We start from the raw sequence: 288358 nt of genomic DNA on the forward strand, positions 1-288358 counted from the left end.
GGTATGCCTGTTCAAATACTCATATTGTACTGCCATTATTTGGTTATGCAATGCAAATATTTAACGTCTGTAAATTAATATATACGAATACCTAATTATTAATTAATTCAAAATCGAAATGAATTATTATTTCAAATTTTATTGTTATTATCATCGTACTAAAGGCCGGTCCGGACCGGCCAAGTGATTTAGTAGAGTGGCGAGTGATTTAGTGAATTAGTAACTGAAAAATGTCCGAACACAGTGCAATAGTGAGTGACGTGTCAAAATGAACAGGGCAACGAGAGCGACGGATATTTAAAAACGGACACCATTTGCGCGACACGAGAGTGGTGCTGTCTGTCAGATAAACTTGTAACATCAAAAATAGTTCAAATGACACTATACAAAAATGGCGTTGTTGAATTGAATCGATTTATGCTTCAAATTCCTATTGATGAATACTAATTTATTTAAGTAATTATTAACAAATTATCCACACTACTTACCGATGTGACATAATATCCTTCATATTGAGTGTACAAAATAAACGGAATAATAAATGAATATAACTTATATGATAATGTGTACCTCTTTACCTATCCTCAATAACAACAAGCTTTCTGTGAAATATTGCCATTTATCTACGGATCTATCTACACACGTTCGCGACGGTTTGTCGCATTGAAGTATTATAATTATAAGTTATATTATTTCGAGTAGTATCTTCGTTCCAACGCTGTGCCATCCCTACGGCAGTCGTGGACTAACTAACTCGCCTATTCAGACTTGTTTCGTGGCTTGTTTAGTATATAGTGAGTGGTGGTGGGGGACGCTACTCGGCCGAAATAATAGAATAAAATGGATCGACTGGACTGGCGATTTTACTAAACTACCCGACTAAATTTGTCTGTTCAGACACGGTTTTTTACCAAATCACTCGCTACGCAACTTAATCACTGGAACAGTCCGAACAGGCCTTTGAGCGGGTCTTGGTATATTTGAATAGGTACGTAGATTCTAACCTGCCAAAAAAAGTGTACTTAGATTGGCGCTAACGCCACCAATACATTGATTTTTTTTATTATAATATATACATATGTGGCTGTCATCGGATTCCTGATCTCAATTATAATATTATTTATGAAATATTCATTTTCACGTAGAATCAGTCAGTTTTACTTAATGTGATTTCGTTATATTATTATGAGATAGCCGATCCGCAATTTATTGCATAATCATTTCAACATATTATTCAATAGTGCGCTGGTCAATAAATGTATTGAACATATCACTCGATTATAAATTCCTGTTAAAAACACATCGCACTGAATTGTCATTATATTTATTATATGGCATCGATTGTACCCTTATAATTATTGAAACAGTAAATAAATTCTCGCCTTCTCCATCATCACGAACAACTACTACCGTCTTTCATTTGCAACACCTATCCATGGCCGAAGTGGAATACTTACATATTATATATTATTATTTATGCCTATAACACTACGACAGGCCAAGAAGCCCAATGATAGTAGTCTAGTGAAACAGGTGTATATTAGTAATATAAGTGAAACAATCACAAACATCCAGGCTTTGAGAAAAAAACACATAAATATATTGTGACTTCACCGGATCGAGCCCGGAGCTCCCAGATGAAAGGCCAGCGCCTTACGCACTGTATTACAACGAGAGCCTATGTCTTGTAAGTCCAACGACTCTCCCTATTTATCGATGTTAACATAAAAAAACGACTGCTTTGAAGACAACATCATTTATGCGCTGCACATGTCCTGCCAATAGAAGTCGCCTAATCGAGATAAATTTATATGTTCTCATTCTTCTACAATATATACAATTCTTGAATGATACAATTATTTCGCCACACTTCGTCAAACAAAGTTGGACGTCAAACGGTGAGACGGTCAAAGTGGTCGAAATGGAAAATTTTACGAACCAGAGCACTCAATATTTTTTTTTAAATATTAAAATAATTTAAATACATTATTATTATATTAACATTATTATACCAACATTATTAAAATAATAGCATGTTTAAGTTTTGTGATATACCTAGCCTACTTTGCGCAGACGGTAAAATTAAGTTTTCCACGAGACGGAGTCCTATTTGTCGCACTTGGGTCACCCCTACCTACTTCTACTATTCTCCGTCTCTCGTCCTGATCTACAATGTAGGTCCAATTGATGAGATCGTCAACCCAGCAATTTTTATGGCGACTCAGTGGTTGCTTATCGCCTATTCTATTGGATACCACTGTATGACTGCATTCATTTCGTAGTTACCCGCACCAAACCGCAATATGTACAGCACATTTCCATTTCATCAACTTAACGACTTTTAACGCATCGCGTACTCTTGTTTCTTTCCTTTTTAGTTGGTTTATTTTGTGATTTTTTCCCGCATTCTGCCCAACATGCACCTTTTCACTAACAAATTTTAGAATAAATATTTTCTTTGTGAAACTATTTATGCATGTTCACTCGGTGAGTAAAACAAACACCAATACGATTTTATTAGGGCTAAGAAATCAGAAAATTATAAATTTCTATGCTAAGCTATATTCGTACTATATTTTGCCTACTACACCATTCCGGTACAGACACGATTGCGATGTTAGATATGTTTAATGTAAAACAATTTCATAAACGTTGTACAAAACGTCATAAATGAGGACATTTTATTTCTCATTGCTTGAATGTATTTTTTTGTATAAAAATAATATTAACGGCCCACGCGCGCCACGAATGTCAAAATGGAGATTGTATGGTATTTTCAGAGAAAAAACCAAGACATTCCTTAAACGTCGTAGATAATATATTTAAATAATTTTGAAGCCTTATTATCCTTTATTACTTTACTTTTTTGAAATACGCCATTTTTATTGGCATTTCATTCCAGCAAAAAAAATGGCGTATTTCAAAAAAATACTACCTTATTCTTAGGTAAATTTTTATTATAAAGCAATCATTATTCGTAGGATATTTATCACATTTGAATGGTCAAAGACATAGCTTATAATTAATTTCTTTAGAATTATCTTCAAAATAATGTATTAATCGTGCCCATTTTTTGAATAATAAAATGCTAAATTCTTGTAAAATTTGGAATCACAGAGATTATAAATATAATTTTTAATCGTAAATATTTCAGTTTATAATGTTAACATAAATTTTACTAATAGTTTTATAAATGCGAATAAAAATTAATAAACCTAAAAAATCTTAACATCACTGCATATGGATGTACTGAAATATGACTATATTCTAAAACATTAGATCGTGAGGTTCAAAAGAATACTATTTTATATAATAAAAATACTTTACATAGTCATCAAATGCTTAAAATAACTATAAAGGATAAAAAGGCATCAAAATTACATAAATATATTATTATCTACAACGTTTAAGGAATTTCCAGGCTTATGCTCTGAAAATACCATAAAATCTCCATTTTGACTGTGAACCTACATATACGATTTTTTTTAATTTTTACAATATATAGTAAAAATAAGCATACATTATCAGTAGGTATTAAATAATTACTTATTTAAAATATTTAGATATTCTCTTCTGAGTCGTTTCCTCATGGCAGAGAATCGTTACCACACTGAAATTCAGTCAACTTTTGAGCGACCAAGACTTTCCACCCCTCTCAATAATTCTCTGATTCTCTCAGGTCAGAGTGGAGGTAAGCTTTCCTACTTGGTCGTTCTAGTTCGTCGTCGCTCTTCATCTGCTACGCCTTCCCTGGAGGCTACCCAAAACACCTTGTTTTTGTGTTAACTATAATATAGTTAGTGGTAATGGGAATGGGACGATTTGGCACCGCGAACTGGCCTCCGCCAATTGGCCTCCGGTAATTGGCCGCCGGTACAATCGAACGCCGGCCCAATTGGACGCCGACCCAATTGGACTCCGGGAGGATTAGACGCCGCACAGTTGAATTAAATGCGCAAAGGAATAGACGTACGTTACGATTTGTTGGAGTAAATAAGCAAGTCAGTTTAATATGCTTCTATCTTCTCAGTTGTTGTACCTTATACATTTCGCGCTTGACACATTTTTAATATAGATTGAGAATAATTATTATGCTTTATGATGTTTATTAAAAGAAAATAATTCTTCGCTCGCTAAAACTTAAAGATGTGCATAATCAATTAATTTATTGTCTATACATGGGTACTTACTTATATTTACAACAAATATTCAAAATAATGTTAGATGTTAGAATAAAAATTACATTATATTTTAGCGTTTTATCGACTTAATATTATAATAAAGCTTAAACATGTATATTATTATGCATAAATGCGTATTTTAAGATAATATAAAATTATAAACAAAATATTAAGTAAGTTATCTGCTAAGTATAAATATTTCAGTAGTTTGATTGATAAACTACTTAGGTACTGGGTGCCAGACGAAATCCCCAACGCTGAAATCCCGAATGGCCGGAATCCCGAAAGCCGAAATCCCGAAAAATAAAAAAAATACAAACATCAATAATTACGCAATTTTTGCAAGAGAGACAAAAACCCATTTTTTGTGGAAATATAAAAAAATGTAAAATACAAACATCAATAATTGCGCAATCGTGAGCGCAATTTTTGTAAGAGAGACAAATCCCATTTTTGCGGATAATGGGTTTTCCCGATTGCGCAATTGATTCTGTGTATCCTGCAAAAATTGCGCAATTCGCGATTGCGCAATTATTGAAGTTTGTATTTTACATTTTTTTATATTTCCACAAAAAATGGGTTTTGTGTCTCTTGCAAAAATTGCGCAATTATTGATGTTTGTATTTTTTTTTATTTTTCGGGATTTCGGCCTTTGGGATTTCGGCCTTCGGGATTTCGTCCGGCACCCAGTACCTAAGTAGTTTATCAATCAAACTACTGAAACATTTATACTTAGCAGATAACTTACTTAATATTTTGTTTGTAATTTCATACTATCTTAAAATACGCATTTATGCATAATAATATACATCGCACCCCCAGTAAAATACTGTCGTAAGTCTGAAATGGGCGTTTTCGAGTTATGGATGTGGTTGGATTCGTATTTTTTTTTGCTATTTTAATAAAATACTATCGTATCTCAAACTCAAATAGTGTCGGAGAGAAAGCACTTAATACAGTACATTACTTTCCGAAAACTGTTGAATAGATAATAAAATAGTGTTGTAACTAAGTTACGACAGTATTTTACAAGAAGCTTTCTAAAAAACTAAAACAATACTTTTCAAAAAAATACTGTTGTAACTCTGTTACTACAGGAAAATCTTGAGATACAGCGTAATTTTCTCACTAATTGCATGGATATTATTGTTCTAAAGTATTCAAACAAAAAAAACTGGAAGCAGCAGAGGCAACAATTTTGTTATCAACAATTAAATGGAAGTAAAATACAAGAAGTATGCAAAAAATACTTTATCAACACATTTGGGGTGAGTGAAAGGTACTGCTCCACTGCATGGAAAACAAGAGATCTTCTTTCCGGAACGCCAATTCCAGAACAAAGAGATCACAAAAATCACAAAAAAATAGTGATGTTTAAAAAAATGATATAAGAGCTCACATTAAGTCTTTCCCAGTGATCGAGTAACATTATTTGCGTGCACAGACGTCCAAATTGTATTTAGATGGTAAATTAACAATTGCTGAAATGTATCGGTTATACAAAAAACAACAAGCTGACAGCAATATGCCATTTGGAAAAGAACACTATTATACGCATCTATATTTAATGACGAATTTAATATTGGCTTCTTTAAGCCTAAAAAAAGATTTGTGCGTTGAATGCGACCTATACAATAATTCTTCACCACCAGATGAAAAAAAACAACTTCAAAAAAAATATGAGACACATCAACCTGGAAAAAAGAGGCAAGGGATGAAAAGATCAAAGACGTAGCAGAGTCCCGAACTAATGGCCAAAATAGCGTCATTAATGTAGCTGTATATGATTTGCAGGCTGTTTTACCGCTTCCTTGCGGAAATGTGTCAACTTTCTATTATAAACGAAAGTTTGGCAATGTACAATCGTACAGTCTATAATATCACTGAAAATATTGCAAACTGATACATGTGGGACGAGAGTCAAGCTGCATGAGGATCCAATAAAATTGGTAGCTGTGTACTCGATTACAATGCATGTAAAAAATATCACCACAATGAGCATTTTATTTTTTACAGTGACAATTGTGCCGGGCAGAATAAAAATAAATACATTGCTGCAATGTATTTATATGCCACCGGGAATTCACAAAAAAATACAACGATCTCTCATAAGTTTTTGGTCACCGGGCATAAACAAAATGAAGGCGATATCGTCCATTCTACAATTGAGCAGCAGAAGACCAGGGCTCTAAAAAGTGGACCAATATTTGTGCCCAGCCAAATGATTACCATTGTACAAACAAGTAAGAAAACAGGACAACCATACATAGTTAAACCCATGACGACAAATAATTTTCTCAACATGAAAAAACTAGCAGATGAAATCGGTAAAAATTACAACACGGATGAAAATGGAGAAAAAGTTTTGTGGCAGAAGATTAAAGTTATAAAAGTAGACAGAGACTATCCATACATTATTTTTTTTAAAACCAGTTATCATGAAGAATGTAGGAAATTGAATGTTCGACAACAGCAAATAGGCAAACCGTTACCAATGGATGGTCTCAATATATCCAAAGCATATCAAGAGTGGCCAAAAATAACGACAATTAAAAAGAAGGATTTGCTTTCCTCTGCACCGCTAAACATCGTGAATTTTATTATGATTTTTTGCTTCTCTTCCAAGTGATGTTTAAAAATTAAAAATCGTATGTAAAAAATTTATTTTCCCATTAAATTAAATAATTAAGTATTTTTTTGTTGTTTTGAACTAATAATTGTATTTTTCTTTTTTTTTCAATAAATCTTTAAAGATTGTACCATAACTTAATATTTTGAAAACCTTCCTTTACAGTGCCCAACAAATTAGTTGAAATTATTAGAGTGATGGTAGGGAAAATTTACATAGAAAGTATTGAGTTGATTCAAATTTTACCATGAAATTGTCAAATATCCTAATAAAATACAGTCGTAACTCAGAAATATTCAAATATCTCCGTTTGTATATGTTTAAGAGAAAAATGATGAATACAGTTGAAAATAGATCATGTTTTTCCATAAAAATGAGTAATAATTTTTACATTTAGACTTTTCCTGTATTTACAAAGAATATTTGAAACTTCAAATGGCTCTCCTGCAAAATGCCAATTTTTGACTTACTACAGTATTTTACTGGGGGTGCGACATTTTTAAGCTTTATTATAATATTAAGTCGATAAAACGCTGAAATATAATGTAATTTTCATTCTAACATCTAATATTATTTTGAATATTTGTTGTAAATATAAATAAGTACCCATGTATAGACAATAAATTAATTGATTAAGCACATCTTTAAGTTTTAACGAGGGAAGAATTATTTTCTTTTAATAAACACCATAAGGCATAATAATTGATCTCAATTTATATTAAAAATTTGTCAAGCGCGAAATGTATAAGGTACAACTACTGAGAAGATAGAACCATATTAAACTGACTTGCTTATTTACTCTACCAAATCGTAACGTACGTCTATTCCTTTGCGCATTTAATTCAACTGTACGGCGTCCAATCCTCCCGGAGGCCAATTGGGTCGGCGTCCAATTGGGCCGGCGTCCGATTGTACCGGCGGCCAATTACCGGAGGCCAATCGGCGGAGGCCAGTTCGCGGTGCCAAATCGTCCTAGACCCGTGATAATTATTCAAGGTGAATTTAGTAGAAAATATGGTTAACTATGCTGTGTCTTATTTTTGTAACCGTACTAGCACCGTAGAAGCAACATTATGGTACTTATAACGTTTCACAGTTAAGTAAATAAGAAATAAGTAAAAAACAATAAAAGTGAGGTTCTACTGTGCGTTATATACAAGAATATATAGCTTCATGTACTGAACAATAGACACTGTGATTATTATTATTACTCTGATCTAGATTAGATACATCTGAAGTAAGTTTTTTAGAGACTTTGTTTTATACAACAATGCAAATATTATTAGATTTCTCCAGTTAATATTACCGCAATTATAAATAAAGTTATGTGTTTAGTCAATAGAGAAACTATTTTGTAACAAGATTAGATATTATCGAAGTATATTCTCGAGTTTATATTTTATGGCTTCACATTGTTCGACTTTGTTGCAGAACAAAAGAGAAAGCCAGGCTACTGTAGTTAAAGATAATATTTTATAATCTTATTTCACAGAAAGGTATGATTATTTCAATAATTGTATCAATCCAGAATAAATCATGGCTGCAAATATTAAGATTTACGTAGATTATAAAAATGATCTGCAATCCCCGGCGATAAAAATATGTATAACTATAAAATTCATCATATCATATAGTTTCTAAATCTTAATTTTTCGTCTCCTAAATTGAATCTAATCGCAGATTCTATTATTATTTTCGATTAAAGACAAACCAATATTCATCAAAATTCTTGAGTTTCATTACTGTCAAGCACGACATTACTGTCAGATAAGTAGCTTAAGTCATGCCGCTGTAGGTGCTAGATGTATTCAACGCATTAATTAACTAAAATTAATAACTGAAATAGTCATAGCAAATTAGAATAATTTAGGTATGAGTGATTAAATTTCTAAGTGTGATTAAAATAAAATATAAATAATTAAGAAGATAAAAAGAACTTTTTATATACAACGTTTTTAAATTTTCTCTTGAATTATTATGCTCAATATGCTCAAACTTTTACTTGATATGAAGTAAATAAAAAACAAACAAACAAACAAATATAGAATACTGAAATGTCATATTGATTTCTATAGTAACGCACGTATATATTAACAATTTAGTTGCTAGGACCCCAGATCCCTAGCAACCAATAATAGTGGATTGGATTACGGATTTCTTCCGAAATAACTTTTCATACAAAACAGAATTAACTGAAAATGAATTCAAATCTGCTTAAAGGTGGCTAAAAGTATTAAAAGAATGCATTGGCATCGTGTTCTGATATATTCTAAAAGTTTCAAATGTCTAGCTAGTCGGGAAGTTAGTTAAAAATCGAATGCAAAATTTGTACCGGATAAACAACCACCTGACAAATAAGAATACGAGCTAATAAAAACGTTGTAAAAATAAAATAAAAATCACATTCTACAAATAAAAACCCTTCGCGGGATTTGAACTCGCGCCCAATAAGAGGTGAAAACTTTATCATCTTGTCGTAGTGTACAGAATAGAGTTGAGTACGGGATGAACGGCTATGACAATATTCTGCAGTTTTTTTGATATATTGTTCGTAGCGGACCGGATAATCTGGAGAGGCTGAAGGTTTTGAATGGCTTCCAATAAAGGCAAAGCATATGAGAAGATTCTGCGCTGTGGAGCAACCAAGATAAAGAGTATACTGAAGATAGCCTTTACTATAAGAGAAACCGAGGAACGTAAGAGTCTTGGTGGCACATAAAATTTTTGCCAAAATCATCAGTTATTCAAAGATAAAAATAGTATTAGACGCATACGTATAATGTTGAAATTTTCTATCAAAATACCACCTGATTCAACAAACCACAAAAATAGTAGTATGAAAAGCTAGTTCCCGGAAATTTTTAAATTCATATTTACGGTAATATTTCCTTGAATCTAGTCGATATTGAAAATTCGTAAATGCGCTGGCTATGAACCTATATTGGAAATGTATTTATAATCGCTTCTGTTAATCTCTTTTTGTCTTTAAATATTCAGAGAAAATATCGATTTGTGTGAATTAGTAATTATATAAAATTTTCCTTTTGGAACGGAAAACAAGCCAAATTTATGCAACTATTTTAAATAATTTAATAGAGTATTTATGATACAAAGATAAATTATTTGTTGTGCTACTGGCATTGTATTCTATTCACGGAAAATTGACATGTAGGTATATGTTGATTCTATAGTTAATAGTACATCGTTTATTGTATGCTTACATACTTACTCTATATTATAGATCATTTGAATAAACGATCATCCTCCAGGAATCTTTATTCTCTCTTGCTCTCTCCAATTGATCTCGCTTAACTTATCTACGTTTTTATTGACATTATCCGCCCATCTCCTTTGGGAATGGTCCAGCGGCCAGGCTCCTGAAAGGTTTCATTCGTAAACTTTATGGAGAGTTCTAAATCCATGGCATCTAACAACGTGACTGGCTTTTCTGAGTCTTTACATCCTCTATTGGGCTTAAATTATTCACAAAACATTTGCACTCGTAGTATGCGCCACCTTTGGCTTTTTTAACTGACCAAAGCAATTTTGTTTTCGAATACTTGGATAGATTTTTCTTGCTCTTCTGATAGGCTACAGGTTTTACATATATTCAAAGCATTATTGGTTTCCCTGTCATTGGACAGTAGATTGGACCTCAATAGATACTTCAGTCCGAAGAACGCTGCATCTCCACTCTACAATCTGCGGGCGAGTTCAAGGTTCATTTCGTTTTTTTTTTAATTGGCTCTCAATTAACTGAAAACAGCGGTGCCTTCAAATGTCGAGTTACGTAACAAAATATTTCCTGGATATCTATTCTTTCTCGACACCCTCTAATTTTTAGCCGATCCTACACGGTCTTTGTAGTCCAGTGCATAAGACGTTAGCCTTTCACCCGGGGGTCCAGGTTTAATGTCTGGTGAGGTCACAGTTAGTTTATGTAACTTTATCAAAGTCTGGGTGTTTTTCACGTATATTACTAATTTAAATTACTGTTTCACTACACTACTGTCATTGGGCCCCATGTCCTTTTGTATTCTTAAAAAGAAAAAATAATGACTTTATATTTGAAAATTATCATATTTAACCTGTATTTACTCAATTTAAATTATAAGATTAGACAATATATCTACATATATTAAAGGTTACTTATCCAATTTTTGTCATGTTTCCAATTTTACTGATATTTTATTTTAATGTTCATTTGATCGCGCAGCACTCTCAGTATTTATTTTAGTCTCAACTGTCATTCACCATCGATTGATAGAAATTTAATAATCGTTCAAAAAAAAAATTGGCTACAATTTTAGTATGATCAATTTTAAATATACTGATTTATAAGACAGTGAATAAAATACCAGATAAAAACGAGAAAATTATACCTGTCTTAATATTATAATATATTACTGTCTATGATCTCAATTTATGTCAAATTATCTATGGTACTGCCAATACTGATCAAAAACAAAATATTCAATTATTCGTCAATTCAATACATTATTCCATCATTCCACCCTTCACATAATCAGTATTTCAGTCAATATTAATACTGATTGTGTGGGGGTAGCTTTAACCTTAAGATGTATTCATATAACGACATTCTACAGAGGAGTTAAATACCCTGTATAATATATTATGTGCTTCTGCACTTTTTTACATATTGTATGATTACTACAATATTCATAAATAGATCTTCAAGGTAATGTTTACTTTATTGTCTGCCATCTGGAAAAATTTTTGGAGCTATACTAATACCAATCGCCAAAATTCCTACGTCATAAAATACGGCGTCTTACTCTTCCTCGTATACCGCTCTTTCCTTGATTAATGATCTAAAGAAAACTGTACGATTTTCCTTGAATAATGTGGCCGAGTTACTGTGGTTTCTTAATTGTCATATTACGCATAATTGCTCAGTTATTTACTATTAATTTTGATAAACTAATTTTAGTCACTTTGTGAGTCCAAGGGATTTTGTGGACACATCTCGAAGGCATTAGCGCATGATGAATAAATAAATCTACTGATACGTCTTCGCCATATATTTTATCGGACAACGACAATTATTTTGGTATTTTTCTCCTTATCCATCACTGTTCTAAATATGAATAGAGTGCTCAGACCAAACCAGTCAATGAGACTCTTGAACCAGGACGTTTTTTTAATTCATATATTAACTTAGTAGGTACCCATTCAAAATATAATAAGGATACTATAATCCATATTATGACTAATTATGTAAAACTAAGTTTTTTTTCAATACTAACAGTGAACAGGTAATAATATTATAGTAATTGAATAAACTTTTAAAACTAACCGCGCGATAAATAAATTATCCGCGTACATTGAATATACACAAATTAAATCATTTTGGTTTTTACATCATTATCAAGAATTTAAAAATAGACATAGGGACAATATTAATTCATAGCTATTTCCGTTTCTACGTCATTATAGTTTCTGCGATCGATCAAAATAGTCATCAATAAACTTTATATCTGATTAGGTAATTATTTTTCAGTTTATGTATCTACGTGCTTACACTATTATGCAAATTATTTGTTGAATACTATTCTATATTTTCCTTTATTTTACCTGGCATGTGATAATGATTATTTACGGAACTAAAATCCCTCTGATCGTGTCAGTACTCTGTCCTTTTTGATTACAATTCAATTTTGATTACATTACAATGTTCGCAACAGAGTTTCTATCACAAATGCATGCTGGGGATCCGCAAGAATTTACAAAAACCTTACAAAAAAGTAGTACCTACTCGGTGATTGTTTGACAAACAAGCTAGATTTAGATACTCAAGGTATACACTAGATCTGATACTGCAGCTTATTAAACCTTAAATACATAATCCCCCCCCCCTCGACCATGTCCGATCCTAATAGGATCATATGGGCCTCCACAGAGTAGAGGTTTGTATTAACAGATTTTGTTTTTTACGAGAAATGGATGTCAGCAGCTTGCTCAATCTATTAGGTTAGCAACCCTATTATTAACATATTACTTTTCTAATCGATCACATGTATTGTTTAATATTATTATATTTTAAATTAACAGTGGTACCTGTGAATAAAAGATATATTTTTTGTCAGCATACTTTTTCAATTGCAGAGAACTGCTAGTTTTTAAATAAAATCTCATTTACACAAAAAAATTAAAGACTAATACAATTTATTGTTGCTGAAAGGCAACACCATGCAGTTAGGGGTTAATAGCTTGGATCAATTAGTTTTTCGTTGATGGCTATTATTATTAAACAATAAAAAAAGACACTTACAGTATTAAACAAATCAGGGTTTAAATTAAAATGGTTGTCATTTATTTTTACCCCTGTTATGTAGCATGTCACTGTCAGTAATTATACCTAGTCCTAACAGAAATACATCGGTTTGATGGACAGTAAACATTGTAAACAAACTGTTCAAAAGTTAGAATATTCACAATATTTTTGTTTTCTGATGCGGGTGGAAAACAATGTTCGTATGCAGTTTTTGGTACTGTTCGGTTATGAAGAATACAGAGGAAAACACATTTTGAAAATACCCGATATATTGAATTATTTGGGTTAGTTTAGGTTAGGTTAGGTTATGTTAACGGTTAACCTAACAAATAATCCAGTTTATCGGCTATTTTCAAAATGTGTTTGCCGCTGTATTCCTGATAACCATACAGTACCCAGTTTTTAGTATGGACTAGGTTTTAGGGATCCCGCGAGATTTTTAATAATATTTCCAGGGATTTTCTAAGTTGGTTTTCTAAATGGTTGTTTCATAAAATAAAAAAAATCCACTGTTTAACTAATACTTGAATATAACGAAATAGTATTAAAATAATATCGATACATAATTATTTACAATTTATTTATTATTTGTTTTATTGATACTAGGTTCTATGTACATATGTTTATTAATAAAATAACAAAGAAAAAATTATAAATATTCACAACACCTGATACTAAACTTTCTATAATCTCGTTAGTAAATATCTGATCATGATCAATAACAATGTTGGTTATATGATGTCCTGAATTCGAATCACTTTAGATAAGACATTATCGTCAACACTACAACCCAATATGGATCTTGACCACCTTTAAGAAACGTCTTCATTACGTTGAAATCGGCCGCAAGCTTAATCCACCATCGTAGCTTCGGTGTTGTTGTGCATCTTTCTCCATATACCAACAATTGCAGTCTAGGTCTTCCCACCTTCGTTTTCCATTCAAGACTGTTGAAGAGTAGCCTATTTGGTGGTTAGGTATCTTCCATTCTTAAAACATTTGTGAGAGATAACGAAAGTATTGTACATCACGTATAGTTTGTGATTGTCCCTTACTCGCCATGAGCCAATTCATGGAATTCGCTCCAAGGACCATTCTAGGTATCTTTCTCTCCAGATAACGTTAGAAATAATTCGCTCTCTATCGATATGAGCACGCGTTCAGATAGTGGAAATGTGTGAGTTCAAATGACACTCGGTCCAAGCCATTTTTTCTAGATTTTTTTCTAAAGATTATATTTCTCAGGTTGTCCGGAAATTTGTACATAATATGCAGTTAGCCGTATATATTTCACCATTAGATGTTGTAAAGGTAATAAATAGCCGTATAGTTTTGTAATCAAATTCATGTCTAAATAAAAACACTGGAATACAAGGCGAAAATAGGTAGCTAGGTGAATTAGGAATACTGTCATATCGTATAATTTATATAAAATTCTGGTAGGTGGTTGTAAGTATCAAGTTGTACCTATCAAATATCTCGTAATAGTGGCAGGATTATTATCAGATATTTGGCACCAATCAATATCAAATTAATGTTCGGCACAGTTCGGTTATGAGGAATACAGCGGAAAGCACATTTTGAAAATAGCCGATATACTGAATTATTTGTTAGGTTAACCTAACCAAACCTAACCCAAACTAACAAAGAATCCAGTATATTGGGTATTTTCAAAAGGTGGTTTCCGCTGTATTCCTCATAACTCAACTGTTTTTATTGAATCTAATAAAATTGGAACATCACCGTCTGAATTGGTCCACGAACAACGCGTTATATTTTTATATCGTTGCTATAAAACAGTTCACATATTATTAACTATTTACATGAAGCTATTTTCTATATCAATAACATTTTATAATATTATTCTTACCAATATAGACTTTCATGGAATAATAACTTGTCGAATAGAAAATAATAAATATCTTTCAATTAATCTATGTCAATGCTTGTGTTGCTGTGTTGTAAAAATTATTGTTTCTATGATTGTTGTGTTTACCTCGCTTGACATAATTTTAATAGCTTTTTGAAGAATAGTTTGCTGATAAGCAAAGTGTGTGCACATTCGATTGCGTACACGATTGATTAGATAACAATAATCCAAGTCAGATAATTTATGGAAATATTAGATAATTATTATAATGTAGTTATTATTATATTACAATATTATTACAGAAAAATATTTTCAAGTTATTAGTAATAATTTCATTGTACCTAATGATATTTAAATTAAAACCTATACATATATAATATACTGATAAATAAAAAATAAGCGTGTCTGTGATTTCGAAATATTTGCCTGGTGACATTAAATTTAAGCGCAAAATAATATGTTATTTTTTTTATTTGTTGCGTAATAGTTGAAACACTACTGGATGACTGTTGATGACACTTGCAGATTACATTGTTAGTGAAAATTTAGTAATGTTTATATTGATATCTTAAATTTTCCCGAAATTAAAAGACTTTTCCATACTAAGGCACCTGCCTTCATCATGAATCGTGGCCAGCTTTGCCAACTTAGCGTTTTTCTTACCAGATCTAATATTTTTGAATAGGCATCTAATTTTCAAATATTGCATCTGGCATATGGCGTTAAATCTACCATTTTTCAATACATCAAACAGCTTAAAACTTTTAATAATAATGCCAGAATATTAGACCAGATTTCCATAAAAGTAAACGTGCTGGCCTTTTGTACTATTAAGTTAACATCCAAAATAATAACTAAATTTCTTACCTGAATTCATTTTCAATTCTATTTTATTATTTGCAAAATCCGAAATTATTTTTCGATATCTGTGTTGTTAAAAATAGGTAAATAATAATTGCAGAATAAATGCTAGTTTCTGGACACTTTTTGATTTTTGAGAAAATCTAACATTTTTTCTGTCATCTGGCTTATTTTATTATCCTGTCTGGCATATTATTGTGAATGACAGTTCGCAATATTAATCGTGGTACGAGGAAAGTAATCATATTGAAGCGGTGATGTTGTGAGGTAAGGTGCGGGTATACAGACACGTGCCTACTATCAAACTGTAAGCAATCGTGTGGGCTATATATATGTGTGTGTATTCCAGTAGTTGACGTTGGGTAGTAAGGACTCTTGTATCATTCTTCACACTGTCCTCTCATGCAATCTGTCATCTGGTTTCTCTGCTGACTTCCTTCCTCTAAGTACTTATTGCTTAGTGTCTAAATAAAACACGGTTCTTGTCAATTTACAAAAAGCCAGCAGTAAACATTTTTTTAAAATACCCGATAAACTGGATTATTTGTTAGGTTAGATTAGGTTAACTTAGGTTTTCATTTTTGAATTCATGATCCAAAATCAGTTATAAAAATTGAATTAATGTTCATATTGAATTTAATAAAATTGGAGACCGTTTAGTTTACGGTCATCTCTTTCCGATAAGATAGCTCACGGTTAACTGTGTTACGGTAAAATGTTTTACGTACAATTTACATGCAACCGTCATTTGGACCTTTACCAAGTTACTTGTTTAGCCGCATTTATAGCGCCTTAGATTACGGCTGTGGAAAAACCAGGGTTGGATATAAATAGCAGACGGAGAAGGGCTAACTTTAAAATAGTGTACCTTCTTTCACCTAGGTTAATTAAAAGTTTGATTACTCACTACTACTAAGAAAATATATTGTATCCAGTGCATTATATTATAAAATTAGTATGTGACTGTCTCATGGGAGCATAAATTATATAGATAGATGTTTGATTGAAATTCCGATCAAAGTCTGGTCGGCTAATTCCGATCGATCCGTGAATGAATGCAATGTGCTCGCACACAAATAGCCTGAACCACGTGATCCAGTGTGGTGTGGCACAATAAAGTGGGCTTCCAGTGCCGGTTTTGTGACTACTGTGTTACTACATATTTCAATGCCGCGGGTTGTGTGTGCGCCAACGCAGAACGGACATGCTGAGGCAGGTGTTTTCAAAGCAATGCTACTTTAATAATAAAATTGAATAAATAATATTTAAAAAAATTCAATATTTAATGATTCGTATTTCAATCCAGCTATTGGTAAATAAATACATTTATAAAAAAATTCTGAATTTGTAATACGACAGACATTATCAATTTACGCGACATTATCAAATGTTTCACCAGGGCTACGCCAAGGGTGGCTGCCGCCCCAGGTGCTAGCCGAAAACTCTCCCCCTCCCTCCATCCCACAAATAAAAAAAACTATTTTATTAGTGAAAATATAAGAGAAATCAACAAAATATTTATATTATTACTAACATTTTACTTAGATATTACACAATTTATAAAAAAATTATTCAATGGGAAGACATATGATTGCGCCGCAGGCTCTTTTTTTTACTATTCGTGAAACAAACTTGTCGATTTTCGTTATTTTCGGAGATTTTAAATGATTTAATAAAAATTTTAGTGGGAAATTTTTGAAAATGACCTGAATTCAATATTATTTTAAAATGAATAATATACAGAAATATGAAAATATATACAGAATACAGTATTAAAGTAAGTATTTACTAAAAACTACTGTATTGTACATACGTGTTCTTACTTATGGGTATACATAATAATGGATTGTGGGTGTTAATACTATATCAACCATACCCTATTAAAATACCTTATAAGCAATGCTCAAATTCTCTATCAGACACCTAAAAATAATTAGAACCAAGGTTAAAACCATTATATTACAAAATAAGAAATTATTCCGACTCTTGAAAATGTAAACCGCCTAGAAGTTTCGCATTCCATATACTATAAAAAATTTGCCCGACGTTGAAATGCTCTAGGCGACATTTAGGCGTAAAGCCCACTTAACGCAGTAAGTGGGGCTCTCACGCAAAATTTTACAAGTGGCGCGTAAATCATCGAAAATACAACGTAATCAAATACGCCAGCGCACACTGGATTTGACGACGCATTATGCGCGCCCGCCCCATAAGTCATCGTTTTTTGGCTTCTCGGCGATACAAATGAACGAAAATACAACGTAGTCTATTCATTGAACGCGGCGAGCAAAATCACGCTCTGGAAGCGTCGTCGATCGACGGGCGAGAAGCCATTATTTAATAACAGAGAACTCATTGTTTAATTTTATTGCGTGTCCGATATTTCGCTGGTAGAATAATATCATCATGAATATTAATTACAAGCCCCGAAATAATATAATATTTTTATTGCTTTGTTATGAGAGACGCTGATAATAATAATTATTTTGTGCTTCTTGGGGCCCCTTATTACATAGGTGAAGGGTAATGCGCGGGTGGGAGGGGGCCTACTCAGTAGTGAGCGCATCAAGCGCTTTTTTGGTGGGCTTTATGCCTTAGGATTATTAACTATTAAAAACCGTCTAAGAGAGACACAGCATTTTATTTTCAAAATATTTGTCAGTGCAAATGCACCCCAAACCACAAAAGCTGGTGGTGAACGACGTCGCCCGCGCAATTTTTTCGCCAAAAGAGAGTTTGCTACAACGCACATACAATAATAATATCTAAACATTGTTACAAACTACTATATACAAATTGTTAAAGTGAGTGATATATTTACTAATCAAATGTTAAACATCTCGTTTTTATTGGCCCAGGGCCCTCTAACAACCTCTTACGAAAGTATAATAAGTGTGGAGTTTAATTAATTCTCCGAGCTTTATAAAATATCACCGTAATGTTATTGTGTTGATAAAAATAATTTAACTCTACGTAGAGATATCAATTTTCATGTCCCGTGTTTTTAGCATGAACACGCTTTACTCATGATCTCCAAAGAAAAATCGTTACAAAAATTTAGCGGTGCGGCAAGCTATGCTCTCCTAGCTATGCTCGTGGCTAGCCTATTTTATTTTCATTTTATCGTACTACAGTAAACAGTTATCTGCATACTACGCGACGTACTGTTCGTTTGCGGGGGTCTATTTTTTTATTTTTTTTTCACTAGTTCGTTTACAGTGTAACATAATGTTCGTCTTTAGAAAAGTAAAATTGTTTCGATCTTTTGGATTCGGTTAATTTCACAAATAAATTTTCTTTCGAATTTAGAAAAGCCAGCATTCTGAGATTCAGTAGACAGAAAATCAGATATTCGGAAACCAACACGCTAAACCATGTTTTATGTTTAATAATTTTAACCATCAGGGTTTAAATAACCATCATCTGAGGAGCCCAGGGGGGCAAAGCCCAAATGCCAAGTTTTTTTCACTTTTTATTGGTAATAATGTTGTCTTGTATGATCAATGCTTTTGCAAATGCAGCTGCTCTACTGAAATCCAACATAAATGAAAGATTTACGAGCATCCCAATACTACATCCAGGATCCAATACCTGACATTATCAGTGTGTATGCAACAAATTGTTTAGAATAGTCGTTTAAATACCTACTACATATTAAAAAGTAATATTTTATATATCTGATAGTATGTACGAGTATCAACACTTGTAAAGCTGAATAATTATTAATTATTATACAATTTAATATCCATAACTTCATTAATGCATCAAGTTTAACTGATATTTATTTTTTTATTCATTATAGTTTCAAATACCCAGCAAACATTATATTATTTGATGTCGATTATTTATTATTATTGTATTGCCGTTGAACTCCCCTGACTGACAGCGCGCGAACTAAAATAAACCTAGAGGCGAATTTAACTTTGTACTTTGCAGTTGGCGCTTGACGGGCACGGCGCGGCGTTAACAAAACTAAGTTCTTTTCCCGTATTTTCACTCAGTTTTCTTTCGAATACGACGCGCCTCAGTCGTACGACACGACGCTGCCGACGCCGGGTCTAAGCAACTTTGCTGTCATAACACAGACGCCTCACAAACTCGACGCCCAAAATTACTATAACAGTTTCACTCAGTAAACTGTATCAGCGAAAGTTAAAAAGTGAATCTTGTTAATCGTTAAATAATTAAAATACGTAAGTTGTAAAATAATAATTACAATATTAATTAAATCTAAGTTTATAAAAATATTTTACTATTCTGTAATTAGTTACTTCTCTTAGTTTAATACGTAAGATGAAATTAGTCTTACACTACAGAAATATTATTGTATTACAATGATACGAGTAATATTATTCATAAATTCAATAGGTGCCTTTATACTGTGAATGTGTACAGCATTTAAACTTTAAATAAATACTTTAAATTAACATTATATGACAAAATTCATACTTAATAAATTAAATGTTCTCTAATCATGCAATATGCAAGATACTAGCATTTATCTAATCTATACAAAGTATTCACTATTGTTTTATAAATACAAATAAACAATAAAACAAAATTGACACATTATCACATACTCGTAGAATTTACTTTACACAGGTATCGGAAGAATTTATAAATTGAATTGATCAGTATTGAGACAGTATAGTTGTCTCACTTTAATGTCTATGTCAGTAGAATTTTGTTTTATCTTTGGGTGTATTTAGATACGAGTCTAGGAAGATGTTATGCCGTCTGTCTATGTTTCTTCAACCGGTTTAGTGATCGCTATTCACAACATCGTGGAGACCTCGGCATTACAGTAATATTTTTTAGTGTGGGAGATTCGTGAGTCCGCTTGCCTATTTTATATTTGTATGAAGTGACGTTGTTTGTGGGCAGATAGGAGTTATACGACTACCTTGACAGTGTTCGCGTGTTTGTCTTATTTCATATATTATAACTACTTTTAATTTAAATAATATAGCCCTAAATAAACCAAAATACTATTAATTATTATCTTATAATATATTTAGATAAATTTATCAATAATATTTTGATTAATCTAGTGAATTGGTGATTTAATATTGAAGTTTGTGACAGTGTTATATTAGAAAAAGCCAACGAACGCGCCTGAACTTCGTTGTGTGGTAAGTTGAAATTAATGTTAAATGTTTGACGTAATCTTCTTGTAAAAACCCGTATGCCATGTATTACATTATTATGTAATGTAATGACCAGTATGCTGCTTAATTATACACAATTATTAACTTATTCCCCTATCTATGCGATACAACATTCTCAATTGAAAAGGTTTATCAATTAATAGCGATTCCCAACCAGCGTTCTGCGAAACGTTAGAGTTTTGCTAGAATGTCAATGAAGATTGCCATCATTTTTGAAAGAAGTAAAACAAACAATATTAAGATTTCTACGTGACAAGGCAATTATTGTTTTTGTTTTTTTATTTTAAAAAAAGGTATAGTTAAAGGTATATTAATCGTAACCAATGATAAAGGAGTAACGTTAAAATGTTTGCCAACAGCTGTTTATTCCTGTAAACTTAATATGACATAATCAGGGCCGGTCCCGGAATTTTTGACGCCTGGAAAACTGATATTTTGGTGACTCTCCCTCTCTCCCTTCCCCCATCTGGCCGCTTCTCATCACCTCCCTTCGTCATTAATATTTTAAATTTTTAAGTGACCCATTTAAGAAAAAGCTCACACGATTAAATTTAAAACACCTCCTTGTATTCATATATAGCTTCATTGTAATATATGTAATTTATATTGTCTCAATTATTTTGTTTATGGAATAGAAACAGTAAATTACGATCACTTTCTGTTTGACCAATTTTTCATAGTTGGGCGGAGAATGGTATGTTAGTCTGATCTCTCAGATTTAGTAGGATGTAAATAAATGATAGGATTATTGTACAAAAAAAAATATTTTGCAAAAAATGGCGCCCCTTTAAGTTCGGTGCGTCGGGCGGTCGCCCAGATTGCCTTACTCGCGGGCCGATCCTGGATATATAATGCAGTTGGAATTTCCCCGAAATTGTAGGAAATATTTTCCTGTGTATATTTGTCCATAAAATGTTGAATTCCACTGGAACAAGCCTAAGGTACGAGTATATTTTGAGGTCAGCCCAATTAATATGTAACAATTCTATTGCTGTATCTTAATTCTAGGTTATATTATTATTATTTTAAAGATTTATATTATATCTGTATTATACCAGTACCTATTTTAGAAAAAAATCTATATGTACCTGCTCAATTCATTAGGATGTATTTTTTTTTGTGGTTTTACCGAGGCTTTGACTGCGACTCGCTGTCATATCGCCTCTTCTCTTCTAGAAGTGGATCCGTCGATCAGGTGATCACTCCTATTCTGTTAAATAACTTTACAATTTTGTCCAGCTCTTCCGTCTTACCCACCGCCAGGACACCCTTCAATTCATCGACATTCTCATAGATATTCGCAATTCGCAGCTGTACTCTGTGAAGTTCATATTTAGGGCATTGTAGTGCTATATTATGTACAATGTCCTCTAAAACATGACATTCATCGCAGAGCTGCGATTTGCTTCTTCCCATGAGGACATCAAATTTTTTGCCCACTGTGTGCCCTGTTCTTAGCCTCAGTATTAACTTAAGCTCATTCCTCGTCAAAGGTGACTCTACAAACCAGGGCACCTCTCGTGGTGATGGTAGAATAGACTTACTCCATTTCCCCTTTTCTAATGATGCCCTATGGTGAAAATCTATCCACATACTTTGGCCCATTTTCTTTATAGCCTCATTCCAGTCCAGGTTTTCTGGTATCCACTGATATGGTACCCCTGAATGACCAGCTTCTTTTGCCAGATCATCCGACCTTTCATTGCCCTCAATACCCATGTGATTAGGATGTCTTATAGTTGGAATATTATATACCTATGTTTGCTGTCCCGCTTTGACAAATCAAAAGAATTTGACGTGATAATATATAATATCAACATTATTGTCAATACGATGTAACACTTTAAATTCATTAGTGACATTATAATTTTAACGGTTGACATCTTTGATATGTACCTATAGTATTCTTGAGCCGGGTATTCGATAGCGAGCCGTAGCTGTGACCGTTGCAGATACATTAACTTGTATAGACGCCAAATAATTAATTCGCAAGCCTAATAAATAATTATTTCGCATTTAGAATTGGTTATAGTATATCAGGAATGGTTACAGTTACGACTCGCCAATGAGTACCTGACTTTGGGTTATCAATTAAGAAAAAACAAGTTTGTAGGGAACTCATAGTGTTTGATTTACTAATTTATGAATATAATATATGTCACAAATACATTGATACATACGTCAAAAGAGAGGAAAATATCTTCTATTTAGCTATCTGACTTCTTATGAGTATGCCGTATAGACTATTATAGTTTGGAAATTTGTCTATAAATAAATATAAATTATCTTTTAAATTTGCATACATGACACAATCGTCTCTTATATTGATAAAAATGATTATTCATGCGAATGCTAATGAATGAAATTAAGTTCGATAATTAGTATCACAGTCGTATCTTTCAGCTGAATATGCTCGCACTCAATTCTGCCCATCAGCTGTTGCCCTTGAAAATGTATTCAGGTTCACGCGTCTTGGAAATGTGAGCAAATTAATGGATCTTGTAGAAAATACTGGTCCCATTACGTATTGTGACAGCAAAGAACCAGTTTTATATATTGATACAATAAAAATATTACCATACTATAATCACAATGGTTGCAATAAAAATGGTAATGAACTATAAAAAAAATATCTGCAAAATATTGAATTCAAATATTTTTTAAATAATAATTCTTACGACTTAATTGGGTCATCGAGTCACAAAACCCGCTCTAGTGACTTTCTCTACTAGAAAAACAAAAAACAACTTTTTATTTCATACATACTACGTCAATTATATAATTGTATTATCATTTTAACTGACATAAAACATGTCAAGTACCCCAAAGAGCAAGCATTGCAAGAAAATGTCATGCAATTTATAAAAAGAGTGTTTTAAAAATACCCAAAGTGGTTGTGAAAATTGTTTTTCAATTTGTGTTTGGAGTTATAGTATTGACCCAATAAGTTGAGTAAGTGGCCAACATCCATTTCTCGTAAAAAAATCTGTTATTACAACCTCTAGAGGTGGTCATCAATATGATCCTCTCACGATCGAACATGGTGAACTAAGTAAGTAATTTAATCTTGAATCCGTACCTGAAGATCCCCATCCCCCTTCCATTGTGCGCGCGACTGATCAACGATATTGCATCGCTATCTCTCACTCAGCACCTAACCGACTACGTCTTTGTTCTACCAAAACTATCGAAGAGACTTCACATAATAAATCACATAAATATATTGTAACCTCACCGGAAATCGAACCCAGAGTCCCCATATGAAAGACCAGCGCCTTATGGAACTAGAGCCATCTATGCATGTTTATAATATAGTCAATGCTATACAGCAGTGGTCCCCAACCCCCGGTCCGCGGATCGGTACCGGTCCGTGGATCAAATAGTACCGGGCCGCCCAAGGAACATTAAATTATTTCCATTTTATTTACTGTGGTGGATTTCTCTCGGGTTTGTGAGACTTTCCATGGATGAGAGGTTAACCGGGAGCTGAGAGACGTCACCTAAAGCCCCTATTGCCAATTCCGACATCCTATCTGTGTGAAGTGGGGTTTTCTGCAATGACAGCAACCAAAACAAAACAACAGAATAAACTGGACATAAGCAACACACTTCGGGTGTCATTGTCTCCTATTACCACCAGATGGAACCGTCTCGTTGCAAAGAAATAAGCTCAGGGTTCTCATTGATTTAGCGTTCTAGTGAGTTTATATTATTTTTTAGTGTAACTATATTTTATTTTGAAGGCATGTTTAAATACAATTAAATTAAAATTATTAAATCAAAACCATCTAAAATATAAACAATCAACGTCCCCCCCCCCCCCCGGAACGCGGTAAAATTATCGAACGTTGACCGGTCCGCGGCGATAAAAAGGTTGGAGACCACTGTATACAGTATACACAGTACTTAATAATGAATCACAAAATTACCTGATATTAATTACCAAAATAAATTACTATTTATTTATTCACACGGACAAAGAAAATACATAATCTTAACCACAACATTAATTTATAATCATAGAATAACAAGCATGAAAAATGGCTTTATGTATATTTTTTTGAGTAATTCTAATTATTATTTTTTTGAAGGAATATAGGTACATACGTAATGAAAATAAAAATATTAAGCTGGGTAATTCCAATTATTATTAAGCAGATGAGTTATCGCAGTATCAAAGTTCGGTCTCAGTGTAATGTTGTTACTAAAATATATAATATTATCAATAATGAAAATTAATTAGGTATACTAATAATATGCACAGTAAATTTTATTATACCGCGTATACATTACGTTTGCGAACCAGTGGCGCTCCGCGATCGTTCCTAGTAAATACGTTCACGTGGTCGAGCGTGTACAATTTGCGAACCACAGAATGCGTTCTGAACGCTGTCACTTTTATCGCGAACACAAAGGTGAGCGTAGTGCGTTTATGGATGCCAGTAAACCAGAACATGACGTCTATACCTCGTGTTAGTGTAACAGATTGTAACAATAATTCGTAATGAAGTGGTCAGAAGAAAATTTTTTAGCTCTCATCGATAGATATCAAAACAATAAGGTATGGTGAGATCCTCTAGATGCTAATACATACCTTTGTCTTTCAATATACATATAATAGCTTTACAAGCATCTACGAACCTATTCTATACACAAGGCTACTAACGGCGTCTTTCGAGGGTAGTTTATCATATTTATACATTGAGGTATCATAATTGTTACAATAAGTTAGCCGTATAAACTGGCAAAGCTGTGTATCTTGCCCCAAAAGTTAACAGCTAATAGAGGTGCAGTTAAAACACAGAACTTTTTGTCAGTTCAGATGGTTAACTTATTGTAACAATTAACCCCATCAATACATAGATATAATAAACTACCTTTGATATCCGCCGATAGCAGCCTCGTGTACATAATAGATGCGCTGGGACAAATTTTAAACAAGTATTGCAGACTTGTAAAACTATCACCGGTGGCTACAAATTGTAAGGTTAAAGTCAGCTTAACTTGAGCCTTTATAAATTTTGTATCTTTTATTTGGATTGATGGTGCTAGTGGTGCTACCAAACTGAGCAGAAGTTCAAATTTTTACGAAGACATTTGCATATAATTTTGTAATTCTTGAGATTTTAGGTCCAATAGTAGATCATCATTATCCCTGTTTTTGTGGAAATTGGTTCGCCAAAACCGAGGAGGCCTTTGATAATCTTCTACCAAAATATGAATATGATAGAACCTCTTACCACTAATTCAGACGACATGTTCGACTATACATTCAGATAAACATTGCGGAGCACCCGCGTGTTTGCAAAGCACGTCTCCATTTGAGCGATTATAGGTTCGCGGTACGCTACTGGTTTGCGAGCGTAGTGCATACGCATCTACACATTTATGTAGAAAAATAGTCAATGAGACAAATTTAATAATTATTGAAAATATTACAATAATTAATAATTATCTTTTGCTATTTCATCAATATTTATAATAATAAATGAATGTAAGTAGTACTCATTAGGTCATTAGTAATACTATGTATAATATCTGCTCTATCATATTGATATCATATTGACTAGATAATAAATAACTATACTACGAACCCGTGAGATAAAATAATTAATAATAATGTAATTATTCAACTATTGTTTACTTCTAATATCTTCCAATGAAAATAATATTTTATTATTTACTAGAATGCCATAATAATTATAAAATAAACTATTTTTTATAAAAAAGTAAATATATACTATATATGTGTTGCAAGTACAGAGTTACTTTTCGTTTTTCTCTACATTTTCATAATAATCATCGTCGGCAATGTATCACAACAACTACTGTAATTCTCATCGTCGCGGTAATCGATTCCAACCAAGGGACACAAAAGGACGGAAATAGATTTCCTTCTGGTTGAGGCTGAAACAAGTTTTAACCCTCGAGAAATAATAATATGGAATAAACTTAAAAACTTGAATACTTTTCTATAATAACCTCTGTATATATATTAATGTTTGCCACGTAAACAAAACGCGTATTCAATATTGGTAATATTTGAGAATATTTCGAAGGCTTTGTATTTCATATGCTTTGTGACCCGATCGTCATTAAGTTAAATCTTGCTTCATTAATTATTTCTCATTTTGTTATTGTTGACATTTCTGTAGCCGCGTGAGCATAGAGCAATTTACGTGGTTGGCCGGTCAAATCTAAATCAAAGTAATCCACCTTATCAAGTAGTTCTGTGCAACGATACCTATTTGGAGTCTGTGTCCACGTAAATCTTTCTAATATTCTCCCACATCATTTTTGTAAAAGTAGTATGCACTACCAGATTTTCGCGTCCAACATTTTTGATTAAATCCACAAATTGTATATATTCTTCACCAACTCATTTCTTACAGGACCAATATCATCACATAATTTTATTTAAGTTTATACATCTTTTGGTTAGGTAGGTACTTAGGCATAATAATTTGACGAGTTCATTTATCTATATATTTAAATCCATTAGTTACAGGTTGGAGTCCCGCTGAATCAAATTAAGATAGTGTTTAGGCAAGAAATAAGTATGTTATGAACTGTGAACATTTGTATTGCCTTGTGGCATAAATAGTAGCTAGTTCCGTTTATTTTTCTGCATAAGAAATAATGATAAACCGATGTGTATGTATGTTGATGAAAACACATGTTTCTACTGCGATTAACTGAAATAGAATTTACAGAGAATTAGTGTCGGTATAATAAATTCTGAAAATTATCGAAATATCTTTGGCACAGCTGTTTTTTTAATAGTCTGTTCACACTCAATTTATTAGAAATAAAACTTGACAACATTAATTTGAATAATATACCGTTCCATACTGACCAGGATTAACATACACTGAAATAGTTTACAAGAGTTCATTTTAAGACGTCATGTAAACTTTGTCATTTAAAAATAATTTGGCACATAGGTACCTATTACATTATATTTAAATTGACCGTCTTGTTGAAGAAGAAAAAGATATACCTACAGATACCTATATAACATATTTATTTTTATTCATGAGCAGTCCACATTTTTTACTCTAATTAGCTTTAAAGCACTAAAACCAAAATTCATAAAATGTGACTAACCGCTATAGGTATGTCATTTGTCCGTTTATAGGCTGTTTAATAGATAACTCTAGTGTTAAGAGCGTACTTCAGTGAAACGGCAAATAATTTTCAACAGTAGGTGCGACGAAATTTCTCACTAGTCGCCAATCGGAGACAGAGAGTCGAGGTGTCCGTACGTTGATTTGTTTTGTCATGGCGTCGGATGAAAATATTCTTAAATCATGTAAAGATAACTAAAAAACTTTACGTACCTAGGTATGTACTTAAAAAAGAAAATAAGTCAATGAATATACTATTATTATTAGTAATATAACAATAAACAACATTAAATGGACGCATGTTGGATTTTTATGAAAAATTATATTTCGTTCGGCACGCGTCATTTGCACAATCCGCGCATCGCCTAGCCACGATCTTTTTAGACCATGCCTCAACTGAAATATAGCCTTAAGGCTATACTGCATTATGGCAACTTGCGCAAGAAACGCGATTCAGACTGTAACATATAAACATCTGAAAACTGTCACTTTAAAAAAATCAATTAAATAAACACTTTGTTTACTTGTTTCCGACAAAGGAAAATTATTTTGAGTAATATATTATATACGAAATACTAGTGGTATTATGTATGTCTTATTATTTTATCAGCTGGTTGCAATAACTTTTCATGATTATATTTTAAATTTTTGTAATCAATATGTAACTGTTTGTTTCCTTAATAAATAAATAAATAAAAAATAAACAAATGTAACATTTACTTATGTAAACAGACGCCATCTCACTTTCATACGAAACATCTTTGCCGTGTCAATATAAAATATGTGATATCCAGAGAACTCAGAAATAATGGGAACTGAAATACCTAACCTAACCTAACCTAACGGGTGTGGAGAAACAGGCAACCGATTTTGAGTGTGGAAGAATATGGGATAAACTTACTTGAAGCGTATCGTTTGCTTAGAAACTTTGCCATTGTACAATTCAACAATTTTAATATTTATCGAGAAATGAAAATTTAAAAAAAAAATGCAGCAATTTTGACAGCGGATGCAACGTTGCTTTATTATCTCGTTACGTTTGCAACACTGGAAATAAAATTTGATGTATGCATATCATTTTCACACTATTTCGACTTAACGCAGTATCTAAAAATATTATGCATATGTAATTTCTAAAATATTTTTTTATATCTCGCCAAATATATGTACATAGAAATAGCTTATTACAAGAGCTCAGTGGTCATAGCCATCTGACATTTTGTAATGATTAAGCACTCTGTAACGAATATCTGTCAAGAAAGACGAGCGTCTCACCTTCATTTTTTTCTATCCAGTGTCAATCATTATTTTTATTTTAATAGCTAAGCTTCGAGTCTTACGTAATATTAGTAGAACCGGAATAAGGAATTTAGTTAAAGAAGTTATAACTATAAAAAAATCGTCTATATCACATAGTGTCAATACGCTACCAAAAGAAAACCTCTTCTAAATTCTTATAGTTCTTGTTACCCTTGTTTTGCTGCCACGCAATAACGCAGGGTTTGAGCTTAATTTATATTATAACGTCGATTTTCTGCTGCATTGATGAAAGACTCTTGGGTAACTAATGTATGACAAAATTTATTATCATGCGTTATCCGTTCAATAAATAATAAGTTTAACCCATTGTGTCATCAAAATATATTGCATATGATACTCTTGTCTCCTTTTTATCATTAGTTTATTTTGAGGTCTATCCATGACAGTGGCGAAGAGTGGAGTTGGCTGTTAATATTCGACATACATAGTGCACACTAAACTTTATTAGTCATACTTATTTGTTTTTAATGAACTGAGAATACTATTTCTAGATGGTGCTGGTTAGTTTTTAAAAATCAATAAATCCAACCTAATCCAAGCCATAGTAGCTACAGTAGATAGATCTAGATCTAGGTAGATTAGACAGATGTCCCCATTTGGGGATGTCTCTGTAAATCTGGAGAAGCCCTAATTGGTAGCAAGTCGGCAAATAGTAAGGGTTGATTACGAAAATAAATAATAATAAACCGGCAACGTTGTACATGGTTGGTGGCAAAATTTCATTGGCAACGCCGCATTGGTATCGCTTCATAAGCGGCCGTTTTTTTGGCGCGACAGAACGCTGCAAACAGCCAAATCGTAAACATATACATTTCGTCCTCCGAAAAAAAAATATATAAAATGTAGTAACATAGTAGATATTAACGCAAATAAAACTCGTCGTTTCTGATCACAATTTCGGTGTGTTATTTGTCCACCTCTAAGTCCCAAATCCAGACGAAAAAAGATAAAAGTGACAGCATCTTTTCACTTTCGCAAATGGAAGGAAATGACACAAAGTTTAATTAATATTTCAAAATTGACAAGCACTATATTATACTATACAATTAACTAGTCTTAGTTCAATGAAAACAAATACCTACATTTGACTGACAAAGTTTTGTGTGCACTATATTTACGTCGGATCTTAACAACCTATATCCGCCTTATATACCTACCAATTTGATTTTAACTGATGAAAAAACATTGGATGGATTTATGTGTAATGGAGATAACTTTTTAAGATAATATTTTTCACCAAATGAAGCTTGAAGAAGAAGTTTTAGCCAATTTAAATAGAGAAGTTTTGTAATGTGTCGGCAGTAACTTGTTATTTTAAAAGGGGGACGTAGGTGATATGCTTTCGCCCTCCGTAATAAAGCTCCAACTTTGGCCCTACAGCAGGCTAGAGCTGTCCTTGGATATTTAATGTAGAAGAGGCTAAATTTATTATTCAGAACATTCGGGTATCACTCCTTCCACGGTCTGGTTGAGCCTCGCACGTCTACCCGCGGACATGAATAATTTAACGTTATTTGCTTACCTCAATAAATTTTGTATATTGGAATACGTCAAGTGACTGAATAAACTAAGGCGACGCTACCAAATATCGTGTTTTCACTCTATAATAACCGGTATTCTCAAAATGTTTGCCGTCCACCTCACCAATGTGGTACTGCCACTCCACTCTCTCTATCTTCTTTAGGAGTGCCGAAGGTAATAGGTATCAATATGTAGGTGTAAAAATAGACATCCTATTGAATAACCACCGTGTTAATTTTATTTAAGTGCTAAAGAGTCAAGCCACAAGGGTGTGGCTTACTTGTGTGTGGCATTAGATGGCTCTCGTAGTCCAATGTATAAGACACCGGTTTCTCATACCAGGGGTATTGGACTTAATTCTCGGTGAGGTCATACTTATCTCTTAACCCAATATATTTCACTGATATAATTGTTGCTTCATAGCCTTTTGAAGTGTTAATAAAAATATGACACAGTGAAATCTTAATTAAGTATTGACTATGTAAAGACAGTTAGAATGAGAGAGCATCGATATACAAGATATTTTTCTTCCGATAATGGCATTATACCAGTGGTTCTTAACCTTATTGGAGGTACTGACCCCCACCAGTTTCATATGTGCATTCACCGAACCCTTCTTAATTGGAAAAATAAAATATGATTTTTTTCAAATTCAAAATATTGGTAAGTATATATTTTACTGGTGCACAAAATGAACCGTGCATCAAGAACACTGTGTTCAAAGAACAAAACCATTAAAACATGATTTTCACACAAAAACAAAAATATAATAATGAATATTTACCGCAAATCAGTGTGACTTCTGCTGTTGCCTTTCAGAGACCAGTTCAGAAATGCGCGGCTTCACCTTGGCAAGTGCCACTGTCATATAATTTTCGCAACAGATTCTGTTCCTTTTCTTCGTTTTTATGTCCAGCATCCTCGAAAAGGATTGCTCGCAAAAATATGTTGTAACAAACGGTATGAAAATCTCCAGAGCTTTTTTAGCAATATCAGGGTATGTTACCATTTGTTGACACCAACACGTTGAGAGCGTTGTTGTTCTGAAGAACGTGTGTTTGGTCCGAGTGTAGCTCCACTGAACTATACCGGGTAGCAGATGAAAAGATAAAGATCGCCCTGATGATGGCCGACCTCCTCTATGGAATGGCACGATAAGAAGAAGAATAGTGACTATCAGTTTTCTTGGCCGATTTGTTCGCCTTAGTATGCCTTCATTGTTGATTTGTGAAGGTCTGTACATTCAGTATTCTCCAATTCAACACAAAAACAAATATCCCAATATCATTATTTCGATAATAGATGATTTTTTTATGAAAATGAAACTTTAATTGGCTGAAAAACATAGTTCAGGCAGTAATTTGAAATCTATGGACCACTGAATTTAGTAATATGCTTCAATACACTGAAAAAATGTAAAATAATATTGTAAGACTCTTAGCGATGAGTCTGCCATACCTAATACTAAAGACGATAAAAAGTATATCTGTATTTTAAATGTTTTTACGTTTAAATTTAAAAAAAAATACTAGTTCATTGGCTGGTTCTGGAGAAGCAAAAAATTAGCTGAATTTTCGTACCGCATCACTGCGTTGACTACAGAACGTGACAGACAGATATTTATTTTTGTTTATTTTTCCACGTCTTATTTGAAAATGATAATAATTTACATTCAACTGAGCCCACTTATCAAATCTTCAATAGTATCATTAATTTATCATTAACTCACGTCAACTATTTTTTGTAGATATAATATAATATTCTTTTCCCATAAAACAGACAATTTTATTTTAGGAAACCAAATAAAATCTTTGTAAAAGATTATAGGCTCACTCCCACATATTATGTAATTACTTTTTTTATGCCTATTTTATAAAAAAAGATAATATATTATTTTTATGTGTTCGAATAAATAATTAAAATATTAGCTTGTATTTTTTTACAATCATTGACACGAGTTTATTTAGCTTGACTATGTTACAATCTATTGTATGCAAATTTTTGATTGGACAGGTAGGTACCTAGTTGTAAGCAATTATTCAGGAAATGTGATTACCATTGACTGAAATCATGACTCCAACAAGAAATATAATATGTAAAAAAATACTGGTAAGTAAGTACTTTAAATACACTTGAGTATATTATTAATTGATACTGTATATTAAGAGTCCTGATTAGCGTGGGGTATTTCCCGAGAAAATCGCAATCTCGAGATTCGGGATTTCCCGAAATGATGAAATTGTAAATTCTCGAGATTAGGGATTTCTAGAAAAGTATTCTCGAGATTTCTCGAGATATCGGGAAATTTAAAAAAAAGTGTAAAAATCCTAAAATCATTGTAAAACAGACAAATTCCAAAAACATATGATTTTTTTTAATTTAAGTAAGAAGACAAACAAATAGAAGTACGAAAACAAAAATATGTAATTCAAAACATTATTTAAATAGATTTTCAAGAAATATAGACTGTATATTGCTGCATCTGACAATCGCCTACGCTTTTGAAACACCAAATTCCCCGATGTTGCAAAAATTGCGCTCATTTTGAGTAGACGTTGGCTTAATTGTGTTAAATGCATTGATCAGTCTTTGAATTTTTGTGTTTTCTGTTCATTTTTTTCATATAGTAAATCGTTTTTTCAATTAATATTTGAAAATAAAAAAATCCCGAATCCCGATAAAAGATTCTCGAAATTCGGGATTTCCCGAATTGTTAAAAATTTCAATTCTTGAGATTCGGGATGGAAAATCTCGAAAATTTCTCGAGAATTCCCGTCGGGAAATTCCCGAAACCCAACTCTAGTCCTGATTGTATAACAATACAAGGCGAGAGCTAGTTATTGTTTATTATTATTATACGCTTGCGCGAATCCACAACAGTTTGTTGATAATTAATATGAAAGATATTCTGGATGAAACAACCAAATAGTGTTAATTTGCCATGTCAGTAATGCACTTATAATATATTATAGGTAATGTGATACTCGGGCTTAAAATAATTTGCGGGGAATAGCATGTGGTTGCGTTTTTCATAGTGGACTGTAATTTCGTGACAGAATGATTATATTGGTAGATGGGGGGTGGCGATTACACGTATAATGTTCAACGGTCTGGGTGAAGCTGATCCCTGGAGCATGCTCTCACGTCCTCGTAGGCACTCGCACGGTACACTTTTGATGAAGGATATGATAAATGAGGAGACACCCTGTGCCGGTAACGTGGACACAGGTTATTTGATTAACGAAGTTTGCACAGACACTCGAATAGAGTTATGGTCTCCACGACGCGTCGTTTGCACTGCGACGTGCGACGGTTGCACTGTACACACTCATGGTATACATTTAACTTTTTGAATCCGTATGTATGCTTGCAATTAATCGTTAAACGATGCTCTAGCTTTAGCAAGCCTAGGCGCGCCCGCTGTCTTGATTAACTGCCTGTTATTTAGTCACGGTCGACCGATAACTCGTAACTGGTGGTCGCCTGGACTTGCGACAATAACTGGGTATTTGAGGTAGGAGGGATGAAAGCGACCATAAATGGCCCAACCAGCAGGAAACTAGACACAATCTCGAATAGAGGGGTAAGTAATTGACAACCAGTACTTTATTTTCAAACAAACACATTTATTTTGGTACCTACTAATTAATTACACATTTAACAAAGTACATTCACAATATGCTAATTAAACAATAGCCGGGGTTTGTGGAATTGTTTTTTTTTATTGAAAGGGGTTCGAGAAAATACATTATAATTGCCTGTTCGTCTTCAGAAGAGGGTGACGGTCAACTAACCCTTTTTCATGTAGGTACCTATCTCGAACAATGTCTGAAATCGAAAACTAAGTTATTTTGTTTTCGGTGCGCTTAAAACGCAGGAATTTAAAATAAAATCAAACCGGCATTGTTTTGGTCAATTGATCACAATTACAATAATACCTACATTGATTCGCATGTGTCATCGATCTATTATTACGATGTTAAAAGTAGGTACTGAGTTGTCATCATTGAATCATTTGGAAAATGTATTGACCCTTTTCGTATTTTGTTTCCTTATTATACAATAATTGTTTTCCTTGTTTACTTAATTGCTATTTATGTACATCACGGATTCCCAACCCATGGGTTGGTGCCATCGATCTATGCATAATATCGTAACAAAATTAATTTTAACAAAGTTGGTGTTTGAATAACAGACGGAATATAAAATATTTATTTAATATGTAAGTATTGTGATATTTGGAGAATGGCAGGAAACTAATGGTTTGAGTGATATGTAATTAGCCCGACTTCTAGCTGAGTTCATATCGCGGTAGCATAACCTTTCTTTAATATCTATTTCAGTGTATGTTGTCTTTTTATATTATAAAAATATAAAATAAAAATTCTGAATTTAGTAAAATACTGAAAATAGTAGGTAGGTACTACAAATATTGCTATCCTAGGACCTTTTTCAGTTATCTACCACAGCTTACCTATTTGAGCAGCCACGCTTCGCCACTGCTTAATGATTGGATCTTCATATTATGTAAATATAAACAAAATGAAAGAAATTAATTATGTCGATCAGTAATCGATAATATAAATTCTATTGGATTTTATTAAAAATACTTTTTGTTTTTATTTTTATTTCATAATACCATAATATACCTTCTTCACACTATGTTTTGTCACATATTCTTAGACAATCTACCTTACAGAAAATAATCAAATTGTATTTATTTATGGCTATATTTTGAGTACATGGGTATTATATTGTATCAGTAGGTCTATTCCATACTTATCTACCGCTAAAGTGATAAAGTGATAAATATTACCAAACTTAGGGTAGGTTTGTATCAATGTATTAGCACGTATTGTAACAATTACAATAAGTTGATTGTATTGTTGTAATAAGTGCTATATTTTAATAGCACCTCTCTTGCTGCTGTTAAAATATAGCACTTATTGCAACAATTATAACCAACGTATTGTAATTGTTACAATAAGTGCTAATACTTTGACACAAACCTACCCTAAGTTTGATAATATTTATCACTTTATCACTTTAGCGGTCGATAAGTATATTATAGATCCACTGATACAATATAATACCTATGTACTCAAAATATAGCCATAAATGAATAAATACAATTTGATTATTTTCTGTAAGGTTGATGGTCTAAGAATATGTGACAAAATATAGTGGGAAGAAGGTATATTATGGTCTTATGAAATAAAAATAAAAACACAATTTAGCCAACCAAGGTTTTCTACAATATAATATTATAAAGTCATTATTCAAAATGATATGTCAAAAAACGCAAGTTATTAGCGACATTTTTAACAAGCATGTTTTCATGAAATCACTTATAATTGTTATAGCCAGGCGTACATAGAAAATAGTTTGGGGTGGGGTCCATAAAATAAAATATCGATAATAAATTATTATTGATTTTTAAGGCGGCCGTGGGGTGGCGTTAACAAATTCTAGCGGGTACCACTGACTTCGAGTAATAAACGAGTCGATAAACGAGTGGTTATCGAATACTCTTGACCTCACTGTCATAATTATTATTAGTGCCATGAGTCTTCCAGTGGCCACAGACTTTGAATCTCGTAGAATGCTGAGAGAAGTGTGGCCAACCCGTTGGGAAGGTTGTTCAGTTATTGGAAAAGCGCATGGCCTAACGGTCAAAGTTATTAGGATCGTTAGTCTCCAATTGTGCCATCCGCGCTGTTTTGTCCTTTAGACATGGCGCATCAGAATGTCAGTGGTTTGTAGCAAATCATGAGTGCCACGGATCTTCCAGTGGTGATAGATCTTGCGTATCGTAGAATGCCGAGATGAGTGGGGCCAAGCAACTGTTCAAGGCTGTAAAAACAGCCAAATTATCAAGGTCACGATCCTCAGTCATGAGTTGATAACATGCCGAAGTGGAAGACATTATATTCCATTTATTGAAATAAAGTTTGTATACAGCTCCAAAGCACCCCCCCCCCCACCCCCTACTATTTGTGTTGTACGCCTGGTTATGACAGTTGTGATTCCCAACTAGGGTTCCGCGGGAATTCGCAAAAGCTGGCGAAAAAAGTATTACTTGAAACCTTTGTATTATCAATAGTGTATTTTTTTTTAATGCGATCTATGTTTAAACAGTAAACTATTTTTATTTGTTAAATAGCATTATTTGCTAGCTCAGATTAAGTAAAATAAATAGACGTAAAGTTTATGTACAAATAATTACAATATAAAAAGAACTTTTTTATATACCACGTTTTTAAATATTCTGTTGAATCATATAAACTTGACAATTCTATGTATTAATAATTTAGGACAAATAAGGCAATTGTCAACAAATCATTTTTTTGCTATTTTGCAACAAACAAACAAATATAGAATACTGAAATGTCATTTTGATTTTCATAGTAACGCACGTATATATTAATAATTTAATTGCTAGGATCACCCCCTTAGCAACCAATAATAGTGGATTGGATTACGGATTTCTTCCGAAATAACTTTTCATACAAAACAGAATTAACTGAAAATGAATCCAATTCTACTTAAAGATGGCTAAATGTATTAAAAGACTGCATTGGCATCGTGTTGTGATATATTCTAAAAGTTTCAAATGTCTAGCTAGTCGGGAAGTTAGTTAAAAATCGATTGCAAGATTTGTACTTGATAATCAACCACCGGACAAACAAGAATACGAACTAAGAAAATCGTGGTAAAATACCATGGAATATTTGCCAATTCCGAAAACCAACACATGATTCTACTTCTATTATATTTATATATCGGATAATAACGTAAAACGATTCTTTCTAGCAGTCAGCGTGAATGACAATATACTAATAATAACCTCATTTTATATCGATCTATATTCAGGGCTCGAAATGGACCGGAGCGCCGTTCCAGTTCGTGAAATCGGTAAAATTATCGCTCCGTCTCGTGGAACACATAATTTGACCATCTGAGCTTGATAGGCCATATAAAGAAAACTAACACACTTCTTTTTTGTAAAAATTGATAACTATGTTTAATAATATCTTCAGAAAGTTCCGAGCGCTCCAGTTCGTAAACTTTTCCATTTCGAGCGCTGTCTATATTCCAGACTTGTCTACTAGGTAAGGATTCGTTGAGATTTTATTAAATGTTTCAACGGTTTCTTAATTCAAAAAAGCTTAGGAACCACTGACTTATAAGTATATTAAGTCGTATATGAAATAGTATTGTAAGAAGGAGAAATGGGAAAAAAATCCTGCATTTGATTATTACGTGTCAAATTTATTCCCATTAAGATCATTATTCTCAAAATAGCGAAGTAATTTATGTATTATAAATTATAACTCTTGTATAAGCTAGGCAATCATGTTGCATGCTTTCACAAAGTATGAGTGAAATTATTTCATTTGAAAAGCTTATTGGACGACATACCATACAACACGATTTATTTTTTGGTAAACAAATTCTGGGTATTCATATTTTTGTAATAATAACTATTTATTTTCTTCAACGAATAAGACACATTCTATATATTATGTATTGAACATTTGAAAATATTTATTGCAAATGCACACTAGAAAAAATCTTTTTGTAGAAAAAAAATACGACACCCGACGGGACTTGAACCTGGATCCGCTGGATTCGCGCCAGTGTGCTTTCCATTAAACGCAATACGACAACCATTTCATGTGAAAATCACTAGTTTAAATCGTCGTAATTAAGTAGAATGTCAGTAGCTTAATTGTTAAAGCACACTGGCCCAAATCTAGTGGATTGTGTCGGGTGTCATATTTTTTTCTACATAAAGATTATTTCTAGTATGTATATGCATGATATGTTATGATAAATTATGTATATTCACTTTTATGCTATTGTAGCCGCATTTTTATATTATTTTCAAGTGCCATTTTTTTTTTTTAAATAAATTGAGATTCATAATAAAGTTATTGATATTAAATTTAGTAAGATGTATATTTATTGGTAATATTATATTAATATAATACGGCATATGCTGAAGAAGAAATCCGGATAGCAAATTACTTAAGGGCCCACATGCTAAGCGTAGGTCAAAATGGAACTTTTATGGTATTTTCAGAGCATAACCCTGGAATCAGTGTCTTTAGAATTATCTTCAAATGTGTTAAGCGTGCCCATTTTTGAATAATAAAATGCCTAATTCTTGTCAAATTTTGGATCAAAAGATTATAAAATATATTTTTTTATCGTAAATATGTCACTATATAATGTTAACAATAATTTTACTAAAGGTTTTGTAAATGCGTTTAAAAATTAATAAATCTAAAAATCTTTACAATACTTCACATAGCCGTACTGAAATATGACTATATTCTAAAACATTAGAGCGAGAGGTTTAAAAGAATACTATTTTGAGTATTTTGTGTAATAAAAATACTTTAAGCAGTCATCAAATATTTAAAATAAATATAAAAGATAATAAGGCTTCAAAATTATATAAATATAATATCTACAACGATTAAGAAATGTCCAGGGTTATGCTCTGAATGTGGGCCGTTAAGCTGATGTATCAAGGAAATATAATTATTGGCCATACTAATTGAATGTTATAATACGAGTATTATATGATAATAATATAACCTAGAGATACCAAAAACTTCCTAACTTGTAACAATTAAGCGATTTTAAATTACGATAAAATCCATACTATATCACCGTATTTTAGATATTGGAGAAGTTAATGACACCTCACCACCTATCATTCTCCAGTTTCCTTCAAATATACCTACTGGTCAGAGAGCCATCTCAATTAGATATTAGTGCATTTAATAATATTAAAAAATTCTACGTGGTCTGCCTGTCCGGCATTTTTTAAAATAAAGCAGATGTTTACAGAACCATAAATTCGGAAATAGATATGTAATGTAAACAAACTGTAAAAAAATATACGTAATATGTAAAAAAAAAAAACTAAGTTCTCAACTTAATGCTGCATTATTTTTAGTTCCTTACTGATGCATAAGTGTGTGGGTAACAGTAATGAATTAATGTTCTTGTCATTATTCTTTACCCAGCTCTTGTAGTCACTAATATAAAATGTAAATAGTAAAAAAAAAACATGAAAATATCCCTCATACTATGCAAGAATAAGTTGTTAGCCTTATTACGTTTTCCAAGATTGTTTATCACCACACGTGCGAAGAATGTTTACATCACGCGACGCAACTTTTCGGCTGTAATCAAACTTTCAGGCTCTATTTCAGGGATCACCAACGACATTTTTTAGAAGATTTTTCACGTTTTTTAATCATACTTATATCACAAAAAATCTTTTTAGATTTTTAGCTTTGCTTAGTATAATCTTTTAACTGTAGTTATTTCTTAACCCCGCCGTTGCTGTAATGTTACTTTTGGTGATGCAGCCTTTTTTATTGAAAATATTCGACTTAATATGCAATTAGTCATCTTCATATTTCACCTATTCCTAGAATCATCAATATTACATTATTTAAAATAAAATGTTATCATTTTCAAAATCAAAGTCACTATCGAGTGAATACTTTTCTACTGTATTATTATCTACAGTAATATCACGTTTTTTTAACTGAAGGTAACATCATCGGAACGGATCGTAAAAGAAGGCGAATAGTCAGAAAGAGCTCTTTCTGACTATTCGTCCTCAGCACTTAAAATATCGGGCCCCACGTTGGGCGCCAGAAATATACACCCTTCTAGCTGAATCCTGAGTAAGGTACATACAAGTCCTTCGTTATGGAATTTGAGTTGAGGGAGGCTTAGTGTATACGTCCTTCTCAGGGCTATTATACAGTAAAAAAATACACATGGCCTAAAATGTCCTCCGTAGCGAAGTTTGAAGTTAGCGACGTAAAGAATATTCGGTTTTCTATCCATTCATCACTTCAGATCACTGAAATCGTTTGGACACAGTATTATACTCAGATAATATTCCACGTGGTCATAATATCGCTCTTATTAATTATTTTATTATACAGTGTATTCATATAAGTACAGTAAACACTTCATATAAGTGAAAATTTTCTTTGAGAGTTTTCAATCCACCTAAGCTTCTGGAGGGTAAAGAAAGACTTTTCTACCTTTATTTTAAATTCTATCTATTTTTTATTGCTTTCGGAGTTGCGACTCCTTATGTAGGTAGTTACCTACTATTCGTTGCTTCTTTGAATCCTTCGAATCCCACGGACTGATAAGTACAGATTTCTGTGCGTCGTGCTTCTTTAAAACAAACCGTCAGGGTTAGGCTCTTCCATATTAGTTTTTGGATTCAAAAGATTTAAAGGAAAGTTACGCATGGAGTCAAAATAAATTACGATTTAGTTTTATATGTGTTTTCAATCTGGAAATTTAGGTATTAATTTCAGGCCGTAAATTTGGTACTTCTGTCATGTCCGTACAAGAAATGCGCCTAGTCTCTTTGTGTAAAGCGGACAGACCATCACGTCATCTTCCGCAGTTTAAAAGATCATAGGCGAATCCCCACATCTTCATATTGTTTTTGGTTCTAGTCACTAACTTATCAATCAAATTTTAGATACTGTTATAATTATTATTATTGTCTACTTATAACCCGTTAGTATCACTGTTGTTGTAGAGTGCACCATTTTTTTCTGCTACCTACGCATTGTATACATTACCCAATAGGTAATCTTCGCCGATAATACAATAATTGTTAGCCTCCGAAGGTGATATAATACTAAAGATTGGGGAGGTGAAGTACTTACAACAAAATAAAATGGTGCGTCTAAGAAATGTTGCCAACTTCTAAGTGGTGTTGTTGGAATAAATAAACTCTAGCAGAATGCCGCGGCGCCGCGACGCGATCGATAGGCAGTTTCTCCGTAGACAGTAGGCGCCGTTTCGGATATTATTATCTGAGACAATCGCAAATAGAAAACTCGGAAAAGCCATAATTTTCTAATGAAAATAGATGCTAATAGCACTTGTAACTTTTAAACGCTTGCAACTTATTTCAAAATAATGTTTACAATTTTGTTAACTACCAAAATAAATTAGAAGATATATTATTATAACGTAGCTTTATTTTACTCGTAATATTATTTTGTATTTATTTTTGTGCCATATCCGCTACCGGATGTTGGCGATAATTTTAGCGAGCTTCTCCCTGTCTGCCACTACTCAAACCATAGACAAATAAAAATATATTTTATGTAGTTTACTAAAAACTCATTTTCAATTGAACTGGCGTTTATGTGGTGCAACTCCAATATGATGTTTATTTTGAAAATAACTTTATTTCAAAAAAAACTAATAACAGCTTACCTACTTCCTATACGAAAGGATTAAGGGGGAGACGAATTTTTATTATCAATTTAATATAAAATAATCCCTTTGTTAATACAATGGGGAAAATAAAATATAGGTAAGTATATCTTTTTATTTCATTGAGAATGCGACAACTATGAAAAAACAACTAAAAATAAGGGTGCGGCTGTTCATTATTTTGTATTGTTCCAAGCAGTTTCTTGAAACAAAATTATAAATTTAATGTTATTTAATAAGTTTTCTTGTGACTCTCCTCTCATACAGTTTTGTCTATTAATAATCATAGTTTCAATGTTTTTTTTCAATTTAAAAAATCAATTCAATTCAAATGTACCTACGACTTTTATCTTTATATGTACTTATGTATAATCGCAGTCTTGATGTGCCTACGTATATAAAAATATATTTAACAAAATGATGTAAAAAATTCTGTGTAATTAAAAAAATATTTTTATTGATAACGTAAATAATCCAATGTAAAACATACTTTTGTTTAAATCTGAATATGGCCAATATAATCGATTTTGAGATAAGTATCCCAATCAATTCCTGATTACTATACATACATAATATATCACCGAGGAGATGTTTATAAAATTGTAAAACCTCATTTAATATCAAAATACCAATGTTGCATTAATAAATTAAAGAATGTCTTGTAACTGCAAAGAAACAGTTGGATAACTGAAATAACCACAGAACAGATAATAAATAGAATAAAAATACCAACACAGTAAATTTTGACGCAGGGTTTTGAATGTATCAGTGTCCTACGAAAATGAACCACGCATTATTATAGACGTGCCATAGTGTGTGTAATACACCAAAACTAAATGACCGTCGTATGCATAAACTGATACCAGTGTTGTCAGTATTCGACGTATGACGTATTCTTGACGCGTGTTTAAATTTATCCCGTATTCTTCCTTGCCCGAGATCGGTTGCCTGCTTCTTCTCACCCATTAGTTATTCAGTTCCCATTATTGTTGAGTTCACTGAAAATAACTCACTGTAATGTTATACTTACCTACAAAAAATCTTACTATTATAAACCTCAGAAAAAAAACTAACGATTTGATATTTTATATGAAACAAACATAAAAAATCAATTATCTTTTTTGACTTTTTGACACAATTTTTCTGTCCGGAATTTTCATGTCCAGCATAATCACCGAAGCATCAACAATCAATATAGATTTGAATTATTTTTTCCAATTGAATTTTCTAAGTAAAAAAATATATTCACTAATTGTTATTTTTATATATTCACTTAATTTAATATACATATCTTATTAAAATCTGTGTGATATCAAGTATGTACCCGAAATGATAAAATATTACTATTCATATTTTTCACAGTTTTCTATGTTGCTGAAATGTATGCAGGAAAATAGTTGTGTCAACCTGTCGTTTGGAATCCGTTATGGTACTGTACCTACCTATTTGAGGAAGAAAACTACCACGAGAAAAATACTTCATTCAGTAATAAATTGAGGTAGGTAGGTAGGTAACTATTTTACGATTCTAAAAATCTAGAAAATTTGATACTAACAACATTCAGAGTATTGCGAGTAGATGGCAGGACACTGTCAAAAATGTCAACTTGAATAAATTAATTATTCAATCAAAAATAGTATATTTTTATAATAACATTATTTATATTTTAAATTTTATAATTATTTATTATTTAGAGGAAAATCCGTTAAAATAATCTCGACATTTTTTTTAAATGTAGAATGGTTGTTTTATTATTTTTCTGTGACATGTAAATCGCCGAAATAATGTGATATCTGATGGTATGTCAGATTTCTATCCAACGAAAAATAGCATCGTTTTTTTGTGCCAATGCTGCGAGTTTCAACAATCTACCGTTAGATGGCTCTATTGTGTTCGCAAGCCGCTGGGTGCCATTTTGTTATTATCGCGTGTCGCAATAAAGCCATTGTTTTAGTACTTTTCGCTGATAATTGTAGATGGCAGTGCGCGGACACGATTTTACTATTGTTTTTTTTTACCGTTATTATTGGTTTTTTACAAGGAAGCTGTTATTTCAATCGCATTTATCATTTTAGATTATATCAATATGATTTTAAGTTTTTTTCTGTGTGATATTTATAGTCGTCTGTTGATAGTGTATTTCATATTTTTTTATATTATTTATTATTTTGCAACACCAATAATAAACATATTATTTTATAAGACCGTTTTTATAGTTTTGTCTAATAGCCACGTGTGCAATCGGAAATGAATATTAAAATCGAAAAGCTATGTTTTTGATTCCTATTACCTGTATACCTACCAATAAAATGGTTACGGAACTCGATGGAAATTAATTATGTACATAGGAAGTGGCTTTAGGTATACATGTTTCACCTTTCGGCATCTTCAGGTGTGCACATAAGGAGGGGGGGGGGGGTTCTGGGGTTCATACCACTCTTTCAGCCATTAAAATTTCTATTGTTAATTATCAAAGTTATGGTTTTATTAAATAAGATAAAAACTATATATTATTTTAAAAAAGATTACAACGAACAACAATATTGAACGTGTATAATTATTGAAAAATAAATAACAAATATCTACCTAAGGTACTAGCCAATATTTAAGTTTGTATCCCATTCTTAACAAATACCTACAAATAAAATATAGTAGGTACTATGCCATCCCAATGCAAAAGGCAGTCTTAGAAAGTCGCCCTCTTTCATTTTTAGTAACAAATAATATCCAAATGTAAATGTACTTACTTAATAATTTTACTACTTATGTAATTATTGGCCATCTTACTGAACATTCATGAACATCGAGGATTAGAGTATTTCCACGAAACCTATTCTCAAATAGAGGTGGTTTTAGTTAAGTGAAGATCTATGATGCTGACAGGTTTGAAGGCCCTCTGAAGCGCCATTCGGTATGACAATACAACAATAGTGATGTTACCAGGGTTTCTTTTTCTTTCGATTATTTTTTTAAACTACGATAGGATTATAGATTTTTTTGACAAAGCGACCGAATCGTCTGATCACGGAAAACTGCAACCGCTCTTAAGGGGCCACATGCTCGGCGTAGGTCAAAATGGAGCTTTTATGGTATTTTCAGAGCATAACCCTGGACATTCCTTAAACGTTATAGATAATCTATTTATATCATTTTGAAGCCTTATTATCCTTTATATTTATTTTAAACATTTGATGACTGAATAAAATATTTTTATTACATAAAATAGTATTATTTTAAACCTCTCATTCTAATGTTTTAGAATATAGTCATATTTCAGTACATCCATGTGCAGTGGTGTTAAGATTTTTTAGATTTATTAATTTACAAAACCATTAGTAAAATTAATGTTAACATTTTTTTTATATATATAGAATTATTAATAACCATGTCCTTGGTTTTTCGTACAAGGTGGTTGTTAGTAATTTTGAACAATCACAAACACCCAGGCTTTGAGAAAAACACATAAATATTGTGTATCCTGACCGGGATTATCCCAAATTTGTCAAGAATTAGGTATTTTATTATTAAGAAAATGGGCACGATTAACACATTTGAAGATAATTTTAAAGATATTGATTACAGGCGATGTCTTTGACCATTAAAATGTGATAAACATCCTACGTATAATGATTGCTTTATAATAATAAATTATTGACCTAAGAATAAGGTAGTATTTTTTTGAAATACGCCATTTCTATTGGCATTTCCCAGTGGTTAACCTACAACATACGGCCGTAGCCATAAATTGACAAACGATAAATGAAGTAGGGAGTAAGATCATGGTAACGCGCGTATTTGAACATGTAATGTTTTTAAAAAAATATTTTTTTTCGGTTATTTTGTTCCTTCGTAGCCGCCAATTATAAATGTGCCGTACCCTAGCGACGCATGACCTGCCTACCTCCACGGAATTTCACTAATTAGGTATTAAACAAAATAAAAATATTCTGAATACGTACCTGTTGGAAAATACCGTAATGACGATAGTCTGACAGTTTTTATTAATATTACCTAAAAAGGAAATGATCACTAACATCCGTAAAACGACCTAAATTTTAAAATGATTAATGACATAACAATATAGTTCTTATCGATTACGTTTAGTTAGAAGCGAACCGTCATGCTGACTAAGGTGTTAATACGAAAGCAAACATTATAAACCACGAAATACCACACAATATTGCGTATATGCGAGTATAACCTTGTCGATAACTCGTATAAGAAAATCTTGCAAGTCACTGTGATAATAATAATCCGTGTAACGTTTAAGGATGTTTCCGTTTTGATAAAGGTTTGGCAGGAACTTAGGTACAATATTATTAACTACTTAGGTACTACTCAAGTAATAGGTTCATAATACAGGAGTTTAAAATCAGGTGGGCTCAGGCTGGTCTAGTTTCGGGTTCAAGTCTTGTACCGGGTTTTTAATATTTATTAATTTAGTATTTATTTTTCAATAACATAAAAATAGAAATAAAAATAGTACTGGAAAATGGGCGTCGGTTTTTAGGAAATAACTCTGGTCAGTATCTAGAGCAGTGGATTGGTACGGAATTTCAGTCCTAGGTGCACTTCAGATTGAAAGACTTAGTTTACCTGTTGGAAGATACCCAGTGTCAATAAGATTTGTAATCTATTCGATTTGGTTTAGTATTTTATCAAAAATTTTCCAAATACATTTGAGGAAATTTATTAAACTTTATTTAAATGATAAAGTTATCCATGAAATAATATATAATAATAAAATTTAAGTGTTAAACGCACGAAAATTTTATCTCAGTTTTTAAAATTGTTAGTACCTGCATACTTAAGTTTATCTATGAATTAAAACAAAATATTTTTAATGCTTTTAGATACGCATTAATTTTTAAAAACACTTAGGTACAAGCACAATGTAAATAATAACGAGGAGTATAATGTGTATATTATATCTCAATGTAAATAAGAAGTAAAATATATTGAGCTCAAATTATACTGACAGACTCTCAAACGATCGTCTGCCGATCATGAAATGTCATTTTGGATCGTTCCCATAATCGTGACCAAAATAGAATAATTCATATTTTTTGCCCATAATAGGTACAATCGCCGATCGGTGATGGCTGGGCCGACGATTACTGAAAGCACACTGTAATCTGTGACAGTTAGTCACAGATATTAGATTGAATTGTGATCTAAAAAATGCAATTATTCTCCAGTGAACGATCCAAAGTGACATTTCATGATCAATCAATTATTTGGCCTTTACAGTGTGCATAATGTTGTATTATATCGCTAGGTGTCTTCAGTAATTCGAAAGTAGGTATATACTTCGCCATTTTTTAACAGATCTGATATAGTATTTTTTGAACTGATCCAGAAATAGTATTAAAATAAATGGATTTGAAAATATGTCATTGCCAAAGTCCGAAATTCAATTTTATGTATTAACATCATTACATTACAAATATAAATTTAAAACGTTCACAAAACGACACAAAAAATTAAAGAAAATAAATAGATACCTAAGTACCATAATTAACAAGATTCAAACAACAAACAGTGTAATAGTACTTCTATTTTAGTAGTACTCGTATTCTTACCCAAGTAGAATTTATAAATAATATCCAAAAACTTCTTCGAAGGTTTCTTTAATCGAACATAACAATTAATTTTTATAAGAAATTTTATTTCAAACAATTATTTTTCATTGTAGGATTAATCTCACGGTTTTGCTCTCTTGGCATATAATAGTGTTTTTGTAAGTAGGATACTGCGACTTCTTTATCGTGACATACAGGTCACCGTGGTCGTTTCTGAAACTAAAACTGTTATACTACCGCCAGCATGCAAAAAGCGCGAGTTCTAATACTGTCATCGCTCACAGCGCCATGGTGTAGATGTCAATATATACAATATTATAGAGACGCACAGTAGACTAGCGGCAGATTGATCATCACATACTACACCAAATACAGTTTTTAAGTTAAGGTATGTATGAGTATTCGGGTGCTCATAAGAAGGAAGAGAGACGACATTATTGTAATTGAACCGTATAATTACAACACCTATACCAACTACAACCCTATGCATCATATTGAATTATAGATCATGATATATATATACACAATAATCTATTATGGAGCATTGCTAGGTAATATTATATTATTATGTTTGATGGTGATAATATGTCATCATTAGAAACATCTGTCCCCGTAACATTTATTGTATGACATTATTTCCGTTTCTATTTCGCCATAAATAAAATAAAAATCTTCATTAATCGAATTCGCGTAACAGAAATAATGACCCTTTGTCATTTCCAATCGGAAGCAAACAGACGTACTTAACCTTTAAGACAAATCCTAAGAGGAAACAACAGAGGTGTTGTTTTCTCGATGAGCGTATTTCCCGTACGCAATGGTTCACTGCATCTGCTGTTATGTTACCGTTTTTGTGGGGTGACCGTATTTTCATTTAAAATCATTCTTACTGACGCTCGTTATTAGTTTATATTTATATTTTAAACTATCCATTGCCAAGGACTACGACTACGAAATACATAAATAATACTGAAGAAGACTGATATAAATAATGAAGAAATAGACCGACACGATTTTTTTTTTCAATTAATTAAAACTTATTAAATTCACAAATAAATTATAATCTAGGCAACACACTTTCAACCCTTACCTACCTTACGACCGCTGCCATCTGATAACTTTGATGAATTGTTATGTGCATTATTTTTCTGCATTATTGCATCATTGAATCTTAACTTCAAAACCAGAAATATCGCGATAATACCAATAATGTAGTCTATGAGCAAGTTTACTCAATATTAGTCCACTAGTTTTTAATTTATAATGGAACAGACAGACGACAATTAAAAAAAAACCATTTTGTGCTTGGTCGTGACTTAATATTTAGCCACACTCCTCAATGTTATTATTAGTATATATATATATATATATGTCATATAATAGTTGTTAGCACGTCCGCAAGGTAGAACTAGATGCTGCTGGATCGATTAAATGTATAAGTTCTGCAAAAATACGTGACAACGTAACGCACAGGCTCGAGAGAAGTGGATTCAGATTGGAAAGGCCTTCACCCAGCAGTGGATAGATTCAGGCTTATGATGACGATATAGTTGGGCTGTATTACACAATAAATGTGATTTGACGAATGATAATGCTTATTTAAACGTAATACGTAATTTATATTTTTTATTTCAAAGTATTACAATAAATAAATTTGAAGAGCATTATTATATCGATTAGAATAGAACAAACATTTTTGTAAATGTGTCTGTACTACTTCATCAGTGTTCGTCTTGATAATATAACCCCTCCTTTATAGAAATATTCCATCCATTCAATCCCGCAATCTCGTTCCCATTCCCCATATCTGTACGGAGCCTGAATGCGTTTTGTTAGTACCTACACATTTAATAAATTATTAAGTATTATGAATCAGTAAAATAATATAAAAATAGGAGTATAAAAACGGTCGTGTTGGAGTTGTAAAATCACGAACATCGTTATTTATATACAATAATATTATGTTCCTTTGGAAAATAATATTCCTAAGTAGTATGATTACGTGGTCACAGTATTTTGATACGCCGAAATCTCTTGCAGCGTCGATATGTGGGTCGAGCATAGTGTCGTGACGTCACACATATGACGTAGCTGATGCCAGCCTGACGTCGCGTCAAGAGCGTTTATCAAAATGCGATACCAACCTGTTTGCCGTGGCCCGTGACACTTCACGGCACAGCTACTGATATACGATAAAACTAAACGGAGATTCTCAAAATTTCAACCTTTCAGGCTGGTCGGGGCAACACGGACGTAACTGTTAAGCAACCAATATAATGTATTTATTATTTAGTAATCATTTTTGGACAGCTTTTGAATGAAATGTTTTTGTTTCGAGTGCAAGATTAGAGTATTTTTACTTAGTAATATTTTATATATGACTATTAGTCTTTGATCACACGAACACAACATAGCACTGAGACACATATTTGATTATTTGGTAGTCGTGTCATGACTGTTGATTACGTCACAATTCTGCAATAAAAAATATGTGATTATATTTCGATTATAAATACCTAGTTAAATATTATATATACTTAAACACAAACGAAAAAACAATCGATCTGGTATTACTTTAATTTATTTAATATTTTCATGAAAACTGATATTTCGTTTAAAATACTTCCAGTACCATTAATTTTCATATTTTGTTCTATTTATTTGGCGTTTGCTATACAAAAAAAAATGTTGTTAAACCCCCTACAATTTTTTGCGTTTCATTTTTCTCATGCCTCGTGCTTGTGCGCTGGGCATCCTTGTGTTTGAATTCTTTATTAAATTGAATAATATCATCGTTAAAACTTAACATACCTACCTCATCTTGATCAGAATCTTCCGTCATTGCAGCCACGACGGAATCACTTTGGAACGGTATTAGTGTCATTTGAGAGTAACGATTCAAACACCTAAATAAGTCGCCTGGACTGCCAGAAGAATCTAACACCACTCTACTAGGCGTTACCATAAGTTGCAGACCAGGTGTTTATTTCAAGGACGGTTCGCGCACCAATCCACCGGAGATAGTTGTATACGGAAATGGAAGAATACATATTATACAATACACAGTTTGCACCACCTTCCTTTTAAACTGCACAGTTTGGATTGGTGTCCAACATTGCAACATTACAATACTAGATACTAATTGTAATGGCCTGTGAACAATGTATATATTGTATTAATTTCACCCGATAAATTAAAATCAACATGTATGGGCAAATCAGTATACTGGAATTGTTTGTTACGATGCTAGCAGACAATACCCCTACTTATTAAGTGTTGCTATACTTTAGACGTTTAGACATCATCAAAAATTCCACCCTTTACCATGCATTCATACTATAAGTATAAGTCAACATTGTTTTGCTCAGGTTGAAATCTGTTCATGTATTTTTCAATAACGAGTGAGACTTTACAATGAAAATATTCAGAACATATGTTTAAAATATTTGAGAATCGCCGAAATCCTCGACCTTTGTATGTATACGTCACAGATTCGACGTAACCTCAATCGAGCTTAGTTTTTTTTACGACAGATGACATTAGATAATAATAAAATTCCAAGTAAGCATGGATTTGATTGGGTTTGTTTAAATGGTCGAAAATTTTCTTCGTTTTTTAAGAACTCATATGACGTCATATTGTAAATCACGGAATGACAACAATATTTTAAAGATATGAAAAAACCTGATAGTGTAAAAACCAGTTTGATTCTATGATTAGTTTATTTATAACTTGTGGTTTTGTGAGATAGTTTGATCGCACGATTCCTTATGGGCGATGTAGCTATTTGAGAGTTTTTGAATGAGTAAATGGCTATTTTAAAAAATCATTCTTCAACCTGATGATTTTTTATCATTTTTATTTATATACTTATATTGCTTTATTAAGTAAGCGTCATTTTATTTTATTTTTATTGGTTATGCAATGAACATCAATGAATACTAATTTATCTTAAAAGCATAGGTACATATTCTTACCGTAAAATCACATTAATAGTTAACAGTGACGTCCCTAGACAGATTGCCGCCCCTAGGCAGCGCCAAAATGCCGCCCCATTTTTTTTTATCGTCCTTTCATGACTCCAATATCTAAGAAATGTATTGTATGAAAACAAAATAATAATATATACCACTAAATCTAATTTAAATGACATATCTGCTTCAATAGACAATATTGCGAGTCCACTGTTTCAGATACATTTAAAATACACCCGATAACTTCCAAAACTCGCGAGTAATTGGTATACTTAGTAAAAAATAATTGGATACATTTTAAATTAGGTACCTATGTAAGTACCTATCTATAATACAAATAAAATTTGAAAATTTGCACGTGTTATTGCTACTCATTATGGACGTGACGTCCAAGGACAACGGAAGTAAACTAGACATCGCGAACCCGACAAAGTCCTGTTAAGCCTTTTATGTTAATTAATTAATAAATTTTGGTTCCAACCAGTGAGCTGATTTTTTTAATGGAGAGATATTTTCGTCATTACTAAGTTTAGGTAGGTAGTTGTTTTCTATATATTATAACTAATGATTCTCCTCGATTTGCCGCCCTTCGAGAAACTGCCGCCCCTAAGCGACGCTCAATCTGCCTACCCCCACGGGACGTCACTTAGTTAAATAACTTTGATCCAAGAAACTACATTCATAAAATTAATCTAATACAGATTTCACCCCGATTTGTTTTATTTGATACAGTGACAGTTTTTACAACCCTAAGTGGGTATAATGCATATTGTGTTATATAATCTGCTCAGTCTCTGCTTTAATCACGTGTGAAGAAGTTGTACTTATGATGCAAACTTTCTACCCTGAGAAAAATGACAAAATTATCCAAAATAAAGTGAGAGATGACATAAATATGTAAATAAAAAGTAGATTATCGTTTACAAGTCCGTCTATAGTTTCATAAAATAAATAGGTGCAGTTAAGGGTTGACACACCCATATTGTAGTAAGACAGAGTATGTTCTAGCCTAATTTAGTTACCCTAATTCCAATTCAATAATCTCAGATACGTCTGCTAGCTCCTACTTAATAAGGTTTATTCTCTATGATCAGTGATAAACCATATCGTAATATGATAATGCCAATAAAGACATAGATTCAAAATTAGCTTTACGAACCCCATATGATTTTTAAAATACATATAATATTATCGTAAGCCGGAGTTGGTCCACTGCGGTCCCTAGTTCTTTGCTGCCATGTACCTACATCTACCAAATTTAACGAGCTTGGGTTCTACTGAATGATTGCATTTATCCAGCTATTGTTCATTCGCCGAACAATATGTCCTGCCCATTGCCATTCCATCTGTTCGGCGAATTTAATCGCATCGAGTACTTTTGTATGCCGCATTATTCATTTGTTTATTTTTTGTTCTTTTCGCGTTATACCCAACATGCACATAATGGACGTTACGTTACTCGTAATTTTGGGATTTATCTTACATTGATGGTCCGTATTTTACATGCATGCGTGAGCACTGGTAGTAGTGGAAGTCACATTGGAAGATACTATTCAGGCACCTAAGTGCATCCCATACTAGTTTGGAAGTACCTCCATATAATGACATTAATTCAATACTTCTTGTCAATTTTTTTGAAAATTTACATGATAATATTTTCAACCGTAAAAAAAATACTCGAAAACATTGTAAACGATTCAATTTTTACTACATGATGGAGTATAAACACAGAACAGATTAATAAATAAAATTCCGATAGGCTATTTCCCAATACACCACATTTTGACGCAGGGTTTTGAATCTACGAAAATGAACCGCACATTATAGAACAACATTTCAGCATTAAAATACACCTATATTGAATGAGCGTCAGTGCATAAAACGAGAGCAGTTGTCAGAACTATAAACAAGCGTATTCTTTACACGTGTTTAAGTTTATCCCATATTCTTCCACACTCGAGATCAGTTGCCAGTTTCTCCACACCCGTTAAGTATTTCAGTTCCCATTATATTTTTTCAGTTTCCTGAGTATAAATCTCCGTATATGCATGTTTGCATTAGACCGAAAAATACAAATTTTATGTACTGAGGGTATAAAAAAGTGGTATAGTTGTGCCTCGGGGACTCAATATACCTTTACTCTATATCTCATTTAATTAAACCTAAATCTGTTTACAGACTATTACTTTGTCAACACAGTTCGAAATTACTAAATGATTACACATCTTCACATGGATATGAACAATTATTTGCATGTTTAGCATAATTTATTATCTGTGTAATATACCTTTCGATGGTACAATACAATAATTATTGTTCTAGTACCCAGTGATTAACGGGTCATAAAAATAGAATAATAAAAAAACAGCGAATTGTAGGGAAACCCCATTTTTTCATGCGATGGTACAAAAAGTACGTCAGTCTGTAAAATCGTGCATTGTTTATCTCATCCCATAATGATATTATTGTATTGAAACGTATGAATAATATTTTGCTAACTAATGGTTGTGGTCACACTGATGCACGTCTGTGACAATGATAGAATTTTAAGGTAATCTAAATGATTTGTGCTTTTAATCATTGCCTATTTGTAAAAATAATGCAGGTTATTTGTGATGCTAATTATTTACTGGAAAATGTCGCGATTGCAAGTATAATCGTAGATGTTTACTAGTCGGGGATTTTTTTCGAAACATTTTTAAAAAGTTTACCGTGATAACAGAATGTCATTTTTTTATTATGTAGCATTCATTGATTCCTTTATCTCATTTTTTTAAAAAGAGGGGATTTCTGTGTCTGTATATTGGTCATGCAATGGATAATATTAAGTGATAACACTAAACAAATTATTATTCAGTTTGGTATATTCAGGAAATATTTAAATTATATTGCTTATTTTAAAATTGGGAGTGTTTACCCATATTAGAAATTGTAAGTTTCACAAACTAAACATTAAATATCACATAAAACAATATCACAATTTAGTTATATAATCTCAGATAAATAATACAATTTATAGTCCATAATATAATTTCTTGTGATATAATTAATTGTGTTGCTACATACTACAGAAATCTATTTTCAAACATCTTGGGCCGGAAAGAATTCGCCAGCTGAGGAGTCTAAAAGGCGTTTCACACGGGGCACCTGTGTCGAGATGCCGCATTTACATATAAATGAATACGACACTCGTGTGTCTCCGTCCGAACGCGTCCATTCATTTATGTGTAAATGCAGCCTTCGACACACCTGTGTGGCGCCACTGACGTGGCGAAATTCTACATTTATCCAAAAATATTGCGTCTTTTCGGTGACATGATTGGTTGAAATGGATTCAACGCTGTTGGAAAATAAACATAAGTATCTGGGTTTGCATTGCCAATAAAACTATTTTTTTTTGGAAATTACATTTTCGAAAATCACCTCCCGATTTTGGATCCCTTAATCATAATTATTAAATATTGACATTTCACCTTTTTTATTAGGTATGGTCTTCTGAAAATTAAAAATATGGACGTAATGACATACCCAATCAAAAATAATCAATCACCAAAACAAAATGTCAAAAATTGACCTTAGAGTATCCGCCTGGCAGAGATATCGCGAAGATACACACAGCCTTAGATGTTAGGTCATAATGTTGAAGAAGAAGTGGCGGCGAGTTTGTTTTCCGATTCTCACGAATTTCGACGATCTTCTCGGAAAAACTCGACGCCAGTTCCGAGAAAAGCCCTGGCCGTCGAAATGCGAGGCCTTAGTCACTACGATGGCGGATTTTGAATCACGGCTCGGCACATTTTGATTTCTATCTCCCGGTATTAACTGGTGCAACAATTATTATTGTTAAGGCTTTCATTAAAAATTCACCGACAGGAAGTTTCTACAGCCTTCAAAACTGTGACTCAAATATTTTAAACTTCGAACGGATTCACACGAAATTCTGGCTACATTTTAATATAGGTGGGTACCGTATTGTCCAGAATTTCGAATTAGTGCCTTTTATTACTATAACACGATGTATAATATAGCTATGTTGGATCTGATTGAAAGAAAAGATTACATTAAAATATCACACCAGAAAAAAAAAATCATAGATACATGCTTAAATTATTATCAGCTGTGAAGCCTATTTTAAAGTACCAAGTAGTTATTTAAATAAGTCAGTTTTAGGATGAATAAGAATTATAAACTAATGTGTAATGATCAACGATCAAGGTGGTGATGAAAAATACTAAAACAGAATTTACAGTTGATGTCAAAAGATTATGTTTTGTAAGCATAAATAGTAAATTAGTATCGGAAAGCAAAACAAAATTGTATTGAGTAGGTGTCAATTATCTAGGCAAACACCAATCAAAAGAATAATTTGCAAGAATATAGATGAACATTTATAGATGAATAATTTTATGAATAATATTAAGACGGTACTTCAGTGAAACAGCAAATAAACTATAAGTGCGACGAAATTTTGGACTCGCTGGCAATCTGAGAGCGAACGTCGAGCTGTGAACACGTCAATTTGTTCCGTGATGGCGACGGGGGTATTAATTCTTAAATCGTGTAAAGATGACTAAAAAACGTTACCCATTTACTTGAAAAAGAAAACATGTCAATGAATATATTATTATTGTTACTAATAGAAAAATAAACAGAACATTAAATGGACGCATGTTAGATTTATATGACAAATTGTATTTCGTTTGGCACGCGTCATTGAACAATACACGCATCGCCTAGCCACGATCTTTTTAGTAGACCATGCCTCAACTGAGGTCTAGCCTTAATGAACACGAAGAGCGTATAGCTCTGTTGCTATTTGAATAATTTATAATATAAAATAATGCTTCGAACACTTAATCCGCGATGCATGGATTTTTAATTAAACACTGATAAAGTAATTATTAAAATATATGTTTTAAGTTTATATTAACTATATTATATTTTATATTACTTAAATTTATATTGTGCACTGTACATACATACCTACCATTAATGTTCTACTAATTTTAGTCAACAGTAGAAGAGATCGTTGATATTGTGATTTGTGAATACTTTTCTGAAAAAAATCTTTAGTTAAAAAAATATCACATTTTATTAAAAATATTGTGATAGTTAGATAATAGCATACTACGATAATTTATGTTTCATCGGATTGTATAAACCGATAGATATAAGGCATCTTAGCACAGTTTTTTGAAAAATAAATAGGTGTGTACTTAATGTTTTACGATTTCAACATAATTATATAATAATTGTAATATGTGACGTATTTCAAAAGGAAGGTATTCGTCTTCATTTGAATAATAATAATAAATTACTTTTTTTTCTTAACAACAGACCCAAATTATGCAATTTATTGGCGTCATAGAAAATTTGTATCTGTGTTAAAAAGCGGATTTGGCCTAGATATTCGTATGTAACGACATGCAATGCGTTGGGATTTCCCAGAAATAACTAGACGCAATAATTAGAAACGGTATATTATTACATTTTATTTAATTAAACTCTTTTTACCTCCCTGTATTCCGTAAAAGGATTACATCAAATAGATCAGGGTCGTATTCTTAAAACTTCAATATGAGATAATATACCATACATCTTGCGGTTGGTTTAATCCTTTCATAACTCGTATGGCTCCAGGTTATTAATTACAAAAAACAGAAGCAACTGTCTTAAAGATAGGTACACACAATTGTTAGTTCTTCTTTGTGAGAGTATACCGTAGCGTAACGAGTGCTATTAATCTTTTACTGTGAGTGACCCAGTTAGCATTTCTACAGTATTACATAGTTACTTCGATCGAGCTTCTCTCTCGCCATATCAAACCACATCTTATTTTACACCTTAGTTTGTGGTATTACCATTTCATTCCTAAGCGGTACATAGTTGGAACCATCACAGAATGAAGGTTACATCAAATACTTTTTACACTATTGATCTAGGACATAATATACATTGAAAAACTAGATGTAATTTTGCCGGACACGAGGTTACATCCACATCCACGTCTTACGAGACTGATGTTATACTAACTAGGCTGCTATGGGTGCATACAGGAATATATGGGGGTTCTGGTGTAGTAAAAAATGATAAAGTCTAGATTCGGGGTTGCTCCGATGAATGGAGGAGCGAGTTTGTCGGTACAAGAGTATGTTACAATACTTATGATACTATTCTGAGGTCCGAGTCTTGGTATAATGAGATATCGTGCGGAGATATATAGAGATTGAGATACTAACAAATATAACTATATAGACTAACTAATACTTAATGACATTAATTTACTGGAATTTATTTGAGTTTCTTTGGATGATCGTTTTAGTAGTCGCCATCAATTGATATAAATATTATATACTTATCTTAATATATATATATATATATATTACATTGTATCAATGTCTTTTTAATAATACTAGCGTAAAAATAAATTACTCTAATAAGAATAAATCGTATAATGAAGTCTGAATATTTTTATCGATGCATGGTTTTCTTTATATACACTTATTAAGTATTATATTTATTTTTAATATAAGTACCTACTTATATGTTTGTAATGTTATCATTAATAGTGCCAATGTATAGGTACCTACAAAATAATTACCCTTTATAGTTGTTACATTATCCCATGTCATGTTATAGTTTAAAGAATATAGGCCCATGTGATAATATAATACTGGTATGGAATGTTGTACAGCCTGAATTTGCCTATTTTGACGTATAGGCGCCGGCGCCTACACAAGTTTCCTAGCAAGTAATGAATAAGTATGAGATAAAAAAGTGGATTGGTTTTTTAGCAACGAATAATAAAATTTTCGATCAGATAACTAACTGTGACTGATACGAGGAATTTTCGCAAATAACGGCGCCTCTTTTTTCATTAAAAATAAGACTCAATATAGATTTCCCTGAAACCGTCTTAAATATTATTGGGTGGTTTTTGTGATTACTGATAGTTTTATTAATGTAGAAAAGAAAATTTAAATTTTAGTAATTAAATATTTAACTAGGTAATAAAGATAATACGGTTATTTCATTTTCATTTTCAATTTCAATTTTTTTTTAACATATTATGGACATTACAACTTATAAGTTTAAGACGTTCACAACATGACATGAAACATTATTATAAAGAAGAAAAATAATAAAAACGGTAAAAATGAAAATATAGAAAGAGAACACAATATAAACATACAAAAGCAGTGGAAATACAAATATACATCTATACAAGTTCAAAGAAGTACACCGAGTTGTTAAAGAAACCCTACTTTGAGAATTTATAAAATAGCGTCCACCTAAACTCACCCACACGCAAGTGGAATATATCAACACCCGAAGCAATTTGGTTGAACATAGTTATCGCCCTCTCAATTGGCATTACCAATGGCAGGTTGGTTCTGCACCTTGGGAGGATAAACAACAGATGCCCACTAATGCTGACGTTATCAAGCTAATTGAAGAGGATCGAGAATTTTTGTGTAGCATTAAAATTACTAAGTTTGAGAACCTCGGTCACACTATGTGAGGTCAGATTGCACTTAAACAAGTTGAACAAATTTATTATATTTTGCTAATGACACTCATTGTAGTCTTATTTTGGGCATTTATTGCACTCAGCGTCGAAATATTCTATTGCCTGACGGTAAGGCAACTACACCTCCGTTTAAATCGAGGGTATTAACATCTTCTCAGTCTATCACTCCTGCGACATGCCGTGAGTGTACAATCACGAATCGAGTATTACTACGGGTCACGCGGGCTTTCTTATATTTTTTCAAAACGATATTTTTATAATGTGTTTTTGATCCCGTGCCAAAGTCTAATTAAATGGGCGAATGACTGATAATTATTCATAATAAAAAAATATGTGAATATAACCTCCACCCAGTGGAAGCCCATATCCGTCAATTAGTTGTGAAATTGATAATTAAATAGTTATAAGTACGTGGTAACCAAATTTTTTACTATACTGCCCTGCTAAGTAAAAATACAGTATATTTGGTTTTAGTGAAATGAGAACCCAAGTTTTAAACTATTTATATTATTATATTTATATTAACTATGTATGCAAAATTATTGAATTGTTTTGACATAATCTCTTAGTAGACAGTATCTGTTTAGAGAATACAAATAAAAATAATTCAATAATTTTACACAATACAAGAGAAAATATAGTTCATTTCACTAAAACCAAAAATACTGTCTTTTTACTTAGCATGGCAGTATAGATGTTATTAACATGTATTAATATTACGTATGAGCTTTCATATGGCAATAGAAAAGGTGATAATGAGATAAATATATATATAAAATAAAAACAGTTTTATTACACTATTTCATCTATGATTTTTATTAGTGATTGTAAATTTATTCAATCATAGCACAATATAAGAATCTCATTCAAGGTGTAAATTCTTAATATAAGCAATGATGTATCTGTGAATGACTGTCGTTTTCCATTCATTCTTTTTGTCGTAAAATATGTTTTTACGTCGTAATAATAATACTAATATGTTACCAGTTTCCACAATCTTTCGTCATATCAAATTGTGGTGGATAATATTGTATTAGAACTTCCTTGCCAGTGGCGCACCCAGGGGGGGGGGCAGGGGGCCTTGCCCCCCCCCCAAAATATGAAAATTATCACAATGATTTTACACATTGAAGTCGAAAGCTAATAAACTATACCTTGGGCTTAGACAAACAACAGGGCAAAAAATGATTTGTAATTCTCCAGCACCCTTTTTAGTAAAATTTCTTAGATTTTAATTTCTAACACAAAAATTTCGAAACACTGATGTCAGGTTTTTTTAGAAACCCGTTCCCTAATGAAATTCTCGGTGTCCACCCGAATTCTGGAGTGGTATAGGTGATGGCTGGGGAGGGTTGACAGGGCTCTAGCCTGGGGGCCCGGCGTGTCGGGTTGACCAGATAAGTGAGACAAACACACATTAATTATCTTTAATAGTAAAAAAGTCGCCTGCGGCGCTATTACACTTCATGACTATGAACATTTTAAAGTAAATAATTGTCCAATATATTTTCAGATTATTATGTGTCGATACTCGACAGCTCCATTATTAAAGTAGATGTATTGAAAATCGCCAATAATTCACTGTATAAGTACCCTCAATTTGAACTAAAGCACAATTTGAAAAACGTTAATGTAGTGTTTCACACTGTCTTTAATCTAAGCGGTGGATAGGGGGCCCGTCAAATACCCTAGCCCAGTGGTCGGCAAACTCATTAGTCAATAGAGCCAAATATCAACAGTACAACGATTGAGACTTCTTTTGAGAGCCAAATTTCTTGAACTGAAATTATATGCGTAGGTAGTAAGTAGGTACACTGCTAATTTACTTAATAAACTTTAGTTAAAGTTTTAAGTCCTAATTAAAATTATAGGTAGGTACACTGAATAAAACTGAATATCATGCGTAATAATGATCTTGTTTATTAATAAAAATTAAACTGTAAGTCAGGTATCCATAAAATTGAATCATGACAATGACTGACAAACTCAATGTGAATAATGGCCTTGCATCTCCTTTTAAAGTTTGGGTAAGTCAGGTTCGTATGTTGTTGATTTAATTTTAAGCACGATTCCAGGTTCTCATCAATAAATCGATTTCTCAATTTACTCTTGATTTCCTCTCTTGGAAATCTTTTTACTAACCACAAAACTTGCAATATTAACATTGTTGAAAGATTTTATTCAGTACCTAATTAAATGCAGAACTTTATTTTTCTTGACTCTTCTCCTCAGCTGCTTTCTTCCTTGCATCATCGACAGAACATTTGGCGCAAAATTACGAGTTTTTAGTTGTAGTATCTCTCTAAATTTGAATGCGCTAATTTTGCCCGACACATAAATAAAGGTCGGTAAGCCATTTAAGTTTTGAATAAAGTCTCGGTCTATTCAACATTACATTTACGGTTATCCATTTTCTTTGCTTCTTCTTTGTAGCCATGTCAAATATGGCAGAGAGCATCGGTGGCAGAGCCGCACTCAAGGGGCCAAAGAGCCACAGTTTTCCGACCACTGCCCTAGCCTGAGGGCCCGTTTCATGATGTGGGGGCCATGGTGTAGGTACACCGAGTGCAATAGACAAAAGACCGATAAACGAGATATTAGGCTGTATTGTATTGAGTAGGTTGTGTATAGGGAATCCAATCCCGAGCCAAAATTCTGATCCCGGGATTTCGGGATTACAATTTGACAATCCCGGGATTGGCATTTTTTTCCATTGTTAATATAAAAATTTTATATTTACAAATAACATTGATAAAATCAGTCAAAAATAAATCTAGTATAATTTATTCTATTTAAGACATTTATATTGTATACGTTCAATCTTGGAAATATACAAGTTTAATGGAGTAAATAATATTGTAATATAAAAATAACAATGTGAATTTAATATGAGATTGCTGTTTCTGATAGTAAAGACATAATGGATGGATTAGCGAGATTTACAATAGTAAAGCAAATAATCATGGCGTACTTATGGCCTTTCCGCTTCATAAATCTAATTAGTCAGCCAAATATAAAACTGCCGTAAAACGTATGATATCATGGTGGAATTACTTTGTTAAAAGTGCGAAGCTTAGACAATAGATACAGAGTGCGAAGCATTTTTTTCCAATCTTTCTCATTTTTAATAATTTATGTGAAAAAATAAAATGAATCGGCTACCTACACATGGGTATAAATCAAATTTCATTCAAACTCAGTTTATTTCTAATGTACTTATTTTTTGACGATGGCCGCGTGGATTAAGCGCCGGTCTATAGTGTTGAGGGTCCCAGGTTCAAATCCTGGGTCTGGCAAGTTCACATATTGTTTTTCAATTTGTGCATGAGTCAGAGTATGGTCCTGATAGGTTGAGCAAGTGGCTGACATCCATTTTTCGTAAAAATAAAATCTGTTAATACAAACCTCCACTCTGTGGAGGCCCATATGATCCTATTAGGATCGGAAATGGTCAAAAGAAAGAAGAAAAAGAAATTATTTTTTATTAAAAGTATTTTTTTCTGTTATATTTTTGCTTTTATTTTATTTTCCATAAAAAAATCAATCCCGAAATCCCGGGATTATGTTTATCAATCCCGGGATTCATAGGTATCGAAAATAGCTCGGGATCCCGGGATTGGAATCCCTAGTTGTGTATAATTTAAAAGCAATAATACTTTTTTTGTCCATTTTCAATTAATATGTCTAAACCTCAATATTAAAAAACCAAAAATCTGCGATAAATATTCTGCAAAAAGAAACTACTGTGGTGGTGTAACTCAAAAGAACATTTTTTTCGGTGGAATTCGGCATACATATTGTAGCTCTCTAGACCAGTGTTCCCCAACTTTTGACATATGTGTACCCCTTCTATAATGTTCGTAACACTGAGTACTCTTCGTCAAAGAAAAATGCATATAAGTACTTTAATAACAATCAAAATATATTCCTTTTGTAGTACATAAACAAAATAATAATTAAAGAAAAATAAAATTCATTCATAATAAAATATAAATAAAAGTTATATTATAAAAAATAACATTCATTATAAACCATGAGAAGGATGAAATTATTTATGTTGAAACGACAAATCATCATAATTTGGTTCCCTGGTTATTAATTTTAATCTGAGATGCGGTTCCACACCCAAAGGTTGTTCCTTTTTGTGACTTAATGTCTACAAATGCTAAAAAAGCAACTTCACATAGATAAAAGGCAATGTATTTCAGGAATTTCTCTGTTAAAACTGGATACACATGTTGCATTTGCAACCTAAATGATGTTTAAGTACACTCCTTATATTTATTTTGCAAGAATCCGTATGAAGCTAATAATTCCAACAATTGCTCTTCTTCCGCATGCGATAAACCTTCTAGCATGGATGTTGTATTAATGCTTGTTGCACCAGGCGTAGCCATAACCCGGTGCAGCGCGTACCCCTACCAAACTCTTCCCGTACCCCAGGGGGTATGCGTACCACACTTTGGGAAACACTGATCTAGACCAAGCGGGTAGCACAGCCGATATTATTTAAGTAATGTTTAAGCATACTAGGTATACATGTCCAGCATGGTCGCTGTTCACTTCCAATCCGCCAGTCGCTGATGACACTATGTCCACTATGCCTCCAATTTATTAATAACTAGGAGAAACTGTACAAATATATCGCCGTGTATTGAGAAATTATGTAAAAATATTTATATGAAGAAGAAAAAGAGCCCATGGGACTAATTTCCATTCTCCTCCTTCGCCCCCCCCCCCCCCCCCCAATAATAAATCCTGGGTGCGCCACTGTTCCTAGCTATATGTATTAGTGCATTATATACATTACAGGTCGAATTTTCCATAATAATACTAATACAGATAAATCTCCGTTTTCGTTTCAAGGATGAATATTATGGAAATCCGGAATGTGAAGATGTCATCGAACGTAGGTATATTATTCAGTCAATCCAGTCAATCGTCCAGTTGTAAGGTTGAAAGGAAAACATTTGGCAATAAAGTCTGTTTTTGTAAAAAAAATATTTTAAAATTTCCAGTATTTTGTGTAAGTAGTAAACTACTGTTAAAATGAAATCAACTTCAAGTCCTTTAAGTGTGACTATCTCAGTACCTACAACCCACAGCCTACCTACCTCCAACAGCTACCCTTTGTCACTACTACATACATTTGGGGGACCCTTCTGCTCATAATATTATATTTTCTTAATTTAAAAAATTCCAATTTAATAATAATAATTAATTGTACTTTAGAGTGCGTATTTATTATGTAGCAGTGCCGAAGGGTGGAGGTAGGCTGTAGAAAATCGACGTAAATAGTGAAGACTAAACTAAGTCAGTCATACTTAATTATTTTCATTGAACTAAGAATACAAATTGTACATGGTGTTGGTTGGTTTTTAAGGTGCCAAACAATAATACGTCATAAATATTCTTATTTATTTATATATATAATATTATAGATATTTTACAGACAAAAAAATACTCTTATCTTTTGTCTATTACGGTTTGGCTTAGGCAGGGTTTAATTGAATTTTTAAAACTAACTAGTACCATCTGGAATTTGTATTCTTAGTTCAATGAAAACAAACACCTAAGCATGTCTGACAAAGTTTAGTTTATGTCGGATCTCCACAGTATACCTTAACCCTATGTGGTACACCTAAATGGTATGTATGATTTTGCAGATTTTTTAACGTAAAGTATCATTGATATATTTCATCATATCTGATACCTCCTTTAAGTCCATTCATAATATATATCTGATATTCCTAAAATTAAAAAGCATATCTTAAATATCTCTCTTTTGCTTTGTAAAATTACAGTATAAATAGTTCATTTTACCACGTTTTTATTAGCTCGTATCCTTGTTTGTCCGATACAGATTTTTTCTTGTGCAGTGCAAATTTTTCCTTGTTTTTCCAAGAATTTTAACTATCTTCCCGACTAGCTAGACATTTGAAACTTTTAGAATATATCGGAACACGACGACAATGCACTCTTTTAATACTTTTGGCCATCTTTAAGCAGAATTAAATTAATTTTCAGTTAATTCTGTTTTGTATGTTCCGGAAAAAAAATCGTTAAAAATTATATTTACTACTCACTATTATTGGTTGCTAAGTGGGTCCTATGGAAATCAATATGAAATGTCAAAATGATATTTCTGTATTTTATAATATTTATTCAGTATTTCTATCAAGTACAATAAAAAGTTTTTATTAATACATAGAATTGTCAAGTTTATATGATTCAACAGAAAATTTTAAAACGTAGTATATAAAAAGTTCTTTTTATCTTGTAATTATTTACTTTTGCTTATTTACTTTTGCTTATTTGATTGCAAAAACTAACCTTTAAATTGGTGCATATAAAAAACTGTATCCGTGTATCAACTATATCGTCTACAGCCGGTTTGTTTATTATGGTAATAATAAACGGATCCGCAAAAAGAAAAGAAAATAAATCAGTTTTACTTTTCGGAAAAGAAATTACTTTCACGTAATAGCACCATGCGGTAACAGAGCACGACGATCAGTCTTGGCGCAGTTGGATCCGGCTAGCATAACCAGTAACAGGCCAACCAACCATTATACATAATTTAACTTACTCAATCAATGCTTGCGAGTACTTCACCATATCCTATTTGCTATATTCATGTCATTATATCTACTTACTTAGTAAAACAATTGGTAATAAGCTCATTATCTTGATGTCCTCCAAACTCTTCTTTCATATCTCGAAATAGACAAAAAATACATCCGTTTTTACACACACGTTAATAATGCTCTCAGCTAAATAGAAAATCTATATACTCCTCCATTAAGAAGAAATTCTAATTCTTCGTATCTTAATAAATCGCCTGAAGCCGATCCGCGTTTATTTGTTTATGTTTAGTGTTTTTTTTATTAATTTTATAATGTTGTATTATATAATTTTATTCACACAAATTTAGATTTTGGTACACATGCCAATATGACAATTCACTCTACCAATTGCAATTTAGGAGCAATCAAGTGCACACGAGTCGCCTAGAGTAATAACACAAGTTATTCTAAATGCATTAATCTATACAAAGAAAGATAGTTGGGTATCAAAAGTCACTTTAAGCTATGTAAAAATCGTTGACACAGTTGACTGTTGGTGTCATAACTCACATTTTCAATAAATAATCTAAGTTCTGATATCAAGGCCTTTCTTATCAATCAGAGAGCTCTATTTCTCATGGTTTGCTGTATGTCTACAGCCTTAGGAGTATTATATATGTTTAAAAAAATGAAAATCGACTCACTCACTCTTTAAAATTTAAGATAGTTCAATACTTTTCTTCTAATTACAAAAAAACTTGGTGATTTTATGCGATTACCTCAAAACTCGTGAGTGATGACTCTAAGCAACTCACATATTTTAGATCTAAACTGATAATTTCTACATTATCAATACGTATAATAATCATTATAATGATCACTTGAATGACTTTATTGTCCTGCTTTTTTTAAATAAGTTTATTCGAAGCTTTTCACAGTTTATAAAAGTTAACACTTGTTTTTATTATTTTACTACTATTCATTTATTACTTGTATAAAATTAACATTTTTACCACTCAATTATTGTACTTCAAAATCTTTAGTATTATATATCAAAGATTATGAAGAATCCGTTGTATATAAATGCAGTCTAAACGTATTAAAGCGATGACAAAATAGGACAACATGGGCAATTAAATTTCATAGAAACTCTGGAAAGATAGACACCATTTTATATTTTTGCATACAAAAGTAGCACGTCAAACTGAAATTATTTCAATGATTTTTATTAGATAACCACAAAAGGCTTCACCTGCAAGAAGATACAAGATATTCAATGTATGGAATCTGTTTTAATAATAGGTAGCAGGTTTAATATTATTGTTAAATCAAAATAACTGTATCTACATGTCAACAACGGTGTATATCAAATCAATAGATTTCGAAATGATAAGATAATACTTAATAATAGTGTTATACATAGTATTCTAATCATTTTTTAATGCTTCCGAATTTCCTGTTCACGTGTATAGTTTATTCAAGAGTATTCTTTTAGTCAACATGTTTACAGAAACAATTCAAAACAACAAGTTTAAATTTATTTAAAAAAAACTTGTATAACGTATTAATTAATTAATAAAATATAATTATTTTTTTAATTTTCGTTAAAAGTAAGGTACGCTGGTAAAATCTATGTTTCCAAAGGGGTTTGAATAAATTAAAAATTTAAGAAATACTGCATCTCTGAATAAATACTAAATAAGTCGCAATTAAAATTTGACTGTGGGCAAAATTGGTTTTCTCATGTCATACTGACCTAAGAAAAAAAATATACAATAAACAATATTTTAACATTTATTTACCGCGTGTCATTATCGAAACAAATTAAACTTTATGATTCAAATATTAATAATTATTACATACGTATGCATTTACATTCTAGTGAATAATGATTTGGATACGGTAAGTATGTAATAATTAATTATTACGTTATATGTAAAATAGTCGGACAAAATGACTCTTTTTTTACGTTGAGTTTTTCCACAAACCAATGAATCAGAACGTTAAAATTTCCGGATTTTCCTGACATTAGTAGGTACATTGTTTAAATGTTTTTTCATCTATTGAATAAAAACTGTTTTTCATCGCCAATAATGTAAATTATGTTTGCCCAAATACCCACTGTGTCTACAGTCTGTTGTGTCTGATCTGAAGAATGCATTTAAATATAATTATATGAATCTAACTAACCATCGTTTATGTTGGTGTTACCATGGTTTGTGATACCTGCTCGATTTATTGGGATCTGGGATGGGATCGACAGTGCTGGAAACCCGCAATAGGAAGATTAGTTTTCTTATGTTTTATATTGTAAAAATAGTATGTTTCATGATCTAAAGAAATATTACTTAATATTATAACTTCCAAAATATATATTGCAATTTATGTTGGGTTCTTTACATTTATGGCAAAATAATGTCGACTTTATCAACGAGACGGTTGTAAAGGTTAATAATTGTGTTTTTTTTTTTTTAAATTAAAATGTGAAGTATTTATTACCTTTTATCATAATTATAATAAAGATTGTTGAATAAGGGTAGTTTTAAGATTTCCGAAAAAACTAACCTTATAGTATCTACTATCTAGGTATTTAATTTATACTGACTACTTGATAGTAAATGTCTCTAAATGTGCGAAAAATAACTGAATTTTTATATTATTAAATATTTACTTAAGAACTTTTTTAGTACAAGCACCAATAACATATTTTTTGGCCAAATGTACATAATAATTTCACAAATGCCATGTCGGGATTGAGTGTACTAATCCCGAAATGCTGGGATTGAAAATTCGACTCTGAATTTTTAAATTCTTAGTACATCCCTAAAGACTTAAAAATATATTCCAATTAAAAAAAAAAAAAAAAAAAATGTGTAACATCCTTGTCTAAATTCAAAGGGTATTTTAGTTTTAAACGTATATTTTGTCCCATATATTTTATATGTAGGTAGGCAGGAAGCAAACACAATGTATGCAATACAGCCTTATGGTTACTTCCAACTTCAATTATAGTTTGTCAATTTATGGCTACGGCCGTATGTTGTATCTTAACCACTGGGGAATGACAAAAAAAAATGCGTATTTCAAAAAAACACTACCTTATTCTTAGGTCAATAATTATTATAAAGCAATCATTATTCATAAGATGTTAATCACACTTGAATAGTCAAAGACATAGCTTATAATAAGTATCTTTAGAATTATCTTCAAATGTGTTAATCTTGCCGATTTTTTGAATAATAAAATGCCTAATTCTTGTCAAATTTGGGATCACAGAGATTATCAATATAATTTTTTATCGTAAATATTTTACTAAAATTATCTCATCATAAATTATACTAATGGTTTTATAAATGCGATTAAAAATTAATAAATGTAAAAAATCTTAACACCACTGCACATTCATGTACCGAAATATGACTATATTCTAAAACATTAGAGCGAGAGGTTTAAAAGATAACTATTTTATGTAACAAAAATACTTTATGCAGTCATCAAATGTTTAAAATAAATATAGAAGATAATAAAGCTTCAAAATTATATAAATAAATTATCTACAATGTTTAAGGAGTGTCCAGGATCATGGTTTGAAAATACAATAAAAACTCAATTTTGACCTACGACGAGCATGTGGGCCGGTAAGGGATTGATAAAATCAGATAAGAAGTATAAAAAAATCATATGACGTCGGCATCGTCTGAATAAAAAAGTACTTCAAGGAATATTGATAAAAGAGATAAGACTTATTTTACAAGATAATAATAAATATTATTTGGATCTTTGACAATACTCATAATCGATATCAGGTAATATATTTAAAATGCCATTTTTATCCTTTCCCTCGTTACGCACAAATTGCACGGGTAGATATACAGACTTGATACTCACGCCGATCGTCTGGCCTGACTGAAAAATTAAATTTCAATATATTTTTTTAATCGTGGGTGTAATTGAAAAATTACTTTTTAGCCCCATCTAACTCGATGAGTGGAGTTACAGATTGGTCTGAAGGGGTGAGCTTTCATGTAAAGCTACGTATAAGGCACCCTATCAATATTATGAGTTTTGAAAGTATACTATACAATAATAATAATAATAATAATATAAAACGAAAAATGTATAATAGTAAATATTATAAATCGTTGATTATATTTTTAGTTACGAGTATTTAAATATATTCAATAAATTAAATAAATTGTTAGTATGAAATACCTGGAATTTTGTACATTCCGTATCAGTAGTCGATGTCCCATTAAACTGGATGAAACCGGTCCTAATTATTATTAAATTATCACTACCTGAAAGCAACAGTGGAATAAGTCAAAAATACTACTTTCGAGACGATTGAACTTTAATGTTTGTTTCCTTCAAATGAAATCGTTAACATGTTTATTTTATTTTTTTCTACGGTTTATATTTGATAACGGTGAGATTTTTTGTTGAACACTGTTGCTTTAAAGTTACGGGACATTTTTTTAATAAATGCAATATTGGTGTTTTTCTAAATGAGGTATTACATTTTTTTTTAATTCTAGTGATTCATTATGTAGCTATAGCTTTCAGCAATCGATTGGCATACTTATGTATCTCAAAATCAACATTTTTCACTTTATTTCAACTGTACACATAATCTACTGATGATAAGAGCATTTCCATGAAATTCACTCCCAAACAGCGGTGGTTTTAGGTACGTGGAGGTCTGAGGCACTGAAAATTTGGAGATCCCCTGGTGATGTTTTAAAACTAAGGTGTCGATACTTTCTAACGAAGCGACCGCATTGCCCGCTTCATGGAAAATCGCCACTGCTTCCAAAAGTTGTAATGATCATATTCGTTCTTGCATTTGCTGTTCTCAAGCAACGCATGACCTACCAATCCCCACGGGGCGTCACTGATTATTAAGGTATCGATATACTTAGTAATACCGTTGCAATAATATTATACAGTCACCTTTCGAAACTATTATTAAACCGTTTGAATGGGTTGTTATTTTGTTTTTCTGAGAACACCAAAGATGTAAAACAAGCAATATAAGGTGTATAAAATATTTATTATCAATGTTATATTATTCTATAATATAAAAAATAGCATAATAATAAAATAATATGATTGGTTTCACTCATTCACTCATATATAAATATTTATAATATGATAATTTACTAATGACAACAAAAGATTTATACTGACAGTTCAAAAGTATTTTATTTCAAATGATTCGTATTATAAGTGAAAATTAATTAATTATTAGATGATTTATAAATTTAATATTAATCATGACTTCTTCCATTTACATCGTAATGTAGTGATGATATCAATAATTTGAATTTCCGTTTTCAAAAGAAAAAAGATATATCTGATATCTATATACATTTTTGACAGCATGTTATGAAAGTACCATTTAGCGGTGCATGTTAAGACGTTTTTATTAGGTCGTATTCTTGTTTGTCCGGTGCTTGGTTATCCAGTACAAATCTTGCAATCGATTTTTAACTAACTTACCGACTAGCTAGACATTTGAAACTTTTAGAATATATCAGAACACGATGCCAATGCATTCTTTTAATTTGAACTTTTAGCCATCTTTAAGTAGAATTGAATTCATTTTCAGTTAATTCTGTTTTGTATGAAAAATTATTTCGGAAGAAATCCGTAAAAAGTAAAATACTATTATTGGTTGCAAGGGGGTCTGGGGTCCTAGCAACTAAATTATTAATATATACGTGCGTTACTATGGAAATTAATATGAAATGTCAAAATGACATTTCAGTATTTTATGTTTATTCAGTATTTCTATCAAGTACAAATTTTTTTGATCGTTTAAGCTAGTCAAGTCAAGTTTATATAATTCAACAGAAAATTTATTTTTATCTTGTAATTACGAGTATTATTATATCAATTTTAATAATAAAGTAATACTTTTTAAGGTTAGAACTTACTGTGCATTCGGCACTTTGGTGTACTATTAAACGGTATTGTGCGATATTGCAATTAATTTATGATAGCTCGATTGAAATATTATTATTTAAAAGATAAATCTTTGAAAGTTTTAATTTTTTCAATAATATGCCTACTTCAAACGGAAAAATTTTAGGAAGTATGTAGATACACCAAAGTGAAATTGTAAAAATATCAATAAAGATGTTAGTTAGGTGAGAAATTACTGGGTTTTCAAAAGTTTTAATAAATAATCCATAGCACATTACTTCCATGAGCCTAACATTTTATTAGGTAGGGTCGTATTATTTACATTGAACTACATATATATGCATGTAGGCTTCACTTCCGTGAATATCTTCATACTTTATTAGAAAAAAAATATTTTTCTATAATATTGTTAGATTCGTAAATTTTAATTTTTATTCATGATTGTGGCGTATACAATATGATCCCCTATTTTTACTTGTATTGTATTGTTAACCCTTACATAGAAAAAAGAAAAGAAGTCGATAATATTTAAAAGTTCATTTTATTATAAATACATAACAATTAATTATTATCGTCAACTCTCAATTGTTTATAAGTTACCTATGAGATTCTTAAATATATTGTTTACATTTACAACTAAGTGTACCCACATAAGATACTTTAGAAATTTTTAAATTTAAAATAGTCTAAAGAAAATTTGATAAAACATGTAGTATAAAGTACCTAACTACCTAGTTGTAATTCTTTCACAAATAAAAACGAATTGGTCTCTTTTACAATACATGTGATTTAAACAACATGCCTATCATGATTGTTATCCTGTATTAAATGACTTTGTTAATTGAAAAATGGCGGATGAAAAAAAATATAATCCATCCTTTTTTCACTCAGCAGAAAATAATATTATTTTATTATAACTCACTTTACCTATCAGTTTCATAAGTAAGTAATAATAATTATAAAGCAGCCATCCCAATTGACACACCTTATGAGAAAATTATATCGAACGGTAGAGGAAAACAAACATTATTACCATACTGGTGAATAATACGATGCAAATAATATTATTAATGTAACCGATTCCTTACCTACCTACTACATAATCGCGAGTTAGGTTATCTTGAAAATTAGTCTTATATGGCGATGTACAATCAGAACCGATTAATTCCATGAACCATAGTATTGAATTTTGATTGATGAAAAAAAAGTGCGAAATAATAATATATAAGGACTGTATTATATTATATAAAAATAATTTTGTTTGTTTACTTGACTCTTTCTGGCCGAACCAACCCGACTTACCTACCTACCGATATTTATATGCGTTGGGTAGACATACCACCTAATAATTACAAGATTAAAAGAACTTATTATATACAACGTTTTTAAATTTTCTGTTGAATCATATAAACTTGACTTGACTAGCTTAAACGATCAAAAAAATTTGTACTTGATAGAAATAATACTGAAATGTCATCTTGACATGTCATATTGATTTCCATAGTAACGCACGTATATATTAATAATTTAGTTGCTAGGACCCCAGACGCCCTAACAACCAATAATGGTGTCGAAATAACTTTTCATACAAAACAGAATTAACTGAAAATTAATTCAATTCTACTTAAAGATGGCTAAAGGTATTTAAAATGCATTGGCATCGTGTTCTGATATATTCTTAAAGTTTCAAATGTCTAGCTAGTCGGGAAGTTAGTTAAAAATCGATTGCAAGATTTGTACCGGACAAAGAACCACCAGACAAATAAGAATACGAGCGAAGAAAAACGTTGTAAAAAGTATCCGGCCTGCATGATGTGCGAGGAGGTATTCGATACGATTGACGTGGGGCGCTAATATCAAAATATTTATCATGTTCAATATTTAAAATAATATTTTTCAGGGTATACTTCCTTCGCTGATATTTTGTCAGCGCCGAATACAAAAACTATATCTGTAAGCTTTAAGCTCTGAAATATGTAATACTAAAATAAAGCTTTATTGATTTATAATGTTTGAAACTTTTGCGGATATTTAATTAGTATTTCAAAGAGTACATTTCGTATAATATCGATGAACGGTAACAAGTCAAAAATTCGTCATTTCGCGATATTTGTATCAAAATACTTGTAAAAATGAGCTCTTGTCGGTTTTGTACAATAACAATTCGAAAAAAAAATTTAGATACTTTGGGAGCCAAAAAACCCATTTTAAATTTTACAAACTTTCAAACAAAACCAGTTTTTTACAAATCCATTTCGAATGGTTTCCATTTAAAACTGGCGATTGACCATACGTTTCAATTTAGAACAGATAAATTCACATGTATCCTTTTAAAACTTGTCAAATCTTGGGTATTCTAAAATATTCAAAATATTAAAACATGATTATCTCAAAACTACGTTTTTTGAGTTGTAACTGTTTAATACTGGGCCATCGATATGTTTCATAGGCATTTCATTTAAAAAATATGTGTAGGTATGTGGTACTCGTATATATGCCATATTATATAATAATTATTCCCACGAAAGACTCTTGAATCGGTAGCTTAATTGGTTAAAACCACTTATCCGGAAATTGAAACATCGTGTGTGATTCAAATATTATATTATATCTGGGCTTATTAAAATTATGTATATTAAACAATTTTAAACGTACCTTCCTATTTCTTTTAGGCCACAACAAAATGGATAATTTATTGTTAATAATTCATTAGTTTCATTGAAATTTGCAACTAGAGGAGGTTTTAATCCAACAGAGAATCGACCCCAGCTGATAAATGTTGTCATAATAAAATAAATAACATACCATATTATTATGAAATGCAGTCGATGTGTTCCTGTTGGTATAAATAAAACTAAATTGAGGGAAAAATCAGGTTTTCGCTAATTTATAATTTTGTGAGATATTTGGTTTCAGTTAAATCACTGAATGGGTATTTTTTCTTTATATCTGGTATAATTCGGTTAGATTAAATGTTTTTATAAGAATTATACTTGGATTATAAAAATAAATGCCATTTTCATGACTCAATTTGTGAAAAAAATGTCACTTATTGAGTTTTTGTTGTGTGACGATGCTATGGTGATTTACCGATTCTGTAGGTGTAGTACTAAGGTCACGAAAAAACCAGAGATTTACCAGGTAGAGTTAGTTACCAGGATTTACAAAGGAAGCGTGATCTATGGTTAATCTGACTCAGCCGAATTTTTGCGGTACGCCATGTGAACTTTGGCAGGCAAAGCATCCTGTCTTATAAATGGCGGCATCATATTGTCAAATCTTTTTGTATGATCTCTATTGTTTTCAATGTGAATACTACAGACGACGTGTGACGTCACTAGTGACTTACATGGAAAATTCATTGTCGATTTCACATCGTAGTACCCACGGTCTACAATTTGGAGAATTTTTTACTCAAACATAATTCATTCATACCATCGTCAGAAGGCTCTACACAGGAATCGACTAGGTACCTTTGCATGAAGATTATAGTTAAAGATAATAATTATGATTGTAGGTTTTACCTGTTGATTCATTTCAAGTAGATAATATCGACTGTGAATAATATATTAAGTAGGTACCTATCGGTTTTATGATATTATTAATATTAATATAGTGATATTAATAAATAGGCTAGTTTGCTTAATTGAGTGGGTTAGAAACAAAAGGGCTTCCCTCCATTTTCAAAATACATAGCAGCCACTTTTTGAAATGTTAAAATTAAGACTTAAAGAATTTTTTTTTTATTTTTAATTTAAATAATGAATTAAGTTTCTCAGTATACCTACTGTTTTAAAAAATACTGTAAAACTTATACTATTCCTAAAAAAATCAAAGCTATGTAGGAATTATTTTTATCCGCATATCTCAATACATGGGTGATGGTGAGAAGCACATTTGATTGTATGACATCAGGCACTAGGGTACATGTAAATCGTACGTAAAACATTTCACCGTAGCACAGTTCGCCGTAAGCTTTCTATCGGAAAGAGATTACCGTATACTGTACGGTCTCTAACATTAATTCAATTTTCAAAGCCAATTTTGGCAAAATTCATGAATTCCAAAATGAAAACCTAACCTAACCTAACAAATAATCCAGTATATCGCCTATTTTCAAAATTTGTTTATCGCTGGATTCCTGTAAAGCGACAAGAACCGTGTTGTATGAGACATGAATTTTATGTCAGTACTATACGACCCAAAGAGGTTGAGCGGTCTTTAATATGCGACTATATATTTTTCCGATACAATATTACACGGTGAAGTGTGATACGGCGAACTGCATACGTACACATTTCCGGACATACAGGCACTAAGGGGGGAGGAGGTCTTATGTGAAGTAATTATATGTGGCGAAGAGTATTATATAGAGGGCATAAGTATTAACTATAAATTTAATGTTACATCACAAAACTAATATTTCGTGAGAACATGATACTGAAATCGATCATTTTCAACGCATTTGTTTTTTAACGTTCGATGTAAGGTAGTAAAAAATATTGAAAATCGTATGACGTCATTATTTATAAATGACTGACGACTAGGGCTGTCAAAAAGTAATGGTACTTTAAAGTATTAATATTATACATTATTCTTTCGACGCCAATACTGATATTGCGACTGTTTTAAATAACTAAATTCCTCGTGGAATACTATCATTTAATGCCTAATTTTTTCCCTCCTTATGTATAAGATAATTGCAAGTAAAATTTCTCCATTACTAATGTATTTTCTTTTATGATATTCTGAAAAACTATGTAGTTTTGTCGACATAATATAATATTATTATATTATGCATCCACTGTAGAGCAATTATTAGATTTCTCTTCCTTTCTTTGTTGTTTGTGGATTACAATACTTTGACTAGACCAGATTTATATATTAAGTATATAATTCATATTGATATATGAACCTAGAGGTTGTAATCATTCAATGGTTTAATCGAGTAATGAATAAATAAAAAACAATAACAATGTGATTATCTGTTTTTTTCGACTATGTCCGATCCTAATAGGATCATATGGACCACCACAGAGTAGAGGTTTGTATTAACAGATTTTGTTTTTTACGAGAAATGGATGTCAGCCACTTGCTCAACCTATTAGGTCCATACCCTGACTCACACACAAATTGAAAAACAATATGTGTATTTGCCAGGCCCAGTATTCGAACCTGAGACCCACGGCGTGATAAAAATACCCACTTTTATCTTCAAATACTCTATGGAATGGTGTATCCTGTACCTATATGAATGATGTACTTACTTTTAGTTTATGGTTTACTCACTCAATATACCCCTCGCTATGTCCTGTGTTCCCACAGGTTTCTGTATTATAGTAAGTACCTTATTTATATCATTTACCTTTGTAATATATTATAACTAGTTGGTTTTGTCTTGTTGTGGATGTTGTGTATTATTAATTTGGAATCACTTTTTCATTTAAATTAAGGGGAGACATCCTCAACGTAGGTCAAAGTGAAACTTTAATTGCATTTTCAAACCATGATCCTGGACATTCCTTAAATGTTGTAGATAATTTATTTATATAATTTTGAAGCCTTGTTATCCTTTGTATTTATTTTAAACATTTGATGACTGCAAAAAGTATTTTTATTACATAAAATAGTGTTCTTTTAAACCTCACGCTCTAATGTTTTAGAATATAGTCATATTTCGGTACATAACTGTGCAGTGGTGTTAAAATTTTTTACATTTATTAATTTTTAAACGCATTTATAAAACCATAAGTATAATTTATGACGAGATAATTTTAGTAAAATATTTACGAAAAAAAATTATATTGATAATCTCTGTGATCCCAAATTTGACAAGAATTAGGCATATTATTATTCAAAAAATCGGCAAGATTAACACATTTGAAGATAATTCTAAAGATACTAATTATAAGCTATGTTTTTGACCATTCAAGTGTGATAAACATCCTACGAATAATGATTGCTTTATAATAATTATTGACCTAAGAATAAGGTAGTGTTTTTTTGAAATACGCCATTTCTTTTGTCATATCCCAGTGGTTAAGCTACAACATACGGCCGTAGCCATAAATTAACAAACTGAAATTGAAGTAGGGAGTAAGATCATGTTAACGCGCGTGTTTGAACATGTATCTAACCGAAAAAAAAATCTTTTTTTTTAAACGGTGATTTTTTAATTGTGACATTCTGATGCACCGACTTTTCACTTTACATGGTTGACTAATTTAATGGTAGTCATGCCATCGTAAAAAAAGATTATAATTAATGGTTATCATTAAATATTTATTAGAATAGGTTTACCGACTTACTTATTTGTTTTTATTTTTTGTTTCAGGATATAATCTTCTGATTGAACATCTACAACATCTGGATAGTAAAAAGGTAAGAATTAAAATAAATATAGTTGTATAAAAAATATATCTTTAATATATACCAATTAAATTATAATTAGCGTTGCATGAATTGTGTTAACTTAAATCCAATTATACTTAAAGTCAAAGGTATGTCACCGTTTTTAGTTTGTGTCTAAATTCCTATCCAATCTTAACAAGGATCAATATAACTTGTCCAACAAACTTTTTTGTGATGGGTCACAAGTTTATTGTTCCTAACAACTTCATTATTAACTATTCTTTTTGTAGAATGTAGAATGCATAAAAAGGTAGAAAACATTCATGCTTCTGGGGTCACTTTATAGCAGGTAGATTTAAAAATTATGAATGAATTTTATCAACAAGACATATCGATGTATTTATTATACAATCAAACCTTTTTTAAAGTTTAAAATAATTTCATTATTATGTTTTATAACGATTACTTATTACATTACATTATTATATTTACGATGTTCGATCATATGAAGAGCATAATATAGGCCTTCACAGGTTGAAGGTTGTATTAATAGATTTTTGTTTTTCCAAAAATGGATTTTAGTCACTTGCGCAACCTATTAGGTTTATGATCTGGGTCTAAACACGCATTGAAAAACCACTTATGATTTATTTCCAGACCCGAGATTCAAACCCGATACCTACGACATTATTGACCTGACGCATAATTGCTCGGTTATCGTAGGCATAAATGTAGCAAATAAAAATTAATAATAAAAATATTTAGTTTTTATATTTGAACTTAAATTAACTGTTCGAAATTAATTATTTTGATTGGTTGTATAGTACAGCGGTTTCCATCCGGTGGTCCGTGAGAGAATTTTGGTGGTCCGCAGAGTAATTTGAATATATTTGCAATTTTCGTATTTATTAAAAAGTTCCACTATATTCTTATAATATTTTTTTTTGCAATTTTAACCTTATTACGTCGTCAGTGCATATTAAATATATTAGAAAAAAATAAATTGAATAAAGTTTACCATTCAGAAAATTAAAATGAAATTTAAAATGTTTTTTTTTGCACTTTTCGTAATGAATATCTGTGTTTATTTATTACAATTATTTTATCATTATATTGACATATCGAATTTTTAACAAGACGTGTGGAAAAAATACGTGGTAGTGGTCCGCGGGATTCAAGATTTTGAGTTTAGTGATCCGCGATGTCCAAAAGGTTGGTGACCGCTGGTATAGTACATACATAGGTTATTATGGAATCATAGCAATGTGTGTTTGATCTAGTGCAAAGACCCGATGGGTTGGGCCTAAGAACTGTAAATCGTCAAAAATCTGCCAATATAACCACCGCTCTATGGAGATTGTAGAATCATAATTGACTCCAGTTGAAAATTTTATTTAAATTTTACCTGTCTAAAAACAAAACTGGTTAATATAAAAAAATAAGCGTTCATTGAGTTTAAACTTGGATATCATTAGGTAGGTACTTACTTTTTTTGTATGATTATATTATTATGTATCAATGAAATGTATTTGGAGTTATCGTTTACACATTTTTTTATATATATTAATCGTAATAAGTAAAAGTGTACGTGTATTTTATTTAATTAACAACGGTTTTTCCTAGAAATATTTTTTTAACTGGTAATCGTTGGTAAATGTTTATATCTAATCATGCTTCAGTATTATCACAACGGAAGTTCGAAAAGAAATGAAAGATTACTTATATTTCATGGAAACTTTGCTGGTTGCAATAACTTTTCATTATTATATTATAATTTTTTGTAATCAATATGTAACTGTTTGTTTCCTTAATAAATAAATTAATAAAAAATATATATATGTAATCGAATCAATTTAATAATTATGCAGATTATCATGATTAAATAGTGTATATTATTTCTAGCACGATGAAACAAACTAATAAATACAACTTAGCAGTGGCGAAGGGTGGAGGTAGATTGTTAAGATCCGACATAAATAGTGCACACCAAACTTTGTCAGTCATACGTATTAGTTTTCATTGACCCAATACTACAATGTATAGATAGTATTTGTTAGTTTTTTTAAATTCAATTAAACCCTGTCTAATCCAAGCCATATTAGATAATAGTAAAAAAATATTTGTTTATCTATAAAATATCTAAAATTATGACATTAAACCAAACATAATTTTATATATTTTATAGATAGAAGAATATTTTTTCGATTATAGTTTGTTTAGGCAGTAAATGAATTTAAAAAAAAACTATCCAACACCTGTACAACTGTATTATGTATTATTAAATCAACGAAAACAAAAAAATAAGAATTACTGAAAAAATGTGCACTATTTTTTGTCGTATCGCTCATAGAAAACTAGATGATTATGGTTTGGTTTAGGCAGAGTTTAATTAAATTTAAAAAAACCAACCGGCACAGTCTGCAAATTGTATTCTTAGTTTAATAAAAACAAATAAATATTACTGATAAATTTTGGTATGTACCTATGTCGAATCAACAGCCTAACTCCAGCTTTCGCCACTGCACATTAGTTATTTTGTTATACCTTTAAATAAGATGTTTTATGGATGATAAATGAGATCAGCATTTTTTTTAGAATATCTATTCTTCCCAGTCGAATAGTTTCTTTATATGGCTGGCAATAATGTATATTTAAGTTCAGTTAAAAAAACATTCTTGCACCGTTAGATGCTCGCTTTTAAATTGTCAATATCAATTATTATTGATTTATATGTATAACAATCTTTAAGAACTCTAGGCAGGTCAAAAGAGACAGGTAAATCTTCCATGAATGAATATTTAAGATGTAAATTCACAACGCCGCAACAAACTACAAAGAAACATCGCGTTACATCCCAGTTATCACCCACGGAGATTGAATGAAATAATAATAAAAAAACATCAATAGGAATCCAATACCTGGCCGCTATAAAAATCCATTCACGAGGTAGGCATAAAAAATAATATTCTTTTCATAATTTTTATAATCGCCGCTGAGGGTCAATTATTTAGTTAGACAGACGTTTGTGTGTTTTTTCGAATGTTTTTACTTTTTTTGTTCTAATTTAAACGAGCAGTTTTTACACTAATCTGACCTTTTTGCCGGCGTGCGGTCGCTACGCCAAAAGAAGTCTTTTTATTATGCAGTCCACCTCTGCGATTCTCAAAAAAAAACTCGAAATATCGATTGTTTCAAACATTAATATTGTTAATAATTTCCGTTCACCAAGGGACCCGTTCACCCAGGCGTATTATTTAGGTGAATATAATATCACTTCTTCGCCAAGACCCTACGATTAAAGATCGGGTTGTTTGGTGCGAAGCATAATTTTTTATTACCGAAAATATCTCAGGAGCAGTTACCCAAGACTGAGGTCTCCATGCACTCAAATGTGATTTAACTCAATTTACATGACTTCAGTTAAGAGAACACATATGAGAGGGTTGTAGTGACAAAAGTTAATACAATACAGCCGAACAATCCAAGTGAAGAGATTATCACGTTGGCAATATGACGCCGCAATTTGTTTTAATGCAACAAAATTGACCTTTGTGGCGACTAGGTCGGACGGTTGCCAGCCCAACAGCTGGTTGAACCGACTCGACCCTCCGCTTTTCCCTTTCCGTATACATTTTCGGACATTTCCAGAAAATGTGGTTTGCATCCAGTATTTCTCCGCCATATGGACATGTTGAACGAGTAATGAGCTCGTCTAGACAACCCTCATTTCATCATATTATTACTATAACATCGGATGATTTATCAATGGAACTCATGTATTGGTGTAACGATCTGAGGCATTCAATGTTTGCTTTAATATTCTGATATAGCATGTCTAAAAGATAAGACAGAGCGGACAACACGAACGGACACTAATCATTCTAACAATAATTATTACCGTCAAGCCACCGCACTCGATAATAATCGTCGATGTGCTAGGTAGATGAGCACCCGTAGTTATAACTGCAGGCCAGGTGTTCATGGCTTCATTACGCGCGGGCTAAAGTGCGGAGTGTCTGGTTATGGAGAATATACGAGGACCAGTAGTATACGGGGTAAATGCGGTAATCAAAACAGTTACATATAACTTCATCTTTGCATAAAACTTTCACATACAACGTTAAACAGGCGGCCATTATGTTTATGCCGTCATTTCTCAATGCCAACGCATAAACTATTAACTTATCTATAGATACCATCGAGTTTCATTTAAAATTTAGAAAATGTAAAAATATGTTATATAAGATTTGGCACGTCCGTTATAATATTTTTATTTATTCTTGTCTATTTTATTATTATTTATTAAAATATGTTGCCCACACTTTGAGTATTGGAAGATACTGTGGGAGTCTTTGGGATGCGACTGTTAAACTAACAAGTATAAGAATGGGTTGTGATTGTGATTATTAGGGGCGCAGAAAATCGAGGAGATGAATGAAACCGAAGCGGTGTTATTTGTTTGCGGTTTTCATGATCAGTGCTTATCCTTTTTTATTCATAATATTATTATTATTGCTTCGCGTAGGAGGCCTTGTTAACATTCTGCCCGCCCGATACTTCGGATCGGATGCTCTTTATAAGTGATGATTTAATAATACTAGGTGAGATTAAATTCCTTCGCATTCTTTATGTCTTGTCAAAACCATAAATTCCTGCAAAAGGTTGCCTGAAAAATATGACATTATGTTATTTTGACTGTGTTTAAAGATGTTTGACCACAGTCTAGTTAAACGAATTTTATTACACATAGAAAAAACACAAATCCAAAGACAGGCTCCATAGTTTTTTAAATGTCCGATTAAATTTAATGACATAATTTTTCAGATATCACAAGATTTCATTATTAAGTTTTCTGATTATGATAATTTTATAGCATTGTAGGTTCAAAAATCTGATAATTTATTTAAAAAATAGTTCATAAATTTGGTTTCCATTGATATTTACTAAATTATATTTCGTTCAAAACTTAATGAAAACTATTTTTTTTTATCAAAAACATAATTTGGAACAACACTGTTTTCACTTTCCAAAATGAGTGCTATCATCCGATGTTGCTCATCCAACTGTCCTTAGTGCGAATAATCCTTAATACTTATGTTATCGGAGGTATACTAAATTCCACTAAGAAATGCTTAACATCTTTAAAATTCAATGCAAGGTAATGTTCTTTACTTCGAACGACATCTGTAAAGTATAGTGCAATTCCGACCATGTCCGATCCTAATAGGATCATATGGGCCTCCACAGAGTATAGGTTTGTATTAACAGATTTTGTTTTTTACGAGAAATGGATGTCAGCCACTTGCTCAACCTATTAGGTCCATACCCTGACTCACACACAAATTGAAAAACAATATGTGTACTTGCCAGACCCAGGATTCGAACCTGAGACCCACGGCATGATAGTCCAACGCTTAAGCCGCGCGGCCACCGTGGGTGTGTTATTATATTGGGTGCAATTAGGTACCATGAATTAAAATACAGCGATTGTTTATATTCATTTTCTTGGTGTAATTTAAAACACTTCACATAACAAGTTTATTGGAAATAATTCGTAAAAAACACAGCTAGATCGGTAGTTTAATTGACTGTTATCACTTAGGTATATTATGCTGTTTTTTTCTCGACTATTTTAACGTATTATTATTATGAAGTTTCCCAAATATAAGTACTTACGTACATATTTTAGTTTCCTACGGTGGCCGATTGGTAATGTATCACTTATAAAGTTGCGGGTCTCGGGTTCAAATCTCGGGTCTGAAAATTCACACGTTGGTTATTCAATCAACACAAAATGTGGTCTTAATAGATTGACCAAGTGGCTATCATAAATTTCACCCTAAAATATATATTAAACTATTTCAAAAGGAAAGTAAACTATTTTCCTATTAATGTGCATTATATAGATACTTATATATTTTTCATTTTCATTATTCATAATATATAATACATAATTAATATTATGTCTTTCCTCTACGAATAATTAATTATTACACTATTAAAGTGATTACTGAAAATTTTGTAATATATAAGTAGGTACCTACATACCTAATCTCAGTTAACAACATTACAATATTAGTATTAACATGCTATATATATTATACCGATGTAACCATTACATTGATATTCTAAAGGCAGATAGATACAAATCATTATAAAACAGCTACACAAAAAAAACGAGGCATTGCTATTACAATACTAATCAAACAGCGCATTTTCGGCTTCCCACGAATCGGCAAAGAGCCGGTGAAATGCGAGATTATAGGTCGAATATGAAGATTTATGAGTGTTTTAACAATTCAATATGTTGTGACTAATTCTCTGGACCCATCGCGAGCGATGACTACAAACGTCCAGCTTTTTTGTTACAAACTTATTAATAATGTTCTTGTTTGTATGCCGTGTGGTAGTCAATATTTAGCCATACAAAGTGAATTGAGTTTATTATAAAATCATCAACGGTCAACGCTTCGTCACCTGGTTATAAGTTGAGTGGAATTTTGAACTAATAAAATATGAAGATCGATTTATCGATTTTTTCTTAAAAACGTGTGTAACTTGAAATTGAAATTTATTAAAACCAATTTTTTTTCAGTTAAAGAAATATAAAATTTATTTGATTATGAGTTACTAAATAAATATTATTACACTATGTTTTAATAATATAAATAACCAAAAGAGATGGTAGGTACTATAAAAGAATAGTGGCATTTATGATAATATATAAGTTAAATAATTACATTATGTTATTATAGGGATAGGCGAATGGATAAGATATTTTATATGCTAGGGGACCTATTGAATATTTTTTTTTATATAAATATTAGTTCATATTATAAGACATTTAATTTTACACCTTTATTCACGTATATTTTGTGTCAATCTTTTTATTATTATTATTATTATTATTGTGTATATATATATTCTATATAATATCTCAATGCGTTTATGACGGAGAGAAGCTCTTTGCTATTAACCTATTCATAATAATATTATAATCTATGATTTTAATTAACCGACTTCGTTTTATTATAACTTTCATAAAATGATAATAATAATATCAAAGTATATATTTTTGTAATGAAAATAACATAAAACACGTAGTAATAAAAATCGGGTTTTCGACGAACGTTTTTATTATTTTTAGATAGATACTTACTTACGTATTGATTATTAAAATACTTCAAAATGCAAAATACCCGATAACTGTATTAAATTCTATGTTTATTATTATATTACTTGTTAGGTTAGGCTCTAGATATACGCTTCTGCTTAAAAAAATCAATTAGTATTTATTCGTATAATGTAACTTAATAATGTAACAATATACTAAAATAACGAAACACGTCGTTTTTACTGATTAATTACAACGTTTTTATTAGGTCGTATTCTTATTTATCAGGTGGTTGTTTATCCGGTACAAATCTTGCAATCGATTTTTAACTAACTTCCCGACTAGCTAGACATTTGAGACTATTAGAATATATCAGAACACGATGCCAATTCAATTTTTTAATACTTTTAGCTATCTTTAAGTAGAATTGAATTCATTTTCAGTTATATCTGTTTTGTATGAAAAGTTATTTCGGAAGAAATCTGTAATCCAATCCAATATTATTGGTTGCTAGGGGTCTGGGGTCCTAGCAACTAAATTATAAATATATACGTGCGTTACTATGGAAATCAATATGAATGTCAAAATGACATTTCAGTATTAATTCTATCAAGTACATTTTTTTTTTGATCGTTTAAGCTAGTCAAGTCAAGTTTATACGATTCAACAGAAAATTTAAAAACGTTGTATATAAAAAGTTCTTTTTATCTTGTAATTATTTTAAACATGTATTCGATAAAACAGTATGTTCAATAACTGTAATATCATTTAAAGTGTAGTTATAGTTAATTTCTATATAATTTTGAAGATATCTACGTTACTAAGTTACGAGAGATCAAATGTGTCTGAAAATCTCTATGTGTGTCCGCAAATTAATGATAGCGGCCAGTGAGGAATTCGGAAACGGATGCGTATGAGTCAGCTGGCACGTTCTCTGTTGTTACTTACATTATTATAAATTATGTTATATTGATCGCTTCGTATTATTATTTCATTAATTTCATACTAAATTCACGCTGTAATGCTTATCTTTTTGATTGAAAGATATAGGTACCTAGGAGTACCTAAAACCTTTTTTTTCTATTTTGCAAACTATAAAAAGAGCATTAGTGTACATACACACAGATAATTTAATACATACAAGAAGCTTGTTATTTCATGTTAAAGAAGAATACATTTTCTTTTCAGATAAGATATTTAGGTATAAGATAAAATACTTATCTGATGTTTGATTTTACATTTTCATATATTATGATATATTATTATCATTATGAGGCCTTACTTTTTTCAACATTGAAATCAACACTGTATTATCACATACAATAAGGAATATAGGTCTTTAAGGTAACTATTCAATATCTTCATTGAAAACTCCAGCGAATAAAATGTGCCCCACGATTATCAAGAGTGGTGTGTAGTGTGTAGTATTTGGATGTATTCCAACTATCTAAGTTCAATTAATTATTCTTCCTATCATCAATTTCATTTTCGGTGTACATATTCATCTTCTATTCTTGCTATATTGTGTGCCATCGCAACTTGATAATATTTATACATTATCCACAAAATTCGATAAAAGTTAAATTCAGTTTTGAAATAGAAAAATTACATAATGATAGAGCTAAAGCTCTTTATTTTTAATTAGACACAGTTATTGGATGCGGTGTCCAACTACTGAAAAAATATTAACATCTGCAATTGTAATTGGACAAACTTATATCTAAATGAATATGTAGTTCGTAGTCTCTTGCGTTTTCCTGAAAAATTTCATCTTGATGTTTATCAAACTTTTATAAATACAATCTCAATCTCAATGAATTGCAAATACAAACACGTATTTTCAAGATGTTTACAAGACTTCAAATTTAATATAAATGACATCGTCAGAAGTGATACTTGCTAAGCTCAAATAATTAGATTGGCAGTTTCACAGGCCAATCGTTTGGGCCGATCGTCTGCCACGATTGCCCCCGATTGTGAAAAGTTACTCTTGAGTCGTTATCTGGAGTTGTGAGCAGTCGTGAGCAAATTGGAACAATTTCTATATTTTTGTCAAATAACCTTGAGCTTTCATGAGTGGCCGCGCGAGCTATGTGCGTGAGCGTGTCCTGTCTTGCGTTTGATATATCAACACAAATTTTACATTTACATAATGAAAGCAGCCTGATTTATTCATTATTTTAACAGATAATTATAATATAAATGAAAAATAATACCCTTGTAAATAATCAATTCGTTACTTGTCTAAATATTATTTGTTGCTTTTTTATTTGTTCAACTTACCGTATAATGCTATGAACCAATCAAATCAAGCGCCAATAGGATTGAGTTGGTAGCTGAATCGTTCCGTCTAATTGCTATTTAAAATCGACGATTTTTCACGACGATCGTTGAATCTGGTTAGGTCCACAAGTCTGCTGGTTAATTACGCTTATATTATTAATAAATCATAAAAACTGTAGTTAAAAGTTGAAGTGTCCAATTACTATAGCACTTACCCTATATTGTTTGACTCAGAATTTATTTAAGTAGGCACCTAACGTTAAAAGGATAACAAATTTAGAAATAAAGTCGATTGTTCATTTCGTAATAAATTTGCCTCCAAAATATTTTAATAATATTTTACAGTATGTATTAATAAAAAGGCAATTATGTATGCCGTGATTATAAAAAAACACTAATATTTATTTTTGTAAAATGAAACTGATAAATCTAAAAGAAGATGATAAAATACTAAATATGTAAGATAATACATTTAATATTATGTAGTATAAAAAATAATACATGTTATTAGTTAATTACGCATCTAATTCTAATATATAAATAAATCTTACTAAAATTATAACAAGCCAAAAAAAAAATATTCAAATAATTTTATTTCCCGACGTCATAGTTCGTTATTATTTTTTTCGTAGAGCGACATTAATTTTCGTTTGCCATATAATTGAAGAAAAAAAACACGTTCTTAATTTAAATCAATTTAGGTGTCGATCGTAATAAAAGACAATCAAACTTTTCTAGATGTCAGTCTCGGCTCATTTTTTGAATTTTTACGTTACAGTTGTTTGTGTACAAATTTTAGTGCAATTTAATTAGTTTTACAAAATTTTGGAGAGAAGTTTGCAAAGATTTTAGAAAATGTCACTCAAATGTTTCGTCGAATTGGAAAGGGGCTACCAAGTAAGTTTTTAAAATAACATGTTAGTATGTGTGACAACTCGTAGTATCTATTCAATATTGTGTCTTATGCTTTATTCTAACCAATATTATTACTAATGTTAAAGTCATATTAATTATTTTCACATTATAATCACCCGATGTTGATCCACTACTAGATGAAGGCTTCCCCTAGGTCCTTTCATTCTTCTCGGTCCCTAATTCTTTATTTCGACGTAAATCTATCAAACTTTGTGAGTTACTGACATACTTATCGTGATTTTTTTAATTTATTAATAACTATGTCCTTGATTTTTTGTACAAGGTGGTTGTTAGTATTTTTTGAACAATCACAAACACCCAAGATTTACATAAATATACTGTGTCCTCGCCAGAATTCGAACCTAGTGCTCACGGATGGAAGACCAGCGCCTTACGCACTGCACCATGAGAGCCGTCCGTTTAGTGTTCACTGAGTACCACTGTACGACGGCATTTTCCCAGCGGTTACCCGCTCGCCGAGCAACGTGTCTTGATCATTACCATTTCATCTGCAAAGCGACCTCTATCAGATCGCGTACTTCTATCTACCTTCTTATCCATTGGGTTATTTTATAGTCTTCTTAGGTATATATCCTATTCCCAAAGTGCACATTTCCACGCCACGTCGCGTTTTTCATAATATTTAGATTACTCTTAAATTAAGAGAGTCCACTATCACCGGCCTTCCGCGTGTGAAGCAGAGATCGCAGGCCGTGATAACGTCAAGGTCAAAGCGGAGGTGGGAGACAGAAACGCACGGGGTATTTGGTCAAGGCTGGTTTATTGTAAGTCGTTACATGTTATTGTCATGGCGGTCGGTCGGTAATTGGCGGGCTGCAAACGTGGCTTCTTTGCGTCCTAGCTGCTGATGCTTGGCATCCGAGGCGATGCTCGCTGTCCGATGGGAGATAGGATCGGGGTTTGTGGCTTGGCGTGCTGCCGATGTGGTCCTTTATTTCCTGGAGATGCTTGAGAAGTCTGCCGACGCGGTCCTTTTGGCGGGATATGTATCTTGGCTTCGCGTCCGAGGCGAGCAGAGGCGAGAAGAGATTTTGCGGTCGATGCTGCTGGTTCGGCGGTTGATGTCAGAGAGGGCTTTTTGCGCGCGTTCAACTGACAGGCGGCGTCATGTTCATCCGTCGGTCGGGAACCTCTCTGTTTTACCGACGGATTGACTAGTGGCGGCGCGAGCGGCCGTTTTTGATAGACCGCGTCTGTTTTGGCGGAAGTCTGACGAAATTGAATTTCAAGGAGACGGGTTCCGCTCGGCCGAGGGTATCGATCACGGCGAAGAGTGGACGTAGGCTGTGGTATTTTGGGAAATATGATGGTTCGGTTCGCCCTTTGAGGTAGTCTCCTGTGGGAGACTTTCATCTGGTATCACCACGTTTTCAGTGCATATAGGTATGTACACTGGTAGCACACATTCTCAGGTAGGACCTCTAAAAGTCTAAAGTGTAGTGGTAAACTGTTATTTACATTGACAACAATCAGTATGTACTTATTATTAGATTGGATTTCACTGGCTTTGAAATCTTTAGATAAACGAATAATCAAAAAATGATAGGAACAAACTGGCGGTTGTCGGCTGTTTTGATTGTAGCTAAGTACCTTAGTAATAATAACGACCGCGGAAACTAGCTATCTGGGAGGTCAAAAAATGTACATAAACCGATTATATGTATCGGAAATGATCTCGGACATAATTATTCTGCTCAGTTTTGACCGCAATATGATTAAATTTGGTACGATTTTCTTTTTATCTCAACCGATAGGAATTTTTCACCACCTAGGATGTGGCGAAGTTAGGCAAAAACCTCTTCGCGAATTCAACTAATTCATAATGATACGTTGTTACATGCACCTAGCCCATTTGTTTTTTCTGCTAGCTGTGCCAGAAGAGTTGAGCGAAGGTTTATTACTAACATTAAAAAGATATTATTTCATCGAATTAGATCGTGCTTTAGGTGGGTCTGATTTGGCAGGACTGACACGTGAATATAAAATATAAACTTACAAATTATTACTTTATAGCAACTCCGATAACGAAAACGATAAACACTACGGCTGTAACACCATTAACACTCAATTTTTTTATTTTGAATTTAATATTATTAATTCTCTATATTATGACATATGATGTAAATGTAGTATAGATTGTAAGTACCTACCAATGGTGGAGGGTGGAGGTAGGCTGTTAAGATCCGACATAAATAGTGCACACTAAACTTTGTCAGTGAAGCATATTCATTTTCATCGAACTAAGACCACAATGTGTAGATAGTGTTTGTCGGGTTTTAAAATTCACTTAAATTCTGCCTAATCGAAGCCGTAGTAGATAATAGTCAAAAATATTCGTGTATCTCTAAAATATCTAAAATTATGCCATTAAACTATACATATTATATTATTGATTTTCAATGTATATTTATAATTCAACTAAAACAAATAAGTATGACTAAAAAAATGTGTACCTACTATTTTTGTCGGATCAACCATAGCATACCTAAACTATTGTGGTTTGGTTGAGGCAAGGTTTAATTGAATTTAAAAAACAAACCAGCACCATCTGCAAATTGTATTCTTAGTTCAACGAAAACAAATAAGTATGACAGATAAAGTTTAGTGTGCACTATTTATGTCGAAAGTTAACAGCCTACCTCCACCCCTCGCCATTGGTACCTACATACTGTAAAGTCTATCTTAAATAATTAAAAAATATAATAATATATCTACGGTATCTCCGATATCAATTTATTTATCGTACAAACACTCTCATCATAATTATGAAGGTTGATAGTTTAAAAATCATCGTTCATTTTTCGCAGTTGAATCTATTTGTGTTCTCATACACTCGTACCTTCGAAATATTATTTTTAGTTTCCGTATCAATCCGTATCTATTATTCAAATGCTTTTTTTAATAATTGCATTAAAATGCTAAGACGCTTCAGGCGAAGTTTTATTGGCGGGAAGTTGTGGTGAGACATCTGCCTTAAATTCAAACATAGGTTTCTACTACTTCAGAGTTGTATATTGTACGCTTGTAATTTAAATAAAACTTTGTTTGATAAAAATATTGTTAATCGTCTTTAATTAATTATGTGACTATTATAAGCAAATTTAACAAAGTGCAATAATATGCTTATACTATATAGCAGTGGTCCGCAACCTTTTCTCACCCATGGCACACCAAAGGTCTTCCCAAAATTCCGCGGCACACCAACGACAATTTATACACCAAAACATGGACCCCGCATCCTGAAGGGGGACCCAAGGCCAGGATCTTTGGCTGCCCCCCTACCTATCGCTAAGGTTAAAGACAGTGTGATACTCTAAAATAGCGTTTTTTAAATGGTGTTCGAGGTAAAATTAATCAATCAATTTGTGAGTGAACATGGTGGGTTCGCTGGTAAGCTTTTTGAGCTTGGACTTGTAAGCCGTCCGACATGTCCATGCGGAGGGAAAATTCAGGATGCCAACCACATCCTCTGGAAATGTCTTAGAATGTGCTCCGAACGGAAGGAGTTGCTCAGGTCGGTCCAACCAGCTGTTGGGTCATCGGGCCATCCGACTTGGTTGCTACTAAGGCCAATTATCTTGCATTTAAAAAAAAATCGGCCTCTTCACATATTTTTTACTATCCGTATGATTAGCTTCATTATTTTTGTTATATTATATACACTAGAAACATTTTTATTTTTATAATTTCCCTGTGATCTTCTTTCCCCGGCACTTTGCATTAAAAAGTAACTTTAAACTCAGTCAGAGCTCACTTTTAGCGTAGCAACCTTAGTCCTGGGTATCTTTTCCTAGGGAATTCCCGGCCTAAAACTGAACTTGATGCTTCACATCGCCAATGTAGGGCCACGTGATACGCTCGATTAAGACCGGGTGTGTTGCGTGGCGGGTTTTGGTTTGGAGGGATTGACTCCAACGGTATTGATTGTATGTTTAGCGATGCATATTTGTATTTAATAATAGGATTATGGTAAGTTGTCGGGTCAAGAATATTTATTTGTATTGTCGACATAATAAATTGTATCCTACAATCGCATGTTTTAAAATATTAATACTAGCGTAGTTAGCGATTTTTTTTACTATCAGCGCAAATTTGTAATTTGTGTTTATCTCACTTATCTGGTTGATCTGCTACGCCGCCCCCCCCTGAGTCTGGCTCCCAGGCTAGTGCCCTGTCAGCTCCAAAATTATATTAATCTATGTTTTTTTATTTGATAAATAATTAAATATACAAACAACATAATACACGACGAAGAACTATAATATGTACATATTTCCATGCATTTGTATTGTCAGTATAATAACTAATTAATCTGAGAACTGAGATTATTTCAATAAACGTATAAATTTTATATGTGTTGACTTGATATTTGAAAGCGCAACCCGAAGTTCTCGGTCAAGACCCTTCAAGCAAGCTGCTTATTATTTTTAATTATAACTCAAGTTGAAAAGCTTTCTCACCCGGATAATATCTATTGTCTTTCTAATATTCTTTATTAACCGAAATCCAGAAAATAGCCAATGGAACATCGGCGAAGCTCAGTTTTAGCGTCCCGTTGTTTCTCAATTCAACCAATTCATATAAGATTTTTTAGGGAAAGTGCTTCTATAGGATTTTCGGAATTGGTTGCAAAAGGGTTTCGAATCCAGTCATATTGTTGATTGTATGAAAGTAATGATAAAATTTCTTTTGCAGCAAAGTTAAATGTTTTTGAGACGGATCCAAAATTAATTTGTTTGTTTTCAATGGTGGTCTGGTAGATCATTCGGCACATTTGTTGAAATCCTTGTTTTAACTCCTACTAATTTATCAGAGCACGTCAATATATTTTCATTCTGACGATGCATTGTTTTATTAAGTTCATGAAGGTGTTCAAATATATTACACAGCCATGTACGCAAATTTGGCTATTAAGTAAGTGTTGTATATAATATAAAATTATTTGTGTTTTTTTTGGGAGCATTGCACCGCTGCACACCTAGCATCGTCTCGCGGCACACTGGTTGTGGAACACTACTATATAGCATTTGTTGTTTTAAATACTTTATTTATTTTATTTTAATTTTATTTTAATTACTAACATACACCTAGCAAAATATCGCACTGTTTTGCTTGGTCTAACGCTACTTAAGGTGTCAATTTCTACATTAGACATACTGCGCGTAGATCGCTCTTGTAGTATTGAAGCAAAGTAACAGTCAGTCAGTCACGATAACGAAGTCTGTGACCATGCGCCAAAAGTGTGCGATGTATCGCACTGTAGCGGCATCCGGAATACGTCAGTTCACAGCCACGTGAAGAGCTTTTTTCGTGATCACATTCACTACCAAAGACTGATGTGTTGCCCACAGAGTGTCTATAATGCGGTCGTACTTGTGTGACCCAAAATGTTACCTAATCTAACCCGATAATTCGGGAGTTCATTTGATCTTCATTGACGAGATTCTAATTCCGGGATTTCGACTAATCAGGATTTTGATTGGAATCTGTTAAATCGACAAATCAAATAGTTTTAAAATTTAAAACGGTGCACATAAGGATAATAAATCTTTTATATGCATGTAGGCAATTATCTATCTAACATTTACATTATCAACTAGATAATCGATATTTTTTGGGTATAATTTTAGCGTTAGGTCTACACTTTGTAAAATGGTGAATTATATACTTAGGACTAGGTAGGTAGTATGTAAAAATAACGACAAAAGTATATCTTCATCTACCTAAAATCTAATGCTCAGATATAGTGTCTCTTAAGTCTATTATTGACGCAAAAAGGTTAACATAACAAATAAAGAAGTGCACCCTATTTACAGATGTCGCAAAATTACAAACATAATCTCATTCTTAGAGATATACTATAAATTTTCATCACTGATAGCAATTATTTTAGAGTATTATAAACTTCTTTACTCTTCTTCTCCGGCTATGTCCGCCACTGGACACCACACGGCGCCTTCAAGAATCCCTGTCGCTAGCCAGTCTTCTTGCGTCGTACGGACAAAACATCGAGAGTATTGAAAGCTCCAAATACCTGGGGGTACACATCACAAGAGATGGCATTCTGCATACAAAGCTCGAGGTCAACATTCAAATCGATAAGGAGTGTCTGTGACTCACTATTGTACTCAGTCAAAACCAAATGCTGCTTATCCGATGCTTGCATTTTGACGGTGCTGCTTTATGGTAGCAAATCATGGCATCTTACGTAGACTCAGGCCAACTGTATACTGAGATTCGACAACAGTTGTATGCGACCTATACTGAGTGGGTTATGACTTTAGGGGTAATGAGGAGATAAGTGAATGCACCAAGCAGCTTCTCATGACGCTGCGAGTGACGAGGCGACATTGGACCTGGCTCGGCCACGTGATGCAGTCAAATTAAATCTATTATTTAGAGCCACTTCATGGTATGTACGTTCTTATGGATAATTAGGTAAATACAGATTGTGTATGCAAGGCATCACATTTTCATTCTTGAAACCATAATGCATGCTGTAGATGAATTGATAGTAATAGCTTGAAAATTCTCAATTACGTGTCCCCGAATGTGTTCTTTTTATATTTTACACTGGCTCTCAGGTACGGATATATAAATTACATTTTAATTATATAAAGCTGAAGTCTATTTAATATTCCGATCTAGTCCGTTGGCTAGTTTTCCCCTACGTCATAAGGTCGCAAATTCCTGGCATCGCTTTCTTTAACATGTCAATCGCTTTATTTTATATTGACAATTTTACGATTGCGGTCGGCATATCTCCGCCATCGGGAATGCTAAATACTACACAGTGAATTATCAATAATTCTCGCCAGAGCCTAAAAAAATACACAACTCATATTGATATAACCAATAAAGTTATCCTTGTATCGAGACTGGCATTTTTCACCTACAGCGGCGGTCTGAGAACTTAACCTATGTTTGCGGTTGTATAATTTTCGCAAATTAATTTTATGTCCATTTCATTCATAAAAAGGATATTAATATACACGCCTACTTGTTCGAAGTGTCTTCAAAAATAATAATTGTTTTTTTTTAATACCTAATATAGTATTTTCAAGGTCACGTCTTTTCTTCGAAACACACTGGTTAACCTAAGTGGCTTTTTAATTACTTATACTTAGTAAAATATGTATCAACTGTAGGAAGGAAATATAACGTAATCCACACAAATCAAATTTTACAAGAGGCACAAAATCATTTTTGTTATGGTTTTCAGTTGAAGTTAAAATACAAAATAGACATAGTTTGGGTGCCGGATGAAATCCCGAAGGCCAAAATCCCGAATGGCCGAAATCTCGAAAGCCTAAATCTCGAAAGCCAAAATCTCTAATGCCAAAATCCCGAATGCTGAAATCCCGAATGACCGAAATCCCGAATGGCCGGAACCCCGAATGCCGAAATTCCGAAAAATAAAAAATACAAACAGTAATAATTCTCAACAACTACCAACTCGAAAGCAAAAAATACTACTTTTTATAAAAGAAAATGCAATTAAAAAATATATTTTGACAATCATTAATATCTTAGTTTCCTTTTTTCCAAAAAAAAAATGGTTTTTTGTCTCCTGTAAAATTTTTGCAATTCAAGTGTTAAGATTGCGTAAATTTGTACAGGAGTGACAAAAACCGATTTTTCTACAAAAAAAATGGTTTTTTGTATCTCTCGTCAAATTTGCAAAATTCAAGATAAGTGTTAAGATTGCGCAATTTTTGCAGGAGAGACAAATATTATATATATTTTTTTTATTATTGCATTTTCTTTTATAAAAAGTAGTATTTTTTTGCTTTCGAGTTGTTGAGAATTATTACTGTTTGTATTTTTTTATTTTTCGGGATTTCGGCCTTCGGGATTCCGGCCATTCGGGATTTCGGCCATTAGGAATTTCAGCATTCGAGATTTTGTCATTCGGGATTTCGGCCTTCGGGATTTAGGCTATCGAGATTTCGGCCATTCGGGATTTCAGCATTCGGGATTTCGGCCTTCGGGATTTCGACCCAAACTCACATAGTTTAGTTCTTATATTCCTAATATGATATTAATATAGAGTTAATTAAAGAAAAACCAACAAAAAATATGGTTTAGTCGTTTTTCCCACTTCACTTCCTTATTTTTTTTTTAGATTTACAGCTAAATTTAGATTATAAATCGGTATTTTCAGCTAACATTATTTGCACACAACGTGTAATTAGTCGTATACAACGTTATTATCCAATAAAAACTATTTTGAAAAAACTGAGGGTTACGTCCTTTTTCCTTTCTATAGTCTGTGTGTATGTATCGTTTGTATAATATACATAATAATACATAGTATGTATAAATCAATAAACGTTATTATAATATGGAATATATCATTATGCTTAAAAAGGCTATAGATCTAATGCTGTCCAGATTAAAATTAATCGGTTTGGGTGAACATTGAACATTGTAATATGGAAACTGTTCGAAAGTAGAATCAAAATTATTTGAAAAGTTCTGATACAAATAATAAGAGTTAGATAGACAGATCTTCCTAATCTGGACTAGCCTTATGATGTTGATTGAGAACATGAGTATTGAATGCTATTAAAACCGTTAAACAAAGTAATAAAACAATTAAGAGCCACAAGTATAGATGGAAAATTTCAGTACAGAATTTTACTTATAGATTTAAATATTTTTGATTTTATAAATAACCGCCATTTCTTCAATTCATTCTGTAATGCCTCAGCAATAATAGTTGTGACTTCATCATGGAATAATAAATTCATGCTGGTGGGATTTAACAAATTTTCAATAAAATATCCCTTTCGACCTATTGGCACGGCAACATTAATAAATTTATTAGTTGTATATGACGTATAAAAGTGAAAAAACATTGTTTTAATCATAATTACGAACCGAGTTTAATGCACTACTAAATCAGGTCCATCCCTAGCTTTTTATGATTCTCTCGATTATTTGTTTCTGTGTTATATTTCCGCCAAATATAATAAATTCGTCGACTTTCTGTCTGAAATATATATGAGTAATGATTATAATATTATCAATTAATAATTTATAATACAATAAATAACATTATTCAATTACCGAATGACGTATTATAATTGAGTGGATTATATAACAACATAGCAAATGATAAAATCCATAAAAAATATATAACGAGTTCAATATAGTTGTACGTACATCATTGAGTATGTACAGGTGATTATATTATAAATTAATGCCAGCTATTTCGTATCTTCGATTCGGCCACTTCAAACGGCGCGAAAAACGGTCCATTTCGGCCAATTTAATTTCCAAGATGGCGCGGAAGTGGCGCGGAGGCTTCGCGGGAGCTTTCGCGTCCGGCGAGCAGTCCCCGCGGTGCCGCAAAAAAGCTCTCGACCGCCCACCCATGGCGGGCACGGCCAAAAGCTGTAACCAGCCTACTTGGTCTCATTCCGACGAAGACTTAATTGAGCGCTCAGAAATGCCACCTAAACGGAAACGAAGATGGAACAATGTCTTCTTTAAAAAAAACACCTCAATCCACTTATAAAATAATATATTCTCCGCATACCGCTTGACCTCTTCTTGATATTGTATACTCATCTTTATTACTAAGTGTTTGATATCGCTTTTCTTGTCTTGAAGAAAGAGACGATGAGAGAGTTTGCATTTCGGTAAGGTATTCATTACGTGAAAATAAGGATGCATCATCTGCCTTACGTCCTGAGCATGCGCAATGGGAAAGAGGATGCGATATGCCATGGCATTTTGACATTTTCCAGACTTGTTCATCGTTTAATTTTATATTAATGGCCTATTATAATTATAATGTTTTCTATATTATATAATATATAAATTTACTTGTCAAAAATATATTATTTTGAGTTATATAATTACACGCCATGTATCAGTATTTCCAAAACTGTGGTACGCGTCCTACCCTTGGTGTTATGCGAATGTTTTGAAGAAGTATGAGGTTGATTTTTTTCGTAAAAATATTTGACCTATCAGTTACTCACGTAGTAGTATCTCTACTATAATTTTGGTTGGTATATAATATAGTGAGAAGGAAAGAAGTTAGAGTTAAATGAAATACAATAATCAATGGTAGATGACGAGATTTGTCAATGTAACTAACATGGTTTAAGTGATAGAATTAACGTTTGTGATGTGTGTTAGTTGTAGGTATGACTTAAAAAATGTTTAATTATTATTAAAATGATACTTTAGGATAAGACAATTAAGACGAAATAAATATTTTCAAGTAATGAAATATGAATCGTGTGCTTTTACATATAGGATAGGCGAGAAAGGCATCTCAGAAAGTCATCATTGAAATATTGTTGTAATTCAGAAACATTCATTGAATTTTAACCAGAGACTTTCTGGTCCGATTTCAGTGGTTTACTGTTTACTCACCCAGTATCAGAATCAAGCTCTTTCGTCGAATCCATATTATAATATCTTGATAATAATACTATCATCATTCATGGCTCCACAACTCTTTTAAGCATCTTGGCGTCTTCCAAAAACGTTCTCAGTTTCCGAGATCCAGTACAGCACGCTTTCCAATTAATTAGACTAAGCATCTTTAAATACGTTGTGTACCTACGTGCCTTGAATCAGTGAAGTATTTGTATTTATACAATATTATAGTACGCGACCGTTTACTGTCATACACTATTAACTTACATCTCGACGTCCAAATAACACTTTATATATTTAACGGTTCCGACCGTTGCTAGCTTAGGGACATGGAGGCCCGATGTACTGACTGATTTTGAAGCCCCCACGATAAAAAATAAAATAAAAACCATAGTTGACTTTCTTTTAGTAATAATATTATTAATCCTGATAATAACATTTTTGAAACAAGTAATATTTATTAGTGGCTTATTATTGATCGGTTTATGTTATGTACCTTATCTTGGTAGTTGTGGACTTTTTGTTGTACTCAATTGTCAATTTGTAAGAAATAGGCATATTACAAGATTTTGGTATATTAATGCAATAAATTTATGACTGATTTTAACCGCTTCGAGAATCGATAGTGTCATTCTCGTCAATAATAATATATTCTTTTCAGACTCTCGTATGTACATTATAATTTTGTTAAAAACGGGTATGCGGCTTGTCAATGCACTCCCTAGAGATGTAGACATTTTTAACGATGCATTATGTATTATGTTTTTTAAATTCTATTGTATTGTAAGTATGTAATGTAACGTTGTGAACGTCCTGAATTAATAATTTGTTATATGCTCAACGTGTCTTTTTTTCATAAACAAATAAATAATATATATATATATATATATTTTGTTGTCTTCGGACCCGCCATTCACCGCACATGTAGTATGTCGCTTGGCTGGTTGGCGAAAATCGCTTGGTTTGTCGGCTTACCCTTTGACGGACGTCCGTGGCGTGTCTGCACAGTCGCGCTCGATTAACAATTCGATATTCATTTTGGGATTGGTCTCGATTCCAGCATGGCCGAGACCTCAACGCGATTTTTTTTTTCCTATTTCACCTTACCTTTGCGATATGTCTTGACCGATATTTTTTGCCTCGTTAACAAAGGTGTTCGCTGACGGTTGGAGAGCTTGAAATAAGCGGAAGGGTTATAGGTCTATGATTAATCGGATACTGAAATATAGTAACATTATTTATTTTAAAATTTATACAGTAACCGCAAAAAGCAAATCTTTTTTTTTATTATTTAAGGAAGTTAGATATCAAAAAATTCTGAGGTCACGGGTAGAAACAGTTAATCAATTTAAAAGTAGTAATTTTATTTAACTGTTCTATAAATATTTTTTTGGGAAATAAATATTTAAAATAAGTAATTACTTAAATGCGTATATATATGTGCTATGAAGAAACTTTAAATGTAAATATGATTTACATAATATTAATACATATTATAAATTTAATTCATAATATATTATTTGAATGTCCCTCAATTAATTAAGGCGGAGTTTAATGTTACTAGAAAAATTTATTGATAGAATTACAAAACATGAAATAAAATCAATTTATGGAAAATTTGCTTATAAAATTATTTTAATTAATCAATATTATTTACACAATTAAACATAATGAATCGAAAAATATATTTTTTTATTGAAACTGTTTCAGTATATTTGCTTATTTTTGTGATGTATATAATTTATAATCAATATTATTTTAAATGCGAGAGTGTGTAGAGAATATTTAAGGTATATTTTATTTTAAAAATAAATGATTTTCCTATAAAAAAACGTCTTTAAATTGATATCATTATTATTTATTTTATATGTAATCGATTTTAGTAATGTCGATACCAGTGACGAAAAGTGGAGTTAGGCTATTAAGATCCGACATAAATAGTGCACACTAAGCTTTGTCAGTCATACGTATTTGTTTTCATTGAACGAAGACTACAAATTGCAGATGGTGTTAATTATTTTTTTAAATTCAATTAAACCAAGCCATAATAGATAATAGTCGAAAAATACTTGTACATTTATAAATTATCTAAAATTATGCAATTAAATCATACATGATTTTGTTAAGAGAAATATTTTTCATCTATTATGGTTTGGTTAGGCAGGGCTTAACGAATTTAAAAAACTGACCAACCACATTTGCAAAGTTTATTCTTAATTCAACTAACATAACGTCGCTATAGGATTGGTTTCCCGAATATCCGTTTTTGTCAAAATCGACCTTTTAATGCAGAATATTTTTTTGTATCTAAACGGACTAGAACCATCCTCTTCTTTAAATCACTTTGTAATGGTAATGAATACATCATTCATATACTGTAAAAATAACTATTTAAATATCTCCATGTATTTAAATATAGGATTATGAAATTTGTTTTTCGTCTCCTGAACATTTGGTCTATTCGAGAAACCAATCCTACAGCGACGATAAATAAATATGACTGAATAAGTGTGGAGAATTGTATAGGATTGCCCATTGTATACCTAAAGTATAATGGATTTATTTAGGCAAGGCTTAATTAAATTTTAAAAACTAATCACCACCAACTGCAATAATTCGTATTCTTAGTTCAATGAAAACAAATAAGTAGGTATGACTGGTATGACTGACAATGTTTATTGTGTACTATATTTATATCGGATCTCAACAGCCTACCTCCACCGCATTGCTATTGATCGATACACTTATTAGACCGGTGTGATGCAATTGTACAAAATAATGCCAAAAAGTTTGCACAGCATGTCGCTGGTTTTTATCAAAATTTTGAATTTGCCAGATGCAATAGAAATTACCGTTATGATAATAATGACGCTATATTGTGTGGGTATGTACCAGTGACCATTGAACGTAGGGGTATACGTGATATAAAATTATTTTCCTCAACAGTAATCGATCATTTTACCTGTAGAATTATCTGCACAAGTCTACGGACATTGTTGAAAACAATTCGTCAAATATTTACATACGGCGGCATGTTCATCGGTAGGTGTAACGTGTTTTGCATATTATGGGAAAAATTAGAAACGAAAAGTAAAAACCTGTCGATTTTCACGTCACTGCATGATTATAATATTCTCTATAATATTTTCTTCATTTGTTTAATAATACGAAGCTGGTAAATATTTCCAAGTATGCAAGTTATTTCTTATATACTTATATTAGTTTTTCCGTGGTTTATAAAAAGGCAAATATAAAGATAGCTTTATTTACAAATAAATTACAAGCAGTTTACTGAGATATTTACTTTAAATAAAGACTTTTTAAAATAAAGCTCCATTAAATCCTCACCCGGCCAAAAGTGGCATATTGTTCTGTAAATAATGGTAAATAATGTTATGAGAGAAAGCTGGATGTTTTCGAAAGGAAAATATTGAGGAAAGTACAATCACGAATTATACGCATTGTAAGTAAAAGTAGGGTAACTCCATTGTGCAGGCAATCTTTGATGAAAGAGTACAATCTAAGGAAAAAATTTACCTTTGAACATGCGCAGATGCGATGTCTTCTAGTGCACATAAATTATACGAGGTGAATTTGAATATTGTTACTGTAGGTAGCTATTTGTGAATTCACTTGGATAAAGCTTTGCTTTTCCACGCTTGGCACCGCTCTAAGTATGACTTATGTTCTCAATAAAGCTTTCAAAATTATCGAACTTTTACGCTAATGTAGTATTTATGTAGAACCAATAAGCTCTTCTATCATTAGCCACAAGGGAAAAGCTGCATCGAAAAACCTGGACTGGTGTGATTGTAATGCGTAGAATGAGACCAATACCAGATAAATACAAGTGTAAACGCCTTCCGATTTTTGTGCCGATGAGATGACTTTTTTAAATTTCACCGGAAGCAGATTCTAAAAATCTCGATTATTGTTCCATGGGGTGCAGTCCAATTTTCGTGGCTGGATAAATTTTACATGACATTTAGATGCATGGACCCAATTGACTTAGCAAATACCTAAAACGCAATCCTTCATCATCATCAGGGGCGCGACAACCCGGTGTGGGTCTTAGCCTCCTCCAACAGCTCCCTCCATCTGTCCCTATCCAGTGTGGCCGCTTTCCAATTCGGTACCCCCAGAATCCATCCAACCAGCGAATCTTTGGCCTGTTTCTTCTTCTACACCCTATTAGATTGCTGGACATCACTCTATTTGCCGGTTCATTGTCATTCATAAGGTGCACATGACCTAGCCATCGCAGTCTCCCAATCTTAATTGATTGAACTGCGCTGCAATCTTTGTAGGTACAGCCCGTAGAGGTCAGCATTATATATTCTAAAACGCAATCCTTACGTCATAATAACTACGTAAATGGTTCCAAACGTATTGTGGGTCAAAAATTCTACTAAACCTTGGAGCGGAAATGACTTTTATTTTTATGATATTTCTTATATCTTTGTACAGACGCGTGGTTTAACTTGACTTAGATTTTAAGGGATTAATCTGTGCCTTTCCATTATATTAAATTTAAAGAAGAGAACAGATTAATACAATAGCATTAAATTTGGTGTTCTCTGGTTTAGAGAATAGACATTAATAGAGAGGAAGAATAGAAGGATACAGTATAGAGCATAGGATTTATTGCATGCATCAGATAAATGTCTTAGATATCATTTATTGGGTGTATTGGGATTATTCATATTTATTAAAATTTCCTGTTGCTGAAGCATTTAAATTCTCTGTGCCTGTGATATTATGGTGTTGTTGTTTCGTAATATTATGTTTTGTCATTAGTAAATAAGTAATTTTTGCCTAATGCACGTTATTTATTACAGTGATTATACGCGTATTAAACATCTTAGTTGTATTTTTAGTGATACCTGCATTTTTTATAATAGGTACATATTATTATTCTGTATTTTGTTTTCTTTCTAGTTTTAAAAATGTGTGTTTGGTTATTAGTTATGTTTAATGTTAATAACGGGATTTTTTTAAATTTACATCCAATAACATTTTTATATTTTTCTTTATTATAAAATACATTAAAAGTGACTGCTATTTATCATGTTATAGAAAATATAACATATTTTAACATGCTACCTAATAACTTATTTTCAACAAATTTTGGCTAACCGTAGTTTACTATCGCATACATATTTTACTATTTTTGAACCAGTGCATAGATTTTAGATACATTTAATGTGTATTGTGGTGCTCTCATCAATAAATTTTAGGTTCGTCATAATATAATATTTTTTTTCTGAATAAAAATAAAAACTGCCGTTCACGGTAGGTAGGTACATAATATATAATATAATATTTTTAATGGAATATTATCGCACGTTGAAAAACCAGTTTGTTTGTTTAGCATGAGAATTTTTGGAGAGTTTCGTCGATGACGATGGAGAAGTCTCAATTAATAATTATCGACTGCCAATGTTAGCTTAATATTGGGAGTAGGCAGGTACTAGTAGGTACATTGTGCCACACTTCATTCACGTTCGGGTGAATCATTGTTGTCAAAGCGGAATTATTCAAAATCTCGCATGACGGAGTGGTGAATCAGGTTAATAGCAGACATACAGGTATGCAGCCTTGTGTATACGGAGATAGGCTTGCATAAACGGATACAGGAACCATAATATACCCATTACCCAACCTAATTATATTATGTATTTTGTTGGCGGAAATATAATAATATTATTAATTTAATGAGATACTTAAGCGTAATCTATTACAGAGTTATTGATTATGCTTTGGCAGTAGGAATGTAGAATCTATGATTTTTTTATAATGGTATCTAGATTTTGACTGCAAAATGCTGCCATATCAATCTGATCATTTTATAATGTTATTATTTTCTTCTTCTCAATGCGAGGGCACATTTACGCTCCCCAACTTCTCGATGACATAATATCGAAGTCGTGTGTATTGTGTCGTTCAAATTTAGAACATTGTCCTCCCGAACATCACATTCATTGCAGAGCAATGAATCGCTTGTCCCCATGAAGACATAAAATATTTTTCTTATGGTGTGGTGTAGCCTACTATAATAATAGTATATAAACTTATTTGTACCTATAGTTTATACCAGTAGCGAATGGTGGAGGTAGGCTGTTAAGTTTCGCCATAAATAGTGCACATTAAACTTTGTTAGTCCTACGTATTTGTTTTCATTGAACTAAGAATGCAATTTACAGATGGTATTGCTTGGTTGTTAAAAATCAATTGAACCTTGCCTAAATCAAACCATAATACTTTCAGTATACTTTGGGCGATACGAAAAAATTATGCACACTTTTTCATGCATACTTATTTGTTTTCGTTGGATTAAGGACATTATTTTAAATTCATTATGCTCTGCCTAAATTAACTATAATAGATAAGAAATATTATTCGATCTATAAAATATCCAAAGTTATGTATGACTTAATTGCATAATTTTAGATATTTTATAGATAGATGAGCATTTTTTGACTATTAGTACAACGTTTAGTGTACACTATTTACGGCGGATCTTAATAGCCTACCTCCACCCTTCGCCACTGGTTTATACACCTTAAAGGTATATAAATTATAAGTACCTAACCGATACTTGCGTATTGAATGGGAATTGATTTCAAATTTTCCACTTACACGGTGGCATAACGGCTAACAACCACTGCACTTCTTAAAATATTATAGTATTACAAATTTACCCATCTCACGTGCTGTGCGTCATAAAATGTGTTAAAATTATGTTTAATAAACCGAAATTACATCAAAAGCAATCCAGTCCATTGAAAAACCGCGAAGGTATTATTCCTAGTTACGCATAGCTACCTATGCCTACTTATAATAATAATACGTTCACCACAAGTATTAGTATAGTTTACTAAAAAATGTTTATTTTTGTTCTAATTTCAATATTTTTTAGTAAATAGTAAGTTTATCAATTAATGTGGTTTTTAATTGTACCGATAATAGCAAGTTGTGTTTAATAAACAATATTATTTTAATTTATAGGAAATCAAAATAATGAATTGAATCTTTACAACAAATAAAATAATTTATATAATACAAACATTACATGATTTTCTCACCGCTTTTTTAAATTCACAAGTAATCAATTGTTCAAGTAGACGTTGATTTTTTTATTCGTGGTCTCACTATAATAATAATTTATAATTCATTAGAGACGTGATATCATAACAAGGTGTGATGATGTTTTAAATACTAATAAATTTATTGTACTATAATAATATATTTATAATAATTGATACCAGGTAAACACACGACAGATCAGTGAAAAAAATTGAGGCCTATAATATTATTAATTCTACAAATTAATGTAGATATTATTTGTTAAACAAATATAATGGTTTCTGATCCCTGTTTTTTTTATATGATTACTACTACATTCACAGGTGAAAATGAAATTCTTTTAAAGAGCATCATTGTTTTAATAATAGGTGTATGGGTAATTGAATGAGAAATTGAAGTATTTTTTTTTTTGTAATAAATACATTAATTGATTTTACTGAGACATACATAATCAGACAATATTGTAGTTAATAATGAAAGGTAGAACTTGTAAGGTATTTCATCAAAGAATTTTACCACATAATATATAGAAAAAGATGTCAATAAATGATAGAATATGTTATCGGTTATTACCTACAACAAATGGTTTTATGTTTTCCAGTTAAGTTAACGACGCTATAGTGTTTTTTGTTGCCAACTCTTTCTACAGAGGAAATAGCTTCATTTTTACTTTTATTTCCGAGATTTAATGAATAAGTGGAATCGTATTGGCGATTGTATGAAGTTGTCAATTCGAGCATGGCCGATGTCTTCTGAATATAAAATCTGCATAACATAGGTCATGGCAATTCTGTGGGTAAATCGTTCATAGATTTTGCTACAATATTTGTTATATTATAGAGATACTGGTAGTTTTGTATTTTATGGGTCTAGGGATCGAATCTTGCGATGCATTAATATGATTATTGTTTTTGTCAAATTCCCTCACCACTTTGTCATAATGCAGTCGCTCTTATCATTGGCCCTATGCTGCAGCTGAACATTATATAGGATATTGTTCAGATATGGAGTCATTCTTTTACCGACTCTCCGAGGTCTTCTATTATTTATTAAATGATTAATAACTATTTGTAGAACTTAGTATTAATTGTTTATTATGATGTGCTTAAATCATCTCAATTTTTTTCTCCGTAAAATTTAATCGTAAAATCAACCAGTAACTATCTATTTAGATTTTTCACACTAAGGAGCTTCATGTGTTTGAACTGAAAGTGAAAATAAACGTCAATTATAATTTTAAAAATCTTCGAAGTTTCATTGTTTAATATTTTCGTAAACAGAAAAATCTATCATCTAAATAGGTAGTAATAGTAGGTATAAGCTAATCACACCAACTTTCTAAGTGAGCAATGACAAATTTATAAGTTGCGATAACTATTGTTGGGTGATTTAATATATTTAAATATATATTTTTTTAAATATTACAATATATATTTAATCGTGCTGTGTACTTCCTGTATTAAAAGGAACTCCTTCTGATAAGTTTTTTTATAAATCGGCAAAATCAAGATGTAAGTAGACGGTGTAGCTATAATATAGGTACTATATCAATCAAGAGTTTTAAAGATTAAAAATAATCACTCACTTAGTATGCAGATAGGTATGTACTTCTAAATAGAAGTTTTTTAATACATACTTACATTAAATAAACAAAAGTATTGTTGATAATTATTTGATTGAGTTCACCTAACTCAATAATTATTATTAAATTTATGTACGTACCAAATTGTATGGAAAATTAATGTTAAGTATGTATCTGGCAGGCTATTTTTTTTTTCAATCATCTCGTAATAATATGATGCAAAATAAATAAAAATAACTCTTGGAAACATGATCAAACTTGTAAAAAATTACTTCACCGGAACATGCCGCGATAGAAACACGTAGTGGCAGAATCTTGAAATTTCCATATATTGCGATGAGTAGGTATATATTTATATTACCTATGTAAGTTAGCATGTTAATTTACCATATTCGGATATAAGAATAAATAAATTTTTCGAGCTGACTGACCAGACTAATTTTTTTAACGATGAAATACTTTGTCAAATATACATTTTTATTTGATAAATTTAATCATGACCCAACTTTTCATGGTAAGGGTTACTTGTAATTTTATTCAAGTATCGTGATCATTAGGTACATATGAATGCTAACAATGGAAAATAATATGCTATTTATCATAAAAGTTGTCAATGAATATTAATATAATGTTTGATTCATCATCATCAGACAGGGTCGTTCCACTGCCAGATGAAGGCTTCCCGAGCTCGTTCTTATTTACTTTATTCGAATTAAATTATTACTTCGTCGATCCAGCAGGGTTTATGGTATATAACTCATCATCGATATAAGTGAGGACTTGTATTTTTTTTAATAACTCTGTATGGAGACCATGGTCTCTACATAATGAAATGGGCCCACAGGCTAGGATATTAAGCGGATTCTCCCCTACCTATCACTAAGATTAAGGGCAGTGTGATATATGCAGCAGTGTTCTCCAAACGGTATTCCGTAGAACCTGATTTTTGACATTCTCTATTTTTAAGTAAATTCCCTTGAATTATTGAGTTGTCTTCATTCGGCATCATATTATGAACAATTGATCGCAACTGCCTTTTTTAGTAGCCAAGCCATATTGGATAAATAGTATTTTTTATTAGTCAGGAAATGCACTAAAAATAATTATGAAATAAAATTCTACACGTTTTTTTTCTAATTGAGAAAATTTGTGGCGTGTGTTTATCTTACTTAACTGATTGTCCCGCCACGCAGGATCTCCAGGTTGTAATCATGTCACCCCCCCCCCCTTCATGACGGAGACCCTATGTTTGGAGTAATAAACCGCCCCCAAATTGTAATAGAATGTATTGTCACCGCAGAATCACATGTGTGTACCAAATTTTGTCTGTGTCTGGTCTGGGTATGGGAAGCGGGCAAAAACGCTTTTTGATCAGGACAGAAATACGTTGCAGATTTTATCTTGTCTTTTATAATATGTATCTACTGAAAATTACGACATTTTTATTATCATGAAAAGCATTTTGATAAAGATAATAATATAACCATATACATATTCACTTGGAGAGGTTTTTACAATCACATCTTGTAGAATGTTTGTAAATAAATGTCTAGGATAGCCTTAATATGTAAATAATATTAATATTAACAATCGAATCAATATTTACGAGCAATGCTTTTCCTTAGTTTGCTAAATTAATATAATATGGATTAAAGTGACATAAACACAATTTTGTTTCTGAAAAAGAGGAATTTAATTTTGCCGTTATTATGGTGATAGTAAATAAATTAATATACATACAAGAGTGCGATGTAATAATATTCCTTTTGTGACAAAAAACATTTTTAAATTAATATACGTAGGTATATGCCAATCTACGCGTGCACGATTCGATTATGAAATCGCCGGGTAAAAAAATCAAAGTACATCATTAGTGTACGAACAGGTAATATTATGTATGACTAACGTTATACCAATTCAATGATCTTTGAGACGGAATATTTCAATGTAGTCCGTCCCGCATCGGAAATCGAAGAAATATTTGTGAAATTTCACGCACCGCGGCCGGCGCCAGTAACCTTGCAAGGACGTTTCGTAATAATAATATCATTTTTATTATAGCTAATACATTCACCTACATTATAAGTCATTGTGGTCTATGTTTATGTTCCGATTATAAATTTTATTCGCATCTCTCGCGACGGTTTGGCGTGATGATTGACGATGGAATGCGAATATCTCGTTGGCGCGAATTATTTCGGTGGATACGATTTTTTATTATACTTAATTGTATGACGATTAATATATTCTTTATTTATTTTAAAATATGGCAAGATTTTGTTAGAGGCTAGAGTTATGTGTCTAATAAATTGCATATTTATATTAGTTGGATGATTCCGTATAAAAATACATTTTGTATATTGTTGTCGAAATGTTAAAACTTCAAAAAACTGCTCTATAATTACGAACATGAAAGTATATTTTTTGTAAGTCAAAAGACAAAATTGTCACAAGATGTATCAATCAGAGCAGGAGCAGATACGGAGCACCGAAAAATTGTAGTGCTCCACTGCTCCTGGTGCTTTTTTTTATTGTTTAATTTTCGTCTGAAAATCCAATGAAAATATGTATTATATTAAATTTGACACTTTGCAACACTGGAATTATTTAAAATACGGGAACACTGCCGAGTGATAAAATAACCTCACTTTTTTGACAGAAGAGGCAGATAATGAAAGGCGAATAATAAACCCTATTTCAAAACTGCTTTTTTTAACATTTGTATACATGTAATATCTATTTTTTTTACCCAGAGTGGAGCAACTCAAAAAAGGTTCTGCTCCAACCCTCTGGTATTAATAGCTCGACGATAGTACAATACCTTCTTATGGCCGTTCGAAAGGAGTGCTTAAATTTTCTGTATGAACGCCTCAGCCTTTGGTATGATCTTAGATCTTGTCATAAGTCTTCAACATATTGTGATCAATCATGCATTTGAACTCCTCAGATTCTTTAACGCAACAGCTACAATTTGCGAAATCATCGGAGCATGCGGCAATATTCCTTAAATGTCTTACTTATTCTTTTGGTATCAATTGGAATGATTATAATAACACAGTCTAATCAGTAATCATCCGTGCTATCGTTCTACTCTTTACAATAGGGACAACTATATGATTCAAAAATTATACATTGTATAAAATGGAAATATAATAATTTCCTCCTTCAATCAATATCCAACATAATATTATGTTTAAAGAATTCAAAATTATAATTTTAACAACAGCAGAACATGAGATAATAAATTGACACTACGGACTTTTTATTTATCTGATCATCATGAGCATTTTATTTTCAGCAGAAAACATTCACCATTTCTGCATTTATTTGCACGACTTCCACCCATTTCTTGCATGAGTACTCCAGGACTTCAAGAGTTCGTGGACATCTTACAATCCAATCTGCATATTAGTCTACATCTACTTATGTTATATTGGAATACCGTGTTTCTCCTTATAATGGATATTGTAGATTTATTTTTTTATCTACCATTCTTGCATTATAGGTACTTGTTTTATATAATTAATATTATAGGTACCAGTTTGTATTAAAATTGTATGTCTGATATGAGTATAATGCGTAATTGTGTCGACCGAGTTTTAATTATAGGTATAAGGTTGTTGCATTATTGATAAATTCAGAATTAATTATTTATTGACGCAAGCTTATATAATATTATATTTTTTTTATATTTAACTGTTGCAATTAATAAAGCATAGCTATCATCTGTAACGGTGGGGTATTTACGATGGGTTTATCATTCTAAGTCATTTTCATATCATTGTCCTGTCTATCGATTCAACGTAAAAATTACATAATAAGTATATAACTACCTTTGCTTGAATAATTTTGATTTTCTGATTGCGTATGCCCCATATAAGGTAAGTTTTCGAAAACTTGTTTTAATTTTGTTGACAGATTGCTCATGATCCACTGATTTATTATTATTAAACAACATGATAATATGTTTAGTCGAATGAATTGATTTTTGTTTAAATTTCGATTTAACACTCAATTAGGCTGATGAAATCAAAATGCTCGAAAATCAATTGTCTCGAAGTAGATATTTTTTATCGGACACTCTTTGTACGTATGAATAAATAACTATATATTCTCAATTTAATTGGGTTATTCGTAGGTAGGTACTTATATTATGTACCCCTACTTACTTATCTGCATAACATACTTCTTTTTATTAAATGTAAAGAATTACATAAAAAACTAACTTATTATGATAAATTATCTCTGAAAGTAAATCGACGACACCAATGTGTTTTTTACATTTCTTTAAATTTATTACATATATAATAAAATATTGTAACCAAATTGTTATACCTACTTCATTTAAAAATATCCAGACACACAAAAAATTGTTGAAAAAGCGAGTGGCAGTTTAAATTAAATATAATATAATATATAAATAATTGTAGTGAAATTAATATCATATTATATTTTAATAAAAATACAGTCAATACTATTAGCATTGGAAATGCATAGGTATTTAAATAAAATTTGATGTAGAAAACTTGAATGATTTTGTCACCATTTATACATATTATGTGTTTATATAAAGTCAATTAAATTGCCCTCCTGTTTCATTCATACATGAATAATCAAAAAAGTATCATGTCTATGTACCTATCTATGTATATTATATTGGTCAGTCTTCAGAATCTTCTAGACATAGGCTGGATTCAAGGGGGGAGCATTGGGGGGCAATGGTTGGTAATGCACTGCAGAAAGCAGCGTTTCTTAAAGTGGTCCGTGCGAATAGCTGGTATTTGTGAAATAGCATTTTTTTTTAAATATTACAAGACTAGCTAAGAATATTATGTTATACTTTATTAAATTTTATTAAAAATCTATTATATAATAACTGTTCATACTTATACGGATAACCCCTCGGTACATATACACAATATCTATATTATAATACCTTTTTCACATAATTTAACAATAGTCAGGAATGGTTTCTTACAGCTTCAATAAAATATTCCCAACTGAAATCAGTATCTTATACTCTATGTACGAGGGTGGGTCAATAATTCCTTAGAAAAAAGCATTAAAACAGTTTTTATTTTTGTATTTTTTTTTAATTTCTCAACATAATCTCCTTGGAGCTCAATACACTTGGTTAGACGTTTCTCAATTTTTTTAAACCGTCAGAAAAATAAGTTTTCGGAAGGTCCTCAAAATAAGCATTTGTCCGATCGATGACTTCTTCATTTGAAAAAAAACGTTGTCCACTTAGCCAAGTTTGGGAAAAGGAAAAAGTCACTGGGGGCTAAATCTGGCGAATACGGTGGGTGGTCGACCAATTCGAACTTCAATTCTTCAATTTTAGCCATTGATCGTAAACATGTGTGAACACGGGCATTGTCCTGATGAAAGAGGATTTTTTTCCTGTTTAAATGAGGCCGTTTTTCTTCAATTTCGTTTTTTAGCTGGTCCAATAAAGATGCATAATAATCCCCTGTTATTGTTCTTCCTTTTTCCAAATAGTCAACGAAAATAATTCCACGTGCATCCCAAAATACAGTAGCCATAACCTTACCAGCTGATTTTACGGTTTTCGCCTACTTTGGACATGGTTCGCCTTTCGCAATCCACTGCTTTGACTGTTCTTTCGTCTCGGGAGTATAGTGGTGTATCCATGTTTCATCTACAGTCACAAAGCGACGAAAAAATTCATCCGGATTGCGTTGCATGAGCGACTACAGGGCTTTAGAGGCCACCACCCTATTGCGTTTATTGTCGACTGTGAGCAAACGCGGCACCCATCTTGCAGAAATTTTTTTCATGCCCAATTTGTCATGTAAAATAGAAATGACGCTACCTTTTGAGATCCCTGTAACCTCAATTATCTCACTCAACTTTAATCTTCGGTCACTTAACACCATATCGTGGATTTTATTGATCATTTCTGGTGTAGTCACCTCTACAGGACGTCCTGAGCGTGGTTCATCCTTTGTTGATGTGCGACCACGTTTAAATTCATTTAACCAGTTATAAATAGTTGCAAGTGAAGGAGCAGATATGCCGTGAACTAAATCCAACTCATTTTTTATTTCCTTTGCTGTTAACCCTTTTATATTAAAATGTTTAATAACAGCTCTAAACTCAATTTTCTCCATTTTCCATTTTCCACAAGCAATTTTTTTTTTAAATGTACGAGAAACACACAACAACCCGACCAATCTAATTGAAACTTCGCAGCATACTGAATCGGTAGTGCCGCTGCATGAAAACAAACCGCTTACAGTACTAGTCGCGCCACCTGTCGGCTTTTCTAAGGACTTATTGACCCACCCTCGTATATAAGTATAATTTGTGTTTCAACTGAAATTAATATAATGTATATGATGAAAAATTCTCACTATCAGTAAATAGGTAGGTACTATGTAAGTACCGAAAATGGTAACGGGAGGCATTATCAATCAATTTACTTAAGTACCTAATTTTATTTGCCTCTGTATGTATTTTTGTCAATTACGTTTTCAAATTGATTTTCCACCCCTTTGGCTTTATTCGTGATCCAAGAGTGTAGGCATGTGCAACACGTCGGTCGCGTGATGAATTTTGGTTGATTGCACCATACGTAGGTTCATAATAATTAAGTCATATACTTAATATAATTTCATTTAGATTTTCAAGGGAAAGAAAGCATTAAACATTTTTATTTTTATTTTCTTAACCTGTTTACGTGGAAGTCGTTTTAAAACCAACTACAACGTATCACTGTAATTGTATTGTATCACTGACTGCCTGCCGCAGGCGTGAGAGAAAGAGATTAGAGAGTAAATTCGCGCGCTTTAAACTTCTCGCAGTAGACTCTTTTTTAATGTGGAAGAATACTTAGAGTGCATCGAGTGTCAAAAAGAAGACCAAAACTCGTAATTTTTACAACTTTACTAATGCTAAATTGACTACTTCTTTGTGATGATGACAGACAAGTGTTGTTTAATTTGTGACAACTCTGTGTATTCAGTTAAATATAATAAAATGAACACAAATAATATAATAAACAGTTGAATAATGACATTGGGATGGTTACATGTAATTTGTACGTAAAACATTTCACCGTAGCACAGTTTGCCATGAGCTTTCTATCGGAAAGAGATGACCGTATCTATACGGTCTCCAATTTTATTAGATTCAATATGAACATTTTAATAATGTGTGAATTCAATTTTCATAGCCGATTTTGGCAAAGTTCATGAATTCAAGAATGAAAACCTAACCTATCTTAACCTAACCTAACAAATAATCCAGTATATCGGCTATTTTCAAAATTTGTTTGCCGCTGGCTTCCTGAAAAGTTTACAGTGCAAACCGACAAGAACCGTGTTTTATATTGACATGAATTTTATGTCAGTAGGTATTATTTATACGACCCAAAGAGGTTGGAAGTAGGGAATCCAATCCCGAGCCAAAATTCTGATCCCGGGATTTCGGGATTACAATTTGACAATCCCGGTCCCGGGATTGGGATTTTTTTCCATTGTTCACATAAAATTTTTATATTTACAAATAACATTGATAAAATCGGTCAAAAATAAATCTAGTATAATTTATACTATTTAAGATATTTATTGTTAATATTGTATACGTTAAATCTTGGAAATACACAAGTTTAATGGAGTAAATAATATTGTAATATAAATAATAATGTGAATTTAATATGAGATTGCTATTTCTGATAGTAAAGACATAATGAATAGATCAGCGAGATTTAAAATAGTAAAGCAAATAATCATGGCGTACTTATGGCCTTTCCGCTTCATGAATCTAATTAGTCAGCCAAATATGAAACTGCCGTAAAACGTATGATATCATGGTGGAATTACTTTGTTAAAAGTGCGAAGCATTGTTTTTTTAACAATCTTTCTCATTTTTAATAATCTATGTGAAAAAATAAAATGAATCGGCAACCTACACATCAAACTTCATTCAAACTCAGTATATTTCTAATGTAGTTATTTTGTATTAAAAGTATTTTTTCTGTTATATTTTCCATAAAAATTGATAAAAAAATCAATCCCGAAATCCCGGGATTATGTTTATGAATCCCGAGATTCATAGGTATCGAGAATAGCTCGGGATCCCGGGATCCCGGGATTCGGGATCCCGGGATTGGATTCCCTAGTTGGAAGGTCTTTAATATACGACCATATTATACTTCTGACACAAAATTTCACGGTGAAATGTGATACGGCGAACTGCATACGTACAAATTTCCGGACACGCATTGGGATAGTATGATAGACCACTGTGAGTTTTAATACTGGGTAGTGGATCACAGCTATCTTGAAGTTGGACATGCCTGCGCCAGTGTTTCTAGATTCCACAACGGATGTACCCGGTATTCCAGATTTCGGTTGTTATTGCTGTAAATGAGTTATCACCGGTTTTTTCTTCCCGGTTGTTGAGTGTAAACTGCAATTAATATCAATTGGTGAAATTGTCAGAATATCCGGTCATTGCGATACTGCTGAAAGATATTGTCCAATGTCTCATGTAAATTAGACCAATCAATATTTTGTCTGGTGACGACACTTTCTGGATGTTCAATTAAGTGAAGTAGCTATAATATGGAGGAATATCTGTATCACGTGTTCACCGTGTTCTAGAAATTGTCAATAATACATTTTAAAAACAAGTATCTGCCTATGTGGGATAATATAATATATTATATAATATCGCGGTTCGTCCTTTACAATGATATATTATTATTTCATTTGCGAAAATAATTAAAACCATCAGCGATATTTTTCATTGACGCAACTGATGCGTTCGGTTCATTAGAAGATTTAAAAGGGGCCTTGAAACAGTTCAAACTAATCATACAATTAATAATTTTAAAATATGTATAATATAATATCTGGTATAAAAATATGTTACCCGAAAGCATAAAAACCCAAAGCTGACTTTCAACAGGCCGAGACACTGGATTGCGTTATAGGTACTACCGTAGTGCTAGTTCTTGAATATTTTTGATTGCATTGGTGAAGATTTTGGATTGTATGTTTCATTCAAATCAATTGACGTATTACAATGTATTTCAATATGAAACAATCATGATTATCTACAAACAGTTTACAATATTGTACTCAAAGTATGAGCAATAACTAGTATTACGATCGAAATTTACAATTTCGTGTCACGGCCTGACTATACATTATAAAAAATTATTATTAGTGACTAGTGACAGTGTTGTAATCTTCAATATTAATTATTGATAAATATAGATAAAAAAGTGATTTTAAGAAAATTTTTAGATTTTTTTTTACGAAATTATTATTTTATTTGTATCGTGGGGGGCTCAAAATCACTCAGTGTGTCCTGAATAAAAGACCAACGCCCACTGCGACGGCTGGCCATAACTTTTCCATTGAACTTCTATCATACTTGGTGAATGATTAACTCTGCTGTTAATTGTTTTTCATATTATATTACCTTAATAATCAACTAATAATCATGTATGCCGGTACTCATATATCCAAATAAGTAAGTACTTAATAGAGATTGCAGTAAATCCTATTGTTTGTATATGTAGTCATTTGAGGATAATGCAATTGAGTATGAAGACGTATATAATAAGTTTTGGTTGTTCATTATTAATCAAATGTAATTGAACTCTAAATTTGTCATGCATACACATAACAGGAAAATTGCTTTTTTTCCTATTTGTCAATTATTTTGTATTGACTATCAGAATCTCTATCTCTGTCCCTGTATCTGAATCTATCAACATTTTCTATAGCTCTTTAAAATAAAACAGTGGAAATGTTATGGAATATTATAATATGTAGTGAGAAAAGGTTAGTGGATCAGTTGAAATATATGCACAGAAAAATATACCTAACCGATTTTTTTTTAAACGGTACATGTTCAAACACGCGCGTTAGCATGATTTTACTCCCTACTTCAATTATAGTTTGTTAATTTATGGCTACGGCCGTATGTTGTAGCTTAACTACTGGGGAATGCCAAAAGAAATGGCGTATTTCAAAAAAACACTACCTTATTCATAGGTCAATAATTAATATAAAGCAATCATTATTCGTAGGATGTTTATGACACTTGAATGTTCAAAGACATAACTTATAATTAGTATCATTAGAATTATCTTCAAATGTGTTAATCTTGCCCATTTTTTGAATAATAAAATGCCCAATTCTTGTCAAATTTGGGATCACAGAGATTATCAATTTTATTTTTTTATCGTAAATATTTCACTATAATTATGTCGACATAAATTTTACTAATGTTTTTATAAATGCTTTTAAAAATTAATAAATATAAAAAATCTTAACACCACTTCACATGGACGTACTGAAATATGACTATATTCTAAAACATTAGAGCGAGAGGTTTTAAAGAATACTATTTTTTATAATAAAAATACTTTATGCAGTCATCAAATGTTTAAAATAAATATAACGGATAATAAGGCTTTAAAATTATATAAATAGATTATCTACAACGTTTAAGGTATGTCCAGGATCATGCTTTGAAAATAGAAAAAAAGCTCCATTTTGACCCACGCTGAGCACGTCCGCCCTTAACGTTTGACCAATAGCATTTCTGTTTAATGAATATATCAATAATTTGAATATACTTATAATCAAACTGGAAAAGTCAGTAGGTATTTTGAAATGCCTACTTAAATGAATCATCGAGGAATCATAATTATTTTACTTAGAATTGATCAAAGCCTACCGTTATAATAATATATGCATATTAGATGTATTATTTACTTGTCTCAGTTGTCTACAATATTTATAAAAAAAATAGTCGTTACTGTGGTTATTTCTGGAAAATATTGTTTACATAATATTATGGATTTAATTGTTTTTATTATTTCTATGTAAATTACTTGTAAGTATTTGAATATATTTTTTAGAATTATTTTGTTATCGAGCGCCCACGGTAATATGAGTGAGTAGTTTGAAGAATATCCTCTTCATCTAATAAAAGATATGGGACAAAAAATTGCAAGCCGTTTTTTCAATATATTGGATCATGGATATTGAGATATTGAGCAAATGGTGGGAATCGATATCTAATTGTTATAATCGATGAAATGGCTCTGAGTATGTATACATTATGTAATCGGTGCTTCTCCAACAAAGATTCTCTGAGCCTTGGAGTTCCGTAAGTCATGCCAATGTTCCCAACATCTAAAAAAGGACGCCATAAGTAAACATTAGCTTTGTATAAGAATGTCAGGATAATAATTCATATATCTAAAGATTCGGGGTTTCCACCATGTGTACTTTGCAGAGACCATTCTCAAGAGATATTATGGCCTCTGCAATGAACCCAAAACGTCGAGGAAAGAAGGAAGAAGTACACACGGTGGAAACACAAAAATCTATTACGATAAAAAAAAAACAACCGTGAAAGTCTCAAACATTATATATATTTTTTAAATGTTTTATCATCAAAAGTTTACGTATGTTTTTACTTACTTGCTTGAAATCTGACCAATACTACTTTTGTGAGTAGATCGGACATAGTTAAAAGAAAATAAAATAAGGAAATATAGTGCTGCGTGTGTACGATATAGGTACTCGATAATTTTGATAGTTGTCACTTGTGTTTCTCAATTCTACCATTATTTACTAAATGGCCGATTTTTACCGCCTAACGTTCAGCGGCAATTAAGTATGACTAAGCATCTGGTCTTAAGTTATGTTTCTGATGATAGTGACTTCGCCTGAATGTCGCGATATAATAAATATTGTGTTGTCTATTTTGTCAATGAAATTCTTATAAAATGTCAAAGCATATTATATTTCAATGAATGAATGGAATAGTTTTTGTTGCTGGACCGTTTGTCCTCTTACTCACTGGCGTAGGAGAAGTATTTTTAGGAAGCGATGAATGACGGTGCATTTTTCATCTTCTTATTAACAATAAGGCGGCATGTGAAAAATGTGGCGGTTACGTCATCGCGGATATTCCTCGGCGGCGCCACGTGAATCTGTCTGTGTCCTCAAAAATGTGATGTCCAAATGGCGTAAATCCAACATTCATTGATGTGTATCATACTACTTGCGAATGCGAACAACTGTCACGTACTTTTCACACCTCTTTTTAGGTGCATTCTCATCAGATGACTTAGTGATTTTCAAGTTTGATGTAACGCCTTTAGATGAATCAGTATCGGTACTGATAAAACATAACAATATGTTATAATAATTCACACAACTTAATAACGTTGACACGATATGTACCTATTTCGAAGTAGATAAAACTACTCATTAAATATAGTGGAATTAATTTTTTAGTACATATTATGTACTTTTAATTTTAATTAATAATTACATACTTACCCATTGTGTAATACTTTATTATAGTTACATTTTCCAATTTCAAATAACATAGATTTATGACCGCTTTAAATTGTCCACATTGTTACACTTGCATACTTATAGTTCATTTAAAAAACTAACCAACATTATCTGCATTGAAGTTAATCCAGCGCTCGAAATGGACAGGAACGCACCGGAGCGCCGTTGTGGTTGGTGGAATTCCAAAATATACCGTTCCGGCTCGTGGATTCATTTAAAATTGCGTTGCGGTTCGTTAGATTGAGGTATTTATGTGTGAATGTATCTTTTAAAGTTTTTCTCAAAATTAAAAATTAACGAAGTTATGTCATGCCGGGCGTGCAAGGGTTAAAAATAAAATTTATGACATCCCTAAATTTCTTTCAATTTTCTTTTTTGTGTCGATACATCCGTGTCTAAATGCATTGTCTAAACACTCCAAATAATTGCATACTTACATAAAAAAGTAACTACAGCTGCAAGCTACAAAAGAATTGTGCCTTTGCTGACATTGTTTGAAAACCTTTTGTACTTAAATAACTTAAATTCAATAAAAAATAAAGATGGCACCTACATATTTGTATAATAATTTCTAAAGTATGAAATATCTCAGTACAGTCTCGCTTTCACCTTTGACTGGTATACATTGCGAATTTACTTACCTACTAATTTATTACTTATATTTTATTGTGAGTGATTGAGTGAGTGAGAGTGACTTATTTATTTTCATCGCCATCTAATCGCCGTGTTAATTTTATACCCACGTCTATTTTTGCGGGCAAAATTTTCGGTGGTAAAATTAATATGATAAAGTTTAGTAATTTAAATCGTACAATTCCGCTAAAATCTACTTATTAGTGATAATCGCTTGTTTTTTAAAACATTTTGTATTATTTAAATTTGTTCTCTTGAAATTTGGTTAAACATCTCAGCAGGCGATACCTTTCTATATATTACATATAAGTATACTTTTTGTCGTTGGTATCCAAACTGATTTAACATATAATGCTGTTGACCAGTGCCCACAAGCAGAATTTTGTCGTTTTGAAAATGATAAATATGAGTGAATATTTATAAATTTTATGAAGGTTTAATTAAGTAGTAGGTACTTCGTGTAAATCTGCTAAAAAATTAAGAATTCACTCCGATAAGCATTTAAGATCGACAATACAGTTGAAACAGGGTTTTCTGATTCAATGTCATTTCGACAATTGACTCGACGTGTTAAAAATATTTATGACGTGTCGTAAACCCTTATTTTTACAATGAGTAATAAATAAATGCACCATTATGCCATTTTCCTACAAAAATGTTTTTGGTATGAAACTATTGAATAGCCTACCGTAATTAGTTTATTTTTAAGGGACGTTTCTATTGTGTTATTACATACGTTGTAACTTGCTACTTTAAAAATAATAGAAATAATAGATACCTACTATGTAGAGAACTTTTAGTTAATTTTTGTTTGTAAATTTGTTTTAAAAAAAAGGGAATACCCTCCAATAAAATTTTATTACTATCATAATAATAAATTATTGTTCTGTATTATCATTATTCATCACCGTGGCAATAATAATGACTATAATGAGACTAGGTAAGGACAAACATCACAAATTGAATCGCTTAGTTTAAAATACACTCACAAATTAGGTAGGTACGTGTTCAGTGCGGACAACAAATAATTTTAGATGGTAGTCTAGATTAAATAAATACGGTGGTAAGTTCTTTAATCTGAGGTGGTAAGTGTACGTATATTACAATAATGGTAACCAAAGCATCATCATTGTAACATATAGGTCATGGTCTCCACAACGAGGGGCTGAAAGGGCTCTAGCCTGGGAGCCCGTGCTCAGGAGGAGCCCGGCGAGGCGAATCGACCAGATAAGTGAGATAAACACAAATCACAAATTTGCTTTAATAGTAAAAAAAAAGAATTTTCTTACAATACTATTAATTATAGTTATGTGGTTATACGAAACAATTCTTAATTGTTTATCAATACTCGACATCTCCATAATTCGTATGGATGTTTTAAAATATACAATAAAACACTAAATATACAGATTATTGTTACCCCGTACATACTGCCTTTATTCTTAGCGATAAGAAGGGGGCCCCACCAAAGATCCTAGCCTGGGGGCCAGCTTCATGATGTGGGGCCTATGGTATAGGTATATACATACACTACAATATTAGTCCTTATAATGTTGAATATAGGTAGGTACCTACTGATTAATGACAATTTTATATTATTCTATAGGAATCGTGTTTAGCAACTCGAGTTGCACCTTCCGTCATGTTTTATCTTATATAATTAATGATACTTCTTCTTCTACCCTGTCATGTCCTAATATTGGGGCATAGGGCAAGCATTGGCGCCACTTCCCTCGGTCCATCGCCATGAGCCTCCCGCCATGTCAGACCTGCAGCAAATAGGTCGCTTTTGTAGCACCGCTGCAGGGTGAGAGAGAGGCGGCCACGGCGATGGAACCCTTGAGGCTGTGCCACAAGGGTACGAAGTGCCGCACTCTTTGGCGGCATCCGGAATACGTGTCCCAGCCACGTAAATCGTCTCTTCGTGATAACTTCAATCACCGAAGGCTGCTGTGCTCACGAACTCGGGTATTTGTAACGCGGTCGTACCAATGTACCCCTAAGATTCGGCGGAGACATCGATTCTCAAAGCTCAAAAGCCGATAATTAATGATACACCATTGGTAATTTAAAATGCTATAATTACGTAGTTTGGTGATGATGGCTTGAAGCTTTTCTTAAAAGTAGGTATGGCCTAATGGCCCTTATGGTGGAGAAGGTCCAAAAGAAATCTTTGAGGATCCTTTGTTTGAAGCTGTGTGGATGCCATCCATGGCTTTATCCGATTGATTTATCTTAAGAACGCTTACATACTGTGTTCAACCAAATCGCTTCGGATATTGGTATATTCCTCCTGCGTGAGAACGAGTTTATGTGAACGATTTATAAATTCTTAGTTTGATAACTTCTTAAATAATTAAATGGCGTAATTAGCTCTATCGGTATACAGATATGTACTGTATAAATTTTGTATTTACTCGTCTCTGTATAGGTACTTACTATTTTTTCTAATAGTTGCTGCATCTATTTCTTTATTTTTAAACACTATTTTAATACTATTTCTTTATTTTTTTTTTAAATATTCTGTGCTCGTCTTGAATCTATAATCTGTAAAATTTGTTATATGTAAATTAATTTTTAATTTGAATCTTTATGGTAGGTATGTGGATATGTTGTTTTTTAAGTTTAATTAATTAACAAACTGAACTATCCCAAATGAGACAGTAATATAAGTTACAAGCAGTGACGAGTGGTGGTAGAAGTAACATGCCTGCTGATTATGGGTGGTAGATAAAGTAAGAGTAAAGAATAATACAATTCTTGACGGTATACTTTGTTGAGACGAGGTTCTTTCGCCTGCGGCGCTGACAATCCTTGCCCACTTGCTCAATATACATCCGCGTAAGAAGTTCAAAGTTTATTGTTGCATTTATACATCCAACGTACTGTGACACCCCCGTATGGTCCCCATTTGGGGATGTCTTTGTGTATCTGAAGAGGCCCGAATCGGTATCGAAGCCAGCAAATAATAAAGCGCTGATTACGAAAATAAATAACAATAACAGAGCCGAGCCGGCAATGCCGTAGAGTAGATTATAATATAACCGTTGGAGATTTGCAACGTCGCTTTCTTTTCGACGACGGTTTCGTTGGAAAAAATCACAAGATGGCGCGCAGATCGCAAAAAACAGAAAAATCGCGAGCACGCCGATTTCGTATGGATAAAATAAATTATTCAAAATGTAACCATATAGTATAATAATAACGTAAATAAGCTCGCCGTTTTCCATCACAATTCCGGTGTCTTAATTATCCACCTTCATCCCAAATACAGACGATAAAAAAGAAAACAAAACACAAAGTGACAGTTGAGAAATTCTCTTACCAAAATGGAGGGAAGTGATAAGTGGCGCCCAACGTGCTCGGCTCTGTTATTATTATTTAATTATTTTCGCAATCAGCCATTATTATTTGTTGGCTTCGATACCGATTCGGGCCTCTCAAGATACACAAAGACATCCCCAAATGGGGACCATACGGGGGTGTCACAGTACGTACGTATGTAAAGAAAAAAATTAAGCATACCGTTTTTTCGGAAAATTATAGAGCGTTCCTGTTCGTGAAATTTTCCATTTCGAGCACTGAGTTAATCCCTCTAAACCAAAACCCGCCACGCACCACACCCGGTCTTAATCGGCCGTATCATGTGGCCCTACATTGGCGATGTGAAGCATCTAGTTAAGTTTTAGGCCGGGAATGCCCTAGGAGGAGATACCCAGGACTAAGGTTGCTACGCTCAGAGTGACCTCTGACTGAGTTTAAAGTTACTTTCTAATGCAAAGTGCCGGGGAGAGAAGAGCACAGGGAAATTATGAAAATAAAAATGATTCTAGTGTATATAAAACAAAATAATGAAGCTAATCATACGGACAGCAAAAATTATGTGAAGAGATCTTCACGCCTGCAGTAAGACGCCGCAAATTTTTTAAATGCAAGATAATTGGCCTTAGTAGCAACCAAGTCGGACGGCCCGATGGGCCCAACAGCTGGTTGGACCGACCTGAGCATCTCCTCCCGTTCGGAGCACAATCTAAGACATTCCCAGAGGATGTGGTTGGCTGAATCTCCCCTCCGCATGGACATGTTGGACGGCTTACAAGTCCAGGCTCAAAGAGCTTGCCAGCGTACCCACCGTGTCCAGTCACAAATTGACTGGTGTGATGGTCAGGATTCAGATATTTGGTAATCTCCAATCGCCATTTAATATTTGGAAAAAACATATAAGTATGCCGGCCCTTGGTTGATTCATCCCACTGTCGCTGCCAGGTCTTCCACGCCGCGTCAAGCGTCATGAGACGTATTGTCCGCTTCAACGAGGTTACTTTTTCAGCAACAAACCGAGGAGGCGGGGCTAGGTGAAAGTCACCAACAACGGCCTCCTCGCCTTTGAAGAGCATCGTTGACGCGCCGCTGACCTGTATGTGCAGATCTAGTGGGAGAATACCGGCTAGGACCGGGAGCGCGGCCGTAGAAGTTGTTCGGTAGGCCTTGGTTATGGAAAGCAGCGCGCTGCGCTGTCCGCTTAAAAGAGTGCTTCTAAGTTTGACACTTTTCGGGATACGCAAGCACCACGCACTAGCAGCGTAGGCGGCGATCCCCATATAAATGGCGCCATAGGCAATCTTAAGCGCCCTTACTTTTAAGACCCATCCATCACCAGCCATACGGCCCACCCTCTGGAAGGCCCTCCCAGCCTTATAGACTTGGGTAAAGGCATGGTGATGGAAATTTAGTTAGTAAAGTAAAATTTATTAAATTAAGTGTGCATTTGGACGCCCAGGTAGGTGACGATCTTTGACACTTTCACTCTCGTGTCACCGAAGCGGACTGTGGGTGGCCGCTTACAGTTTAGTCGTCCCGGTCCTTTCAGGACAATGGCTTCTGTCTTGGAAGGTGCGAAAGATAGTCTGCTTACTTTACCCCACGCCTCAATTGACTTTAAAGCTTCGCCGACGGCACTCTCAATCTTCGCCCTGCTGTCGGCCTCCACCAACAGCAGCGCATCGTCAGCGTAGGCGATGACAGTGCAATCGGTTGGAAGCGGGATCCTAAGGAGATCGTCGAAGAGCACGTTCCAGAGGAGGGGCCCGAGGACAGAGCCCTAGGGGCAGCCCATGCTGGTGCGCCTCTCTATTGTGGTAGAACCAACACGAAACTCGATCCGTCGCAATTATCTGCAATCTAAGTTCAACGAAAATAAATAAGTATAACTAACAAAGTGTCCACTATTTATGTCATATCCCCACGGCCTACATATACTCTTCGCTACTGTCATATAGCAAAAACAACCTATTTGATGTCGGTGTTTGGTTACTCAATACCGTTCACATCGCGTTTTGGTCGCTTTTTTTGCTCCGTTTTCGATGTTGTTTTGCAAGTAGATAATGCAGTTTTATAAAACCATCCCATGTAAGAGTAAGGTGTATAATAAACTGTTTTTTTTACATACCTACTAACGAACCGCCCTCGCCTTTGGACGAATACGGGAGAAGAAAGGAAAGGGCCGGGGGGAGGGGAAATTGCAGGAGACAAGGGTTGGAATGTTTTGTGCGAGAGGGTTGTGTCAAGAGAACGTCGATTTTTAAAAACTGATTTGTTGTGACCGACGAAGTTGATAGTATAAAAAAGTTCTGAACATCGCGTGTGCGCGGAAAAATATCTAGTAAAAAAAACGTGTCTTATTGCTTCGATGCGGAGATCGGTTTTTAACAGTGTTGCCTTATAAAAATTTTAAAATTTGGTAAATTGAAAAAAAAATATAAAAACCAACGATCCTTTTTCTATGAACAATAGCTTAAGTAGTGGGTTTCGAATAATGTTTTTATTATAATCTCACAAGTAGATATATTCAAAAATAAACATTAAAATCTAATTTATAATTCTAATTCTAATTCAATTTAATAATAAATTAAACTACATCGAGTTTTTTCGGCGGAGACATTTTTCCAAGCTCTCGCCATTCGCGTGAGGTCGTTTTGTGTTAAGGCCATGCATTAGTTGAGGCACGGTCTAAAAAGATCGTTGCTAGGCGATGCGCGGATTGCGGGTGGCGGGTGAAAATGACGCCTGTCAAACGAAATATTATTTGTTATATAAATCCAACATACGTCCATTTTATGTTCTGTTTATTGTTCTATTAATAACAATAATAATATATTCATTGACATGTTTTCTTTTTAAAGTAAATGGGTAACGTTTTTAGTCATCTTTACACGATTTTAGAATTAATTGACCCGTCGCCATCACGCAGCAAAGTGACGTGTTCCTGGGTCAACATTCTCTCATTGAATGGCAGCGAATCCAAAATTTCGTCGCGCGTACAGTTGAAAATTATTTGGCGTTTCACTGATGCGTCACCTTAAAAGCTATTAAGACGGTACATCAGTGAAACGGCAAATAATTTTCAAATATAGGTGCGACGAAATTTCGGACTGGCTGGCAATCGGAGAGCGAAAGTCGAGCTGTGAACGTGGCAATTTATTTTGTGATGGCAACGGGGGAATTAATTCTTAAATCGTGTAAAGATGACTAAAAAACGTTACCTATTTACTTGAAAAAGAAAACATGTCAATGAATATATTATTATTATTGGTACTAGAACAATAAACATAACATTAAATGGACGCATGTTGACTTTTTTTGACAAATTATGTTTTGTTCTGCACGCGTCATTTGCACAATCTTCGCGTCGCGTAGTCACGATCGGTTTAGACCGTGCCCCAGCTGAAGAGCCTTAACAATACTAATAAGTCTGTTTTATAACTTAGAATGTAGGAGGACGGCATAAAAATAGACATACATAGGTTGATACTTAACAATAAAATAGTACATGATGTAGAAACATGCACTTACTACTTTTTATCAATCTTGTTTTCGTTAAGGCTATACCTCAGTTGAGGCATGGTCTAAAAAGATCGTGGCTAGGCGATGCGCGGATTGCGGGTCGCGGGTGCAAATGACGCATGCCGAACGAAATATAATTTGTCATATAAATCCAACATGCGTCCATTTAATGTTCTGTTTATTGTTCCACGGCTGTGCATATATGACGGGTGGTGGTGGGAACGTTAACGTATGTTCGATTAGTAACAATATTAATATATTAATTGACATGTTTTCTTTTTAAGTTATTACGATTTAAGAATTAATACCTCCGTCGCCATCACGAAACAAATTGACGTATTCACACCTCGACGTTCGATCTCCGATTGCCAGCGAGTCCGAAATTTCGTTGCGCCTATAGTTAAAATTATTTGCCGTTTCACTGAAGTATCGCCTTAATGTGTACAGTGTACTGGTAGGTCTGAAAATATTAAAATTAATAATTTTACAACAGTAAAATATATATTATTTATCAATGTGATTATATGAATGCATTTAGTGTATTTTAATTAATTACTAATTTATCCCGGATCTTTAATAATATAATTAGTAAAATTAGTAATGTTGTGTGAAAAAGTGAACCGATTTTTGACGCTTTAGGCGCCGGCGTGCGCGCTGCCAAATCGGCATTGAAAGTGTGTCAGATTGCACGACCGTGCGCAACCTTGCCTTGGCGGGTTTCCTACTCGATAGTAAGAAACTACACAGTACCGTGCACGTAGTATTTTTTTAAACATACGATCTATTATAATAACACACGAGAGTTTCTGTATCACGGGATCTGCCGGCTTACACGTGATCCGTATATCACTAATTTACTGTTAATTTTAAATAGGACACATTTTCAACGCACCTACGTTTATTTGTATTTATAGCTATTTGAGAGAGACATTTCTGTGTACCTGTAAACTGTAACGTATTTAGAAAACTTATAATATTTACTTTTTTACGCAATGCTGATTATTTACACAATATAATTATGAATGTAGCAATCTTCTATCGAATAATAAATATTAGTTTTACTTCATAATACAGTAGGATTATTTAAAATAAAACACAATACGTAATTCTTACCTATATAATATTTTAACAATTGAGTAAGTATAAACACAATAAATTATTGAACTATTTCAATTGTCTTGTCAATAATTTGTTGTGTATATTAACTAGAATTTTGAGAAACTCTAAGAATGCGTTAGAGTTATATCAAATTTAGTATTGACATTACCTTGTTTTAATGAACATGAATGAAAATATTATGAAATAGAAGTTAAATAAGTAGGTACATACTTATATTTAAAAATAAAAAATAAATGCGTTTATGACTGAATTATGTTAACTTATAAACATAATAATAACATAACTACCTGCGTGATAAGTTATAATAAAGTTATTCTGTTATTTTAATTCTAAATTTCATAAAAATACCTTATAAGAAAATAATAGATTCTATTGTTATTTTTCGATATTGTAAGTTAAAATATTTTATTTCGACATAGGGTACCAACATATTTTTTGTACGTTATATTTGATAAATTTAATTACAGATATATATGTCTTGTTATCTATCAACTATTTATAATATTCTCGAAATTAATTATCAGTATGCATTTGTCTTAAATCGTAAGTAAAACACTGTATTATAGTACTATTAATGTAATATACCCAAAAAAAATAATACATACTTAACCCTCATAATTAAATTAATAGTGTCGAAGACCGGTTTTGTACGCGAACCGTGACATTGTCCACTGATGATAATGTGGGTCAAATACTATATATAAATATAGACAGTTAACATATCTACCTAATATACCTACATAACACATTGAAATACTAATAATTGCAGTAATACCAATATGTACCTACTACAATCTCCGCTGCGCGCGTCACTGCGCTCAGTCACAACCATGAATGAATTTGCGTCATCAAAGAATGTAGAGTAAGTAGAAGAGTGGTCGCGCGATCGTAGTAGGAATGTTCGATATTAGCGAGAAATCTTCCACGGCTTATTTTCCATTCATGGAGTATTTTTGCGGGAACACGTTGGGCAACATGGTTATAATATCTACTACATTCGTGCGGGTTTTTCAACAGTTCTGCGATTTATCACATGGATAACTAAATAAACGTTGTATCATGGTTTAGTAATCGATTGACTTTCCATGAATAACGTTCAAGTTTTTGAGAAATGTCATTTGCGTGGTTACGATAAGGAACTGCACTCGACTTCCCCTCTTTTGTGTACTTTGGACATAGGTAATCTAGAATTAATAATAGTTACCTACATACGACAAAGAATGCACTTGTCTTGATCGATTATGACGTGTATTATATTCAACATCCGATGAATGGTACGCTTTTTATAACTGATTATGGAAACTATGTTGAGTATTTCGTCTAAAAATTCTATTACATACTTACTAGAAAAAACAGCTTTTAGTCTTGAGTGGGTAGATTCGTGTCCGGAAACTTGTACTAATGCAGTTCGCCTTATCACACTTCACCGTGAAATGTTACATCGGAAATATAATATGGCCGTATATTAAAGACCGTCCAACCTCTTTGAGTCGTATTAGTAATGACTAATAACATACAATTCATGTCTAAATACTTGTCGGTTTACAGTGTCTACACTCTACAGGAAGCCAGCAGCAACAAATTTTGAAAATAACCGATATAATGGATTATTTGTTAGATTAGGTTTTCATTTTTGAAGTCATGAATTTTGTCAAAATCAGCTATGAAAATTTAATTAATGATCATATTTAATCTAATAAAATTTGAGTCCATATAGTAGGTATACGGTCATCTCTTTCCGATAGAAAGCTCATGGCAACTGTGCTACGGCGAAATTTTTTACATGTAACCATCCCAATGTCATTATTCAAGTCGAAAAAACGTATTATTATTATAAACCGTATGGTATACGGTCATCTCTTTTCGATAAGAAAGCTCAAGGCAGACTGTGGCACGGTAAATAATTGTTTTACATACAATTTACATGTAACCGGGTAGTTTTTTTTTTAGAATTATTAATAACAATGTCCTTGCTTTTTCGTACAAGGTGGTTGTTTTTGTGGTGGTTTTAGGTGTGAATTTTGAACATTCACAAACACCCAGGCTTTGAAAAAAACACATATATATTGTGTCCTCACCGGGAATCGAACCCAGAACTCTCAGGCGGAAGGCCAGCGCCTTACCCACTGCACCACGAGAGTCGCCAACCGAGTAGATTGGTAAATACACGATACAAAAGTTTTTTTATTAGCATTTCAACAATATTTTTTATATTATTATTCAATTGAAAATAAGGTAACAGGTAACTAAGGTAATTTCAGTTAAATTAAGGTACAATAACTTCAGGTCATCAAACTGAATACTCAGTGTTGCTAACAGCATCGTTGACGAAGATATGCCAGATAAAACAATACAGTAAGCATAAATACAAAAACATCGCGAATTTCCTAAAAAATAACAAAAACATCCCGAAACCAACATTTTTAAAACATATTTACACGAGAACGAAACATCTCTGGTAAAATTAGGGTTTGCAATACCGGTATCCCATTATATTTCAATACCGAAATACCGGTTTTCAAAATTAGAAAATACCGATTACCGGTATTGAAAATAGAAAAAAAATGTAATAATAATTAACGTAATTTTTTTAATAGGACTGTGCATTTTTGTGTCGGATTACACCGTGTATGGTTTACTTCTGTTGCCTTTCGATGCCCTTGCTGACCAGCAAAGATACGTGCAGATTTGCAAAATTGCAAAATACATTATTGTAGCTACTCCCTAAATTTAAATTCATCCAAATATTTTCGCCAGTCGCTTGCGGGTAAGTTTTCAGGTGTGTTTTTATATTGTATCGGAGTTATACATATATGTAGTACCTATATATTTATTGGTAGATACATCTGATTTTTTTTTCATATATTTCACGAATACCGGTATTCAATAGGAAATACCGAAATACCAGTATTGGTATTATCATTTTTTGGTATCGCAATCCCTAGGTAAAATGTACCTACGTCCGCTTTGAGATTTTGTACTGCTGACTGTATAGGTATTAATAAGTTATAACTTATAACTATACCTATACCATGAAGACTAAATTACTTGCTGTTCGTGGACCATGTGACCGAATGATAATTATTTACGCGAGACTTTATTATTAAAATGACTGATGTCCCAATTATATTAAAATATATATTTTAATTTTATGTATATCAAATGTTTTATAATGATTTCGATAGGTGCTATAAAAGCTCAGGATCGTAGTGTATTTGGTATATTATTACTATATAGGTACGTAAATTTACATGTAAACAAAACAAATATTTATTGACGAATGTATCGTTTTCAGACTAATAAATCTATAATTAATGTAAGTACATTTTGGTGGATCATTCTTATATTAAAATGTACCTAAGGTCAAAAAAGGACAGCATTTTTATTTTCAATAACATATTGTTATATGTGTGTGTCAAAAGACGCTACGTTTAATGCCATATTCGGATACGGTTTTTTAAATGCTAGACGCTTAGGTATTTAAAAATGCTAGATTTTGTAAAGAAAAAACGCTGTCGGTAATGTGCCGATATGACTACAAAGTAAGAAAAATGTTACTAACATGCCGAAAATAGAATTCAATACATATTACAGCGTTGTATATACTTACTTATACCTATATGTCCTTTTTTATTCTAATATGTATTCAATGAACCTTGTAGCAAAATCATTGTATAAAAAAATAAGATACATAAATATCATAATATATAAATATACCCACTATGTCTTATTTACATAATGTTATTTTCGGGGTGGGGTGCCATTTATAGAAAAATGTAGCATCTGAGTAATAATCGTGAGTCTACTGGAATGAAAAACTCATACGTGGGAAGTAGAAAAGTAAGCTAACCAAGCTTGCACTCATAGTAGGGGGAGGTGGAATTTAGGGAGGAAAACTCTCCCTGTGATAATACAGCCGACGAGTTGGCAAAGTTCCATTTTTTTTCTCTGGAGTTTTCGAAAACAAAATCGAACAATATGTGTTGTTATCCATTGGTAGGTACCTAAATTGGTTCGATCTACATAGGTATATAATATACGTATATTCTTAATTTTCACTGCTCCCATTGTAGCACCATATTTTACAACGTTGGTTTTAATTGTAAGTATAAAATATTTTTCTTTTTAACGTTTATGCCATCAGTCTGCCCATATTAAGTTATTAAAATACTTTAAAACGTAAGGGTGCAGACACAGGATATTGCAGTCTACGCACGTCGACTGCAATGCTTTGTGTCTGCAGCCTTAGTTGTCAAAAATATCTCACATATTGCAAGCTTCAAATTAAAATTTATATCTATATTTAAAAAAAAAACCTATTTGTTGGCGGCATTAAATCAGTCTAATTCCGAAGTGGCCGAGAAGATGAAAAGCCTATTTTACTGAGTACCTAATGAAATTCGAAAGATTCCGAACCAATACATTGAATTATTGAAGAATGTCTTTATATAATGTTGGAGACTTTCATTGTGGTTTCTTGTCGATTTTTTCAGGTTGTCTTCGCGTCAAGAAAAGAAGGACGCGGTGACAACCCAAAATTATTCTATTTCGACAAGAATTTGCTTTTTTTGTTGGGCGGTAATTAGAATGTTAAATTTAATTTAATAACCAGCGACTCGGTAATATTTTATTCAGTAATACACCCGTTCTAGATAGAGAAATGGTTTAAAAGAAAAAACAGCTCGGAAATTCAAAGGAATGTAAGGAGTGAAAATAATAATATATACCTATTGTGAAGAAATTTAGTGGGAAAATAAATATTGGAGGAATTATCGAACGAAAAACAGCTACACTTCTTGAATATAATTCAAACTTCTAAGAATTTTCTTATGCACATGTTCTAAAACTAATATATTATAAAGTGTGTGGAAAACACCATTTTGTATGACGCAACCCGATTCTATGATTTTTAAAAAAGCAGTATGTTGTAACTAAGTTAATATAATGTAACTATTTATAAAAACTCCATTGAAATAAGAGCAGAAGAAGATTTATATTCAACTATGATATTGCAATCCCTTACTGCTTTCGTCTGAAAATACTTGTTTAGCTCTACTATTATTAAGATAAATAAACATTATAAAAGTATTTACCTCGTACATTAATTAGCAGTGATTAATAAACTGTTATTCAGGAGATGGTATTCATTAAATTATTCATCTGAAAATTGCATTAGCCGATAGGTATATATTTTGTTTTCAGTGAAAAGGAATTTTAATGAATAATCGACATTGCAATGCCAATTCGACCGTTAATATAATAACGGATTTCAAAATTAATACAGTGACTAATACGAAATTTATTAAGATGAAGCAATGAGCTATTATTAGTTTTAGTCCACATTTTTAGAATTTCTCTAGATCTAAATTAGAAACCGAAATTCAGAATTATCACAACCATAAAATAACTATTTCTTCTCTTTTTTGCCATATCCGCTCCTCAGCTTAGAGCACATGGATTTCTACCATACGACGCGTCTAAGAATATTATGCCATGCTAGTATTCTGTAGCTCCGTCGTATATACAAGACGCTGCGCCTTGCTTTTTAGCCTTTTTGGCCAATACAATAAATACATCAATACATACGCCGTCGAATCGACACAGATTTTACTTGATTCCAAATGTATTCAAATGGAATCAGCCAAAAGCATTCCAATTCTAATTAGTTACTTCAATTTAAATTGATTATGCTCATGACACACAGCAACGCAGACGACGTTGCATCAGGTCCTAAATGTGGGAGCCGGACGAAATCCCAAAGGTCGAAATCCCGAATGCTGAAATCCCGAAAGCCGAAATCCCGAATGCCGAAATCCCGAATGCTGAAATCCCGAATGGCTGAAATCCCGAATGGCCGGAATCCCGAAGGCCGAAATCCCAAAAAAAAAAAAAAAAAAATACACGGTAATAATTGCGCAATCTTAACACTTATCTTGAATTACGCAAATTTTACAAGAGAAACAAAAAAACATTTTTTGTAGAAAAAATGGGTTTTGTCTCTCCTGTAAAAATTTGCGCAATCTTAACACGTATCTTGAATTGCGCAAATTTTACAAGAGAGACAATAAACCATTTTTTGTAGTGTTAAGATTGCGCAATTATTACTGTTTGTATTTTTTTTATTTTTCGGGATTTTGGCCTTCGGGATTTCGGCCATTTGGGATTTCAGCGTTCGGGATTTCAGCATTCGGGATTCCGGCCTTCGAGATTTCGACCCAAACCCCCTAAATGTATCGAATTATAATGGTCTAGCTCGATTCCAAGTACATATGGAACCAAAATGCGTTTACGCAGCGCCGTCTGCCCTGCCCCGTGTCTTGGCCCTAAGTTGGTTGGATTTTTTATCAACAAAACAATCGCATAGTGTTAAAAAAATAGGCTTCGATTGAGTCAACGTGTAGTAACAAAAACAATTTCCAACGAGAGCTTTGCGTGACGAGTCGCGTGACGAGTCACTCGTCGATGATAAACGATTGCGCGGGCCAACGGACTGTACGTAGAGGTTGCAGCCACATATTACACCTTGAGACCCGATTCCTCTTACTATATGATACTTTGCTAATTAAATACGAGGCAAATATGGTAATATCGTCTTTGAGTACAATGTTTCCAATCAAAATCACACGAAAATCAACCAATCTTCACTTTAACTCAGAGCACAAGGCTTGGCACCAAAATTCTGTGGTCCTATTTAATAGCTGTCAAAATCAGAATGGACCTATTTTTTAGATAATTCATACTCTATAGATAATACATGATCACCAAATAGTTTTTACCACTAGGTATTAATAAACGAACGCTTAAAATGTATTTAAAGTAAACAAAATACCATCTAATTTTACTTTACTTATTTTTTTGTTGTGTGGTCTAGAACTTTTGAAAATGGCATAGAATGATTATTTTGAAAAAATAATCCATATACTCATATTTTACAGAAACAACGTTGTTTATTTCAGTAATTTTTAGGAGAGCCAAAAGAAGATAGAAATTTGGACCACATTGTATGGTATCTCCAATGTTTCTCTGTGTAATTTTGTATTTTAGTGGCGTAGATTCTACACAGCATCTGTATATTATGGTTGATTTATCATATTATTCAACTATTTTTTAATAGCTCAAAGCTTATCATACGGCAGTACCTACCACATACCTACCATACTATTTTATCTACCAAGATTGAATTAGCTACAAAACCCCATGTAGATATATAATGTATTAAATAGTATCAGCATCCCTATAGTAAAAGTCACCGCACACCACTGATAAATATGTATAAATTAATTACTTTGGACTAATAATTGGTAAAATGTTAGTACCTATATACCTTTGCTCTCTGATCATTATTTCCAATTATAATCTTGCACAATATTTCAAGTAGCATATTATTATTATTATTATTATTTTTGATGTATTTATTAAACTATTAATATTTAATTTCCAGTCTAATGATTGAGAAACGTTAAAAGAATTGACTGTAATAAATGACTTTATTAGATTTTGGACTTTGGATTTTTCCTACAAAATTTTACTTGGCCCCATTAGAATCTTTCGGGCCAAACTTTCTGGCATGCAGAGTGGATAGTGTTACCGCTAAATAGCCGTTTAGTAAGTAGACGACCTACGTAGTCTTTGCAACTGATGTCTGATGCATTGCAAAACCTTTATTGTCGCCTAGCAACTAAACTCAGGCCTGTATGTGTAATACGGCGGACGGCTGTGCGTTCCAGTTTGTAGTCGCGCTTCGGACGCTGCCTCAACGTAGTACCCATTTGATATGATTCACCAATTTGGTGACTCGTCCTATCGATCTTGTACTATTTGGTACCTACCTAGCTACTGGTTCACACATTAATTGTTTTGTACTATCCGAGCGTCATTTCGTTTTTATGACAACCGCGGCAGATGTAACCAGATTTCGGAATATGTAACTAGATATGATATGACTGTTTGAGCATCTAACAAGCCCATCATTTTTAAACTGAATTTTGAATAATTTGTGACTTGTTAATTTTATGAGAATTTAATTGACTTTAAATGACATATTTTCTTAGATAATTGCATATTATCTAAGAATATATGGGTACTTAATTGATTTTTATTTTGAAACATCTATTTAAAGGCTTATACCTATCTAAAATTATTACGTTGAAAGTATTTTACCACGTTTTTATTAGCTCGTATTCTTGTTTGTCCGATACAAATTTTTTCTTGTTTGTCCAAGATTTTTAACTAACTTCCTGACTAGCTCAGGGCTCGAAATGGACCGGAATGCACCGGAGCGCTGTTCCAGTTTATACAATCCCCAAAATTATCGCTCCGTCTCGTGTTAATATTAATTTGACCGTCTGAGCGAGATATGTCATATTATAAAAGAATCTAACACATTTGTTTTTTTAAAATACATATATGTATAGAATTAGATACGTAACAGTGTTAATATTTTCGTAAATCATCAAGCGCTCCGGTTCGTAAAATTTTCCATTTCGAGCGCTGGACTAGCTAGACATTTGAAACTTTTAGAATATACCATAACACGACGACAATGCATTATTTTAATACCTTTAGCCATCTTTAAGCAGAATTGAATTCATTTTCACTTAATTCTGTTTTGTATGTTTCGGAAAAAATTCGTTAAAAGTAATATTTACTACTCACTATTTTTCGTTGCTAAGTGGGTCATAGCAACTAAATTATTAATATATACGTGCGTTACTATGGAAATCAATATGAAATGTAAAAATGACATTTCTGTATTCTATAATATTTATTCAGTATTTTTATCAAGTACAATAAAAAGTTTATATGATACAACAGAAATTTAAAAAACGTGGTACTTATATAAAAAGTTCTTTTTATCTTGTAATTATTTTATTAAATAACGAAATTTTTGCAACTTGTAAACTTTTCTTATTTTATTATATTATTTTTTTAGGTCTACGTTTATTATTTAAAAAAATATTGCTTATACTCGTTGGCAACTTAAGGTAGAAACATGAAACCCCCGTGTGCTGACTGACTTCGAGCCTCCTGTAGGTACTCTGTTTCATGTATTATTTGTTATTATTTAATGACATGTTTGGAGTACCCCCCCAGTCAAATTTAATATGTGCTATAAGCCGTCACTGACTGTCAAAATGCAATTGTGTGTAATAAGGCGCAGACACACATTAACATAAACGCCTAAGGGCCAAGTCACACGGTGTTGCCGTATCGCAAATTGTAATTGTGTGAATTTGCAACGTGCAGCGGGTGGTTTGACCTGTGAAAACAACGCATAATATGTTTAAGATTATGAAAATGTGTGATGAAACAAGCGTCTTCTGTGCTTGATTGAGACCCGCACGTACCTATATAATCTGAATGAAGTATTTTGAAGCTGTTAAAATGTTATGTAAAACATGGGTAATGTTGTCATTGAAATAAGACAAAATGAAAACAATAAAATTATACTTATAAATTCGGTTTATTCAAAATATATGTATGTATTTAATATTAATTACGTAGCCTGCACAATAATACAATTATTGAACCTGTAATATTCTATGAAAAGTTAATTCTTATAAAATAATCTGAAATCACACGAAAAAGTTTTCCATTATAAAAAAAATCCGAATTGATATTTTTTCTAAGTTGATTATGTAATAAGTAGCAATATAATAACGCTAATGGTCTACGACATTCAAATTTCGAATCGATCAAATCGCGTAAATGTGGTGTTTTGTGTTGTGTATCGCTCGAATCCGATAGATTAGTGGTGTGCCGCGACTCGCGAGCCGTGCGACGTGACGTCACCGCGCCGGTTCTCGGTCAAGGACGCGGAGCCGCTTGACCGGGGGTCGATTTCGAACGCATTGCAAACATATAGCGTGAATTTACTATTCAACGCATACAGACCCGAAGCAGAATTTTCCGGATCAATAAACGTTCGTATTTGAAAGAATTTTATGTTATTGTGATACTTATTTACATATTGTTTGTTACCTTAGAATTTAGATACCTGAATGATGAGTATGGAGAAATTAATTATACGTACGTATGCAATTTTCCATATCACAGTTCACCGTGACGTGTTGTATCTGAAATAGATGCCCGTATATTATTGAGATCAAATTCATACATATCTAAATGAAACTTTAAAAAAATACACAATAAAAACTACTGAAATACAAGGGAAAGACAGGAGAAAATATGTATGTAAGTAAATTAAAAATACAATCATATCATTAATAATATACTTATAAAAAATGTTGGTAGGTGCTTGTAAATAACAAGTCGTACCTATCAAATATCTAATAATAATGATAGAGTTATTTTCAGATGTTCGATAACAATCAATATCAAAGTAATGTTTCCGTATTTAGCTAGTTTTTTTTATATTTATTTGGATTTAATTGGATATCATTGGATATTTTAGTTATTTTTTTTCGACCATGTCTGATCCTAATAAGATAATATCACATAATGGAGGTTTGTATTAACAGATTTTGTTTTGACGAGAAATGGATGTCAGCCACTTACTCACCCTATCAGGTCCATACTCTGACTCATACACAAATTGAAAAACAATATGTGTACTTGCCAGACTCAGGATTCGAACCTGACACCCACGACGCTATAGAGTATAGACCGACGTTTAAGCCGTACGGCCACCGTGTGTGTAGTAACTAATAGTAGTATAAATATAGAGAAGCATTGTAAAAGAAAAATCTATCGATTACTACGTGTACGGATTGAACGCGTTATGAAAATTTACGATAGGCGGGTACAAGTGAACGCTAACGGTAGGTAATAAAATAACAATAACAAATCAATGGTTATCCGTAGTGGACTGTCGTTAACGGTTTCGTTAACATACAATTTCCACAACAAATAATAAATTATAACATTCCCATTATTAATTACGTTTCCACGACTATATGGAAAATATCAAACTGGACTCGAGTGATTTTCTAATTCGAATAAAGTTTACGATCGAATTCATTACAATTATTGTTGCTGTTGGAATATATTTTTTAATCTTATTAATGTGAAGTGCAGTGGTAGTGTAGATTTAGCATCGTCCTCATTAGCCGGGGTGGATTCACTGTTGGATGAAGGCCTCCCCTAGTTCCCTCCACTATTCTCGGTCCCTAGTTCTTAGTTATCACGTACACCCACCGAACTTTATGATTCCGTCTATCTAGCGGGTTTAAAAATGTGTCTGTGGGTGTTTAGTACCCACTGGGTATCACTGTATGATGGCATTAATTATCCAGCGGTTGTCCACTCACCAAGCGACATGTTCACGCCATAGCCATTTCATCTGTTTAGGATGCAGACATACGGCATTACAGTGGACGTACGTAGACGTGCGTCGACGCAGGGTGCTATTCTATTCCAATTGCATCCGATTAGAATCATATTATACGACATACGTCGACGCACGTCGACTGCAATGCCACGTGTCTGCGCCCTTATCTACCTTTATCACGTCCCGTATTCTTGTCTGCTTCCTTATCTATTGGTTTCATTTATTTAATGCGCTATTTGAAATAATCAATAATATAAGTAAATAAAAAATTAAAACGGAACAAAGTTTGTAAGTTTATACTATTTTAAAAAATGTAAATGCCATGTACAGTTTTATATCATTATTGCATATTATTTTATAAATAAGTCGTATAATGTACTTATTTAATTATAGTTTAGTAGGTATCTAAGTGGTCTCGGAATCATAAGAGTTTTTTTTTTTTTAATAATTCATAGCTCCACGACGATGACTTTATTTAAGTGAAGAAATATCATTTTTTTTTGTTTTATTTAAAATTATTTTTATGTATACTAAACTTATCGATCGAGCTACGTTGTACCTATGTACGTTGTTTACTCACTTTGCTTAGAGAAGATAGGGCAAACGTAATGCCGGGTCCACACTGTCCACACGCTAGATTTATATAAGGACGCCGATACAAGGCATTGCTATCGACGTGCGTAGACACGTGCGTCGACACAGGTCTTATTTGATTCCCATCGGTGATTCTAATTGGATGCAATTGGAATCAAATAAGACCCTGCGTCGACTGCAACGTCGTGTCTGCAGCCTTATGCCGGGTCCACACTGGCAACATGTCGCGCGACAACCTCGTTAAATTTTACGATAAGTATGATTATTATCGTAAAATTTCTTAAGTAATTATGATATTTATCGTAAAATTTAACGAGATTGTCGCGCGACATTTTGCCAGTGTGGACCCGGCATAAGGCTGCAGACACACGACGTTGCAGTCGACGCAGGGTCTTACTTGATTCCAATTGCATCCAATTAGAATCACCGATGGGAATCAAATAAGACCTGTGTCGACGCACGTGTCTACGCACGTCGATAGCAATGCCTTGTGTCGGCGTCCTTATATAAATCTAGCGACACAGACAAGAAATAATCAATTTGTAGTAGTTTATGAGTCTCTTATGATTATTGATTACTGCAGGGGTATGTTAGATGTGTCTAATATCTATCACAATATGGTAGAGTAATTGACGCCGTGGATGTGAATTCGAATCCGTCGTCTTCCAGTTGTTTTTTTTGTCAAAATTCTGTTTTATCCAGACCAATAACATAATTGATTGGGTAGATGGCTGAATGCAAATTGGTTGTTCAATTATTATTATAGTAGTAGTAGTAGGTACCTAGATAATATAAAATATATTGATTTATTTATACATACTCCAGAATATAGCAAGGATTTTTTTCGATTCATCGCCACATCCCGTGCCATGTAAAACGTGCAGCGCGTAGATCGTTTTTGTAGCATCGCTGTATAGTGAGAGAAGGTTGCCAATGAATATTTTTTCTTCGTGATTCTAATATATTTTTGTATACTTACGTAGGACGTAAAATTATTGTGAATTCTACCAGACGTCATTGTTAATTATTTATTATTGTTATAATTAATAGTTTTATTATACAAACAAAGATGCAAAATTATTATGAGTAAACTGTCGATTTTATGATTCGTACAATTTATTTATAAGTACCTCGGTACGTTGGCATACAAGCAAACATCATAATTTTCTCTGCCGTGAATCACGTGAATTAATAATTATTCGGATACTCGAATTTTAATTGGCGGAATCATTTCTGCGAGCACGCGAAACTAGTGTATTGTATTTAAACAGTTGTAAAATTGTAAAGCGACTATGTGTCATTTTTGTGGGAACATATTATTATATTATTTTTGGTTGAATCATCAACTGGAGTTAAGCACACTTTTTATTGCGAAGCGCCATGTAATATTGTCAGTTAAGAGATGTTGCTGTGATTCCGTTTATATCATTTTCTCAGGCATGTTAGAATTTTTTTGTTGCCAAAATACTCCCACTCAAATTCTTACCCGAGATACATTTTTCGCATAGTTCTCTTGTAAACATAATAACATTATTATTCTGTCTATTACTTGACTCATCGCGTTACATATTTTTTCCAATTAATGCTCTTGTAAATATTTGCGCCAAGATGAAATAATACCTATACACTGTTTAGTTGTTTAGTTAGTACATATCCAAGAAGAAAATGCACTGATCTTTTCTGCTATTTATTATAACACTTCAAACTATTTTACAGTGACACGTTTAGTGATGCAGAGACTCGACGTATTAACTGATTTTGTACACCCTATGATAAAAAAAATAACTAAATATCAAATTTTAATTTTCTAAATACATCCATCATTCAAACGATTTATTATTTTTTATTTTGCACTCTTTTTTTACAAATTAAAATACACACAGTGTGCAGCATTATTTCTACCGTTTTAGTATTAGGCAAATCAAGGCTGTCAAAATGTAGATTGTAGACTATCGGTCAATTCGGATATTTTCATACGTTACCTATTGGTAATCTTCGACCAAAATGTCATTTATCGACGAGTAAATCGGGCACTAAAATTATGAGTTCTGTTTTTTTTGGCCACGACTGGAACGATCCACAGTGATATTTTACGAACGGTGGCGATCGTGGCCGAGTCGGTCGGGGCAGACGATCGACGTGATAATCTGGCAATATAATTTGAGCTTAACGTTATCAAAGAATTTCAGCACGCCTTCTGTCGCGAACATACGAGATACGTGCGTGAAAATTTCCATCCAATCCTTGGCTACATCTTGTATAGAGATGCATTATAATTTCGACCCCACTTGTAATTATTTCTAACAATCAGTCTGTGAGTTAAGTTTAGTACTGAATGAAAACAAAAACAACATAATTATTATAAAATTGAAAAATTTTAACAATACATAATATATTTTTACTGTAGATAAGTGGATCTACCTTTTCCAGGTAGAGAAATTTCAATAACGCCAGCATGAATGAAGCGACGTTTAACACGAAAGCATTTTTTCTTTCTTTCTCACGAAGATTTTAAATCCGGAGGACAAGTTTCAACAATTCACCACTCATCAACCGAATGGGGATGAAGATTGTTTTGTGGAAGGATTATGTAGATTAAAAATAAAACACTCCGACCGCTAAGTGTCGCGGCTTCAGCTAATAATCGACTCAACAAAATTATCGTAAATTATTACAAAGCTTGCAATAATTTGCAACGTAGGTAACACTTCAAAAGAAGTATTTATTCAATGGTCTATCGCAGGGGTCGGCAAACTCTTGGACCAAAAGAGCCAAATATGAGTGGTACAACGATTTAAAAAAAAAATCGAGAGCCATACGTATATTTTTATAAATATGATTTATTTAAATGAATTAATTATATTTTACAATTGTTTATTTATTAAGTGAATACGATTACCCAAATAAAACTAACTTATATATAATAATAAATATATTTTTTTATTGTTGAATTTATAAATATAATTTTTACAGAATATGAATAACATACAATTTTCACGCATTCCTTTAAACAAATGTGAACAATGACCTTCCTTGCATTTCTTTGGAGAGTTTCTGTATGTTTGGTATGTAACTTGTTTTTAATTTCAGGCGCTACTCCAAATTCTCATCAGTTATTTGGCTTCTCTAAATGCTATTTATACTGTTCATGTTTGAAAATGATTGTTCACATACATTTATTATATAGACTCGAATATGAGTTCAGGAAGTTTTTCCATGTATTAAAAATCGTAGTATCTACCTTATGTAGATCTTTTAGAGCGCTTCACTTGTATAGTGAAATTTAATTGCATTTTTCTCTCACCAAATCCTCAATTTTGGTAGCAAGACCTACATATTTGGAGCTCCATAACTCTTTGCTTGTTATCTCTATCAATAAAATTGAAAATATCAAATGGAGAGAAAATTTATTTGGCGACTTTTGCAATGGGCGGATTTAAAACAACAACAATCGTACCTTTTTGCACCAACCATCACGGAGGAAAAATTAATCTCACGATAATGTCATATAATAATAATATAATAATATAATATAATAAGTGTAGGTACAAAGCAATGACAAAAAATAAAAATTGTGAATTTTTGCAAAAGTTTTTGTAAAAATTGGGAATTGGGAATTTGGCAAAGAGCCACACGCCAACACCCAACGAGCCGCATGCGGCTTGCGAGCCACGGTTTGCCGACCCCTGGTCTATCGTTGTACTTTAGGGGTGTGATTATTTCATGGAAATGCTTAAGTTGGCATACCGATTAAAGTTTTCTGCTTCTAAATCTTTAATATAATGCATTTTACTCAAATTGACTTTTGAGAAGGTGTAAACAAAGGTGCCGTTTATTTTGAGAAATTTGTCACTGTCAATAAAATATGAAAGTGTGTAGATAATGAATAATGATGTCAATAATCATCTTTATAATTACTAACTAAGTACGTACGTGTTAATTATAATATTTATTAACATTTTTTACTTACAGTGACTATTTTTTAATAGAATTTTCTTTTTCGTCATGTCTGTTTTCCATGACTACTGAGGCGTTGCTGTAGAAGTTACAGAACGTAACATCATTTTCTTATGGATATAGGTATGATCTCGTTGAAATTGCATTTTATTGGGTATGCCCTGCGTATCGCAACATTTGTCGGCTTGGTCATCAGAGAATTCTCATTTATCATACGCCTTCTATATATAATACCTACTAAATATCAATGATAGAAATATAAGAAAATATATATAGATACTTACCTTAGGTATAATACGGTGAGGTGAATATGTTCAACAATCTGACATTTTAAATTATTCTTCTCATTGTACCATCCCCTAGCGGAGGTCAGCCACCATCAAGGCGATCTCATCTTTGTCGTCTGCTACCCGGAACAGTTCAGTTGAGCTGCACTCGTACCAATCACTGAGGTTCTTAAGCCATGAAATGCGGCGCCGTCCTCTGCTATGCTTACCGTTGATCTTTCCTTGAATGACAAGTTGGGGAATGCTGTCCTGTTAAGTTAATGTGGCCGAGGTACTGTAGTTTCCTGGTTTTGATACTACGTAGAACTTTTCGGTCCTTCCCTATTCGATTGAGAATTTGATAGTCACCCGGTCAGTCCAAGGAATTTTGAGGATGCGTCTATACAGCCACGTCTCGAAAGCTTCAAGTCTCCGTGACATCACTTGGTTTAGCGTCCATAGTTCCATAACATTTTAAATAAGTAGTTTTTTTTTAAATAAAGATATTTAATAAAGTTTATCTTTGAATTTATTATATTTGAATATTTAAAATATAAATTATTTGTTCCATGCAATTTTGAATTTTTTCAACAGATTATGATAAAATTTGCATATTTTAGATTCAATTTCAATTTCATATTTTTTTGATTTAATTTTATTAGCCGTCAGAATTATTTTCATTTTTGAGTAAGTATATAAATATGTTATGCGTAAATTAAATAGTCCGGCATTTCAGCTAGTTAACTATGTCGCTACGGTGTTGCATATGAAGACCGCGTACATCTACCTAGCAACAGTTGCGTAACCTCTTGAAACGTACCTATATACATTTGGATGCGGCGACTGACGAAAAAAGTCGCATTCGACCAATCAGCGGAGCTTCATTTGACATCGTGTGTTTTGAGAATAAAAATGACGTCACATTGACGTATTCGACACCTTCCAGACGAGGCGAGTGTTGATATGCGAGCCGGATAAGAAAAACTTAAGACTCCATACAGTCAAAATAAAACGTTACTTACCTATTATAAACTCTATGATTTTTTTGAAGTAGGTAGCTACTAAAACTCTAATAAAAAATATATTTCAAAAAGAGGTTAATTCGGATAATTTCAAAATCAAAATTAGACATTATTATAATTAATAATATGACAATTAGTATGTATTTATAAAGACGTTATTATTTTTTTGTATCACGTTTTTAATTACATTGACAATGTCAGGTTGATCAAACATTATTATTTTATGACAATTTTTAGTAATCAAAACGTCATTAGCACCCTGAGGCGATACGCGATTATGTAAATAAAATAAACGATTCAGGTATGCTTTACTGCTTAACACAATATAATCTTGCAAAATAACAGTTTTACTTATTGTACGAATATTTTTTATAGACAAGGGTAGTTGAATGAGAAAGTAATGCTATAGGATAATCATTTTTAATCATCACCGCTAACGGGTCTATTATGACTTCTTAAAATCTCATTTTCTTTATTGTCTCTAAGAAAACATGCACTTGTTTGAAGTGGTTGTAGATTATTTGTATTAAAACATAATAATAAGAAGGTGATTGACTAAAAAGGTTATTTATCTTTTTGCCTACATTGCAACTAAGTAAATATTATAAATAAGTAATAGGAGAAAGCGTCAGGCTAACTATTTATATCAATATACTAAATAGATATGCACAGACTGAACCAAGTCAATCATTCATAAGTTCGAGATATATGAACGACTGATGACAGCATCGTTGAGATGCATTCTGCAATTTTCGGATATAAATAATATAATTGTTCGTCGTGGACGTGATAAATTGTAGAAAGAGGTGATTTTGGGTGACCTTTGGGGAAGGCGAAGTAGAGGGAGAGCGTCGTCGCACTGGATTGATAAAGTAAATAAGCTCACTAGAGGCAGCTAAAAAGTTGAAGTGAAGTGAAAAATTAAGTAATTAATGAAAAAAAATCAGTGTGTGTAGTTATGTACGCGCGTTAGAAGTTTTACTTATTTGGCGTAACAAAACAAAAACGAAACTTGTGATAAACTAGATTCTTCGGCTAGCTCTTAATTATCTTGTTAAATTACACATACAATAAAAGAGACCGCTTATTGGAACGCCGTTGGTTTATTTCTATATATTATATTACTAAATTATATAATTATTTATCGTTATTTTTATTTTTAAAGTAACAACTGCCACTATGACGTTTAATAGTTTGTTTACGTAAGGTATTGCAAATGGCCGACAGTAATAAATTTGCTGCCTAGGCAACGGAACAATTCTAAGCTATAATATTATACTGCATAATCGTCACGATTGGAGTATCATACTGTGGCTTAAAGGTAATGCGTTTTGCTGATAACCGAACAATCGGTGGTTCGACTCCAATCGAGTGCGTTTTTTTTTTGTGTGAAAAATAAATTATGTGTCACACGCCAAAAATACACTCTGATCTGATTTTCCAAATACGCCTAAAGAAGTATAACTTCAAATTTTTTAAATTTAAATCATACCTGGGACGACATGCAAACAACCACGGATTGGCCGTAATAATTCGGCATAGGTAATTAATTGATTTTAGTCAAATTACGTACAGAGATTAATGTTAAAATTAAGAAAACTTTGATTAGTTAATGTTTACAAAACTAGATCGGTAGGTACTTTGGTACTTAATTTAATTTCTAGATTTAAAAAATACTATTGATTTACAAAATAGAGAAAAAATCTACTCGTATCATACACAATAATGATTGTAAGGACCCGTTGAAGACATAACATAATATAAATGGACTAGGAAAAATACATATCTTTTCTCAGGAACTCGATGTGCTACTGATACCTCTTAAAAGTTGCCTAAAAATGCCACCCAAAGGGCACCCTACCCCCTCCCGCCGCTTTCAAAATCAATAAAAAAATATTATGGATATTTTATCATAATGGACCCTCCCGAACCATTTTTTCTGTATGCGCTGCTGGGTATGTATATCATCGGAATCTTTTGTTGTTAATTTTTTATGTCAAGTTAAGTAATACACACATGCAGGCAGGACACCAGTAGAAATCCTGATAGTTCATTTGGTAATTTTTACTGCAGATTCTATATCCGTTATAGGTCGTTGGTGTTGTGGTTTATCAAAATATACATAACAATTAATTAATATATGATAACTGATAATAGATATATTTTTATTAGCTCTCCAATCTGATGTAGGTATAACTTGACTGGCTCCCCAAGGAGTTTGATAACATTTTTTTTGCGACGCGTAATGGACGTAAGGTATTTGGTCCACATTTTGAATCCAAACCCACATTGAAAAATAACGTGTTAATTTTCCACCTAAGTTTATCCGTTATAATATCATGCTATTGTGTGCAATCATGTCAGGTCCTGGCACCAGGGTGCATTGTATTTATTTCGTTTTTATTTCCCGCTGAGCTTTTCACCATTCGACGATATCATTTATTCACTATTTTTGAAATACTAAGTAGATATTCACATAGTACCTAGCTAATACCTTATTTTTCTAATTCATTTCCTCGTATCTTACCATTGTGATATATGTACTCTGGAATGCAGGCATCTACAATACCTACTCTCCATTTATTCTCGCGGTCCTTTGCTTCTCTCAGGGCAGAGTGATGGCTGCCCCCAGTAAGCTTGTTTACTTAACGCACCGACCACAGAACAGATTAATATATAGAATTCCGATAGGCTATTCCCCAATACAATACAGTTTGACGCAGGGTTTTGAATGTGTTAATGACCTACGAAAATGAACCACACATTATAGTTGTACAATAATGTGTGTTGCAACATTCAAATACACCAATATTGAATGAGCGTTATCACATAACCTTTGTTCTCTTCAAATTGGTCGTTTTCTCATGGCCAAGGATCGTGACCTCTTCTGAGCGACCAAGACTATACAGTATCTACTCCTCTTGATTATCTGCTTCTCTCGGGTAGAGCGAAGGCTGTGCCAAGTAAGCTGCTTTACTTGGTCCTCGGTTTTTTTTTTGTTCAATAATCTTAAAAAATGTCTTTTTAAATTTTTAATAGTGACCGTGAAAGATTGTTCTGGTGGAAAATAGAAAAAGAATTTTTATTGGCATATTTATTATTTATGATAGGTACCTATTGATAGCGAAATATGTGGAAGAGTAGTGATAAATGTTTTCAATATCATTGATGATGCCAATAATTGTGATGGTTATCTATGTTTAATGCAATTGGTTCGGGTATTGATATATTCCACTTAAGTCGGAGCGAATTTATTTAAATGTCCAGAATGCATAAAATAAATAAATTGAATCATCGTTTCATTGAACAAATCATTCATCATCATGCAGATTTTGAAAGTAGGTACCTACCATAAGTATTCCTACGTTTCAATATCTATTAGGTATGATAAATATTAATGCAAACATAGTAATTTCCCAGCTGATTCATAAAAACATACCTAATCGTAATCGATTATATTTGAATGAGTTCCTACATAAAGGATCGTGATACAATCAATGAGTACTTATCGATACTTTTTGTCGTTATCGACTTTCATATGAATTCGAATGACATTATTCGTAGAAAAATAGTTCAAATACCGACAATTGTTTGAATACTTACGGAGTTCGGTATTGAGTCGCAGACTTGCTACTTTGACTCGCCCACCTGTAGTCATATTTCCGGCTACGTTAGAATTTCCCGCCAATGAATCTGTACCGCCGGAAGTAGCGGATCTTTCTAGAAGCTTTTGAACGAGTAACTCAAAATTTACGAATACCGTATATTTGAACGTGCGGCTATTAATCTTTGTGGTTTATATAATATTGCTAATAGGTATTATTGACATCCCGTGGATTTTTCAATGTTTATTTAAAAAAAATGTGAATTGTTTATATTTTCCAAGACTTACAACACTTTTACCTGTTTACCAAATACAGAATTGGGATTTTATATTCTCAATAAAATACATCACCGCAAATGACTCCATATAAATTCGTTAATAAATTCGAATTATTTTTAATAGATACATAAATATTTTATATCCAAATCTATGACGCGTAAAATAGGTTCGATTATTATATATATTTTGTAAAATATATTTTAACCGCAAAGCTACATAAAAATTGGATATACCTATGGTTTGTTAAAAATCGTCATTATTATCAGTCGGGAACAATCCAATGCTAGACGAAGACCTCACTTGGCTCCTTACACTCTTTTTATTAATTTTTCTTTTCCGTGTACATACGCCGAACGTGGTGACGTGTGGTCATTTAGACCTACTTCCCGAGATATATGTCCGGCTAGTCACCATTTCACCAGCTGGTGATCAGATACTAATCTTGCCTGCCATTTTATCCATTGGATTATTATGTAGTCTAATAAAAAAATGATATCTATGTATTTACCGAATACCTTTATCCAAAAATGAATGAAAGCTTTTTATTATGTTTATATTATGTAAAACACTCATGCTACCGCAAAAGCTCCAATATTAAAGTGAAACTGTTAGCAAAAAGTGTCAAATACGCGATCAAAAATTTTGAAAAATATATAAATACTTATAATATATTTGTGATTGTGAAAATATGTAAGTGTAGCTAAAGAATGTAGAGACACTTACTATGTCAATATCAGTCTTATTTTTCTATATAAAATCTAATAATTACACATATCATTATTATAATTTGCATGAATAGTTCAAAATATGAAACCAAAGTTATTTTATTTATAATAAAAAAAAGCATAAGTATAATATATATTATAATATGTATTACTCGATTTTGTAAAACGTATGGGTATCTATTGGTCGGCATTAATAGATATACCATTCGTGATTTTTCAATTCAGTCATGAATGTGTTTATATTTCTAGTTAGATAATAACTTACTCTAACAGTACCCTGCTAATAATAATATTTGCATAGCTAGAACTTAATATTATATAAGTAATAAATTACTATATTTATATGCAACCTTGAATGGTCAAGTTCAAGAGCGTCTGTCGTGCGTAACCTTGAACTACAAGCATTGAAACGTGAAACTATCGTAGTATAATATTATATTCATTCAAAGACATAAGAACCAGTTAAGAAATAATGTGTGGGTATTATTATAGAGAAATTGTCTAGACGTCGAACCGTGTAAAAAAACTACCATAAATCTACAACCTCAATCTCCCAATATTTGATGATCCGTTTTTCCTTTCGCCGCGCGCCGGCAGTTTTTCCGGGAAACTCGAAATGTACGCTGCGGGTGACGTCATCGCAGTGCCGTGCCGCGCCCGCCAGCGAACACAGTGAGTCAGATCAGAGCTGTGCCGGCCGGCGTTTGACGTTCGGTTCGCTGGAAAGAGATCTCCGCAGGCGCTGGAAACTGACAGATTATCATTGACTGTGCGGAATTATACTGCCGCGGAAATATCCCCCGATTTGAAGGCTCGTTTAGGCGTATCGCTGTGACGGTAGACGACATGGTTTTACCTCCGTGTGAACGCATTGAATTAAACAGTTCTCAATGGACACGTTTTGTATTTCATAGGAATTTAGTAAGTTAGTATTAAAATACAGTATACATAATATTATACCTAGTTAAGTTAGGTAATACTTTTTGATAATATCACAATACTAGTTTCGATACGTTTCGTCAATATCGTAATGGTACAGATTTTCTAAATTCAACAGAGAATTTATTTGACAGGGAAGAGGTAATAAAAGATCACGTGGTCCAATTCCTATGATAAGTGTTTTAAATTATTGACAGTTTCTTTTATTTAGACATGACATCGATATCGATATAATAACAATTAAGTGGATACTAGTTTCATGTAATTCATAGATGCTGTAAATACGGAGCGTCCCATAAATAATTAATACAGTATGATTTAATAATAAGGACTTCTGGAATTTCTTTTTTACACGCAATAAAGTCAGTATTTTCCCATCCTGTTGAAACCACATAGTTTACAATTGGAAATCTACCAATTCCGGTCACACTAGCAAAAATTAGTTATCATTTGCCTATAGCGGACCCCGGACGCTATTGATCGTAACGGTTGCTCTTTTATCATATTCGAATAAGTACGGCCCGATGACGCATCCAGTCCAAAATTCGCACCAAACAGTGACCTTTGCAACATATTGTAATGTCCTCTCTTGAATCAGTTGTGTGTTTTCCTCGCGCCAAAAACGACAGTTTTTCTTATTAACGTTTCCTATCCATTGAGGTGAAAATGCGCCTTTTCACTGAAGAAGATTTTGCTTGAAAAATCATTATCGGTTGTCTGCTCTTCCTTTAGTTCTTGCGTGAGCTTATATACAATTTTCGTACCTATTAAAATTGTAGGTTTTTTTGCGGTGGAATCTACACGTTGTGTTAAATTGTAGACTTTCAACTGTTTATATGTAAAAAAATACGAGATATTTGACAGGTAACTAAAGATTGTGAAATAGTGTATAAATTTTAACTCAACTTTCTCAAAAGGCTCTATGTTATTTATATTACCTACATAAATATTTTTAGAATTTATTAAAGCTATCCACAAGCCGTACGCTATCCATCGAGATTAAATAATTATATTGCTACAAAATCCCAAGTAGGTACATAATAATATAGCGAATATAATTATTATGTATTTTTCAACATAATCCCTACAATCAAAAGTCACCGCACGCCACTATTGTATATTCGCTATCATAATGGTATTATAGAATATATTAAAATCTTTAAGTTTGAGATACATTTTTTTTTGTCACGCTGGATTTCAATTTTCAAAACAAATGTACGTAGAGTTGCTGCCATTATTCGCATTGCACACTGAACAATATGAGTTCATAATTAAATTATAGGTGAATACAGTTGGTAATAGCAAGTCCTATATCATACTTGCACATTTGCTCCCGTAGGTAACAGTACAAGAAATCTAGTACATTATTATTTTTGCAGTGAAATATTGTTTTATTATTTCTCTACTACTTAACTATCGTCCAAACAAATTCCATTTTAATGTATTCTATAAAAATCAAAATAAGCAAAGTATACGTGACAGTATCTAGAGATTATCAACGTTTAAATACCTACCATCTTTTTTTAACTACTAATCGATGGACGATGGTACTTACTTACACTTTTCTCGAAAGTGAAAGTTCGATTTAATTGCCTGTTTTGAGGTAACCCTCTTTATTGGTTCTTATTAACACTAAATCTCGCTGTTAATAAAACAATAATTTTTTTGTGAAAATACTTACTACTTAAATCATTGCAAATTCGGGTACCTCATGCTAAAGATTATTGTATATAGGCAACATAATTTGAAAATAGACTTGTAGGTACTTTTTAAATGAAATAACTTAACACTGTCCATTCAGTACTATTGAGAGCACTAATATACACTTTGTATATAAAAACTTGCATATTACCTTAGTCTTAAGGAACGTGCCTAGCAATAAAACAATTCGTCACCATAATTCCATCAATCGGAACACTTACAACATCGCTTTTATTTTCTTGAAGAATGTGACAAAGGTACACTCGAAGATCCGGCAGAGAATTATTGTCAGAGCGGCATGCAACAATGATAACAATTTTTTGAATAGCATTCATGGTGAAACAATAGCCTACAAGAGGTGCATTGAATGTGAAGCATGGGGTGTAATAAAGGCATAAAAGTGCGTCCAATTTGCCAGCGCGGGGGTGCGTTTGGGCACCTACCCTGCGCCCCGAAAAAACAACGCTACCAACGGTAGTCTTTTGAGACGAAGGTGTGAGTAATAAAACAATATAGATTTCATTTCTAGATTGCAGAAACAGTGGTGGAACTTTAAGCTTATATTAAAATATTATTATTTCAAGAATATAATCGTTTGTAAATTCTCACAAAAATGTAATCATTGGCGTGCATAGATGTATAATATGGCGCATGCCTTATTCATTCCAAGTATGATTCTACACAAAACCAATAAATAAATTTAATATACTTATCTAGATAATAGTTGCCCATATGTGGTGTGGTGTGAGAGTTTGTCATTAGGTAATATATTTTTTATTGTTCTTCATTATTTTAAAATAGCATCGTAAATGTATAATTTAATTAGAAACTAATGACAACACTAGTTTCATTTGTTTTGAAAATTGAAATATACGTTTTGACAAAACACGTTATAATTACCTATATCAAATCATTATTATTTCAATATCACAATTATAAATATGCTTTTGAAGAGTATGCCCAATCTTAAAAAATACAATTCCTAATTGTCTAAAATTATTATTTACAGTACCTACTACATATGTCATACACATGTTAATAATGTAGGTATTATTAATTAAAGTTTTCTTATTCGAAAGAAAGCAATATAAATCATTTTTTAACCTTTTTAGGTACGAATATAAACATATACAAATCTATAAGTATCTATTATATTACTAACAAATATACTTATATAATTTTTCTGAAGGCTTTTATCAAACGATTATTATGTAACTACCAAACCAACGTATATAGGTATACGTATGTGGACGCTGATAACCAAGAACAGTCAACATGTAAATATTACCTTATTAGATCAACTAAAAAACTCTTTATTTTGATTCTTTCTCAGCTGTGCAATTAAAAAAATGAATTAGGTGTGATTATAAGATAATAATTAAGAACGTAATTACGGAATCTGAGTTTATTAAAAGAGTAGGATACCTATGGCATTAATTTACACCACCTTTGCTTTCTTACAGGTATATTTAGTTACAGCTTGAAGTGAGACGATAATAACAAATAAGGTGCGAAACAATAAACACAAAGCTACAAAAAGCACACCTTACAAACAGGCGTAAAATTGTAAAAGTCAAGTACAAAATATAAATGAAAAAAATAAACAAGGTCAACAATAATAAAACATATTATAATAAGCTTTGAAGAGTCAATAACGGTCGTAAAATTATATTGGATAGCATCCGAAAGGTGTTTATCATCCCTTAAAAATGAAGCAGAACCTTGTGAAAAGGTATGTCCTAATTTATCAACCTAACGGTAATGTCTGACACTTTCACTTTGTTTTTATTTGCAGTTATTTTGAAAGACTGTGAGTATTTGTCGGTGTATCACGTAAGATTTAAAATTAAATAAGAATATGTCTATATATTGGCATTTATATAAATATATGTTTTTATGAAAATTTTCATGCTAAATAAAATACCTTTTTTTTCTTAATAATTGCAACAACTATCCGATAGACGTCACGTTCCTGGCAAAATGGACATTCACTAAAAGGGGGTAATAATATTAGAATGTATTAGCATGAGATGTTCAATTTTAAATTCAAAAATGTATTTATCTAACACCTAAGCATATTATAGTAAACGTGACAAATTACAAATAAATATTTATTTTAATATCTCTTCTTCGTCAATCGCGTTACGTTTCAGATAAACCATTGACTACATCTTCACTTGTCCACTAATCTAAATAGTCCATAGATGGATTTTTCTATAATCTAAGCCATAGATGTTGTGCTCTTGTCGTTACTTATTTGTAATGACTCGTCTTAGTAGTTGTGTAAGTATCCCGCGGTAGTTGGTTGATATCTCAGTAACTAAAACCAGACAATATTAACTACTAGGTACAACACTACAATTATTATTCTCATATCTATCTATACGGATAATTAATAATAATTAACGTTCCATCGGCATGGTCGAAATAATGCTAATAGCCGGTAACACAATAATAAGTTCACCAAAATCATTTTTTTGAATTGGTTTACATTTTCTGCGAAACTATTTAGCACTATATTACAGAAACCGTTCATTATTTCTTGCTTTAATTCGATCTGAATATGTACTCTACAAGAACACACCTCGTTTCCAGTGGTAGGTTTAGGGACTTGGAGGCCCAAAGCATTGAGTGATATTGAGGCACAAACAAAATTTATAAAATAAAATAATTTATAAAAAATAACAAAAAAATAAAATATATAAAATAAAAACCATAAATTAGAACTAGCAACGTAGGTACTTAGTAAAAATACCAATCAATGAAGATTATTACCTATAGTATTTTTGTGTACATGTACGTATATTATGTTTGAGAGGTTAGACTCTTTTGATTTGTACTCAATGCTTCAACTCAAAATACGTAGGAACGCGCATTTTTTTTTTGCATAATACCTAATAATTTACTACATGACTAGCTACAACTGTTTCGAGGTCCCCTTTAAAATCTTCTAACGAATCGATTGCGTCATCTGCGAAGAAGAAAATTGCCGCTGCTCCTTCCGCTAATCTACTAATGCCTTCTACTAATTATTCACAAATAAAATACAAATAATACAACACAACAATTTTAAGACACAATAAGTTATTTTTATTTGATTTAATATACTTATACATTTTTATACATATTCAGTTATCTATAATAATACTACTCGGCTGTATTTTTAATATGTAAATTTAAACTCAATAACTAAATAATAATATACTATTAACCATGTAAGTAAGTAAATTACATTTTCGGTAACTGCCAACACTTTATTCTTTATTGTCATTTAATATGACTATGTGTCAGACATTATTTGCATAATTATGTAGGCACTAGATTAGGCTATTGTAGTACACATGTGAATGGTTATTTAACAACTTAGGTACTCGAAGATAAGTGCGTATTTTTTATTTAATATTTAAATATATTATTTATAAGTGTGACTAAACATTCAACAATTGATTTGCGTATGGATAGAGTAAACACCATATTTTATATCAGCAAATGTTGGCTTTTTAACCTACGTAAGAATATTATTATTAAGTATGTCAAATAACTTTTCTCGTAAGTTATCGATAATGATCCAAATTAATAATTAATTACTTATTAAAATTATTATTATTATTGAGTCTGGTTTCTGAAATTAGATGATAGTAATTTGCATGAAATTATATAGATTTTTTTTGTAGGTCAAGAAAAATAACTGACTATAATATATTGTTTTTGTTGAGTTTTTTTTTCTATCGATACGTGAGTTCATTCGATTGATTACTATGACATCAGTCATTACATAAATGGGTATAAAATATCTGCAGGATGCGAATTCCGACTTTATTTTTAGACATTTACTAATTCTGGTAGAGTGATGATTTTCATTGTGTTAAAAGGTAAACCTACATACAATATTTATTTTAGGAACATATTTTATTTTATTAAAATATACATTCGTAGTTATTTAAAAAAAATTTAAACACATATACTTACTTACTTACTTTTATATATCATACCCTAGTGATGGGGCAAGGCAAAAGGCAAGCATTGCCATATCTCTCGCCTCCCGCCTAAATTGCTTTTTTAGCACCGCTGTAGCGTGCGGGATGGTCGACTATGTTGACGGAATCCTTGAGGTTGTGCTGCAAGGATGTAGGGTTGTCGCACACTCGGTGGAAACATCGATTCTTGAAGCTCAAAAGTCGAGACTTTTGAAGCTTGGTAAGATGCCATGTCTCATAGCCATACAGAGATACAGGTAGCATGTACGTCTTGAACAAACGACATTTGGTCCTCACAGAATACAGCCTTGACCTCCATAAGACTCCAAGTTCACTGGTAAGACTGCCATCGTTGCAAACATATAAAGGATGGTTGGTATATTTATACACGTACAATTGTATAATACATCGTTTTAAAATGTAGAACCGTGAAGAAAATATTTCACACCATTTGGCCTTTTGGTGGTAGGTAAGTAGGTACATATTGGATATGCTATTTATAGGTGGTGTCCAACGGTATCACATTTTAGCATCTGCACATAGACAATGCTAATAAATAAGTAACATTTTCACTATTATTTATTATTATTTTTAGGTAAGTAAATTATTGGAAGCGAGTATCAAGTATCAAAGAAATCTATTTTTTTCCCTATTTCAATATTTCAGTAATACGTATCTCCTTTGATATTGATATGTTTTAAGTGGGTAAATTAAATGAATAAACTCAATGGAAGTTTTCTTGAAGCAGATAAATCTATCATTTTTTTATGCAAATTTTTCACAATCTGAGTGTAAAAAAATCATCAAACCATAACACAATCAATCAAAGTGTATACAAATCTTCACTCCATTACTGTGTTAAATAGAAAAATATTTGCAGGGGGCATCCAAGTACTTACCTAAATCGACACTAAATAACTGTTATATTTGTTTTTTTTTTCAAATTTCATAGGAGTAAAACTATTATTTATAGGTACCTGAGTAATATCATACCTACCTATCTCCAAAAAGCACACTTTCGAGAAACCGTAAATTAAGATTTTCCAGTCGCTTTGTATCTATGGAGCTTCGGTTTGTTGTATTTAGGAATTTAAAATTTTGTTATGAATGCAAATGGTGAATTTCCTCTGAAATATAAGATACTTTAGATAGAAATCTGTTACTCACCCACTCATACGATATACTGATTTATAGGGAGTTAGTTACTTAGAGTTATAATTTTATGAATGCTTGGGTCCTTTATGCATGCATACTGATTTTTTTAATAAAATTCGCAGATCGGAATCTAAATAATATTATCAAATAAGTTTAATATTGATGTTGGATCTCAAAGTAAATATAAATCTTTTGATACTCAGTGAAGCTTGGGTACCTACATCAATTAGAAATTTAATTGCTAATGAAATTTGTAACATAGCAGACCTATTTTAATTAATAATTAGGTATCAAATAATATTATCTTATACCTAATAAATCGAAAAAATTGACTCGTAATAAATATCTTTACGGAAAAATGTTTACACATGCGTAAGACAAGTTACTTTTACAGGATTAATTAATTATTTAAGTAAGATCCCATCCCAAGTAACCCATCTACTGATAGTTTGACGGACGTCACAAAAACGCATCCATCAAATATGTTCAACCAAGTTCATTCTAGGTGTAAATGGGGAACTTTTTTGAAAAATATTTCCGCTTGCAAAATATTTTAGTGGAAAAATGATGTTACATCAAGTAGATGTATCGGTACTTACACAAAATTAGTATAAACCTGCTATGTATACTATAAACATAGATAGCAGGTGGGTAAATAACGTAATTCGGAAATGATATTACCGTCATTGTATCTTTTGCAAATAAATTTGAATCGTTTTTTTTATTTATTTTACAAGCGTGAGTCTGTTTAGTTAGTGAGGTAGATATAGATTTATAGAATATAGAAAGTTATACGTGTGAATCATAGGTAAATCGAAGTATGACAATAAGCCCTTAGCAACAGGTGCCAACTATCTTTATCTTACCATATTGTGCATTATCCATGCAAAAATTCCCAGTGCGTACCTAAAGTCGACTCGTCATAATATTATCGCATTTATATATTATATGAAGATAACTCTGTTTGTATAGAAATACTGATGGAAGGAAATTGCATTGTAGATATCAATACATTTTATTTATAATTGCCGGATATAGGTAAGTAGGTACCTATAATAGATAACATGTTATAACTACGTAAGATCTTTCTACGAAATGGGTTTTTCATCTTGGTGTTCTAGTAGCATATTCAACCATTTTGTTAAACCGGAAATTACCTATGAGGTAAAGTAGATAAGTCTCTTTACTTTTAATATGACGTCGTTCTACATTAATTTGGAAAACCCATGAAAAGCTTTTAGTAAAGCTTTGCTATCTTTTTTACAATTGAATATTGTAACTAGGTAACCTAGTTTCTGACTAAAAATCTAAATAATTACATAGCTATAGGGTGATCTATCAAACATGCGTAGGAAGGATCAACTTCATATTTTATTGTAGATGAGAGTCCCTTGAAACTCTCACGATGTAGTATATATGGAAAAGGATCTACTAAAAGAGTTGGTGATTCTGGCACCTATGTACTTTTAAAAACAATCGCGAACATACTGATTATGTGATTTTTGTGTACCTACTTACCTCGAATCAGTTTGCTCTTAAGGCATAGAAGTCTTTTGAAACACCACTAGGAAAGTAGGTATCTATGTAGGTATAGGTAATTGATATCGGTCGTATTTGGTGATAATTAGAATTTTCTATATAATAAAGTTATTAATACCTAAGTAATATACTTTATACACATGTCTACTTACCTATCTATTGATGTAAGTACCTAAATAGCATTAATTATTTCAGGTTATTTTTGGTAAATGCTCAAGCTTAGTAGATTTCAATTGAAAGATTTTTTTTTAAATACCACTTAGGTACCTTTAAAAAAAATAATATCACGTCGGATTCTTAATTAATATACGACTATAACTTGCATTATAGTGACATAAATATGAAAAACTATAAGTAGGTATGTATCTACTTATTGTAAAGGAAAGTGAATATTTTAAATCTTAGTGCAAATTAAATCATAGTAATTAATTTTAATCTTGATGATAAAACAAACTATGCTTCGCTAAAGTTGTCATAATATTGCGTTAACTGCTGGCGTTAAAATGCCGAAGATACACCTGCTCGGTGCACTTTACCAATCGACGTCCGACAACCGAGTGAGTGGTGACTCTCGAACTCTCGACTCACGGCGACGCCGTTGGTCTCACGAGAGACGGCGTCGTCGGAGATGCTGCGGCGTCGTCGCCCGCCATCACCAGGGGGGGGATCAGCCGCGCCGATTGGCCCGTCGGTCGAATTCCCCAGCGCTTATTCGTCACCGGGCACGTGGCACGGGACGCGACGCGAGAGGGGGCGGGGCGCGAGCTATATGCCCGCGGGACGGCACACTCTACAGTTCAGTTGGCCACCCGACATTGCGCGGGCAACAGGTATCCCTCCGAAAAAATCAGACACATTATTTTTTTGACAGTACACACACGGTTGATTTTTTATGATCTGTGTTCGATGTTTTAAATCATCCATATCGCTAATAAATTGATTATCATCAATCGGTCATTCACAATACATTCCGTGAAGTTTTGGTTTATTTTAGTGTACGTACCAATGTCTACGATTTTATTAATGAACAAGTGTTAATAGAGAATTGTTTAATGATAAAACTATTAAAACAATAAAAATATATTTCGAAGTGCCTGTGATAAGACGTTATATTATTAGATACCCAGATACGTTATAAGTTTTCTGCATTCGTGCAGTATTGTGCAACGCATTTTTTTTATAACGTCGCGAAAATTCTCTTCACAATTTTCCACGATGGGCTGTCCGGTGTATGTCGACCCGCCCTCTGCAGGGACTTGTCTGGGGTGTGAGTTTGACCACATCCCGGGTATGCTGTACAGGGAGCAGAGGACCGCCCTCACGACGGCGAGGGCGAAGAGCGAGACCAAAAGAGACTTTGGACAAGTGGCCATCAGGCTGCAGTCCGCTGCCAAAGAAATCCACTTCACCGAAAAGACTTACGAAGACAGGCGGAGAAATCAAAGATGCGGCTGTGATAGTATATCCTTCGACGTGATGTTTGATTCCTCGGAAAATAGAAAATTGTCGGGAAAATTGACCGGTTCGAAAAGACATTTTTCCCGAAGCGTCTCATTACTGCCAAGTGATGATAACATAGTCAATAATAGTTTTAATTATATATCATTAACGAAAAAGCCACGCAGAAGCTCCATACATAGAAGTTTAAGAAAATTTAGCCCAAGTAAGTAAATTTTCACATAATTTTCTATTCGCCCTAATTTACAAACTGAAATAAATTGTTATTGGCAAATCATTTCAAAGAATTTTCCAATATAAAGAGATTTTTAAAATACTTGCTATAAATAATATGTAGGTACGCATTTGAGGTATTTCGACAAGGTATTATTTAATTGAAATCATAGAGCTAACTGCAGATAACATTCTTGAATGACATAATATACCTATACTATCAATAATACTTTAACAGTTAACTCATATTATGTGAATAACATTTTTTATTTTTTAAACTGACATAATGTAATAGGTAGATACTACCCATATACCTAACACTGCTTAATGAAGTTAGTTTTCTCTCGTTTGGTTAAAAATGTGATCGCTGTTACGCTCAGCTATGTTGATAACTTCTTGAATGATACCTATGTGCAAAATAACATTGCGAGATTTGTCATACTTTGAATCACGCAGTTTTTATTTTAAGATAGTGAGTAGGTTGTAGTCAGCGTAAAATACCTAATTAATTGTATTATTTTTAGTGGAAAAACTGGATTTTGTATCGGAACGGATTTTTAGATAGCGTAATAATCGTCTCTAAAATAAACCGACGAATGACGAATTTTAACGAAAGCCCTATTTATTATAAATAAACTATTAAGTCTAATAGTTTGTTTTCATCACCGTTCTAAATAAACCGCATATAACGTCATAGTGACGTAGATATTCGATTTCGGTCCTCAATGTTAACGTCACCTTAATATTTTGATATTATTAATATGAAAGATGCTGCAAGTACCTACCTACATAATGACTTAAATTTATCACATAATAATTATCGATGTATCATAATAAAATAATATGTTGACTATATTAAAATTATTTATCTTGCATCGCCATGTTGATTTAGTACCACCTAAGTCAATTTTTAGTTATGTAATTTATTTATTTCATTTTTTTGTATCTAAAGGTAATAACATGCTTATTAAAAATAGCAGATGTGTAGATTTTTATGTTACGCAAAATGAAAACCTTTTCAATTTTTTTTTTCAGAGGCTTACCTGTCAGGTACCTTTCTAGCTGTATTATCTATTTCTATTACAGTGACAAACGCACAATTACTGGGTACCTACTCGCGATAGTTTTAAGAAGAATATAGGTACCTATTATACCTAATTTAGTTAACTAACATGTAGAATGTACATTGTAGCTCGATGTACCTATATAACTAATAATTACCTACACGTTTGATCGTTATTTAAATGAAACTATTGGAATTAATCGGAAATGCTTTGGTTAGATATTATCTAAATATTGTTTAGCATTTTAGAGAAACGAATGACATGGTTTTGTTATTGTTCGTCATATTAGTCTACTCGTAAAGTGAATTATTATTTTGTGAGTCAGCGGAATTGTGGAAATATGATGTAACCGAAGAGACATCAACGCGCGGTAAAGACGGCAATGCTTGCTTTTCGCCAACAGTTTCATTAATTAATAATAAATTATCGATTTAAACTTTTTATTACTTAATTGACATTTTGTGTTTTTAGAATTTCATAATATTTTATCATCACGTGCTTTTTCTGATCTTATAATATACTTACTTATAAGTAGGTATACTTATACTTATTCTCAAACTACTATTCGAATTTTTTTATAGAAATTAGTTAGATACCTACCTACTTGAAAGAAATCCTTGCGTATAAAAATACGTACCTACTTACATTCTTACCTAGATAACTGTCTTTATTTATAGTAGTAATAATTGATTTAAAAATAAATTTGTAGTATTATCGAATACTTTTCTCATGAAACTAATATACCTACGAGGAACATTCTAAGTAATTAATGAACGATATTTGGACAATAAACGATAAAAAGGTTATAGCAATCTTGTTAGTTATAATTCTTAGGTACGTTATTATAATAATATTTACATTATAAAATGAGTAGTTGAAATTATTTAACTGGTAAGTAGCTAAGTAGTTAAGAAGATTGTTATGAATGGAAAAATAATTTGCTTTCTGCAACAAAACTGCATATATGCACTTTACTTCTCATCACAGATGACATGCCTAATTGGCCGCTAACTGCGCGAGTTTTTCTCCATCCGGTGACCTTTATCGCGCGCTTTTTTCCAAGGGCCGCAGCGGGCGGTCTAGTTGTAGGACATCGGTAGGCCGCTTCTAGAAGGCAGAGGAATATGCATCGGCGTGTCCGGGACATTGCCGGAATACCTCCTGTCCTCTGTATTGCCGCGATTCTGCGCTGATGGGGGATTTTTTGCGCACCACTGCGTATGTGGCCGCAAACTATTGCCGCCCTGAAGATATTATTATCAAGTTGTAAAGTTAACTTTAAAGCTCACAAACACTTAATTCTTTAATTCTTAATTACTTCCAACGCTATCTATTGGATTGTATAAAATGATTTTAAAAGCTGACAAGTATTCGGTATTTACAATTAAAGTGCATAACTACATGTATCTAATTGTCAATAAGCCTTAGGTACCAAAATACTTAACTAAGTTTTTTTTTATCTTGTTCAACTAATTTTTTAAGTTCTATCTTGAAATATTTTTTTAATTTTTGGTTATTATCAAAACTAAATATTACGGTACCATATACCGACTAAAGCCTTCATAAAATGAAATAAAATAAAATGAAATAAGATAAATGAATATTAACAAGGAATGGTTGGTAACCATTCGTTCAACCAATTGGGTAAAGGTACAAAAGCAGTATGAATTTGATATCATCCGCAGGGTAGACTCCACGACCAATGGTTTCTGGGTACACTGGCGATGTACCTACAACTTTTTGAAAAGTTCCTAGTAATAATTATCCAACTGATTTTTTTAACAATTACAATTCATATAAAAATATATGTAGGTATAATTAAACATTGTATAGGTATATGTAAGTATCTGAGAGTGAATATATTATTGATCTTTATCAATTTAAGGTTTTTAAAGCGCCAATATTAAAAGGACTTCATGGTTTCAGGAATTTTATGTTTCTGTTATGAATAAAGTCAAATTATGAAATAGCTCTAAATGATAATATACCTAGGTACATACTATACAAATCCTGTATATGCCTAACTTATTTTTGGCAAAATTGGACTTACGACACACTCATTCTAAAGTACATATTTTGTACTTCTTACATGCAACTACCTTATTGTTAAATACTAACTAATATATTTTTTGCACTTAAGTAATATGTAATATATGTTACCTACCTGTATGTAGGTATACTTGCTTTGATTATAAAACACTTTTGCAAAGTTGATTGACTCCTTTTGAAGTCTTTCACGTACCTGTCACATTGAAGCCAGTAATTAAAGTTTATCATTATATTAATTACATTGTGTAACTTGAACTGCTTTTGAGTAGCAAGTACCGGCTCGCAAATAATTTAATGCCTAGGTACTTAACGACATAACAAAACAATAAAACTTCGAACCACTTCTCATCATCCAAGGATGTGTTATTTGATTGGAAAAAGGTGTAGGTGTAGGTACATCCCTAAAGTTCTATATAAGTACCTACCTATCATATAAATTAAAATATAAATAATTTTAGAAAGCTCTGATTTAATATGTTTAATTTTAATAGGACCGTAATATTTTAATATGTGCAGTTGTCACACCAGAGCTTGATAATAATGAGCCCCATATTACATTATTTAATTGACTCAAATTATTGAGATGCATACAACTAAAAATTAAAAGTCTATTTTAATTTTTGTTCTTATAAGATATCAGTTGTTTGTCTCTGCAGTAAAATCAAAATTTTGTTAAATCGGGGGTAAATAATGTATACTTAGATGGGTACTTATTATTTACAATGGTTACTGGTAACTAAGCTTAAAGCTCTAACGCAATAAGTTTAATATATTATACGAAAAGTACTATAAAATCTTTGATGACGTCATGTGAAATACGAAACCACCTAGATTTAGTACGACAAAATATTTGTTTTGATTTTTGAATAATGTAATCAGCCGTTAGGAGTAAAAGTTAGGAGTTTGCAGAATGTTTCTTAGGAACATGCTATTTTTATAAAGACATTTTCTTGTGTGCGTTTCGGTACAGCGTGAATCGATAAGTCAATAGTATAGTATGAGTATCGGTTAATCATATAGTTAAATCATGCATGCATATTTTATCAGGTGTGTGGATCATCCGCGCCTACCTTCGCGATGTAATCGCCGCTCAACAATGTTGCGGTAGGTCGCGATAATCTATCCGGCGTTACTTCACCAAACACCAAGTTCTTTATGAGCTGCAATCACTCTGGTTGCATTTTTATACCCCAGTAAAAGGGCAAACGAAGACATGAGACTAGGTGTCATGATAATCATTAAGAGCCTTTTAATAATCGTAATATATTTATTATTTTACTTTGGTACTTAGAAGACATTGTTTATATTAAATAATTTAAGAAATCAGCTTGTATTAATGTGAATCAACAGCATAAATACATAACTGTATTGTAAAGTCAATGAATTGTTTTTTTATTGAATCAGTATTATATGTAAGTACATTAGTTTGATATAATTCTTTCCGATAGTTTTTTACCCTCAAATACGAGTATCATGATTATGACAGTTATATCATGATTTGACAGCATTTGATCTACTTCATACATAATTTATTACTGTACTGCGTTTGTATCAATAAATTTGCAATAATATTAATAAACATAATCGTAATTGAATTGAAAAATGGTAATCAAATGTTTTAAATATGTACAACTAGCATTTGCAGTTATTTCATTGCTTGAATTCACAAAAGATCTTTATTCTAAATAAAAATAAAATACATCAATAATACAAGATAAACTAGTTTGCATGATATATAAAAAATATACCTAAATGCTATTCAAATCGAATATAGTAAAGCTATAATTAACATTCTTCTAGCTGTTTCTTTGTTTTAATTCATATTTGTTTATGAATGAAAAATAATACATCAATGATACAGGACAAGAAACTGTGTGTTGATATTGCTTTGTAACGATAAGAAATGCAAGCGTTAATTGTCGTAAATAATGATCCTCTCCGTGCGTTTAATTCATAAAACAAAAAAGGCCGCACACTGCGTTTTAAAAAAAAATATAATCCCGTGTCGCTATTATCTGAATACTTTCCATTCCCTGACAATTATCGCAGGTCGAGTTTTCCGCAGAAGACGCGGTGCAAAAAAACAATATGGCACTTTGACGTTTCCTCCATAAACATTAAAAGTGCCATCTCGCGGTCTTTTTCCACGCCATTAAGTATAATTACAGCGTGTTTGCTATTTATTAAATAAAATTCTACTTTGATTTGCAAAAGTGTCAATCAGTTTTATCGCTACTCACTTCACGGCGTTTTTTTTACACTACACTAGTTGTCCAGCGACAGTTAGTCCGATAATAGTAATCACTTAGTTTTTAGATCAGTGTTTGGAATTTATATGCGACAGAAAAATGTGGAAGTGGCCTCGTTGAGTCTTCCAGTTTTGCTTATTAAAATGGCAAATGATAACGAACTTAACTTAATAACGTCACATAAAATCATGGAAGCCCATAAACACGGTCGAGTTTATTAAAATACACGTACATCACCGTTCATAGGTAATTTTCACAATATCAATATTATTATCAGGATAGCGTAATAATTAATGTATGCAAATTGTCACGCCGTATCGATGGCCGTAAAATCCACGACTTCTCAAGAGATCGGACTAGATTATTTTTAATAAAACATCATTATATCTCATTAGCATACAACGGTTTTTTTGCATGTATATATCTCGTGCCAGCAAAGACGTGAATGAAAATATATATCCGCCTAATAATAGACATAACAAGATGCATAGTCGTATTATATTAAATTTAAACGTTATAAAGCTTGTCAATTTATATAATATAATCACCTTTTTAATACCTTACTACAATGTCGCTTTCGTTATGTTTATTGAGCGATTCTATATTATTTACTTATATTATGAAAATTCCAATATAAACATATCTAATTAAACATCTTCGTAGTTACTGCAACCCCTTAATATCAGAGATTGCCCACTGACTGCCCACCACCTCAATCTAGGTATCCTCCTTCTTGAGTCAACAATAATCTTTCATAATTTGTTTACCCAGCTGAGTTGTTCCCACTATTATGTGTAAAACGGAGGGTTGTGATTTGATGAACTTCGATGACTGTCAGTGGCACGTTTAGTAACATATAGGCCCGACGCTTCGACTGATTCCATTAAAATAATAGCTTAAATTTTTTAATTGTATGATTAGTTTGAACCTTTTCGAGGCCTCCTTTTAAATCTTCTGATAAATCGATTACGCTGTTTGTGTCAAATGAAATCTAATTAATATTTTCTTTCAATATGTTTCTCTCACCTTTTTTTACTCATTTAAGTACCTAATAGTAAATATTATGTAGATACATCTATTTTCAGCCTGGGGATCGTATCTATTATCATTCTTCCAGGAGATGATAGTTATATTGAGTAAAATAAAAATTGTGGCAAATTGATTATCAAGTAGGCATACATGCGTCATCTTACTGTTTCAAGTCGTAAAATAAAATTAATCATGTGTCGATACGGTTAGCCACCTCGGCCGGTACAGATTTTCCCTTGCCGGCCGCCGATTGATGGACCTTTTTCCACTCGCCGCGTTAACTGAATCCCATTATGGCCACTCAACATTTACGAGCTAGGCCTTATTAGTTTACGCCGGTTTTTAAACTCTTTTTGTTCTAGAGCGCGCACCGGTGACAGGGGGGCGCGTCGGTGCTGGCGCGCGGCAAAAAATGGATCAGTATTTCGACGTATCGCGGTATTAAATCGATATTCATTTTCGTATTGAATTGTATTAATAATTTATTACCTACACGTTTTAAAATAATACTTTTAAATGTATATATACAATTTATTAACGTTTTAACGATGCCTACTAAAATGAGATACTTACATATTTAGTCATCATGCATTATCAATTTTAACATTTTAATCATTTTGGTAAATCAAACACTTTTATTGGAAAATCGTCGCCTACTATTGTTGCTTATTTTTAATCAGCTACAATAAACACTATTAATAAATAATCTAAAAATTGTTTTTAGCTTAAGTTGTATAGAATTAAGAATAATGATTTATTATCATACAAGGCGGTTCAGTATAATTCGCATTTAATATAAAAATAAAAATGATATATTAAAAATTAACTTTTTGAATTATTCTCCGCCCTTGTTTAGTGTTGAGATTTTTTATGTGTTTTTTCTCCTCGTACATCGGCTAGCCCACCTCCTTCTAGTTCCTGGTTTTGTCGCGACAATTCTTGTTAGCCGAGAAGCCTGCAGCCCGCCACGGTTTCGTGTAAAATGAGCCGCGTTCTTTTTTTTCATGATGTTATTATTTTTATTGCCGTGTTGCGGCGGTTCTGTTTTTCCCGCCGTGATGAGACGCTTTGTCCCTCTGATCTGCATCATCACGTAGGAGGTCCGTATTGTGAATTGTGATCTCTTTCGTCGACAGCGCTGGTTTATTACCCTAGTAGCACTTCCCTGCGCGACCTTATTTCAATGGATTGACAAATGAACTAATCATAATAAAACATCTTTTTATCTTCTGCTTTATTTAGGCTAACAAACGAACTCTATAAACATATTGGAAATATAGATTTATGTAATTATGAATGGTTTAATTTGGTTTTCTTTATGTACGGTGTAGACACATTAATACAACAAAAACTTTTAAAATTTACAATATATTTAAAAAAAGGTCTCATTTTAAGTATTTACCTAGATATTTTTGACAGCACTTTCAAGTCAATAAAACAAAAAATGTGTTTAATTAATAAAATTATAAGCACCTGTCTTCGTGTTAATCTCGGTAAATTGTAATAATTGTAACTTGCAATAAAAAATGTAGGTCCAAATTGACAAAAATCATCCGAAATGAGCAAATTACGAATTAAATCAACGTTGGTGCCAGAACAGCAATTATTGAATTGAAAAAAAAATGTAATTCAATAATTTTTGCATTGGTCACCGAAAATGTAGGTACCTAAGTACGTGATCTCTTTATGTTTTTGTATGTTATGAATTATTAAGACAATGAAATGTACCAATTGTGACATACCATTGTTCAATTAACCACTAGGTACGGTATCATTTCATAAGCATAAAAAAATATTACATACAAGATAATAAAAAAAACTGAATTAAATAAAACGTACCTATTGCACGTGAAAAATTAGGATTTCATTTTGTTTCATTTTTATGTATTTATAAATGAAATTAGGTACTTAGGTAGGTACTTTTATTTTTGGAAAAATATGCAGCATTTCGTTTTGAAAAGTTGTTGTAAATTTTAATATTGTCGTCAAAAGTATTTTAGCTAAAAGAAAATGCACGCTAACCTAAATAAATAAACACATTTGAATTAAATCAGGAACGTTAAATTTTATAACCCCAAGGTGACATCCTGTGCGATCGATTATCTAACTGAAGAATTTCCAACCCTCGAGAATTTTTAAGCAGAGCTGTTATTTGTCACTCTAATTAAAATCGCTCTATCTTTATAAAAAAAATCCAATACCTACGAAGATGCTCACATAAAAAAATATATTTTAAAATAATGTCACACGGCTCCCCTCCCATTTTAAAGATGTTTGTTTACAATAATAAACCATGCAACAATGTTTTGAAATGGGTTTTTCTCTTCTTCTAGTCAAGGTCAAACATTCGAGCTTATTTTTAAATCTAATAATTTATCTGAACTTTAATTTATATGCAATACACGACAGGACTATTTTATCCTATTGCGGTTGGTAAAATTGTCGTAATAGAATGACTATGCATAAATCTATATATAATATATATAGGTATAATCTAGTATGTAATATAAAAAGATAATCTAAAATCGTCAACGTTTTTCTGTAACGTTTTCTGTCCCTTTCAAAAAGCCTTTTCTCTTATTTTCCGTTTGGTAATAATTATTCAGTGACATTTATGAAGTTTAATTGTATATATAGTACCCATTAGAATGTCATTAAAAGAACTTTTTGTTAATGACGTTATCTATCTGATAAATTCCTTGCGGATAGTTTTCAGATAGAAATGTTAAAATAATGTGTTTTGATCTTCATTTCGAGATAATATACCTAACTTAAATATCGTAGGTATATTAAACCCCATTAGTACATATTATATAAGCTAGTAATAATATTATATATACGCGAAACGTTTATAAATAATTAAATTTACATCATAAAAAGACGAGTCAATATATTATTGTATTTACTTTCGTATACGTAACTGATTAGTAAAGACGAAATCGACTGTATTCTAAAGTCTTTTGTAAATACGATGTAAATTTTTAACACTTTATTTTAGAGGGGAGTAACAAAAAAATAATAGTCTCCTTTGGCTTGTTAATGAGTGTGAAACATCTCCGGTGCGCCGACTGTTTGTGGGTCAATAAAAATTTGTTATCGTTTGTCAGCGACACCGCGGCCAGGTAACTGACGTCTCTATCGCATTTTGTGGCGGTCTCCGGTTTGCCACCCTTGATGGACCACTTTGCTTTTATAATCCGGTCGCATCAGGCTGGTAAATAATATTGAAAATATCAATTTTACTGTTGTTTAATTGTTATGCTTTGGTGACAGTCAATGGTACTGGGCACTGGAGTCTCAGACCGGGAGTTCAGAGTTGTTCTTCGGTGAGGTTACAATACAACTTTTTAAATTCTGAGTATGTCTATGATATGTTTCACAATGTACTGTTATTGAGTCTTTGGGCTTTACAGTACAATTATTAGAGATATAAAGAAATTACGTTATTTATTAATTCATTTAAGTGTATAGATAAGATAGGAAATTATAAATTATTTTATCTGCTACAAATTTGATAAACGACCAGAAGATTACGAATGTATTATCGATTTTTTTTAAAATATGGTGTTATATCTCGAACGGAAGGTTGACAATATTTTTGTCTCTTGTTTTGTTTTTTTGGCCGTTTGATTTTAGGTTTATTTTACTCAGCCCTCCTTTAAGAATTCCATTCATTTGTGGTTCTATCGAAAGCTTTTTTTAATAGTGTTAGATAGTGTTTATCAATAATTTATTGTTAATCAGAGTTTGATATAATATGAACACAATTTTTCGCATCAAATTTCATTTGACACCTTATGAATGAATAATTGATTGTTTAAACAACATTCTCGAAAATATGATCACTCATCAATTCAACAATATTTTCAAATTATTTATATTAATTCAATAATAGTTGTCTATTAAGTTCTAAGTAAAGCCAGAAAATCTTTTTTAATATTACCTATGTCTAATATTTGTATTCTTTTTAAGTCATGAAAAGTCCCTTAGGGTAGTCGTGACAAATTTTTCATTTAACATTTTCTTCCTATCTTCGCTTTCGCTCGCTGATTAAAATTGCTTCTTCTTTGATTGCATCTTTATTAACATTGTATTTCCTTTCATTTGCAGAGTTCAGCGAAGTCTTCGTTTGGATTTGCCTATTCACCATGATGCAGCAGACATGCACGCGGGCGGCGCCGGCTCGCCCCCCAAGTCCCGGGGGCGGCGCTGCATCCTCAGCCACCCGCGACACAGACCAGCCCAAGTGGTATAATCCTTGCGGGATGGGAGCGAACCAGGATCCTATGCCTCAAGTAAATAACAAGCCACATTAATTTTACCAAGACCAAACTGCGATAATCAATTAGTTTTCCCTACCAATCACGATTTTTATTCAGAATTAAGTATCTTTCCACAGTTTATTTTAAAATTTGAACTTATTAAATTAATTAGTATGGTTATTAAATATTCGAGTGATTAATTGTGACTAAACGGTGGATTTTTTAAATTTGTTTTCAGGATATTGAAATGCCGTACGTTAGTGACCTCGAGTTACTCAACCAAATTGTACTCCAAGCCAAGAACGCTCTCTCGGATGCTGACACTTACAAGAACGACTATGTAAGTAAACATATATTTATTTTGTAAGCATATATTAAAGCCCACAGTGGTGTAGCTTCCGGAGTGTCCGTCTCTGAAACCGAAGGAACGAGCTCGATTCCCGCAACTGTATTTTTAATTTGAATTTTGATTTAAAGCAACGACCGAAATTGATAACTTTACTATTCATAAAATTCTGTCAATATAATAGAGGGCCGAACGTTTATTTTTTATTTTCCCGCGTAGTTTGTGGAAATATCTTGTATTAAAATAGATATTCCATTTTTTAAATATATGCTTTATCTGCTAGGAACGAAGACGTTTAATGATTTCCTCTTTTTTATATCTATCCGATCGTTATAGCAAAACTATTTTTGTATCACTTTCAATCACAGTTGACGTGTGTATATTTGAATAATCTTTACTCGCGTTCATTCATAAATTATTCACTCATTCACGCATTATTTTACGCGTTTCCCCCCTTCCCTCTCCCGTCCTAGCGTCTCAATTGTCTTGAAATAATAATTATTGTCTCCGAAAGCCAGACGTTCCGGCCCGCCGGCTGAATAAAATATCGCGGCTTTCATTTGCACGAATCTCCGAGACTATAGATGAGGTGCTTGCTTCTCGTTTTTTCGCGCGATTTGTGCGATCGTGCGTCCCTCTTTAGTGCGGGAGGAGGTTTGGCGCGGCGAGGTGCATCCGGTCAAGGAGGTCGCTTCCTTTCCGTTAATTATTGCGTTACTGTTACAACCACGGCTATCGACTGTTTGAACGCTCCTCACAAAAATCGATTTAACCGATGAACCAATGATGCCGAAGAAAAACCTTCTACTAATACTAAGACAGAGCTTTTTTCAATATAATATTACGAAAATGCTGAAAATAGATTGCGAATACCCAAAGGCGGTTTTCTGTATATAAAAGTCTAAAAATTACATAAGTAACTATATTTCACAGAATTGAGTTAAAAAGTTGAACCAAGAATATAAAAAAAATATTCCAACATACTTAACTACCTTTTCCTATATTTTAATATCCAATGCGGTGTATTGTATCTACCATAGGGCTTGACGTCCCTAAAACTGCTAAATGAACTGATAATCATATTGTATTGGAAATTCGTACACACACGTATTTTGAGATAAATTTTCCAGAGCTTCTCACATTATTATTATCCTAAATGAAAATCAATTATGCAATTAATCAAGAGCACGCTGGCGTATTATTTTTATTAAATAATATAACAGTGCATTAAAAGCTATCAATCCAGAGCATAAGTACCTAGGTATATTATATTTCTATAAGTAGCAATTCGACCACACTAAAATCCGTTTATAATCGTAAATATTATACAAAAAGGTGATTATTACTCTATGATAGTTATTTTAGACTGCTATCGAGACGGTTTCCTAGCGAAGTATTGGATTACAACTTGGTTATCGGCTACTTGCGTTCACATCATGAACAGGCACATTCAGATATAATATGTACATATATTATGAAATAGAAGGTACTCAAATAATGTATTAATTTTAGTACCTGTTTCATCTGATTAGATAGAAACTTTCAGCGGACCAAGAGAGAAAACTATTTTTTTAGTATCCATTAGGTATAATGAAACAATATTATTTGGGCATTGTTTCAGTGAAATAGAAATAGTAGGATATTGTTTAGTAAAAGCAATTTGTTTGCATTCAGTTCAATCTCAACTCAATCTATTTTATGGTATAGACATGTTCATGTGTAATTGTTTTGAAAGTTGGATCACTGGTTCATGTTCCATGGTATTTCATAGTGTTGTTATTCGATTAGGTGTTACAAGATCGCGATAATCAGAATTAGTTACTGACGTAGGTACCTATGTTGTTTTTTTAGACACCATCGCATTGACCGAAATCCGCCTTTCTAAGTCGAGACGTGGATCGCAAGAGTCAATCGTCGGTGTGCCGGGCCGAATTTCGCTAGTATTTAGCCAATCAGTATGCTCGGTCCGACGTCGCACCTCTGCGGTCGTTGTGCAATAGGGAATCCCGAGACCCGTGGCCAACTGACTCGACTCACCTGAGAGAGGAGCCTTGAGCGATCCGGTATCATTGCTACGCGGAATAAGTGACTCAACCGACAATGTTATTATTGCACAAATCATAACAGCGCGTGTATAATTCGGATGATTTGCGAGAGTGCCTCAAAGACACCTGCCACTATTTATACATGTATAATCATCATAACATCAATCAAACGTTTCGTTAAGCAACCTGACATGGTAAAACGGTCACAATACACAGAAAATACTAAGCTGTACACAGTGATACAATTAATTTGCACCATTTAGGTATGACGATTACATAATCTTTAATAAAAGTTCGATAAATGTGCCTACCTACAGCAGAGTCAGTGTGTCGTATATAATAATATTATCTACGATCTCGCAGTACCTAAATGAACTAAGTATCTACCTACAGCTTTTTCACTTAAAGATTAGTAGGTATAGTATCTTTCAGAGTAAATTTTATCATATTTTGTGTTTATTCGTAACAGAATCATGAAATATACTGAAAGCTGCTGGAAAATTTTGTCTTAAATTTTCTGTAAAGTGTTCTTTTTGTACATGGACTGGCTTTCAGGTATATATATATAAATTATAAGTCAATGAATATCGAGCCTTTGCCGCCTCTCGATCGGTATCTTTTTTTGTAATATTTGCATTATTGTTCTTGTTATAATATAAATTTATTTTGTCGAGCGATATCATATTCAATTATTCGTATAAGATCGAACAAAATAATTACTATGGGACAGTATATTATTCATTTATTATAATCACAATATTAATGTTAGTCTTCAGTAATTCTTTACAATAGGTACCCACGTTAGCATGGGCGGTCTCATTCCTTGTTATTCTTAATAGGTATTATAGGTAGGCAACTTCATCACGAATGCTATTGTAGATAATTTGTCGTTTATTCATTAGAGTTATCGCCATATATTATATTCTATTACTCTTTTGGTAGCTGGCAGCACCCAAAAAGAGTCTGACAGGATTGTTCTACCGGTGCGAGGCGGAAATGGGCCAAAGCGGTGGACGTAGCCACCTTCACGAAAACGAACGGTTACATATTCCCGTATCGCCCGCATAATTTGTAGAATTCGCAGTCGTCTGATCTCATACCGTCGCCTATATTGGTGATATATTATATGTACGCTTGTCCGATGCGATGATATGATTCGGCCGACAGTTTTCTTCATCGAAATAGTAAAGCAGGTGCATCGACCATTAAATTTTCACCACATGTGAATAAAATTATTAGATACGTTGTTTTATATCAGTAATGCTCAATCGCTTTTCATTGATTTCATTTTAAATGTAGTATTAACAACAATTTACAATGTATGTTGGCCACTTGCTCAAACTATTAGGTGCGAACACACGTTGAAAAACAATATGTGAATTTGCAAGACCCAAGGGATTTGAATCTTGAACCAACGACATTATAAGCCGACGTGTGTTATATCTGTTCTTCTTCTAAGTAAAAAATTAAAATCATACTACTACATCCAAAGCCTTAATACTAATAATTTAAATATTCTATTAAAAATGGTATACCTTTTACCGGCTACCTATAAGCATAATAATCTAGAGTTAATACTATTGATGAGTATTCATACACTTTCAATCAAACAGAGGAAGTCATAACGATAAATAACTTCCTCAGTTTGATAAAATTTGCACAATTTGCAAGGTTGATCAACGGTTCGAAACATAGTAGACGTATTTGACATCAGGTAGTTATGGATGCGAAAGTGCATGGCACGAGAGTTGCTGACGATGCAGTCTTTGTAGTGAATATTGGCGTTGGTAAGGGTGCATCGCGAGTCGCGAGTGTCGTCTTCTATCGCAGCAACTTCCTCCAACCGCTTATTAGCTATGCAGAGTGCGTGCCTCCACGTGGCCCCGCCACCGTCTGCCAAAAGAACTTCAAACATTTCTCTCACAATTTTAAATTGATATATAAAATTAGACAAGAAGCTTAAAGCTCGGCAAATTGTTATAAAAGTACTTACTTCATGAAAACTTTTCACGTTTTCACACTCCCATTATAATTAACATTCGAGTAGATCATTCAGTGTAGAAAAAAATGGGACACACTTAGACACGTCGTGTTAAAGAGTATATTATTTTTAATAGTTACGTTTGTATCATAATCAGCATTAAAGTTTGATGCAAAAACGGAATTCGCATTCAACATTTTTGATGACACTCTTTTAAAGCAGCTGTACACGTGCATGGAATTACTGTCCACAATAGTGCTTATTTTAAACTATCATGACAATAGCTGTTTACACGTAAAAGTGCTGACGGTCTCTCCAATCTCATTCTTCAAGAGTAAGCGAGATGCGAGGTTGTCATTTTATACTACTATCTGACAGGTCGTATTGAAAATCGGTTAAGCTAAAAATGAATGCTTCATTTTTTACCGGCATGTTTGCCCCTATCGCTCTACTGCGCAGGCGCAGATCGAAAATAATCTTACTTGCGCGTAATAAATCATCACAATTCGGAAGCTTCCAAACTAGTTTGATTTATGCACGCAATCTTGCCAACCGCAGGATAATACATGTTTCCACATACATTTTCTTACTGTGCACAGTACATCCATGCATGTGTAAATGGGGTATTATATTATATTATTCACTTTTATGGCCTGGCCATCATATATTGGTAATGAATTGAACCCCGTTTCAATTCCAGGCGACTGGCTTTCACATCTATAATAGTTATCTTACTAATCTCTTCTGTGGTTTTTTAAATTAATATTTATACAATACAACAATTATTTCTGATTGTTTTTTTTATTTTTAAAAAAGTCGAGTGATTTTTAAATTATTATATTTAAATTATTTATTTAATGTACCTACTTATCATTTTAACATTAAATGTCATCACTTATTTCAGTTTTGTATTTTCCTCGATTTGTCACTATGACAATATCTATTATAATACCTGTATCGAATTATTCATTTTATGACGTGCCGCTTCTAGAATTGCAGAAAACTAATTTAAAAACTATAGGAATGAACTGTTCAATATTAAAATATGCCATCTGAAAAACTTAAGGGGGGACATGCTCGTCGAATGTCAAAATTGAGTTTTTATTGTATATTCAAACCATGATCCTGGACACTCCTTAAAAGTTGTAGATGATCTATTTATATAATTTTGAAGCCTTATTATCCTTTATAGTTATTTTAAACATTTGATGACTGCATGAAGTATTTTTGTTACATAAAATAGTATTCTTTTAAACCTCTCGCTCTAATGTTTTAGAATATAGTCATATTTCGGTACATAACTGTGCAGTGGTGTTAAGATTTTTTACATTTATTAATTTTTAAACGCATTTATAAAACCATTAGCATAATTTATTACGAGATAAGTTTTGTAAAATATTCACGATAAAAAATTATATTGATAATCTCTGTGATCCCAAATTTGACAAGAATTAGGCATTTTATTATTCAAAAAATCGGCAAGATTAACACATTTCAAGATGATTCTAAAGATATTTATTATAAGCTATGTCATTGACCATTCAAGTGTGATAAACATCTTATGAATAATGATTGCTTTATAATAATTATTGACCTAAGAATAAGGTAGTGTTTTTTTGAAATACGCCATTTCTTTTGTCATTCCCCAGTGGTTAAGCTACAACATACGGCCGTAGCCATAAATTGACAAACTATAATTGAAGTAGGGAGTAAAATGATATTGACGCGCGTGTTTGAACATGTACCGTTTAAAAAAAAATAATAAAAAAATCGGCTAGGTACATGTTCAAACACGCGCGTTAACATAATTTTACTCTCTACTTTAATTATAGTTTGTCATTTTATGGCTACGGCCGTATGTTGTAGCTTAACCACTAGGGAATGACAAAAGAAATGGCGTATTTTAAAAAAACACTACCTTATTCTTAGGTCAATAATTATTATAAAGCAATCATTATTCATAAGATTTTTATCACACTTGAATGGTCAAAGACATAGCTTATAATAAGTATCTTTAGAATTATCTTCAAATGTGTTAATCTTGCCGATTTTTTGAATAATAAAATGCCTAATTCTTGTCAAATTTGGGATCACAGAGATTATCAAAATAATTTTTTATCGTGAATATTTTACAAAAATTATCTCGTAATAAATTATACTAATGGTTTTATAAATGCGTTTCAAAATTAATAAATGTAAAAAATCTTAACACCACTGCACAGTTCTGTACCGAAATATGACTATATTCTAAAACATTAGAGCGAGAGGTTTAAAAGAATACTATTTTATGTAACAAAAATACTTCATGCAGTCATCAAATGTTCAAAATAACTATAAAGGATAATAAGGCTTCAAAATTATATAAATAGATTATCTACAACGTTTAAGCAGTGTCCAGGATCATGGTTTGAAAATACAATAAAAACTCAATTTTGACCTTCGACGAGCATGTCCCCCCTTAATAAAAATTACAGTTAGCACACCAACAACGGTTGAATGCTGAAAGAAATAACTGTGACTTTATTTTTTACGTTTGACGTGTCTTGGCTCGAAGCCTGGCGCATTTTCTAATTTGTCGATCATAATAAGTAAAGATTTATTATTAGTAGATTGATTCATAGATTGGGCATGACTGTTTCTTCCGATACGTTGTTTGTGTGCACGCACACTTTATGTGTGTCCGATGTACGCCGGTCGGACTACTCGATTCGCCTGTCACATTAGCGCACTTATGTGACGGAATTTTCGGGCTGTGTCCCTTCGACTATCGCCTCTCGAGCCGCCATTAGTCCGCTGTTCGATTAATTAATTTCCATTCATGTTGGTTTCAATTACACCTGCTCACGTGCCGCGGACGCCGAGATATCCGAGGAGATAACAGGCTTCCTATCCGCGTAGCGAAGGATGTAAGGAGTGCGTCCTCTTTGGCCTCCGCCAGCGCCCGGATCTACCTTCCTAAAACAATGGCATTTTACGAGATTCAATCCTTGTAAGACTCTACCTATTTACTAGCATTCATATTCATTTGTCGTCGATGCTTCAGTAAAATTTCAACACATTTACACCGGATATTTGACCCAATGATGCTAATACCTATTTTACAATAGTGAAATATTATAGACTTAAATTTTTTAAACTATTTTAGACCGGCATAACTTGTAATAGTCTGATAATATCGTAATAATCACCACTGAATAGGTAAAGAGAATATAGAGAATCTGTGAAAGGTGGGATTCTTTTTATTTTCTTCAAAAAAATGACATTTGTAATTAAAATGTACATAGGCACATTAACACTAAGAATTATTCAAAAAAATATATATAATATTCCAGAGAACGTCGTAAACTATATTTTATTAATAAAAATAATCATAAAAAATCGTTAGCTAAAGTACTTAGGTAATAAGATGAAAGCCTATTATTTTTGTTTTGTGCATGTTTCGTGATTTCGTCACCAGATATCTCTACCAGGACACTATAAGTTTACTTCGTCTTAAAACTTATTATAGTTTTGTTTATTTATAATATGTTAAAATTCTTCTGATCTGATTTACTTAGTTGTAAGTAAATTTTACGCTTTCGGCAATGATTAAAATTTTGACCGCACGAGCTCGCAGGTCAGTGTTTATTGTTTTTTTTACCAAACTTACTGTTAAATAAAATAGTACTATCACGTAGCTAATCTCACCTGAATGCCTAATGGCTGAGTGATACAATGCAAAACAACACAGTGATCGGATATAGATTTTCCAGTGTGAAAAATTCGGCAGAGCGTTATTCCCAATAACTCTTTCATTGCTGGTTTGATGAACTCACACTGGGATTTCCAGCAGTCGTGGGTCCAAATGAATAATTCAGTCTGCAAAATCATCTCTGGATAATGGCGATGGTGTGGTACACCGCGAACAGAACCTGATGACGCATCCCCAACGGCAAGAGGACAACTCGACTGTTCAATTCGCATGCGTGGGCACTTAATTGTTTCCACATTGCATTGTTTAGACCGGCGAAATTGGCAATTATTGCATTTTATATTGTCCCCGCGACATGTTGCTCATAAGAAAACGCCTCATTGAAATCGGCCAAGACAAAGTCGCCTTATTGATGCGTCGTTTGGAACAAATAAATTTAAATTTCACCAAGTATTTTTTAACCTGATAATATCAGTGCAATTATGATAGCCTGGTATTTTATTCACATTATAATATTCCTGGCATTGAAAGGTGCATGTTAGGCATAACGTAAAAACATCTCAATATACACCGTTCAATAAGGAGGCAAGAAGAGAGATTGTCGCAAACACCCGTACTCTGAATCCAGCTAATAATCGATTTGAACATAATTTTGAAAAACACTTCTGAGAAAATATATTTATACTTAACCAATAGAAAAAATCTTTTTGAAAAAAGTAAGCCACCCGGCACGAACCTCGAACCTGCATCTCTTGGGTTTACGCCCCGTCCGCGCATTATCCTCTATGCTACGAGGTGACATACTAATTACGACAAATTTTAACTATTGGCCTTTTAATACCTGCTCATCGCTCTTCTAAGTTCTATGTTCAATGATTAGAATGATACATTCTTAAATCTTGTGAATTATTTGTTGAATAAAAGAAAATAGTCAATTAAAAATAATCGATTTGTTGGGTATTTATAGGTTTTCAGTATGATAATCAAAGTATTAATACAGCAGAGATTTGTACCGTGACCGTTGTATAGATTTTTTGTCCGATATAATAATAACGTGAATAAATAATGCATAGTTTAGTATGAAAGTCAAATTTCTCGTCTCAAATTTAAATATTGTTTTACTTTGACTAATTTTTATGTCTGCGTGTGGCATTGACTAAGTAATATGTATATAATTTTACACATATCAATAACAATATTCCTGTATTAAGTGTCTTATCCTACATGAGTGTAACGTTATGAATGATCGATTTGTAATATTATAAAAATATTTTTTAATAATAATAATTCCACTGCCATCAAATTCATTCACTGACACACGATATCAGATTGATTTTATATACAGACTTGCAGTATGTTTCTCACGTATCTTTCCATTCTACGAACGGATTTCTACCACCGAGAATATGAGTCTGCATCGCCAGTATGCGGAGCGATCACAATCGTTTGCCGATAATATTGCACTTAGCGGAAATTCGAAATGCACGTGATTATTAATATGATTTCGCCGGTCGTTGAGCGAGATAAAAGCGGCTGGCAATGAAGGTGTCCCACTCTCGCTACAGAGGCGATACCAATTGGCGACATACTGTCTGGTAGGATCGAAAGACGGAGAGTTTCTTATCTCCCGAGAATTTTCTCATAGCCGGATACTTATATTATTGTATGTATTAATGAAATTAATAACATCGATAGTAATATTATCTTAAAGATAACAAAATAATAATGACATCGCATGTCTTGTCTGGGAACTCTGACTAATAAAAGTGTAGGCATAACAAAAAAAAAATATATAAATACTATATTATTATCAATGTAATAGTAGATATCTTAAAAAAATACTGTTCACTCTTTTATACAATGTATAGAATCTACAATGCAATGAACTGTTGGTAATTAAATAATTAAATATTACATAATATATTATGATATTATAGGTACTATCTTCATTGTTATTAAATGTTAGATAGGTACACGAACCACGACGCTATGTGAATCATGGTAATTATTGGTGCATTCTTGTGTACCTACTACAAATTCATCTACATAAATATTATTTGAATGCTTTTATTTAAGATTAAATAATTTTTGATAACAAGGTACGAGTACAACTTCCGAATGCCTAGTTTTTTTTATGAATACAAACAAAAATTACTGTTTTTAGATTTATTATTTAATTTTGATTATTTTTGTGAAGTACCTACCAGTTTTAATATTTTAACGGAAAATTTTGTGACGGCAATGATGATAAAGATCGATACAGTTTTTCCATAGAAATTGAACTGACTAATCACTTTCTTAACATTTTTACGTTTAAAGTTAAAAATAACAGCTACGTATATTGTTTTATTCAGGTTACATAAAACTATCGCGTATACTTATATATTTATTGATTAGAACACTCTGGAGAATTACCGGAGCGGTTTCGTCCCCACTGTATCACTGTTCAACATCTTACTCTAATTCTCATTCACACAATCAATGTACCCTTGTAATGCCGGGGTTCCTACCTTGGCACAGGCTAGTAATATTCTTTCCTCGGGTCAATCACCAAATTCGATCTAAAATAAAAAGATAGGATGTAAAATAATGATTGTATTGCAATACTTGCATATAATTATAATAGAATGTATGTTTTATAATACATTGACATTTGATACCACGGACAACAGCTGCGACTGATAAACGATTCTTTTGTCGAGTGTGAAAATTCCTGTCGGTCACTTTGTTTTGAGAAACAAACCTTATTCGCCACACACGATCTGCGTCCATTCATTCGCATCGTTATGAAACAAAATAATAATATTATTATTATGCACTTGTCTTTTAGCGGATCAAGCGCTGACACACATTGGAACTAAGCTCGAGCTACACATATGAAATTAAATGCAATTAATTCATAAATAATTAAATGGTTTAGAAATCATTTCCTCTTAGATTAATTCGTAATCATATTTTTATTTGTACTAATCCTTACACAGGATTTAAAAAAATCACCGTCAAAATAACCACAGTTTCTTTATGGCATACGCACACACAAAAGGGGGCGGGGCGATTTTGGGTCCTGACCTACCCCAAGAGAACAAAAAAATGCAAATTATTTAGGTGTATGGAATAATACGTCTTCTTCGTCAGGACTTCATGACTGAGAAACGTGACCATGAATATTGGCTGTTGGGCCTCTCGGCTTTATACGATAAGCAAAGCCCGTGTTACTCATGAATTGGTGCAATCATCAGGTCGTCCAATATTTGATTTAACATTCTAAAGCATCTTGTCTAAAGACGAGACAGCGCGGACGACGCAAACGGACACTAATGATAGTAATAATTAAATCCGATATTGAGGTGAACACCCATAGTTATAGGTGCAGGTTAGGTGCTCATCTCTAGACTCAAAGTGCGAGTGTGGGGTGGCTATGGTATATGTGCCTCCTGCCGCCTTAAAAATCAATTATAAATTATTAGGCATACATTTTAGAAATGGATCCCCCCCATACTATTTTTCTGGAGTCTATATCGTGTTGTAAAACTATCTTGACGTTTTAATATGTTTTAATAATTATTATGTCCCACATCTCATTATTAAAAACTAATACAGGTTTAAGATTAATAATAAATATAGTACCTATTTGAATTTGTACAATTAAGTATGTCAACGCGTCATACCGTATTTTTAACTTAATAACTGAAATACTCGCATGATACAAAAATAATATGTGTGTGATTTAATTACGAGTATGATCTCTGTAATTTTATCTCTTGGTATTTGCTGGAACTTCCTAGAAGCTTATTATTTTCTTATCTAACATTTCACAGTAGACAGAGTGGCACCAGGAATTCCACAACATACATCTGGGATAAAAATTATACGTAGGCACTGGAATTTCTTTCGTATTGTATTACAATACACTTGTCATACATTATTATAAATATTTGACTGATACAAAGTTCCGGTCGTCGGAATGTTTATTTAATATTTTTACAAAAATAACAAGGAAGATACCTACCTAATTTTATCATTAATGTATTGCATTGTGTTCTATGGAATTTATTTTTTATTTAACCTATCAACTAAATAGAAAAAAAAACTACATCAGCTGTTTAGTATTATTATAGATGGACTTAATAAGATGGCTTACTTTGTTAATATTATTGGTTTCTATAAGAGAATGGGTCGATTTGATATTGCTCATTGATAATTTCGGTAATTTTTAAGAGATTCAAGCTGACTACTGTAAGAATGGTGTATCCATCTCTAAAAATAAGGCATGCTGCAATACAGACTGGTCCGTCATCTTAAAAAACCATGAATCATGAGTCAATTTATTAATACCAATAGGCACCTACTGATTGATCACAAGTGGTCATCTTTAACAAACCGTTTTCAATCATTTAGCAATCGAATGAAATAATATATAGATATTGATTTCAAGTGCTAATATTTAAAAAAAAAAAAATCATATCTCAGTTAGTACCTATTCATTTCAAAGTTAGTTATACTCTAATGACTGAATACTTAAACTTTGTAATAAATAATATAAGACTTTTCTGTCTGCATAATTATTGGAGAAGTGTCATATTATAATGATAAAAGTATTCCAGATCTTTAGTCATACTTAACTAAAGTTTAATTTAGCCGTTTGGTTGTAAGGTACAACAACAGTAAATTAAGACATAATCGAGAAACGTAAATTGTAGCTATGAAAATAATACAGTTTGTTAAGTTAATTTAATGGTGCCATCTCTGAATATGACCCATATTCAGTACTAAATTGGTAAACAAAAACAGACATCAATAAAACATGTTCAATGGAAACTGTGAAATTATTAGTAAACTTAACTGTATAAGTTGTAAGTATTGCCGGTGAAGTTAGGAATGAAAAAGTTTTTCCGTTTGTTTTTATGACGTGAGAGTGAATAATTTCAGGAATGCCGTGAACTTTGTAAACACTGAAAAACGCGCCCCCTTTCGCAATGACCTTTGTTATTTTTTACGCATAGATTAACGTGTACAAAAGAAAATCGATTTTAACTTACGGTTACGTTGAACCGATTTTCCAGGCAGATATTCGGTATTATGACATCATCTGTGCTGCGCTGTGACTAAACTATGTGGGAATCGATATTTTCTCGGTAATATACGAATGACGGCCACATTTTTATTGGATCGGTCTACCTTAGGAGTAAACTTTCTTCAGAAAGTTTCAAACGTCTGATAGCGAATACTCTATTAGTCAACAGAAAATTTTTAGTATTGATTGTCCTTACAACCGCACAACTTAACAAACAGTGTCAAAAATATATCCATAGTATTTTAAAAATCCTTCATCAACAAAATAACTGTACTTACTGCATTATTTTAGACATGTGTACGACACATGTATGAGTAACAAAAATATCACTGAGATTATAATATAAATTCTCTATTCTTTTGATATCGACTATCATCGGTTACCATTATTCGGTGGATCTGCATTCGTACCAATCACAGACAGTATCGAGCCATGAAATAATAACGTCTCGAAATCTTTTTCTGTCACCAACTATTGATCTTTAAAAATAATTTGCTTTTAAGACAGTGTTTTTGTGGACGCTGGAAAATTCTCAGAGTCACTTTCGACGCATTTTTTTAAAGATTAGTTGTTAGCTATTTTATTATTAATCAGAGGTTTAAATATTGTAGAAATCCAAGTGCATTTTAGTCAATCAACTTGTTTCCCTTAGCAGTTTTCACTTCATACTGCTTCAATCCTCACCTCTTAAAGGCTGATTTAATTAACTATTGGTAAATAAAATACTAAAAAAATAATACAATATTATTTTGAATATCGGCATTAGTATATTGATAATATATTTTATAAGAATGACTGTGTGTTGCCCGGATTTGTTTTTTTATTACGATGGGCATTATCTCATTAGTGTAATAAAAAACGTAAAAGAGTTTTTATGTAACCGCGGTTCCCAAAAATTGAGGGCGCTTAGTACGAATCGAGCCGAATATTCTTAGAAATAAGCCCAGGGCCTTCATGTTATTTCACTGGCTGACTGTCTATGGTACACTTCTCGGATGTTAATTATTGTTTTATAACGAAAGCCGTTCAGAAACAAATAACGCGTTCATGGAAAGCGATCAAAACATCGAGTGGTTTGTTGTGAATCGGCTGGCAGTATCACCGGCTGTTTTTTTTTGTGTATTTAGTCAATACAGCCTTCTCGCGTGATGTATACGTTTTTTTTTTTACTATTAGACTCGTCTGCTATGATTTGTTTCGTATACATATGTAAGTACTCACTGTGTACATTAAAAGTTTGACGATCTTTGATAAGAATCTTTTATTGAAAATGTTAGAATGATAATAATTATTAGGCCTAAAAGGTTTTTTTTATATTAAAAAAAAAATATTCATAACACGGTTTTAATCGTTTAACCGTAGTATTTATTGATCTCTGATAATTTAACATACAATTCTTATTAGTTATTATTTATCGTCATTAATAATTATTGGGTAATAACCGTAGTCACTGGAGGAATAGATTTAGACTTCTTTTAGCTCTTCGCCAATTTTTGCCAGACGTAAACAATCAGTCAATCCATCGACTTTCAGTGCGGCCGTTTTTCCGTTTTGTACATTTGTATTACGGAATTTTACGGTGGTCATCCATTCACCAGCAGGATTTACAGCAGTTTTATATTGTTATCTGCTACCACAACCAACGTTGCTACGCAGTCTTTTCGCGTTATGCCCAACATAATATAGCCTACACATTTCTACAGTATTACCGGTCTGTTTTTAACAGTATTAAATTTATTTACTTATTATTATATGCCGCATAATAATACATTATATATTTATATAATATTTGTAGTTATGTTATTAGTTATTACATTACAAATATATCGTTGTTTTTATTCATCGCTAAATTATCTTTTAAATTAAGATTGATTATTAATAAACAAAACGTAATATATGAGTAATGTGAGCAATGTGTGTAAAAAAAGTTTCAAGATGAAGTTTTAGACTTGATTGCCGTGTTGTTTTCGCAGTTTACCGGGTGATTAGTCAAGTGGATTAAATATGACATCCTCATTTCAATGTCTCATAGTAAATTCCTATTGCATGCTGCCGTGACAATAAAGTAAAATTGGTGCTGGCGCCAGGACTGGAAAGATTAGAAGCACGATAAATGCATCAGTTAATTAAAATGGCGTTCGGAAAAGTTTCGCAAAGGGCCAGGGATGGTTACGCGATACGGCGGCAGTTATATCAATGTCAATAGTTTCCCTGGAAAGGACGTTAGTCACTCAGCGTACCGATCGCGATTTGAAGAATTTTCCGCTAGATGCCACTAAGCTAATTGCAGTTTAATTTTATAATCTGTAAAAGTGATTTTATGACTAAAGCGCTTTCCGAAAATTTACTTATTAGTTTTCATAGAACACAGTTAAACCTACGTTTAATGATAACACAATCAAATACATTTATTGATAAACTATTTTTTCATTCTTATACAACAACAATTTTTTTCTCTATTGATTACAGGTACAGAAAACTTTCAATGTAGACTTCATGGGTCATCATAACTCTTGGAAGCAGAGTCGCTATGAGTGGCTTCCAAGCAAGGAAGTCATCCCTAAAGATCTTGGGGAAACAGTGGCGACTGAACATCTCAATAAAATTGAGGTAAATATATTTAATACTATTTTTTCTTGTATTTTCTGCTACACCTATCATGGTAATTTTGCGACTATGTTTTCATTATAATTTTAAAATATTAATTTTGAAGTTTTGAATGTAGTAAATTTTCAACATTTAGATTGCTGGTCGTATATAAGTAATTTGTCTTTTCTCGATTTCGAAAAAAAATAGAGGACACAGAGGGTGATCCTTGCTCGAGGCGGTAGGGCGCAAGGCTTTGACCCGCCTCGCCGCGACCTTGAGCCACCATCACGTTTAATTTGATGGCGTGTCGAGGTATCGGGAGGGCATAATATTATAATTGGTGCCGACTTATCCATACTTTCGGGGCGCCTAGTTCAATATCGGAATAAACTATCCGCCCGTAGCGTGAACTCGCCACCTCCTTTGATTTCTGCGACCCGCGTAGGTCCGTGTCTACTTTATTCGCAAGTCAAATTATTAAATTGAGCTGGCGTGTGCTTTATTATTCGTGTGATTTTAAATCGCGTTATGGCTTCAATATTGGGCGATAATCATGCATGATGCACTCTCAAAAAAGTTTGCCAACGTTTTCTATGCATTTTGTTTTGGTTTTTGTTTTTGTTTTACTCTGTCGAGTGAATGTCTTTTGGATCACGCGATCTCTTCTGCCTTGATGATGGCCTGATAATAATTGGGCGGAGTTGGTACCTCTTCAGTGCGCAGGTACCACAGTTGATGTAACCACTTTGATAGTGCGAGAGATTTTTGACTTTTGTGTCTAGCTAGTTTTCGTCGCCCAAATTATTCGAATTCCCATTACATCTAATCACGCGACAGAGACATTTTTAACAAGATTCAATTCACGAAATAGCAACTGATTACATTTCATTAACTTTACCCGCGTGAATAGGAATTTTTAATAGCAGCTTAGTTTATAACTTATATCAATAGTAAATTAATGTGTAAACTTGAATGTTTTAATTTTTTTATGCCAAAATGTTTCTGATGGTGTATTTTTCTTTTGATTTGTAGAAAAAATTGGATTCAACTCTGGTGGACACTTATGAGAATCTTCAAAAGTTTGCCGTCGGCCTCGAACAAGTGGCCCGTGACCAGAGATCCAACTCGGGCGAATTCAAAGATCAGTTTACAAAGGCCGAGTACAAACTTCGAGCTGTTCTGTGCGAAATACAGGTAAATATCTTACTATTCAAGCCATCCTATTTAATACAAACAATTAGGTACCCGCTTATTGCAGTAATGTGATATTGTTCCAATCGTTCTTTTTGCGCAAATATAATTAAGTGCATTAAGGGGGGACATGCTCGTCGAAGGTCAAAATTAAGTTTTTATTGTATTTTTAAACCATGATCCTGGACACTCCTTAAACGTTGTAGATAATCTATTTATATAATTTTGAAGCCTTATTATCCTTTATAATTATTTTAAACATTTGATGACTGCATGAAGTATTTTTGTTACATAAAATAGTATTCTTTTAAACCTCTCGCTCTAATGTTTTAGAATATAGTCATATTTCGGTACATAACTGTGCAGTGGTGTTAATATTTTTTACATTTAATAATTTTTAAACGCATTTATAAAACCATTAGCATAATTTATTACGAGATAATTTTTGTAAAATATTCACGATAAAAAATTATATTGATAATCTCTGTGATCCCAAATTTGACAAGAATTAGGCATTTTATTATTCAAAAAATCGGCAAGATTAACAAATTTGAAGATGATTCTAAAGATATTTATTATAAGCTATGTCTTTGACCATTCAAGTGTGATAAACATCCTATGAATAATGATTGCTTTATAATAATTATTGACCTAAGAATAAGGTAGTGTTTTTTTGAAATACGCCATTTCTTTTGTCATTTCCCAGTGGTTAAGCTACAACATACGGCCGTAGCTATAAATTGACAAACTATAATTAAAGTAGGGAGTAAAATTATGTTAACGCGCGTGTTTGAACATGTACCTAACCGAATTTTTTTTTATTTTTTTTTTAAACTGTACATGTTCAAACACGCGCGTCAATATCATTTTACTCCCTACTTCAATTATAGTTTGTCAATTTATGGCTACGGCCGTATGTTGTAGCTTAACCACTGGGGAATGACAAAAGAAATGGCGTATTTCGAAAAAACACTACCTTATTCTTAGGTCAATAATTATTATAAAGCAATCATTATTCATAAGATGTTTATCACACTTGAATGGTCAAAGACATAGCTTATAATAAATATCTTTAGAATCATCTTCAAATGTGTTAATCTTGCCGATTTTTTGAATAATAAAATGCCTAATTCTTGTCAAATTTGCGATCACAGAGATTATCAATATAATTTTTTATCGTGAATATTTTACAAAAATTATCTCGTAATAAATTATGCTGATGGTTTTATAAATGCGTTTAAAAATTAATAAATGTAAAAAATCTTAACACCACTGCACAGTTATGTACCGAAATATGACTATATTCTAAAACATTAGAGCGAGAGGTTTAAATGAATACTATTTTATGTAACAAAAATACTTTATGCAATCATCAAATGTTTAAAATAATTATAAAAGATAATAAGGCTTCAAAATTATATAAATAGATTATCTACAACGTTTAAGGAGTGTCCAGTATCATGGTCTGAAAATACAATAAAAACTCAATTTTGACCTTCAACGAGCATGTCCCCCCTTAAGCAGAGAAATGCTAATTTTGTTAGCCATATTGTTAGAAAAGTGCCTTTACTAACGTCTATAATTCCAAAGTCGTTTAATTATAAAAGATTTTCATTACTTACTTAACGCTTTAAATATTTATGGTATTCTTCTCGTAAGTTATTTTCCGATATCATAATAATATTAAATAATCATTAATTGTACCTAATACGATTTATTTTCTTATCTTGTCGATATGCGTAAGTATATAAAAAACTGAACAAATAAAAAATTGATAATATGTGTATATTTGAAAAATCGTTATCTGTATTTTTCTCAATACTTATTAATATCGGTTTTCTTCTTTCTCAGGTGGCAATGATCGAACGAGGAGTCGAACGCCGTGCTGACGTCACCCGTGACTTAATGGCCGACGAATTCAGGAACCTGGACACCTCATACCGCAACCTCCGCGACTGGCTGATCTTCCGCGATTACATGAACGCCCTCGAGTACGTCGTTCAGGTCTTCGAGTTCTTCGGCGCGAGGCTTTCCTGAAGCGGGCCACCCCACCTGCTGACGCTTTGGCAATGTTACAAAGACAGTGGCTGTCACCGTGGAAACCAGCGAAAACAAACATTGGACCTTATCTGTGCATGAAAATCCGTGAACAAGAACGAATAATAATTACATCTTGTTTTATCAAACATTAATCGTAAATAACCGAAGAAGGAAAATATGGACACTATTTGAAAAATTGTTAGATACAGTTTAATACTATTATTACTGACATGTTGACGTGTGTTTTAATCCTCCATACTTATTATGAATTTAAGACATTTTTTTATTGAATTAAAAACATAAAAAATATGGATCGTTCAGATGACAACAAATGATTTTTCTTGCAAGTCTAATCTTTAGCTGCTGGACGGCCCATGTCTTTACATAAATCAGAATGTTAAAAAAAAGATATTCCTATTTAATGTTAAAATACAATATCTTGTTGAATTGTTAAACTCTATTTCGCGTTATTGGGGGCGTCGATATTATATTTTTTTGTGATGTTTCACTTGATGCAAGGAATCAAGTCCAATTTTGTACATAAATTATAACGAAATAATAATTTACACAATAGGCAGCTGTTTATTACAAATTACGTAAAAATAGTTACTCGGAATATACCTAATATATTATTTATTATTGTGTCTTAAAAGAAAAATGTTTTGAGAGCATTTTTAGTACTGTGCTTTTTAGAAAATAATAATATATTATAACTATTTTTGCTTCATATAAATACTTATACCTAATAATTAATAACAATATAAATATTGACTGTCTATATTGATAAATTAATTGATACATGTTAACAGATAAAAATACTATGAAAATTTTAGCTACCTGGTTTGTTAACTGGAATTGTTGTTGTGATGTTAAAAAGTAATTTTTATAAAAGCATCTTACCGATGACTTACTATTAATTATTATTATTGTATAGGTACTTACTGTTTGAGCCATTGTATTGCCAGTCTTGAGACACGAGAGATTTTAATAAGATAGTATCAATTTTTTTTTTTAATAAATGTTTGTACGTGATTTTTGTACTCGCACGTTGAATTTTATATTTCGCATACAAAAATATTGTAGGAATATTTATTATAAAGTCTCGGTTTTTTTGAGATTTTATTTAGTCATAATTTAATAAAACTACACAACGAATGTCAGCCATAATCACGAATCCATGCATTTTAAACATTATAATATTTCACTATTTATTATACAAAATGACATCGAGCTTAGTACGTTAATAAATTATGCCAGTACATAATGTACATATACTTAAGTTTTTTTTCTACAGTTTATACGTATATCATCTAACTTTCCTTTTAACTTATAATATATTGAAAATATTTTCTTTTATCAATGGCAACGTAAAAACTATAAATAATTATTTTCATTCATTTTCGTTATTTATTTCGAATTATTAAATCATTCCATTTCAATTTATTCAATATTGTTCTGCATTTTTATTGAACAAAAACCATCATATAATATTTATTAATCATTAAAAAAAATCATACACACGTTTCTTTAGGTAGTAATACCTACTTCTAAATTATATATTAACGCTTGTGTGGCGTGTGGAATGTGTTAAACTATAATAATATTATTATTATTTGCTAACTATATCTGTGATATGTGACTCATCTTATAATTTTATTTAAATTTGATAAATAATCTAATTTTCAAATTGACTTCATATATCCACTACAAATTCGTTCCTAAATATTTATAATATGAGAAATTTACGGAAGGCAGCTGTGTAAGGGATATATAAAAAAACTAAACGAAAATGGTTGAAATTAAAAGCTGTTTCTTTCTCATCGACGATGTAGGATAATTCAATTTTTGTATTGACTATATTAATAAGTGTGATCAGATTGATCATAACATAGAAAATTAGTATTTAAAATGAAAATTGTATATATAAATTATTTAATTTAAATTAGTGAATTGTATTTGATAGAAATGGTATGAAATGTAAATTTTAGACCAAAGACATGTTATTCCACTTTATACTGTTGTTTTTTTTACTCAATTTCCAACACACAAATTATTATTACCCATCCCTTTATTTTCATTATTTAATCAAAAAATTACACAATTAAAATTATGTTATAAATACAACACATAATCAGCTTAATGCTCAATCCTCAATCAAATTAAGGTAAGGATTGTGCAAAAATAGCTAACATATGAATGTAATACCTGGTCCAGACAAAAATATCTGTACGTGAACATCGTTCTCCAGCAGAATATAAGAACTACATAGGTACATGGACTTCTTCGTACAATTTTGGTATTGTTTTGTTCATGTAGGTACCGATGTATCTTGATAAGAATATCAAAATACATATAATTAATTATTGTTTTATTTATTTTTGTTTAATCTAAGCATTGGCTAGGTATTTTGAAATAGTTGATAAAAACAGTAAGTACATTAAAACGTGGGTACCTAATGAAGAAAAGCACAGTAGAGTATATTTTAGAAGGTACCTAGGATAGTGTTCGATGCTTGTACAAGATATATTAATTTGTATAAGATTATATTAATTTGGGAAATAGTAAAATAAGAATTTATATAAAATATTCTGATTTCGATAATTATTGGTATTATTTAAAATCACAGTTAATCAAACACAGCGAAAAAATATGAGATAGATATACTTAGAATAAAAGAATAATTGATGGACCCAATAACAGGCGGATACAGCAAGAATAATTAAATCAAACAATAAAAACAGTTATGAAAAATCAATCAATCAATTTTTTTTGCATATAATGAACATAACAAATTATAAATTTAAAGCGGTCATGACATTAAATAAAAATACAGAGAAGTGTGTTAATAATACGATAAGAAATAACATAAAATAAAAGCAGATGGAAGCACACAGAGTGAACTATTGATATACCCTATCTTAAAAACTACCCTATCTTAAAAATACCTAAAAACGTCCACCTAAATGCACTCTCACGTAAGTGGAATATATATATATTTCATTAAATTTCATAAATGATAAAAAGAGAAAAACACACAGGTGGTAGGTACTAGTGGTAGGTAAGATAATGAAAAATAAAACAATAAGTACTAAAAAAGATGACAGAGAATACAAGATAAAAATAAAGTCGTCCAGTTACAATAAGTGGTAAATTTTGGAGTAAATTAATTATTTGAAAGAAGCAAGAGAAAAAAGAGTTCTCCGCACTTCTCACTTATTTATAGTTACGCAAAGTCACCGAATAATAGTCAATAGTTAGTAATCTAGATTGGTATTCTAGATTACTGGTAATCTAGTTTAAATGTGTAGTAAGTAGTGAAAAGATATGAGGATGAATATTGACTCTGAGTATGCTAAAATAAATTAATGATTGGCAGTAATTGTGGACAATCTGAATGATTTTGAATTAACTTAAAGATATACCTTAATAAAGTCAAAAATAGTACGCCGGATTTATAAAGATTGGATTTTAAAATGTTGAAGAATAATTAGGCAAGTAAATATGAAGGTGAAAGAGATAGATTAATAAAACGTTCTTGCAGTCGTTCCAACTAGGGATTCCAATCCCGGGATCCCGAGCTATTTTTGATACCTATGATTCCCGGGATTGATAAACATAATCCCGAAACTTTCGGGATTTTTTTTATCGATTTTTATGGAAAAAAAAAAAAAAAAGAATATATACCTAACAGAAAAATACTTTTAATAACAAATATCTACATTAGAAATAAACTGAGTTTAAATGAAGTTTGATTTATACCCATGTGTAAGTTACCGATTCGTTTTATTTTTTCACATAAATTAATAATAATGAGAAAGATTGGAAAAAACAATGCTTCGCACTATTAACATAGTAATTCCACCATGATCTCATACGTTTTACGGCAGTTTCATATTTGGCTGACTAATTAGATTTATGAAGCGGAAAGGCCATAAGTACACCATGATTATTTGATTGACTATTTTAAATCTCGCTAACCCATTCATTAAGTCTTTACTATCAGAAACAGCAATCTCATATTAAATTCACATTATTATTTATATTACAATATTATTTACTCCATTAAACTTATGTATTTCCAAGATTGACCATATACAATATTAACAATAAATGTCTTAAATAGTATAAATTATACCAGATTTATTTTTGACTGATTTTATCAATGTTATTTGTAAATATAAAATTTTTATATGAACAATGGAAAAAAATGCCAATCCCGGGACCAGTCCCGGGATTGTCAAATTGTAATCCCGAAATCCCGGGATCAGAATTTTGGCTCGGGATTGGATTCCCTAGTTCTAACCTATTGATATGAACATTGTGGTTGTAGTGAGAGACAAAAGCACCGATATATGCGATGCCTGGCAAATTATTGTGAAATCGATGGTTTGGTACAGCTAACTACGATGATACCTTTTTACTATTGTCTATTACTACATATATAAATATATATTTTAATCACAGAAATTGATCACTGATTTTGAAATAAAAATTTGCAGCGAATCGATATAATATATATAAAAAATATAATCGTATAATATACAAGGTTGAAAAATTTTAATGTTTCCGATATGTAGTATAAAAAATAAAAGGATTAGCTGGCGAAAAAAATATTGGCAAACTCTGTTCTATTAATACAAGTAGGTAACATGTCGATAACTCAGGTTTCTTTCAATGAAATTTATTTACTTGTTCTAATGAAAATCAACTCCTGATAATAATGGAAATAAAAATAATAAGCTATCTACTAACATCAAATTATTATAATGAGTAGTTGTTAATATAAAATATAAGTGATGGTTTTCTCACTAAATTGTGTTTATATTACACTAGTTAAACGTAGAATCCCAGAATTGACCATAATTGACCTATACCTGTCACAAAATACTGAGGTGTGATTATCATTTTCTTTCAAGGGTAGGTACCTATTAGAAAACAAATAATCACAGGGGGTCGCATTATCCACCTATCACTTCAACTTCGCTATTTCGACTGGAGGGTGGGCTTAATATTTTAAAAGAATTACTTATTATTGTTTATAAAGGATTATGTTTAGTGAAAATAGTTGGTAAAACCCATCATTAGGTAATGATCGATAAGCAATTATCATTCGTTTACTATGCACCTGTAAAGCACTCAACTCAGGTAGGTAATAAAATATACATTTGATAATAATTATATTCTTAATTCAAATACATAACTAATAAAATCGTATCCGGAAAAGTGTACATTATGTAGTTTTCCGTATCACAGTTCACCATAAGATGTTATATAGGAAAATTATGACCATACCATCGTAATACAAAGGAAACGATAGAAGAAAATTAATAGGTAGGTAGGTAAATTAGAAATATAATCGTGTATAATTTTAAATATAATTACGAATGATTCAAAAGTAGGTGTTTTTAAGTATCAACTTGTACCGTACCTATCAAATACCTGATAATAATGACAGCATTAAATGTTATCAAATATTTGATACTAATCAATATCGAATTAATTTTCTTATTTTACAACGTTTTCTTAGCTCGTATTCTTATTTATCCGGTGGTTCTTTGTCCGGTACAAATCTTGCAATCGATTTTTAACTAACTTCCCGACTAGCTAGACATTTAAAACTTTTAGAATATATCATAACACGATGCCAATACATTTTTAAATACTTTTAGCCATCTTTAAGTAGAATTCAATTTATTTTCAGTTAATTTTATTTTGTATGAAAAGTTATTTCGACACCATTATTGGTTGCTAGGGGTCTGGGGTCCTAGCAACTAAATTATGAATATATACGCGCGTTACCATGGAAATCAATATGACATGTCAAAATGACATTTCAGTATTATTTCTATCCAGTACAATTTTTTTTTTGATCGTTTAAGCTAGTCAAGTCAAGTTTATAATATGATTCAACAGAAAATTTAAAAACGTTGTATATAAAAAGTTATTTTTATCTTGTAATTATTTAATCTTGAATCTAATAAAGCTGGAACATTGCAATCTCATGCGAATTACGAATCTCTTTCTGGTACGAGAGTTCACGGTGAACTGTGACATGGCGAAATATAATACGTACAATGTACTTATATTAAAGTCAATCAAAAAACCTATATTTTTCTAACAACAAGATATTATATACTTAGTGACGGACCCGTTTTAAATATGACAATCAGTTTTTGTCACAACTGAAAATTTCGGATTTTATTTAACTTAGTTTTACTTTCATAGTCCAGATATAAGGTACAATATTATGTCAATGTTAATTAAAAATAATCTTACTTAATTTAAGAAAAATATTTTTTAATACCTATTTATTTGAAAACGATTTATTATCATTTTAAATTAAATCAAATTTATTAATCATAAAAGATAACTTTATATTAATATAGTAATATATTATAATACCTAATAGATAATATTAATTTTCATAATGTCTTGATTGTACAATAAAAAATAATTAAATTACTATAGTTTACAAAACCATACTATTTTTCAACAATAATTAAATAAACATAATATTATTATTAATCAAACAATTAAAATATTGTTAAGATTAATTAGTTCCTAAGCACGCATTAATTAAATCATTAATAGTTTTAAATTAATAACAGTATGGAAGATCGATGATCAAACTTATTTTTTTAAGAGGTCCACTCACTTTAATTAGCTACTTATGTAATTCGAGTTTTAAGTAATAATAATATTACCTAATGCATACCTACTCGTCATAATTGTAAACACAGTTACAATACAATTACAATTAAAATAAAAAAAACTGTTGTTATGTCGGATGGTCTCTAAGCATCTGAAATATAAGAAAAATGGCGGCTCTTCGAATCGATATATACGATTAAGATTGAGATATATTTAAAAAAAGAAAATAATAGTTAAAAAGTCGTTGTCATTGAGGAGGTATTTTTTTTGCGCATTCAATCATTGTCGACTGAATATTATATTATTATGGTATGGAGTAGGTAATCTCAATAATATACTATTTAATGATTAGGCAGAAATACGTTAGTATGTGATACAAAATATATCTCTGCCTGTCATTGACATCCCGTGGGGGCAGGCAGGTGATGCATTGCATAGAAGTGGCACATTATATTATAAAGGGCGGCGAATGAAGGAACGAATACAAATATTAAAACTTTTGATACCAGTGGCAGTTTCCATAATGCGACCGCTTCATTAGAAGGTATTGACATCTTTGATAAATTATCTTAAAATTGAGGATCTTAACTGAAAAATTATTGTAGTATTCTAATGCTTATCTTGATACATATTTTAATGGCAACATTTTCAGAAGGTTACCTGCACACCTGTCAGCGCCACAAACTTTCTCACGTACATAAAACCATAACTATTTGAGAGTACTTAAATTTAAAATACTTAATTCTCAATAGATGGTGTGTATGACAATTTAAAGATTTATGGTGTAATTGTCAATTTATGATATAATAAATAATAATAATGAAATATATACGTAGGAAAAGCATTCTAAGTTTGATTGAGGGCATGAATCGAAAAAATAATATGTAAGTAGGCAGATAATTGACAACTATGTATTTTGTATAAGTAGGTAATTAAATATTATTTTAGCCCATTGATAAATTGTAGAAAGCTCGGTATGACTGAATCATGTTTACTTCGCTTTATAATTTACCTGGACATTATGCATTTGGTGTTAATATAATACCTAAATAATTTTATGATAATATTTCATTATAGACCATTAAACTACTAAGAAGATTACACCCTCGAAAATGGTTTGTTAAGAAACCATAATCTTTTGCAATTAGCATTGAAGTGAAACCATTACTTAATTCTAATATTATTACTAAAACATTAGGTACCTGATAAGCAATGCCTACAATATAATAGATCCTTTATTATTTTAATTCATCAAATTCTTAGAAAACCGCAAGAGAAAGTGTTAAAAAGTGTGTTTTATAGAATAGCACTTTTTATGTTTTTTTAAAACTGAAAGTGTTTTAATAAAGACATTTTTATTAGTATAATAAAAAGTATTTTATAGTGTAGTGCCATTGACAATTTTCGTTTGTGTTTTGATAGGTAGGTACATAATAATTCTATGTATTTTTATGGTGATGTGTTTGTAACGTAATCAAGTAAATTTTCTTTTCTTCAAAAAATCTTTTTGTGTCCACTGTTGAGTAGTGAATAAATAGATCACCAAAAACTTATTTTGATCTGAATATATAGAAACACATTTTCACATGAATGTACATTTTTTTTTAAAATATTGACTATTATTCAAAGATATCCAACCAAGTTCTTACCAGCACTTACGTGCGTTCACGGAGTCCCATACATATGCAATTATATTTACCTATATAGGATGTAAGTGTGTAATATTATTTAAATTTATTTTATTGGTTGATTCGATATATGTATTAAATTAATCATCAATCTATGGATGAACATGCAGCTTAATTTATGTACATCGAAATGTTTAAAACTGCATACATTTGGTGCTTTATTAATACTTAATTGCATGGTGTTACTTTTTAGCAACAAATCGTATTTTTCTTTATATTTTTTTGTGAATAAAATTTTATTTTAAAACTTCTACAGTGGACAAAGTCTACTGACAAAATAGTTATAGCTTGTATTCACAGGTGCCACTGTTAATTAATAATACTAATAAACATTGAATGTGATTAATTAGAAAAGTAATATAAATTGTTGCCATAATGCATTTAAGGGTAAAAACCATAAAAATTAGTGCTGCAGCATAACGGGATAATAATATATATTTAGTATATTTATAGCTGTTTTCATGATTGGTTGTCACAATATACAGCTTTTTGTGCTTGATATTATTGATTTCAAGACTTGCCCAACTTGAAAGAAATGAAAATACCAGATGTTTTACTATATATCACGAAAAACTTTTATTAGAACAATTGGAAAGTACCTACTTACATTAAATTTCAATAATTTGATATTATTGAACCTGTGATTGACATAATAACATACTATTTCTAATCGTTGTAATGTTTTAAAATAACACTTAAAACTTCATAAATACAGAATTATTGATTAGGAATTATTGTTAAAAATTAAATTAATAGGTATGTATTTAAGAAAATGCATATAAAGTATTATCAGTCTAAGTTCCCAGTCATTGGAAAAAAATGTCAAAAATCAACCATTGCATTTTTGGCTACAAATAATGTGCTCAGGATGAAAATATATTTGCGAACCTCTGTTTCTAGATAGTAAGGCAATTTAATTAATATGTAAAAAAAATGCCGCTCTTGTAATACCGGCAAAAAATACAACATAGGTTCTACTTGATTAAAGGCTTTTTTCCGAAAATATATTTAAATTACTACAACGGACCTTAAGGCCCGATTTAAGTTATGTAAGTAGTGAAATCATATATTGAAAATCACAGATATACTCGGTTTGAGAAAACAACATAATACCTATACTATGACTTTATCGGGAATCGAATCCGGAACCCACATATAAGAGGCCAGCGTTTCGTTTAATCGATTATATTATGTGTATTATCTCTCACCTAATCCCTTATTATATGCCTTCTTCCTGTCTCACTCTCTCCTACACAAACACATTTATATAGATATGTTTTCTATCATGCGTTATATACAGGCAGATAGGTAAATCAAGATAAATAATAATTTTTGCTCTAGTCAGCAAGTGACATGTTATAAAAATAAGGTAATTAAGGCTATAATAAAGGTAATACCAAAAATAATACTATATAATATTAGCTATAGTATGTGTCACTCAATAAAAGATAAATGCCCGTAGTACATACTTGCATTACTATCACTGACGCACGGCTACTGCATTATGATTTTAATGATGCTGTGTGAAAAATCGATAGCCCATCTCTGACGAATGATGCATGCTTGAGAAATGTGAAATTTGCAGGTAACTCTTACTAGTAAACTCGAATTACTAAGAAATTTCACTGAATTCCAGGTACACAACGTTAGTCACTGCATCAGTAGTAGTGGAGTAAATTTCATTGATAATAATATCATTCTTAGCTAATAATTATACCTATGTGGTTTTCTATGCATTCGTATACTACCAAGCAACACACACGAATAAAAGATGTATGACAAATATCAAAATTATTGAATTACAAAAAAAAAGTGTGGCGAACACATACGACATAAATGAAACTTTTTCTTTTGCTCTCCATTTACATATATTATATAGATTACAGACATTATACTGTCCATAAAAATTATATATTTTTAAATATTTTTTTAATGCTATTGATATTTTATTGAAAAAAATAAAAATTAAAAATTAAATTGAATTCTGCGACCAATTAAATTATCAAAAAATATTTCACACAAAATAAAAAACGATAATTTATTGGTTTGCGTCTACAATAATAGTTTTATATTACATATTTGACACAATATTAACAATTCATTGGATGCATATGTTATGTGTTAATATCATAATTGTTGTGTGAAATATTATTAGGTAAGTATATTTAAATTTGAAGGAAAGCAATCAACAATAGATGACCGGAATAGCGCAATCGAAGCGTGCGCATTTCCACGAATGAAATAGTTTCGCTAGAATGTTATATTAATTATGAACAATCAAAATCTATATGACCTTGTTATTATAATTTTAAAAATTTGCTCGACTACAGTTTTTAGGTGAAGTTCTTGTGTTGTTTTGTTGTTAATTCGTGAGGTATTTGGATGTCAATTTCATGATTATGTTGTCTACGCAGAATTACGAGAGTCCATCGCTCCTTTTCTAGTATTGGAAAGTCGTTGATAACATGCCACACAGTTTGAAATGCGTGTCCGTCACTTGGACAGGAGTCATCGTCCCTCAATTTAAATCTTTTTAGACAGACTCTCAGTGTTCCGTGGTCTATTAGTATAAGTGTGATGTTTTTATATTCCTGACAAGAATGATGGTATAGATAATAGGTGGCCAACATTTTCAGCAGCCGGGCCAGATTCTAAAATGAGATTTACTACCGGGCTGCACAACCGATTTTTTTATTATACAAAACAAAAAAGAAATATATTATATATATTTATAAAATAAAACAAAAATGAGAATCAAACATATTTATTAGATTAGACTTTTTTAAATAATAAAAAATAAACAAAATAATATGAAAATAATACATTTTAGTGAGAAGTTTGATTTTGTGTGGCAGAACTAGTCCATCAATATCGATATCGAGTGAGGTTGTTCCTACACGTAAACAGTTTTCCAAATGCACATCAGTGATTCGCGTTCTCACTCGCTTGACGCAATGCTTCATCCGACTAAAAAGCTGTTCACACATGTAAGTGTTTCCAAATAGCGAAGTCATCATTAGAGCATGTTTGTAAAATGCAGGATATTTCTCCTTATCCAAATATGTTTTGTAAAACTCTTCCAAACCAACCTAATGGAATTTCTCCTTTAACTGTTCATCACAACATATTTCACAAATTAACAACATATTTGTAAATTTCCCGGCAATAAATTTACGTCTACGGAGAATGGCGTTAAAAATGCAGCAAAAAGCACACGGTTTTTTTTTAAATCTTGAGCCAATATCGAATCTCAATTTGCTGAATTATCACATCTAGCGGCAGCATTTGATATTATTTTTATTTTCTCACTGCTCCTCGGGCCAGAAATTGACACCCAGCGGGCAGTATGCGGCCCGCGAGCCGCGGGTTGGCCACCTATGGTATAGATTATGTTTGGAATAAATATCTGCGTTATTGATCCGGTGGCGGATATTGTGTTTATCTCATTCATTTGAAAAATCAAATCAGTCTATTTCTTCAGTATGTACCTAAATCTCTAATATATTTAAGTGTTTCACGCGGTCTATCACGATTGGGTAATAATATCGTTTATCAGATAATTTGTTACGTAACCTTTTGAGGAGTACCTAGATCTAGATGTCCCGACTTGGTCGTCTGTTGACATGAAATTATGACCAAGTCACGGTGTTAAATAGACCGACATATTATTATGGGGATCAGGTCGCAGTCGCAATGCAGGAAGCAAATATTGACCATAATTATTAACTCTTTTCTCTTGTTTAAGGCTTTGAGTTTATTGTGTGCATAGATTTGTGTACCTTTTGTTAGAAATCGTTTGGATAATGAAATTGACTGCTATATTTGTACGTACTGCGAGGTGATAAACCTTTCATCATCATCGGCGTAAATCGACTGTTGGAGACACCACGTCTTGAAGCGGGCCCTCCTACCCATCGCTAGTGTTAAAAGCAATAGGACGCTTTACAGAACCGTTGTATACAGAATGTTATTTAAAGTAAAATTAAGGGTATTACGTGTATTTTTAGCGATTTTTTGTACTGTTGAATAAATCTACTTGAATTATGGAGTTGTCGAATATCGACACACAGTAATCAAAAATTGCATCATACGACTAGATACTTTAAAATGTTAGGAATTTACTAATAAAATAGCGCCGCAGATGACTTTTTCCGATTAAAGCAAATTTGTGATCGTATTTTGTTAACGCGTCACCCCCCCCCCCCCCCAGAGCCTGGTCCCCTAGGATAGAGCCTTGTTACATCGCCTCCCTTGTGGGGCCCATGGTTGGAGATAAAGAAGTCCCCAAAGATTTATTCACCAAAACGTATCTAGTGAAGTACCGTATAAAATCATGAGCCGGAGTGAGATTAACTGCTGAATGAAGACCTCCCCTTCCATTATTTTCGGTTGTTAGTTCTTCGCTGCCATGAACATCTGCGCGAACTTAATGAGTTCATTGATCCAATGTGTTATAAGGCGGCCCCCTGTGATTACTGCCCCTTGGGTATTTACCACTGTCTGACTTCATATTTTGTCAATCCAGTCCAGTCGACGAGAAAAATATACGGCTCATTACCATTTTATCAACTTAACAGCCTTTATCACATCAGTACTCGATTGTATCTTTAGCTATTGATTTATTTTGTGGTTTTTCCGTGTTATGCCCAATATGCACTGTTCTATACCACTTTTTGAATTCTTTATATCTACATTAAGGGTACTTCATAATATGTATATGTGGGAAAAGGTTGAACACATTAGAAAAATACTTTGGCTACACGTAAATTTCACCGAAAAAAAATCATTATTCGTAATTATATTGTGAGACAAATTTCTTATCCGTATCAACTTCATTTATCACTATAATTTCAATTATACCTAAATGATGTGTATATGAAACAGAAACCTTCTGTGCAGTTATTGATCAAAATAGTGTCAAAATATACAAACATATAAGTACATTTTGTAATATATTGCTAATAAATACTTATTTATTTATATATTACTAAAGATGTGTACATAATATCGTCAGTATACTGGTAGAAAACGTTAAGTCAAAATTTAGCTGTTTTGACCTAATAATGCAACTTCATAGATTTTAACACGCTCTATCGTCTGGAAAAACAAGCTCATTCATATTTCATTTATTGTTTTCGTAATATAAAGATGTCAATACGAATTAAGTTAATTATGTTCGCATTTCTTACTGGAAAATAACTATAAGTACACTTAAAGTTTTATGACTGTAGAGATTTAATATTTCTATAGCTGCACAAAAACGTCAACGTGACTTATATCTTTTTGGCTGTACACATTTATGCCACTGCTCGGCTATTTGTACCAACTTAACTAAATTGCATACGTCACCCGCGCATTCTACTCATCGATTGACAGTTGATTTTATATGCATCAGGCAGTTTTGAGCGCAAATAAGATTTTATTTTGGGAAATATTGACAGCAATGCACCAAAGATACGGAGGCTTCGAATTGCTGAAGGTAGAGCGCGTGTCATTCGTAATTATGTATTTCTAAGAAGAAATAAAGATTTGTTGGCCATGTGTCGTAGTACCTAACATTATACCTCCAGAACTACATCCGTGGTGTGAAAATTTGCCTACTTCAACTTCATTGGATAGGACGTCATTACCTGAGCCATCGGAATTTGATTCTGATGTGGAAGAGGAATAACTCTTATGTAATTTATCTCAATTTGTGTAAAATTAAATGTGGCATAATTAACTATTACTTATATGTTTTTTTTATAAAATAGATCATAGGTAGGTAGGTACTTAACTCTTGTTTCAATATTTTTGGAAACAAATTAATAAACAAAATACTATGTAATTCCCATTTTTATTTTTATTCTATCCTCTAAATACACGTAATTGACATAATTAATTAGGTATTGATTGTATGAAAAAAATTATAAAGACTATTTTAATTTGAAATTAAAATACCAATGATACACAAAAAAGTCATCAAAGTAGATATTTTTTCATAATAATGTCAAACAGAAGTACCTCTATTTCTGTGTAAATTTCTAATTTATATAAAATTGCAAGTAAAAAAATCCATTTCTATAATAATTAGGAGTCCTGTATATTACTAGCCAACTACCTATAACATTAAGCCTATTGCCACTCCATTGACTCCAAAAGTGTACTGGTAGAAAACGATAAGTCACCATTTTATTTACAAATTCAAAAAATCAACAATAATTATTACAAAAAATACTTGCTTATACTTGAATTGAATTCTTACATGATTAATGCATTTCTTAGAGTGGTTGGTTTAATAAATAATGATTTAGGTGAAAAAATAGAGAGCTCCAAACTTCTTGATTTTAGAAAAAGTCGATTTTCTCAAAACAAGGATTTTTGACTTATAGCTTTCTGCCAGTATACCGACGATATATTATGTGTAATAGGTATCTATCTAACTTAAAAAAGCATCAATGAATTTCTCAACAAAACGTAAATAAAAACACACAGAGCGCCCGCGAATCGTGTTGGACCACACTAAACAAGGTGTTCTTACGTGTCTAGACATGGTCTACAGACAGATACAATATTAGTGATGGGAGAAAAATAATCGTGAATGCATGTCGTTATTTACATATTCAATAAAAATACATATTCATACAAATCTCTTAAGTATTTTATTAATAGAAAAAATACGTCACCTTATTAAAATGATCTAAATTTGTCGAGTTTTGCACAACTAGGAAAATACAAATTTTTGATAACCGCTTCAGTTGCACGGCCATTAATTATTTACGTCGAAATTAGGTAGAATGCAGGTATCTAAAATGGTTAAGCATATTGGTAGGAATCCGATGGATGCAGGACCGAATTTCACTGGAACCATATTTTTATTAAATATATTTTTCTATTGTGTATATCTCAGACGTTTCTAAATAACGTTTGTTCAATAAAGAATGTTACATTCGTATCATTTGAATTATTTTTTGAATGAAAAAAATATTATATTAAAGAGAACTTACTGTATATTGAAGTCCTGGGGTTTAATATGTAATTAAATAATGATTTTTGAGATTTTGAATGAATAAATTGAATGGGTACTTGAAATACATTCATTACGTACTCTACAATCATGTCTTAATAGATCTTTTACATTAAATCGTGGAAGATGCTCCATATGCAGTTTTGAATCCATGATGGCGGCCGCTCCAAATATTATTAAGAAAAATCAATTATAAGTCTAGATTGATAAACTACAAACAATGTGTGGAAAGCAGTAGGAAGTGACAAGGTAGATAAAGTTTTTCCTTTAGGCAGATATTGACAATATTTACTAAAAGGTTAACCTCAAATTGTTTTTTTAAATACTTTTCACGAAATCTGAAAAACCGCCTTAATTTAAATTTATTTCATTCATTTTTCAACCACAATCATTATTTGTTTATGAAGAAATCAAATTTTTACAAGTGTGCCCTGGTAGAATCATAATTCTACGTGAAGATATTTTTATATGAAATTTTTATTTTTTTTTAAATTTCGTCAATATTCGAAAGTCACGAATATCTACATACTCGTATGTGAATACTATACTATGCCGACGATCATCGATCCCATCTCTAAACATGTGTGGAAGCAGAGATACATTTTTTGGCGGGATCAAGAATGAGTGTGAGATATACTGTTTTACCTTTTATCCGACCAACATGCTATTGTTTATTTCTCACTCTGGTACCGTCCACTCGCGACTTGCGGCCACGACAACAGTCAACATTTGCATAAAAAACCTCGTTTAACCATTTGTATACCAAAAAAATATACCGTTGTCAAATCCAATTTAAACCTAACAATGACATTCGTAGTTTTGATAATTTATTTTTAATGTAATGGCATTTAGATCATTTAAATCATCAAGTTTATAAACATACCACACACGCGTGAAGTTCGATAGTTTTGACAGAAAATATAACGTAATTAGGCAACGCCGAGCAAGAGAAAACGAAGGAATAGGTTTCATTTGTAAGAGCAGTTGGAAATAATAACAATAATTAAATTTACCGTATGTAATTCGTGCGCAGTAGAAAAAATTTCAATCTGCGTAATTTCAAGATTAAGCTGTTCTACTATAGAAGGGGTAGTCAACTTTTTTATACCTACCGCCCACTTTTGTATCTCTGTTAGTAGTAAAATTTTCTAACCGCCCACCGGTTCCATAGTAATGGTGATTTATCCTAGTTAAGTACCTAGGGAAGTAGCTTTACTTTATAAAATTTATAAATCTGAGTTACAGCAAGTTAAAGCATATAATAATAATTACTTAGCAAATACTTTATGTCAGATTTTCGCTTAGTTTGGCAGAATAAATCTTTATAAAACAACTTATTGTAGTTAAATCTATCTTTTTATTTATGCTTTGCATACATAGATGCATGACGTCTGATGAAATTACAGTTATTTAATTGAACTATTTTATGGGTGCTTTTAAAACCCCTACCGCCCACCACGAAAGCTGGAACGCCCACTAGTGGGCGGTAGGGACCAGGTTGACTACCCCTGCACTATAGCAGCTGATTTGGTCTAATCTAACAAAGCCAAAAAAATACGACTGCGCGTCACAAAAATATTTCATCTATCCCCGAGTTTTGAGATATTTCACAGAACAGATTAATAAATAGAATTCCGATATGCTATATCACAATACAGTACGCAGTTGACGCATGGTTTTGAATGTGTGAGTGTCCTACAAAAATTAACCACGCATTATAGACGTGCAATAGTATGTGTTACAACCTTCAATACGGCTGTATTAAATGAGCGTCATTGCTTAAGCCGAAAACAGTTGTCAGTATTCGACGTATTTTTCCGCACTGGAGATTGGATTCCTGCTTCTCCACACCTGTTAGGTATTTCAGTTCCCATTATTTTTGAGTTCCCTGAGTTATTTGGACTCTGGGGACCCTCTGCTTTGAAAACGATCACTGATATCAATCATCAGTTGGCATGTAAAACAGGTGAGTGCCATTCAATTGACTACCTGAGATAGTGAATTATCATCGGAATACAGAAGTAGTGCAGTCACTATTTGATACTACTTGAGATATCCAGGGGACTGGATGAGACTTATTTATTTATTTAGAAAAAAGAGTACTATGCCATTACTGCGATCGGCCAATGCGCTATAATACATAATAAATACAAATTATAAAAATGACTTAATTGCAAATAACAACCAATATAACAAGAAAGTATGTGCTTATGTAGATATTAAAGTAAAATGATAAATACAATTATAAATTTAACCTATTTAACTCATCTACAAACATGATATAGTTAATAAAAAATAAATCAACCTTTATGGTGCTATCAAATAAGTTAATCGCACGGTACACAGCATCATGAAACATCACATCCGTCCTGTGACGAGGTATCATGAAGACCGTAGAGTTACGAGTGATATTGGTGGGAACATGAAAATTAATATTTGCCAGTATTATACGGATTATAAATGAAGCCACAAAGAAGTAAAAAGAAATGCAAAGATATACAAGAGAACATCTAATAATATATTGAGAGATTATTATTTTATAAACATATTATATTATGCTTATTTATGTATTAATTGTATACCGTTACTCACTATTATAATACAACTTGTCATTAAATTTGCTATGTATGCTAAAATTACATGCTAGATTCTATATAAATAAAAAAGGTTTCAAAGTACACACAATTTTCAATTTTAGAATAATTAATGTTTTTCAAATTAAAAACATAATCCAATAAAACCGTGACTATTAAAAAATCTTTTCGACAACTTCAAGATAACTTTTTAGACTATACTTTGATGATAAACATACCATAAAATGAAATGAAAACATTCAACGAACTCATATTATATTTGAGGTACAACATATTTATTTTGTTTATAACGTTTTACATTTTATATATAATTAATTAAAACACTGGAAAATAATCAATATATTTTTTTAATTGTTGTATCACTTCAATAATTTCCCCTAGTTGCTCATGGTAAGCTAAGGCTCCACCTTCATGTAACACGTAAATATTCTTTTAGCAATGAAGAATTAATTTAGATTAACTTTACAAAAAAATATTTCTTAAGAGCTTCCCAGGCTGCTACGCGTTAAAAGGCTGTATGCGCTAACGGTCGCGACATTTTATTTTTCCGGCGTCATCCTTTATTTGAAAGCTCATCGCCGATTTCACTTCCTACGATCAGATAGCACAGTTAATTTATTCCCTTAGAAATATACCATACATTATTTCCTTCCACTTTACAACCAGCTACTAATACGTTTTGGTTTATTCTTTTAATTTTATACTGAGATATATAATACTTTGTATTATTAAAAGGGTTAGTACGTGACACTTTGGTAGGGTATTTTTAATAGGTATATACCATAATATAGAACCTACCTACGTGAGAGAGATTGAATGAGAGTAATATTTTTCTAGTAATTTAACTTAATGATATTGAAGATACTAAAAATACGTCTTCCTACCGGCGCTAGTAATTTATGAGTGTGTTGGCCTCCACAGGCATCTACCTCCAGTAGTAGTAAAGGCTACTATTTAAATTTAACCTATTAAGGAAAAATATATTTTAATTTGCCAACGACATCTGTATGTAGGTATATATAATAAATTTATTGCACGCCTGCATAACCAGATAGACACATACATGGTACGATATTATAATAGAAATAGACTAATACGACCAAAAAAGTCTACCAGTAATTTTGAACATTTTACGCATACAAGACACACATACGATTACTCTCTTCTTGGTCGTGCACTCATGGCTGAGGATCGTGACCACATTTAAATTTCGCCATCTTTTGAGCGACCAAGACTTTCCATCCTTCTCGATCTTCCGCTTCTCTCAGGGCAGAATGGATGGTGCCCCCAGTCAGCTCTTTCACTTGGTCGCTCCATTGCGCAGACGCTCTTCCTCTGTTTCGCCTTCCCTGGAGGCTACCCAAAACTACCAGTCTCTCCAGGTTGTCCGGTCCGCGCCTGACAATATGTCCAAAAAACTGCAGAATTCTTCTCTTCGATATTGTAAAAAATACAAAATGTCAAAACCAGTGTCATATTATCACGTGACTCGAGGTTGTAGGTATTTAAGCCTAACGGGCCGTCCGGTGTCTTACATCGGTGTAGTTTTTGTAAATATTTTATATAACAGGCGCGCTGGAATCGTTGCCAAATTTAACTCATTTGGTTTTTTATAATTTAGTAATTTAAATATAATTAACATGATATTGAAATGTGCTAATTAAATATCAATTAACAGGTCAGCAGGGATTGTGTTTCAATAGTCTCGCCAGTAGAATTTCCTTCCGGTATTACTTTTTTTAATATCTTTTTAGTGTAATGTAATATCTATTAAATTAAAAGGGTAAAATGAATGAATACTGAAAATAAATAAAAATATGTTAAATTGCAAAGGACGTTCCTAGTGACGGTTTTTCATGAAGTGCGTCATGGAGTCTTCTTCGTTCGGAAAGTAGAAAAACTGTAAATAGACTTGCGAATCTAAAAATAATCGAAGAAAAAAAATCTTAACATCTACTGGTATAGCTTTTACCGTATCCGGAATTTTTTACGTAAACAGTTCATCGCAGGACACTTATTCGTGCACCGCAGCACGTGAAACATGAGTTCGTGTAACATTTAATCAAATGCCGAGTTCTTCGTTAAACATTTCACCGTGGAGTATATTTGTACGTATGCTACAACATGTGGCGAATTTTATGAGATGTCTTTACTAGGTTAGGTAATATTAGGGTTAATCTAATTGGAACAGTAGGTACTATTTGCAAACTATCACCGCATTTTGTAAGATACGTACAAATGTATTCAACGGTGAAATGTTCAACGAAGAACTCGTCATTTCATAAAATGTTACACGAACTCATGTTTCACGTACTGCGGCGCACGAATAGGTGTCCCACGATGAACTGCATACCTACAACTTACATGTAACCAGCAACAACACCAAATGGTGGGTAATTTCACAGTGGAGTTTTCAAACCAGTTAGCTCTCTCTGGCTTCTACTTACTCAAAACCGCTACTGAATCAGATTTATGAAACCCTTATTATGAGACCCTTATTGATATGACCCTTATTGAGACCCTTATTGATGAAAATTTTAGAATTTACCTAGGTATTTACTAAATAATTGAAACAAATTTTATATTTAATCAAAATTAATCTGACTAATTTACTGAGAAAACTGCTATCTGTGAAGTCACTGCAGGTAAGTATTATGACACAATATACGTAAGTAGTCACTTTCAATTTTACTAATAACTTATCTTACTATAGGTATATATCTAATACATAACATTAATCATTAATATAACTTATTTTTCAAGTTTAATTACTAATACGGCAATGAATAATAAGTATTATTTCATGACTACACAAGTGACAGATATCTTCTGACAATTAAGTTATTCAGAGTTTTCAGAAAAAAATACAATAGCTAACCACTATTTTTGATATGATATTTTTAATCTCGTAATCTGAGGATATTATGCTTATTGGAGAGTTGAATCATTGTATTATTGTAATACTCGAAAAATACAGTTTGGGGAAGCCAGCGACAAATAAATTTTGAAAATATCCGATATATTGGATTATAATATAATATGTATAACATATTATGTTAGGTTAGATTAGTCTAGGTTGGGTTAAGTTTTCATTCTTAAATTCATGAATTTTGCGAAAATCGGCTATGACAATTAACGCGGTTCCCGCCTGGCTTCCATTAAACCGACTTGAACCAAAAGAATAATACATATTTTAAAAATCATAAATTTACTGTCTATTAATTATTATTATTTTATTTATATTCCAATATACTTTTATTCAACAAACAATTCGCAAGATTTGAGAATGTAACACTCTTTATTTATTGAACATGCATAATTTGAAAACACTCCAAATACACAAACCGATTGCTAAAAATTAAAGCAATTTGATAAGCATTCTATTTAAAAAAAAAAAAAGCTTTTTAATTTCGTCGTTATTAGATAGGGTACTCATAGCTTAATTGTTAAAGCACATTGGCGTGAATCTAGTGAATATAGGTACAAGCCCAGTCGGGCGTCATATTTTATTATTTTATTACGACGTTTTTATTAGCTCGTATTCTTGTTTGTCCGGTGGTTGTTTGTCCAGTACAAATCTTGCAATCTATTTTTAACTAACTTCCCGACTAGCTAGACATTTGAAACTTTTAGAATACCTATATCAGAACACGATGCCAATGCATTATTTTAATACTTACAGCCATCTTTAAGCATAATTGAATTCATTTTCAGTTAATTCTGTTTTGTATGGAAAGTTATTTCAGAAAAATCCGTAAAAAGTAAAATACTATAATTGGTTGCTAAGGGGGTGGTCTTAGCAACTAAATTATTAATGTATACGTGCCTTACTATGGAAATCAAAATGAAATGTCAAAATGACATTTCAGTATTCTATATTATTTGTTTGTTTGTTTTTTATTTACTTCATAATATCAAGTACAAGTTTGAGCATATTGAGCATAACAATTCAACAGAAAATTTAAAAACGTTGTAAGTATATAAAAAGTTCTTTTTATCTTGTAATTATTTTATAGTAGGTATTTACGTATATACCTGAGGTATTTTCAAATTATATATGTTTTATTTGTATTAATATGTAATAAGGTTTTTTTATTGATTCAACGAAGATGCTGACTACCATGTGTGTAATATCCATTTATGCGATTTAATCCGAGCCGGTTGAATTATATCACTGTCTATAATATTATTACCAACGACGCACGTAGATACAACGTTAAAACACAGTTGCAATAATCACCATCGTAAAACTGTATAGGCTAGTCGGCGAATTATGCCATAGTACATGTCCGTATGTCACTGACATTTCACAAAATTACCATATTTTGGTTGCTAAAATATAAAAATAATAAAAATATTTATAGTGTTTTGACACAGTCAGATGGTCTCAACTGTTTCCATTTTTCACACAAACAAATATGTCAACAGTATTTTGCACCATTAGTTCCCAAAGTATTTGTAAAAAATTAACAGTGCATAGTATTCATAGCTTCTTCTTCCATGTTCGTATACTAGTCAGAGTATATGTACCTACACCATGTGGTGCCTCCGGCAATCTCTGTCGATTGCCAATATTCTTGTAAATAGAGTAAATATAATTTAAAGATAAAAAGAACTTTTTATATACCAGGTTTTTAAATTTTCTGTTGAACCATATAAACCTGACAATTTTATTTATGAATAATTTGGGACAAATAAGGCAGTTGTCAACAAATCATTTTTTTTTTTTTTGCTATTTTGCAACAAACAAACAAATATAGAATACTGAAATGTCATTTTGATTTCCATAGTAACGAATATACCATATATTAATAATTTAATTGCTAGGACCACCTCCTTAGCAACCAATAATAGTGGATCGGATTACGGATTTCTTCCGAAATAACTTTTCATACAAAACAGAATTAACTGAAAATGAATTCAATTCTACTTAAAGATGGCTAAAAGTATTAAAATAATGCATTGGCATCGTGCTCTGATTATTAATTAAAATAAAACCTGTGTGCACAATAAGAAGTCCAATTAATTAAAACAGTTCAATTAATAACTCTTGATAACATTAACAACTATTAATTATTCTATAACGGCAGCCACAGTGGCTCGGTTAGTAGAGACAACGTCTTTGAAGCCGTGGGTCACGGGATATCCGGCGGATGGGGATACATTTTGTTTACCCTATGTGTGTTTCATCCAGTTGAATTCCAGTTTGAATTTTGTAATTTAATTTTACTTAGATACTACTTCTTCTTTTCTTCTTTCGACCATGTCCGATCGTAATAGGATCATATGGGCCTTCACAGAGTAGAGGTTTGTATTAACAGATTTTGTTTTTTACGAGAAATGGATGTCAGCCACTTGCTCAACCTATTAGGTCCATACCCTGACAGACACAAATTGAAAAACAATATGTGTACCTGCCAGACCCAGTATTCGAACCTGGGACCCACGGCGTTATAGTCCAACGCCTAAGCCGCGCGGCCACCGTGGGTACTTACTACGTATAAAACTACATGAATTGACGAAACGTTCACGTTATTGACGATAATGAATCATTCGCTTTCTAGTTAACTTACGGCTATAATTATTTTCAGTTTATAAAATAATAGTTCAGTTGTTTACAAACTTTTTACTTTCTTATGAGCCTGTTATCATGTCATCATAAAGCTTCTCAAACTAGACACAAATACTAAACTCTGGCTTCATGTTACACTGTTACATAATATTGACAATTGAGTTTTCAGCGTTATTTGGTTATTATTACACCTATTTACAAAAACACAGCATTTAAGAGGTACGTCGTATCACTTGACCTGCTAAGTACTAATATTCTAAGATTTATCACTTAATAAAAAAATCATCTTTTATTGATATCCTAACCTTGACTAGCTTCAAACCGTATTTTTTAAATGACTTCTTGGATAATATCTTCGATCAGGGAAGAGCAATATGCTTTATTCAACTTTTCTTACCGTTTAAAAATTAAGGGCGGACATGCTCAGCGTAGGTAAAAAAGGAGCTTTTATTGCATTTTAAAAGCATGTTCAAACACGCGCGTTAACATCATTTTACTCCTTACTTCAAATATAATTTGTCAATTTATGGCTACGGCCGTATGTTGTAGCTTAACCACTGGGGAATGCCAAAAGAAATGGCGTATTTAAAAAAAAACTCTACCTTATTCTTAGGTCAATAATTATTATAAAGCAATCATCATTCGTAGGATTTTTATCACAATCACTCAATCTTGCCCATTTTTTGAATATAAAATGCCTAATTTTTGTCAAATTTGGGATCACAGAGATTATCAATATAATTTTTTATCGTAAATATTTCACTATAATAATGTCGACATAAATTATACTAATGGTTTTATAAATGCGTTTAAAAATTAATCAATGTAAAAAATCTTAACACCACTGCACATGCATGTACTGAAATATGACTATATTCTAAAACCTTAGAGCGAGAGGTTTAAAGAATGCTATTTTATGTAATAAAAATACTTTATGCAGTCATCAAATGTTTAAAATAAATATAATGGATAATAAGGCTTCAAAATTATATAAATAGATTATCTACAACGCTTAAGGAATGTCCAGGATCATGCTTTGAAAATGCAATAAAAGCTCCATTTTGACCTACGCTGAGCATGTCCCCCCTTAAATCAGCAAATAATTCTAATTAGTGTACCAGCGCATTGAATTATTAAAAGTTCTTAAAATGAATCGTGGCGTCTTTATAAATCTCTTTAACATGCAATACTTCATGCGAATGTTGCACGGTAGGTAGGTACTATAAAATAAGAAAGTAGTATATTTCAAAAAAACCAATAACTTAAGATGTTATGTTTAAAATCTAATAAGAAAATAATATAAGATAATATAAGATTTTTAACTAACTTCCCGACTAGCTAGACATTTGAAACTTTTAGAATTTACCAGAACACGATGCCAATGCATTTTTTAATACTTTTAGCCACCTTTAAGTAGAATTGATTTCATTTTCAGTTAATTCTGTTTTGTATGAAAAATTATTTCGGAAGAAATCCGTAAAAAGTATAACTATTATTGGTTACTAAGTGGGTCTAAGCAACTGAATTATTAATATTAATATATACGTGCGTTACTATGGAAATCAATATGAAGTGTCAAAATGACATTTCAGTATATTTATTCAGTATTTCTATCAAGTACAATTTTTTTTGATCGTTTAAGCTAGTCAAGTCAAGTTTATATGATTCAACAGAAAATTTAAAAACGTCGTATATAAAAAGTTCTTTTTATCTTGTAATTATTTGTTGTATGTTTATTGTCTTATAAAGCCAGTCATGTTGTTCTTATTGCATAATGCAATATGATGTAAAAAAAAAAGAGACAAAGTTAAATCCCACCATTTACAGGGGCGATTTTCTTTGATGCAGATAATGTAATCGTTCTTCAGAATATTTAAAAGGGGCCTCGAAACAGTTCAAACCGGTCTTACCTACAGTTACTAAAATATACCAAAATTTTCAAAAAATGCGTGTCTCTCACAAATTGAATAGGTAGGTATAAGATATCGCCCAACGCATAAAAAATGCCTTTAACCAACATGAAATGGGTCCATAATATAACCAGTTAATTAAACAGATACATACCTATTCGTTAGTACACAGCAAAGTAAACCACTAATAGTGTTATGTATAACTGCCCTCTTAGTCAATAATAATTAAATTTGATTAAAGGGTATGCGGCTTAAGCGTTGGACTATACCGCCGTGGGTCCCAGGTTCGAATCCTGGGTCTGGCAAGTTCACATATTGTTTTTCAATTTGTGTCTGTCAGGGTATGGACCTAATAGGTTGAGCAAATGGCTGACATACATTTCTCGTAAAAAAAACAAAAACCTGTTAATGCAAACCTCTATCTACTCTGTGGAAGCCCATATGATCCTATTAGGATCGGACATGGTCGAAAGAAAAGAAAGAAAGGGTATGATATCTGGTGTTTATTGTATTTTTTATCATGAATGATCTCAAAATCAGCATCGAGTATCCATGTCCCTAAATCCGTCACTGATCATTTATACTTTGCGTAGGATCAAAGTGAAATAATATTGGATATCAATGTGCACGATTTAGGAAGAACGGATACCTAAATATAGAAATTCAAAAACATCGTATCCAATTGTAGTCTTATCGGTATTTGAATATTGATGCCCAAATCATGTAATTACCATATTTACTCTCTATATATATATACATCCTGCAGTGCTGATTTTTACTATATTAGATAATGTGCGCCTAATACCACGTTTACACGTACATTGATTTACTGCTGACAATACGTATTATCGTGACCATAACAATAAAATACTCATGTAAGTACGTATTATCGTGTTAGTTGCAGGATTGCGTGCATGTATAAAAAAAATCGGCGTTGCGCATGCGCAATAAAACGATAGTGGCGAACCTGCCGGAAGAAATACGAACTGCACCGTACAGAATATTTTGACATCTACCGATTATCTACGAACTTGTCCGAATCTGTCAAATAGCACCATACGATGACAACATAGCGTCTCACTTACGCTTGAAGAATGAGAGTGGGGAGACAGTCAGCACTTTTACGTGTAAACAGGTTATTTTCACAATAGTTTAAAATACACACTATTGGTGCAAGTAAATCCATGTACGTGCACAGGCGCTATAATATAATGTATTATTATAAAATTCCTTATACAATGTAAAGTATGGCGTGTTTTATATCCAATAATACCTCTAATGACGTCTTCACTATGCTGAGATTTTATTTCTTTTTGTGTATATTTGTTTTTACTTTTATTTTAATGTTATATCGCCTTGCAAAGTCGTGACCCATTTAAGCACTCATGTACGAGTGAGAAGAAACAACACACAGTAAAACATAATATTAGGGAGTTGGATCCTTTAAAACTGACTGCATCTAGGGCCGTCAAGAAATATCAATACTTCGAAAAATCAATATTTTTTTGACCGATACTACGATATTTTGGTATCTTCACTGATGGTGACTTCGCAACCAAGCTGCATGGTTTTCATTTGATAGGACATGGGCCGGAATGCACCTGCGGGCGCGACTAACAAGACGCTGAATACGTCCTCTGGAACTGGCTCCTGATAGGATCCGACTGAACGGAGCTGTTTGCTAGGGTCCATCTACATACGGACCCAACCAAGGCTAACTCTGAAGCATTTGAAAAGTTTACTGCGTCAGATTATGGAGGACGGAATAATGACTCCTATGATTCGGCAAAGTTTCAGTACACAGATACAGAAGAAACTTCACGTCATTAAAGATAAATGACGTCAGAGCAAGTCAAGATTCTTCTTTTTTTTCTAAACCCTTTTTTTAAGCACCAAGATGCATAGTTGCTTCGTCAGTCCCATGCAGGTTTGTTTCGGGACAAGGAAGTGTGGCACAAAATTTTTTTCATTTTGACACGTTTATAGCGTCACGGTGCACAAATCGCGGCTGCATATAGATACATGATGTGTGGAGATAGCGTAACTGAAATCATTGTTCAATCGATATCGATACCATGTATTGATACGTTTTCTTTCGATATGACAACACTAGCTGCATCCACGATTCACTATTATAAATGTATTACATCAATCTCAACACTGCAGTGACAGACTCAGTACTAAATAGTTTTTTAATATTAACTTAAATTAATTAAATTTTGTTTGTTTTGTTAATTTTTCGAAATCAAAGTAATCTATGTTGATAGCTGTTAACACCATCCTGAAAATGATCTAAATATAACTAATTATAGGTGATCTACAAGGGAAATATTTCAAATACACAGTGTATTTGATTTGAATGGTGTTTTATTACGTCAACCCAGTTAATTATTCAATAACCACGAATATTTTAATGAATTAAAAGATGGAAGGGATATGTTATAAATACTAAGTTTAGAGGAATTTGTTAATTTTGTATGATTGTGTACTGTAAAAATATTAAAAGCTAACGGTTGCATATAAGAAAGGGAAGCGGTATGATCATAGTACCGTTATATAGTATATTATGTATTCAAATATACAATATGATATCGTCGCTTGTTGTGGGTATATAAAATGATATCATCATCATCATCAGGGGTGCGACAATCCGATGTGGGTCCTGGCCTCCTCCAACAGCTCCCTCCACCTGTCCCTATCTAGTGTGGCCGCTTTTCAATTCGGTACCCCCAGAATACGGCAGTCACTGGCTGCTCCATCCAACCAGCGAATCTTTGGCCTGCCTCTTCTTCTACGCCCTATTGGATTGCTGGACATCACTCTCTTTGCCGGTTCATTGTCATTCATACGGTGCACGGTGCAGTCTCCCAATCTCAATAATTGATTGAACTGCGCTGCAATCTTCGTACAGCCCGTAGAGCTCAGCATTATATCTTCTCCTCCAATTGGTGCCGTCCCTGATCGGTCCATATATACGGCGGAGAATTTTTCTTTCAAAGATGTTCAGGGCTCGTTCATTTCGCAGAGTTAATGTCCAGGTTTCCGATGCGTAGGTGAGCACTGGCTTTACAAGTGTCTTGTAAAGAGTGATTTTAGTTCGGCGAGATAGTATGCGGGACTTAAAATGTCTTAACAGGCCAAAGTAGCATTTTATTCGCAGACATGATTATCTTGTTGATTTCTTCTGTAATATCATTATGTCAAGTTACAAGAGATCCAAGGTATATGAAACTGTCGACCGTATCAAACTTGTATGCACCTATGCATGCATATAAAATGATATACCTAATCTTAATTTTTGATATTAGTTCAGAGACAACTACTGCAGAATCTTTTGAATAAAACAGCCTTTTTATATCTCAACGCCATTGTTGATTTTTTAACAGTTTTACTTCAATTTACATATAAATAATAAACTTAATTTTATAAAGATATTTTGTGTTAAAAATACATGCATGCTTTTATATACACTATTAGGTGGTTTTTGCGAAATTCTAATCATGCTGTCAAAATTCGTATACACGGCGCTTATACTTTTAATATAATATATTGTCTCTTCTTAAGAGCGTACTTCAGTTAAACGGCATATAATTTCAAACAGTAGGTGCGACGAAATTTCTCACTAGTCGCCAATCGGAGACCGACCGTCGAGGTGTCCGCACGTCGATTTGTTTTGTCATGGCGTCAGATGAAAATATTCTTAAATCGTGTAAAGATGACTAAAAAACTTTACGTATGTACTTAAAAAAGAAATAAAAATGAATATACTATTATTATTAGTCCTAATATAACAATAAACATAACATTAAATGGACGCATGTTGTATTTTATGAAAAATTATATTTCGTTCAGCACGCGTCATTTGCACAATCCGCGCATCGCCTAGCCACGATCTTTTTAGACCATGCCTCAACTGAAGTATAGCCTTAATATTCTGTGATATTATTTGAAACTAATATGGCCACATTTGCGTATATACCTACAACCTTAAGTATCTTTATCATACTGCATTAATTGTTTTTCACATTCTCCACCCAATATGTTGCTACACTGACATGCTAGATACGATGTTTTTGTTTGTTTTTCTTTACTAATATTTTAAGTAAAAAAAAATACATAACCGTACTACGTGCAAAATTACCTATAGATAATGTTAAATATTTAATGTTTCTAATCAATAATTTACTGTATGACCGGGCATGGTCCCCACAATGGGAGTGCTGGAAAGCATAGACAGGGGGTCGCGCGTGGCTAGTCGACCAGTTAAGTAAGATAAACATACACCACAAATTTATAATAAAATAGCCAAAAAAAGTCGCCTGTGGCGCTATTTAACAAGTATTATTTTATAATTATTATTAGCGTGTTTTCCGACTAATAAAAATGATTATTTATCCATTATGGCGAAGGGTCGCATGTTATTTGGCTATCAAAAAAGGGGGTCGCGATTATTGCTTCATAATAATATAAAGCTGAGTGCTGACAATTCAACTGGATTTATTTTAAAATGTCAATAATCGCTAAAAATACAGAGAATACTCATTATTTTACACGGAACTTTGGAGTTTGCGGAATACCATTTGGGGAACACTTCTGTAGAACATTACACTACCCTTAACTTTAGCGATATGTTGGGAGGCCAGCTTCAGGATGTAGGGGCCATGTGCCCGGTTCCCCCTTTTAGAATGTAGGTACGTAACTATATAATAATTATATGAAACGCACATTTTTTTTAATACTCCGTCAGATCTTAAGACACATTGAACACGCAGCACGCAGGATGGCGAATTACGGCTTCAAACACTGACATTCTGCCGCTAATATTAATATATCAATTTGAAAGACGCATTTGACAGATAAATATATTTATAGAATACAAAACTTTTCATATAATTTTATTATTATCAACTTCATTAATGACGTGGACGCATCAATGCGTTATTTTTTCTCAGGTGAAGATTATTTGGTTTATAAACCGCAAACTTTTTGCGGTAAGCTATTATTATCAATCCATTTTAGAACGTATTATTTACATTGAGCTTTAAATGTTTGCGTTCTAACATAAGGTGTCAATTTGCGGTAAAATAGTGCTCACTTACGTATAATTTGTCACTTGTGAACAAACGTTTGTTATCAGCAAATGATTGATCACTTTGCGGTTAAATTAATTAGGTGCTTTATTAGACCAAGTAAGTATTGCAATATTTGTACAACACAGAATATTTTTATAAATTTATTTATTAAATTTATCCCAATAGGTATAAGCCGTGTATAATTCAGGTAAATTGTAGGTTCAACGTCGTCAAAAAACTCTCTTCTCTTTTGTAGGTGGAGCCTTATCTAAGAAAGTGAATCTGAATATAAGATTAGTAATGTTACTGCATTTCATTTTATATTGTAGATTATTTTATAGCAAAGTTCTGAATATTATTGCTCATATCTTTAAAAATCGTAAGAATTTCAACATTATTCTAGTTTCTTCTAAATTAGATATCATAGATATCAGCCATATAATGTACACATTGGTCAAATTAAGCCATCTATTTTCTTTTTGATCATGTCCGATCTTAACAAGATCGTATGGAAGTCCACAGAGTGGAAGTTTTTATTAACATGCTTTTTGTTTTTACGAGAAATGGGTGTTAGCCACTTGCTCAACTTATTGGGTCTATAGTCTGACTCCAAACATACATTGACAAACAGTAGGTTAGTAGGTATGTAGATTTGACAGACCCCATATTCGAACCTGGAACTCATGACATTTTAAGCCAACGTGTAAGCTGCTCGGCTATCGTGGGCGATATTTGAGTGTGTTATAAATTAGAGAACCTTTGTTATTTAGATGAACAATCACGCTTAATCGCACACAAATTAGATTCACATGTTCTGCATCCCTAAGCGGAACATATATACCTCTACGGAGTGGAGGATTTTTACGAGGAATGGTTGTTAACCATTTCACCAACGCATTGGGTACATGTTAAATATTATGTTATTATAACTAAAACCATCATTTTTATTGTTTAATACAAAATCTACACACTCGGATGGTATATATTATACAATTTAATAATTTATAGTACATTTGTCTCCTGAATGAAAGCATTCACCACATCCTTCATGGTGAAGTTAGGAATTAACAAAAAAATATGTACTTATATCTATTTTGTTTAGAGAACATCATCATTTATCATATAAATTCGTTAGAAAATACCAACAATAAATGTACCCGGTTATATTTCTGAAATTCTTCTAGTTTCCTACCTATATAAGATGATTTTCCACTTTTCGTGGTCGGCGCTCAACAACTCTGGCAGAGATTGGTAAATTGGTGTTTGTCGCACACATATAAATGGGTTGAGAACGGTCCATTTTGAAAAAAAAATAGATATCCCTACCACTTACTTCCAATTTTACTCCGCCCGCTGCTTCCCGTCGTTTCGATCGCGAAATATCGCACTTTTCCAGATATATTTTCTATACCTAGACTCTCCACAATTTCAGTCTAGCGATAAACATTTGGTCTGTGGTTATCGTATGTAGATACGTAATTTAACGGTCATAACCATTCGATCCTCAACCTGACGCATGTTCTTCAAGCCAACTGGATTCCGGCGTCCTGAAGTTCGTTAAATAATATTAATTATAGAGTGTATACGGCGGAGTTACAGGATGCTGGTATGACCTGCAGGAAAACTGCTTAGCGACAGAAATTATTGGAGGCACCGCGTGGTGTCCATATGCTCCAACTTAGGGGAGGATATCGCCGAAGAAGAAGAAGATAAAGATATTAGTGCAACATTTTCATGTCCCGAAACGAAGATGATACTGATGTCGAACCATGCACTTTGGTGCTTAAAGCAAGAGTAAAAATCCTGACTTGCTTGCTCTGCCATCATTTATCTTTAGTGAAATGAAGTATATAATGTACCCTTATACTGAAACTGTGTTGAAACAAAGGGTTCAGGAGTTGAAAGTGATGAATCTAAGAATACGACGCACCAAACTTTCCAAATTCTTCAAAATTGACCTTTGTTGGGCCCGTATGTAGGTGGACCCTGGCAAACAGCTCCGCTTCGTCGGATTTCATCAGCAGGCAGTTCCATAGGACGTATTTAGCGTCTTGATGATTGTGCCCGAATGTACATTTCAGCCTTGTTTTATCAAATAAAAACTATGTAGCTTAGCTGCGAAGTCACTGTGGCCGGTCAGGAACTGGCTTACCCAGTGTGTTGGTCTTGATTGTCTCATCTGTAGCCTGCAATCTGGAAAAGACAGATACGTTTGTCGTTCTTTGATGGATGGTGATCACTTCGACTGCCATGTATCGAGTCGAATACGAGCTATTTGAAATTACATTAAGTGCTTATTATCTTTTAGCGTTTAAACTACATACAGTTTCAAATATAATGAGTCTCAAAAATGACACACCTTTCACATTTTTTAGCATCGTGTCTCAATATTTTCAGTTGTTTACGAGCTTATGACATTGTAATGTCACACGTTTGGTCCATCGAAAGGATCACCGTTGAAATTCCGTGTCACTTTGTGAATAAAATAATAATCTTCTGTGAGGTACGCGATCGTATCGCTCGTTATTTACTGTCACCGTTTCTCTCATCTGCGCAAGCACCTCGAGATAGGCAACTGCGATATGATAGCCAAGCACAATGGCGGGGTTGGTGTGTGTATCCACCTGGCCTTTGCCAAATTTCGGGGGCCCCGCGCGCCGACGCCAAGGAGACTGGCCCATTGTTCGCGCCGCAGACCATTATTTTATTTTTTATGCCTTTGTCGCTGACTAGTTGTTTGATAAACCAACGGGACGATACAAAAACAGGGCTACTTATAGGTCAATTGAATTAATTACTTAAAAAATAGTACTTCGTAGTTCTTCTTCTTCTTCTCCCTCTCCTTAGTCCATATTTGCTCCATAGATGGATCTCCGACTAGTGACGTATCAAGGGGCGGGTGTGAGGGTCAACCCGGGCAACCGCCCCGGGTGCAACTCGCGTTGAGGCGCAGAAGCGAAATTTCGTTTACACACAAACATAAAATTATATAAAAAATATTTATATTTATGTCAAAATCTAAGAAAAATATTAGGTACTACCTGAAGAAAAGTTTTCTATAATAACAAAAGTGTTTTACATACTATATTTTTACTACATGCATTACGCCAATGCTTCTCAAATTGGAGGACACAAAACACTAGTTAGCATACGTACCCTATACGTACATATCCCTTTCATTTTTATTCTCAAATTGTATGCAAATTTGTAAAGACCTACCTACCTATGTATTTACGATTATCCTAAATAGACGAGTGCAACAAAAATCTTAAAAAAATACATAAGGAGGCTCCGTTGCAAAAAGTTTGTTTATGCGATAAACCGCCAAAGCGACCGCATCATCTCCTTCATGGAAAATTGCCACTGCCCTTAAAAGTTGTAATATTTACATTTTTTCCTACACTTGCCGCCCCTAATAAATGCATGACCTACTTATTCCCACGGGTCATCACTGATTCCATACAAGACATGCGCCTTAACTCTTTCCAACCTGCAAAGAACAAATATAAATCATGGTTGAATAATTTTGGCACTTGGCAGACAAAAGCTTCATTTAATTTTTTTTCCATTTTACTATTTTAATTTAGGTTAAGAAAACAGCTAATAACTACTGATCCTTGATATTAAATCGGTATAAATAAAAAAAAAGCATCGAATATGAGACACTTCTTCAAAGTGTTCAATAAACGCTTCAGTATGCAATCTTTTATGTCTTCTATTCCAGGAAATAAGAAAACTTCAGTTGCTTTATTTCGTTTGAAGAACTTCAGAAATATAACGAATAATAAACGAGTTATTATATACTTACCTAATTGGGTTAAGTTAATAATTACATAATATGTGTTTGATTTAAAATTTTCATTTTCAATCGATATTGCATGAATAATTATTCGACATAATAACTCAGCTTAATATAACTGCCCTTCAGTAGTAGTAGAAGGCAGTAACTGACGCTCACACGCTTTCGAGATAAATGACATAATGTGTTTTTTCTCAAACTTTAGTAGGTAGGTACTATGCATTAATAAAAAAACGGTTGTAATTTTTAATTAGTAGGAAGTTAAAATACAAACAAATTAATAATAAACAAGCAGTGACTGCAATGAATATGTGCAATTACTGCCTTTTTGCTAAAAAAAATGTATTATTTTAGAAGATGTCTATTTTTTCACTAAGGATTTTAACGGTATTTTAGTGATAATACTGATTTTAAAGTGAACAGAATATATAGCTTTCAAAACTACCTAACGGATGGCATTCATAACTCAATTTCACAAATTTTGCGAGTTACTGCCTTCTTCGTAAGAAGGGCAGATAAGGTTTCTGGCTAGATCAAAATTACCTAGGTATACACTTACCTGATGAACTATGTATTACCAAATTATAAAATTTTTAATAAATGTAATGAAATTATTTTTAATTGGCTCTACAGTCTGATCTAGATATTAACCACATCTCAAAGGTGTTTATTTATAGTTTTTTTTACAATAAATGATTGGTATGTAATTTTCTCGGTCAATGATCTGGATATGCGAATTTTTCTGGCGAAGGATACAAACCGTGCCGCCCGGCTTTGGTTTATGACACATCCTATAGAACCCATCGAAGGCACGCCGTTTACTGCCAGGATATTGAGAAAATCTTCTTAGAAAACTACCAGCATAGCATAACTTTGAAGAGCGCTTCTCGATCATTAAGCTACGGTATAAGCCAGAAACATTGTAAAAACATAGTTGGTGATAGGAAAACATGAGATCTATTATTTTGTTAGCTGGTGATTTAGATTATTTAGAAGGCCATCAATCATTTAGTCTTATTACGAATTCTATATATTATTATAATATAACAGAACAAATAAGAAAACTTTATAAAACCAATAATTAGATAGATAATATTATTTTAACACCCCTTGCGTAGAATAAACCGCTTAGCTTTTAGCGCCGATTGTTAGGACATCTATCAGGCTCAATAAAACCAAAAGTTGGAAAGAGGATGCACCTCGTTGATTCTTTATTGTGTATTATGATCGTTGCTACCCATACAATATTACCACGTGTCAATTATTTCGTTTTAAACGGTATTGTACTACGTGTTTAAATAATACAATTTGTTATTAAATTTCAAATATAGGTATAATAAAATGTATTTATGAAATATTTTAATTTTTTACGATGGATGATTGATTTTCTATAAATAAAAAAAATTATGTATGTACTTATAATTAGTATTATACTTGGTTAACTCTCGTAGTAGTTATACTGAAAATAAACAAGCTATCAGAAAACGTAATATATATTTATGGTATTTATATTAGTAATTGTATGCAGGTACTGTTATTTTTGGTGGCAGTTGTTCATGAAAAATATGAGGTGATCACTTTGTCAACGTGTATGGATATTTTTTTTAAAAACATGTGTATGAACAACTAATCAAACTATAAGTGTAAAAATCCTTGCATTGGTGTATTAATAATAAGTAGTCAATGATAATTTTTTATTCAATGGATTTTACATAATATTATGTATGTAAAATCGCCACTAATAGAAAGCCGTAATAGTTTTAAAATATTAAAGACTCTTTAATTATTTTAAAATACATAATTTGAAAACACCTCAGATGTTTTATATAATAAGTATATAACTACTGAAAAAAATCTTTTTAAAATTGTGTAAAAGTGGCGATTTTCTTTCGAGCAAATGACCCAACCGATTTATTAGAAAAAAAATAATGGGGGTTTCCAAACAGTCATAGAATTATTAAATTATATGAAAATCAAAAAAAAAAAAAAAAATTGTTCGAATCGTGGATTTATTAACGGAAAATTAAAACTTGATTATTATTTTATTATCGTAGGGGCCTTGAAATCAATTAGTGCGTTAGTGCACCACAAAACGTGCCACTGGTTTTCCACGAGGTAGATAATACGACTGTTTCATTAGAAACTAGGTACTAAGATATTTAAAACAAAATGTAATTATTCTTTGGAATCTGAACTTACAAAAATCAATCAAAGTATAATCGGCATTTTTCTGTCTATAAAACTTGTAGGCGATTTATCGTATAGTTCATATTTTCTGAGAGGAAATCCAAACCTGTCAAGTGCTTATAGTCTACTCGTACCCACGACCGTCATTCAGTTCTTACATTGTTATTTCCAATCAGTGATGCCAACCGTACTATAATTATAGTACAATACTATAATTTTGATTCCGCGAAAAATGTAAAATACTATAATTTTACGCCAAATATACCAAAATACTATAATTTTAAAGGATTCAAGACGACAAATGTTCCTGTACTATATATTTTTCCGAAATACTATATTTTTTACGCCTTTGTACTATAATCAGCATATAAAAAGATGGCAACACTGTTTCCAATCAATGTGACCCAAGTGGCCCAATTTTAATTCAATGTGAATAATTATAATACTGTATATTTAACCATATATTATTTTATATTATCATGGTTTTCTACCAATAACAGTTGAATTTTTAGCAATTTTCAAGTGCTCAATCGCATATAGATAATATTGACAATATTACATGGCATAGGTACATAATAATATGAAGTTGATATTTTAAGCCAAAAAAAAATTTTAATACCACACGTCACTAACAAATTTCCAAATAGTATATTTTACAAAAAAAATGACCATTCAATATTGTGATCAGAAACAAAATTTTCCCATATCCCAAAAAATCCACAACATTCCTTACGAATGAATTGTTTGGAGACGCCACGTAAACCTATCTTTTTACCAGTGGCATATCAAATTGGACTCATTAAAGGAGATTTAAAAAGTGAAGATACCTATCTAGTATTTTTTAAATATATTACGTACAGCTTTTTATCCATAATAATAATTATTTAAGATTCAAAGCAGACAGAATTACGTACCAAAATGCTTGTTTAAATTTAATGTTTCTATATTATGTATTGAGCACTTAATATGGTTGAAATTTCCGTAGGCATCTATGGCTTACTTACTTAAAAAAAAATTATAATCTATTTTTAATATGTTATAATAATGTAAGGGCAAAATAAACTGAATATAAGCCCTATAACCCTGAATATATTACCCAAACCTCATTAATTCAAAGATATAATGAGTCATAAATTACTTATCTGTATTAATATCAATACACATTATTGTTAAATGCTAAATATATGACAAGATATCACACCAAACCTCATATCTCTTCTAAGTGATTTTAGAACCGTTGATAGAAGTTCGCATTAATTTGTATCGTATTTTTTAAGTTCGATGACTTTATTATTATAAATCTTGGCTCTACAATCCCAGGCGGATCTTGGTCTCATCCAGCAACTTTATCTATCCCGAACATCTCGAACTATCCAGATTTGCCTATTCCAATTATAGAGTACCTTCAATTGTCTTGTGATGCCGTCCAACCATCCTCAGCCTCAGTCCAGATTTCCTTTTTTCTTCAGTGAATGAATAAAAACTTGCTGATGGCTCTTTTTGAATTATATATTTATCTAAGCATCGCAGTTTTTACATTTTTGTATACCGTCTGATTATTTCGCCTCTTTAACGTCGATCTTTCCATCATATTTCGACCTACAAATACTTACCATTTTCTTCAACAGCTTTATACTCGTAGATATAATATTTCAATATACCTATCATCGTTAAGTGGCAATATTTATATTAAAAGTATGGTAACTCACAAATAATTATAAGCCAATAGACGCCACTGGTGCCCACCCCAAAGCAATTGCAAGAATGAATTCGTATTGTGAGCGAGAAAGACGATTCACAGCGAGCAGTGACGGCGCTATTGATTTGGAAGACAAATCTCACCTTTTCATTCTTATCGCAAATCTCCAGCGCCGCAGGATACGCGATGCAAAAATGCAAGCAAAGGAGCCGCATTGTGAGTTTTAACACCCCTATTATGAACATTATCGATCTTTGCCCAAGGCGTTTGCCGGGGATTAGAACATTGCTCTAACATAACAAGCCAGGGGTAGTTGATTGTATATTTATAATATAAATAAATATATGACTTCAAATTTAATATACATCATAATATTATTACATTATGTGGACATCTATCAGCGTATCTATTATATACACAACATTGATATCGGCCACTATTAACTGCTATCAGGGTAGTTTATCATATCATTTTTGTATTGAGGTATTATAATTGTTACCGTCCAAACTAAACAGTCAAAACTGTTTATCTCACTCTAAAAGTTAGCACAGCCAAGAAAGGTGCTGTTCAAACATAGCACTTATTGTAACAATTACAACTGACTTATTGTAAAATTTTTATTACCCCAGTATAAAAATATGAAAAACTACCCTTGATAGCCGGCAATAGCGGCCGATATCCGTCTTGTGTATATAATAGATGCTCAGGTGAGCATCGTATGTTAATTAATTATTGTTACATATTATAGCGGGGGGTGAAAATCCGGACATATCTATAAATGGAGTTTTTATACAGCAGAAAAGTTTATCGCATTATAATAACCTAAACATACATATTATGCATACAGCGAAATAATGTTAAAATGCCCATCTCCATATCGAAAGAAAAAGTATAGATACCTAAGTATCAAAATATCCTCGTAAGTATAGATTTTTTTGATGGTCCTAGTCGTGGATTCGAATCCCACAACTGGACAAAATTCACAATTTTTTTTTCGACCTATAACTTATTAACTACATAATTATTTTAGTACCAATTTACAAAAAAATGATGACGGAATTTGAAATAATATACAGAAAACGAAATAGTATCTATCAGTCAAAGTAAACACCAAATTACGACAAGACTTTGTTCGCTGTTTGATTTTTTGAGACAACTTAATTGAGTTATTTTTGTGAAGGTAAATAACTATTTTCGATTATAATCATTATTTAGGATACCATGGATGATTTGCTAGTGTATTGGTTTCATTTGTTTCAAATGTTAGCAAGCAATACCATTACAACTGTAAATCGTTTTTACTGTACCCACGATGCCACGTAGAATTTACTTACCGTGATTTTCCTTTCTTTCCGAACCCAATAGTCGACCCCTGGATGTACTTATTAGAATACCAAAATACCATAAAGATTGCTTCGCGCGATAATAATAAAACTATTTGAAATGTTTAAAATAGTATTAACAACTGCTCTAAACCTGTGAAAGGATTAAGTTGACACTTGAAATACGAGAGGACGGTCACTTACGCTCATTCGTCATATATTTTTGCAAAAATACTGTAGAGGCTTTTGAGATTAAAAGGCATTATCTTCTCGACACGTTTCTTTATGCATATTTTGTGTGAAAAAGGCGGTACGATTTTCTCATTCACAAAACTACGCCAGTGCCAATCAAAGATAGTTGAGCGAGTTCTAAACGGTAGTAAAATCATATCATTCACAAGGGTTTATGATCGAACAGAATTTGAAACGATTTATTTCAAGAATCTAAATTTAAGAAAAATTGTTTGCACGGAAGACTTTAACATTCTTATCGATGTCAAAATGCATCCGAATATAAAAGTTTCATCACCATTTTCACCATAAAAACAGAATTTGAATGTGTCAATAAAAAATTATAAATAATGTATTGTTAAACTGTGGGTAACTAATAATTTATTTACAATATCGTTGGATAAAACTGGTCTTGTTAATTATATTATCATAACTAGAAGCATATAGGTACCTACGATAAATAACTGAACACAATTTGTTACAGTTAAGTTAAAATGTCTTTCCATCATTTTTTTTTTAATTATCTACCTAGGTATACAGTTTAAAAAGAAAGACAGCTTGTTCAAACTGATCATTTGAGTGCAATTATAAACATTACGCCCAAGATGGCCGAGTGGCTTATGCGTCAGCTTATAATGTTGTGAGTCCCAGATTGAAGTCATGGCTCTGGTAAATACACACATTGTTTTTAAATTTGTGTGGGGTTAGAGTATGGACCTAATAGGTTCAGCAAACAACCAACATCCATTCCTCGTAAAGAAAATATGTCAATACAAACCTCTTCAATCTCAAAAATCATTTTTTCACGCTAATTATGCTGAAGTATTTACATAAAGCTTTAAATATTATGTACTTACCTATTTAAAATCAGAGCTCTTTTTATGGAAACATGTCTGTAAATATCCAAATTATATGCGTATAAACACGAAATTTCACGCGCAGGAAGTGGGAATGATTGAACAAATCGCTTGTTTTTTTTTTTTGAAAAGCACAGTATTTTGAAAGTGCTGAGTGGCGCTAAGAATTTTCAAAAGACCCCCATAAAAGAACAGGTTCCGCATATTAATTTTTTAGAAAACATCTGTCTTCACCGAATCAATACAGAATAAAAAAAAACGAAACATACTATGCATGACTATATTATTACCTATATTCATGCAGTAAATACAATTTTGTACAAGGTTTGAGCTCAAAACTCCATTCCTATTAATTTACAATAGTGACAGAGTACAGTGAGGCCATGAGTTCGCCGACTTCCATTATTAACGGATGTAAAACAAAAAGAAGAAGAGTAAATACAATAAAAATAATCATTAGATTTGTCATCAGTGCAGCATACAAATTATTATTTTATATTCATTTATCTCCGTAAAAAATTATAACCCTTACTGACGAGGTACACTGCAAGACGCCGGGCGATGCGTGCACGGTGCAGGCGGTCTAAATGGCACTTGTTTTGCGCACTATAAATCAAGTGCTTTTACGCCTCTCGCAGTGTGCTTTGGCCCTTAAGTTAACTTTTCAGAGTTTCAAAGTTTTCTGTGTAGTAAACTACCTATATTTTATGTAAATATTCAATAATGGTAGAGAAGATACAAACGTTAAGCTCGCAATGAATTGATTTGTCGGTTTGACTGGTAAACATATTAGGTAAATAATATATGCACATAACTAATAATTAGGTAAGTACATATATATTTAATGGTATATATTCTTTGTGGAAATACATTACAGATATTTCAAATTGGTCACAAAATAAGTAAACACTAAATAATAATATTTTTTTCGCATTATTGGATATCAATCATTCTTGGCTTCATCTGCTTTAACAGAACATCTACAACTGAATTATTTGTCCAAAATTATATTATATACTAACAGTGATTGATTTGGTCGTTAATCGTTGTTAAATTGTGTAGAATAATTATTTTATTGTGTTATATATCAATTAATATATATATTTACAATATCAATGTATTAACAGATTTTTTTATTTACGAGAAATGGACGTTAGCCACATGCTCAATAAGTCCATACTCTGGGTCCATACTACATAATATGTATTATATTGAAAAGCAACTGTGAATTTTTACCAGATATGAGATTCAAACCCGGCACGACATTGTAGGCTCGCACATCTTACCCGCTCAGTTATCGTGGGCGTAATTATTAAATGTACATATTGGTATAATATTTTTCATAGAATCACATCTCGTAACTAAAAATAATTGTTATCTATTGAAAGTGACAGTGATGCTAGATAAAAATATTAGTGGGTTATTTTTGTATGTACAAGTAAGTACGTATCTGTTCACTTAAGCGATTGTGTCATAGACCCTTTAATATCAGCTGCAAGGATTTTATTTTGATTTGGGTAATTTAGTTAATACCTACTCAATTATAAGATATATTCATCTTCTGAAAATCTTGGGATAATTTAATATTCGTTTCCTCCTTTTTAGAATTCTGACGAATCGAATACCTAATCTGCGTAAAATTAAATCACCACTAATTTGACACCTTTGATGTGTTAGTTTAATTATTGTTACATCATAATAATTATCCTTATTCTTAGCAAGTGGGTCAGTAAGTCATTGAAAATTTTATTATTATTATTATTTAAAGTGGTTTATGTTTTCAAGAAAATTGATGCCAATCTCATCAATTTTCTCAAAACCGTTTATTCATTTATATATTTATGATAACTTAATTATATGTTACGTCTTCTAGTAATAGATAGTCGATAATTAAATTGGTGATATTGTATGCATCCTTCACACAGTTGGACATAGCGAAACTATACCCGTTAATCATAATACCTACTTCTGACCTGAAACACTTTCATTTTGGAGTGCAGTTACAAAATGAATCACTCGGTATTTACCAGAGAGTTGAAATTGCGTTCTCTTTTGCAGTCTTCTGTAATAAAAACTAGCAGACATTTAACTAATTCATATTATTTAAATTTTGGTTATTAATCTATAAGTCAAATTTACAAGTATACTAGTATGAGCGTAAATGTCTCCTGTAAACTAATAATAATCAGTGACGTTCTCACCCATACGTATCTATATAGGCTAAAATCGGTGACGCAACCGTGTCCATAAACTACACATAATATGCAGTTGGTCATATTACAGTTTACCGTAAGCTGTAGTATCTTCAATAACTGACCGTATAGTATACCTACAGATCAAATTCATATCGAAAAAAAAATCACCGAAATTTAAGGGAAAAACAGAAAAAATAGGTAAGTAAATTAGAAATACATTCATATCGTCTAAAATACCTATTAATATATTGAATCTAATACAATTATTAGAACATTACAGGCTACAATTTTTCATGAACAACGATTCAATTTTTGTCAATCGCAATCTTATACGGTCATTTCTTTTTGGTAAGACAGTTCACTTGGAACTAAAATGTAATACGAACAGTTTACATGTACCCCACAGCGGTACACACGGGCGCTGGTGCATCCATGGAGAATATTTGATGCACCCTCACCATATTTTGATGCAATCTCGTCGACAAAAATAGGCAAAAGTATATGATAAAAAAATAAACAAATTGACTAAATGTTCTTGAAATCTACCTAAAGATCTACTAAACGCGTTCAGCGACAAAATACTAAATATGCAAATAATTAATATAATAGTTTACATTATAAAATGTTCTGACTAACTTTCATTTTTAAAAAGTTTTTTCTCTTATAAAGATGTTAAAACAAACATTCTTCTATAATATAATGCAATATATGGAAAGTAAAGCCACAAAATAATCTATAATCTAAATTCTGATAAAAAGTAATATTATTTTCGGTACTGTTCGGTTATACGGAATACAGCGGAAAACACATTTTGAAAATACCCGATAAACTGGATTATTTGTAAGGTTAACCTAACCAAACCTAACCTAACCTAACCCAACCTAACCTAACCTAAACTAACCCAAACTAATAAATAATCCAGTATATCAGGTATTTTCAAAATGTGTTTTCCGCTGTATTCCGTATAACCGAACAGTACCTTATTTTCTTATATACTTGTTTTACATAACTACATTCAAAAACTTGCCTGCCTGTGATACAATATTCAATATTTTAAATTTGTGCTTACGCGCCATTACACATTTTTTTTATTTATATAGTATTAATCGGTCAAAAAACATATCTATGTGGCCCTGGTATTATTAAAATTTTGGATTAGGTCATCCATGAGCAAAACTTACTGACTGACATCTGATTTAGGTAATAATTTTATTTTTTATGTCATGCTTATAATTATACAATTCAATTACCATTAAGTGTTTAAACATATCGCTATCTGAAAGCAACGATGAGATAAAGTAAAAAAGGTCGATTTTGAGATAATTATGCCAATCGATTGCTGAAAACTATATATATTAATGTTTCATTTATTAACAATGTCCTGCAACTTCAAAGCAATAGTGAAATAACTGAGATAACCCACTGTTAATAAATTAGAAAAACAAAATAAACATATTATATTTAACTACCTATTTAATTTATATGAAACAAACATCAAAGTTCAATTATCTCGAAACTAACATTTTTTACTTATGCCACTGTTGTTATTAGGTAGCGATATTGTCTTTGTTATGTCAATATAGTATACTAATAGGCCAGCCATGGACTGAAACCGTATGCGGCTTAGAACCGTGTGCCATACTAAGCTAATCTTTTCTGTTCATGGAAATATATTTTCACAAACTATATTATAAGCATCTGATCGTATCCGTTTATACCATACACTTACAAATTTAGTGAAAATATATTTTCATGAACAAAAATCATAAGTTTAGTATGGCACACGGATCTAAACCGCATACGGTTTCAGTCCATGGATGGCCTCTAAGTATACGTTTTATAACTTTGTACTTTTTACTATACTGATACGCCTCTTTGCCTGATTACCTCGCATAATATTAGATCAAAAATGATATTTACTTGTATTATATAAATAGAAAATAAGTATATGTAAAAAAAATATTTTTAGAATATATTACATAATTTTCATCCGGAGTGCAAAGTTATCAAACATATACTCTACCTAGGTACTTCATTGTCTTTACATCAAGAAATAATGAAATAATAAATACAAATATTTCATAGTAAGTGTGTTTTACATTGAAATGACCAAACGCAGAGATACAATGCATATGGTCGATTGCGAAACCCGTCATTTGACAAGTGTTGCGCTGAAAGAGGGGCGCCCTCGCTTCGAAGGCTCTCCGGCCGACGCCTGCTAAACGGAAGTGGCTTAAATACCTGAGCGCCGCGACACAGGCCGTACTTTTCACGACCTCGGCGGATTACAATATTAGCATGAACATCGCTCAACAATATCATGTGAATAGGCACTCTTCGTGCGCATGTTGACATATCAGGATTTCATATTATGTCTAAAATACTGTTAATTGGTCAAATAAATTTATTCAATAACTAAGGCATAATAATAATAATATAATAAAAGTTTTTTGATAGATCGCTTGACAAAAATACACTGTAATGTTTATGATCTGTGGTGTAGTGGAGCTGGAGCTCCGCACTTCTTCAAATAGATCGAATCAATACTTTACACACCATAATACTGTATAAGGTGCATATTAAAAACTGTGTTGTTGTTATTTTTAACATAGGAAAGACCTATTTTCATGATAAAGGCGATTAAACAGTTTAATTCCGAAGTAATTATGGGAAAAATAAGAGCTCATTTGCACGGACTTAGGTACTAATCATTAGTACTCACTACTCGCACTTATACCAACACGTGTAAACACGATAATGCCAGGGGCATAGGGTGGAAGTAGGCTGTGGAGATCTGACATACATAGTGTACACGAATTTTTGTCAGCATACTTATTTGCTTTCATTGAACTAAGAATACAAATTGTAGATGGTACTGGTTAGCTTTCAAAGCCTGCCTTAACCAAACGATATAAGACTATTTTTTTTATACATTGTTGTTATGTTTGATTGAGACAGGGTTTAATTATATGTTAAAAACTCACCAATACCATCTACAATTTGTATTCTTATTTCAATGAAAACAAAATAATTACTATGACTGACAAAGTTTAGTACACGGATCTCAACATCCTACCTTAACCCTCATTCATTAGTAGGATTGAGGACTTGGAGGCCCGACGCACTGATCAATTTTGACCCCCTCACGATAAAAAATAAAATTTAAAACATAAATTCCAAGTTCCAACGTAGGTACCTAGCATAAAAATAATGATGTACCTACCTACCTAACTCTTTTCTCAAATTGAATCTTGTATTTTTTTTTATAGTAGATAGTTTTTGTTTATTTTTGAGTGGTAGTGATATATGGCCCTTTTATGTTAAGTGCAGGGATTTTGTTATACTTTGGCTAATGTTTCATACTTAATTTATAATAAATACGTTTATTTATAAGTTTTTGTCAATTGTATGTCTAGTTTTAACTGTTTCGAGCCCTCCTTGTAAATCTTACAACGAACCGACTTCGTTATTGGTACCAAAGAAAATCGGTTATAATGTATAACGTATAATATTATATACTTACCTAGTTAATAATAATCATATAATATTATCTCTAATAGTAATTTTAATTAATTCACTGTTGATATATATAAAAAAACATATTTGTGTTACTGTCCTAAATAATCGTCTTTTATAAGCGATCTGAAAAATATTGACTTTTTAATCAATTTCTGGAAATCATTTAAATATTATGTACTTAATTAATATTGATTATTTTAATACAAATTTACATATTTAAAAAAACACAGTAAATCTATTTAAACAACTGTTGAGGTTGAAAGAATATCTAATACAACAGTTAGTAACAAGAAAAATTAATTACATAATACGTATAACGCTAAAAAAAGACTAAGGTAACGTATCTTTGTAAGGTTTTAGTTTTTTATTATTATTACCTACAATTAAATTACAAATATCTAGTAATACCCTCCAAAACTTCATATTTTTAACTATGATAATTTAAGCGGCGCATTCATTATTTTTATTAAGTAGCTCTTATTGGTAGTTAGTCTCTTTAAATTTTTTCATCCCATTTAGCAGGGGACTATTATCACCATAGCGATTGCAATACAAAGTAGACCTTGATTTTTTAAGCGAACTCTTCTATATCGCTCTCTGGTGGCGATTTTGCAGTGGACTGTAATTTTGAAGATAGTGGAGTGAATAGCGACGGTTGCACTGGACAAGCTCGTGGTATGCACTTAACTTTTTAAATCAGTCTGTACGCTTGTAACTACTCATTAAATGACGATAAAGCTATAACAAGTCTGCAAGCGTCCGCTTTCTTGGCGTAATTAAACTTAACTTACATCACGGTCGATCATGACCCGTGACTGGTGGCCGCTGGTCTTGTGATAATAATTGGGGATTTGAGGTTGGTGGAAAAAAATATTAAAAAATAATTGGCCCAACCACTCTCTTCTGTACTTTGTTGTGCTATATGCTGATTGCGAAAACTTGGCGTACCTTCTCTACTCCATCTATCCATCGAAACTGTGGTATGTTTGAGTATGTACCTACTTAAAATTGGTCAACATTTTTAAAGAAACCGTGTCATTCTTGAGCACAGTGTTGGAAATGTTGCTGAAGTTGGTCATTCAGGATTCGGCTTAAAAGAATTCAAGGTTTCTATTTTCGGAATTAAAGCTATCAGAATATTATCTGGTAATATTGATAACCTATATTTTGTAAAATGAAGGTAATGGTCCGACCAAACCACATTTTCCCCAGGTTGCCATGCACTCAAGTGTGTTTTGACTGAATTGACATTACATGAGTGCCCATAGCATATATGGCCACGTAAAAGCAATTTTTTAAACAAATAAAGTAAATAAAAAAAGCTAAATAATACAAAACTGATTTTCACGTTGACAGTGTGACGCCACATTTTTTTTAATGCGACAACATTGATCTTTATGGCGACCAAGTTGGACGGTTCGATGTACCCAACAGCTCGTTGAATCGACCTTAACCAGCTTTTCCCTTTTCCGTACACTATTTAGAACATTCCCAGAGGATGTTGTTATATACTATAATAATAAATTATTTATCAACTCGATTATCTTTCTTCTTTTTCGTTAACGTTTGCTTCATAATTGGTGAGAAATGAGGATATCGAAAATGCATGGCGTCTCCGAGTATCCTTATTGCTTGCCAATATTATTACATCTTCCTAACTTCATTGCGCATACCTGTTGAATACACCATATAATATACCCATGGTTTTCGAAACTTGTTTGGCTCCGCAATTAACTTTACTATTTCCTTACGGTTTCTGTCAGTCTTAAAACTTGTGACCGCACTATATCCATAGTCAACTAAATAGGATAGCGATGAGTCTGTATTTTCAAAAATTTTGTTAATGTACTCTTCAAACTACCCCTGAAGTTGGCAACATCATCTCCCCCCTCAAATCTTCTAGGAAAGAGGATCATCCAGAGACTTGATAGCATTCACTTTGGCAAACTATGTAATTTATGTATTTAGCTGCTATCTTGGAGGCCAAAAAATTGCTTGACTTAAAAAAAAAATAGGTCACATTAAGACTGTTTCGAAGAATTCATATCACGTTATATATTCACTTAAGATCCCATGAGAGGTTACATAGTCTACTGTCTGTCTCTCTTACACCCACCATCTTGATTTGAGACCAAGAATATGTTCTTAAATTTATTCTCACTATCTTCATCAGGTGTCATAACTCACCACCGCAAAGCAGAACCGCCAGAATAAAAGCGATATTTGGGCCTGACCTAGTTCATAATATGAATCATTGACATTCTACATTGAGTGGAATGGTACTCTAGCTTTTCCTGTTGGGATATGATTCGGATTCGGATGTACCTTGACAATTACGAGATTATAGTAAATCCGTTAACGGTTGACTTCTTTTATTTTTCAAAGAAATAAGTGGTCCATTGACATTTAAAAATGCTTCCTGTTTATCGTTCCAGATTATTTGTTGGGTTCACCCCCAGCGTTTGTCCGCCTGACGTCAATTTATTTCTATTAAAGACGTCGCATTTTTATATTGTGCCCTATATAGCCGCAATCAGTCCTTGTAAGAGCACATTATGCCGCTTTTCTATGTCAAAAGAGTGAATATTATAAAATAAAATTGTCAAAGTAATGTCAGTGGCGGAGAATCACAGTAAGCTGAAAACTCTAAATTACTGCTCATAGACATAAAAATAGTATTCCTTGACTAAAAACTTTTTTTTCAGTGCATATAACAATGGGAAAAGATCTTTAATAGATTTTAACTATTTGAAGTTGTTCTAGTCAGTGAAGATGGTGACACTTAATCATGGCCATGGGGGTGGGGGGGGGGGGGGGGCTGACAGGGCTTTAGCCTGGGGAGCCGGCGTGCCAGGTCGACCAGTTAAGTGAGAACAACACACACCACACATTTGCTCTAATAGTAAAAACGTCGCTCTCTAAGAAAAATAGCGCCACATAATTTCCTTAGAGAATATTAACATTTTAAAATATGTGGTTCTGCGATGCAATTTTATGTGATCTGATAATTGATAAAATTAAATTCTAAAGTGTCAGTGAAGCATATAAATCAATGCATTCTTATAAAGGAGATAACTAAATTTAATATAAACAGGTTCGTTTGATTTTTATAAATTTGAAAGTACGCCCCATTTTCATCGCACATGGAAAAGTAAACAAGGCTCCCATAGACAACATCTGAGCCTGTTTACACATTTTCTCCTTTGCTCGTATACCTTGCTTAGTAGACGAGAGCATTACACAAGACGTTGGCCTCCATAGAGAACTTACTGTTAGATTTTATTAGGTATATTTTAAATGTAACTGACGTGATCCTCCTTTTCTTATTTTACTTTCACTAGAGGTACGATATTTGAAAAAAATTAATAAGTGTGCACCGTACATAATATAATTATAAATGTACTCGTACATTGTCAAATGATTAAATAATTCGCTTAAAAATAAAAGTGTTTGGTGGGATCCCAACTGTAAATAAAATACTTGTTACCGATAAAGCGGCTCTCGTGGTGCAGTGAGTAAGGCGCTGGCCTTCCATCCGGGAGTTCCAGGTTCGATCCCGGTGAGGTCAAAGAATATCTACATAACCTAATATGTAAATTTTTCAAGCTTGGGAGTTTTGCCACTGTAATTGGGCTTCGAGGCTTGTTGTGGTATTTAACAAAGAAACAAATAAAAATAAAATAACCACATCACTCGCACGAAATGAAATTATAACGAATCGTTTTTGCAGTCCATTTAAAAATAAATTTAATATCTATCAGGACTAATATTTAACCCTCCACTGGTTGCATAAAAGGGCAGGTGAAGTATCCACACCGTGCGCCCACCCATATAATAAAGAGACGTCAAAACGCACACTTGGTCAGCAGCTAACAAATGAAAATAAACGTAAATGATCAGCACAATGTATTTAGAGGCCTGAAAGGTGCGAAAATCACTGAAGACTCACCTCGTAAAAACGGACCTATTATTAAACTCAATACTCCAGTTCTTTTGCATTCTTGCTAACAAAGGCGTCAATTCGATTCGGCACTTATTGTATACGTCAAAACAGCGCTCCCAAAATCCTACTAAACCGGTGTTGTTAACATTATAACATAAACCCTTGACAATATCTTATTGTTGAAAGAATGCTTCATACTATAGAGACGTAACGAATGTCTTCGAGGTCTAGTAGAAATAAAAACTGAGACAAGTTATTATTTCTGTAAGACAAATGACTTTTAAAAAATCCTTGTCCGGTTGACATTTAAAACAATTATTACGTCTGAGAGAATTTTATAAAAGAACTTAATTGTATTACTTTTGTCTCTCATAGACTGATATAATGATATCACAAATGAAATTAATAAGATGGCGTAGCTGCCCGGTACTAATTCATATGGGAGCAGATGTGTAGGATTTGGCAGTAAAAATATAAAATATTTTTAGTTTAATATTATATAAAAGTGAAACATATCACCAATAATAGGTAATTAGATAAACTAATTTGTAAATACGTTTTTAAAGCTTAGATTGCTTCCTTCACATGCAAAATTATTAGATCATAGAATAAAAATTTATCATAAGTCGACCGAGGAAACATGTTTTTAAAATTCTGATGATACCTGATTTATCCAAGTTACACCATCATAATAATACTATATATTCAGGTAAGTTCTTCAGTATTTAATTGTACTAATATTCGCAGTCTTTCTAGATATGTTGCTAGACCAGTAGTCGCAACTAGGGATTCCAATCCCGGGATCCCGAGCTATTTTCGATACCTATGAATTCCGGGATTGATAAACATAATCCCGGGATTTCGGGTTTGATTTTTTATCAATTTTTATGGAAAATAAAATAAAAGCGAAAATATAACAGAATACTTTTAATAAGAACATAACTATCTACATTAGAAATAAACTAGGTTTGATGAAGTTTGATTTATACCCATGTGTAGGTTGCCGATTCATTTTATTTTTTCACATAAATTATTAAAAATGAGAAAGATTGGAAAAAACAATGCTTCGCACTTTTAACAAAGTAATTCCACCATGCTATCATACGTTTTACGGCAGTTTCATATTTGGCTGACTAATTAGATTTATGAAGTGGAAAGGCCATAAGTACACCATGATTATTTACTTTACTATTTTAAATCTCGCTAATCCATTCATTATGTCTTTACTATCAGAAATAGCATTCTCATATTAAATTCACATTATTATTTGTATTACAATATTATTTTCTCCATTAAACTTGTGTATTTCCTAGATTGAACGTATACAATATTAACAATAAATGTCTTAAATAGTATAAATTATACTAGATTTATTTTTGACCGATTTTATCAATGTTATTTGTAAATATAAAATTTTTTATATTAACAATGGAAAAAAATGCCAATCCCGGGACCAGTCCCGGGATCCCGGGATTGTAAAATTGTAATCCCGAAATCCCGGGATCAGAATTTTGGCTCAGGATTGGATTCCCTAGTCGCAACCATGTGGCTCGATGATCTGCTATCTCCTGACTGCGTTGCTCATATTGGACTGCCGATAACTGATGTAAGCATGTGACTCGATGATCTGCTGTCTCCTGGTTGTCACTCGATCGGTTCATTGTTATAATGTTTTCAACTGTTGCCTTTGTTGTTGTGCAGTTCTGATTACAAGGTTATATGTTGTAGTTTAGGTGCTGGTGATATTGATTTACGCCACTACGCCACTGCAGATCTCGTGGTCTAATGCGTATCACGGTAGCCTTTAATCTGGGGGCTCCGGGTTCAATTCTTAGTGAGGTCATAATATATCTATTCGATTTTCTCAAAACCTTGGTGTTTGTAAATGTTTCACTTATATTAATGACTACACTACTGTTTCACTTTACTGCTGTTATTGGGCCGCATTGCCTAATGTAGTGTTAAAAATGAATTTATAAGTACCTATATATGTATTTATTAAAATTAATTAAAGAAATGATTACACGTCCATAAATAGTGGCGCCCTGTTGACAATGCAGGCAAAAAAGATGCATTAGCGCAGGATTTGCGTGTCGTAGAATGCCGAGAAGAGTAAGGCCGTGCCGTTGAGATAGCTTTTCGACAGTCGAATCATCTGGGCCATGATCTGAAGAATAAGAAGATATAATGTTTCATTCACTAACCTGAATAATTAATTTTGCTTTTTTATTTGTTACTAGAGGGGTACACACCCGAAAATCCTTCCCCGTTGCGTGCGCGCATGTAAGCCATGTGTGCCCAGCCTCTTATATTATAATAATGACGTAGCATGGCTTAATCCGTTACCTAGTTGTTTATTGTATTATAAATCCTAAAGTTTTCCCCGTGAAAGTCAAATCGCTTACCTGCTGACGAGATCATTATGCAAGTCGCGTTCGAAATGTGGGTTGCTGTGTCGATGTCCATTCTATATCTCTGGCTTTACGGTATAGATAGGCAGTTGGAAAAAACCACTATCTATATCAAAAAAGGTCACAAATGACTCGTGAATTATTTAATCATACTCTTTTAATTTAGTACACGTATCTCTGCGGTTTGTTCAAGAAAGGTAAGCGTAAAACTGGGAATAATTTACTTATTTTGATTTCGAAAAGAACCAGATGTCAACACTATTCTGAAGGAGGTAACAATCTGCTGTAACCAAAATATTATCTATTCTAACAATTAGATTTATTAAAATATTCTTCTTCATGCTAGTTTAATATTCTATCCTCAGCCAGTATGAAGGTAAACACTATGGGTAGTGGTTTAGTAGGCCCGGTTACCAGGGATTTTTCACCAATACGGATTGCGCTCCAGAACTGTTTCTTACACTTATAAAAAAAAACTGTACCCATTCTCTTACGTCCTGGCACTATTATGTTTAGTACTACACGCATGGCCCCCAAAAAGAGGACTGACAGGACTCTAGCCTGGGGGCCCGGGCATAGGGGGGCTGGCGTGGCAGGTCGACCAGTTATGTGAGATAAAAACACACCACAACTTTACTCTAATAGTAAAAATAGTCGCCTGCGGTGCTATTTGACACGTAGAATTTTATTTTATACTTAATTATTTTTAGTGTTTTTCCCGACTAATCAAAATTACTATTTATCTAATATGACCAGAGTCATATATTACTTGGCTATCACAAAAAGGATCGCAATCAGTGCTTTATAATAATATCACGCCGAGTGTCGACAATTCAAGTGGATTTATTTAAAAATACTACACAAAACCCTGGAGTTCCGTGGAATATTATTTGGGATTATTTTAGAACATTACACTGCCCTAAGCTTTAGCGATATGTTTAAAGGCCCACCAACAATCGCGAGGGCCTGCTTCAGGATGTGGAGGCCATGACATAATATATTATACAAATAGAAATAATATATTTTTGAGAGAGAGAGCCTCGTTCATTTTTATTTTGCTTTTAGTCAACAGTTCGAAAGATGGATTTATATCCCGAAATAGGTGTGAACTAGCTTATAGTTATTGGTGACTCAGATAAAATAGAATTACCAAAATAATAACTTTGTTTCCAAACCATTCGATGTGATCAATGTTAAATATTTTCCGATTATTTGTTCCTATGTATTATTGCATACTTTCTTAGAGTAACAGTTTTCTTTTAACTGGCACTAAATACTTAAGTAGGTACCTAACTGATTTTCATCAATTATTTATTGAGTGCGATAATATTAAGCAAATGAATTGTTTTAACAAGTATTTAATTCACCGCACACATCGCTTGATTTGTTGGGTTTTTTTTTTGGAGAGTTTATCGAAAGTTTTTATTGTGTTTTGGGAAAGACAATCAGTGACATATTTTTTGAATTGATGTGTCTCGAACGTGTAAAAAGTATATTGTGTTTTTTTAACAGAATGAACATCGACACGATACTACACGTTCGCCTATTATTCTCTAGTACCTAATTCATTAATTAAAATGATATTAATTTTAATTCTTTTTAACACTCCATCAGACCACGAGGCCCAATGACAGTATAGTAGTAATAAAAGTGAAATAATCACGAACAGACAAGATTTGTCACCGAAAATTGAATCCGGAGCAGCCCTCGAAATGGAAAATTTTACGAACCGGAGCGCTTGATAATTTTACGAAAATATTAACATAATTATTTAATTTTATATGTATTTTATAAAAAAGAGTGTGTTCGATTTTTGTTATATGACCTATCTAGCTCGGACGATCAAATAATTTGTTCCACGAGACGGAGCGATAGTTTTGGGGATTTTATGAACCGGAACGGCGCTCCGGTGCACTCCGGTCCATTTCAAGTCCTGCCGGAGCCCTAAATGAGAAGCTGATGGCTTACGCACATGACTAAGAGGGTCGCCATATAATTTATTTGTATATTATTTTGAAGATGACAGCATAATAACTATCATATTGGAGTCGATCAACTTTTGGATGAAGGGTCTCCCAATTTGACTATACATAAATAATATGTATATACCGATTAACGCTATAGGTACTGTTTTAAATTTCACAAGATATTAACATATTTTATTCATTGTTGAGGGCGGCCAGGACCCCACTATCTCTTCTTTTTTGACTATGATAATATCTTTTATTTTGTTAACTGTCAATTCATGGTGGAACTGCATTGTATTGTTGTTTTTATTTAATAAAACGCAATTTTTTTGTAGTACTTATTCCACTTTTAATCAATAGATTAAGACCGGTTTCGACCGCCTCAGAGGGACATTTTCAACTTACTCGTTGAAAGTACATTTTTTTTTTACAGTTTTACAGATTACAGATTTTACTGTTGAAAATGTCCCTCTGAGGCGGACGAAACCGGTCCTAATCTATTGATTAAAAGTGGAATAAGTACTACAAAAAAATGGCGTTTTATTAAATAAAAACAACAATACTATGATAATAATATGATGAAAAAGTAAAATTACCCACCTTTGACGATAACGTATTTGCGATTTATTTAACATTAAATTTAAAAGACTTAGATTTAGAAAGAGATTTAGAAAAGACTCAACTTGCCCTGAGATATTAATAATATAATAGGAAAGTTAATATTATGTACCTACATATTATTAAGCTTTCAACTTCCTGATTTTACAACTCAACCGGGAACCTCAGGAATTTTCCGAGTACACTCCGCATACCCAAACACTCCTCACTTTGAGTAAAGCTTTGTACCCCTATCTTGTAGCTATAACTACGCGTGCTCACTCGTGACTTCTATACTTAGGTACCCTTAGATTCTAGTTGCTTCAATCGCGGAATATCGCACTTTGATTCAATCAATAAACACATGTCGTGCGCGTGGCTTAACAATCATAATTATAAGGATCGTTGATGTCCGTTTGCGTCATCCACGCTATCTTGTCTTTTAGTCATGGTCAGGAAAACATTGTACCTATGTCCCTGATGGTTGCATCAATTCAGGAATACCATGAGTCTTCCACTGACACAGGCCTTGCGTGCCGTATAATGCTGTGAGGACTGGGGCCAACTCTTTGAGAAGGTGACAGCCTAATCATCCAGGTCACGATCCTTGTGACAAGGTCCTGACGAAGAATGATTATTCCAGCCATCTAAATAATTTGTACTTATTAAGTTAGTTCCTAGGGGGAGGGATACGGACCTGAAACCAACCCCACCACTCTTTTTGTGCGTATCTATGAATCCTGAGTAGTTCTTCTGTCGTATTGAATGAAACCGCATTCACAACACTAACCATCCGTATTGTAATCATTACGGGAATATATTCAGACAAAGTTTTGGGTTACTACTCTTTTGTTTCCCTGGAGTTGTGGTATTCTGTTGTTTTCATTTTTTTATCCTCCAATAATAATATTCCTGTACCTATGCCGATTTACAGAGAGTGGTTTCTTGAATGAACTGGGTTCAAAGATTTAGTTACATAAACGCACTGTTTGGGCGTTTAGTTACTAAAATCGTCATTATGAAAATAAATAAATATTTATATAAAATGTTTGTACCTATTACCATCTCCATTATCACCATCAGTGATTTAACAGAGATGGTGGTGTTTAGAGGTTCGTATCTTTCAACCTGAACGAAACAAATCAAATTAAACCATAGACAATATACGTACAAATTGTATGAGAAGAAAGTAGACCGGAAATGGTTTGAGATTTGACGTTTGGTTCAGTGTATCATTGAAAATCAAACCGTTCTCGGATCATCAGAAATGGTTTGACATGAAACGTCAAACCGATTCGGACGATCCATAGACTAATGGCAATCTGTCAAAGTGTTGATAAGCATTATTCGGCAATTATATATTGGGAGGTTTTCATATTAATATGTTAGACATTTACACCATAGAAGTTTACTTGAATTATGTATATTATAGATTAATAATCAATACCTATTATTCATAAGTAACCATACGCGAACAAGACGCCGCTTTTAGTCTTATTATCTCAAAATCCAGCCATATTTTCTATGCAAAGAGTTTGATTTAATATCATTGATATAATTATTATGTCAGACCAAGAATTTATTTTCATTTTATTTATATTTTGTAACGGAGATTCTAAGCTACAAACTGTGTTAAATCAACCTGGAATGATCTTTATATTACCTACCTAACGAATTTTATCAATTTAATATGTTCGATTGTCATCTAAGTCACAAAATCATACTGTCGACATGAACAAGTGGTCAATTATAAAAAGCTTTAATCAAAAGTAATTTTTAAAAACCTATCATACCCATAAATCTTATAAATTAACTAAATGGCTACCTATTTACGAAGCATTCTTTATATTTTGTACATTTAAAATGAATGAATACGATTTTGTTTTATTGTAGACGACGATAGGAGGTTAGAATTTCATAACAAGTTGACGTTTCAATAAATATGTTTCTGTTTTAGAAACTAATATGTTATGTATTTATTTTAAGCACTGGCAACACTAATTAGTCGTCAGAAAAGCGTTTCCCTGGACATTTACCAAACGGTCCCAAACCAAACCGTCCCATTTCGTTTGTTTGATTCAGGTTGAATGATACAGACTTTAGATTATGCAAACAAACAACAAATATACCTACCTTATCTTTTAATAATCCAATTTAACAATTTAATGGCGTACCTACAACTCTTCACACTATTTCTAAAATGTTTGAACTAAACTTTGTTAAAATAATAATAAAATTATAATATTATACTAGTTGCTCGGTACTGCTCTATATATGACAGCGAACAGGATGTGTTATTTGATAATGAACAATATAATTATTTTTATGAAAATTTTTATGTAATGGGTAAAGAAATCATATTTTTCTATAAATCATTTACATCTTTGTAAACATTCATTGCATATCTATATATTATTTTAAGTAAGCACCATCAAGTCAACGCTCAGGCATAAGTAGATGGTGGCGCTTTTTGCAAATGGACTGTAATTTTAAGAATGATGTGGATTCCGGATCTAGGGGTGGCGGTGATTTAACAGAGTGCCAGACACTGACCTTTATGATGATTTATGATGGCTTCGTGGTCTGGTTGTACTGTCACTCGCGTGGTATTGTGTGTTTGGGTTATGCGTCAATTACATTGAGCTACTTTACGAGCTGTTTTTTGGCGAAGTTAAAAGCGGGCGATTCAGCTACTGCGATTGTGATGATGACACACAAAACTTTCCATTCGCTGAGAAGCCAACAAGCTGGCGACTATTTTGACAGAACGTAGTTTGTTTTTTACCGGGCGGTCGCTACTACGCTCTACTGCGCAGACGCAGTAGGCCCACACGCTGGCGTGTAAAGTTGACCGGCTTTCAACTTTTCTCGGTAGACTGTTTACAATCTGCTTGCTAGCTTGTTCGATGATGACAGTGGGCGACTTAACAGGCAGATTGTAAATTTGCCAACAAGCAGCTCGTAAAGTAGCTTAACGTCATTGACGCTTTACCCGGTGCGTGGCACGTGACGGTACACTGTGTATGGATGATAATGAGGTTGAGTTGTATGATTGATGATGATAGGTATGTCTGTAAGATTGAATTAATCAATAACTGTGGTTTAGCGTTAACAGGTACACACACCAGTGTCTTGAACTAACTCTTGAATAACTCTGTATCTCACACGGCCTCGTTTGTATCATATCAGATATACCTCGACAGCTTCAGCAAGCCTTACGCGCTCGGGGGTTTTTGAGTCACTCGCACTATTGTTCGCAATTACATTCTTCTTTGACCAGTAATTCTTCATAGTCTGGTCTTGTAACAATGCTAAATAAGGGGATTTGATGCGACCACAATTTGGCTGAACCAGTACACTATTTAGGCGGGCGTTTTTCTAAGCCCAATGTTATTTGAGATATTCCATTTTCATTTTTTTTATCTTCCTATCCCCCATTATTAAATTTATTAGTGTGTATTGAAATAGTTGACGAGGTCACTGAAGGGGGTAGGTACTATATCAAGTTTTTTTCTTCAAAAAATAAAATCTAGATTTTGCACCATGATAAATAAGAATTTTCGCATTTACAAATTAATGGCAATTTAGTTTAGGAAATTATATATTATTTCAGATTTAGAAAAATATTTGTTATATTTTTCGCTATTAACACCAAGATTATTTAGTATAAAATCTACATAGATAGGTACGTTTTTTTATTCGTCTTAACAAAAATAAACTTTTTGCGATCAATAGTCAGTTTTGAAAAGAAACGGCCGAATCACTATTTTTTATGTTTGCACGCTCAGTAAACACAAATACGAATACATTCATTCATAAAATGCTTTCGGATGAGGGAATCGCAAATCTTTGTGAACAGCTTGCATCTTGTTTACAAATACTGACAAAACGCGCATGTCAATAATCTCTTCCAAATCCTTACTATATTATAATTGGTATTTACTGCAACTTGAAACGATAATGTGCGATTGTCAATCAATTGAGAAGAACACTTGATATCAAAGTTAGAATAAGTATGATATGGTTTACGTTTAACAAATTAATTTGAGTTGTATTTTATCAAAACTAGGAAAATTAATGGTATGTACATACAGGGAACTCAGAAATAATGGGAACTGAAATACATAACGGGTAAGGCGATAGCAGGTAACTGACTCGAGTAAGGAAGAATCCGGGTTAAACTTACACACATGTCAAGAATACGTTTTACGTTGAATACTGAAAACTGCTGTTGGTTTATGCATTTACGCTCAATTAATGTTGGTGTATTACTCACACTACTGCACGTGCATAATGCGTGCTTCATTTTCGTAGGACACTCACACATTCAAAACCCTGCACCAAGATGCGGCGTATTAAATATAGCCTATTGGTATTCTATTTATTATCTATTCTGTAGGTATGTATTTAAAGAGTGCGTACAAACCACAGGCTGATTGAAAAAACGCACTGATTTCAAATACCATTGATAAATTCTAACAATTTGTATCTGTTTTCTTCAAAAAGCAACAAAACTTCAACTGCTCTTCCGTTATCACTACAGTGCCCATTCAACTTTTATTCAAAATAATGTGCTTCAGTGACGTGTATTTTAAATGTTGTTAAAATATGTAGGATTTCGCAAGCAACAAGTTCGGGTACCTACGGGACATATGGTAAACATAAGGCCATGTCACCACTCACCTCCATCGGTCCATCGCCACGTCTCCCGCCATGTGAGACCTGCAGCGCTTATACCGCTTCTATAACACCGCTTCAGGATGAGGTAGGGGTGACCACGAACCTACTTATAAGTAGCACAATATGGTCTGCATTCTCAATTTTTGCAATTGGCTTATAATCCATGGCAGACTGTTAAGTACAAATAATAAAAGGTAACTATAAATAATTGAATTAATTTGACAATTATACTGTATAAAATAATTATTATAATATAATATAAATTACTAATTATTATTATATTACGAACGCTAGATATCTTATTAAGTAAGTACCTGAACAAATTTTCTTTTTATTACTTACTTCAGTACATAATGTTACAAATAAATATATCTGTCAACTAGCTCCCTACAAACGTTAAAAATACGTAAAATTCATATTATAATAGTTTATTATTGTGTTTGAATGCATTCCTATTATTGAATGTGAACACAATAATGTCTATCAGCGCCACACACCGCCCATTTTGTTTCGCCAAATCAGTCTGGCCCACATTCGCGGCACCCTGTTTGACAGAAATTCAACTTTGTTTGCAGATATATTCTTCCAAGTCACAATACCATCGGATGGCTGTAATATATTTACCAGCTACCACCACCAACAGCCAATAGATTTTATTGTAGGGGTCGCAAACGTGACGTTTTTTTTATTGATTGGCAAGATTTTCATTTTGTCTGTCTCGGGCGAACACACAGAAAAATAGTAGGTATATGGGGGTCCACTTTGTTAGTAAAATCTCGCCGGGTGACTTCCGGGTAAATTCTCCATATCCTGGATACTCCATACCTGAGTAATGAACACCTGGTAATGAACAGTTGAGCTACGGATGCTCATCTATGAATTACTGGGACAAATACACTACTAAGCTACTAACCCGGCTCGCACATTAAAACTCGCCCGTCTGCAACGTGTCGACGTCATCGTTATTCACAAAACGCACGGTGCCAAATAGAGCTCCGAACATTGGTGGAAGGCGACTTATTAGTTTGAAAAAAAATCTAGTGCTGCTAGCAACAAATCGCATGCGTCTGGGGCTACGAGTCGAAGCCGCCAGAACGCATACGCAGACATACGATTTGGTCATTCGTATGGATCGACGGTCGCCGCATCCCAATATCAGCTTTCGGGAGGTGACGCGCACTGTCGCTAGGTGCCTATGTGCGCGGTCTTCATATGGAACATCGGAACGAAGTTCCTAGAAGGTTGTATGGCTAATGTATGGCTATGCGGCAGACGGGCGAGGTTAGATGTGAGAGCCGGTTAAAGGATCCAGAACATGTTTAAGAGTGTGGCCATTTAATTTGTAAACGTAATGAACAAAAAAAGGGTTATTTGAAATTGTCTATATGAGTCGTATAGTATCAAACGTAGATCTGTGCGTTATTCATCATTTCGAGAAAATGAAGAAACGTTTTGTTGGTTTTTTTAGTGTTATAATAGCATGAAATATGTTTCTACATTTAGAAATTAGTAATTCAATTCAAATTCAACAGCTCTACTTTTGTTTCCAATGTATTGAACAGTTCTAATTCTGATACCAAGCCCTATTTTCCATCACAATTTTATACCACACAGATATGATTTTGATTCAAATATTATATTGCTAGTCGTACATTATGGCCAGAAGAATAATTTGGCATTTTCGATATATTTGCGACAGTTCTACTTTTGATACTATACGACTCATATTATACATTTCTACAGTAGTATGTACTGCGTACGATATAAAGCAGTGGTGTCAAACCAATTCGGCGCTAATAACTACTGAGGTAAAACTCTTTTTTACATAATATACTATACAGATTAAGATGAATACCTCCATTAAGAGAACATAATAATTCTGTTTTTGCATCTAATTCACAAATTGTACAGGTACCGCTAGTTCAGTATCAATGAATAATATCCTAAGCTTTTATAGTGAATGCAGCGTTGAGCCACACGAATGTGTGAGGTCCCACACCGCGGGGAGCCGAGTCCGGGGCATATTTTGCGCGAAAGAGATGTCTGAGGATTGCCGAACATCATTGACATGGGACCCTTGATGGTTCTGGAAGTCTTGAATTGATATTTCAACATCTATCATGAAATAAAAGAATGTTTTATCAGTGACTTGACAATAATTACCGTCTTCCGATTTCCTGTTACGTTCATTTGAACGCAAAATTTACATTATCAACACTAAACAATTTATTGTGAGTGATAATTTTATTGTAACATCGATATATATTCATAGAACTTCTGACTTAAATTACAATCCGTAGTCAATACCTGTTAAAACTCGTGTCCGGAAACTTGTACGTATGCAGCTCACCGTATCACATCACGAAAACACATTTAGAAAATACCCGATATACTGGATTATTTTTTAGTTTGGTTTAGTTTAGGTTAGATTAGGTTTGGTTAGGTTAATCCAATGATACTCAACCGTTTTTTTCTTCGGGCCAAATACATAAATATTTGTAAAGTAAAGCGGGCCGCATCACTACTGGTGTAGTAATCATGAACCCTTTTTTACAAAACATTTTTGAGATTTCAAAAATTATGCGTGTTTTTTAAGTTAATCGTGTGCAATAACAACACTCTTATACCAGATCTGATGTGGACCATAATGATAATCCTCTTCGGGTGTCACTATCTGTGCGTCAAAGTCGAAACGAATCTCAAGATATACGAAATTCCTGATAATAAATGTGTTTCGGGCCGCACATAAAAGCTTAAAGGTCCGCAGGTTGAGTATCGCTGGGTTAACCTAACAAATAATTCAGTATATCGGCTATTTTCAAAATGTGTTTGCCGCTGTATTCCTCATAGCCGAACTGTACCGAAGTACCTATACCTATTTACTAAGTGTGACAATTAGATTTACATATCTACTTATCTGAATTGGACAAAATTTTGTAGGTATTCACCTAATCGGAAACCATAAAACTACTCTCAATTATTAATATTGTAGATAAATGAAGGTAAATATTAATTTATTAATTAAGTATATTAAAAGTTAAGTTTTTAAAAGCTTAGCTGACTATTATTCGCTTCGAATATGTTTTAGTAAGAGCCTGCTCTTATAGTTTTAGATTTAGAAGATCAAATAAACATATTTTTTTCTATTTATTTATTTATAGTAGCAGAGCAGATATGAAAATACATTTATTATTCAGGCGATATAGCGGTCGGTGTCAGCAAAGACTTTTAAGGAGCAACCAAAATAGCGTGAATTGAAAGAGAAGGGTCCTCGATGCGAAGATCCATGGACCACGACGTGGCGCCTACACCCGCCGATCCTTTTATTCGAATCACACAATAGCGATGATATATTCCGAATGGCTTCAATAATACTATTTGACTAGGATAAAAACGTATACAAAAAAAGGAAATCTCATTGTTGTCGGTTAATTTGATATATTAGATCTCAATCGAATCAATTTTGGTAGATATTATTTTTTACCGTTATGATAAACATTTTTTATTCAAGATGTCTTTATGGATCTTCACATTTACTATCGAGGTTTCTTTGGACTTTAGCACGCAAACTCGTGCTCTAATTAATGCAGTCAAAGGAAATTTGTACCGGGCGAAAAAAATCCCTTATTTAAAACAATTCGTGTGCCAACATCGGTTAATCCAAATTTGAATTCGGCCAGGGCTTATGAAATCACATTGCAAAAATCTAGGGAAATTATTTGTAGCGCAAGACGGTGGTAATTCTGATGAATTACGATGTATACTTATGTATTTTATCAAAAAAATAATTATTATATTTATTTTACCATACTTCTTTACAACAGGTAGGTATAGATCCTACCATAAAACGCGATAAGTACTCGATAGGAAACCAATAATTATTATTTTAAAATTTTGTTTACTTTTAATTGTAAATAAATCGTTAAATTTCATGAATTTATCTACCAAAGAGATGTTTTTAGTGGTAGAAAAAAATAATATCTCCTGGAAACATAAAAAAACTTCTCAATTATTGCAGCCTATTCCACGCATACAGCATTTAAACAAACACGTCGATGACGTCACAAATAATATTCAAACTTATATGAGTGAACTAGGCAATTTTTGACGAGCCTACGAGTACGGCATACCGGAAAAATCTAATTTTTGTTTGAAAATAACGGTATAATATTATGATAATATTGATAATACTCTACCGATGACCAGTCATCTTTTGGCTCTTATGCGATTTTTGCAGGACTCATTGAAGTTTCGTTGTTCAAAGTAATGGTCATCAATGAAGCCATTGGTTGCAGTATAAGTAGAACTGCTTGTAAAATTCAAATTTGTGTTTTATGTTTTTCAATAAAATACTGAAGAATAAATAAAAACCATCGTCAGTGTAATACCTAATTTTATTATAAGTATGACTGTCTTAGCATGGTTTATGATTATGGATCGCCTGCATCCCTCATATAATCCTGTAGATAAAAATATTGAAAAACAATACCTTTTATTAATTATTACCACGTTTTTATTAGCTCGTATTCTTGTTTGTCCAATAAAAATCTTGCAATCGATTTTTAACTAACTTTCTGACTAGCTAGACATTCTAAACTTTTAGAATATATCAGAACACGATAACAATGCATTCTTTTACTAGTTTTAGCAATCTTTAAGCTGAATTGAATTCATTTTCAGTTAATTCTGTTTTGTATGGAAAGTTATTTCGGAAAAAATTCGTAAAAGTAAAACACTATCATTGGTTGCTAAGGGGGTCCTAGCAACTAAATAATTAATATATACATGCGTTTCTATGGAAATCAATATGAAATGTCAAAATGACATTTCAGTATTTTATATTTATTCAGTATTTCTATCAAGTACAAAAAAAAGTATTTATTAATACTAGAATTATCAAGTTTATATGATTCAACAGAACATTTAAAAATGTAGTAGGTATATAAAAAGTTCTTTTTATCTTGTAATTATTTATGTCAGAATTTCTAAGGTACGTGGTGCACTATTATAATATAACTAGCTGACCTGGCAAACGTTGTTCTGCCATATAAATTATTTCTAGTGAATATTTTGGTTGTTAAATAAAAAATAACGAATGTATCGTAAGTGTGTGGGGATGAGATCTATAACAGAAAGAGGAATGGAGCGTTGTAGACGATGACCGCCGATAAAAACAAAAAACACCAACCAATAATTTTCTCAATTCAAAATAAATAATGATATTCATAATGAATGAAAAACCTGTGATAGGATCTCGTTGTTTAATGTTTATGCAATAACCGTCTTGTCCCTTGCAGAAAATTAGCGAATATTGGAGAGCGTCGTATGAACGGTGTGTGTCAGCGATGACCTCCAGATTATTGTTTCTTATTCGAATCACGATTTTTCGCGTCGATGTGCGGTCGCCAACCATGATTCCAGCAATGTCGTCAACAACAGGCGCATTGAATCGACGCACGTGCTCTCCAACTGGTGTTTTATCAGGATTGATGACAATAGCGTGATTGTCGTTTTGCAATTCGTACATGTGTGCTTTGAAGAATTTCAATAATTCATTGTGCTCATTCAATAGGGCGTCCAGTTTGCCGATGATGCGCCTGGCATTAGGCGAATTGAGGTTATTTTAGCCGCAACGTGCATCCACACGATTGATGTCCTCACCGCCCATGAAGTAGATTTGTAAAAATTTATGTGGTTCGTTTGGCATTGGCAGCAATGAGCCTACTTTGTGGTATACTTGGCCTTTGATTTTGAACGTAGAATGAATTGTTGACCATTTGCCGCAGTATCGTGAACTATTTCTGTTGCTCCGAATGAAGTCATTTGGAAGTATGAATTGAATGTGCGAATGGACATCAGGAACAGGTTTGAATCTGGAACCGTGCCGATGAGCAAGCCGTTCAATGGTTCTGGTGGTATCTCAATTTCTGGTAGTTGCACTTTTCCTGATGCGCAACACATCCCGGCTGACTCCTGTTTGAATTTGAACGCATGACAATGGGGACATTCTTTGTCCATAACACCAATCAGCACTTTCGGATGAGCGGAATATTCAATATCTGGCTCGTACTCGAATGCGAGACGAAGGAACGAAGCGGATGTAAATGCTCGATGTACTTGTTGGCGTTGTCGGTCATTTGCTCTGCGTGTGTTGACTACAAACCGGCGAGCTTGGCTCCGTTCTAATTGTCGTTGTTGATTTCGTTCAGTTCGTGCCTCTTGTGATTGAGATGCACGCAATTGCGACATGCCCACACGCACGTTTTTGTTATCTTGTTGGATTTGTTCATCTGTTCTTTCTGCTCTACTATTTTGCATGTTTGTTGCTTTATTCGTTCGACGGCCCAAATGGCCCCCCTTGCGTCTTGCTGGCATTGTGCACTGTAATACACGCACACAAAAATAGATAAATTAAAATAAATCGTACAAAATTTTGCACGTTCTGCGTTGTGATATGCCGAATGAAATTTCAAAATAACGTGACGCTTCTCTTGAATTCTTCTCGGATGTAGCGCCATCTGTCATTCAACAACATAAAAATAATTTCGTTCTGTTTGAAATACGAACGACGGTTAAATTTGTTCATACAAAAATAATAAAATCGCGATTAAAAAATGGGAGAGTAATAAAATACAAAAAGATTTTTTCAAAAAAATAAAAGAAAATTTTTTTCTGGATAGAGATACCCTAATCACCCAGCGGTATGAAATATACTTGTTGACCTATTCTCATACCTAATAAATATACATAAAAAAAAATCATAAAAATTGGTCCAGCCGTTTCGGAGGAGTGCGACCACAAACATCGTGACACGAGATTTTTATATTTATAGAGATTATTTTATTAAGACAAGACAAATGAAAAAAATTTGCATTAGTGGAATTAGTACGTCTATAGTAAAGTTATAGAGCTGCAAGCCAGGTCTTTGCAGATATACTCAAATTGGGGAGTGTCTGTGTATGGAGAATGCACGCGTAAAAGTGCGGAATCCGCTGTAGTAGTGACGAGAAGCTATAATGCTTACTTTCTTGAATCTCGTAGGTCTCTTCTGCGTTTGGTGTGTCCGCGAGGGATGGTATCCAATCCTAGTGTCCTAATGAATTTGAATTTACATGCGCCTGTCAATTACCTACGTGGTCGCAGCCATGATTTATTCTGGATACGAACCGTTTCCTCGTGTCAAACCTATCAGGTACCATTAGCGAGAGATGCAAGACTAGTTAATGCGCTCCCCAAAGACGTAGACATTTTCGGTGACGTGCCATGTATTTTGTATTCGAGATTTTATTTTTATGTATAAAATTGTACCTACTGGTGTTTTTTATTATTACCTATTATTATTATTATTATTATTATTATTATATTCTCTTCTTCTCTTTTGTGAGGGTAATATTTGTTATAATGTAAATCTCATGTTGTGAACGTCTTGAATTTAGATTTTTTATGTCCACAATGTTTTGTAAATAAATAAATAATTAGAAGATGCAGTAAATGTGGAAGTCGGGCAACTGCTAGATTTTAAAAATCATTAGAAAATATGACCTATGGATATTTTTTTCGAAATGGTCCTTCCCATTACATTTTTCTGTGTGCGCACTTGATTATGATATCCAATAGTCAACTTATTATAGAACACCGAGTTCTCAGTAGATACCTACATAGTTATACTATTTAGCTGTTAGAAGATACCTGGCGACGTGCTTACCTCTTTGTGAATAGCCACCGTTTGGCCCAGTTCTTTTTACAGATCTCGTTTGTTCTTGACAAATCCTGCACAAACCTGTTGCTTTGTAAACTAGTATCATGATAATTTGCAGTCGATTGTGTTGCGCACACGTTATTGATTTAGTGGCCAATCTGTTTACTTTGGTAGGACATTCTGTTTCCTTATCGACAGATTTTCCGACGTCGTTTATTTCCGCCTATTTCCGTTCGAACATGTTTTTTGTTCTATTGACAATTTAAATGAAGTACTCACCCACCTACATAATATGCATTATATAAACAATAAGTTCTGGGTAGACTTATCATATTAATTACTTAACACTATTAATTATTGAAAATAATAGGTACTAGTCATTGTGGTGTTATTAATGTTGTAGGTACTAGGTATAATATATTATATACTTACATAAGTATACTTATATATTTTATAAAACTATTTTATTCAACGAATAATTCGCAAGATATAAGATTTTTTAAAAACAGACGTCGGCTGGAAATCAATGTCAACAAATCAAACGGGCACACAAGGGGAGTTTCGGTTCTGGACCCACTCCCAGAAACGGAAAATGTCGATGAGAGGCCGTTAGATCGATGAAATAACATGAAAATGAACAGAACAACATGAACAAAGACCCCTCCAAATAAACCCACATCAGCAGTATTTTATACCTGGTAATGTCACAGGAACATATACCAAAGACCGAGGTCCCCACGTTCACAAGTGAGCTTTGACTGAGTTTACTGATTGTCGGAATTTAATAAAAGTGCCATGGAAGAAAAAATCACGGAGAATTAAAACAAATAAATGAATTTAATGGTTTATATTATACAATACAAAAAATAAAGCTAAAATAATACGTTGATACAAAAATCTTCACGTCCTCAATAAGACGACGCATTTTTTTAATGATCAGGACAAAATAATATAATTAATTTAGAGAGATCTACATTTAGTAGTGAATTTATCTGGGTCACAGAACAGATAACTAAATAGAAATGTGAAGCTAGTCACCATAGACCAAGAATTTGAAGCGACTATTTTATGACTTAATGATGATGAGTGTTCTCACTTACCTATTACAAATGTTAAAAGCACGTTAAGTTAACATGACTAGTATGATACAAACGTAGCTATTGAAAATAACATATTCATTAACGGATGTTGAAGTTTATCGCACAATTTTCCACACAAATCTGTACCGTGCTAATATTCGTAAGTACCACATCCGTTAGGGTAACCCAGTCCTCTTTAATTATGTGTTCCCTAATTTGGTTCGATACTGATGATAATGATAAAAATTAAGTCTTAATTTTTGCGTTTGTCCTTTAAATGAAAACCATTCAATCTGCAGTCAGTAATGTACATATAGCTTCTAAAGATCTAAAGAGTGGCACAATAACAATAAATTAACAGTATTTCGAATATTACAACATAATTCTTCAGTTAAAATACCTGACACATCATTGTGGCAGTTTAAAATAAAAAATAAGTTATTCTACAAAAACATTAACGCCTCTCCGTCTCGCGTTTTGTTCAAACAAAGGGGATCTCTCTATGAATAGACAGGAATATCTGAAATTTATGACCTCCTTTGCCAACCTGAGTATAGAATCCCCATGACGCTCGGAGATTCGAACATTTAAACACTAACGAGCATTTTCATACAATCGCATCTTCGCAACCAGTGATGTGTCATTCAGTCAACTCCGGCGAATCAAGTGTAAACAATAATTCACCAGCTATCGAACCGGTAGTTAGGATTGAGGCTTTTAGAGGATTTTATCACCCCAGTCATATCTCCTTCTAGGTCAATCATGGGGTACGGTACAATATTTATTTAATATTTTAATCTATCCGAGTTTGGTGATACAATTTTTATTCTTAGTTAAATACATAGATTCACACAGATAAAAGTGGTTGAAAAATCACCTTTACCTACATTCAAGTCAATTTGCAATTAGCGTTGATTTAAATTTATATATATTGTATATAAGTATAGGTATATCTGTGTAAGTGTGTGTGTGTAAAAGAGAGAGAGAAAGGTAACGGGCGATAAAACATTAAACATATTGAAGTCTACAATCAAAAAGTCTAAAACATTTAGAACTAAATAAGTTAAATAACTCAATTTAATCGTATTGAATAACTGCATAAAAGAGGAAAGGAGCGAGTCGAGTCGATATTGTCGAATTACTAAATTTCACTTAGAAACATAAACCGTTCCCGTTTAAAGTTGCTCAAAACTCAATCTTCTATATTTGTGTAAATAACAATTATTGTATTGTGTATTATTCAGTGACCTCCCTAGGAACCTACTTGACTGTTTTAAAACTAAGACATTTTGCACCGTTTACTTCACTGAAAACCACCACTGTTCTCAAAAAAAATATTCGTTCCTTCATTCGCCATACTTTATAAGGTGCCAACCCTATGCAACGCATGATCTGCCTACTCCCATGAGACATCATTGTATATATTTATATAAAACTCTGAATGATTCAAAAGTAGGTTAGCGAGTAAGATGTAGGTACCTACGTATCAAATATCTGATAATAGTGGCAGCGTTTTTATCAGGTATTTGATACCAATCAATATTAAAGTAATTTGTTTATAAAATCTAATAAAATTGGAACATTACTGTCTGTTATGATCTACGAACAATGCGTCATGCTTTGATATCAATGCTATACGGCCATATCTTTTCGGTGCCACAGCTCCTGGTAAACTGTGCTACGGCGAAATGTAATACGTACAATTTACATGTATACTATTATTGTGTCTAACTTGTAGGTATATCGTAATATTGAGATATAATAATTTATTATCAGCTCCATTTGCAACCATTATGATTGATCAGTGATGTGTAAACATGAAGTAAATTTAACTGAGAACCAGCTGTTAAAAATGTTAAGAACAGCACTGATCTTATGCACCTTTAAGAATTTACAAGCGGAAAAGGCAAAATTCATTTATGAACAATATTATTATGTGTCCTTCTGTAGAGAAGGCGCCTCTAATCACGTCCTTTTAAGTAAGAATGGCATAATTCCATTCATTCACAAGTATCCGGAACATCAAAACAAGTCCTTAAAATAAGAAAATTTAAGGCTTAATTTAGCGTGTCCTCCTGCTCACCTTGTTAAGCCACCGGCTTAGTTTCTTTAGTTACCTGCTCGTGTCAAGATTTTTAGTGCGTTGTGTGTTTAGAAAAATCTTTTATTTGATTTTTTCAAATAGGCCTCCCATTTCACAGCTATTTGCTTTTGTACAAGCCGCTCAGTTTTGAATGTTTCGGACTGTAAACGAACGTCCCACTTGGTATGATTTAGATGTCAAACATTTTTTTCAGCGTTCAACAAAATTTGAACAGATTTTCCGAAAAGTAAATAATTTATTGTGGAAGCTTTTTGAGTGACTTCCACCGCTGTTTGGCATTCTTGCTTCGTGTTTCTAAAGAGAGATGTCAGTGGATGGAGAAGAATATTATTGTCTCGGTTTTCCTTTGGCATTTCACGCTCACTTTGTGCGTCATCAGTAAAGGCCGGATCTTTCAAGTTTTTAACCGTCAACCCATAAAAAAACACATTAAAATGGTGGACGAATCCAATATTCTAAGGAGGCTTTTGCCCAAATGATTTTTAGTATGGATTTCTACAATTAGTCAGTTGTTTTTTCTGGCAGCTCAGGTGCGATGGTAATTATTGTAATTAAAATAATCGTCTTGCCAATAGCTAACGCGACGTGCGGGCCACGCCAAACGAATTCAAATTCGCAAACTGTAATTAAAAAGGTCGCATTACAAAATTGATGTTTTGTTTTATTGCAGGTAAGTAATGGTAAACCATTTTTATAAAATGCGTGTAGAATATGTTTTTTCATAATTAAATATCGAATAGCTTTTGCGTACCTACCACTAATATAAGTACAAATATTGAAAGATTTTGTCCGCTAACCCGTTTTATGTTCTAAATGTATCATATTGATACCTATTAGTATTACCAAGCAACAATACCGTACCTACATATCGATAAAAAAATCACATACCTACTTGTTTATTTCTTTAGATATTTAAGTATTTTGAGGATGCTCTGCCCAAACTGGTCTATTTGATTAGAAACTATTGACATTGAAGAATTTCATCAAATCGATCGTAAGAAATTTCATCTTCAAAATACCAGTGGCGTACATCTGTAGATGCGAGACATCCCTGAAAATATTAGTTTGAACCTACTATTATAATATCATGTACTGCGTAAGCCGTAATTGCATTCTTCTAATGGTTTTGCAATATAATATTGCTTCAGATTTTCACTTAGTCATTGTATTACGTTAATATTGATTGTTGTTTAATTTAATAAAACGCATTTTTTTGTAGTACTTATTCTACTTTTAATCAATAAATTAGGACCGGTTTCGTTTGCATCAGAGGGACATTTTCAACTGAACAAGGGAAGATTCAGTTGAAAATGTCCCTCTGAGGCGGACGAAACCGGTCCTAATTTATTGATTAAAAGTGGAATAAGTACTACAAAAAAATGGAGCCATTGTCGAAAACTACCCAATCAAGACTCGTAACTGGACAAAATCTGACATTCGAATGAAATTTTCAAAATGGCGTCCTATGGTAGTTCGTAGTTCCATTTTCTTTCATTCTACAGGTAAGTTTGTAGGTGTGTAACGTTAAAAAAGTCCCGCCGTGCCATTTAATACATTGTACGCTAAAGGCGCGCCGATTAGGTGGCCATTCGACACAATTAGCATTATATTTTATATTTAAATGTTGTAATTAATATGATTATATTATGTATTTGATTTAAATACTTACATATTATAAAGTGTAAAGAACTATTCATCACATAAAACGACTGGTACCTAGATACATATTTCATTAAAACACTTTATATGTACTTTCGTACTTTTTCCACATTTATTTCATAATTTTGATATTTAACCGATTTTATCCTAATGGACATTTTCAATTGAATAACATTACAAAATATAGGTAGGTACATATTGCATAAAAAGTCAATTAATTAAGTATAGATAACGTGGGAGTCGTTGTTTACTTGAACTAACTTGTTGGTGATATTTGTCCTTATTTATTAAATGACTGATTTATAATATACATTATGAAATAGCGTAAATTCGTCACTGAAAAATTTTCTGTGTTTAAAATTCACCTACCTCAGATATTAAAAAAGGTTCCCTACCAATGACAAATTTTGAATGTGGTTTTATTGTTTTCAATCGCATGATGAATACAAAAAGTCCACTACTTAAAAATGAATTATTTTCCATACGATAGTATGTATCATCATCAGCTGTAGTATATACCAATATTGTATATAAATTTATGTTTACCGTGGATTTACAAGAATAAAATTACAAAGCAAGGGATAATCTTAAAAAAATAACAATGCAATGTGCTTTTAAAACAATATTATTAGCAGGTTTACATAGTGCATTTGATAGTCACGCAGCCTTCACTATCGAGGTTTGATAATTATATATTGTATGTGCCATATTATAATTTTTAGGAATATTATATTTCATCCATTATTGTTATTTTTAAGTTAATAAGTCAAAAGAATAATATCAACTAAGATTTAATAACAAGAAACAAAAATGCAAAATGTACAATAACCATCGTAAGTTGTGATAGTTGTGTGACGTCTCAATATAAAGTGATTTTGTGGACAAAAAATCAGTTCAAAAGTGTTTAAAAGTACCTTATATACCTTCTAGAGGAAAACGTGGTATAATGGTCCCTATATCTAACGGGTACGAGTGGCAAAAACATTAATCAATAAATTCTAATTGATTTATGTTTTGTACTAGGTATTCTATTTAAGTCATTATTTACGACCCGGCGTATGCCTTCTTTGTGCACTATGCGCACTCACCGATCGTAAATGCACATTGACATTTAATATAATAGAAGAATGTGAAAACCTTCTTACCTATTAGTAAAGGATCAAGTAAAAAACAAATTTTGATTATCTGAAGTGTTTGTGAAAACTCGTAATGAATATCTTACATACTATTAATACAGTCAATAAGTAAGCCCGTTAAATCGTCATTTCCCGTAAACAATGGAACCAGCTAATGTGAAATATCACGAAATATACCTACTCACTAAATAAAAAACAAATAAACAATTTTAAGCTATAATCTATAATCGCTAAAACTGAAGTGATGTCGGATTTTAAGAAAATACGTAGATCAGTTAACAAGCGCGCAGGTTAAGTTTTTTTTTGTTTTTTCTACCATATTACTATAACATCAAATTATAGTTTCATGTGTGAACTCCCAGATTGGATAAAGCAATGAGCTATTAGGGAAGGTCAACTTGTTAAGAAATGGTAGGCACTGCAACTGTGTTATACCTATTTATATCTAATATTTCTTGATAAAATAATTTATTATCAATGGTATTATGTACTATATATAAACAATGTGTCAATGTCGACTAATTATGATTGTATCATTTAATAGTTCGATTTTAATAATACACTAGCTGTCCGGTCCTTCTCATCATGGGAGCAAGTTTGATTTGTTATTTCTTATATTATATTGTTGTGAAAATAGAAGTGGTTTAGTGGAAATTTTAAACTTTGGTTTCAATAATAGGTATATAAAAAGTGGAATATTATTAAATATTATAGATATTACTATTAACAACTAATTCTTCCACTCTATACGTAAGCGCTTCATTAATTTCTCTAAATAGTATAGTATATCTACTAATAACAGCGTTTCTATATAATTAAGTATCGATAAAGTCTCTTGCACATATTATCAATATCATTAATTTCATATTTCATTGTACCTACTACATCGTACAACTTATTTTTCTGAAAAACATAGGTTCCATAAATTATTAACGCATTTTTTAATTAAAAAATGTTGTAATATTCGAGTCCGTCCCAAAAAAAAAGGACTCCAGATATCCGGTGTTTAGTCATCAGTATATTGGCAAATAAATAAAGTGGTAGGTTCACACGCTAGCTCCTCCGATGGGTGGTCGTCTGGGATTGCGTCCAGGATGGTAATATAAAAAAATCAGATCTGTCAGCAAAATCGGTTTCGTAACATAGCGTTCGCATATTAATTCAGAACACTATTCCGCATATTTTTTAAATATCAAAATTACTGTGATCTAAATTTTAGATTAGCATAAATCACAATGCTGGCAAAGTTTTATTTATTTGATACCATAGCTACCTATATACTGCTATATTTTTATATATGTAACTGATAATTTAAGTGACCACAGTTTTGTGGAGGGAATAAAGGACAAATAAAAAATGCTTTCATAATTTAAAAAAGCACATGGTGTTTATTTATTTCACAAAACTAAAAAGCTTTAAAACATTTATTATAAAATATAAACGTACATATTATATTATATACTAATATAGGATTTTAAACTATCATATTAATTACACATTAGGTATTATTGGCATTAATTAGATAATTTTGATATTTTTCAGAAGAATGATTTTTAATAAGTAACAGTAAAAGTCTGTGTTTTGAAAAATCTTATAGGTACAATAAAATTCATTACAAAGTTGCATTATTTGCTGTAAGTAAATGAATGCTTACTCTACTGCTTACTAAATTTTACGGCTCCACATATTATTGTTCACTAAGGAAAATCCAACGATTTTTAAAAGAAGAAGAAAGAAATCCAAGTTACAAAGTGGTTAGGTACATCATGTTAATCATAAATACACTTTTCCAACCCCTTTCCTTCATAATGGTCTTTTAAAATTAGCGAATGGCTAACAACATAAGTATGTACTTATATCTTATTTCCAACTTTCCTCATAAAAATATTTCTCCATTTTTTTGGTATTTGACTGAAAATAGCTAATTATCTACAGTATAAAATAGCAAATTTATTGGAGCAATATAAACAGTTTTACATTTTTTACTGTTAAAATAATTAATAAAAAAATATCGGATGATATACTAACGTACCAAATTTGTTTGTATAATTTAAAATTATCTCATAAAAACTAATTATAGCCATTTATCTACTCCTTGCTGTATACAAGCCTCTTCAAATATACCCATTAAAAATAACAATTACTAGTTATTTATTGGCTTATTTACCTACAGCTACCCACTTTGTGATAAATAACAAGTGCCTATCCACTCGAAGTACAAAGCAAAACACCGTGTCAGATGATCACAGGTAGTATAAAGATTATCGCCTAACTAGGGGTGGTCAAAACACTTAGAGATTATTCGGATTAACGCGGCGAGCTTTCTATGCAGATTATAATTTGTTCACTGAGCAGTGGCAGTTATTTTGACAGAGTGTTTCACAGAATGCGAACTTACCACAAGAGTGCGCGGAGAGGTATTTCGTATTGGAAATTGTGTTTTAGCAATTGGTTGCCTAAGGCCCGGATGTGTTACTGATTAGCGGCGTTTGTTTCTACTGAGATGGAAAATCACCCGCTGAAACGTTAACAGGCTGTTGACGTAAGATGTTTCAATTCGAAGAAAGCGAATGGTTTGTATTTATTACTGAGCTAATGAACATACTTACATTTTTTTTTCCGACCATGTCCGATACTAATAAGATCATATGGGCCTCTACAGAGTGAAGGTTTGTATTAAATGATTTTGTTTTTACGAGAAATGGATGTCAGCCACTTGCTCAACCTATTAGGTCCATATTCTGACTCATCCATAAATTGAAAAATAATAATATGTATACTTGCCAGACCCAGGATTCGAGCCTTAAGCAGCGCGGCCATCGTGGGTGTACTACAGTGCTCGAAATGGAAAATTTTACGAACCGGAGCGCTCGACAAATTTTCTGAATATATTTACATAGTCATCAAATCGTATATGTATTTTATAAAAATAAGTGTGTCAGATTTTCTATTCTATGGCCTATCTAGCTCAGACGGTCAACATATTTTTTCCACGAGACGGAGCGATAATTTTACAAATTTCACGAGCCGGACCGACGCTCCGGTGCGTTCCGTTCCATTTCGAGCCCTGGGTGTACATATATTATAGTACCTACTCAATAATTAATTATGTACGAGTATATTCTCAATCTTACCAAATAGCACACATCTACAGGAAAAAATACAATTGTCAACATGATCTAACATTCATATATTTACACAGTTGACAATGTTAAATTGTAGCGGGCGAAACTAATCTTGGTGTTTATTTAATAGTGTGAAATAAGTACCTACTATTTGTTACCATATCCGATCCAGAGTGGAGGTTGTATTAATAGATTTTTTCTTTTTATTTGCGAGAAGTGGTTATTAGCCACTTGCTCAACGTAGCACGTCAATACTCTGGGTCCAAACACATACATATTATTGAAAAACAATATGTGATTTTTTGTTAAACCTGGGATTCGAATCCTGAATCCAAGACAACACAGGCCGACAAGTTAACAGCTCGGCCATCGTGGGCATATTATTGTAGTTTAGTTCCGTCATATTTCTCCGGTGCCAGACTGTGGTTTTTAGTAGGTTAGTATATAAATTTTTATTCAAATTTAGCTAAACTTTAAAGAGTTCCAAAATTAAAGTGATTAAGATTAAGAATAAAAATAAATATTTAGAAAAGCTTAAACTGACGAAAAAATGATGTTACTGTCAGGACTACTTAGCCCAGTTGCACATAGAAAATGTCTCGACTGTGATATTTTCTCTGGAACATGTCCGCCGATCCTAATAGGATCATAAATGGGCCTCCACAGAGTGGAGGTTTGTTTTAAGAGATTTTTATTTTTACGAGAAATGGATGTCAGCCACTTGCTCAACCTATTAGGTCCATACTCTGACTCATACACAAATTGAAAAACAATATGTGTACCACTTGCCAGACCCAGGATTCGAACCTGGGACCCTCGACACTATAGATCGGCGCTTAATTAAATTATAAGGTCATAAATCAAAACTGGTTGCAATATTGCAAATCTCTTTCGCACACATATGCAAGACCATTCCGGGGCAGTGATGTCACATGACTAGCCAAAACGAATGAAAGAGCAGCTTCTACACATGCGCCGATGCAAAATTTTGCTATTCTATTTCCATCCTACGTCGAATAAAATTTGTTACATGCGTTAAGCACATTTGTTTTTCTACCAAAATGTCACACTGATACTCTGTGCAGCAGTACATTAAGTTACATATTTTGTATTTTGTGAAAAATTACACCGACAAATTCGATGTACTTAAACAGGTACTTACGTCTGAGGAATTTACTTTTTGACAAATTTTAATATAATGTACCTATCGAATACCTACATGTAAAATAATGTGATGTTATTATAGTAAGTACAAAGTTGTATTTATAGCAAAATATTTCTTGGGGCAGCGTTTAAATTATGCTTACGGTGACGCTTCTACTCCGTTACTAATCATTCATACAACCATAACAATGCGTAGTATCAGGACCGGATGAAGTATTTAAATTTCCGGACACCTAAACTATAATTTGGCATTTTAATAATAACAGACTAGCTGCGCGTAATTACTCCGTCTCAATGTTTTGTGGGGTTTACAATTTAGTAGTGAAAAAAAATGATACACCCAATGAAAATATTACGTAAGATGAAAACGAAATATTATTCACATATATCGGTAGAATTATATACATTGTAAAAAACGTCAATAACGTTTATCTTGCCCACTCCACATGCGACTTTGTTAAAAGACCATATTCTTCGATCTATGTTGGGCAAAAAATCGATGGAGAAAATACATTTAGATGGCACCAAAGTTGTTCTGCTAAACAAATAATACTATCACATGCCTGCAGGTGGGTACAATTACTTTGATATAATGTAGCTCCAGATGGTGTAGCTTAATTTAATGAATCGGTTTTTTCTCTTGATATATTATTGCTAGTCTCCTGGTTTATTCGCAGATATTGTGCTGTCTGAACCTGACGTGGGCGTGTTGCTCTTTTTATAACATCTCCTGCTGTCACATTTATTATTGGGGCTATGCTTAGCCGCTGTTATTGATGTTCTGGTAGTATTGGTCTAGTGGCCACCAAACCAGCTCTTCGTAGTCGTTGGCGGGCAGCAGTAGCCATTCTTACTCGTTCTTATGGATCTAGATCTAGAATCCACCTAGAAGAGTTAGACTACATGCTATTGTACTTTTATATAAAAAAAATACTAAGTAGGTACATGATTTGATTAAATCATTAATTTGAATGTCTGTAATGGAGAATTATCACACAAACGTAGATTGTATTCAAATGACATTATATGCGATGGTCTTTTGTTTATTTTGTATAATACCTAATAGCACCAACCAAAATAAATAATGCTGTTTAAAATTGGAATGGTTACGTATAAACATTTGAAAATATGGTAATAGATTTTTGGCCTTTTCAATGAGCCCGAAACGTCGAGGAAAGGAGTAAGAACACGCAGTGAAAACCGAAAAATCTATTACGATTACAAAGAACCGTGAAAGCCTCAAACAATATATATTATGAATAATTACAAGATAAAACGAACTTTTTATATACTTACAACGTTTTTAAATTTTCTGTTCAATTATTATGCTCAATATGCTCAAACTTGTACTTGATATGAAGTAAATAAAAAACAAACAAACGAATAAATATACAATATCTACTGAAATGTCATTTTGACTTTTCATTTCGATTTCCATAGTAACGCACGTATATATTAATAATTTTGTTGCTAGGACCACCCCCTTAGTAACCAATAATAGACTTTTACTTTTACGGATTTTTCTGAAATAACTTTCCATACAAAATAGAATAAACTGAAAATTAATTCAATTCTGCTTAAAGATGGCTAGAAGTATTAAAAGAATGCATTGGCATCGTGTTCTGATATATTCTAAAAGTTTCAAATGTCTAGGTAGTCGGGAAGTTAGTTAGAAATCGATTGCAAGATTTGTACTGGACAAACAACCACCGGACAAACAAGAATACGAGCTAATAAAAACGTTGTAAAATACCCTTGTATATAATATTATATCAATTAATATTTACAATATTATATTGATTAATTTTATGATATTCATTTGCTTTTACCAAAAACGTGTTCTACGGCGTAGATCCGGGCCTGCGTAGCACATCTCGCGCGTCTCGGTTTTGTGTTCCGCATCTAATTTGAAACGGTCGTAGGGCCATCCGCGGATACGAACCTTATAGGCTGAAATTCACAACCCGACGCATGCGCAGGCACGCACCGATTCATTGTTCGAATGATAGGGCATTAAATTTAGTCTTGCGCAAAAATGCCGAAGTCATATTTTTTTCTTACAATCCGTGGCTTTATGCATGTAACGGTTAATTTATTAGAATGTGTACATAAAAATAAAGAGTTATTGATTTATAAATATAGCACTCCTAAGTTTAATGTATAACGGCTGAATATTGTGAATTCAGGCAAAGGGGCGCACTTGATAATCTGAAGTCCGCGGGATCCCCACTCTCAAACCAGTCTATACTAGAGATGGGAAAGCTGGTCGATTTTGAAGACTAAGTATACTTACTACCAGTATAAAAAATACTTAGTATAGAAACTTGTTCCAAAATACTTACTAGTATTTGGAATACAATATAGAGTGTTTGGCGTGCGTATGCGACAAAAGTTTCATATTCAACTGAAACTAAAACCAACTCCAAATTAGTTTTTGAAATACGTATCGGCTCAGGGAACTCAGACTGTGTATCGGTTGCAATAGAATCGCTAAAAATATGCTGAGCTTCGCATGTCGAAAAGTCCCATTTATTATAAAATTTTAAACACATTTAAAATTTATGAGTCGTTTTTCTGTCAGTTTACAATATTATTGTTAACTAAAATGAATAACAGTGATTTTTTTTAATTTTAAACATGTTTTGAGCGGTCATATAACAAGCCTAAGCTTGTGCGTCATCTCACCACTGTGCTGGGACTCAAACTTATGACTTATTATTTATACATTCGAACGGAATAGACTAATAAATTAAAATATACCTATATTCAAGTGCTATGTCGTTCGCGCGCTTTAAATGCCAATAGTGTTGAAAGTCTACCAACTGGCGAGTGCACAGAATAGCGACTCGTGATGATATCATCACAAGTTTTTTGGAATAAGTTTATCGGGCCACACATACTGAGTATGGGTAGTTTCGTCCGAAACTTGAGTACACAAACTGGTGACAGTATTTCCAACTCACCACTACTTTATACTGTCAACTCAAGTCAAGTTTAAGAATTCTGCTATTAATTACTGATGTTTTCACGAATTAAACGGTAGTAATAGTATCTACGTATATCCAAATATCTGGCACAATAACAATATGTAATTAAGCCTAACATTCATAATTATTAGGATCGCTAGTGTCCGTTTGTGTCGTCCGTACTGTTTTGTCATTTAGACATATCGCATCATAATATTCAAGTACACATTATATGCCAATGCAGGGCTATTCTAAATAGTTAACACGGTAAAATATTTTGTCTTATTTGTATTGCTGCATAATAACACCGATACCACTCGGAGAAATTCCATAAACAAGGTAGTTATCAACATTAATTTTTAGCACAGTTAACACGCCTTAATTGATTCCAAATGAATACTCGAGGGAACTCCATACTCACCTGTAAACAACCATTCACACACGTTCTCCCATATACTTTTACGTTGCATTATTTCTAGTGTTTTATATTAAATTCGCCAAACATTTCAGAAAAAAACGGATAAGTGCCCCACAACGAAAGACTACATTGAATGAACGAACAAGTGTCCGAAAATTCATGTCTAAATAAAACACGATTCTTGTCGGTTTATAGGAAGCCAGCGGCTGACAAATTTTGAAAATAGCCGATATACTGGATTATTTGTTAGGTAAGGTTAGGTTAGGTTCTATTAAAATTTGAACATTATTGTTTGCAGCTACTCAACGAACAACGAAAATTGTTTTCGTCTTGGTGCTATAGAGATGACCGTATATGATACGTTATCTCTTTCCGATAAGAAAGCTCACGGGGACTGTGTTACGGTGAAATGTTATACGTACAATTCACATGTTACCATCTGTTTTTGGTTCTCATTTAATCCGTGTCTTGGATTACTATTAAAATTATGACGATGAAGGTAACTACAGTAGGTACCATAAATGTAAGGCGTACTCCAACTGCTGACAATTCACATGAAGACACCTAGTAACTTATTATCTATGTTAATTTATACAGTTATGTTGCGACGTAAAGTGTACTTCTGTATGTAGACTGTAAAGCTACAAAATTTTACAGATTTTCATGTTTGACGTTTTTTATGAAGTCGCGAATATTCGCATAAAAATACCATCACGCGTGTTGTCCTTCTTTGAGGCTTGAGACAACGCAAATAGCTGTACAATATACCTACGCCGAGACAGTAATTTTAATGGCAATATTGTAATGGCAGGTATGTTTATTTTACATTTATTATAAACTTTTTGATCAGATCTATTGTTCTATGAGAATCATCTCCAACGAATCTATTCTATACACAAAACTGCTATCGGCAGCTATCGAGGGTAGTTTTTCATATGTTTGTATCGAAGTATTATAAGTTAGCCGTCTCTAAACATTCAAAACCGTCTATCTCGCACTAAAATTTAGCACACCCAAGAGAGGTGCTGTTAAAACATAGCACTTATTGTAACAATTACAACTAACTTATTGTAATTGTTACAATAAGTGTTAATCGATAGCTGCCGATAGCAGTATTGTGTATAGAATATATGCGCACAATAATAATATGACACAAACCATTATGTATAATTAATTAAAATATTGTTTATTGGATTAATAATATAAAAAAATAGAAATGTAGCATTCTTTAATGAACATACTTACATAATTTGGAACATACATAATTAAGCATATTGCAAACCATTTATACCGAGTGAAACTTGAACCTGCATCCATACAATTCGGTTTCACTTGCATTGGTTGAACACTAATTGAAATCCAAATAGTACAAGTAGCGCAACATGGCATGTAAATGTGTATGTTGAGCATAACGTGGGAAGACCACAAATTAAACAACAGCTTATTCAGTGGCGCATTTAGTAACGTAGAGGCATGACCTTAATCGCGTTTAAATAACATTAATTAATATTCAGGTATAGTTTAAAATTGTATGACTGGTTTGTACTATTTCGAGGTCTCTTTTTAAATCGCCGATGGTTACATCAAATAGAAACGTGTGAAAAGGGGAAAGTGGTTATTTTGTGGATAATATTAAGACTTTTAATAGTTTTGTATAAGTTTTTTAAAAATTGAAATGAAATTAATATCTTACAAAATAATGTAAGGTCAAGGATTAAGAGTTAGGTCTATCTATACCTATACCAACATCATCTTTGATATCTTTGTCACTTTGGTATAATATTTTTTTTACATTGTACGAAACACTCTCTGGAGAGGATGTGTCGTCAAACAAACCAAAATAAAAGAATATTAACACAAAATATGACGATAAAGCCAGAATACCCGAAATAAATCCTGACAGACGACATTAATCTTGGCGTGATAAAGATCGTTAACATTTCTGTGCCATATTCGTTTCAATTACGGAGCGAAGCACTCTGTCCACTGACTAGGCCAGAGTTAAACTACTGTAAGATTGTGTTTAGAAATTCAAAAGAATGATTATACTCACCTAATTTACTTATAACTAACACAGACCGATAGATGCGTTTTTAGTATCCCCTTCCCATACCCTTGTCCAGTGGTTACATTGAAAATTATATTATTATATATAAATTAAATATAATTGCGCGAAAATTATATACTTCGGTGTATATATTATATATATGTGTATTTTATGTATTTATATGACATATGCAAAGAAATTTATTTATAAGTACAGAACAATAATTACTAAAGATCGGTACTGTGATGGCAAACGGTTATAACTGCTGTTTACACAATTTTACAGTAAATCAAAAACAAAGTTTTTAAATCAGTCTGATAAGTTAGTTTATAAGATATTTTGAAGTAATTTATATCAAAATAAGTGAATGTAGCATCCCAATACAAACTTTTAATCATTTCTTTTAAAAAGATTAAAGTTTTATGGCTATCTTGCAGATATCTTAACATTTTTGTGTAACCAATAAAATTACAGCTTTAATATTGTTCCACATCAAAGAATGTACAATTTTGATTATAATATTATGGAAGAAAACTTAAGAAGTGATAAAACCTGCAGTTATAACCGTCTGCCATCACAACACCGAGTTGTTCAAAGCATCGTCGATTTAAAGTTCTCCACGGCCTCGGGAGCCGGAATTCGAGCATCGATTAACCTCGTCGGCCGAAAATCAGGGAGTTCAGCTGAAAGTATATAGTTAATAAATAAAAAAAATTACTAATACTTATAAAATTAATTAAATTACGAAAAATATATGTACAAACAAAAATATTCAGTTATATTCAGGAATGTAACATTTCAGATTACGCTTAATGTTAAGTACCTAAACGTGGTGTAGTGTTTCTATACAGAAAAATGTCATTAAAGAGAGAAAGAGTTGTGCATGAAATTAAAGCTAATTTCAAGAGTTGTCGACACGTCGAAACACGTCTTGGTGGTATTTTTCATAATGCACCAATCTCACTAAATGTTGCCTCGTTTTCAATCGATCTATGATTCGGACTTGGTTACCATTGATATATTCGTCCTCAAGCAACTACACTGGGAAAAGGGCGTTGTTCATTGTTTTTTTAATAAACAAACAGAGACTAATAAAGTGAAGCCAATAGTAGGTATAGGTAAATCGTTTTACAGTGGCACCATGGGTACGGCAAATGCGGCTTGCAGTTGTAGTGGTATTGTTTCTAGCATTGAAACAGGTATTGTCACAAGACTCACAAGCAATTTAATACACGCGCGAATCGCCTATGGTGCCACTATAGAATGATATACCTATACCTGACGTGAAAGAAAATATGATGATTGCAAATTCACACGTAAAAATAGATAAAAATGTGATAAATCGTTATGATAATCCACGTGTAAAATTTTCTTTGTGATTATTTTTAATGTGTTTACTTCAGCATACTAAAAAAAAGTTAATTTAGCTGGGAGCCACATGTTACCTACAATATATAGGTACTTGGTCAGGCGCGCACGGAAACAGAAAGAATACAAATTATTTATGTAAATTATTCTTCATCAGGACCTCATGACTGATGATCGTGACCCAGGTAATTTGGCTATCAAACAGAATATGCACGGGTTGGCCACACTCATCATCGGCATTCGACACGCAAGATCTATGGCCACTGGAATACGTGTGGCACTCATAAATATTCCGATGCAGCATGTCTAAAAGCTAACAGCGCGGATTACACAAACGGGCAATAATTATAATAATTATGACAGCTACGTTACGCGCATCAACCACTTGTGGATGCGACATAGCGCTATAATAACTAGTAGGTGAACACCCTTAGTTATACCTGCAGTCCAGGTGTTTATTGCTAGGCTCAAAGTCGTGTGGGCATGGAGAATGTACCTACGTAGAAAAGTACGGTATTCTGCGTGAGGGGCAAACGTTGAAGTCAGTGATACCTGTTTGTATGTTAACCTCACCTCCTCCTTCTCAAAATGGACCTACCCCCAAACAAATCTTCTGTGTGCGCGCCTGAGTCGCGGTTCGAATACACCAACACTTGGAATGTACTGACCTTACACAAAGCCAGTGTAAAATCAGAAGATTGCTTCGATTTTCACTTCGAGTAAGTAACATTGTAATTACTATTACAAAACAATTTTAAATATTTAGACCATCACCTGGTAACGTTGTTAATAGTCTAACGATGGCTCTACTATACTTATTTGTCTCACCGCATTTTTACATCAAGAATATTTGTAATATAATGTTGATGCCACTTTTGTTTAAAAAAGTAACATTTTTATTCTTTTGGCTCCCATGATATTACGGGCAAGTATTTAAATTTTCTACAGGGGTCGGTCAGTAACACCAACCTTATGACTGTCTCAGGATTGTAACTTAAACACAAAAAAACTTTCATTAAACTATATTTTTAAAATCTAATATACCTATATTATAAAAGAAAACCACATAAGAATGTTTTTTTTTTAAATTTATACCTAATATACTTTACACCTGTAACTGTAAATCTGTAAACGAACAATCTCCTCTAGTGCAGCTAATCGCACTTACGTTTACAAATGAGGAACGCCCCCAAATTTATATTTCATTTTACGCTTTCGTGGTGTACCTACAGATCGTCAATTTATGTATTTAAGGCTTTTTATAAAAAAACTACCTATGTCTAAAACTATTGCAGTAGGTAGTTGTAGTGGTGCTCTTTGCTAGCATTGTAGCAACTAGCAATGAAACCGATTTAACTAAGAATGACTTTTGCTACCACAACATGGTGTCACTGTAAAATGATTCCATTTTTTTTATAATACGGAAGTAGGTATCTACCAGAAAGGCTAGTAATGTACGAACGTATTCGCTAAGGCCAAGGGATAATTTGAACTTCCAAAACAGATATCGCTGGACTGCACCGCAAAGATTTCAGGATACACTGCAACACAGCGAAAGTAAACAAAAAATAGATCGTATAAAAATAGTGGCAAAAACTCCATACTAGGCGATTATCTAAAGCCTACCATCATAATTGCAAATTTATTGACGTAGGTATTTAAATACATAATCACTTATATTCTATAAAAATATTATAATTTGCCAACGACATCTGTCGTATACTGGTCGTAGAAGTATGTAGTAATAAGTAATGTATTAAAAATAAATATAGATTTCAGTAACATCAATTAAAGGTTTAAAAAAATGTGCCAGAGCGCGCCATATTCTATCTTTCACGTATGTATTTGTCGGATCATTCGCCGAGAATGCAGATGTTTTTTTTTGTATGGACTATATGTCACGTGACCTCAGCATGTCTATCGGAATGTATGCAAAACGATAGGCTCTGATGCGTGAGCCTAAAATCTTTGTGTATAATATTATTGTCTACTTGACTGCTTTGTCCTAAATAATTAATAATTAGATAATTTAAAAAAAATATGGCAGTCAATAACATGAATAAATAAGTAGTCACTACCTACCTATCGATTGTTTTTTAAATAAAAAATATTTTTTTCTAATGATTTTTGATGTGCTTATGAAAATACATAATTTAAACAATCGCTCAATTATTATTTTATGTCGTCAGTGAGCTATTGAAATTTCATCGAATTAGTGTGGCGTTGTCATTAGTGTGTACCTATTCATCAGTAGTGGGTAATATCGTATTTTCTTCTTATTTCCTGTAAGCATGAGCCCCACATCGTGAAGCGGGCCCCTAGGTTAGGGTCTTTGGCGGGCCCCCCTACCTATCGTTAAGTTTAAAGACAGTGTGACGCTTTACAGTAGCGTCTTCCAAATGGTGTATGCGGTAAAATTAATTTGTATATTTAGTGGTTTATTGTAAGTATATTTTAATACATCCATTTGAATTATGGAGATGTCGAGTATAGATACACAATTAAAAATTGTATCGTACAACCACATAATTTTAAATAATAACACTACTGAAAGAAAACAGCTCCGCAAGCGACTTTTTTTACTACTAAAGCAAATTTGTGTTGTGTGGTATCAGGTTAGAGCCCTATCAGCCCCCCTTGTGGGGGCCATGCCTGTAAGTATTCCTGACAAGTGTGGTCTTTTCTCTGATATCCATAGCGTACCTCTTTCCCAAAGTCACCCTTCACCACTGCTACAAAATACATTTTGTAATTGTATGCTGCTTCTCCCAGGACAGAGTGAAGGCTGATTTCAATTCCAATATGCCAACGGTCTTACTCTGCTTCACCTTCTTGAAGGCTATCCGAAACCACCAAATTCTCTAGTCCAGCCGATGAGCAAAATGTTCAAATAAAAGCAGAGTGCGTGTTAATCATTCTCATTATAGGTAGGTATGTAACTTTCTTTCGAGTTCATTGATTTGATCATTACGTGATCATTCTAAGAGATTTGAAATACAATTAATCAAAAGATCTATATAGGTATATTATGTACATAACTGAGCCAATAATAAAAATTAATTAATGTATTGGTTAAAATAATCGGCAACATTACTCACACCACGGATTCCTAAGGAATTCGAAAGATTGTATAGCGAATCATTCCCAAAGTTGATAGAAATCTTTCCACTATTGCCGCCGGTATAGTAATATTTTGAGAACCTTTTCGAGCGAGCGAAACAGAAACTAAATCGCATTTGGACTGCTCGGATAGAAAAGAGACAGATATATTTATCTTTGGTGATTTTAAGGGACGCTGAAATCCATAAAGCAGCGGGTGTCCGTGGTCGTATTTGAGCAAACGTGTCAAAAATTAATATTTTTTCAAACCTCAGGCGGGCGATCAAAGCACCATATAGATACCCAGACTCCAGACCACATTAAGATACTAAATTATATCTCGGACTGCTGATCGTATCAAAATGTCCACGGATACATGAATGGAGGTAGTGATCGTGCCTGAATTTGTTAAGATCATATTATTTTTACAATCATAATTATTTCTTTACGTGGCTATAGCTATGTGTATGTTAGGAATAGTGGAAGAGAAACAGTTAATTTAAATGTTGCATATTATATTATGGTTCTTATTTTTTATGGTAATTATCGCAATCAATTCGTCAGAAAATTAAAAAATGGGACCTCGAAACAGTTGAAATCCATGGTACAATAATTATTAAATTACATATACCAAAATCTAAAAATCATGTAGGTATATTTCTCACAAATTCTGGGCCTCCAACCGCTATTTATAGACCTCGGGCATCGAGAACCCTCCCTAGGCATACATGCGTTGAGTTCAAGTATCAAGTCGGTACCTACCAGATATATTATAATAATGATAGTGTTATTATCAGATATATTTTTATATATAGTTAAGATATACCATTCAATATCAAATTATTATTGTTCTTATTTAATCTAATAGAATTGGAACATCGCCTGCAATGATCCACAAACAACACCTTATTTTTGATCTTATGCTATACGACCATTTCTTCCCGGTAAGAAAACTCACGGTGAACTGTGCTACGGCAATATGTCAAATTTACTTTTACCTAACAATTATCAACGGGTTTGTTTAATTTAAGAGCATACTTCAGTGAAACGGCAAATGATTTTCAACTATAAATAGGTGCGACGAAATTTTGGACTCGCTGACAATCAGTGAACACGTCAATTTGTTTCGTGATGGCGACGGGGGTATTAATTCTTAAATCGTGTAAAGATGACTAAAAAACGTTACCCATTTACTTGAAAAAGAAAACATGTCAACGAACATAGTATTATTGTTACTAACAGAACAATAAACAGAACATTAAATGGACGCATGTTGGATTTATATGACAAATTATATTTCGTTCGGCACGCGTCATTTGCACAATCCGCGCATCGCCCAGCCACAATCTTTTTAGACCATGCCTCAACTGCGGTATAGCCTATATGTAGGGATTCATAAAATACGAATAAGAGTAATTATGAACTATTTTTTAAAACATCATCTGTATTTTTCATTGATTATTGGATCACAATCAATATCTAGGCGACCATGCCTCTTGAAAGGCTAGGATATAATAATTATCATCGTTATGTAATTAATATTTTCTTTTTATATCTATTGCTAAGTACCTACTTGACGAGCATTTATTCTTCAGTCATTTTTTCTTCTATAATCTATATATTGAGTAATATTGCCTACCAAGATATTTGCGCCATCCAAAAAGCTCATAGGTATAATTATTATTTCTTAACGAAAATTAAATAATTCTTGGGGTCTTTTAAATATTATGATGAATGAAAATATGCAGTAATTTTTTTCACAAGAGATATCCTATTACAAAATTGCAATAAATTCTTAAATTTATTAGACTACCGAATAGGCGCCACCAGTTTTTTTAAAAGTCAGTCATTCTCAAAGAAACACGTTATCCAAACATTGGCATGATGACAAGCAAAATATCATGGAATGATCATGATTCCTAAATAAACAATAATATTTCAATGTCAAAATATATTAAATATTATATTGGCTATAAATTATGCTGCACTCGGTATGTAAAAAAATATGGAGTCAAATGACATTGACTTCTGACTGTATTGGCATATTGGTCGTCGACCAATAGTTTTATTTAATTTTAAACCGTTGTGTTGCATTTATGAATGAAATTTGTACCACAGGTGAAACTCACGTAGATGTTCTTTTTATAGTATTATTATGATAGTCATAGCTACAATGTAAATATAATTTTAATTTGTAAGTGGCTAATTAAAAATATGCATACCTACTAACCAACGTTCCTTCTATTTTTTTTATTGTGTGTGCGGATCATCAACGCATCTGAGCAGTGTCACTCGTTACCCAGTGCGGTGCAATTATCAATCAATATTATCAATTAGCACTTTGACTAGATCGCAACCAGATTTTATGCGCTCAGCGATCTCAATCCTATTCTTTCGTTCTTCAGATGTTTCCGTCATTATTTTCAAAAGTCCAATTTCCAAGTTTCAAATTTTTCAATTTCGTAATAGCATCCCAGTGTACTTTTTGACTTGACTTAAATGCATTTTTAAAAGATAATGAATACGTGTATTAATTAAGGCGCTAAGTACCAAAAAAATAAAAACTGACATTTTTATAGAAAAATGTTCTACATACCAACGCCAATAACTTCAACTATAGTCTAAGTGCCTCAAGCAAGTCAAAGAAATACAGCAAAATAATTAAACCTGTCGACGTTGTAAGTCAGTTGGCGTGTTTTATTTATAATGATGTAAGTAGCATTGCAGTGGTCAACGGCATTCAATATAAAATAGCTGACGATGGTGTATTGACACTTGCGAGTTCTTAATACCTAAAATTATAGAAGCTGCCGTGATTGCTTCACACTGTAAAACTACTTTTTTCAAAAGGTCTGCTTCATGAAATTTTACTGCAATGACTCGGTATTTTGTAACTACAGGCAATACTACTTTTTGGTACTTAGAGCCTTATTTAATACATGTATTCAATTATTATAACCTCCATTCAATCCACTTCTTTCCAGACGTGAATTCTCCTTGCATATTTCCTGCGGAGCATATGATGCATTTGACACAATCATCTGTTTCCGAATGGACAGATGATAATATATCACCAATTCTTACTTTTTGCGAATGCATTGAAGATGGCATTTCTGTTTCGACGATTTCAGAGAGCCATTCCAATTTAAATTTATCGCAGGATCTCTTCTTAATGTTCGCATTTGAAATATCACATCCACTCCTTTTTATGTAACTGTGCAAGCAATCGTATTGTTCACTCGAATTGTTAGTTATGTACACTGAACACACCTGTAGTTATTACTAAAATCTGGGAAAGGAAACGTTTTTTTACAATATTTTCGTGAGGACTGTGCGGGGGATGAAAGCATGTGTGCGGACACATGTTGGTAGCTGTGTGCGCGCACTCGCGCACACCTTACAGGGAACAATGCTTCTAACGTAAAATATAAATAGGCACCTCTACCTAGGTACAAATAGCCATTTCATTCAAGCAATCGATTACCGAAACAGTCTAATAATTAGAAGAGTATCTAAATAAATAAATAAATAAAAACATAAAAACTTACCTACATGCAATAACACAGAATTTAGAGAAATAAGGATTTATAGAATAATGTCCACCTAAAAATAGGTAGGTAGGTAATGACAGCATATTTTCGATTTCTGCTACCAACTCGGACAATGAATGAACGTCTTGTAGGTAATAATTAATAATATCACCTTATTAAAAAAAAAGCATGGTAATTTTTGGTAGACCGTAAGTTTGTGCGACGACGTGCTTAGGGCGCGGACACACGGAATTGCAGTCGACGTGCGTAGACGTGCGTCGACGCAGGTCTTATTTGATTCCAATTGAATCCGATTGGAATCAAATAAGACCCTACGTCGACACTCGTTCACTGCAATGCCATGTGTTGCGAGACCTAACAAGAATTGTTTTTCTCACGTTTTAGTCGCGTATCATGAGGACTTACGCGCCTAAGTATAGCTCTGCATCGCGCTACGGTTAGTGCCGGTAAATTTTACAAAAGCCCTTGTAATATAGTCGAAAACACGTGCACCCATTTACCTCAATTTATGACGGAAGAGCATTGAGAATGAATGAAAATTTCATCGAAAACCAATCGCCAAGCAGTTTTTTTTACGATTAATTTTCTAATTGGATTCTCCAATCAGGTAGAAATAGAAAATTTTACTTTGCTTCGTAACAAATATTTTATACCTATAAATTAATGTCAAATTCTATTGTACATTATACCTACTTACTAATGTTTTAATATAAGATCTAAATATTATATATTAATTTTGATTTAGATTTATTATAATCATTACAGAAATTCAATAATATCTAACAAACTGTAAATCGTTAGGTATCGGAGGATTTCCTAGACTAACTTGCATGTTAACACATTCACTACTGACCAGATAATTACTAATTAATTACCACATTTTAAATATCATGCTAATTATATCTAAGAGCCAACTAATGGTTACGCGCCTAGCGCGTCTTTAGCACTGAAAGACTTAAACATTTAAAACAAACATTATGTTTTAATGTATATTTTTTAAATTCATTGTAATTGGAAAATAATCCGATCAAATAATGCACACTTCTGCTAACGGTAAGGGTCAAGACACACGTCAACGAAGACGGCGTTGTGTCAACGCAACTCTTAGGCCCCTTTCAAACGGGACACCAGTGTCGCGCTCGTATATAATATGGATGCTTTTGTATTATGTTTATGAACGCCCCAGAGTTAATGTGTCAACGCGTGTCCGGTACACTTTTCCGCCGGCCGCTACATTCTCAAGCCGCCGATACACTTGTTTTTTTATTTTATAACGCGAAATTATGCGTTGACTCATTAGCTCTGGGGCGTTCAAAAACATAATACAAAGGCACCTTTAATAGAATACAAAGGCTTCCTATATTATATCGAGCGCGACACCGGTGTCCCGTCTGAAACGGGCCTTAGTTACTTGATTCCAAATGTATTCATTTGGAATCAAGCAAGACTATCCGATTGGAATCAAGTAAGAGCTGCGTTTCCTTGTGTCTTGCCCCTAATGCTTATAAAATGTCTTCGGCAATATTGTAATCAATAATCATATACCTAGGTATTTTCGTACAATTTATAAGTAGGTATCTTGCATACGTCACATACAGACTTACCTACTTATAATAACAGTAATAAAATAACATAACATGGCAAAAATCGAATAGTTATGTAATTATTTTGAGTAGAAGAAATTAAATTGCAATATTAAATTAATAACATTGTAAATTATTTTAACTATCAATGTAAATCTCAAAGAACAGATAATAAAATAAAACACTGATAAATTTTATTAATAAAAAATGTCGTAGCTGTAGGTGCTGATGACACCTGTAAATCACTAGTAGAATGAAGGTAAGGGCCTACGCGGTGTGCGTCCAAACTAAGGTGTGAACACTTGCTAAGTGTTGTTGTTCCACTATTTGACTCACGGGAGCGCGTTCGGGATGAGTGAATTTCAAGTTCGTTTTGATAATTTAATATTATAATATTTTCTATTACATACGTAATAATTACAAAGTTGGTTAATACATAATGTCATGCAGTGAGATCAGTGAGTTAATTAATCTTGGGAATTCTAGATTTATTGTGATTTTTTCAATTTTGTAACAATTAAAAAAATTGTAGACACCTACATCGTGGAAACATATTATTAGCGGTATCACGGAGAAAAAGTAATTTAGGTATACTTATAGTCGTTGGGGGAGGGTCCCTTTAAAAAAATATATCCATAATATTTATAATTTACTATTGATTTTTAAGGCTGTGGGGTGGGGATAAAAATCTAACAGCTGTCAATGACTTCCATAATATTTACCCCTCCTACGACTTATGGATATTCGTCATTTCGATCAAGGACATTCCCCATAACCAGACACTCAGCACTGAGTCTAGCTAAGAACACCTGGCCTGCACCTATAACTACGGTTGTTCACCTACGAGTAATTGGGAGCTGTCGCATTCACGAGTGATTATTGAATGCGCGTGACTAAATGGTTATTAATAATCGGATCGTAAGTGTCTATTTGTTACTGTCCTGACTTTTAGACATGCTGCGCCACGAGACCACTGACGGTTTATGTATTGTCAGTGACTTCCCGTGGGGGTAGGCAGATTGAGCATCGCTTGGGAGCGGCAGTTACTCGAAGGGCGGCAAAGCGAGGAGAATCATTTGGAATATATAGAAATAGCTACCTACCTAAACTTAGTAATAACGAAAATATCTTTCGATTAAAAACATCTGCTACTGGTTTTATCGGATTCGCGATATCTCGTTTACTTCCGTTGCCCTCCGATGTCTCTGGTGATCAGAAACGACACGTGCAGATTTGCGAATAATTAGTCTGATATTTTGTTAGTAATGTATCCATACAACACATTTCTTAGATATTGGACTAATGAAAGGATGATAAAAAAAATGAGGCGGCATTTTGGCGCTGGCTAGGGGCGGCATTTTATCTAGGGTCGTCCCTGTGTATTGTAGAGTGCCGAGAAGAGTGAAGCCAACCCGATGTTCGACAGCCAAATCATTTGTGTCACGATCCTCAGTCATGAGGTCCTGGCGAAGAAGACATACTCCACTCACCCACCTACTTATTCACATGTCCAGACCCGAACCCCTCCTCCTTGTGTGCGCGCATGTTTCAAACAAAAATACTTACATAATTATTTATCCTTTTAATTTTTTTATTGAATGCTTTTACACTTTGCTAGATTCGTTCTTCCAATATCTACACACAATACATTTATTATTATTATTCAAATGTATTATTTTATTGTATTTAGACTTTTATCAGCCGATAAAACATTAGACCAGCGGGTCTATTCTATACACAAGGCGACTATCGACCGCTAAAGTGATAAAGTAATAGTATTTATTTCATATTTGTTTTGAGGTAGGTACATTATATTATAATTGTTACAATATGTTAACCGTCTAAACAAACAGTAAAAATTGTCTATCTCGCTCTAAATTTTATTGCAGCCGAGAGAGGTGCTGTTAACCTATATAATATATTATAATTTAGCATTTATTGCAACAATTACAACCAACTTATTGTAATTGTTACAATAAGTGGTAATACTTTGATACAAACCTACCCTAGTTAGCCGTCGTATTTATCACTTTATCACTTTAGCGGTCGATAAGTATTATAGAATAGACCCAGAGGTATGGGAAAACTTTTTGGATGAAGGGCCTCATTAGTAAAATAACATGAAATGCGGGCCGGGCCGCAAGTAAAATACTATTTATAGACATACATTATTAATTATCATGAAAAAGGAGTTGGAACATAAATAAATACAAGATAAAAATAACTTTTTATATACAACGTTTTTAAATTTTCTGTTGAATTATTATGCCCAATATGCTCAAACTTGTACTTGATATGATGTAAATAAAAAACAAACAAATATAGAATACCTATTGAAATGTCATTTTGACATTTCATTTTGATTTCCATAGTAACGCACGTATATATTAATAATTTAGTTGCTAGGTGGTCCCCCTTAGCAACCAATAATAGTTTTTAACTTTTTACGGATTTTTATGAAATAATTTTCCATACAAAACAGAATTAACTGAAAATGAATTCAATTCTACTCAAAGATGTCTAAAAGTATTAAAAGAATACACTGGCATCGTGTTCTGATATATTCTAAAAGTTTCAAATGTCTAAGCTAGTCGGGAAGTTAGTTAAAAATCGATTGCAAGATTTGTACTGGACAAACAGCCACCGGACAAACAAGAATACGAGATAATAAAAACGTTGTAAAAAATAAATGATTCTCTGAAAACCAACAATTGAGAAGGATGAAAGTGTTTAACATTTTTCAACATTTTTTTTAATTTCAGGTGCTAATTTTGTAGTTTAGATTATTAAAACTGCTTGAAATGTAGTAAAAAGTTTTTATTGATATTCATAGTTGAAAATGTTTTTCATGTAATATACCTAATGTAGGTTAAGGGGGGACATGCTCGTCGAAGGTCAAAATTGAGTTTTTATCGTATTTTCAAACCATGATCCTGGACACTCCTTAAACGTTGTAGATAATCTATTTATATAATTTTGAAGCCTTATTATCCTTTATAGTTATTTTAAACATTTGATGACTGCATAAAGTATTTTTGTTACATAAAATAGTATTCTTTTAAACCTCTCGCTCTAATGTTTTAGAATATAGTCATATTTCAGTACATAACTGTGCAGTGGTGTTAAGATTTTTTACATTTATTAATTTTTAAACGCATTTATAAAACCATTAGTATAATTTATTACGAGATAATTTTTGTAAAATATTCACGATAAAAAATTATATTGATAATCTCTGTGATCCCAAATTTAACAAGAATTAGGCATTTTATTATTAAAAAAATCGGCAAGATTAACACATTTCAAGATGATTCTAAAGATACTTATTATAAGCTATGTCTTTGACCATTCAAGTGTGATAAACATCTTATGAATAATGATTGCTTTATAATAATTATTGACCTAAGAATAAGGTAGTGTTTTTTTGAAATACGCCATTTCTTTTGGCATTCCCCAGTGGTTAAGCTACAACATACGGCCATAGCCATAAATTGACAAACTATAATTAAAGTAGGGAGTAAAATTATGTTAACGCGCGTGTTTGAACATGTACTTATCCGAATTTTTTTTTATTTTTTTTTTAACGATACATGTTCAAACACGCGCGTCAATATCATTTTACTCTCTATTTCAATTATAGTTTGTCAATTTATGGCTATGGCCGTATGTTGTAGCTTAACCACTGGGGAATGACAAAAGAAATGGCGTATTTCAAAAAAACACTACTTTATTCTTAGGTCAATAATTATTATAAAGCAATCATTATTCATAAGATGTTTATCACACTTGAATGGTCAAAGACATAGCTTATAATAAGTATCTTTAGAATCATCTTGAAATGTGTTAATCTTGCCGATTTTTTTAATAATAAAATGCCTAATTCTTGTTAAATTTGGGATCACAGAGATTATCAATATAATTTTTTATCGTGAATATTTTACAAAAATTATCTCGTAATAAATTATACTAATGGTTTTATAAATGCGTTTAAAAATTAATAAATGTAAAAAATCTTAACACCACTGCACAGTTATGTACCGAAATATGACTATATTCTAAAACATTAGAGCGAGAGGTTTAAAAGAATACTATTTTATGTAACAAAAATACTTTATGCAGTCATCAAATGTTTAAAATAACTATAAAGGATAATAAGGCTTCAAAATTATATAAATAGATTATCTACAACGTTTAAGGAGTGTCCAGGATCATGGTTTGAAAATACAATAAAAACTCAATTTTTACCTTCGACGAGCATGTCCCCCCTTAATCCAAAATAAGCCAACATTTTTCGAGCAAAATTTTTAAGTTGTCCGAATTTGTCCGAATTAATAGTGATGTAAAATTTGCAGATTTCTTTTCGACGGTGCAATCCATGTATATTCAAATTTTATTTTTAAAAAGTAAAATGTAGAAAAAAGGAAACTTTTTCAGAAATACGATAAAAGTTCGCGCTCAGACCTGCATTAGATAATATTAAGAGACTTCAATGTTATTGACTAAGTTTATTGTTAAGACATTTTGAGTCCCGCTTACTATCTCGCCGAACTAAAAGCACTCTTTACAAGACACTTGTAAAGCCAGTGCTCAC

General features: G+C 32.5%; 1 protein-coding gene across 8 annotated transcripts; it reads left to right on the forward strand.

Moving 5' to 3' along the window:
* The first annotated feature begins 19782 nt into the window (after nucleotides 1–19782).
* Nucleotides 19783–192875, forward strand: LOC147075685 (uncharacterized). Of its 8 annotated transcripts, none has more exons than XM_085941781.1 (8): nucleotides 19783–20029; nucleotides 20855–20968; nucleotides 78171–78217; nucleotides 171761–171945; nucleotides 172151–172252; nucleotides 187519–187659; nucleotides 188671–188832; nucleotides 190681–192875. In XM_085941781.1, the coding sequence occupies exons 4-8, from the start codon at nucleotides 171799–171801 to the stop codon at nucleotides 190864–190866; spliced, it is 738 nt and encodes a 245-aa protein (XP_085797907.1). In that variant the 5' UTR covers nucleotides 19783–20029; nucleotides 20855–20968; nucleotides 78171–78217; nucleotides 171761–171798; the 3' UTR covers nucleotides 190867–192875. The 8 variants fall into 8 exon arrangements, with proteins under 8 accessions (XP_085797907.1, XP_085797902.1, XP_085797904.1 ...); XM_085941776.1 differs by having other exon boundaries at nucleotides 19783–19995; nucleotides 20546–20968; XM_085941778.1 differs by having other exon boundaries at nucleotides 19783–19995; nucleotides 20806–20968.
* Nucleotides 192876–288358: the final 95483 nt, after the last annotated feature.

This window comes from Rhyacophila brunnea, unplaced genomic scaffold (genome assembly GCF_057557595.1).
Source record: "Rhyacophila brunnea isolate RB1 unplaced genomic scaffold, BYU_Rbru_1.0 scaffold_14, whole genome shotgun sequence".
NCBI classification, from domain to species: Eukaryota; Metazoa; Arthropoda; class Insecta; order Trichoptera; family Rhyacophilidae; genus Rhyacophila; species Rhyacophila brunnea.

What these genes read in the sequence shown, in the direction of transcription:
- LOC147075685 (XM_085941781.1), top strand. Translation starts at nt 171,799, where the DNA reads ATGATGCAGCAGACATGCACGCGGGCGGCGCCGGCTCGCCCCCCAAGT. An exon ending in ACCAGGATCCTATGCCTCAA is followed by an intron (nt 171,946 to 172,150) that starts GTAAATAACAAG and finishes ATTTGTTTTCAG; the next exon opens with GATATTGAAATGCCGTACGT. An exon ending in CTGTTCTGTGCGAAATACAG is followed by an intron (nt 188,833 to 190,680) that starts GTAAATATCTTA and finishes CTTCTTTCTCAG; the next exon opens with GTGGCAATGATCGAACGAGG.